Consider the following 267,000-nt stretch of genomic DNA (forward strand, 5'->3'; position numbering starts at 1 on the left):
TCGGGCCCCCTGTGCTGATCACATCCAACAAATTTTATGGAGGTGAGCTTTGCACCACTACAATTTTTTTTTTCAGTTTCTAACACACAGGAAGACAAAACGTCTTAATTTAAAAAAAAAAAAAAGAAAAAAAACCGAAAAAATGTTCGACATTATTATTTTCTTTCCCACCGCAAACCAGGGAATCAGAGCGCGAACGGTCGAGACCCACAAATTTACATATACACCTTTTTTTTTTTTTTTAAATTTTTTTTAATTATTTTTTTTTTTCGGTAAGAGAGGATTAGCAGCGGGTGCAGGACCGGGGGCAGCGCATCCTCCGCCCGCCGCGCCGCGCCGCGCAGCGCCGCGCCCGGGGCCCGCGGGGAGCGGGGGCACCGTCCCCTCTTGCCCCGCCGGGGCGCGCGTGTGTCGGTGCGTGTGCCCGCGCGTGTGCCCGCCCGCCGGGGCCGTGCGGGGGTGTGCGCGGGTGTCCCTGCCCGCCCGCGGGCGCGCCGGGAGCGCCGCCGCCGCTGCCCTTTGATCCCGGCGTTAGTGTTAGTTAGGGGCCGGCAGGAGCGCGGGGCGCAGCCCTCGGCACCGCCGCGCCAGCCCCCTCGCCCCGGCACGGCGCCCGCCCGCCCGCCGGGAAACACATCCCCGGCCGCTGAGGGATACTGCGACCGGGGACAAGCCAGGTGCACGACCGGGTTGCGGGGGGGGGGTGGGTTAGGGGGGGTGGGGGGTGGGGGGGAGAGGAAAAGAAAGAGAGAGAAGGGGGAGAGGGAGCCCTTCGCGGTGGCTCCGGGAAAACCGGCTTCAAACCCCCTTTCCCCCGGCGAAGAGGGGAAAACCCGCCCCGGTTAGCAGCTCCCCCGGGGGCCCCGGCTTTGTGCCCGTCCGTGCCCCCCCCTCCCGGTCTTATTTGATCTCCCGTTAAACCAAGGAGGAGAATGTGAAAAAAGGGGGAAAATGCCCAGGAGGAAGCAGGAGCAGCCCAAGCGCCTCTCTTCACGTAAGTGCCCCCTCTTTTTGCCATTTTCTCCTTCCTCCTCTCCCCGTCTCCTTCCCCTCTGCAGCCGCCTCCGTCGTTTCGTGCATTAGTTTAGGGTTACAGAGGTGAAACTGACAAAGACACAGCCTGGGTTATTCCTCTTTTAGGTCTGAGCTAAGGCAGCCATGTTGGTGATGAACAGCCTTGTGCCCTTTTAATTTTTCCTCTCTCTCCTTTCCCCCCTTCTTTCTTCGCGTCTCTCACCCTTTCCTCCCTCTCCCTCCCCTCGCCCGTGATTGTGCATTTGTGCTGAGGGTGGGGGGGCGGGGGGGGGGCGGTGTGGGTTTCTCTTTGGGGCCGGAGGGAGGGGGGGTCTGTTTTATTGGGGTGGGGAGGGGGGCTAAACACCGGAGGGGAGGGCGGCGAGAGGGGAAGCGGCTGCTGGCGTCTTGTGCGGAACCAGCCGAGAGGTCCGTCCCCGGCTAAAGGTTGCGGCGGGGCTGGGCGGCCCGGGAGCGGGGCGCAGGCGGGCAGCGGCCGCGGAGGGGGCCGGCGGGGGCACCCGCACCGACCCCGGGGCCACCCCGGAGGGGGCCGCGGCCGCCGGCGGCGGCGTGGGAGGGGGCGGCGGGGAGGCAGACCGTGGCAGGCGAGGTCCCTGCAGAGCAGGGAGAGGAGGCGGCGGCGGGCTCCGGGCTCCTCCTGGCCGCAGTGAAATGAAGGGTCAGGCGAACCAGGCGAGACTCAGGCTCCGGCGGCGCTGCCCCAGACGAGAGCAGCAGAGCACAGGGCTAAAGTGCATCCGATCCTCCGCCCGCGGGCACCCCCTGCGCTTACACACACAGACACACACACACACACACACACACACACACATACAGACACACACATCCCCTGACACGGCTCACCCTGCCGTGCTGGCTCCCTCCTCCCTCCCTGCCTCTTTTCTCCCCTCTTTGCAAAACAGTTAACTTTTCTGCCGCTCGCTCTCCACCCTCTCCTCGTATTCAGCGCTCGGCAGCTATTGAGAGGGAGGCGGAGGGGAAGGGAAGAGACCTAAAAATACCCTGCCCCTGCGTGGCCCCAGGGCTGGTTTAAGGAGAGCGGGGGGTGGATGGAGGGGTCATTTGTCTGTTTGTCTGTCCCCGGCACATCTGCTCGGAGCGTGCCTGCGGCCCTTCCGCGCCGTGCTCGGGGCAGGGCGAGGGCTGAGCCGCCGGTGCCGGAGCCGGGCTCGGTCACCGGGAGTTCACCGGGGCGGCTCCTGCCCCTGCCCGCGGGGCGCCGCTGCGGGCGGAGCGCGGCGCGTCCCCCGCCCCGCTCTGCGGGCGTTGGGGCCGGGGCAGCGCTCCCAGCGCCCTTCCAGCGCCGGGATGGGGGTGTCGGCGAGGGGGGGCGCCGGGCTGGGGGCGAGGGGGGAAGGGGGGGCGGCACTTGCAGCCCCGCAGATATTTGTCACTCCTTTTCCTTTCCTCCCGAGTCGAGTCAAAAGGGCTTGAGTTGCGGTGGGCTTTGCTCGTGGGGGGGTTGATGTTTGGGTTTTTGGGCGGGGAGGTTATTCCCCCGTCTCCCCCCTCCCCATCCTTTCCTATTGCCGTTTGTCCCCGCGTAGCCCTTCGGCGGAGGAGCCGAGCCGGTAACGCCGATTCCCCGCGCAGAGCGCGGCTGGCGCGGCTCGGCTGGGCTCGGCTCGGCTCGGGGGGGGCAGCGGGAGCTCGGCGCCCGCCTCTGCAGCGCCCCGGCCCCGGCGCGGCGGGCGGGGGCAGGGGCCAAGCCCGGGCGCGCAGGGCCGTGCGCGGCCGTGGAGGGGCGGTGATGGGGCGGGAGATGGCGGGGGGGAACCGGCTCGGCAGGAGCCCCGCGGGGGCTCTCGGGGCGGGCGGAGGCGGCGGGGCCGCGCCGGGCTGGCGGCTGACCTTGCCCTCGCCCCCGCCCCGGCGCTGCCCTCCGCCCGCCCCTGGGGCTGACATCAAACCTGGGCTCCATCTTGGCTCGCCCGGGCGCGCCGCGGATGAGGCGGCGGAGGGGGCTCCGCTCGGCCCCGGGGGCTCCGCTCGGCCCCGCGGCCCCGGCCCCGCGCTGCCCCCGCCGCCGGGTTGCGGCTGCGGCCGCCCGCGGCCCCGACCTCCTGACCGCCGCGCCGGGGGAGGCCACGGCTTTTTTTGGGCCGGCGAACAATTGCCTTCATTGTGCGAATAGAGTTCGGCGTGTGTTGCTATTTTTTTTTTTTTTTAAATTACACGGCCTAATCTGTACTTCTTTCGGATTAATTTTTTTAGTTCAGTTCACTGGAGGAGTTTGGGTGGGTTGTTTTTTTTTTTCCTTCCTGGTGTGTGATACGCAAACACACCGTATGTCCCACGTGAACGCTACTTTTCGGTGGGATTTATTTATTTTAATTTCTTTTGCAACTGAATCAAAAAACTGTTATTTGACAATAATAACACTTCAGGTCACTCAGAATAATAGTGTTCTAGATTCAGCAAATGCCTTGGAATTCAGTGTACAGATGCTGTAAATAGTGATTAGGGGTCTTACTTTGGGTTTTAAGGGGTTTTTGTGGGTTTTTTGGGGGGTTTGTTGTTGTTTTAGCAACATGTTGCTTTAATGGATGCTCAGTGTAAAAAACATTTTTATTCCACAGTTCTCACTGGTTTTAGCAATACATTTCTTAGCGGGACAGAGTGCATATTTCATCTTGAAGTATTAACAGTGGCAGAACTGTAAAGTGCACCACGGGCATCCCAAAAGAAGCTGGCTAATGCTGTGCTCAACCTTAACTCTGCCCCATTGAGGGCATTGCTGTTGTGATTCACTCCTGAGTTACGTGACAGGTTCGTGAATGGTCTCCAGTACACCTAAGCGATGTAGCACCTTACTGAAACTCCCTGTGATATTTTGGATTCTGTTGCAGTTGTTTGGGAAAATAAGTAGTCAGATGTTGATACACAGAATAATTTACCAGTGTTACAGTGTAACTGAGCAAATGTAACTTGGTCTGGCAAGTCCTTGTCAACTCTAGTACAGCTTGAGTAGGAAGCTGTGTTCTCAGGATTTCTAGGCCTTAATTAGTTTCTTATAAATTGTTATGTACCCTGAAATGCACCTGAGGAACACTGTCAGGCTGCTTGCAGTGATAGTATGGAGCTGCTGGTGACCCAGACCCTGATTTTATACTTCTGTCCATTGACTTCACTGGACAGCCCTCGTGTAAATTTAGAGGTAATTCCACATGAGAAGACTGCACTGCCAAAACACACGCCATGGTGAAGAAGTCCTCTGTGCAAGAGTTTGCTAGAGATGTATGAGGCTGCTCCGAGAGTTTAGTTCATTTTCAAGGGAGTTGCTGGATACTGACGCTTCAGTGTTTGAAGGAAGAGAAGGATTGATATAATTAGATGCAATAATAGTGTGTTTTGGCGGCATCTGCTTAAAAGGGCAGAGTTAAGGTTGAGCTTTCAGTCATTGCAGTTGTTTACAACATAATTTAGTTTGGAAGGGTCTTTTAGAGGTCGTCTGGCCTAGCCCCCTGCTCAAAGCAGGGTGAACCTCAGGGTTCAGTCAGATGGATGGGCCCTTTGAGACTCCAATATTTACATGTATTGTAAGTGGAGTTTTCATGTGTAAAGAAGTCAGTTTTGGGGAACTGTTTAGCCACATATGGCAGCAGAATGTCCTCACTCACACTCTGTGAAATAAAAAGGAAAGTGCATCCTTCTTAATTTAAGATACAAAGGAATGAGGAAAGGATTTTAGGAGTTCCTGGATAGACAATGGCTCATTCATATCCGAACTAAATACTACAACAGTGTAGACTCAGTTTAAAATGACAGAGTTAGGTCTATAACTTACAAGTTTGACCAGTACACATTTGTCCTATGATTATTTTTGGACGTGACTACCTTGGACAAGTCAATTCATTTGCACTGGAATGTTTAAAGGAATTTTGCTCATTCCTGTGTGTACGTGTGTTGGAGGTTTTTCCCTCCCATTCAACCACTTCAGCACTTAAATAGTTGTTTCTCATTTATTGAGTTAGCATAAGAATCTTTAAAAATACATGTATAAATACAACTTTACCCTGTTTTTGTTCTCCTTGTTGCTTCACTTTCCATTCTACCTCAGACTATTATTTTCTTTACTGAAAATTCCTGGAAGTCTGTTACCTTTGAACTGCTCCGTGTGACTTGAAAGAGCTCAGCCTGAAAAGTAGAAGTTTTGGGAAGTCTTGAGGCACTCGAGTAAACGTTTAAGATCTAGATCACTACATAGCCTTAAGTGTAGCAATCGATACTCCTTGGGGTTTGATTCTGTCTGGGAGGCTTGTCAGCAATGCAATTTGTGAATGAATGCCACAATTCTATTTATTCAGAGCTTGCATTTGTTACAGAGTAGCAGATGCTACGCTGAGAAGTTTGAACTCCTGCTAGTTTCTGAGGAATGCTTTTAATGTAGGATGAACTGCAGTGGAATTTTCTGTTAGATTTATTTTGTTAAAGAAGGAGATGTGGAATTGATACAACATTAGTTTCAATATCAAAAACCAGATAAGTGATAATAAGGGGGCATAACTCTTCTTGCTTTCGTGGTCAGGTACAGTGTTAGATGTTCCAGATACCCTGTTGAAGTGTTAGCTCTTTCTATACAGTAAAAAACCACTTGAACTCTGTGAAGCTTTTTATTATATTGGTTTTTTATTGCTCGATTATATCATCGGAGGACAAAGAAAATACTGTCAAACAAGTAAATTAATAGTGATTTAGAGCTTCCTTCTTTTTTATTTCTGTAGCTTGCTTCATTTGATACTTTCTGATAGCAAGAGAGGAAGTGTGTTGGATAGGTTTTTCAAAAGACTTCCCAATGTCAGGAAAGCCTTTACTGTCATTTAGCATTAAAGAGTTGCCTCCAAGACAAAATACTTTTGCCAGGAACAGGAATCTTTCTCTTTTAAATGGTTGTATTACTTTACTAGCACACATTGCATGTGTAAGGGGAAGTTTTTATTTGTTCTTCTAACATATTTACTATTTTTAACCTCTTAACCACTGCAGGGATCATGATCTAGCACATAGTCAACAAGAGGATCCATGTAGGGAGAATTATTGTTATTAGTAGTACGATTAGGTTAATAACACCTCTCAAATAAACAGCAGCCTTTTGGTGGATTGAGTAACATCCCCATTATTCCATCTGAGGATACTGTTCTTATTTTGTCCCTGTTGTGCTAGTGAAGTTGTCCCAAACTTCTCAGAAATACCTTCTCCCTTCATGGTGATCCTGTCTGATGTGTAAAGTCTCTGTCTCCTTAAATTTGCTTGCTAATTTTCTTTTTTGTTACACAAACTCAGTCAGTCTTATAAGAATCATTCAGTCATAAATGTCCACAGCAAATCAATGGTAGACTATGTTTTAGTGTTGTCTGATAGTACAAAATATAAATAAATCACACTGGAGTATAGATTGGACCACCAAAAAGTCAGTGTTGTGCTTATTAAACTAGTTTAGTCTTTAGGTTCTTATGAATTAGATTTTAGAGAGGGTAGGGGTGCCAAAGATTTAAAACAAAACTGCAAACTTTTTAGTTGACCAAACAGGAAAACCTGCAGGTAGAGCAGTGGAATGGGAAATGTAGGAACATGCAGACAGAAAGAATTTTTACTTTTAAAATGGATGAAGAAGAGTCTGACTTAATCTTTGTAACAGAGGAATTGTTGCCTTTTTCATATGTAAGAAGGCAGGAGTAGGAGGAATTAAGTTTAGAAAAAAAAGAAGGAAGAAGAGGAGCCAGGAGGAGCTGGCTGTTCAAAGTGAAGTATTAGTAATTTCCTATAATTTAATCAGACCAGATCCCAGAGCAAGATAATGAGAGCATGACCTACAAAAGAGGACTTTTTGGAAGTTAAAAGGTTTTCTAACATGAAGCATCACAAGGCATGTGATTTGTCATGAAGCACTGTATAGAGGACTCTTTTTTTTCTTTCACATTGCAAAGAAATCATGATACAGACATAAGTTCAGATGGTTAGGAAATGCTAATGTGGGTTGTGCCTGGAATCCTTTTACTGTTACAGCTGTTAAAGTGCTCCAGAGTGATGCTTGAAGAGTGTATCTTCTCAATAATATTTTGTCTTCACTTCTAGTACACCATTTTTTGTTGCCTAGTTTGCCATTCATGGTATTTGTATCATTTGGGTTTATGCATACAAAACCCTTGAGGATGTATGAAGGCTAAAGTATCATGTGCCTTACAAAAATAATAATATGCAAGATATCTGGACTACAAAGTAACCAGCAACATGTAATAGAATCCAGTTTTCATGGAGATGGGGGAGTTCTCTTCCTTTCTCTATCTTTCTGCTCCTCAAAGAAAAGTTTTATTTTTGTTCTACTTTAAGTGTTCTCTCTCAAGAACAATAAATGCTATGGGATGATATGGCCATGAAGGATAATAAATTACATTGGGCTGAAGGAAAAAAAAAAAACAACCAACCTCTAAAAGGTGGATAATATCCCTTTCTCCAAGGATTTTCTTTTAAAAATGTTGATTCATACTTCTTTTGAAAGGATGCATGCTGCAGGGTTCAGGCAGCATTGATGGGTGCAACTATACACTGCATTGTGGCTACTTTAATGAAGGATTCAGCAGCTTGTAACCTGTAAACTCACATGAGAGCTTGTCTTTTAGTTTTTCCTCTTCTCCAGACTAACTTAGGGTCACAGTTATGGCAGTGTTATGCTCCCAAAAACAATTTCTCTTTTCCTCACATACCTTCAGTAGCATTTACAGCCTGGTGTCCTCCTTGGTCTAGATGACAAATATTCTCAACCTGAACTTATCAGCTTAGTAGTTAGCTCTGTTCCTTAAAATTTTTTCTGCTTTTCAAGGGGTTTCCTTGTTTGTGATGTAATTATACTGAGTAGTAGAATTCCAAGTTAAGCCTAACAGTAAGACAAGCCTGTTCCATTTTGCCGGTTAAAAATTCACATGGAGTACAAGTTTGGGTAATTTGGAATGACAAAAGAGTTATGGCTTTTGAGAAACATGCAGTAAAGGTAGAAAAACTGGGCTGCATAAATAATCCTTTTCCTTGTTCTTTTCAGTACTTTGGCAACAGGATTGGAAGTAGAGGGGAAGAGCAAGTAGTGCTGATAGCACAGTAGATAGTTTTTATGCAAGACTGATGATTTAGTTGCTGTTTAGAATAAATTCCATTAAAAATTAAAGGGTTACCAAGTGGTAGAGGTCTTGTCATGAGTAGTATAATCAGCAGAAAATGAAATTAGGTTCCAAACATCTGCACTGTTTTGTTTCTTTTGTTAGGGATGCTCTCACTAGGGTAGAAATAAAATTTTTGAAGCAACTCAAAGCCAAACTGCTGTCATCATCCCTTTGAATTCTGCATGGTCCTACCTCTAGGGATTCCCTTTCTCAGGAAGGGCTTATAGCTCTTCTGGCCCTCATCTGGGGTTTACTGCCTGGATGTGGTTTCCCTCTATGGCGGGGCTTTCTGTGCAGGTACAAAGAATTCTTCCCTGCATGGTCCCAAGTTTTATCTGAAAGTTTCTCTAAGGGAGAAGATTTGGCATAAGCTTTGCTTTAAAATTAAAACTTCCTGTTCTGAATGAATGTTTTGGACGTATCATGAATATTGGTGCCTGTTAGATTTTGTAAGATGGTGTATCAGGGCAAGTAACTTTTAGAAAAATGCATTGAAACAACTGATGGTTTTAATAAGTGTGTATTTAGCTTAATGAGTAATCCCCATGTGTGTCTTCAATGGACATTTTTTGCAAGCTTCCATACTTCACTTGACTTGTGTAGTCATACAAATAATTACTCATCTCAAAAATTAAAATACGAGCACACAACACCAGCTGATCGTTACCTAGAGTGAAAAGTAAGGAACAGAGAGAGTGCCAGGCAAGTGTATCTAGATAGCAGGTGGTGGTGTAGCTGTGTTTGCTTGCTTTCCTGAAGCACAGCCAGAGTCTCTCCCTTTATAAACCACTGTGCCAAGTCTAGACCTGGTAACTAATGACTGAGGACCCATTCCTTTATGTGTTTGGAGCAGAACTTCCTCTTATCTACCCCTGTATTTCTAGCACTTGGAGCCCGTGAAGAGCCCTTCTCAGGCACCAGTGTAAGCATAACAGCCTAGAGCTGCTCTAATTTCTGCTGCCCCCAGGCTCTCACCCTGCTCCTTGTTCTGGGAAGGAAAGGCTGACATAATCCTTTTGTCAATTCTGCGTTGCCAAAGGGAGTTCTTTGCACAGTGAATAACTCTGCAGGGGGCTCTTCTGCCCACCTTGAGGTACTTGAACATTGCCCATAACGCCTAAATAGACTTCATCATAATTGTTTATATTGTCTTCCTGCACAGTGCTGTGCCACATTGAGATAACAAAGCAAGCTCTAAATAAGCTACCTCGTGTATGGGAGGCCGTTATCACAGCAGTCTACCCAGGTTAATTCAGCTCTACTACTTGTGGGTATACTCAAGCTGGCTCAGGTATCACTACACAGCACTGCGTTATTTAGTAGAGACATGCTCTCATGAGAATCAGAGTTGTTGTCTTTGAAGGCATTTATTGGCCTGCACAAAAAAAGTGTTGGTAAAGCTCACAAGAGTTTCCAGCCGAGAAATGCACTTTGGGAAAATAAAATCAAATCCCACTGCCATTGTCACACTTGTTTGTTTGTTCAGCAGAAAGAGCCAGGAATGGAATGGACATGAACGTGAAACTTCCGCTTCGCTTCTAGCTATTCCTTTACATCTGAATTTTAGGTGGATTTTTAGGCAGAGTGTCAAAACAGGTTGCTGCCATTTTTGCTGTGTCTGTACCCTAAGTAGCCACAGCATTAGTTTCTTGTACCAGAATCCTAGATTTCTTTGCACAGAATCCTAGATTTCTTTAAAATAAGATTTGAGGAATGCCTACTTCTTGTTCAGTGCTTGCATGTTAATTATGTGACCTCTGACTTCTTAATGTTGAAAGCTGAGGCAGTACCTAAAACTGTGTGCCTGGAATTGAGGAGTGCCTGTTCCACATGGTCTGCTTCTGTGTGTTTGCCTACCACTAGGAGAAGCATCCTAATCCTCTCTTATTTGGCTTTGCTTGTTAACCCCAAGCAATCCTCTCAGGGACACAGAAAGCAGCTGTCTTTGGTAGCAAACACAGCACGACAAAACAAACACTTCTTGAAGCTTCCCTTAGATATGTTACCATAATATCATGCATGTGGGAGGAATTAGAAACACAGAGAATATAATTTGCCATGTTTTAATCTGACTTCAGGAGAGAGGGAAAAAATTAAATTATAGGGAAGTAGATTCCCATGGCATGTACAGGAAGGAATAATTTCAGTATCTGAAACCTAAACCTTTTGTTTCTGAACCAGTTGGAAAGCTAATGAGCATCAGCACTTCAGGCAGAATATAATGGTAAATGAGGAGCACGTTATTTACCAAAAGTAGAGCAGAAGCTGCTTATAGCAAAAGTAAACAGAAACTAGTCAAAACTATAAGAGATCTTAGTTAAAGCTGGTACTCTGGTCTGTTATTACCTGCTGTGGTTGAACATTGCCATACATACAGTTTGTGAGCTCTTCCCTTTGCTTTGTGACCCCTTGATAGGAGTTGTAAACTCAATAGGGATAATTACAGGCACTGTTGATCTGAGGTTTCCCATGTTTTGGTTTTTTTTGCCAGCTACATATTAAGGTGACAGGGATTTCTAGTTGACTTTGTTTCTTTTAATTTATTGATCCCTGAAACAACTTTAATAAATGTGTTCTAAAGCAACAATTCCATATATTTTAAAAGTCCTTTCCTAAGAGTCAGTGTTTTGAGTGCTTACTGTGGGTTTTTCTCTTTCTGTATGTTAATAAAAGGTAAAGAAAGTTCACAGCATTTGCTTTCACACTACCTTTCTGAGTTCAATATTTAGAATGATTTAAGATGACCTCACTGAGTTCCACTTAACATTATTTTTAAGATTGAACTTTATGTTTATTATCAGGAAAGGGCCATCTTTGCAGCTTTCCTTTGATCTCCCTTGTGCTGTTAGGGTAATGCAAATGTTACAGAAGTTGCCTTGGCCTTCCCAGACCAGGATTCTTATTGCATGGGAGTGGGGGATGTTTCTAGGAGAGAAATAATACTGTTATTTCATACATCTTCATAGCACTAAAACTTAGAATAGCCTATGAATCAGAGATGGAAAGAGTTAGAGATGAAACCGTGGCTGGAATGCACTCAGATCTAGTTATTGCTGGTTAACAGCCATTTCCAGCTGCTGTTGGTAAGCCAGTGTCCAGGCTCTGTCTGGGTTAGAAAACACAAGGGAGAATCAGAGCGCATCCTTTGCCAAATACTCACGTGCCACACAGGAGAGAACGTGGCCCTACACATGAACTGAAGTGTTTGGATTATTGAATATGTAGCAGTAGTGATTCTTCCCAATCGAGCGGAATGAAATGCTTTTGCCGGAATGCCACGGGGACCGTTGGGAAGGCGAGATGTCTTATTCATGCTCAGAGAAGGAAATAACGAGCTAACCAAAAAAGTCAGAGTATGCATAGGTCAGAGTGTACAACACCACATCAGCTCATCAAGGTAGGCAAATACAACCAGTTCTTTGACAGTTTTTCAAGCTCTAATATGTCCTTTATATGGAGAGCAGACAGCCAGACTCCTGCAGGAATAAAGAGACAGAGATAGAGATGCTGTGCTTGTCTTTCTTCCTTAGAAACTACCTGGGTTAACTTCGTGCTGGGGAGGTGAAAACCACCCTTTGGCCAGTAAGAATTTTTCTCATGCTGTTTTACTGGTGCTGTGAGCTGTATCTGTGTTCAAACAGTTTTTGGGTCCAAGAGCTCTAGACTGCAATGACAGAGCTGTTGGGGTTATATGATGATTGTGGGGATGTCTGGAGCCTTGGCAGTGTAGTTTACAGACATGAGATCTCTGGCATTTTGAGTGCTTGTTTGGGTGGTTGGTTTTTGGTTTTTTAACTTGAGCTCAACAGGGAGTTTTCTTTAGAGAATCTTCACACCTATCAGCAGAGCTTCACACACAGCCTTTTTCAGCTTTAATCCTTGTGTAGGACTACTACACTGATGAGGACTAGTTTTCTTCTGTCTCTCTGTCTATTTCTTCAAAACCACTTGTGGTGTAATCACTGCTTTTATCACTGATGATTTTTCTCTTTTTCACCTTTTGCCAGTCAATATTTATGATAAGTTTTCTATACCAGCTGAAGAAGATTGGTCAGGAAAGGTAGGAAAGTGGAGAAATAGTAATTTTTCATTTTGTTAATATCAGTGCTTTATCAGTGTCACTCCCTAAAGACTACTGGCGGTTTCAGAAGTTAATAGAATGAGAAGTTATTTGGAACTGGTTCAAGAGAAGACACAGCATGCCTTTAAGCACTGGAGAGAAGAGGAAAAGTGAAGGTTGCCATTTGTATTATCCTCAACATTGATGGCCTGGCTCAGGAAATTAGAGACAGTAGTCATGGAGAAAGCAGCTCAAAAATACCATGTTCTTCTGTAGGGCTTCTGATTGCTCTTTCAACTGAAAGTTGTACTTTCTACAGTAGTACTTAGACATCAGGAAGTAGTTAGACATCAGAAAGAGACAAGGAAATATTGTTTCCTCTACCTTTGTTGGTTATGTATGTTGCATAGGAGTATGAGCCAGGGATTCAACCTGCTGTCCCAGGCACGTGTGAAAAACAGAAAAAATAGTTTCAGCCTGAAACAGAGCCTGTATTCTAATTAGGTCCTGTAGGAAAGATACACCTAGCAGTTTCTCGAGGAAACTGAGGTAATAGTTATTGAGGTTGTTTGAGCATCTGTAGAGCAGTTTTCCCTCAGGATGATGCTACGGGGGGAACAGAAGTAAGTAGGGAGAAAGTTGGAAAGCATGCTCCTTGAAATGACTGGATGTGTTCTGGTACTGCTGTATGTTTTTGCAGTGCTGCTGAAAACTTCTAATAGAGCTTTTCTCAAGTATTGGAGCTATGCTAGGCTTACATTAGTCTGCCTCTGTACAAACCCTGGTGGGAGTTTACCACCTCTCAATTCCAAACTTTGACTATGCCTTTGAAGAGATACAGGAAACCAGATCTATTCCATGGTCCATTGTGTTTAATAACTTCTGTGTGTAGAGGAAGAAGAATGGTATATAATAGTACTTCTGTTTTCAGTGTCTGTATTAGGTATTTTCTCTTCTCCTGTTCTGGAAATCTCTTACTCTTACCAGTGAGAGAGGAAGCATGGAAAGTGAAATTTTACCTGAACTCACATGCATCTACCTTGCCGTAGATTTAATATTCCATTTTTAGCCCAGATCAGCTCACTGGCAAGGATGATAGCCTGTGGTTTTTCCACACTCTCCTGCCACCTGCGAGCATTGGACTGTTCTTTAGATTCCCACCAGGAACACTGAAGCAGCTCTGCCTTGAAGATACAGTCAGTAACTGCAGGTCTTTAATAGTATTTGTTTGTCTTACCTTCCTCTGGTATATTAATGATTTCTTCCTACTTTATAATGTGTAGGGAGCACGTGGCTTGGGGAGGAAGGTGGTTTGGACCTCATAGGAGATGCTGAGGGGAGACTGGGAACCTCATGCCCTGTGTACATGCTCAGCCATGCAAGGAGCAGCGATGGAGAGACAGCAGGTGCTCTTGCTGTGGCATTCAGGTGGGCTGAGGGAGCACCGAGGGTCGTACACAGAGCAAGAGTAAATGTGGAGACAGCAGCCTCAAATAGTGACAGCAAGGGAGCTTTATTTTCTGGAGCTATCACTTTGCTGTTTAGAAACCTTTTTTTAAATAAGCCTGTTGTAATCTTGTTTATAGTAATTAAGGATTTGTTAGTAATTTAAATAGTTGGTTTTGGCAATGTGCAGGTCGTCTTCTCACATGTACTGGTAATGTCAGGTTGAAAACATTTACACAAGGATAAAAGTCAAGGAAGCAGGTAATTGACTGATTTATCAACCTTAGCAGACAATTTTTTCTGATACATGATGGTGGCTATGGTAAATTTACTCTGGATTGCTTAAGGGCATGATACTATATGGTGTGCACAACACACGAGGGCAGCTCTTTGAAATGAATGGGTGAAGGAGCGGGTAATCAGCCAGTGTGGTTTTGGTGCCTTGATTAGCCTCTTGGTCAATGGTTCGTCCTGTAGGAAAGTTGGGAATTGCTCTGCACAGCACAGCTCAGAACATAGGTGATTGTGGCTTTTTTCTGGAGCTTTTAGATCAATTTTAATCTTTCAGGTAATGAGAACTTCTTGTATACTTATGGTCATCCCCAAGCCATAATAATGAATTACAGTAGTGATCAGTAAGTTATTTTCATTGCCAATTGTTTGTATGCAACAAAGCATAGATGTTTGAATACTTTTCTCACTTTTTTTGCCAGCTGAATTGACACTTGCAGCTCCTCATCCACTTCCTTTCCAACTGTAAGGGTTACTAAAATCACATTGCTGTGGTGACCCTGTCAGTTTTGAATGACTAACCACAATAAAACGAGTTGCACGTATTGAGGGTTAATCAGTGTTACAATAATCTACAGCATAAACTTTATTCTTGGCTGCTGTAAATTGTGAGGAATATTTAAGGATTTCCATGCCTCCTTTTTTACTGTTGGGGTTGTGACTGCCGAGGCTTGCAGTGCATTTCAGTGAATGAAGATGTGTTTTGTTGCAGTAAAGAGTTGCGACAGCTATCACTGCAGCCAGTTCTGGGGAGGTGGCAGGTCAGGTGCAGGCCTTAATTAAGATGAATTGTTTGCTGATGAAGGCACTCAGTAAGAGTAGGCAGTTTATAGACGTAGCTCAAGACCAGAGAACACAGGTATGCAAAACACCAATTTTGTTACCAAGTTAAATGAAGATTAATAAGCAAAGCTTTCCCACATTTTTTTGATACTTAGATCATACAAAATGTGATGTAAAAACCTGTACTATTCATAATTACTTCAGTTTTGGTATAGAGGTTTCTTTTCTTGGGTAGATCTTGCTACATAAAAGCGATACCGTTAAGGGTTCTTCTCCCAGTTTTCCTCCAGTGCTTGCCAAAGCTTTGTGGATACCACTGGCAGCCAAGAAGAATATAATCACTTTAAAATGCCTTGAGCCATGGAGTTGATAAATAGATTCTCTAAGCATGTCTTATACTTACCCTTCGTTTTGGAGACTGATCATCACAGCACCAAAAAGCTTTGTAGGGTACACAGAAAACTTCCTCTGGTCTTACTTGAGCCATTTGAGGGAGAGGCTTACCTCTCTGAAATGAATAAATTTCCTTTATTTCTGAGCCTTTTATTCCAGGTCATAGGTAAAGTTTTTGTCTAATTCCATAACTATTCACATTTGCCCACCTCTTTTCTTGAACTCCATTATGTTTTAAGGGATGATAGTTGTAAAGAACTGAGGTTGTTATTCTGCTTCTTTTGTTTTAGATATATTAATAACATAGTATGATCTTTCAATTTTCTCAAGCAGAACTGTCCAAGTGAATGGATCTTGTCTTCCATAACACCTCAACAGAACTGTGTGATGATAGATTGAGAGTGTTGAGTTACTTCCTCGCTTGAGCTCATTCAGATTGTCTAATTTGATAATGGGTGTCCTTCCTTCTATCTCTTTTTTGTTTGTAAGTCAGGGATAATTGCAGCCTGTGATTTTGTCAGGAAAAAAAAAAAAAAGAAATTCTGTGTGTTGATGTCTTCTGCCTCAAATATACAATAGAAAACTATGACCGAGAACTGGACTACTACAAAGCACGTAGCCATTTGGAAATGAGTAACTGAGCCTCTGGTTTGCAAATAGACTATGTTTAAGATAAGGTAGTTTTGTGTTTCTGCTTAGAATTTCCTAATAGAGACACTAGTTCTGTGTTCCATAAGCAACTTCTCAAAGAAGGTTTCATTAATGACCTGCCAAGGGAATAAAATCTCATTCATGGAGTTAAATGCTATTGAATGATTGCTTTAAAATATTATGGATTTCTATAGTGAACATTGGCATTCAAGCGATTATCTCCCAGAATAATTTGATCTAGCATGGAAACTAAATTTCCTTATTTAGGAATTTTGTGGTTGTAGCCAGCTTTTCCAAATTGTTAGCTTGAATTGTTTGGTGTTTCATTTCTAGTGAAGGCCCATGTTGGGAAATTTTAGGATATTTTCCCTCCTTTGTGAGCTAGGCTGACATGATAGGTCTTGTCTCTGTTATGAGGAGATATGCTAAGGATAATGGAAGTCTTGAGAATGGTGTTTAGCTCTTCTTATTTTGGCGGTGCCAGCATCCCTGTTACCTTTTGTGATCTGATACTTTCCCATTGCAAAAACCTATTGCCTTAGACATCTCTCTAGAGTGAAACAAATGAACAAGCAAAGTAAATTTTGGCTAGCTAAAAGTAATTTTAACGAGGTTTTATAGTTCCTTATACCTAAGAAAAGGTAGACCTTCCAGTTGCTGTACGGAACTTAACACGTAAGTGATCCCACAATAATAAATGTGCGCTGATGCAAATGATATACTGCCATTCCAGGTGCAGGGAATCTCTCTGTGTAGACTGAGATAGTTCAGTTTGAACCATCAAAGATTGTTAAAGCTGTTCCCCATTTCCACCAGAACTGTGGGAATAACAGTTGAGCTCCTGAACATATAGTTTGTCCTCAAATTTATAATAATCTATGAGAGATTTAAACTGATATCATAGCTGGGTTTAAAAGACCAAGAGAAGCCTGAAATGCCTGATAAGGGACTTCAATCTGCCTCAGAAGTTGCTGTCTAAAAAAGTATTTGGTTTTATAGCAAATAGTTTATCATCCTCTCTGTTTACATTGGGCAGAAGAGGTGTATTCCTTTGAAATGTTAATGTACAGACTTCAGGTTTTCAGTTGGCCACATTCCTTTAGTGTATAAATCAGTCCGATCGCTATCTTGTGCTTTACAAAACATGTGCCCAGCCTCAGCTGTAGGTTATTGTAGGATATTCGTGAGGGCCTGTGGAAGAAACTTTCAATAAGTCTGGCTGTGGTATTTTGCCCAGTCTCCATAAAACTGTTACAAGAACATTGGTAACATAAAATATGTTTTGTAAGGAACATGATTTTCTATTGTTTTACTGACACTCTGTGTGTTTTATGAACCTGTCTTGGGGCTACTAGCCAGCCTTTGCAGCATAAGCTGACTTTAGAAATATTTGTTTCTTCTGAAAACCTCAATCATAAAAATCAACTGTCTTTGTCTACCTTCTCTCCAGTTATTTGAGGTGTTGATCATAGAATCAGAGAATGGGTAAGGTTGGAAGGGACCACAGTGGGTCGTCTGGTCCAACCTCCCTGCTCAAGCAGGGTCATCCCAGAGCACATGGCACAGGGTTGTGTCCAGACAGTTCTTGAATATCTCCAGTGAGGGAGACTCCACAGCCTCTCTGGGCAATCTGTTCCAGTGCATGGTCACCCACACAGTAAAGAAGTTCTTCCTCATATTCCAGTGGAACTTCCTGGGCATCAGTTTCTGCCCGTTGCCTCTTGTCTTATTGCTTGGTGCCGCTAAGAAAAGCCTCTTGGCACCCTCCCTTCATATAGTAGTATATATTGATGAGGGCCCCTCTCAGTTGTCTCTTCTCAAGGCTGAACAGGCCCAGCTCCCTCAGCCTTTCCTCCTATGAGATGCCTCAGTCTGTTCATCACCTTTGTAACCCTCCACTAGACCCAGTCCAAGAAATCCATGTCTCTCTTATCCCGAGGAGCACAGAACTGCGCACAGTATTCCAGAAGCAACCTCACTAGGGCTGAGTAGAGTGGCAGGATTGCCTCCCTGGTGAACAAGTCGGGTCAAGACAGCTGATGAAAGCTTTTTGTGTAGGATGCTATTCTGTGGCATACCACTTGAGAAATGGTCTTCAGAAGTATTCCCCTCCTCCAAGGCCATGTGTGTTCCATTCTGTTTCATGCACACACCACGAGTAGTTCGGATCACTGAGCCTCAAACTGTGGCAAAATCCAGCTATAACCAAGTAATTAGAAATTATAGTGAGGCAAATATTATACATGTATTCTAATACACATATACTATTTATGTGTAACATTGTTATTTATTACTTTATAAGACATCCTACTCTGCCCACCTGCTTTTCACGGTTGCTGATTACTGGGCTTCACTGTAAAGGTCTGTAGAACTTTGCTTCTACCAGGAAGATGCTGCCAGCCAATTCTAGAGAAGACGTTTTTTTAATTAGTATCAGAGTCTGTGGGGGCCAGCCCAGCTGCAGGTATCCCAGATAAGGCTTCTAAAGCAGTCTAAAGCATCATATTGTGGCCATCCTGACTGCATGGGCCAACTCTTCCCTGAGAGGTGTAGTATGTTGTCAAGGTTTGGGATGGGAGAGAGAATCCTCTGGTGTTTTTCACTGACAAGACATGATATACTTTGCACCCCACAAGACCAGAGGAGATAGGTGGCTCAGATTATTCACTCCTCCTGTTTTCTCATTCCTGCCTCCTTTACATCAATTTTCTGATGATTTTTTGACAGAGTGAGTAGTTTTCTGCCAGATTAGTGAGTTGAAATTCTTAATTCTTGGCTCATCAAGCAGTCAAACAACAGAGCCAATCTAAGAGAGGGCACAGGACACTTCTTCTCTCAGTCTTGAGCTTTTGATACCTCAGTATTCTCACTGCACTGTAGGGTGATGCCTGTTTCTTTGGTGCTTAAAATCTCTGAGTCCCAGTGGAAGTGACACTCCTCAAACACTAATCCCATTGCTACTAACTATAACCTCTTGTCTAGAACAGAAGAATAGGTAATCTTTCTTGGAGGCAATATGTCAAACATCCATCGTTCTAGGAGTTACCTTTTGAACTTGTTTTGGGGGGAGATCAGAGTTGTTGTCACCATAAGGCCCTATCTTGTGGTCTGTCAGCCAGCCCTGAGAATCTTCATCAGGTGGTGACAGCTCTCCTCAGGAGAAACTGTGTACTTCTGTCCTCTTCTGTGGATACTTGCTGGTAAAAGATGGATCTTTTTGGCAGCTAATGAAACCCACTTGACACATTTATTTCTTGTGGCTGAAAGTAGAAGGCCACTGCCTCTGTTTCCCATCTACCATAAAATTCCTCTCCTTTGAGGGACAGGAAATAAAGACAGTTTTATGTTATCTGTGATAAGCATTTTCAGTAATCTGTCCTGATTCCCTTGTTCCTTGGAAGAGTCCATCACACCTGAATTCTGCCTTTGAAAGGAAACTGAGATGCTGTACATTCATTTTGATATTCTGTGACTGTCTAGCAGTTGACAAACCTGAATGCACGATACTTGTGCGCATTCAGTTGTTTGTGCACATAGGCAAAACATCTGGAAGAGTTCTAGTTACTGAAAGGTAATTAATGTTCTCTAATCTTGTTCATTTTGCAGTTGTCTTTCAAAAAAGCAGTACTAGAGAAATTGTTAGGTGAATATTCTGGGGCTTTCTTGTAACATGGATTTTTTTCAAAGTCATTAAAGTTAGGGATAAAAGCAGAGAATATATGCCCTGTCTTTAAAAACTGTGCCTTGCTTTTCTCCTCCCCTCCTTCCCTCCAGTTAGGAAAATTATTATCTTAGAAGATGTGGAGATGAAATACAGGGTCCTACCTAGGGCTTCTTTCCCTATCTAATTGTGTGAGTATTTTCACACAACTTAAACACAGGGGAGAAGGACAGAACAGAAGAGCTGTGGCTCTTTGGCAGTTCCTTCTTGCAGCCGAGCTGCTCTCTCTAGGTCAGCCTGCAGCAGAGAAATTTGGTTCAAGCACCAGCAACACTGCTAAACCATTTTGTGAGGAGGTCAAGAGTTGAACAATCATCCCGTTGATAAGGGAGCGAGCCAGAAATTCCATTCAAAGAGGACAGTGACTTCCTGTGCTGCTTACCTATTATAGGTCACAGAAATCATGAAGGGAAAATAGGGGACCAAGGGCACTCTAGCACATGACTGTTTATATAACTGTGACTTTGAAGTTTTATTTGCTGCTGTAGATATATTAAAAGGAGTTAAGGCAGGCCTTTGTGTCTTTATTAAAATCATGATTTTCTAGTAAGCATCCCTATGGGAAAATCAACGTAGCTGCTGCACTGGATATACACTCTAATCAAATGTGGCTGTAAGTGCTTTTTAGAGGTGGAGGCTGTGGGGTGTTGGTGCACAGTATGCCCAGCTTTTTGGAGGTAGTCCTACTACACACACATCTGCGTGGTCTGTTGGATGTGGGAACCCACAAAAGTTGTTCAGCCCAAAGAAATTACATACACCATTTTTTATTTGAAATGCTTAAAGATCAGTCTGAATACCAAAAGGGTAGTTTGTAGGCAGGCAGCTAGACTCAGCAATTTATATAGGATACCACAGAATAGACTTCCCAGATACAACTGTCATTTTTGGACCTGTGCCTTCTGGTTTCTATAGTACCTGATTGTGAAATCAGCAAGGGTTTATGTGCAGCTGACAGCCAGAGAAAATGTGAATTAGAAAGTGATGTGTTATTAGCAAGTGGTCTCTTGTAATTATTTTTTACCATTGCTAAAGTGATGCACTTACACAGTGTAGATAATTTATCTGAAGGTATCTATTATATTCAGTCTTTAGCTCCTTCATTCTTTTCTCCTGTGTATTATCTGGTCTGCGCTAAATTCTGAGTGTGACACTTTTGTGGCTGATAGTCCTCATGAAAAGTGCTGTTTGCAGTTAGGACGTTGAGTTCCTCTCCTAATTTCATCCTGGAGCTTCTCTATTATGTCTTTTTCTTTCCTGGTTCCCCTGAAACTGTTCTGCCCAGGGTAACTAGCAACCAGTCTCTGGCAAATGTCAAGGCTTCTGTACCAGTGATACTTACTGGATTTGGCTGAAGTGAGGATCCTTCTGTATTCCAGTTCTAGAGGGTGTAAGTTGGCTGACTGTTGCAGAGGTAAGATGGAGACATTGTGAGCCTGTGTTAAACTTGAATGTACACCCATCATGTGTCGGAAAACTTGTTTTATTTGGAGATGGTGCTGATGGTAACAGTCATGATGGAACCTGGGCTACAGCACCTGTAAAGAGAGGGTATTCTGATATGGACTACCAGGAGAGTGAATTTCAGCCTGTGACTTGATTCCCTAATCCTCATTTGAGAGTTCTGAGAAAGCAACCAGGAAGGAATAGAACATGACAACCCATCCTGGAGGCCAAATATGAACATACCAGTTTACTATCTGTCTCACCTCTGTCTTGTCCGTGACTAGTTAAAACCTGTTACAGTTGTCCATGCCTTCTTGGTCATTGGCTGTTCTTTCTCTTCATTCATTCATTCCACTTTTCTTGCTGTCACTGATAAAAGTCACATGAGACTAAGTCCTAGGTTGCTCAAGTGTTATCTCTGCCTTGGTTTTGATGCATTTGCCTATTTACTTGGCCTTAAGCTGATTGCTCAACCGAGTCAGTTGGTGTTTCCTGAGAACTCCTTTTGGATGGCTTACTGCTTCATTTAAGTTTAATGTGTTCTTTTAAATTCTTTAGGTATCTTTGCAGAGCTCCTCAGTTCCCTAGTGTAAACCTATCACTTAATCCAAGCTCTTTCAGTAGGCCTAGGTACAGTGTTTAGTATAAAATAATACAGAGAGTGATTTATGGTAAGTGTTAGAGATGGAATGATAGAGCTGTTGGGGCAGCAAATTAGGAAGATGACCTGTGGTCAAATAGACAGCAAATGCAATTGTAATTTTAAGTTTAGGTTGACACAAACTTGAATGATGATATCTGAAATCCTTATGTAGATGAAGACAATTGATATCAATAAATATGAGTTTTGGCTCTCCTGTATCTTTAAATCCTGGTCCTGTAGACTCCCAGTTTTTTCTTGAAATGTAACTGTTGAAAAAAGGGCAATTTTGCTTAATTTATCTCATCAGCAATTTTCCTGTGCGCATTTCTTTGAAATTATTCAACTTCTACCTACTTCTGTATTTACTTTAATTTTCATTCTGTAATCCCATCATTACGGTTTCCATATGTTTCATATCACTGTAGCATATGGATTTCGGTATTGAAGTTCTTTAATTTACTCATTACAGTGAATGATTAAAGTGGAATTTTGTCCCACTTAGCATGAAAATTCAGTCTCTTTGGGGTGGGTTCCTTAGCCGTAGCCTCTTCTCAGATAATTCCTGGTGGTCCAAATGGTGTTCTTTCCATCATGCTTTCACTGCCCGTGTCTGTTGCTCTGTGCCACGATTTGAAGGCTCTTCCCTTTTCTGTAGATCTAGCCTGCTACGTTCATATTTCTCCACTCCAAGACCTACAAAGTGGAGTTTGTGGATCATTTCACACTTACCTCTTTCAGGAATGGCAGGTGTACATTACCTTGGGTAACAGTTAAAGTTTCCAGCATTTGAATTGGGTGGCTCAGTGTATAAATCAACAAACATGTTTGTCTTTTTCAGTTTTGAGATGTAAGTAGTTTGAGCAAGTTAATATTTACATTTCTATTGGCACCAGGGTCAGATTCTAATCAGCACTCTAAATAAAAGGGCACATGGTCACAAACTGAAATAACACACTTTGGGATCAATAAGATTTGTCTGTCAGACTGATCTCTTGCAGAGGAAAATGAACTTCTCTGTATTTGATAACAAGCAGATGAGTTGGCAAGCAAGGGAAACTGGCACTTCTTCAAACAGTGCTTCTGCACACACTTGTGGCTTTGCCAGAGATGGATATTGGGCTACATCAGTGGCAGCAGTCACCCAACAGTACTTTTGCACACTTTGGTGCCTTTTGTCATTGCTGACAGGAGTGGAAAACACTTTTGTGAGGCTCCGGGGTGCTGTGTGATGTGATAGTCCCAAAGCATGCAGATATCTGTGACTTCCATTAGCCTCTGCCAGTGGCAAAAGGTTTGGGAAGCAGTTCTCCTTCCAGAACTGCTGTGGAAATCAGAAAAAAGCAGCATTTGCATGTCTTGACTCTTGTATCATGTTGGGAAGAGGCAAGCTGTTGAGCAGTTCCTTGGTAAAAGCTGGTGAGATTCCCAGCCAGGTCTTGTTCCAAAGGAAGTCACTGAGAATTTGCCTCTAACTCTGAAGTACCTTTTCCTGCTTTACAACTTCCATGTTGTTTCTTACCCATGTTTAGCATTTCAAGCTGCAATAGAAATGAAATGCCAGTAGCTTAAAGTAATTCTGTAATAATGAACTGTAGTGTGTTTATGGTGGAGAGAAGAAATTTAAATGTGATATTACATTTCTATTCCTATCTTTCAAGGATTCTCACTGGAGCTCTATAGCTGTGTTGTGAGAAAAGGGAAAAACATGACATGCAAATCTTCTGCCACAGATGTGAAATACAGCTGAAGTTTCTTGCCAGACATGTGGAGGTTGTCTCCTGTTTCAGACAAACCTGGTCTGGGTGACCCATGAACCCTCTGTGTTGAGGGAAAGTTTCATATAATTTGAATTCGTAAGGAAGCTGGTGGATTGGGCTGATTTCTCCTGGAGTTCTCAAGCTTGTTCAAACTCACAGGCTCACAAGTCAATGTGAATTAAAATTCTGCCCTGAAGGCCTTGAATGGCAACTTCGCTTAGAAATTAAATTGCCAGGCTTCACCATTACGCTTCTAAATCAATTCACTGCTGTTTGAAAGGAGAGTTGACTGAGCTCATGATAAGACCCTGGTGCTGGCTTTTTCAGCATTAACCTTACAACCTTAAAATACAGTGGGCTTGATACTGCAGCAACTGGGAATTACTAAGAAGTGGAAAATTAGAACTGTGTCAGCAGTTAGAGGTCTGGTTTCTGGGCACAGAAAGAAACTGCACTGGTGAGGAAGAAAAGTATCCAGCTGGCTTTTGGGATAGTGATGCTGCAAAAGAAATTTGCCCTTTATTATAGAGACTGCATGGAGCCTTGAGAGGGCTTGAGTGGTTACAGGTAGATTAGCAACAGGAGAGGGAGCTCTCACTGCGTTCCCAAAGAGGAGGGAAATTCTGGGCTTGGGAGCAGGCCTTGATGAAGAGTCCTGCGCTCCCGCTGCTCCCTGTCAATGCCATGTTGGCAGCTACTCTTTCATATAGGCAAGACCAGTGGAGAATGTGCTTGTCTGAAAAAAAAAGGCAACCCGTGTCCTGTTCCCACATCTCTCCAGCTGTTCTTCCCCCCCTCTTTGTACCATTAACTTAAAATACCAGTGTCCTGTTCTTCAGCTACGGTGAGTGTTCTCTGAGATGTCAGCTTTAGAAAGGAGGAATAGTAATGTTCCACATATATTCTCACTATCTTTTGTAGTAGGAGCAAGAACTGGTGCAGGTGAGAATGAAGAATTCCTTTCCAGTGCAAGCAGAATGAGCAAAATTGAGATATTGGTAAAGTAGTGTCATTTAACTGGTATTTTAAAGAGTGGTTGCAACTAGGAAGCTTATAAACACTAAGAAATTCAGGTACGTGGCAAGGAACAGAGAAGTTTGGGGGGTTAGTAAGCTGTAGATTTCTCTAAAACCAAAATCCACCTCCTCTTGTGTTCATTTACACTTAAATATCTCTCAAACTAATGTTTGAATGGCTTTCTGAGTGAAGGGGAATGCAATTCTCCCTATTTGTGTATGGGAAGTAGAGACACAGAGAGTAGGTTTTGCAGGGGAGAGGAGGGATTGTTTCAGCACAGACATGCAATGTTAGTGGTAGGAAGCAGGCTTGCCCTGGTTCAGAAGTGGTGTCAACTCTAGGTTATGTCCCAGAGGATGTACCCTGCACTTGGTGTATCAGTTCAGACACAGTGCCAGCAAGATGCTTTTCTGGCTTCCAGTCCAGAACTTGTTTGCATCTGGGATGAGTGAACAGATCTCTCATCTCAAGGCACCCAGCTGTACAGATATGTTCAAGTTACTTTTTAATGTTCACAGGGTGAAGAGTGAATACATTCAGTTCTCCTTTGACCTGCATAAGTGCTGGTTCAACTGATTAGCATCTATCTTTATTGGAATGGACATGGTACTGGCCTTTATGCACCTGTTACTGTAAATCTTGCTGTGCCTATGATGCTAACTTGGATAATATCAAAATAATTTAGGCAAGTGCTTGGGGTTTTGCTTGGCTTTTGTTTGTTTTGAATAGGGAAGATGCTAGCCCTCTTCTGCTTGAATTACTAATCAAAGGTAACCAAGTAAGTTGACTGTGGGCTCTTAAAATATTGCGTGAATTTTTCTCCAGAGGGTTTTGAGTAAAAGAAACTTTCTCTGAGAGACTGTTCTTTATATTCTCTATAACACCAAATAAATCTTTGCTTTCAGAGTGTATGTTGGTGTCTCTATACTCATGACACATTTGGCTGGGGTTTTCCTCCTTAAATTCGTTGTATCAAAGCAATAACATAAATCTAAGTTTTTATTCATCAGCTTCTCTCCAAGTTTTGTAATTTGCTAGAATTAAATTGGGAATCTGGGAATAATATATGATCATAGATACAGTGCATATCATGCAGGCTTATTTCCAGAATGTCAGTAGAGGGTTATACTAAATACTTTTGTTTTATATGATTGCAAAGATTCTTTTGTAGCTTGGGACATTGAGTCTAAAAGCAAGAAATGTGAGAGGTATCTGGCAAGAGAAGATAACATGAATTTAATTCTAGCATTGCTACTGTTCTTTACTATGTTCTGATTGGCCAGGAAGATCTGCAAAAAGAGTCTTGGTCACGACTGTATGACTTTGAATACCTGTCGGGGAGAAGAGCAATCCAGGGTCACAGTGCTTTAAACACTGGCAGTTGGGTCTCAGGAGAGGCTGGATGTGTTGCAGTTACCGGAGTGGAGAAAATGTAACTTAACTGCAGTGAGACCAATACTTTTTTTCTTTCTTTTCAGCTAAACTAAGTTCAGTTTAGGTTGGTCTTTAAAGATTTATTAGACAGTGGCAAACAAATGACAAGCAGGTAGTGTTTGTATAAGACGACACTGTGTGTATGATACTCCTTTCCCAAATAGTTGGAAAGCTTCAGCCCTGCATTCATGTATTAGTCATTTCAGCCATTCAGGAATGAATTGTGGATCATCAGTACACATATTTTCTTTTAGATAGGGGTCACTGCAGGACTGGGCTGAGATTTGAGTAGCTGCACACCTGATCTGCTTTTGAAGGTGCACCTGTGCTAGCTGTACAAATATACATGCACTTGTGTATTTTTGGGCCTGAGAAATCCCTGCTTTATACCAGAGAGTTCATAATATTTGGCAGGATGTACGGACTATGCCAGTAAAGAATTATTTGTGATATATGAATATATATTATGTTTATATGTATTGTTGCAGTTTTAGCTGTTTTAGTTATGCTGTCTGAAAGATGACAGGCTTGTCACAATTTTGGCTTCTAAGAAAGATTTATTCATTTTCAAAAAATATTTTACGTGGTCACTCAATCCAGGCTGATTCCAAGCCCGGGCACTTTAGGGGGATGTTCTGTGACTATTCAGGAGGGTCATGCAGAGGTCAGGCGTGCTTCATTCTAAGAAACTATTTTACAATGCAGAGGTCAGGCATGCTTCATGCTAAGAAACTATTTTACGCAGATTTGGGAATAATACTGTTGTTCGTGGTTCCACACAGATGGTACCAGACAGGAAGAAGTGGAAGGGGAACTCAGTGAAGAAGAACGCTGGTTTGGAAATTCTTCAGAAACTCCTTCAGAAGCATCATATGGAGAAGTCCAGGAGAACTTTAAGTTGTCTCTCGAGGACAGAATCCAAGAGCAGTCCACTTCCCCGGATACCTCTTTGGGAAGTGCAACGCCGAGCAGCAACGCAGCGGAGCTGGGATCCATTGAAAATGAGGCACTAAGAGACACGTTGCAGAGCAAAGAGCACCTTTCTCCTGATGTGTCATCTCTGTGTGAAGAAGAGCCTCCTGGTCCAAATAAGCCACTGAGCAGTAACCTGAGGCGGCTCCTGGAGGCTGGCTCCCTCAAGCTGGATGCCGCTGTTACAGTCAATGGCAGAGTTGAGTCCCCCGTAAACCTTGGCTCGAACGTCTCCTTCTCTCCACCTGCTCATCACGCCCAGCAGCTGAGTGTTCTTGCCAGAAAGCTCGCTGAGAAACAGGAACAAAGTGACCAATACAATGCAAGCAGTCACTTTATATGGAATCAAGGTAAGTGGTTGCCAAACTCAACCACCACCTGTGGTTTGTCCCCTGATTCAGCTATCCTGAAACTGAAAGCCGCAGCCAATGCCGTTCTGCAGGACAAATCTTTTTCGAGGACTGAAGACCCCATAAGATTTGAATCCTTTTCCTCACCTTTCAGTTCTCAGTCAGCCAGCTCCACGTTAGCAGCTTTATCTAAGAAAGTGAGTGAAAGAAGCATGACTCCTGGGCAGGAGCACCCGCCTCCGGCGAGTTCTTTCCTTTCTCTGGCTTCCATGACCTCTTCAGCTGCCCTTCTCAAGGAGGTTGCTGCAAGGGCTGCAGGCACCCTCTTGGCTGAGAAGAAGAAGTCGCTGGTTCCCGAGGACCCCCTGCAGCTTTCGGAGATGAAACAAGAGAAAGCAACTCCACCACAGTCTTTGGAATTATTGTTACTACCAGTCCCTAAGGGAAGAGCATCCAAACCCACTAGTACAGGTATGAATACAATTTGAGCCACTAAATAGAATGTATTTGTTTTGCTATAGGCTTCTATAACATCTCTTCAATGGGTCTGGATTTGGTTTGATTCCATGTCTTATGAGAATAAGAAATAGATACTTTAGGTGAACAATAGAAAAGCTTTTTAAGATACCACTTTGAGACCAAGCTGTCACAAATTTTTCCATATTTGAAAGATAGGAGTGTACAGTTCAGTACTTTTTTTCTCTTTTATTCCATACAATAGTATTTTCTTCTCTTACCAAGTTTAGAATAAGTCCACAAAACATTTAATAGAGAAGATCAAAGAATCCCTGTTAGGGAGCTCACAGTATCAGTGAGCATGTACAAAACTAGTGCTTTTGAAATACTGGACAAGGGAGAATTCTCCCTCCTGCTGTCTCTGTCACAAATGGACTTTTGTATAATCGCTTACTACCCTGTCCTAATTTACCAGAGTATATTATTATGTTGCCACTTTTCATTAAATTTTTTTTACAACCCTTTGTTGTTAACAAGCAAACCCCAACTAAACTGCATTTCTCTAATTTGCTCAACGAGAACCATTTTACACTTCTGACTTCCCTCCACCAGTTCCAGCTGTTGACGGTCAAGGAATGAGGCTCATAGGGAAGAAGAAACTCTCTGAGTAACAAAAGCTTTAAAGAACTGACAAGCCATGCAGGGGAATTTAAATGATCCATCTTCAAACTAAGGAATAATAATTTTTCTTTAATCTCTTTCTATAAAAAGTTCCCATCATGGATTCGTATTTCTGGTAGAACATATGACTTCAAGTCATCAGTGTTCTCCCTGGGGTGGATTTCTGCTGCAAAGGGAGAAGAAGCGTGGCAGCCATCTTCACCAGATGCACGATGTGGTTTAGTATATTAGAGCTTTGTCAGGAATACTAGCTTGCCTGTGCAAGTGTAGCAAGGCAGTGTACAGGTATGAAGCCTGACATGGATGTTACATAATTGCACTGCCTTCTCTCTTGACCTAACCTTTTTCTTTAGGGGTATTATGAGGTCTGATCTGTCTCTGTGCAGCTCAGGTCAAAACTCATAGGATAGAAGCTATTGGATGGAAAGCAATGCTCATCCCTCCCTTGAAAGAGAAGAGGGAGGGATGCAATAAGTTGCAGCCAGAACCAGTTTTTTGCTCTGTGTTACATGTGTTCTGCAAATGCTTTGCTGGTGTGCTTTGCCAAGGCCATTAAAGTGGCAAACTATTCTTGGCATGGATCTAGCCTAAGGTTTTCATTAGTTTAGATGAAGTCCTTTTTGGACTAGCATAAGCTAAACCAGTAAAAGGTCCTTTCATGTGGGAATAGGAGTACCCATGCTGGCTACACCAGTGTGAAAGTAGTCATTAATTTAATGTAACTCTCCCCACAAAGACTGGCCTTCATATAAGAAAGGCAGCAATGTATAGAAAGGAAGTAAGGTTAAAATTTATTTGAAGCTCTTACTTTGTTTCCTGCAAGGGGAAAAACTTGTTCACATCATAAGTTTTTACTGGGGAAAAGTACATGGTTGTAGTAAAACCCAGGCTCTGTGTTTGACCAAAAAACTGGGATTTGTCTGTGCACCTTGTACTAGGGGAGTGCTCTGTTACCCATGTGCCTGTTAAGTACTGGCACTGTACAAACTAGCTCTGATGCAGCAAATTTCAAGAAACTGTTCTCTTTGCTGAAGGCCCAAGCATACTGTGCTGGTAGAAGATAACAATGGGGGCTGATTGCCTCAGGTCCTTGGTAACCAAGGAACAACTGCTTATTTTTTATGATATATGGGACCAGTATCCCAAGGGGAAGGGTGTTTCCTTTCAGTTCATACACACTGGGCCAACACCAGTTGACATCCAAGAAAACTCTAACATTTCATAACATTTCTGAAAGTTCATTTTCTGATATGAAATGTTAACTTTATTTTCAGTAGTTAACTGACTGAAAATAAAAAGCAAGCTGTTGGTTAGCATATCTGGATGTTGATTATGGTAAGCCCAACTCCTCCATTCCCTCAGCCATGGAGAAATACATCTTGTGAAAAGAGGTCACTGTTTAGTGACCTTTGGTTGAAGACTTCACTTTTGTAAAAGTTAAATAAAGCAGCTGAATGCGTATATTTACCATGAAAATAAATGTCATGCATTCCTGATTCCTTTTGCGCACACAACCTTATGGCACTAAACCCAAAAAATAGTATTTAATCTTACAGTGCTTTATCTTTTTGTGTCTGTCTGGTTGCTCCTTGAGATTTTTTTTTTTTTATCGTGTTCCCAGAGAGAAACATCTTTTCCCAGCAGGCATAGCTTGAGTGGTCTTTTTTTTCCCCCTTTCATACTTTGAACTTCTAATGCACTGATGAGTTTGCTTTACTGTTATGAATCTGATTCACTTACCCACCAGCAACATCTAGCTTTGGTTATGAGATCAATACTCAGTGAGATTAATTAGATGTCGACAAGTAAGGAACAGCAAAGATGGAGGCTATTTAAAGAGGAATAAGTTAATAACAAGGGTATGCCTGCTGCTCTTTTGTCCACCACGTTGAGCTATTTGCTCAGAATTATTTCAGGCAAAAAGCTGGAGTCATGGCTTATCCGAGTGTAATTGCCTCTGAAATGGCATGTCAGGTTTGGTCAACCTAATCATTAAGTGCATTTTTTTTTTATAGTGAAGTGGTACAGAGAAGACTAACTTTTATATCAGTTGGTTAATGTTGCCAGTTTTATAAACTGCTCACACCTTTGGGATGAAATTTAAAAAGAAGTGTGGAATCTCTATTCTGATTGTTTTTGAAGGACCGTGGGTGGCAGACCTTTATTTTACTGACTGAGTGCTTGTTTGGTGTAACTTTTTGCCTGTAGTGCTTGCAATTTTGTTCCCGAAACTTCTTTGGGAAGCAAGCACTGACTGATTCTCTCCTCACTGGAATAACTCTTTCCAACCAAATGGCACTGTGTGATATAAAGTAGACATCAATATAAATGAAGGAAAGCTGAAGCCCATGTTTTTTTTATTCTGAGCTTTATGCAGTATAGTATAGAGCTAACGTGGTTCAACTTCGGAGTGCATTGGCATAATTCCTGTGTAGCACTAATTGTTAGTTATCACTGGAGTCACATGCATTCATCCCAGTTCTTTGTATATTTTGTAATGTGCTAAACCACTGATCCATCTTGTTTGCCGACTTATTTTTAAGGGGGTCAGAAAGAGATAATACCTTGTAACACATTTCTTTTCTGGATGATAACCAGAGGCTGGAGAAAAGATGTGGTAGAAGAAAAAGAAGTGATAGGTAAAAATGCTACCCATGAATTTTTTTCTGTGGTTTGTCTTTCCCCTGCCTTTTATGAGGAAGTAAAGATGTTTAAAAACTGAAACACAAGTAATTATAGCATTGGTTTTGTCTTACTCTTTAGAGGTGCAGAGAGGAGAACAATTTGATATGTTAAGTACGATAGAATATTTCACAAGGAGAATTTCTGAACTTGTAATAGTGCACACTGACATTGTGTCCTTTTTCTGTAGTTACATAATGACTACCTAATCAGTTGAATTACAGTGGTTTTGTTTCCCACTTAATAGCAAGAATTATATTTTAGGATGTGACAGATCTTTCTGGGGGTTTTTATCACTTAGTTCCTCATCGAGGGAATTTGATGTTTGCTATATCCTTATCAGTAGAAAAAGACCCTGATAATAATGAAATTAAATAGTCTGAGGGAATTTTTGAATAGCAATATGCACATTTCTGAGCTCTGAATCTTGTCTTTTAAAGTGAGGAAAAAGGCATCCAATTCCACTGTAATAGTAGGCCTTTCTTTATAACAAAGAAGGGGAAACCATGGTGAGAAGATGGATGGATGGTTGGTTGTGCAAAGTCAGCCACGAGGAATTTCTCTTTCCTTCGAACTTATGACTAACCATATTTGCCTGATCGATGCCACCAAATCCTTTCCTTATCTTAGGTGAACTGGGCAGTAAAGTCAAGTGCAGACATTTAGGAAGGCAGATTTAAAGCCCTGACAATTAGAGGAGCAGAAGAAAACCTACGACCCGAAGACCTTTGATGGCTGACATAGCAGCAGTATCTGCTCAAGCCATAACTAAACAATTTCAGCGGCAGGGCTTCTGAAGTCATTCACTTCTGGTGTTAAATATATCTGATATGCAATACCAGCATGCTTTTCAGTGAAGCTGTGGATTCTCCTATGCTTTATATCCTACTTTCCTGCTGGCTGACCATCAGATATGGAAATGGATCATTTTTAACAGTTAAGCATATTTTCCATACCCTACTACAGCCAGCCTTTGATAGGAAATGAAACTGCAAAGTGATGATTATAAGAGGCATTCATCTCAGTTCAGTTAAATTATAAAGAACATTAGGACCAGGTGAGGTAGAGTAGCATCCTCTACTGATTAGTGAAAGGATGTTTGGGGCATTAACCTTTATAAATTATGGTGACCTTTCTTAGAGGGATAATAACTAGATAAAGGGGAAGAGGCATATGCGACGGGGAGGAACTGAAATTTCTGGTACCCGTTGTTGTTTAACTGATATGTCTCTTTACAGATGAAACTCTAGCATTGAAAAATGATATCTTGACTGTGTTTGCAAGGGGAAAGTATTTGCCAAGTGGCTGTAAAGGATCCTCTCTTTTTCTTCCCCCTTCTGCTAAGCCTCAGAAGAGGAAGGGGGAAAACCTTTCCAGTGTCCGATCTGTGGTTTGGTTATCAAGAGGAAGAGTTACTGGAAACGGCACATGGTGATTCACACAGGTTTGAAGAGTCATCAGTGCCCACTCTGTCCATTTCGCTGTGCACGCAAGGACAATCTCAAGTCACACATGAAGGTAAGAGAAGTGTTTTCTGACAACCAAAGTACTCGAAACATCAGTCAAGAAATGATGGTATAACAAACCTATTTCATTTGCATTTACAAGAACAAAATTTCCTTAGTTGTACTAAGAATGATGCCTTTCTTTAAGCAAAGAGGCCATAAAAAGATAAAGAAATAACTTTTATTCCCATGCTTGCCTTTCCGTTTTATGCAGTGTGGAAAACTACCTTGGGTTATGTCAACTTGGTGCAGCACAAGCTGTCTGTGACTGACTCACTTCTGGACCTGGAACCACGAGATGCAGGGGTGTTGGGTTGGGATGTGGCATGCAATCACATCAGTGCTGCTTTTCAGGATGCCAGCTAGTAACTCTGCGTGCCATTGCATCACACTAAGTGGGCAAACCAACTTGGCCAGCTCTAACAGAAAGCTCCAGTGCTTTCTACAGACAGGCCTGCAGTATTAACTTTTTTCTTGTTGTGGATTTTAACTGCGGGCAGCTCAGCAGTGAATCATCCGAACCAAAATGAATGACAGATTATTCTGTAATGTTTTGTTTTCAAGTGTTTCCATTAACTTTAGAGTGTGCTCTTAACTCAGCCTAAGTTTCAGGCTCGAACTGAAGATGACCTTTTGAAGGAATCTCTATCTGTGTTGATACAGAAAAATATAAAAATGTAAAGAAACTTGGTGTCTGCTTAGCTGAAGTACTACATGGTTGCAGCATAAAGAATGCCAGGTCTTGCAAGCCGTATAATATGCTTGATGAAGTAAAAATGATGCCTGTCCTATTAGCCCTTCAATGAAGAAGCTGAAGTTCAAAAAAATTTTCCTTGTTAATGAAGTTGAGTTTTATCGTAATAGTAAAATGGTTTATTATAATTAGCATTTTATCTGTTTTAGACAAATGTGTGTTACAGACTGGTGTGAAGGGGGACAGAAATGCCTGTGCAGGTTTCTTAGATGCTATTGCAGAATCTGAGCTCACTAGAGAGGAGTCTGACCTTCCTTATACTCAAGTAACTATTCACTTCAGTTTAAGTTATTCAGATTCCACTGATCACAAACAGCAGATCTTGCCGTGGTTTAGGTCATTGCTGGGTCTGAAATCATCCCCCTAAAGTCTGAAGGCTCATTCCTTAACACTTTAACTGCGAATCAGTGCACTACTCCCAGGCATCCTTGGTGTATCATGCTAATCCTTGTCAAGTAGGCTTGGTGTTTATGGCTCTTTCTTTTAGGACTTGGTGTTCTGTGTTGACTAGAGGGCACAGATGGCCATCCTAAGTAGAAGATGAATGGATAGAATGGGAACACAGCATGAAAAGAAACTGTTTTGGTTTGGGGTTTTTTGTTGTTGATTTGGGGTTTTTTTTATTGTTTTCAGCTGTTGACAGCCTGCACAAAAGCATGCATCACCTACAAGCTTGCTATTCCCTGCCAAAGACCTGTTGTTTTCCCCTGCTTTGTAAAGGACATCCCTATTATTCCCTGCAGAGATACAGGTACTTGTTCTCTGCTTTCTTTTGCCTTTTTGGCAAAAATTGTTTGCAGATTGAGGGCCTGTCCCTTCCTTTATGGCATGGTGATTTCCACAGGTGGTCACTGGTAGGACGTTGGAGAAAATTGGGGACTTTTTCAGTGTCTCTGTGTGCTGTCAGATTGGTGGCTCTCTGAGGCCTTTGTGCTTCTTTCTGCTCCCCTCCCAGCATTAATCCTTTCATTAACTGAGCCTGCATCAGCTTAAACCAGACCTCATTGTACAGCCATGTAACATGTAGTGTTAATTATTTGGTAATATGGAAATTATGACCAAATAGTGCTCAGTTAGAAAACACTGACGTCAGAGACAGGCCCAGAGCTGCTTGACTCAATGTAAGAGATTACAGCCTCCTTTAGCCTTACTGTGAAGGCAATATCTGAAGTCTCCTCAGTCAATGCAGTCCAGTCATGCAGGTCATGATGGAGTTGGGGGTCTTTTTCTGGTAAAACTGCTCCCTATTTGAGATGAAAGTAATTGTCTATAAAAACTATGTGGTCTGCATTTTCATTTTGTCCTTGTTATAGTCTCATGGATAGATGTAAAGAATCACAAGGACAACAATCTGAAAGTTTATGTTTCACCTTAATGTCAATCAGTTTCCTACATACTTTCTCAATTGACTAGGCCATTTGTAAAAATATTTTCTATCACATCAAAATTGAAACAGGTGAATGAGGTAAGGGCGTGTTAGTCATGTGTCCAAAAGTACCAGACATAATTTGAGGGTTTTTTGGTGGAAGTATAAATAATTGATAACCAAATTAAAAATAAAAAGTACCAGATTTCTTTTCTCATTATACAACAGTGCTCCTTTTGAATCTGTGTGTATATGAGATGATAATACCTGGCGCATATATAAGCCAACAGCGTTCAAAATGGAATGAATACACATCAGAAATGGTACAGCACAACTGGGAGCTACTTAGGATGCAGTGTTCTGATTATGCCAGTAGGTTGTTTCAGTTGTCTTCATTGTCTTACTATCCTTTGGGAACCACCTGGCCTATCTCCTTCCTGGCAGGCAACTTGTGAAGGCAGAGCTGCTTCCAGCTCTCCAGCCCTGTCTCCCTCCCCATGAGGCAACTGTGGCTACAAGTGAAGACACATTTTTCAAAACTAAAAATGCTACTCAAAATTAAGGTGCCAGGTTGGTGTTTGTTGTTCACTATAAGCCAATTTTTTTATTCCAGAATGCTATCACAAATCAAGCTTTTTTCCTTTAGTGCTGCTCTTCAGTTTTCAGGTTTTATGCTCTATTGATAAAGGATGACAGGCAAAACCTGTTGAGGTGTTCGTGTCCAGCTGCAGTCCTCAAAAAAAAATCTAGTTATCTTATCTATCTTTCTTCCTAGGCAGCATAGGCAAGGGTTTGAACCACCTCATGTTTTTTCTAGGTTCTTCTTAGGTATTCTCCTTGAAACTGATTATTCAGTGATTTAATTTCCATGAGTGGTTTGTGCGAGTCCATATGGACCTTCCTTACTGTCTGTATCTTTAGGTTAATGACAATAGCTACATAATATAAATACTGTGTAATTTCATGGTAATTATAACATGTCTAACTGACTGACCCAGAATACAATGTTGCCAATGTTTTTGGTGTCTTGTCACCTGCTATAGAGAAAATCTTAATAGAGAGCTGGAATGATTCCAGCCCTGACCCATATTTGGATCTACATGTGCTACCCACCACGCTGATGGAGCATTCTTCCAGCAGGGGCACTTTGCCAGGACCAACTCACAACTGGAGGCGAGGAAGTGAAAGGCGCAAGAAGGGAAACAGAAGGAAGGTTTCCACACAGACACACAGGAAACAAGGGTGGCTGAGTAGCCTGCCTTTTAAGGCACGCAGTGTTATCTGTAATTGTCATATTGTGTTTAGATTCCACTGTGATAGGCACCTTAGAAAAATCCTAAAATAGACACAGTACAGAATTTTATTAGTCTGTTTTGGAGGCAAATTACAGTGCACACATAACCACAAGTTCTGGCCCTTTTTCCCAGGAATCTGAGGGGAGCATCTCAGGACCCAATTCTGGTATCATAGTGTGGTTTCCAGGGATTCTGAGAATACTGAGCTGAAAATGAAGCTGGAAAAAATGAATGGGTAACTCAGAGAGGTGTCTTGTCCAAGCAGGCCACAAGTATTGTACTTGAGTTCTCTCTGTTTATCTAATTATATATTCAGTTGGAATATGTTTTCTTCTTGAGAGAGTGAGTATCTTATGAACTTTTTCTGCAGAAAGCAATGGAAAGTTGTGGTGTAGTTCAGCGAGATGTGTTCAGGCTTTTCTGTTTTTCCTGGTAGGGATTAAATTCACCTCAGAGCAATACCGCAAGCATCAGTCAGACTTTGGCCAGTTTGTGTCTTTGGATCATGCACATATCTTCCTCAGCAATTGGTGGACAGATAGGCTGTGAGATCATACAGATATGTTCCAAGAAAGCAACAGGATATTAGCCTGAGCGCTTGGAAGGGGGAATGAGGAAGAGGAGCATATGGCCAAAACCAATATCTATAAATGTTCCTTGTGCTGCTATATAGACCTAAGGCAGAAATGGGTGAGCTAGCCCTTCTAGCAGAGGAAAAGAAGTTTAGCATTGTGAACACATGCTGAAGCATGATGGTATGACAGGAAATGAGGAAAGAGAAGATGAAGCTTAGCAGAAAAGTTAGATGCAGTGGTAGGCAGGTCATGTGATGCTCAACCACAGGATTTTCCTGCATTTGTTGCTTATGAAGAGGGACCATGTGGTGAGGTCTCAGATTGATGCTCCTGTGTAATATGAAGAGGGTTATAATCAGCTTCTCAGTTGGGAATCAGGAAAGGCCCTGAAGAATGTAGCCAGGTGCTCACTGCCCCTTCGTGATTTGTAGGTGCTCGCTGCCCCTTTTCCCCTTTTTGTTCCTCAGCTAGTGTCAGACAACTGAATAAGCATTCCTAATCCATTTTTGTGAAGTATAGGACAAGTTATTTTAAAGCATCTTCACCATATTGGGAGAGGAAGTTGACTGTGTTTTATGAGTGCTTTTTTAGTTTGATTTAAGTTACGCTCAAAGAGCCCTGGGAGCCACCTGTGATTCCATCAGCTGAGGGGAGGCAATACAAACTTGCACAGCTTTTCAACATGTTAAATCTTTGCCCAGAGTCTCAGACAGGTGCCAAAAGTGACTTCAAGTATTTCCTTTTTAATCTTGTTACTTTTTGCATATGAGAAAAGGATAAGACAGGATATGCATTGATACCTTAAATCTCTAAGGAAAAAAAATACTGTTTTTTGAACACCTAGTCCAGTCTAGCACTGCAGAGAGGCTTTTTTTTCCCTCCCCTTTGCTTTCAAGCGAAGCAAAGAAGTAGTTTCAAAAAGAAAATACTATATAAATAACATATGTGTCCTGAGGGGAAGGATCATATCAAAACTAACACCATACATAGCACTAAACTTTTGAAAATACAATACTTTAAAAATTAGGGAACTTGTCAGAAAATAGCATGAAATGAAAGAGCAGAGGGCACATGATAGATGCAAAATGGAAAGTGTAATCAAATGCAGTTGCAGAAGGCGGCATTTTACTAAAAGAGAGTTAAAACAAAAACAAACCCAGAAAAAAACGGTACATAGGCAGGTATGACTGACTGGCTAGGATGTAGTAGCTTTTGATTGTAGTAGTTGCTTAAACAGCTGCCCCTCATGGAAATGTTAATCCTCTTGAAAGTTGGTGAGAAAAACAAAACTTACAGGAGGCAAAGAAAGAAGTGATAATTAGGTGACAGTAAATAAAGAGTGAATAGCCAGAAGCAAATATAACAGTGAATAGATTCAGCAGCCCAACCACCTTATGGTCTGCTCTTGCTTAGGAATGAAGGTTCTCAAAAAAAAAAATTCCTCTTACTCTGAGTATTTTTAAAATAATAATTAAAAAACCCTGTTAAATCCCACAAAAGAAAGGTGAATGCCTTTGTCTCATAACTAGAAGGGAGAGTTTGTGGAAAGCATTACCCCAGTTTTAAGGAAGGGGAAAAGAAAAGTTCTACCACAGCAATACTACAAATTTGCAGGACGTGCCTATGTCACTGTATTGCTCATCCCTACACCCTGGTGTATCCTGTTGGGTGGGATCACATGTATTTGTGACTGTGGTACATCTATATGGCTGGTGAATCACCAAGGATGTTAATTTTAAGTATGAAAAGACGACCTAGGAAACGTCTTATGATACCAGAAAAGTTAGTATGTCAACAAAAAATGTAACAGAAAAAAACCCAATACAGTGCTACAAATGATGTGATACGATAGGGACATGTGGTTTCTGTAAAAGAAAATCATGTGTTCTTATACTAAGATGTTTTGAGCATGTCAGGAGAATCATGAACTTAAGAATCAGTTGAAATTTCTTTGGTCTATAAAAAAGCCTTTGGCAAAGCTTCTCACAGAGAAGCTGCCAAATAAATTAAGCAATATGATGTACTATGGCAAATTAGAAATCCACCAAGAGACAGTAAAACAAAGGGTAGGAAGGAATTAGCAATTTTAAACATGACAAAAGGCTAACAGAGGGGTGTTCCATTACTAAAAGTGGAATTGTGCATATTTTAACAAATGTGATTTGCACATACTGATGACTATGGGTAAGAAAATTGTAGATGATACAACCTTATGTGCATGAATCAAGATTAGAAAAGGCAAAGATTGAAAGGGAAAAAAAAAAGGTTGACTGACTGATAAACAAGGGGGCAAATGAAGTTATTGTTGACGAATACAAGGTACTGTACCTTGGTAACCAGAGTCTAATAATGCACCTGGCTGTCTGATATAATGAACTGTAAATGCTCAGGAAAAGTATCTGGATATCATTGTAGACAGTTCAATGAAAACCTTTTCTTGACATGCACAGGAGTAGTTAAAAAGTACACTAAATATTTCAGTGTCTGGAGAATAAAACAGAAATAACACTGAAAATATGACAATGCCATTATTACCATATGGTATGCTGCCACTTCTGGTCACTACATCAAAAAAGACATATCAGAAATAGAAAGGATTTTAAAAGTTGGCAATGAAAATTATTAGTGGGTTAGCAAAGAAAGAACTCCCTTTGAAGAAAGAAGCTGAAAAGAATGGGACTGCCAGGAGGGTAAGAGAGGTGTGATCAAAGGTGGGAGGTGTGATAAGAATAATGCATGTGATAGAGAAGAAAAATCCAATTGCCTCTTTTTTTCTTTCTTGTAATTTGAGAATGAGGAGGTAGAAAGAAACTGAAAGAAACAAAACTTAAAAACTGTGACCAATAGATTACTTGTATCAAAGTCCTCAAACCAGCCTGAAGTTTGTAAGCACTGTATAGTTTTGTTGAAAAGATTGAGCACATGCTGAAATAACTGTAGAAACACAAAATATCATTTGAGAGTTGGCAGACTGTAGGGTTAATAAAGATAATAGAAGTACTTTGCCCAGACAAGGAGAACATCCGTAGTTAAAGGAAATAAACTCAGAAGCCAGAAGCCTGTAAGTGTTTCTGACATAAGTCAAACAGTAGTTTTATGGGATTTTGAAAGAAGCATTCTCTATGAGCAGGTTGTGCACTGTGGCTCGTTGCAGTGTAATTCAGAGAGATCCAAATCTGGCAGCAGCTGGGCTCAGACTGGGACTTTGGGGAAAACCTGCCAGCCGCACTCTTGTCTCCTCCTGCCTGTGACTCTTGCAGGAATGGCCTATTTGAGTCTAAAGAAGACATCTGATGGTTTGAGTAGCATTAACACAGTGTAAGAGCCATTCTCTGTCTCATGGAGGGAGAAGGCAGCTTTTTGGACTGCAACATTGTGTGGCCTAGATCTTCCCTGTGGCTTTCTGTGTAGCTCTACGGGGTTTCTTGTTTTTCATTCTGCAGCAAGTAGTTACTGCCTTGACTTTTCCCTCCAAATAGCATAGAATGGCCAATTCTTGGCTCTTTCAACTGCTGTTGAATTAGAAAATAAGGGACAGTGTTTTCTTTAGAGGGACTTTCGCTTCGGTTTCTAATAGTGTTCAAATTTTTAAATGAAAAATATTATGTATTTTTGAAAATAAAATAATAAAAATATGTTAAAATCTTCTGGTGGCAGTTGACTTTGGACGTTGTAGGCTAAATATTGGACTTGATGTTTTTTCATATGTTTTTTGTTTTCTAGATCTAAAATTTTTCCTTTCGATACGAAAATATTTGGGCTTGAATTCTGTCGTTCCTTCGGCTGCAAGTTATAAATGTACTTTGTTTTATGAGAAATCCATAAAATTTTTCAGCTGTTACTCTCTTTGGGCAGGAAAAAAATCCAAATGAAATGAATCAGTCACTCCTATTTTCATCCATTCTCAAAAGATATTGCAGGGGTGGCATGCCATACTCCCAAGAAGAGAAGGTGGGCTCCCACGTTGACTCAGCCTTCTGAAGGCATCGTATTGATGACTGTGATAAGGGCCTCTAGAAGAAGTGGTTAAATAGGTAGGCAGGGAAATGTTGATTGAAGGGGATCCTGGAGAGAAATCCTGACACAGAATCTCAGTGGGTGTAAGAGATAGAGTTGCCATGGTGAGAGTGCTTGCTACCATCAGTACATCTTGGTGCTCTTCATGAAGAGTGCTGTGAATACTGACTGCTGTGCTTACAGACCATCCTGTTTCCAGTAGTGTAGACAGGCAATCTGCTTGGCATTTCCATTGTAACCTGTTAATATTTAGGATTTATTGTGCTGCTGTTCTTCTGTGAGGTTGCTTTGAATCTGTTAGGTTACCATTAGCTTCTCTCTTTTTCTTTTTTTTTTGTTGTCAGGTGCAGTTATAAGATTCCAGAATTACTTTGTCTGTAAATGTCATGCTTATAAAACACTGAGAATGTCATTCTGTGAAACAGCTGGCCAAGAGAAGTTCTCTCTCGCTGTGTGTTTGTCTAGTACTATTCTCTGGAGCCCTGGAAGAACTGCTGAATGAAAAGTTATACAGCACTAGTGAAATGTGTCTTCACTGAATGCAAAAAGCACAAAAAGAGGGACATCTCCCAGCTTCATGTTTTAGCAGACCAGAATTGAGGTCTTGTGTATGTAGAGCTAGGGAATCCTGGGTTGTGACCGAATTCCTCTTACTACACAGAAAATTAACTGGGCCAAGTCTACAACCATGGGAAACTCCAGCCTGAATTTTGTCAGGGCTGTGTTTGGGAAATGCTACTGTTACCCCAGAGCTCTGCAGTGTCTGCACTAGGACTCTTGGGATGTAGATCTCAGCTCTGCAGGAAACTGGAAAGTGCTGAAAGCCTTAGCTAAAGCTGGGTTTTCTAAGCTCCCTGGTGTAGAGCTGAGCTTTGATTAGAGCCGAAACTCTCAGGGCTTTTGGACTCCCAGATTGTAGCAGCAAGTCTTGGATCCCTGGCACAGCTGGCTGCTACTGAGCCAAGCCCAGGGAGCAAGGGAAAGAGTGCCACTCAGTAGGGTAGGGGAATCACGCCTTGTGTGCCAAGAGTTCATTAAACCTTTCCATGTTTCAGGTGAAATATTTTGCTTGCAACAAATTGCCATTTTCCAACAGAAATCTGTCTCACTGAAATGTTTCCAACCAACTCGAGTCACAAGTGAAAACTCAGTCTGGTGCCAGTTTGCCCTGATCACGTGTTCATCAATTAGTAAGGAACAAATGTATATATTTGCCAGTCTTTTTGCAGAGACTAGCCCAGAATGCCACTGTCAGGATTTAAAATTTATTTGTGAAGTCACAGTGGAAGAACTTTTCAATAGAACTGCTGCTATTACTCTGGGCTCAGTTGTTCCTTCCCTGTAACGAGTACTGTATTAAACAAGAAATTGTATAATTATATGTATGTAATTTATATAGTGTGAGTGTGTCTGCTCATGTAATGTGTTAGCCATTACATATGGGTGGATGGGGTTCTCTTTAAAAGGTAATCAGGATCAAACCTAGTACCCAGGATACTAGGCATTGTGTTCATACTGGAGCATGCAGGCTCTGTGAGAAAGAGCCTGCAGTCAGAGTATGAGGACAGTAAGATTAACTGTGATTCTTAATAGACTGTTAGAATAAATTGCAAACACCATATTTTATGTTTGTATTTTAACATAACAGAGCTGTTTATTTTCTGGTAGAATTAATTTGCAGCAAACTATTTCAGTAACTCCTTGGTATTGCCAGGTGCTGTGTTTTTACCCTAATAATACATAAATCAATGAAAGACATTGCTATGCAGGTTGGTTTGGTTTTTTTGTTGGGTTGCTCTGAACAATTTTTATTTGTGAGGTTGCAAAGAATGATGGTGTTTTTTTTTAATCAAGAAAGCTACTAGTTACAGTTTGGAAGTCTTTATGTACTGACAGGTCATCAGGATCTGGTTGTAAGGACTGTTTGATCCAAAGCAGACTTCATCATTTCCAAGCTGCAAAAACAGATGTTCCTGATTTTTCTGTTTTCAGTTGAGCCTGATGTTTGTGTTCTTTGACTTACATGTGAAAGAATCCTACTGTTCTTAGTGCCTTACTGCTTTCCAAGTGCTCACAATGAAGAGTTGACTCATTAGTTAGCATCATCTTTTTTATTTAAAATAGCATGAAAAATGTAGAGTTGAGATTTCTACAGTGCTATTAATCTGTTTTGCTTAACACATGCTTTTATCTTTCGCCTCTTGAACCAGGTTCATCAGCACCAAGACAGGGGCGAGACCTTTCAATGCCAGCTTTGCCCTTTTACCTCCTCCCGCCACTTCAGCCTGAAACTCCATATGCGTTGCCATCAACATTTTCTCAGGACAGAATCTAAAGTGAAGGAGGAAATACCAGAAACTGAGGTGAAGGGGTCACCACAGCTAAACAGTGACTCCTGCCCGGGACCACAGAGGGAAGGAGGTGGACCTGACCTCACGGGATCAGCATCTGTATCTAAAACACCTGATGTGGCTGGGCAGCCTGGTGGGGGTGTTCCACCTTTACTGGTGAAAGAAGAGCCCAAAGACGACAGTGGTGTCTCAGCTGCACCTTTTGCTCTTAGCACTGTTGACAGAGCCCCCAACAACACAAAGCTGAAAGACTCCTCTGACTTTGTGGCCAACACAGCATCAGCACTATTCAGCCAAGACATCTCTGTCAAGATGGCATCAGATTTTCTTATGAAGCTGTCAGGTAATTGAGCAGCAAGCGGCAGCATCAGCTGCTCCTTCACGGGCTAAGAAACACTTTGCCTTGGGTTTGCTAAGTCAAAGAATTGCAAGGAGGGTAACCTTTTAGCTTCTTAACTTAAAATTTCTTGTTTCTTTTCATAGGAGAGGTGCATGACGGGGGGAGGAGGGGAAACAGTGAGAAAATAGAGTGATTTTGCTGTTTAGTTGCTGGGATTGGGAGTCAGAACTTTTTATCCAGGCTTTGAAGTTCATTGACAATTACCTTGGCAAATCTCATTTGGTGTGTTTTTAAGGTATGCTCAGTACCTGCAGTTCTGGTTTGAAATCACACTGGTTTGAATATTCAGCTAAGTTCTCTGCCTTTACACCCCTGTTAAAAAGGACCAATAAAGTACTGGTCACCTTCCTTTCAGAGTAGTATTTGAGGTCTAAGTATAAATACGTATGAAGTATGAGTGTTATTGCATTTCTCGGTTATTAACACTTTTTTAAAAACGATGGTCCCTGAATCATGAACAGCTTTTAATTTTTTTATTATTTTAATTGAAATCCCTTTCTAATGCAAAGCATGTGTTTAGTGGTTTTTTTACTGTCAGATTGTTGCTGTAGGAATGATATTCATATGTGAGACTCTGAAGTGGAGGATGTGTTTAGGGTGAATCTGTTATATTTTATGTACTCTTCTATTGATATGACTGAATACTTCAGGATTGTCGATATGCTGGGGAGGTGCTCTATACCAAAGTTTTTCAAAATTGGCCTTGAATTTTTGAAGAGAAAGAAGTCAGGAAAATGTTGCTGAAGAAACTTCTGTTTCACAAGGAGATGTCAGTTCCTAGGGCAAGTTTTAGACTTTGGAGATAGAAGATAATCTTTTCAATAGAGAATAATTAGTCACCTTCCTCTTTTAAATGGAAAGTAAGTTACATTTTAGCAAATTTTATTGTCACGTAAACTAAGGAATTAACTCTGTCTTAATGCCATTGCCTTGGTGGAACCACAGCCATTTATTTAGGTGAGGCTTGCAGTCCTCATCTGCCCAGATTTTTATACCTCTGGGATCACAGTTCTGTGAGGAATTGAGTACAATGGGTAAACACAAAAAATCAAGACTGAGGCTTCACGGAGCCAAGCTGGAAAACAGGAAAGAGCTAAGGGCAATCAGGAGTTGAATTGGGCTGGCACAAATGGTTTGCTGTGTGGGTTGGAAGAAGCCATAGAACCCGCTCTTTAAAAAAAAATTAATAATCCATTGATATAATTTATTGCTATGACTAACGAAAAGCGGGCAGGATGAGTCTGTTTTGATTTGCTTGTACATTTTTTTTACTTGAGTTTCAAATTTGGCCTCTATGTGAAATCCATTTCGCATTGTCTAAGAGCTGTCCCACACGTGGGGTTGTTCTGATGTCAATCTTTAGATTTGGGTTGCTGTGCACGAAGTGGCTCCTGCACATCAGCAGTACTGACCTGGAGATGGTAGTGCTCATGATGGCTGCATGTAGCAGAAAGCAGGAGAGGGGGGGGGAAAGCCTGAAAGCTGAGAAAACATACAACATTTAACATTTTGATGTGCTGCTTTTCGTGTAGCAGTTGATGGGAAGCTGTCTGATCTATTGGCATCAGAAAAAGGACACATAACGTACGTTATTCATGAAAAAGGCCTATGCAGTTATTTTATGGTGACTTACTAAAGGTCTTCAAACCTGACTTGTATGCACTGTTACCTAGCAACATGTTATAAAGTCACTGGGGGAGCGAGATGTATGTGTAATTTTGTATGTCCGCATATTTGTATTAAAATGTGCTGCCAGTCACCAAGTTTGGTACAGAAGAAGAGCAATGTCTAAAGGAAGGGAATTTCTTTTCTTCTGAGATTTATTTTGTTACCTACGTTTACTGCGTGCTTTCCTCCATATAGTGTGCATAAATTTAGAGGAGAAGTAATTCTCTTTTAGCAAGTTGGCTAAGCATTAGCTGCATTTTAACAGTTTGCTGTGCTGAACGAAGTTCCTTTGAGTGATTTCTTTATTACCACAGTCTTGTTAGGCCCATCACAGCTTCAATTATTTGCCCTACCTTTCCAATGATATAAATCTTTTGACATCTCAAATTGCATATGCCAATTGCAACAGCCAGCACAGATTTGTGAGACCAAATTATGTCAAAACAATCTAATTTTCTTCTCTGACAGGCCTTGTGGCTAAGAAAGAAGCAGTAGATAGATACACAGACATTTAGAATTTGGCGTTTATTCATATTGAATATTGATGGTTTAAATGAACGTTTATTTTTGCTTGCCAATGCTTATTGCTCCTCTTCTTGGAGGGGGCCTGTTGGTTCTCATTTCTGTGCAGTTTCAGCCTCTGCTTTTTCCAAGTGTGTGACTCAGAGGAGCGCTTGTCTCCCTTCAGACCTGAGTTCCAGTTTCCAAAAGTTTAACTGGCACACCAAGGGTGAAAGATGGTGCAAAATTGGTGTTTATTAAGTGTTGGGAATTTTAAAACTGAATCTTAATAAGCATGTGTATAATCTTGACACTCAGTATTATTTCTGAGTGTACTGTGCAGCACCTCTCTAGTCTAGATGAAGTGGATGTCAGATGGTTGGAAAACAGTAACACTGAAAGTAGTCCACAATCAAAAGAGAAGAGTTGCAATCAAAAGAGATCTGTGAAAAATGTGCAACTGTTCAACAAACAGTTGCACAAAACACGAGACCAGGAACAACTATCTAGGTAGCAGTTCTGTGGGAAAGGAACAGGAGTTAACAGCATCATACTGGTGCTAAAAAGGGCATAATTGTACTGGGGTACAATAGAGAAATAGCCTCGAAGAAGGGGGAAACAGTCCTGTTCTTCTCAGTCTTTCTGAAGCCCAAGGTTTTGGCACTATAGCTTATAAAGAGTGCAGATAGATAGAAAGATTTAAAAGGATACAGTGGAAATGACTGGGAAGTTTAGAAAACATGTCCAATGAGGAGAGCTAAAAGGGAGTAGACTGTGAAGCCCATAGAGAAGACTAAGGAGAGTCATTAATGACCCTTTAATGCATTAAAATGTTTGTCATAGGGAGAAGGAAATAATCTGTTGATGATTCATCATAAAACCATAGAATTATTTGGGTTGGAAAAGACCTTAAAGATAACCTAGTCCCAACCCCTGTGCCGTGGGGCAGGGACACCTCCCACCAGACCACATTTCTCAAAGCCCCATCCAACGTGGCCTTGCAAACTGCCAGGGATGGGGTATCCATAACTTCTCTGGGCAACCTGTTCCAGTGCCTCACCACCCTTCACAGTAAAGAATTTCTTCTGTATATTGAACCTAAATTTCCCCTCTTTCCGTTTGAACCCGTTACTCCTTGTCCTGTCACTGCAGTTCCTGATGAACAGTCCTCTCTGACTTCCCTGTAGACAGATGTAGGCAGATGATGTCTATCCACCCATATCCACCAATGCTTAGCCCTGTCATAGAAGGCCACCAAATTCATCAGGCATTATTTTTCCCTTAGTTAAGCTATGTGGGTTTGTTATCACCTCTTTGTTTCCTATGTGCCTTAGCACAGTTTCCAGGAGAATGGAAATTATTGTAATTAATCATAAAATCATAATAATTAGGACAAAAATTAAGAGGATTATATTGCTGTAAGTTTTAAGTTAGCATTAGGAAAGTCTTTCCACAGTTAAGCTATTTAAACCTCTGTGATAGTTTGGCTGGAGAGACTGAGGCATCTCTGCCACAGGACAAATTTAAAAACATGTTCAGAACGGGTTAGGGGAGCTTTAGATTTAAAGAGGTTGAGAAATACTGGTGTGGGTGACCTGTTGAGACCCCTTCATCCGCAATTCTGTGCCATTGCTTGCCAGAAAGATATGTAATTACATGTTTTATGAAATAAGGCATGACACAAATCACCAAATGTAAACCTAAAAGTTAAAACAAATCTTGAATTTTTTTTTTCCAGATTCCATTCTCCAAGTCCTAGTTTAAATTAGGAGAGGCTTTCAAATTCACAGGAAATTTAAAAGAGTTCTCTGAAATTTTATTTGAATTTGTTTGTAAAGGGAATTAGCAGATGACTGAACATATAAACAGAGGAATATTTAAGCATGGACATGTTTTTACGTTCAAATCTTCCCTCTCTTATTTCAGTAGAACTGCTTACATGGCTTTAAGTTGCCCGAGTACTTTGCGGTATCAGTGCTTTGCCAGAATGTTTTCTTCCCCCAGTCCATTAATTCCATATTGAAACTTTGTAACAGCATTCATATCTTAATTTGGAGAGTATTTGCTTTTCCTGTTTCAAAGGTTTCAGTGGCAGACATTATACAAGCCGTCTCTTTAAATACTGATGTCCTTCCACCCACTTTTAAGGCTTGGGGTTTTTTTGTAATAAAAAAGTGTCTTTCACAATGATCCAAATTACAATGGCCAGTGTACCCTAGTGGTGTTATTATTGTGCCTGTGTTATGTGCTGCAGTTACTTTTAACATTTGAAAATAAATGAATCCCAACAAAATGAATGGGATTCTTGCACTATTGCTCTCAAAGGGATTCTGTGTGGAAACAGTAATTGTAACACATACTTCACTGCTGGCCTCTCTCCCCCACCACTCTGTGTTAAACAAGTGTATTACTCTGGAAAGCATGTCTCTTCATCTTTTGAAGTGTTATCAAGTGGGCCCTGCTTCTGGCGTTCTTTTTATGTTCCCCAAGTTACTCACGTGGAAGAACTTTAAAAAAGAGAGGAGGAGGGAGCTAACATGCTGAGGGTTTGGGGCTGGCCACGTTAAACAAACGAGAAAATATGTTTTCTCCCGAAGTCATATCTGCTGTCACTGTCTTGTGAGAAGTCAAATCTTTGTTTTGGAAAACCATGCCACTGTGGGACTTTGGTGACTGTCCAAAGTATTGGGACTTTGCATTCCTGTTTTATTAGCTGATTCCATTAATGGAATAATGAAAGGATAAGACATCAGACAGCTACATACAACGTATTAGTAGTTAAGCTAAGTAATCACTTGGATTATTTGTCCTGTTTGGCTCTTGAAAATTGCTGCATTCCTGAAAGGTAACACAAGTAATTTGAAATGTTTTAGCATTTGCCACTGACAGTATTGAACTGACTGGCTTGAACTCTTCAAAGAGGTCTTTTTAATAAAATAAAAGCATGTCAAATAAAATTGTCGTAATTGATGTATTTGTGTTGCAAGTTCCAAAGAAAAGACTGCTGCCTATATTTAGGTTTCATAGTTTATGCCAGAATGTAAAATTTCAATTAGAATATGTAAGTGCACAGGACTGGCAATTGTTGAGCCATGTCCTTAATTTAAAAATACTGTGAATTCCGAAAAGCTGCTGTCAATGCAAATACTTCTGATGTCATGAAGATCTCTCTTTGAACTGTGTCTCCAGATCCACATTTGAATAATTTCCATATAGACCTTTAATTAAAAATAAAATTGTGAAGGGGCAATAGCACAGCTACTTGCAACTTGGACAAATAAAAGCTTGTACTAAACTTTGCTACTGATATATCACCACCCTTATAATCTCTTTTCACTCTTACACTTGGAGTATAAGACTAGACTAGACTGATGGCTCTTTTGCTTCCCTGATTACACCATTACTCTGGGCAGAAGTCCGAGCTCATGAGCCTTTCTCTCACATCTATCCAAAATGGGAATTGAAAACACTGTTAGTTCAATTATCTCTGATTGTTTGTCAGTCTCCTGGTGTTTCTCGCCTCTGTTTCTGTTCCTTTGTAGAGAGAAGACATTTCCATATTGCAAGTAATTCTTTCCTATCAGCAACAGATTTCCCTTTGCTCCTTTCACTGTCCTCCATCTCTTTTCTCCAGCTTTCCCAGAATTTTACCTATTCTGCTGCTGTTCTGATTTTTACCTGGAAAGGAGAAGATGGGCTGGCAGAGATTACAACCTTGTTTAGCCTGTGGGACTTTAGCTGTGTAACAGACATCTTGGGGCATGGAGGGATGTGAGGTCCTACAGGTGCCTTAGCAATTTGCCTGATTCCACCATTGGTCATTCTCCAATGCTGTGTCTCATTTTGCTTGACTCCAGCTCCCTAAATACAGAGCAGCTTTAGAGAAAATGAGGATAGTTAGCTGCCCTATTCTTAACCCCTGCTTACAATTTTTAACATACTTAAGCAAGATGGTTTGGAAGATCTCGTATTTTAAGTGCTCTCTGGAAGCCCAGGGGTATCAAGTCACAGCATCATTGTATTTATGATTGTCTATTCTGATATTCCACTGCATTGATAAAATGAAACTTCGTAATGCTGAGCGCCCTTGAGTCATAAGTAGCTTTTTCATTGATAATACCCATCCTGTTCCTTATAGCCTATAGGTTACTTTGTTTGGCTGAGGGCAGAGTAGAGGGCTTTAAAACTGAGATGTAATTGATTTAGAATTCCCAGGAGGGTTAGGTAACATGAGGTGCTCTGGCACAGATTAATACTCCAGGGCAGAAGGTGCTAAAAAGAGCCCAGCTAGACTGGCCTGCTAGAACAGTATTTCTCCTTTTGGGCTGCTTAGTGTATACAGCCTCTGTGTTTAATAAGTTGAGCATAATATATCAGCCTAATTGGATTTTAGTCTGGAGATTCTCTAACAGGTTCCAATTCCATAGATTTTTCTTGCAAAACAATTCTTTCACCAGTGGCTGCTTCTGCAGTTTGTACCCCTTCCTCAGTTCTTGAATGTCATCAAATATGAGCCGTAGTCTCCATGCAGAATTCCAATACCCACCTGCACATTTCAATTACTAGAAAAAAACCAGTAGATGACCCAAGTTATACCCTTTATTGACCACAGCTGCCTTCAGGATGATGTGATGCTCACTGTCGGGGACCCGTGTCTTCCAAATACTGCAGAACTGATCTGTCAAAGGTCCTTGGTTTCTCTTAACCACCCCAACTCACAACTTACCATCTGGAATGGAAGGCTTTTTGTCATTCAGATTTTCTAACTCCAGTAAGACCTGGATAAAACACTGCCCTTTCTTCCTCAGGTAGAAGTCATGCCATGGTTCTTTTGCCATACTGGCTCTGAGGAAAATCTCAAGGAGACCAGTTCAATTTGCAGTACCTTTGGAATGTGTCCTCAGTTTCCCTTTTCCCTCAGCCATGACTGCCCTGCTCTCTCATCTGTGTAGCTGTAGTCAGGCATCACTGGTAAAATAACATGATGGTGCAGCGACGTACTGTTGCACACACATTTTCCTCACAGTTCCTTTTGATCCAGACTGCATAGATGCTTTACCTTATGGCCTCTATTGTGTGGCAGCATTTTTGTTGTGGATGCTGTTTTCTTTCTCGTGTTCTTCGCTCAGACAGATGGAATAGTGACCAACTCTGTGCTGATTGTGACTTGTAATACTGAGCTTGCAGTAATCAGCCCATTTTTGCTCTTTCAATTATAAACGTTTTGAGCATTTAGAATCCTTGTAAGTGGACTGATGCAGTTAGCAGCTTCTATCAGAGTGTTTCAGATTAGTGGCAGATGCCCAAAGTTTTTCTTGTGGCATTTGGCAGTTTGAGGAAAGTGGTGTAACTTTCATCATCTACTTTTGCCAAATGGCTCAAATGATTCCAGTTGCCAGGAAGATAAAAATCAGCAGTCTGGAATATTCTTTGATCTATGTTTTTTCTGGATATGGAATGGAACAAATGGAGCGTTATCAACCCTGCTTGAGAGACTCCTGCCTGTTGGTTGCATTTGCTGGGTGGGTTTGTTTTTTTAACTTGCTATGTATTTCAAAATTAAATTGCTGGATTTTTTGGATTCAGTCTTCAGGCAACACATCCTTCATTCTGTTCTCATTGCTGTTCAGAATGAATGTAAATTAAATACAAGTTTAAGTATTTGTATGTGTATCCATTTTTGTATGTAGATAGAAGATACTGTTCCTTCTGGGGAGTAATAATTTTGTCATTCACATTACTTTATTAGACTTCAACATAATCTTTTTAGTTCTTGTCTAGTTCTAATTTTTTTAAACATTCCTCAGTGATGGGGTTTTTTAAAAACTGGTCATAGTAAACTTTTATTTCTCTTATTTGCAATGTTTTTTCTTACATCTGTTTAGTGTTTTGCCTAATATGACTAGTGGATGCATCATAGTTGCTATATCCCATGTGTTAGCAATTTTGTCCATAGTTGTGGATCCAAGATGGGAGAGAGGCAAGAGTGGTGGGGACTTTTGTTGCTTAGGGGCTTATTTTTTTTTCTTTGTTTTGTGTGGTGTTTAGTTTTCCCTCTAGTTTTAGTGTATGGATCTGATAGACTGGACAACATCCCCTTTCTTTACATGTCCTTCTATTTTAGGTTTCCCTTACATTAGAACCTACTTTAGAACAAAAACCCTATTAATTGTAGCCATTGGGTTTAAACTGACCCAGTAGTTGTCTGATTTTGTTTTTATTTTCTGGGGGAAGAAAAATGAGGCTCAGTGATTTATCTACAATTAAAATGTTTAATCTACAATTAAAATGTTTGATTTTTTTGAAAACATGGTCAATTCAAGGAATGTGCTGCCGGTTAATTAAAGAAATAAAACTTTCCTAATTTATTCATTCCCTCTTCTGTCCAAAACAAAGCAGCTAGAGTAGGCAGAATCAGGAACATAGATAGGAACAATAGTCTGGGATTCTTTTCCCCTTCATGTAGTACAGCCAAATGCACATCTTCAGAGCTTCCTCTGGACTGTGGGACCCTGACCTTGTTTCGTATTTCTCATAGGTGACACACATAGGTGACAGTGTACATATCTCACAAAGAGCTCACTTAGATTGTCTGATGCCATGCTGGTAGACTTGTTTTCAGCATACTTGTATCCTTGTTATCCTGGGTGATGGCTCAGAAGTGTGAGGAAGCAGTGGCTTAGAGCAGCATGTACTGTCATAGGAGAGCTCATGTATGGGGTAGGGAAAGGGGGACATAGGAAAGGAGGGAAAGTTGGTGTTCAAGTCATTCTGGATGTGTCACTATCACTAAATTATTTAAACTCTGCTATGATCTACCTTGAATTTCTGGTTCTCTGAGCTATTAAAACTTGGCTTTGTCTTAGGAGGGTTTGAAGATGCTCTTTGTGGATGGGATGGGATGAAGAGCATAGAGGCACCACTTTACACTTGCCCTTGAATTGGGTCAAGTTGGCTGCTGAGTTGTGTCGTGGTGATAAGAGATTTTAATAAATGCTAATTTCTTCCAAAAGCACCCCTTTTGATCCTCCTTCTCGTGGCAGAATAATCCAGTAAGCATTTGCCACTGCACATTATAGTGCTTGACTCTTGAAAAAAGTTCCTAGTTTAAGTCTGTGATATTATGTGAGTTCTGTTACAGTGATTGTATTTGTGTGTGGATGTTTTTACATTGTTCTAAAGCTGTCTTATAATGGACCATAATGTATTGTTGTAAACTTACACTGATCTACGTATGTGAGTTTAATATCACCTCTGTATTTTAAATGGTAAGAGAGTATGCTGACCTGGTCTATAGTACTTCCTCTACCTGGTTCATTTTCTGCCCTGATTCATGGGCAGAGACAAGGCTGGATCCACAGGTTAATGATTGTTCTCACTGGGTTGTATTTATCTCCTCACTTGGACTTCTTTTATTTTCTGGGACAGTTCAAAATTCAAAATTTTTATTCAGAATTTAAATTCAAAAGATATTTTATTTTCCTCCATGTTCTCTGAAAGTTCAGGCAGAATTATTTCTATCAGGTGCACTCAGATCCTGGTGGAGGTATTTTTTGTATCAGTAGCAGCTGCAGTGGCATGATTTAAAAATGAAGGAAAGCAGAAGGTAATTTGGCATGGAAGGTTTGGGTCTTTTTTTTGGTGACCATTCATCACCCCAGGTCAAACCCCAGAATAGACTGAGGCCTGGATAAAGAAGACAGATGAAATTTTTTTGTTAGTATCTTGGTAAAGCTAAGATTGAATTGAGAGTTTTAACCTGTATTTTTATGGGTTAAAGCATGCTTTAATGGTTCATATTTCTGCTTTTGCTCTTTCTTTTTTTTTTTTTTTTTAAATAAGGGGGAAATGCAATTCTTAATACTGGTAAAAGTGCCTATAGGTCATGTTAAAAATTACACATATGAGGTAATTTAATTTCTGAAGCAGTGAATAGAACCAATGTGTATGTACATGTTGCTTATGTGTATGCTCTTTATACCATTTGCTTTAATCCTGTTCTTTGGTAATGGCTTGCCAGCCAACAAGAAAGGAGGAAAATCAAACAACTCTGCAATATAAACTGAAAAAATGTATTGTGTTATAGGGTAATATAGTAGCTTTAAAAATTATTAAAAAAAAAACCAAAGAAAAACAAAACCAAACAACAACAACAAACAAAAAAAATGCAAACACCAGAAAACCACAAAAAATGGACTGTGTGAAAATGAACAAAGCTTAAAGTAACAAATGTAAGTGTCTAGCTCTGATAAAGATGGGAATTGCACCTCATATTTTAGGGTTCACATCTCTGGGAAATGCTGAGCACTTCACAGTGGGATGCAGGAATTCAGGTTCTCTAGGAGTTACATTTTGGGGGAACTGCTGAGAAAGAGAATATCTGAGGAAATAAGCCAAAAGAGTGAGGAGACTGAGAGTAGGTAAGAAGTAGTGAAGTGGAGAAGAAAGCAGACCAAGGGCTTAAGCAGGTAAATATTGCCAGGTTTTGCTGGGTTGATTTGATGTGTTAGTTCCTTGCCCCTTCAGTTGGATGTTATCATCCCTGTGATGTGCCAGGCTTTCCCTGTCCATGTAATGGGTTTGTATAACAAACAGATCTCTGCATCAGGCAGTGATGCACATGGGCTTCTAATGCCCCATACGAGGGGCAGCTGGGTGTACATCCATCTTCCATGGCCCAAGTGAGATTTGACAGAGATCATAGGCAAGAGACATGAGGGTAGGCAGGGGATTGCCATATGGAAGGAGGAAGATATGTAAGAGAAGTAGTAAGGTGAGTTATGAGAGAGCTTGCTTACAAAGATAACAAAATGGGGACGGTGCTCTATCTTTCATGTTTGTGGAGACAATTTTTGAGAGGTGGGAAAGATGTAAACTCGTCAAAGTTTATGGCACTGAACATGTCATCTGGTGTGTTACTGGGAATTCAACGTGATATTTTGATCGAGAAAAAGTCACTAAGAGACAGGGAAGAAGTTCTCTCTTCATGGTTCAACATACAAAATTACAAGAAGAGCTGCTGAAATTTAGTGCAACTTCTTTAGCCTTCTGCTTGTTTTGCGGTCTGCCCGTGAATTCATATTGCTTGGGCTTGGAAGTGTTGTTTAAGAGCTGGAATTGGTTTTATCTGTTCAGCCAAATGCAGTGCAAAGGATCTACTGTTGTTGAGGGCTATTGGAAAGACCCTTCAAGAACAACATTGCTCAGTGTGTAGATTTTAAACAGCACCCCAAGGTCTCTGTACCCTTCTCTGTGGAGCTGCTTACATGGAGTATTTGAATGGATTATTTTAAACTTACTCTCTTTCTTTCTATGCATATAGGACTTGAAACAGTGCAGAACTGTCTTCTGAAAATCCCTCTACTCCCTTTTTTAACGTAACAACTTTTAGGACCTAAGAATTTGCTGTCTTTTCCCTTTTACTCCCCTCTTAGATTTTCTGTCTTTCTACTCTTCATCTCTTGCCTCTTTTCCGTGCTCTAAGAACTTAATATGTCATACCCATGGGCTTTGCCAAATTTACTTCGCGTAAGGTGAAATGATATTTTATATTTCCACCAAGCCTATAGAAGACCTACAAACCAGGGGACCAGGGAAGTGCTTTTAGGAGGAGAAGGGGCAAAAAAGTAAGATGAGCAGACGTTTTCATGAGCTTTGGTACATGCAGTTTTCGTGTTCCAGAACTGCCCCTTTGTACAAAAGGTGCAGAAGTTTGTTTGCCCCTTGAAGCATCTTTGAACAGTTTGACATGCCTGCTTCCAGTACCTGCTCTAGCACTTCTCAGGTTATGGTTTCTTCCTGTTACTTAGCTACTCCAGGATTATACATTACCTGAAGTCTCACTTCTTTCCTTCTCTTGACAGCTGCAAATCAAAAAGAGCCTTTGACTCCTAATTTTAAAGTGAAAGAGGAGCCTAAGGATGAGGAAGCTGCAAGTTCAGCCGTGTCTCAGTCCAGCTATGTGTTCAGCCAAGAATCTGAAGCCTCAGCTCCAAACATCCCTGAGGAGAAACTCAAGCCACAGGAAGCACAGGCAAATGTGATGAGGCAGGACATGTCAGTCAAGGCAGCGTCTGAGCTCCTCATGAAGCTCTCAGGTAGATATTTAATTTAATAATATTGAACTTCTTAACAATTTTTTTTCATGTCTGCTAACAGGGTTACCTTGCAAGGAGGTACGTTTAGCTTTAGTAGCAAGTCAAGGAACAGTTGAAAAGGCCTGTCTGCACAGTTGCACTTACATAAAGCATGTTGGTCTGTCACTATAGTATCTAATTATCTCTGCTCTGTTTTTCAAATTAATGACTATGGAATAAGTCAAAAGAAATGATGCCTTAAAGCTTTCGGATGCTGTAATTTTTAAAATGTACAAAACATGTTAATACCAATTTATTCACGTGTCACTTCATTAACATTATAAGAGTGTGTGTCTGTACTGAACTGTACCTGACAGAGCTTTATAAAACATGACTTTTAAAGCCTTTTATTTCTTCTGACAATATCTTGTACTCAAAATGACAAGATACACTGTTAAAAAAATGATATAAACTGAGACAGCTTTCTGCATTTAGTGAGCACACTTGAACTTGCCTACATTGCCTTAGTGATACATCCTACTGCCAGACAAGTAGACAGTGTGCATGTGTGCACACAGAGGTAATGTTAAAGCTGGAGGGAGTCAAATAATGTGTGTTCTGCTAATTATGCTTTATGTAACTGTCAGAATCGAGGTTTAAATTTCAGGGAAAGTAAAAGGGTTGAATTATTGCTGCTGGGAACAGGTTAAGTGAATGACAAAAAAGGCTTTGAACTTCTGACAGATCAATGTTTAGGACCAAGACATGACAGTCAGCCTAGCAGTTTGGGTTTGTACTTCCACACCTGAACTGGATCTGTTAGTTTTTAAGTCAGAATTCTCGAAAACTTATTATGCCAAAGTCATGCAAGAAGTGCAAGTGGAAATGCTTACAAGTTTAGTAACTTCTGAGATCCCTGTCAAACCTACCTGAAATTATTTGTCTTGATTAGATCCTGTAAACATTGAATTTGGACTCAAATTTATATCTGAAAGACTCTGACTGACCAGGATCTCCCCAATAAAACATGTAATTGATTCACTCCTGTTCATACCTGCACACTTTAATTTGAAGAATTTGCATCATCGATTTGTAACCCTTTTGTATTAATGGTTCAAAAAATACTTTCCAAGTACAAAAGTTGATCAGAGCAGAAGTTTCCAGACTTTTCACAGACTCCCAAATAGTAAACATTTGGTTATTGGTAAAGTTCACTGTTGCTGCTGGTAACTGGTTTGAGTGTGGTGTTTTGGTAACAAAACTTTGCAGCTTAAGGAATGCTAACCTGTGACTCCATTTTGCTTGGTGCATATAAATTTAGGTAACTATTTTTATAAAGAAAGAGCTCTGTAACTTAATGTTTTCTTGGGTACTTCAGAGACATAAAGGTTCTGGGTTGTACATCTTGAATTCAGCATTTGGAGGCTGTGTTCAAATAGGTTTATTACTGACTATTATGTTAGAATATTTATGCCTTAAATATCTGTTTGTATGAGTGAAATCTTGCATGTATAAAATATTGATCAAGTCTTCAGTCCCTTCTGTTGGGACCTCCCAGACTTCAAAGGCTGTAGGAAGAAATACACTGCTGTGACATTTCTCTTACAATCTCTTAGTGACTGAGCAGTTTTTGCTGGCAGTGGGCTTTTTGGTGAATCTATAGGTTAGAAGGTGAAGAATGACTAGGATTTACTGAGTCAGTGTTGCTGCAGTTGGTATTCCTGCATCAGCCAGTGGGTGGGGTTACACCAAGTTTATCACATACAGTTTTCCAATTTCCACTGAATTACCCGAAATACTGAATTACCATATAAGGCAGAAACTATAAAGGAGGTAAATACTAAGATACAATTTAATGTAGGACAATACATTAATACATATATGAAGAAAATCTAAAATGAATAGCCTCTTTAGTGTTTTGGTTTTTGGGTTTATTTAATCTTTATCTGGTCGAATACTCGCAGGTCACTGTTGACTTCTCACCTTATCTTAAGCAATTCTGTAGCCTGGTTTTGGTGATTTAAAACTTAAACAATTAAGCCACTTCTTCATAGAATGCTTTTGGATGGAAAGGACCTTAAAGATCACAGAAATATTTAGACTGGAAAAGACAACCAAGATCATCCACTCCAACCATTGACTGATCACCACCTTGTCATCTGGACCATGGCACTAAGTGCCATGTCCAGTTGTTTTTTGAACACCTCCAGGGATGGTGACTCCACCTCCTTGGGCAGCCTGTTCCAATTTTGACAACCCTATCCGTGAAGGAATTCTTCCTGATGTCCAACCTGAACCTCCCCTTTGTTATTTTCACTTTCTACTGTGTAATACTAATTACAGAAACCTGCACCACATACAAAGTTAGCAAGGGATTTCCAGCATAATAGCATTTTGCTTTCTACATTCCTGATGTATATGCTGCCGTTATCCTCTGAGCAAGAGTATTGCTGATTGTTTCAGCCCCAGGGGAGCCTCTTGGGATTTAGGCATAGACCTTGCTCTCTCCTCCATGTAAAAAATATGCTGGTTTATATTTTTCACTGGGAAATCTATTTTCCCAAGATGTGTTGCCAGCTCTTAGATGTACAGTGTAGTGGAAGGACTTTCTAGCTCTGGATCCTACTTTGGTTTACTGGATACTGTAAAGTAGACTTCAAATCACCAGCGCCTGTAATGGAGGGACTTGTCAGCCACTCAAAGTATTCTAAAGCTAGGAAAAGTTAGAAAAATAAACTTACTTAACTGTAGTAGAACATCAACAGAACATTTGTTAGTTGTAATTGTAGAAGTAGATGTAGAGAAACAAGAAAATCACACACAGTTGTCTATTTTAGTTCTACCACACATGGCTCTCTCAAGCTAAAGGGCTGTTGGGACACTTACAGGCTTCTAGCAACACACAACCAGTGTTTAGTTTCAGGCCCTTACCTCACATATTACTTTGGTGTAGTTGGACATGCTATGCCCTTTTATACCATCTTTTTCTCTCCTGTGTTCCAACTGGATTCAGGTCTTCTACCCCACAGTTCACAGACTTGATACCTAATCACTTGATACCTACTCACACTTCTTCCAAAGGATTATCCAAGCTAAGAAGGCTAATGTCTCTTGAGCAGGTGTAGGCAGAACCCATTTCCACCCAGATAGTCAGAACAAAACTTCCCAATAGCTAAACTACTATTTAAAAGTAAATCAAATGCCCATTTGAAAGAAATGGTATTTGGGGATTAGCAGGCAAAGTTTGAGCCTCAGTGCTGACTTTCAACCTACATTTTACAGAAGAACATAAAATGACTACTAAATGATATCTATGAGTGTACAAAGGTGAGCTGTGAATTCTGTCTGTTACTAAGTCTTGACTGAGACTAGAGCCAATGGTAAGCAAACAGATTTGAGGAGATAGTGGAGTGGGGCAAATTGCTCTCATCTCTGTTTGGAAGGGTGTCATCCCTGCAAGTTTTTGAATTCCTTATATTAAACATTGCATAAAATCAATTATAAGAAATGAAAGTAATATATTTCAGATACATCTGTTTTCTACATTCTCACCAGTTCTCTTTCATGGAAAAGCTAATTTATTTCTTAAAATGTTTAATGAAGTGGTGTACCCGGTGATACCTGGTCAGCTTTATAACTCAGTCTTGTAAATTGAAAGGTAGGTTTCAGAGGAGACTGAAATTTAAAATAAATATTTGCATTTACGTTACCAGTGTTTGAGCCTAAAAGTTCATTTTCTGTTGAGTTATGCTGCTAATGTGTTTGGGGCATGTATTAGCTTTCAGAAGCATAAAGTGTTTTGCCTTCTTGTCCGAAAATGAATGCATAGGTGGAAGTGTATAAAATAGATATTAGGAAGAAATTCTTTACAGAGAGGGTAGTCAGGCATTGGACTGGACTGCCCAGGGAGGTGGTGGATTCACCATCCCTGGAGGTTTTTAAGATGAGACTGGATGTGGCACTGAGTGCCATGGTCTGGTAACCACGGCAATGTTGGATCAAGGGTTGGATTTGGTGATCTCAGAGGTCCCTTCCAACCTGGCTGATTCTTTGATTCTGTGAAAATCTATTCCAGGAACTAGCACTTTGTGAATAGTATTTTACCCTGGTGCCTTGAAGTTGACATTAGGATGTCCCTGTCTTTCCTACAATTTTGTCTGAATTACATTTGCCTTTAGTTCAGATGAATGCATTTCACAAATAGGACATATTTTGCATTTCAGTAGTAACTCGGCTTGTTTTCCTCCTCTCTTTTATCAGTTGGTCAATTCCCCCTGTATTGCACATATCCTTGTTGTCACTAGCAAATGCATGACCTTTGTGCTATTTAGGATTTTTTGTACTTCAGTCCTCAGGTCACACAGTGCTGCTTGTAGTAGACCAGTACCAACAATATGTCTTAATTTTGGGTTATCAACAGATGCAATTAGTGCATGCTTACTTCATGACCTCAGCACACAAAGTAAAATGTTGCCTACAATTGATTCCAGAAGCTTTCTTGATCAACTCCATTTATTATCACCTAATTATATGACAGTTCCTCTTTCAGCACAACTGGTTATTACCAGGGGGGTGGGGTGGGGAGTGTTTGCCTTTTTTTGATTAAACCATTATCTACTTGAAAGTGTTTATGCTGATTTCCTGTTTCATGCCTTGTAGTTAATTTTTTTGACACTGTATCATATATTTAACTGAAATCACGGGGATTAGAACTTCTATTTAAAAAGAATAAGACAAAGGAAAAAGAATGATAGTACAATTCTATATAAGATGAAGGCCAGAACACCTTAATGCCATGCCCATCCCAAAAAATGACACATGGTGCATTAGGCCACAGTGAGTTGAAGGACTGTCTGAGAAGTATCTGTCAAAACAGCACAGAATTCCAGAGGAACTAAATAACAGTATGACTTTTAAAAGTCTGCTAACCAGGGAGCGCTATCAGAGACAGAGAAAATAACCTTGCTACATATTTCTTTTTCATAAATTTGGGGACTGTTCAGGGAAGTGCTCGTGTGGAGTTAGGCTGTTGTCTTTGGAGATGGCCATTGTTGGTACCTCGGAAGAGTCTCTGCACCTGGATTGCAGGAGAGCTGTCAAGAGTGCTTTCATCCCTGCTTAGAAAGCCTTGATAATGGGCAGTGGAGAGAAAATACAGGGAAATCTTTTGTTCCTTGGTCTCATTAGGAAGATCTGGGCAGCAGCAGGTGCTTCTGTAGAAGCCCAGAAAAGTAAGCGTGGAAGTGTGTGATTCAAAATAAGACTGCCTTTTGATGAAACTAGAGAAATGGCAAACCATGGCAAGTCACATTACTGGATTAAATCCTGCTACTGACCAAGTGATTGCTGTTGGTTTTGGGAGGCTTTTTTTTGTGGGTTTGCTTTGTTGTTTTTTTTTTAACCAACAGAAACGTGAAATTGATGGTGAATGGTCAGAGCAAAGCTGTGTTTTCACTACTGTATGGGCTAAGATACAAGTTTCTACATAGTTAGATTTGTTATTCAATGTGTTACATTCCAGATTTTTTTTTTCCAAGATTTTGAGACCCTCCTGCCAGTGCTGTACCACGTGAAGTTTGTATCAGGCCACAGAATGTTCATTCAGTTTAATAGGCTTTTCCATGACATCTGTATAACATAATCCCAAAAGTACTCAACTAGTAATGGATTCTTACCTGTTGATGGGTTTTGCCATGTTCATGACAACATTGCTGTTTAAACCCAAAAGGAGGAAAACTGTGAAAAAATACTGCTCTTTCACAGGAAAAGTATAGGCTGGGAAGTATGGAAGTCTGCAAAGTCTAAATTGTTTTTTTTTTAATCCTATAGGTCTTAAAAAATCCACAAAACAAGTATCACAGAAAAACAAGCATAACAAAGCTGAACTTTCATTTCAGTAGATGCTATACTGTGCTTTTAAGTTACTGCAATTCATCTTCCTTTTTTCCATGTCAGGGTAACCTTGACACTTAATGAAAACTATGCTAATTTAAAAGATTAGATAATATGGAATAATAAGAAATCATTGTATCTGTGGTTCAAATGCACTTCTTTAGGTGTTCTAGATTTATTTTATTTTTTTTTAGGAATTGTCACTAAGAAGTTTATACACACACACCCCAGTGCTTCACTTTATTACTACTCCTTGATGATGTTGAGCCAGGTGGGAGTGGCCACAGAGCTATGAAAAGTGGGCATGTGAGTTTTGTTCAGTGTCAGGTGATTGTGGATGCACAGGGTTTGCAAAGGCCTCTTGAAGTACCCCCTTGCCTTTGGAGAGTCAGCGTGTAAAGACAGGATAACTGGAGCCAGGCTCCCTGCAAAGGTACAGCTTGCTGTAGAATACTGGACTAGAGTTCTCTTGAACTGTGAGTCTGGGATATATTGGAATATGTTGTAAAATAAGAATTCACTGCACATGTAGACTTTTTATCAAATTCTTCTTGAACTGTTTTGAGGAGTCAGCCGTGTTCTGCAAGTAAGGGTCTTGCAGGTAAGCACCATAATTGTACCATTTAAACTGAAAGAGCAGCAGATGTGTATCACGACTCTAATTAGTCTATTGCTTTAATTTGCTCCTTTTTTTTTTCCTTGGCTTGTATTTCTGTGAAACAGCTTGTAGCTGCAAAATTCTGTAACATGGGAGTTCAGAGGTTCCACTTTAACAAATACAAGGCATTTTATGATTATTTTTTTAATGAAGGATCCTGTTACATTGATTCATTGACATTGTCTTATATAAAACAGCAGTTTGAAAAAAAAATACTAGCAAAATAAAGCGTCAGGCACAGCGCCCTAGGGAACGTCAGATGTTACTTGTTGTGTCTCTGTAGCAGAACCTTCAGGGCTTGCCAACTGTTCCCTACCTCTGAGGTTTTATTTAAGCTGTTTTAGGGCATGTTTATTTCTAGCAAATCAGAACAATTAGCATAACAAAATGCCTGATTCTCCGTACTGAAAGCTTTTGAAGACGGTACAAGTTGACCCACTAGTTACCCCTGTCTGCTTCATTGTGGAAACTAGTACATGAGTCCAATTTATGAGACATATGGGAGAGGCTTTCTTTTCTAAGTTGATTCATAAAGTTGATTTGTAAAGCTCATAGGCATTTCAGCAAATATGAGCAACTTAGAACTTTAGTTGCAGGATGAAGTTTTAAATAAAATGGTGAGGAGAAGCGTGAATGATTTAGCAAGTACTCATTTGATTTCAGCAATGGAAAGTCATTGGACAGCTGTCGTATCAGCAAAAGCCATATTTACTCGCATGACTTGTGGGGTTTTTTTTCTGAAATCTGTGCACTTGCTTTTGACTTTCATCTCAAAGGGAAAAGCAGACTGTGCTGCATTAGAAGAGAGTGTTCAGTGTGTCCTCTCTAGAAGAGGTGAGTGGTCACAGACTATCACAGAATGATCTGGGTTGGAAGGGACCTTTAAAGGTCATCAAGTTCAACCCCCCAGCAAAGGGCAGGGACATCTTCAGCCAGATCAGGTTGCTCACAGTCCTATCCAACCTGACCTCGAATGTCTCCAGGGATGGGGCATCCACCACCTCTCTGGGCAACCCATTCCCATGTTTCATCAGTCATAATGTAAAAAATTCCTTCCTTATATCTAGTCTGAATTTACGCTCTTTTAGTTTAAAAACATTACCCCTTTCCTGTCGCAGCAGGCCCTGCTAAACAGTCTGTCCTCATCTTTCTTACAAGCCCACTGTAAGTACTGAAAAGTTGCTATGAGGTCTCACCAGAGCCTTCTCCTCTCCAGGGTAAACAACCCCAGCTCTCCCAGCCTGTCTCACAGGAGAGGTGTTCCAGCCTTCTGACCAGGTCCATGTCTTTCCTGTGCAGGGAGGCATTGAGGGAACTGAACCTGTTCAGTCAGGCAAAGGGGAACTAAAGGCTAATCTAATCACAGCCTGCACCTACTTGAAGGAAACTTAGAAAAGCAGTGGAGTCAAACTCTTCTCCCTAGTGCAGATGATAAAGAAAGGGGTGACAGCTGCCAGCTGCAGCTTGGAAAGTTCAGAGTGGACTAGAGAAAAATTTCTAGTGCTGCATTAGAAGTGTTACCCAACCTTTCTCAGCAATGTAGGCCAGTATTTCACTGTCGCAATAGTGATTTTTTTTTCTTGTACATATAGACAGAATTGCCCATGTTCCAACTTGTCTGTCAATTCATACTATCACTGTGCACTTCTGAGAGAAGTCTGACTCTAGCTTCTCTTTACCTTCTCTTTATACCTTAGAGAGTTGTTGACAGCAGTAAATGTCCCCTTTAATGTTGTTTTCTTAAGCCTGAACAAACCCAGTTTGCTTAGCTCTTCTACTCTTATGTCTTGCAGCAGCCCTCTAACTGTCTTGGTGGCCTTCCATTGATCATGCTCCAGGATATCAGTGTCTGTCCTGTACTGAGGACCCTCAAATTGGACACAGCACTCTAAACACAGCCCCATAAGTGCAGAACAGAGGGCAATAATCTCCTCCCTCTACCTGGTGGCTACAGATTTCTAATGTGACCTGGAATATGGTTGGCCTTGGTTGCCACAAGGACACTTTGCTGACTTGTGCACACTTTGGGTTGGATGTGGTAGTCTGAACTCTGAGAGAAGTAGCTTTAATAAGCTCTTTCTAAAACTTGCCAACTTCTGTCTTAGGCTGTGCAGGGGTGTTGTCTAAGACTAAATTTCAGAGTGCTCTTACTGCTGCACCTTATTGAGGTGACACTGTCAGACCTTCAGGGGTGAATGCTGTACCCTGAACTTTTAGGTAGCACAAGTATTGCTCAGTGTTTCTGTTGTGTTCGGCTTTTTTTTTTTTTTTTTTTTGTTAGCAGGTACCCCTACTTTGTGATTCCTTGCTCTTCCTCCTGGAACAAGCCTGTCCAGTACTCCTTTTTTCATAGCTGATGTGGAAAATTGTCTCACTCAATGTGAATAGGGTGAAGTTCATTAGGGCTTTTATAAATCAGCTGATTAAAAGTTATACTGCTCTGTAAAGAAATAGCATCTCTGTGGCTTGATGAAAGCACATCCATGCATAAAATAACTTTCTCTTATTTTGTTAAGGTGGTTTTGTATTACAAAATTAACAGTAGAAAAAGACATAGTGGGTGATTTAATTCATCTTTTGCCAGATGAGCTGTCCCAGCACTGCTGTACTGTTGTTTGGAGCTTCATCCAGGTTAGTTTTGAATGAGTAGCAAACCATGTTTAGAAGATCATGGTCTGGATACTCCAGAACTATTTGTGTCTTTATGCCCCACTGATTTTTCCTAGGAATTACAAGTCTGTGCTATTATAAAAATTAGACATGAAGGGAAAAAAAAGGCTATCATGTACTAACTTTGTATTCTGATACATTGCAGATTATTTAACCTAGCTCATTTAGTATGTCTGCTATGAAAGTCAAAGATATCATGATGTTCTTTATTTGAACCAGAAGACCTTTTGGTGTACCTGTCCTTCACTTGAAAAACTTTAGCCGCACTTTGACCATGTGAGATACCTATGTAAGGAAATAAGTGGTGTCACTTCATTCCACACATGAACAGTCTGTAGCACAGACTGGAACATAATCTTCAAGAAGTTTGACTGCCTGTATGGTGAGATGGATATGGGCATAACCTTAATTACAGTCTTTACCAGCATGGAATCTAGCACAGTGGGGTTTTATGCCTGTGATTGCTGCTCGTGGGACAGACTGACTGTGTTTCCCTTTCATTAGCTCTTGTAAAATTATCAGAAACCCTCCTTCAATCTTCTCTGTGTGTGTTTGCTTTTGGGAATCGGAGTATGACAGAATTCACATTTGGCAGTCATTCTGTCCCATCAAAAGGGTACAGCTGGGAAGATAAAGGTCAAAGAAAATGATCAAATATGTAGATTTAGTGAGGACCTTGTGAATGCTCACTGATGATGAGGGAGAGAAGGTCACCGGTATTGCTTGACTCTTGCCTTAGTTGGGGTCGTATCAGTTTGTCTGATACAAAAGCGTTTGCAGCGCAGGGAATTAAACTGTGTGGAACAGGAACAGAAATAGAAAGAATATTTTAAAAGCAGAGAGGGCAGCAGAGGTCAGCTTACTCTGCACCTAAATTTGGCAGCTGGGTGCAGAGCTCAGTCTGTCAGACATCTAAAGAACTCATTTGTTTGCGGAGTTACCTGAGCTTTTGATTGACAGCGTTACCTGATGTGTTCCTTTGCTGTTCTGTGTTCACTTTCAATGCACAGCATGCTATTTTTACACTTTTGAACACAGATGCAATGTTCTGTGGTTTTGTAATAAGGGACTAATGGAAGCTTTAAATAAAATAAAGAAAAATAAAAAATCTGCTTAACAGTACAAAAAAAAGGGCATTATATGTTATTTCTACCTATAAAAATTTCTGAAGTCTGAAATGTATCTGTGGATAGTAGATGGTAAAGATTTTTATCAATGTTTATGTGTTTCTTTTAAAGGTCAAGAAATGTCATAAGAAAAGATTGAAAGCACTTCATGTAAATTGTTCCTGGAATGTACCCAAGTGGCTCTTATCTCCTGGGTTCTTTTTTTTTTTTTTTTAAGAGCTGTAGGAAGTAATAACACTTTTTCTCTACACCAGGAATTCAAGGAGAAGGATAAACCAGGGTAATGAAGAGGGACTTGGTGACACATATCAGTTTAATTTTAGATAGAATGCTTATGCCTTCATGATAAAGGGATTCTGTTCATCTATCACTACAGAATAAAAGATGACACCAACTGGTTGACTAGCTTGAGGGGATAACCAAGCCGTGTTTTGGTACCTCTGAGATTCATTGTAACACTGAGTAATTGAAAACAAAAGGCCTGGTGGTGTTTGAAACTTTCACACTTAATTTAAGATCTGTGCAGCTGACACAGTCATATGTGAGTTAGAGAGGATAGGAAAAACAGAGCAGCAACAGATTAATTGATCAAGTGAAGTTAGTGGAAACCCACCCCCACCCTCCTTACTGACCTAAAGTGAGTAATGCTGCTTGTGTTTAGGCTTTTTCTTACCAACCAGTACTCTTTTTTTTTTTCTTTTTAATATCAGAGCCTTCAAAGTAGCAAAATTTGACAGATGACAAGGAAACTTCCATTTGAGAAAACTCATTGTGCAGAGTACCTCCCTCCCTCAGTGACCTGATGCTCTCGGGGTGGCCAGCCCCTGTCTGCACCAGTTAACGTGCTGGCCCATGGTCATAGAGCTGATCACATCTCCCCAGTCTGGACAAGGGCCAGAATGCTCTCACTTACTAATCCATTCAGCATCCAAGCCCTCTGCTTCCCTGGCTCTGTGTGCTGCAGTGTCTGTCCCTGCCCTCTACTGTGGCCTCTTTTCCTGGGTGCCTTTTCCTCCTGGCTCGGGAAGTTTGAGTAATTCAGATCTTCCCTTTCCTGCAGCTGTGGAGGCTACGTAAGTGACCATTTAGTGCTAATCATGAGTGAAAAGAAGCAGATTTTCCTGCAGGTTTTCACTATTTCAGCTAGTACCAGAAGTATGTGTACGTGTTTAGGCAAAATTAATAAATCCCATATACAATTTCGTCGGAATGTTTCCTTATCTGAATGTGCCTCCTGGTATTTAATTGTGTTCATGCATTTATTTATTTTCTTGATTCTCCAGGCATATTGCCTTTCTTAGGCTGCCTGTTTCTGGAGTTTCTGGTCAGCATCCAACCAGCAGAGGCAACACATACTTGGACAGTTCTGCTATGGTACCAAGTGTCCTTTTATTAGTGCTCTGAATGAAAATCATTAGAAAAAAAAATAATCATCTTTCTCTGAAACTAAATTGAGAATAAATTCTGTAGGTTTTCATTGTCCCTTTTCACAACAGAAAGTCTGAATCAAAAGGGCTGTATAGGTATTTGGGGTGTGGTAGACAAATTACCTTGGAGCCTTGATTGTGAGGTTTCAGAGCTTTTACTCTGAAGAAAAAATTATCACTTTCTTTGCAGCCAAACCAGAGCATTCAGCAACACCCAAGGAATCTCAAGTGTAGAAAGTGAACTACAAATTGGCTTCTAGAATGTGGTTTTGTTTGCTAGACTTGAGACACTGGAGAGGAAAGTAAGGAGGGAGGGGAGAATATGGACTTATGAAAACTGGTCATTAAGTTAATGGATCCTGTAATGTATGAAGGAATATCTTTCAGATTTTAGAAAAACATGAGCCCTAGAATACACCTCTTATCTTGAAAGCATATGCAGGTATAAGAAATAGGGTCTTCACATAGTTGTCTAGAACTTTCCATAAAAGAGAAAGAGAGAGGAAAAGCAGCAGATTAAGTTTCCTCCTCCAATCCTGTCGCCATACCAATACTTCTGACTATCCATGCTGGTACTTCTGCTGATAAAGAGTAATTTAGAGTTTGGAAGAGGTCTGCAGTGCCCACCTTAGGAGAGCTGGTGTGTAGTTGCAACTCCATTTATTAAATAGAAATGAAGCTTCACGAACTGCTGTGTGATCACACAGTATTCATAGAAAGTGATACAACTCTCATGTTTACAAATATGCAACTGTTTTCTGCTCTCTAGTTTGAAAAATTATTTTCAAGAGATTGCTTCTATTTATAAGTGCCAGAAGAATACTGAGGCAGTCAGCTGCTTGCTTCTCTTACCATTTGCAGCGATATGGTATACAAATTATAACTTTGTAATTGTGATTCCTGCTTCGAGTGCTCTGAAAAATTGTAGCCTAATTAAATAATTGTGGTGGTTGTTTGTTGTTTTTTTTCTTTAAATACATATTTGCAGCTGAGAGTTTCAAGGAAACCCAGATGGTAAAGATAAAGGAAGAACCAATGGAAGTTGACATTCATGACTCGCAGGCTTCAGCGTCCCCCAGCCAACCCAGCCAAAATGTTGGCTACAGCACTTTATTAGGGAGAGACATTAGTGAACGGATACAGAAGGCACCAGAAGGCCGTGTGCTCCCAGAAAGAAATCTGTTCAGCCAAGATATATCAGTGAAGATGGCATCTGAGCTGCTCTTCCAGTTATCAGGTAAAAGCAATGGAACTAATCAGTTAGTTGCATTTAAAGAACGAAACGAGACTTCTGTATTAACCATTACAGTGCTATGAAAGTGTGAGATCACTAAGACTGAAAAGTAATGGGAATTAGAGCCCTTCTGCCCTCCCATTTGAAATACAGAAGCCTTGCCAAGTGTCCCCCATAATCAGCATATGCTTTAAAGCACTGTGCCAGTCAGCTCAGGTTCACAGCATTTGAACTGAGTTGGAAAAGCCGGAGTTCAACTCCTGTGTTTTTGAAAGCTAATTAAGTCATTTGTGATGACTGGTTTGATCCAGGCCTTGGACTACAGGGAAACCTATACTCCAAGTATAGGCAGTTACTGGCCTAAATGGCCCGTGGCTGCAGCAGGCATTGCTCCTGGGGCTGCACTGTCCAATTCTCTTGGCAGAGAAGGTGAAGCTCAGCTATCACACAAAGGCAGTGGTACCAGCATTCTGTTTAATGAACACTTGTACTGCACACTTTGCATGGAGCACTAACACCAATATATGAAGCTGAAAAAATGTGTTGGGCGTTAGCTTAAATAAAGTCATACCCGTTCTCTAATCATGCTTGAACCATTTACCCTAAACTACTCTGGGTTATGCTGTTATCTGAAAGCATTAAAATAGTTTGGATGAGTAAAATCTGACAGGGGAATATATGTTACATGCTAATCACAGAAAAACACGTATGTTCCTCTGCAGAAAAGGTGAGCAAAGAGCACAACCACAATAAAGACAACACCATCAGAACTACAGCCAGGTAAGTACAGTCCATTGTTATTTGCAAAGCTGTTCTGAAGATAGCATTGCTTCATTTTGCCTCATGAACTCAAATGTGTCTGTCTCCTGCAAATGTGACCTGATACTATAAATGTAAGATATTTTCATGAGTAACGTAACCTGTATCTGAAAAATTACAACTACAGAGCTGATTGCTCAGAGTTAAAGCCCTTTGGGCCAAAATGACTGTCCTCCTCTGATGAAGTATTCACACATCATTTTAAGAATTATTTATTCTATTTTTTTCAACAAAAACTGAAACTTAAAAGAAACTGCATAGTATGTGCAGTGCTTGAGTGCAGACAAAGCTGATAACTGGATTTTAAGACATGGACCAATGTAAGAAGAGGTGATTTTGATTGTCTACTGTCAAACTTGACTTCTTTAGAAAAATTTCGGTTTAGTATTTCTGTCATCTCAATACGTTCTAGGGATGACTTTTTAAAAGCAAGACCGTACTATCAAAACATTTGTTAAAGATTGTTAAAGATTGCAGTCACATTAACACAATTTAAATTATCCAGGAATTAAAAACATGATCCAATTGTAGCATGTGTTGTTAAAGAAATATGCACTTAACAGTGCCGTGGCTGGGAACAAGCCCATGAGTTGTCTACACGTGTGTGAGCTGCAAGGTGAGGTGTCTCTGTGGGAGTATTCAAAGCTCATGCAATAAGTGGTAGCTGGAATTGTTAGAGATTTAGGTGCCCATGATGAGGAGCAGGTAGGAATTGGTAAGGATACATTTATTTCCTCCCTGAAAGTTCCCTAATTATTTTGGATGGGTTGGACACTGAGCACACTGAAGTGACGAAGAATTCCTTCAAAGATAGAGTCGGATTTTCAGTGCCTCTGCAGCCCCTTCTACAGAAGTTCCCAGAGTGTCCAGTGCCTGCTAACTTTAAACAACCTTGTCCAGACAGAATTGAAAAGCATTTCAGTTGCAAAGAAAAGATCTCTAAAATATATTGTCCCTAAATTTCTAGGCCTATCACATTCATTCATGGTAGCTGCAATAAATAAATAATTTGTTTTTAATAAACTGACCAACTCAGTAAATGTACATCAGGGACTTTTTTATGTTATAAGTTGAAAGATAATGAAATTGAGCATTTAGCTTCTGGTCACAGTGAATGCTTCCCATATTTGCTAGTTTGGGAATTTGTGGGATATGCAGCCTGCATAGCATTTCTGTGACTACTTAAAAAGCATAAGCTTTCTGTGACTACTTAAAAAGCACAAGCTTGAGATACAAATGGAGATAAATGCACATATTGTCCAGCTGCTCATTAACCATCCAGTGTGCATTGCAGAGAAGGGGTGACAAATAGTTGAAAATAGATTTCAGTGTCTCATGATGTTACCAGCAGGACTGGTGTGAGAATCCAGAACTACTTTTGGATCTATCAAAGATAATTCAAATTGGTAAGGTTGAGGACAGCTCAAGGATAACTTCCCCTTCTTCTGGCTGCCAGCTTTTAAGAGGGTAGCAGAGTTGGCTGTTGTCAAACTTGTGCTGAGTTTTACTGAGATGTCCTTATAATGGCTGCTACCTATCAGGGCACAAAATGCTGAGTGCCTGCTTCAGTTTTTCTGAGTGCTTTTCTTATCTCGCCTATTTATCAACAGAAGAAGACATGAATGAGGTGAGCTTCTAAAGGGGAAGTGAGTCAGTCTACTAACTCGTGCTAGTTCAAACAGATTGACTTGAAAGACCTTGCCAAAAAAAACCCCACCCAAACCCAAACAGCTGGAAGTCTTTACTGGTGAGGGTATGACGCCTTCTCAAAAATAGAATGTGATGGAGCAGCCAGTGGAGGATAGAGGCACTTGGACTGCATTAAGAAAACATGTGGTGTTGCAGTTTGGCTCACCAACCCACATCTGGAGTAATGACAAAAAGGCATTTGAATCACAATTGCTGTGTGAAATTTGCTGACAGCTGCAGAGAGCCAAGGTGAGGTCAGTGTTGTCCACTTGTAAGTAACTGGGGAGCAGAAAGATTAAACTGTGTCATTGGTGAGTCTTAAATCAGCAAAACCCAGCAAGATGGGGTACACAGGCACTTTTTGCTGTCTTATTCCTTATTAACATTTCTAACTGTCACCTATCTGTTGCTGTTCCTCCTGTGAGTATTCCTGGACTTTGCGAGCACATACTTCCATATGACTTTGCTTAAGCAGCCGAAACTGGCAAGGATTCCTCACAGTTCAATGGCTGAGTGAGATGGTAGAGCCTGCCATCTGTGATAAGAAGACAAAAGTGGAGAAGCAAAAGTGATCTGGAAGTGAGTACGCCAGCGTAAGATGCCAAGATAAGTTTCTTTCATCTAGAGAACTGTGTAGCCATGAAACTGGAAAAGTGCAGCCAGAGGAAAAAAAAAATCCTAAAGCTTAATCTTCATCAGAAAGGACTTTGCACAGTGATTGAGAACAATTTATGTTATTTCTTACTATGAAGCAGGAGCTCCTCCCTCCATACTTTGCACTGGAAATTGGGGGACATATCTGCTGAAATAGAAATAATAATAGGGCCAACAGTGAAGAGACTCAGCTGCCATTCTAGAGGAAGGCAGAAAAGAGGTATCCAAGGATGGTTCTGTAATTCACCAGAGACCGATGGCGGAGAGGGAAATCCTTGGGATATGCCACCATGCAACCTTCTACAGCAACCTACTCATGATATATGGCCTAGCCTGAAATAGATAAGCCCTGCATCATCCATTTTGCTTAGAACCAGCAATGAGCAGTGTCCCAGTGACTGAATCTCAGGCACAAACAGGACGGCCAAGAAGGAAACCTGAGTGGATTACAAGATTTTGAAGAGTTACAATAGTAATAAAACATTTTTTATTGATGTTTTTCTTTCAAATCATTATTAAACCAGTGAGAGGAATGTTGCAATAAATCGTACCATATTTTTATACAGTGTCAGTCTGTTTCGTATTATGTCACCCCTGAGTGGGAGTGTGAGTCTTGGAAGAAGTTAAGTTTTGCACATATGGGTTGGAGCCGTTTTGTTTTATCCTGTTCACTTGTTTTCTTGAGTATTATGCATTGTTCAGCTATCAGCATAGACTGAGCTGTTCAGGTCTGGGGCAACTTCATGCCTTACCCTTCAGCACAACCTAACGTTGACTGTTCACAGTTACTGTCCAAAAAGACTTAATGAGGAAGTAAACAATGTGATTGCCAGAAGTGTTTCATGATCAAGTTAACTAATCATCAACTTTCCCAAAGGCAGATGAGATCTGACTGAGAACACAAGTGACTTGGTGGAGAACACGTTGTTCCCCCTCTGCAGAAAAACTGCATAAGGGACAACATAGGCAAGTGCCATTATTTAGACAGACACCTTGGGTATCTGGACTGGTAGGGTCAACTGGGTTGGTGCTGCTGGCATGTGCTTTCTGAGTCTGGGCTGCCCACTGTGCAATGGTTCATAAGACCTCGTAGTATGTTCTTTATCCTGAAAAAGTTCTTGGATTTTGTTACTGAATAAGAACAGGCTGCAGAAATGATCTGGCCTCCTGCCTTGAACCTTTAGAACACACTACTATACACCAGCCTGTTAAGGATTCTCTATCTGAGAGAGATCAGATTTAACGTAATTCTCACTTTGAAGAAATTGATAGTTTGCATGCAGATGGAATACACTGCCTTAGAAAACAGTTTTCCAAGAAATACTGTCATTTAACGTTTTTATTTTTTTATGTACCTCTTCCCTATGTCTGTCTGTACTGTAGACAAGAAATTCTTATTTCTTTTACAATCTTTAATTGAGTAGAAAACAAATACTTCAACAGAAATGCCATTTCACTATTGAAATTAACTTTTTCCTGACTATTAAATAAAATCAAAGCAAGATATGCTTTTTGGAATCAAGTAGCTGATAATTTTTGTAGTTAATACTCTTTGGGAAGTACCCATTCATTTAGGTTATATGAATTGTTTCCTGCTGTAAAAATTAAACTCATGGAGTTAATTTTGTTCGTGGAATGCCGTGTCAGAATAGAGCTATTAAGCATCTTAACTTAAAATTTGAAAAGTTTTTTGCTTTAAAGATAAAACTGCTGTATGCCTCAGATTATTAAATAATATTTTTTACCTTTTCTGATTGCCTTCTCCAGATATGACAGTATAAATTTTTGAAGTGTTAATTTTAATGATCCATATTGAATTGTGATATATAGCAAATCTAAGATGTTGAAATGTAGCTAAAAGACTTTTGTGAGGACTTCAGCTTTCACTCTGAGGTGCAATTTTACTAAAGCATTCTGCTTCTCCACAACTTGCCTCATGGTCTGCCTGTTTTTCAGCATGAATTCTGTAAATGAGACAGGCTTTTAATAAGGTGGTATTTGTTATAACATTAAGATGTTGGGGTCAAAAGTCGTATTTACTTCTTCTGTTAACTGCTGTTTTCTTTAAAAAAAGGCATCTTGTTTTTTCCTATAGCCCTTTCTTTTCTGAAGACACATTTAGACAATCACCATTCACTTCCAACTCAAAAGATCTCCTGCCTAATGAAACTACTCTTCATGGAAGGACGTCTGCATCAGGTCAGACACCTTTTTCTTTCATTACTTCCAGTTAATGTATCTTTTTAAAATTTTCTTACTGTAAACTCCACCACCTGACCAATGCTCCTAAAATGTAGTTCACTTGTCAAAAGGCAACTATCTCTCCATAAGTGCTTATTATTAAAAAGAAAAAGAAAAAAGTTAAATATTGCTGAAGCATTTGCACTAATAGTCTTTAGGCTACTATTTCTATGAATTGTGCAATAGTCTATAACAGATTAAACTCAGCAGTACCAACAGAGGTTGGGGGAGGTGGCTTGTGCGTGTGTATCCCCAGAGTAAAGGAACTGTACTGATGTCGAATTCCTGTCTGCTCTTCTCCTGTTCCTGGCCATTTCCATCTCTCAGAGTACAGATGAAATGTTTGCAGTACGTGTACTAGGGTGGCTGAGCTTGGCAATACAATTTTCCTGCCTTTAGCAGTAATTTAGAACCTTTCTGGAAGGATGTGGAGTTCTTCAAATGTACTGAAAAGCCTCAGTACATTATCTGTGGGTACGTTCCCATGGATCTTCTGAACTAGTTGACAAGCATTTTATGTCCAGATGTAGCTTGGGATTTATTCTGCATTAAAATGGAAAATATAGGCATGTAACAGTACTATTCAAGGTCGCACTGAACACATGCAAAAACTTGATACATGCCTTTACTGTCCTGTTGCAAAATAACTCGTTTGCTAGTTCACTGCTATCTCTTCTTAAATTAATAGCTCTAGGGTTCTAAAGGTCAGTAATTACACAGTCAGCCATAGGGGGGGTTATTCACCTTTTCTTAGCAATCAATAAAGTTTTGGGCACGTTACTGCTAATTTTCAGCTATAGACTGTCATTTAATTTACGACTTAACAGACCCTTCATTTTTTTTAATGCTTGAATAGTCATTTGACAGCTTGTGAAGTGGCAGATGAGGGTAAGAGCTAGATGCTGTCTAAGGGTAAATATGCATAGCAAGAAGAAAAAAAATTGTAACATAAGGACAAGGGTCTTCAGGCTAGCTGCAGACACAGTTCTGCAAGGAAGTAGTGGATTTTTTAACTCTAGGTGAGGAGAACCAGATCGGGTGTGGTGCTTTTAAGTATTATAATATAAACCAGGTTAGCACTTCAATCCTGGCTTTTGACCTTGGCATAGCATGGAATATTCATATGCCCATATGCCCAGATAAAAGATGAGAACTCATAGACTCCTCAGGCAGTGCTCAATACCTCAGAGGACGTGGCCTCTAGCAGCAATAGTCTTACATCATACCAAGATGAATGCAATTTTAATTCTCTCTAAGACTTCATTTTAAGTGAGGCTGCTAGAACTGTGGATGGGTTTTGGTGACATGTTTGATCTTCTGCTTAAAAGATGTAAAGTATCTAGTTGGTTAGATCATCCTGGAGTGTTAGAATGGCTTCTGAGGAACTGGGTTTTTGTATGCTTATGCTGCTCCACAATCTGTTCTATGGAATATAAGTATTACCTTGATAGGTCTGTGTATTATAACACATTGTGGTGATAAGACTCTTGATATATAATAGGAGCATGTATATTGAAAATTTTTAAAATGCCAGTGTTTTTTTTCTGCATTTTTATTTTTGGAACAACTCCATTGTTCCAAATATGTTGGTTTTTTCTCAGCTTCATAACAAATTCTTGGACCTGAAGTGCACCTTCACAGTAGCACCAAGAATGTGATTTAAATTTTTAATCGGTTATAACTATGATATTCATGTAAAAGAACAGCAGAATACACTCAGGTAAATTTCCTACCAGTGTCAGCCTTGCAAGAAGAAATAGCGCAGAAGAAACTTTATCCCTTAAAAGAGCAGCATAAAGGAAAAGTAACAAAGAACTGTAAAAGGTCTTACAGAAAACACTGTGAAAATGTGCATGTGGTCTCCCATGGAAAAGTGCTTTCAGTTGGGTTGGGTTACTTTGTCCCTGAAACAGGACAGTAAGAAGCAGAAAAGAACAGCAGAAGGAAATGCCAAGTTCAGTGTCACCTTCAAGCCATCAACTAAAATCCAAGCAGATTAACTGCTAATGGCCAAGGGCGTTCATTAAGCAGTGTCCATGTCAAACAGTGCTACTCCGTGCTCCTGTCACCACATCCAGCAGGGTCTGGTGCACAAGTCTGGGTCCTGAGCTGCTGCTCTGTGCTGGCTCTCTGCAGCCAGCCTTGGCTCAGGCAGGCGGAGTGGCACAGGGAAGGCTGTGCTGCCACTTGGTCTGGGTGGCCTTGGTGGAACCCCGTGTACACGGTGCTTCTTTTCAAGCAAGGCACCACTATGGGTGGTTGTATCCCCAGACTGCTGCCAGCTTTCTGTCTGCAGACTTTTTTGCACCTTAGCTGCAGAGGAATTGGGAAAAGTGACAGGAACATAGGACAGTAAGATATTTCATGTATCAGATTCAATTCTTTTCTGTAAGATTGCATTATGCAATCTTATTCATTACCAAGCTCCATCTTAAACCCCGTTGCCCTTATATTTGTATGAGGATGCCGTTTCAGAAGCTCTTTCTTTGAAGAGCTGGGACCATTCTCTTTTCAGCCTAAATTTATTCACAGCAAGTTCTGCTTTTGTTGTTTCACCAGTGCTGTCCTTCAGCTTTGATAATTCTCCTTTGTGATGTTCACCATCTCATGTGCCATCTTGCATTCCTCTAATCCTGTCTTCATCTTGGAAAAGTAAGCCAGCCAGTGTCTTTTAGTCTCTTTTAGTATGATAGGGTTTCCATTTCCTAGCCTATTTCTGCCTCTGTTTAGGGTAACTTATTTCTGCAAATATGATTAGTCAGAACTATATATGCTCTTTCATAGGAGGTTTTACCAGTGACTTTTTCAGTGACATGCAATCTTCTATATGTATATTAGAAATGCCTCTCCTTTGTAACTAGAACATGCTGATGACTCTCTTGCTAATCAAATAGTAATATGTTTTCCTTTATAATTTCAGTTGATGACTTCAGCATGCAACAGAAATTCCTGTTCCTATATTCTAGGCATATGACCTTGTAATCTGAATTGTTTCACTTGTTACTCTAGCTCTCAAGATTATTTCTTTAATACTGTGAAATCTCTGCATATTGATATTGCTTTCATTAATGCAATTCTGGTTCGAGTTTTTTGTGTTAAATCTATTAAAGAGTATTTTTGAGTACAGTGGGTACAAAGTTCAGTCCTTGAGATTTAAGCTTAGTGGCCTCCTCTGTGCAAACCACTTCCCTTCATAGCCATTTTATAAGAAAATTGCAACGTTGTGTATTTAAGTGGAAAAGCACTCTTTGTAGGGCATTAAGTATATAAGATCCCCAAGGAGTACAAAATAATTAGGAAAGATTATTAAAAGATGTGTGAAAGTAATGCAGTGATCAGAGCATTTAGTGGAGAGAAAAAAAAAAAAAAAAAAAAAAAACCACCAAAAAAACCCCACTAAATAACTAATGATATATTGATGGATTTGGCCTTAAATAAAGGTGAAGTATTCCTGATCAGCAGCAGTATCACAGGCAGGAAAGTCAATTCTCATGGGTAAGCTGTTAGGTCTGGTACCCAAGGAAATAACAGTGAAATCTCCAACAGCTGTCAGAAAGGGACTCATCAGACCCATAGAAGTCATGGTATCTCCCTGATAATCTGTGGTGAATTCCTAATACTCTGAGAAGGGAAGAAAGTTGTTTCCTATAGTCTATAGATGTGGGGAATTGCTCCCCTTACTTTTTCAGGTATTTTGTATGTTAATAACACATTTCTGTATTAGTATCACTGTCCAAATAAGCTCACTTTTACTCAAAAATGGAAATAAAATAGTTTTGATGTCCACATTAATCAAACTCACTTTGCTCAAAAATTACCATAGTATCAAAGTAATATCTAATACAAAGCCATATCCAAAACAATTCAATAATTTCAGCTGTCCCCTGTAAGAATAGCAAAATGGCCTTTTCTACCCTAGCAAAAGTGAGGGAGAAGAAATTAATATTTTCATTTCAAACAGTCACTTTAAAAGGACACTTTATCTTCTGTTTTATAAGACTCTTCTTTTGACAGAATAGAGTTTGGTTTTATGTCAGACTATCCAGTTCAGTTCAGATCACTAGATAAATTAAAAACCTGATCTTATGCTGATGTTCCTGACCCTTAGCCAATCTCTAATGTGTTTTAATAGTTTTCCACTATGTCATTGACTTCTGCAAATCAAACCTGCCTTCATGAAATCCAGATGAGTGATATTCCCTACTCCATTTCTGTCTGGTTCATTAATATTGGTGAAAACTCTAGCCATGGGTTTTTGGGAGTATTTTTTTTCCATGTATATCTGTGTGTCACATAATATTTCATTATTTTCTCTCCTGTTCACCAAAGACCTGGTATTCTCCTTCATGTGCTCTGAGCGCTAAATATTGGAACAATCCCATCTGTAGTGGATTAAATTTAAAACAAAAAAAACCAAAAAACCAACAGCGTCTTTTTGTGTAAATTTGCTACTACTTGCAAAGCCGTAATTTTGATGGTCATAAATGAATTTCACATGGCTAAAATAAACTTGTGGAACTGGAGGATATAGGATTTGGGGAGTTGTAGTCCATAAATAGCCCTCATTTATTAAATTTTGCCACAGCTAAATTTACTGGTGGTGTTTGTTTCAATAAAACAAAGCCAGTAAATCTTCTGTGCTTTAGTACCTTTCTGAAATGCATCAGAGCCTCCTCTGTCATGTGTGTCCACACTCTTTACTGACCTGTAAGATGACAGATAGGCCATTCTTCTTATTCAGAAATGTCCAGAATCAGTAGCATGATACTTAGTTCAGTAGAAATCTGGAAACATAGCGCAGAAGTTTTGGGATTTTGGTACTGTCAGTTGTTTTTTTAATGGAATTAGTGAGATTTTCCCATCTTTATGATTAGTGAACTGAGGTAATATGTGTAACAAAGTTTCCAGTATTTTCAGAACTACATGCTATTCAGCACACCTTTCTTCTGTTCCTGTTCATACTCACACCATCCTTTTCACTTAGAGGTGAACACCTGCCTGCTCCCAAGGCCTCCTCTTTGCACATTCTCCAGCACAGCAGTACTAACATCTGTGTGGCCACATTGTCAGCCAGATCAGGGGAAGCAGTGAGCTAACCTCCTGGGTTTTTTTCCTGAGAATTTGTGGGAATGTTGGGGTGTGAGCAGAGCAAAGGGAAGGCTGTACCTTTTGGCCATGTGAAATTTCGGCATTTGTGTGAGACTGATGTGTCTGTGACTGCACTTAATCTTCTTTACTTTCTTCTGTTAGTGTAGTTGGAAAATACCTCCTGACGGTTTAGAGTTTGAATCATTTATCACTTGAATGTGATAAATAATCAAGCTGGTGATGTTGTGCAGATACCACATTATTTAATATGAGTTTGCATGTGTCTTCCTGCCTAATTCCTTTTTAAAGATGCTTTAAAGTTAATGTGACTTTATTGAGTATAAGATTAGAGTGAATCCAGCCATAGTTGCCATTTCTTCCCATGTTGCTGGTGATAGTTACCTTTCTTGGTCTCTTTTAGCCTGCTGCTAGACTTTCTCCTTTTAACTTAACCTTACAATGTCCCTGAGACCACTGTAACCACGCTGCAGAAATGAAGGGACAGCTTGAGGGTTCAATTTCTGTGTAGGGGACTGTTGCCACTTCTGTCACCCTGGAAAATGTCCTTAGGTCTTAGGGGACTGTGAATCACACAAACCTTGAGGATTTCTGCTAAAGTGATCAGATGAAATGTTGGCATTTAAATTGCCCTTGTGTAGCTTCCCAGCTATGCACCCATGGAGTTAATTAGAATGATTCACACCTTCTTATAGTTGTTTGCTTAGATCTACCAAAAAAGCTTCTAACCTCACATTGTGAGTAATCCTCTGTTTACTGTAGGAAGGCTTACTTCGCAGTCCTAAATGCTAGAATTTGTAAAGGAAAGCTAGGGTTTAAGAGTATGATTACAAGCAATTGATTTCTAATTCATTCAGGACAGCAGAACCTGCAGAATATTATTTTTGAGAGAATCACAGAGTGGTTGAGGTACGAAGTCTAGTTCCACCACTTCCTCACAGCAGAGTTAACTTGTTGCTCAAGGCTATGTCCAGTCAGGTTTTGAATATCTCCAGGAATGGAGACTCTGGGCAACCTGTGTTTGACCTCGCTCACCACAAACAAAAAGTGTTTTCTTATGTTTAAATGGAATTTTCTGTGTTTTAATTTATGTCCCTGCCTCCTCTCCACTGTCATCACTAAGAAGAGCCTGACTTTACCTTCTTAGTCCCCCCACATCAGGTATTCATACAGGTTGGAAAGATACCACCTTTTTTCCAGGCCGAACAGCCCTAGCTCTCTCAGGCTATCCTTGTATGACAGATTCTCCATTTCTTTAATCATATTTGCCAGACTTCAGACTTCTTTGAAAGTCTAAAAGAATATTTCCAGTTCTTGGCAGTTGTTTCTGTCCCTGTGATGGAACAGCAATTTTTATTGCCAGTGTAGTTGCAAAGGGGGAGTGCACATGCATGTGAATTGGCTTACAAAGTGATTTTTTTTCCCCTCTTGCTTATAAGCATAAGCATTATTAGTGCTTATGATCATTTTATTTGCTTTCAGTTTTGGTCTGAGCTCTGCCCACCCAAGACATTAGATATCCCCTTCATTTTCCTGATGATGAGAGTGCCTGACCCCTATTGGCTTCCTAGCAGGGTGGAAAAGTGAGAGTGGCACTTAATTCCCTCCCGAGGCATGCTCCATCAGGCACTTGGTCCTGCTGTTCCTTTCTATCTTGGTATTTCTGTGAAATGTGCTCGGTGGAAGCGGCACTGGAGGTAGATGCCACACAGTCGTCGCCGCCCAGAGAGCACAATGGTAGGTTCTCTCAGTCCTCAAAAGCGACCTTTTAATTTTATTCTTCTTCTGGTACTTGGCTTGGCTTAAGATTCAACCAGATACTCTTCTTTTTGTGTATGTGTATGCACAGGTGTGCATGTGTATGTGTGTTTGTGTAAAAATCCATGCAGATGCATGAAAAAAGAGTATTGGAGAGATGTCCCTCTGACAAATCCAACCGGTGTGACAGCTGAAGCTGATGGAAGGAAAGTTTTTGTGACAGAGTGGCAGATTGATTTGAGTAACTGATTTTAGTTCCTCATCTCTAACATCCAATTTACTTTAATTCTTCACAGAAAGAGAATGTCCTGTGGGTACACATTGACTGGTGTACACTCTGTGCTCTCTAGAAGACTGTGAGCCAGCGTGGTGGCTCTCTGCAGTCTAATAGCAAGAGACAGATAGCTGGCGAGTTGTGGAAAGTGATTCTAGGAAGGTAAAATAGTTGGACTGCTCTAGAAGTGGGCTGTGCTTGGCACAGTTCTCCAAAGCAAGACAGATTTTGCAGAATTTGTTCAACATAATTCAGTGCTAAAGTGCGTGATAGCAGTTCTGGCTCTAGCATGTTTTTTATCTGTCGCATCCTGTCTTCAGATTCCCATGACTGTCTGCCTGGGTACAGCCTTCCCTCTCTGTGCACCCAGCTGCCTTGACAACCACTCGGCACCACAGCCATCGAGCAGAGGGTTCCAAATTCCCGGTTCATTTCATGGCATCATAACCACACATTGGCTGCAACTGATTACAGCATTGCGTTTCCTTTGCAGCTTTTTCTGAGTCTGCTGCCAAGCAGGTTTGCATCTCGTGCATGTGTGTTGCAGATCTGTGGCACAGTAACAGAGACTATGTCCTGAGCAGCCACACAGTTTTCATAACTAACCAAGTCCCTCTCAGAACGGAAAATATTACTACACAGAACAAACCACTTCAAAGCATCAAACGGCCTCTTGCTCCAGCATGCCCGGTGTGTTCTCTGGCTAAAATAGAAGTGAAATGTGCAGCATGTGCATAGTTGTTCATGCCTTAGGTTTTTTTCAGCAATCAGTATTTATTGGCCATTCCCTCAGCAACTGAGGGGAATGTGATCAGGTCCTTCTGAGGAACCTGTGAAACTCCCGGTCAGTTGGCCAGTCTCTCTCTTGATGAAGCACAGGCTAAATAGCAGGGCTTTGCATGAATTGCTGTGGGCATATGGAGTTTGCTGCACTAATTATTTTGCCAATTGTTTACAGGACCTTCAAGATGAAAGGCGTTAATTAGTACAAATAGAAAGACACGCATTCAGGTCCATGTCTAATGGCTGCCTCGAAAGGCACTTGACATCTGTCTGAAAACTTGTGTTTCTTGTGTTATTATGGGCTGCCTCTATGCGGGATAAATTTTATTTTCCCTCTAATACTGTGCAGTCTTCTCATACAGACAAAAATACTAATTTTTTATTTCATTTCCCTTTTGTGTTTGTTCCTCCTAAAGCACAATCAACTTATGGTAAAGGACAGAAAAACAAAGTAATTTCACTCAAAACAAATACTTTCTGGTTTCATTTAGAATAAACCCAAACTAGACCCCCTTCATTAAACCCAGCAAACCAAAAGCTGTTGAGAAATATCACCAGCATGAAATCCAAACCAAAATGACCAAAGTTAACAGTTTCATCCCATGTGACAAATAAAACTTAACATTTGAAATTTTTTACCCTTTCAAACAGCAGATTTTGGCATCTCTTATCATTTTTTGATAAGTTTCCTGAATCTCTAATAGTTACTCAATAGCAAGTGACATTTTAAAAAGTAAAATAATTGTTGCTATAAATATTTGTAAATATATAACACAAGTGGAGGTCAAATCTGAGAAGGGTTTCCTGAGCAGCTACACTCATCCAAAGTACTCATTGGGAAATGTGGGATTTTTGTCTACCATGTATTTCTTCTGGGAAGTGAATTTGGGACAACTCAGGGCTGTCCAGCAAGTTCTTGGGACCTGTGTTTTGATGCCGGTGACAGAAGATAATTTGGGACAAGAATGACCACGAAGTGGGTTTTAGGAAAGGAAGAAGGGAAAACAGCAAAATAACACGTTGGCTTCAGGAAGGACAACTGTAACCAGCTTGGAGATTTGTACAGCTAATGACCTCTTGAGTTGAATGAGGCTTTGGGGGCTGCCTCCCACAATATGCCCATAGTAAACAGGGAAACCAAGGGTAGGCACAACCGTAACTATGTGGTGAAGTGTAGCTGTCAAACCCTAGGGACCACATGCAGCTCTGAGTCTGGCTTGCTCTGGTATTCATCATGCCTTTTATTGATGTTGTGGGTGATGGAAGAGAAGGCCTGTTCATTAAATGTCTGGGTGACACCATGCACAGACGTGCCATAAGCACTTCAGAGGGCAGAACTAGAGTTCTGTCTTACCTTGAGGAACTGAAGAAACAGCCTGAAAAATAGCAGCCAATGCAGTGAGGACAAACTCTTGTGCCTGGGGGAATGGGGAGTGCCACAAAGAAAGGGGAGGGATGAAAGCCCTTAAGTGCAACTTAAGGGAGGGATGTGGATTAGTCTTGGTCAGACACTGTGTGTAAAGCTGACATTGTAGGCATTGCAGAAAGGGCAAACATCCGGCTGAGATGTTGGGAATGTGAGGCAGACTTGGTAATTCTGCTCTGCAGCTGGAGCCCTGAGTTCAATTTTGGGCTCTTTAATCCAAGAACAATGTGGAGAACAGCAGTGGTCAGAGGTTTAGAAAACATAAGCTGTGCATAGAGGTTTAAGAGTTTTGCCAATTTATTTAGTCTGGAGAAGAAAAGAGGGGAGACATGGTAATGGCATTCAGATATGTAAAATGACAGCTTTGAGAGGAAAATAATAAACCTTGCCTGTGTTAATGTGAGCAGAATAAGGAATAACAGACTTAAACGACAGCAGAGGAGATTGAAGTTAAACACCAAGTAAAATTTTCTAGCAATGGGATGGTTTTGCACTGGCACAAATGTCACAGGAAGCTGTGGAGCCCCTGTCATGGGAGAGTTTTTAAAATAATGTTAGACAAGCACCTGTCGGGACTGATGGGTAAGTCTGGTGTGTGGCTGGTGTGTCTTCAGGCGAGGGAGAGACAACCTGGCCTCCTGAGGACCCTTCCAGCTCTAATTCTATGATATCAATTCAGTAGCAAAGGTGTAATGGTGATTAAATAACCTCTTCAGAGAGACTTGATAGATGAGGTATTTGGTTTATAGATACTCAGCATGCTGTGTTTTAGACTCTGCATCTTATTCAAACCCATCTCTAGTTTCATAACCTCTTTTGTCTTTCTTAATCTCAGAATCTTTTGTAAACTTGAACATCAGCATTGAATCAGACTGTTTCCTGAATATGAAACTTTTCCAAATGCAAGATCAACATGAAATAGAAAGACGGGTTTTAAAATTACTTTTCTTGCTCTGCAAAAGAAATTGGAACACATCACTCCTGACATTTCTTTTTAGAGTTACCTTGGGATTCTCCAGACCTCACCTATCTTGCCTTGTACAAGTTTGTCTTCTATAACATTTGTCTGCCTAAGAGTAAATTAGATATAGAATTCATTAGCTATTTGGACAGATGGATAGATGGATATAATGACTTTTGTTTAAAAATAATCTAAGCAAAGCTGAGGACAAGTTTGGGGTTTTTTCTTCTACAGCATGATTTCAATCAGAGTAAAAATTTGCCCTAAGTTGTTGCTGGGTGTTTTAGTTGAGTTTGGGGCACTCATGGTGCTCACTGGTGCCCTGAAAATGCAACCCAAGCAGATGGGAGAATTATGCAGAAAGAAAGGATGTTTTGCAGGGATGGATGTGCTGGTGATAGGAGAGAGAGCAAGGAGAGATGTGAATATCCTAAAAGAGTGAGTTAAGGGCTCCAAGGCAATGGCAGATTCAGTGCTTATCTCTCAGGGAATCTGCAATAAAAGCAGTAAGAATGTTTTCTTTCACAGCAGCAACCATAAGCAGCTTGCTGAAACAGGTAAAGGTGGATCTGGCCAAATGTTTGTAGTTACTTGTTCATCTTGTGTAATTCTTTCATGTGAGTACAGTCAACTCAGGAAGAGGGACTCTGTCTGCATTTGGAGCTTTGTTTTCTATTCCCCCCTCTGAGGTTTCTGGTCATCAGCTTCCTCCAGTACAGAAGCTTTCACATCACTAAAAAATGCAGAAGGCTGGAAAGAAAACAAGGAAAATTTTTAAATGCCCCATAATGGTCCTAACTGTTTGAGTGATTTTTTAAAGGGTTTCTTGGAAGTGTGTCCTAAGCAGAATTGTAGGAAAGAAATTAAAAAGGTAGAAACCTATTGACCTTGTGGAAATGAATTAATTTTGGTTTAAAAATAACAATAGGAGCAAATTATCCTTTCATAAGTTCATATGAACTCAGTGTTGTAGCACCCAAAAAAAAGTGTTACAAGCAGTGTAAATGCTTGAGATAAATGTGAGGGCCACCTGCTTGGGAGTGAATTAGAGAGAACTTACCTAAGTCCATTATGGTACATCTTACTGTTGTCAGGAAGATACTTTCAGGAGGAAATGAAATAAAGTATATTATGCAAAAATAACAGAGAACATATTACCATGTTTTTCTCTCAATTTGATGTCATAGTGTACATGGTGTAAAAATATTTTCCAATAAATGACTGCAATATTATTGCAACTTTAGGGTTCCTTAAAAATCTACAACTCCAGCCACCTTGCACAGAATTTACATACTCATTTAAGTTTTGAGCTGGGGATTTTCTCTCTTCTTGGTTGTTTCTTAAGTTTTGAGCTTAAGAAAACAGGCGACAAAAGCAAATTTCAGAGCTTTGTAATGCAGATGAAGGTTATCACAAGCTGGGTGGTTTGCTCAGAAGTTGATGTTGTAACAGTGAAGTTAAAATAGGTGCGAGTTTTGCCACAAAGGTGGAAGGTGGGGAGTGGCTTTTGAAGTCAGTGTGTCCCAATCTTGTCTTTGCCCTGACTTCCATCACCCTGCTTCTGACTGTCCATTTTTGAGCAATGGGCCCAGTCTTAGCAGTGCAGTGGGCTTCACTGTTCTCCTGTGTTTCTCTAAAAAGTCGACTTTAACGTCCATCTTTTACCTGTTTGTATTCTTTTCCCAAACTCCGACATCTTTATCACTTCTTGGTGACCTTTTCAAGTGTTGTTGTCTATGGTTCTACAACTGGAATACTTTTGAACACAATATTATTGTTTCTTTTTGTGGGCAGTGCAAGCTCTTTTATTGAAATATTTCCAACTTGCATGGCTGCTGTTTTTAGAAAGAGCAGCTTAAATGCTACTGATACATAAAATCACTTGGGTTCTATTTTCTTCCATATCAAGGATTTTTAAATTATCATAACATTACTGCTTTTTACCATGCTCTCTAGTAATGTTAAATATTTGCAAAACCTTTGAGATAAAAATAAGAGCATTAAGTGGTAAAGTTTTTTATTTGGAAAGGAGATTTTCTCTGCTTCCTCTGTGGAGTTGTTCTGTCATTCAGGCTGATTATGTACTGATTTGCGGGGAATACAGAAAAATTTTGTGGCAAGAAAGCAGTTGCTTATCTCAGTTAATAGTGGACGAGTCTGCTCTCAGTGAAAGATATATCCTAAACTAAGACCAGACAGGATGCTGTGATGCAGGTGGTGACAAATGAAGACTGCAGGACCAGTCAGGATCACTGATGTCTTAGATAAGTTGCGAGACATATCTTCCTAGGGAACCACAGTATCTGGAAGGATTCCACTGTTTATTTTAACTGACTTACTAGAAATAAGAATTCTGGTCCTACAAATAAAACCTTTGTGGAAGTAACTTGAAAAGGGAGTAAGATACATAGTATTTGAAGCACTGCAATTTTGTATAGTCAATATATTTTTGAGCTTGGGAATCTTTCACAGGCTCTCTGCAAACAAACTTGCAACAGAGCCTTAATTACATATTTCATAAAAGAAGTTCTCAATTCTTAAATACGGTGTGCTTGCCAGAGGTGATAGATGAGCATGTAAAGGGACGGCTCCAAAGCAATAAAATGCATCTTTGATGATGGGAATACTACAGAAAGTAGGAAGACAGTATAATAACATAGATAAATGCAGACAGAAGGAGGAAAGAAAATTTCTTTGAGCAAATAAATGTTTTTAAAGCAATGTTTGTGTGGTTGTCTGACCTTAATACCTTGTTTCTGAAAATAAATAATTTTTTGAACTTTTTGTCTTTTAGATGTAACAAAGCAGAAATAACCTTACAAATGGAACAAGCTTTTGTGACATTCCTTTAGAGCTGCATGCAGTCCTATTTACCTCTTGGGTAAACATGGGGTACTCGAAAGATCACAGAGGACAGGCGAGCAGCAATTCATGTCAGGCTGGTAGTAACCAAAAGTTAACTGATGACTGTTCAGTGTCCCAAGTCTTTCAAAGCAAAGTGAGATGCTTTGCATCTGCATATTACTGTTCATTCTCTTGCCATGAGCTCATAGAAACCTGGTTACCTTGTTCAGCACTGTTTCTTAGTCAGTTTATTAATATTCTGGCTTGGTAAAATTTTTTAGGTATGTTCTTCCATGGGAGCTTCCTTCTGCACCTTGTACTCTTTGCATCAAGTTTTGTCCTCTGGAGGATGAGGAGGGAGGTACCACACACCTCCTCTCCTCTTTTTTTGTATCATCTGTCATCTGCCTTTTCCTAGTTCAGAGTTTAGCCATCTCTCCCTCTTAGCTCTCAGCCTCACACTGGGTTCTGTCACCAGAGCTTCTGGACATCTGACTTGTTTTCTTCATCACATTTGGCTTGCAAGCAGGATTTATTGAAAATATTCTAACACTGCTCTCTATTTTCACAGGATTTCTGTTCATTTAATTTTCAGAATTACTTACCTGATATCTTCTTGACCATCTATGTGGTGTCAAGCTGTTTGAATAACCCAAAATACAACTATGACATACACTTCCAGAAGAATAGAGAGAATTTCGACCTTCCTTGTTAACACTTACCAGCACCTCTCACTTCCATCTCTTTAAAGAATACTTATTGCAAAGGACAATCAGTTTATATCTTTAGGATTCCATCTGACCATAAGGAACCACCCTTGTGGATTTTGTTGCTTCCAAGGTCAATGGGAGGTGTGAAGATAAAACAGAGAAGCAGCTGTTTAAGTGAGTTATAGGGTGTGAGAGCAGACAGTAAACCAGCAAAGGTTATAAATATGAATTTATCTTCTTCGAATGACATTTGAGCATACTTTTTGTTTGTTTTCTTAGCTTTGTCTTTTTCACTTAAATAGTGGTTCCATTCTTTCCACTGTTAGTATAAGGATAGAAAGTTAGGCCTGGCATTGAAAAGCAGATTAAAACATAATGTAGGATCAAACACTGTGAAGCAGTAATTGAAAAATACATAAGCTAAGTAAAAGAAAATAAGTAAACAAAGTACCACATATCAGAGTCCTAAGTCAGTCCCTGGGAACTTTTTGTGCCTGACAACCACTAGCAGTCACAAGGCTGCATTGGTGACTCCAAACAGTTACTTATGTATTCAGGTCACACTTTGTCCTCTTCTTCAGTTACAGCTTCAAACAGATATGGTATCCTTCTCCAAGAATATCTTGACAAAAGACAGAGTAAAAACTTGTCAGAAGGGGTGGTTATACACTCTCCATATTTATATTACCAGTTTGAGGAGAAGAGGAAAAAAAGAATCACTGAATGTGAAAATTGAAAATAAGTGTGTGTGTGTGTGTGCAGTTATGCCCAACAGCTCAGGAAAGGGGGAAATAGTAACTCTTTCAAGCTGCTGTGCTTTGTTTGCCAGAAATTAATCTATTTGGAGGGCCAAGAGGAGGGACAGAACAATATTTCTGCAACTTATGTCCACATTGTCCTCACCTCAGGGAAAACACAGGTGGTGACAGTCCTGGCAGTTCCTAACCCCTTCTTGGACAATCAGCCTTACGCAGCTACTCATTAGGAAGCTGACTTAGGGTTAGTAGGGAAATGACACCAGGTGATGCAGAAGGGCAGGAAAGGTATCCACACAGATCTATTTCACTACATTTAATTAAATTTTACGTAAAAGTCTTACTTCTTAACAATTCTATGCAAAATTATATCAAAATAATTCTATCACTAGCCTGTAATATACTGAGTTTCTTTTCTGTCTTTCTGTTTCTTTTTAGTGATGTACTGGAGAACTTGGAGGCCTTTCATTTTACTGTGCATATTTTGTTTTAAACTCCAAAACCCATACAGAAATGCAGTCTATTACTTAATAGACTTAACATTACTTAATAAGTTCAATATTATTTTGTCATGCGTGCTTTTCTAACAGAGAAGTTTTGAAATTTAAAGCAGAAATCAAGTCCTTTTTTGTTTGGCTGGGTTTTTTTTTGTTTTCCTTTTTATTTTAGGATAGGGATGTCATGGTGAAAGATGGATTTCTATGAGACATCTCTCACAGTGGTGATTTATTATTTAACTTTAGTTGGTCCCAGTCTGTCTTCTTCCTGGCCAGTGTAAGGTATTCTTAAAGGATGACGATGCTGACTGTCTTGGTAGAAGGCTTTGGGATGCACAAACCTTTGGAACACTGTGCACAAACCAGTGTTATGGTCTCAGAGTCACTGGACCTGTCCTCACTTTGCAGAAAACACCATTCCCCAGCATTAATTAGAGATAGAGCCCAAGGACTGAACGTGCAGGTTGGCTCCCATGATATTGCAGGTCACTGGCGAGGTCAGTTGCTGGGCATGTTCTGGGAAGATTTCTAGACCACTGTATGGACACAGAGCTCCAGTTTCCAGGCTGCAGACAAAGCTGCCCAGAGGGTAAGATGGGTGGAAGTAGGTGGTTTTTCTTGGAGCTGAGAAGTCTCTCACAGACTGCTGAGGCTTCTCTTGCAACAGACACCAACTCTCGTTTGCCATGAAAAAGTTAAGAACCCTGCTGAACAGAAAAGGCACTTTGCTACAGGGAGAATAGTTGGTCAAAAGAGAAGAAAGGAGCACTGTAGTTAAGGACTCCAGGAGTAAATCTTTAAAGTAAACAGAAGAACTTTCAAAACACCTACAGTATCCTCTTTTCATCAGTGAAAAATATGCAGCAGCTTTGCAAAGGACTAGCTTTCACCAGCTCAAGGTAATCAGAAAGCTGCTATTTTTCCAGCTTCCCATGAGCTTCCCAGAACAATCCATCACAGAGAAGAGGATATTTTATTTCTCTTTCGTAAAATATAAAAGAGGGCTGATGACTTATGCTGAAATGAATTGTTAAGAGACTTATTTACTTAATTGAGCTTGCTTGTTTGGTATGTCTCCCAATTAATTCATTTTTTTTGTGACCATATTGAAGCAACCTACACCCTTGCGACCTTCTCTTATAATTATTACTATTTTCCTCTTTTGAAGCACTGTTTTGATTATGTACTCAAAAATCTCCACTAAAATATCTGTAGCATTAGCACAGAGATTTTTCCATTGTTTGGAACTCAAGGATAGTAACAAAAAGAATCGTTCTTTATTGAAGTTCTTGGAGGTTATGGGTCACTTAAAGCCCTCAGGGGATGGGGGGTGTCTTTCTTTTTAATTTCACAAAACCACTATTTTGAATAGGCAGAGCTTGTTTTCTAGCTAGAAATTCTTTTAAGAAAAATATGTTGTTGGTTGGTAGCACTCAGAGGTGCCTCACAATTCCTCTGGTGTGAATATTGTACATATTTCAGGGTCACAGGAGAATGTAACAGCAGCAGAAAAGGGGCTGGCAAGTATGACCATCCTGAAATTTGCTGAGATTGCTATGTGGACTCTCTGCCCCAAATGAGGCATTGTTTTTATTATTGCTTAAATTAAATACAGTATTTGACAGCTCTTTGCCTAAACCACAGTGGAGTCATCTGGACAGCTCTCTGTGAAGGAGAGGCTCTTTCAGTCATGGCAGTCACATTTGCAGTGGTGGGAGACTGTAAATGAGGGTTTGCTGATACAGGGGAGGTGTTTATCCCTCAGTGCTTCATTGGATGAAGATTTTACTGGTTTGTGCCAGCCTCCACAACAAGTAAATTACGCTCACTAAGATGTTTTTGGACTCCTGACCCCAGCTGCTTTCCCTCACCCAGTTTAAATGAAAATCCCAGACAAGTGGTTTTCCTCCATCATGGCCTGTGCACGTGCACTGATGGAGATAGTTCTGGGCAGTGATCCCACACGTGGTGTCAGTTTGGAGGAGGGTGCTCTGCATGTGGCAACTTTCATTCCAGTAGAACTGGAAGGTCTTTTACCAGAAGTAGGTTTTACAACAAGCCCCCTCGCCACTGGCTGCTGTGTTTGGAAAGCTGCAGAGTACCCCTGTGGTTTTGTGCACCTCCTACAACAGCAGTCCCTTCTCCTCAGGCAACAGGACTCTTGCACAGAGTATTTGTTTGCTCAAGACTTGCTGATACTGTTTCTCTGACTGATTTAAGTAGTTCCACTGCTTTCCCCAGTCTCTGTCTGCTCTCTGCTCTCTTCTGTCCAAATGGAAACTGGCCATGCTTTCAACTTCTTGAAGCACTGTGTACCTTTTTTCCTTTTCCTCATTCTCAGTCCTTTTCTCTCTACTTCCTTACAGAGTGCCTTCATATCTGTGCTTTATGCTCTGTGGAGTTTCTTTTTTTTTGTATTGCAGACTCTCTCTGTTCCTGAAACAATTAAAATCACTTCTTTAAAGATAATGGCTCGCTCTGAGTTCCAGTTTTTCAGTAGATGGCCCTCTAAGCTGCTGGGGATTTTGATGCCTGAGGACAGCAGGTGCTGGGTAGAGCTTGCCTAGGATGCCAGCCACACACTGATGTGCTGTCTTCTTTTTTTAATGTTTTTCTGAGCAGTCTTCTGGTCTTCAGTGACAGACTGCTCATGTACATGTCGATGTGACACTTAAGGACCTGGCAGTGTTAGGCTAATGGTTGGACTCAATGATCTTGGAGGTCTTTTCCAACCTAAATGATTCTATAATTCTGTGGAGCAAAAATTGCTGCATCAGTAGAAAAGAAACAGTCTGGAAATCTTCCTTCAGCCATGACTAATAATCCAGTGTAAAAAAATCTCAGACCAAGCCTTCTTCATGCACCAGGCAAAGGTGGGTGACTGGAAAAGACAAAGCAGTGGTCTTTTCACAAAAGCATAATTACAGTTTAATAATTAGAGTTTAATAATTAGAGTTTAACCTTGCTCACTCTTGACTTTCTCTCTTTACGTAATCTGGTTCAACTCTTTGACTATGCCTGTGTCCAGAGCACTTTGGCTAAGCATTCTGCTTTAGAGTATGTATGAAAGGTGCTGTATGAAAGATTCATTTCCTTTCCATCATTGGGAGTTTCCTTTTTACATGAACCCATGTGCCAGATCACACAGCATGCAGCCAAAGAGTTGCATTTTACGTGACACCTACAGGGCTCTACTGAATGAAAGCTGCAGGTCTTCAGCGTTCTTAAGACAGAACTTTGTGTGTTTTTTGGCACAGAAACGGAAAAGCTGGGGCTGGAGGTGGGGAATGGATTGCCGTCTTGGAAATTTAACGACCAGCTCTTTCCCTGCGACGTGTGTGGAAAAGTGTTTGGTCGACAGCAGACTCTGTCCCGGCATCTCTCACTGCACACAGGTGAGCCAACGCTTTTTGGTTGTTCCAGCACTGAGGAATTCTGTGTGTTCATCACTGTTTGTTTAAGGGGAAGAGAAAGAAGGTAAGGCTCCTCACACTTACAGCAGAATCAAGAGCAGTACCAGGACAGAATGTCAGAGTGGTATTTAGGGAGTTAAATGACATTCTATTTCTTTGCAGTCTGTAATTTATCCTTTCAAAATGTGTAAATTTGAGTTTGTTCAGGTTCCAGTACACCAGACTGTAGATACCAACTGGTTAACCAAGCCTGGAGTTTTGAAGAGAAGGCACAGCCTTTTATGGGGACAGGTTTGGGGTTTTTTTGGACAGGCACATCATTCACCTGATGAGCTTTTTAAATGTCACTGAACAAAAGATTTGGCCATGGTGTTTCAGACCTGTGAAACTGAAAGGATTTAATGTCTCATTCATCTTTGCTCCCATCCTACAGTTCTCAGAGGAACCAGGGCTGGTTCTGCCCCGTATCAACTTTCTTAAAGTGAATCAGCTTTAAATCAACTGAGACAAACAGAACTTATATACAGAAGATGCACTCTGACAGCCTGATGAGGTGCACAGCACAAAATAAGACTTGAAAGCGAGAATTTCCTATGTACTGCTGAAAAATACTGTTGGTATAATGCCAGTGTATGTTGTGCCATCTAGTACAGCCGTGCTGAGAAGGTTCAGATGCTCTGTTCCATGACCTCTTGGGGTTTTCTTGGTCCCAAGCTGCTCTACTGAATGCCTCTCCCCTAGCACTTGTAGCAGTATATTTCAAATTTAGAGCAGCAGATTCTCAGAGGAAAAGGTTGTAAAAGGTGATGTAATGTTTGGTTATTTTAATCAACTCTCCGCAAAATACAGCCTGGCACACATACAAAAACTGTGCTGCCAGGTCTTAGAAATGTTTAATGTAAAATAAAAAAAAAATAATTAAATTGTGAAGCATCAGAAACTCATGATGAATTTAATTTTTTTAACTGTTCTTTAAGTGAGGTTTTTTCATTAGTTTATGTTTGGAACTGGACTAATGATACAGTGTTACCTTTCCTCCCCTTTAAAGTTAAATTAAAGGATCCTTTTCATTGCCTCTCAGTATCACCTTAGATTTTAATACAAAATCATGAACTGTCAGTGATCACTGCAAGTGATCACATGGGCAACCTCAACAATTATTAAGCCCAAAAATCCTATAAAGATGCTAGGTAAAGCAAGTAGTTTGAGACTATTGACCTGTTTCTCCACTGGCTTTGCTGCAGCTCTCAGAGCAGCAGTTGCCCCAGTTTTCCAGTTTATAAAGTTTTATATTATCTGACTACAAATGGTAGAGCAAATTAAAAAAACTAGCCCCAAACTGCCTTCAAATTAGTTTTTTTCTGAGTAATTGCTGTGAACTCCTATAAGCTTTTAAAATGTCGAGCTTCCAAAGTACCTCATCCCGAAAGCTGCTCGGAGAAACCCAAAGGAATGCGTGCTCGGTTCCTGGCAGCTTTAAAAGCAGCTGGCTCCAAAACGAGGTGCACATTTAGGGGTTTCTCTCTTCTTTTTCAGAAGAGAGAAAATACAAATGCCACTTGTGCCCCTATGCTGCTAAGTGCCGTGCTAACCTGAACCAGCACCTGACTGTGCACTCCGTGAAGCTGGTGAGCACAGACACCGAGGACATCGTCAGCGCTGTCACGTCCGAAGGCAGCGACGGGAAGAAGCACCCTTATTACTACAGGTGAGGACCCAGGCAAGGGCTGGGCACCAGACACTCTTATCTGCCTGCTCAGGGCACGTTACAGGGCCACCCTTCTGGTGTTGCAGGGTAGAACAGTGATGGAAGTATTTGTCTTGCCCTCACCCGGCTTAGGCTGAGCAGCAAAAACCTCGCTGGCTGCCTTGTGCTGTTTGACTTGGCTGGCCATTGGGAAGGACTCTGGGGTTTGGCGTGGGGTTGGTTTTTTCAAGTGGCTTTGTGAGGCAGCTGGGCTCTTCAAAGTGTCTTTAACTCTTTATGCAGTGTTCAGTTAAGTTTTGTGTTTGGAAACACCCTGTTGTGTACACAGATTCACGGATTCTGAGCCAGCAGTGTGCCCAGGTGGCCAAGAAGGCCAATGGCATCCTGGCCTGGATCAGGAACAGTGTGGCCAGCAGGACCAGGGAAGTGATTCTTCCCCTGTAGTCAGTGCTGGTGAGGCCACACCTCAAGTACTGTGCTCAGTTCTGGGCCCCTCAGTTCAGGAAGGATATTGAGGTGCTGGAGCAGGTCCAGGGAAGAGCAATGAGGCTGGTGAAGAGACTAGAGCACAAGTCCTATGAGGAGAGGCTGAGGGAGCTGGGGTTGTTCAGCCTGGAGAAGAGGAGGCTCAGGGGAGACCTCATCACTCTCTACAACTCCCTGAAAGGAGGTTGTAGCTAAGTGGGGGTTGGTCTCTTCTCCCAGGCAACCAGCAGTAGGACAAGAGGGCACAGTCTTAAGCTGTGCCAGGGGAGGTTTAGGTTGGATATTAGGAAAAAAATTTTTACAGAGAGGGTAATCAGGCACTGGAATGGGCTGCCCAGGGAAGTGGTGGATTCTCCATCCCTGGAGGTTTTTAAGATGAGACTGGATGTGGCACTTAGTGTCATGGTCTAGTAACCACAGTGGCAGTGGATCAAGAGTTGGACTTGATGATCTCAGAGGTCTTTTCCAACCCAGATGATTCCATGATTCTATGATTCTATGAAATTTAAAGCACTGTGCTTCCAGTTGCCTCTGACAGCTCCCTTGTTTTCAGTCAAATCTATGAAATCAATTAAAGTATAATAAGAATTGTTATATTAATATCCAGATTTCCTCCATTTGCTGGAGGTATATACATTCAGTGACCAACATGGCCAAAGAAAGAAAACATCTAGGAGAATTTGCCTGAAAAAATAAAAGGAACTGCCTGGAGAAAATGGATATTTAGACATTCTCCTTGTTGCATGTGCACTGATGTGCACTCTGCAAACTGTGATGTGCACTCTAGTGGCCAAGCAGATTACCAAATCACTCTTACTTTTAGTCAAAGTGCCAAGAGCAGATTTAATTACAAAATCATAGAAGTAAGAAATAAATGAGACCTGCTGGATTAGATTATCTAGTCCTTCCCCCTGGGAAAGCAAAATAGTGCCCTAGAGTATATGCCTTTTTTAATCTTTTTTGGCTTGCTTTAAATGTTAATGGCCTAATCAAAGCAAGAGGAGGACTCTGCAAAAAAAGTTAAATTAAAGGGTCCTTCCCATTGCCTCTCAGTATCACTCTGTTTATGTGCTGGCTGCAAAATCTGTGTCCCTCCTAATTATTCGCATAGCTGATGACTGCTGTTTTCCAGTCAAGCATAAGAAATGTTTGAACCCATTTTTACTTGCTTACACTGAAACTGCCAGGCAGTTTTGCACAAGATCCCAGTTTGGCATGGGAACCATTCCAGGGCTTGAAAATCACTCCTGGAGTGTGCAGCAAGCTCTGCGTTTGTCAGTGTATCAGCTGTACTAAACATCTTGGCAAAGCTGCAATGCCTCTTATTGCCCAAAGGAACCAGCTAGGTGATGCACAGCATCTGGAATCTGTAGTTTTTAATTAACTTTATGATTATTTAGCATCATTATAGCATGTACAGGATTGTTGCATTGTGCCTGCCCTTAATCACGTTGGCATGGCCATCAGTTCAAAGGCAGTTCAGCAGACAAAAGAATTTTGCAGTGAACATTCAACAGTGAGGAAGAGCAGAAATCCGTGCAGTGAGTTTTCTCTGGCAAATTCGGGGAAGGGCAACACGCTTCTGTTTGTGGTTTGTTTTTTAATGTTTCTTACTCACTCTTGAGTTCCCTTCTGCCTGCAGCTGTCATGTGTGTGGGTTTGAGACGGAGATGAATGTCCAGTTTGTCAGTCATATGTCCCTCCACGTGGATAAAGAGCAGTGGATGTTCTCCATTTGCTGCACAGCATGCGATTTTGTCACTATGGAAGAGGCAGATATGAAGGCTCATGTCAACAACAAGCACACAGGTGATGATCCCTCTCTCCCAGCTGCAGTGATCTCTCCCTTCCTTGCTTTTTAGATGCAACCTTTACACTTCCCATTAGCACTCTGCTTTCACTGAAATGCTTGCTAATTAAGGCCTGATCTCTCAAAGTTGAAGTGAATTGGACTCCAGCCAGGCAAATAATCTGGTAGTGCAGATCAAATTTCAAGCTTAGTGAAATAAATGAAGGACTACTTAGCCCTTCTTCTTCCTATTCCCCTTATCCCCCAAATCTCCTTCCCTGTTGGAGTCAGCATACTTCATTTGTTTTTCTGACTGGTTTACTGTTTCATCAAAATCCTGGTTTGACTTCTGTGATGATAAGGTCACTTTGAGTGCTAATTGTGCATACCTGGCTGTAAGTCTGAAATAAACATTATCTTGAGCTTTGCTCTTGGGTGTGTTTGCCCCCACAGTCCATCAGTTTGGAATTTCACACTGATGTTTAGTTGACACTGTGATTCAACAATACCATAAATGTAACTTTATATTAAATAACAGAACAACTTGTGTTCTTTCCCTGGTCCTGTTCACTTAATAGCCAAGGATAAGAGCAGTTTTCCAACAGGCTCCATATGCTTAGTCCAACTAATGAAGTCTGGCATAATTTAAGGAGAAGAAAATTAGAATCCTTTTAATTAATATCTCTTATAACACCAGGCAAAAGCATTTTGCTGCCACAAACTACTCACAGTTGTGTTTACAATACTGAACCTGAACTGCATCCAGCACAACTTTTCCATTGCTAAATTGCTTTTCCTGTCCTACCAGGAGTAAAATTGGGAAAACAGAGGGGTGGAGAAAGAGAAGGGAGAGAAGAATGCAATTGGTTGTGTTCAAAGATACGTAAGTTAAATGTAACTACAGAAATACAAACTACTAGAAAGCTCTCAAGGGATTTTATGCCAGCACAGCTCTCGGCATTACCCCACTTCATATATAGGAATTCAAAACAAATGAGAAAGGCCACCCATAGCCACGTGAAAAGCTTGCATCAGAGCTCAAAACTGAGCTGTACTCTACTGTATTTTCCTGTCATGGCTACAAGATTTAAACTGCTACTTGTCTTTTGAAGAAAAGCAAAAAGCCCTTCACCCTGCCCGACTGAGCCATTCAGCTGGTGATTCAGCCAAATGCTCACACATATGGCAAATACAGAGAAAAAATAGAAAGGATTTTCTGGGTCACTTGACTCCAGTCCCTTATCCTGTGATGTTACTAGGTCATAAATGGACTGTTTGTCAGGATGTTGGCATATGCTTTCAAAGAAGTGTACTTGTTTTAAACAAACTACTTCTATGGACAGGCAGCTGTAGACTTTCCTGCATTAAAGATTAGGGACCTTTTTAAAATTTCTGATTATCAGTAAGACACACACTGGAATACATGTACATTGTGCTTGTGCCAAAACTGCTCTTTATCTGAAACAGCAGTCCACCTCTCCCTCCCTCCTTCCACAGTATTTATTCCCTTAGTACATTTATGGAGAACAACCCTCTCCCCTCTAAATGTACATTGAGCCTTTTCTTATATGAAACACAGTTTTCTCACTGTACCAATCCCTCACTGCATATGTTCTTGTTAGAACCCCTGCTCTTGACATGTGCAATCACAGCTGTACACGGTGAAATGAAATAAGTAGTGGTGGCAGTGTAAAACACCCAGCAACTATTGGAAATAGCTCACACAATAATATTCCGTGATCATATTTTCCTTCCTTGAAGGCTCCCCAGCACTGATTGCTCATATTCATCCCATGTTCTGCTCAGATTCTTCTTTTGTTTTTCTTGACTGTTTCCGACTTAAGCACTTCTCATTTGTAGCAAAAATTCTTGTTACTGGCCCTTCAGGTCATAACCTTGTACTCTGTGCTATTAAATTTCATTCCATTTCTATTACTCTGCTCCTCAAGGTCAGTGAATCTTTTCTGAATGATATCCTATCCCCCTCCCTGTTGGCAGCTCGGGTCATCAGATTTCATTAGTGCATTCCTACATTTTTATCGTAAAGGTGCCACTCATAAGTTTAAAGTTAGGCACATAGGTGCTGGTGTTTGCAGAGGCCTTGATCAGGGGACTATGTCACATAGAGAATTTGAAGTTTTAGTAAACACAGCTCTGATTGAAGCAAGACATGGGTGGGAGGTAATAATTTACCCATCCTTGCCTTGCTGGCTTATGTCAGTTCTCATATGACAACTCTCACTCTTGTTCACTTCTGGTGTGTGACAGGTTTTGGGATTTGAACTTCATACATTTATTGCATACATAAGGATGTTCTGATGGGCTTTCTCTCTGGGTCCAGTTAAATAACATTGTTTTCAATTATCTTCAGTAAGAGAGCATAATAAAAACAAGTAAATCTCGAGACCACACAGGTATCTCTTACAATGATTGCTGAGGATGCTCTTCACTACAAGGAGTGAGATTATTCTCCATTACCCTTCCTCCCAGATTTACCCATTGGACCCACATAAACAGAAAGGTAGAGGAAGTTTGGCTTGGACAAGTAGCTAAACTGCTTTCTGCACCCCAAAACTACAGAAGTTCTATTTCCTTTCTAAGTGACAAGTTCTTCATTGGTTTTGAACTCAGAGTAATCAAAGTGTTTTCTTGGGATTTTTTTTGGTCTGGTAATGAGGTAGAGTTGCATGATCCCTTCCCACTACCATTACAGGCAAACTCAATTGTAAAATAAACTGAGAGATGTATTGTGGTTAAAGTGCTAATAAAAAGGAAGGAGGCCCAACAATGATTTTTTTAATCAGCTCAATTAATTTCCGCCTTGTTTTATAAGCATGTTTGAATTAACTTTAAATATAAATACTTCCTGGAATTTAAAACAGGATCACAGAAATTCTGTCTAATCTGCTGAAGCAGCTATTGCTCCTTATTTGTGTTTTTCAGCTGAAGAGAGGAAGACACCCAGTGAATCTAACAGTCCATCTTCATCTTCGCTGTCAGCACTGAGCGACTCTGCCAACAGCAAAGAAGATGCAGATATAACCCCAAAAAACAAGGGGTCAAACAACCTGCTAGTCATTTCTGTAGTGCCTGGTAGTCAGACCTCAGTGAACGCTGAAGAGAAGTCAGAGAAAGGTAAAACACTGTTTAACAAATGCAAACTGTCCCCTTCTATGCAGTCAGTCTGGCCACAATGTCAGGGATGCCTTTTCCTGTTCTATTTTTCAGGCTTTGAATGTGTTTTCTGTAATTTTGTCTGCAAAACAAAAAACATGTTTGAGCGTCACCTGCAAATCCACCTGATCACACGGATGTTCGAGTGTGACGTGTGCCACAAGTTCATGAAGACACCTGAACAATTACTGGAGCACAAGAAATGCCACACTGTCCCCACCGGTGGGCTCAAGTAAGGAAAGCAAGTACACAAACTTTTACTGTGTTAAGCATCTCTAATTCTGTGGGGATAGGACAAAAGGAAGTCAATTAGAAAGGGTTGGTTAACTGATAATTCAGATCTGGGGCTTCCTTTTATTTAATGAACCGTGCCCCGTCCTTTAGGCTTGCATCATTAGAGCAGATTGGTAACCTACTATCCACTGGTGTTTTGGAGCTGTAACAAACTGTGGTCCTTTCCCTTTTCATGTCAAAGAGGAGACAGTATGTGATGGGCCCTACAGAGAATGAGGCACAGGTTTTGGCAGACCAAGGGGGTTTTTTATTAGAGCAAAGGCAAGCACACAGCACAGGCTCTGTTCTGCACCTGGCTCAAAAAAGACTAAGCCCTGTAGTCTCTGCATCTAGCTACCAAGTTACAACCTTAAAGGTTATAACCTTTGTATACTCTAATGCAAAATCATTTCTCTCCAGGAATGAATAACTTTGATGCTTTCTGCTTTGGTTTACATGCCCCAGAATAATCACTGTTGGATAAATTAACCTGTAACCAGTCATACAGTCTTTTGAGAAAAAAGCCCTTTGGTTTTGGCTACAGTGGTGTACTTTAAGGTCTTACTGGTGCAGAGCAGTGTTTCTAGAGAATGTGACCTTATGTCAAAGTCAGACCCCTGAGGGAAGGAGCGACTGCTGGGGCCATATGCTTGCTCTCTGTGGGCAGGCAATGTGATGTTATGAAAGAGGCACATCCCTGGTCTCTGTTTGTTCCAGCTGCTGCAGGAAAAAAAGGCTGGGACCACTTGGAGCCCAGCTAGGGCTCAGCACAGGGCTCCCAGCTTCTGTTGCTCTTGCTAAGCAGGCTGATGTTGTCAGTGCACTGTAGCTGTGCCGTGACGAGCACACCACCTTTAACGATACCGCGCGCGGCTCTATCGGTTGGTGCTGCAGCTTTTGAAAACTGGTTCTGTTTGCCAGGCAGCGTCTGGTCTCCAGCTCAGTAGTTCCATAAACGGAGATCTGCGGTCACTTGAGATGTGATGACTGAATCTGGGAAGAAGACCAGGTTGAGAAACAAGTAATGTGCTAGAACGAGGGGATGTCTGTCTTGGACATGCAGACCAGTTGTCTAATGCACATTTGATCTAAGCTGCACAAAATCTGTTCTATTTACCAAGGAAAAACCATGACCTATGACTCAAGTCTTCCTGACAGAATGTGCTTTTTAGTCTACATAAGTTATTCCTGCCCAATTCAAGTAATAATTAGTTACCTTGAAAGCTGCACCTAAGAAAAAGCTCTGGTTTATTTTTTTTTAAGGCATCCAGAAGAGCCTGAAGAGATCTAAGTAAATTGTATTTTTCTGTCTCCTGTTTGCTGTGGGGGAAGAGAAAAAAACATGATTCTTCCAGCTCCAGGTCAAAATCTGAGATTCTGATCCAGAGAGCACCCAGCCCAGGAGAGGTATGTGTGCATAGACAGCCAAGTCCTCTGTTGCAATAGAGCTAATCACAGTAGAAGCCTCAATGCCAGGCTCCCTCTCTGGATCAGAGTACTTGATGTGCCTCAGGAGAAGTGTCCAGATGTTTTAGTATCGGTTTTGTCCTCCTGTATTACTCACTTTCCTCAAAAGTCTCTCGATTAGCTTATAGATTAATATTAAACCTGTATGTGCAACCAGTCGTAGCAAGGAAAACACACCCGGAGAGAGAGGAACTCATCTTAGAAAGTATCCAGAATGCTAGAACGCAATTAGTGGACCTGCTAAGCAGTGAATGCAGATCTGTGGCAGCTGTAAGACTGTAAACCAGGTGCCTTAGTCGTATCTTCTTATCCAGTCCTGCTCTTTCAGCTCACCAGTTCAATCTGAAAGGCTGTGTGCTTGGTTTAAGGGGGCAGAGATCCCTGGCAGTTAGTTGTCCTCTCAGCTACACAAAGCAAAAGCGGGTGTGTTTCAGGTTTGTTGGTGTCCAGGCTTGTTCAGCGTGCAGCTCAGGCTTCTTTCCAAGCTTACACAATTCCCTCCTCTAGCCTTCCAGGCCCTTCCTGATTCAGGAACTGGGGTGAGGCCCTTTGCCATGTCCATCCTGGGCCGGATGCTTGCTGCTGTGAGTAAGCAGAACCCACATCCTGTTCCTGCACAGGAACGATTCCTGCCATGGCAGAGGCGGCTGTAGGCAAACACTGCCAAACACACGCCCCTTTGAGCACGTCTAGCTCATGTCCCAGAAATGGGAATCCCTACAAATCCTCCTAACAGCCTGGCTTTCAGCTGCTCCTAGCAGGATACCCAGCAAACTTACTGTTCAAGGTCACATAAAAGGAATTTCCTAAGCTTTTGCTGTACGTGTGGTATTACAAGTTTATTCCATCTTTACTTAAACAGCTGCTTTCATACTCATCTGTAAACACTCACTTTAAACCACTTCTTAATGGAAAAAATGGCCAAAGTGACTCCGTGCAAACACTAGGAATGTCGTTACACAAAGTACCTGTGCATCAGTCACCCATTCTGCACTACCCGGCCTGCTTTGCAGAATCTTCCCCATCAAGGTAAGCCAGAAGGTTAAAGGGATGCTGCTTCAGAGTGAATCAGTGTTTTCCTAGGAAAACTCTACTGCCATTAAATGGGCAAAACCCCTTTAAGTAGGGATGTGTCTAGGCAAACCAAGTATTGGAAAGAGGCTTCACAGGGAGAACTGAGTGCCTTTTTCTCCTCTTTAGTAGGTCAGAGAGGGGCTGAGTGACAGGGTTAAACCAGGGATGTAGGTCTTCAAGCTGAGTGACTTCTCTCTTCTCTGTCCCTGCCTTTCCTTGCTGTGTTGCCAGGTGCCCATTCTGCATCTACTCCACAAACCGCCCCGCAGCGATGGAGTGCCACCTGAAGACTCACTACAAGATGGAGTACAAGTGTCGGATCTGCCAGACAGTGAAAGCAAATCAGCTGGAGCTGGAGATGCACATCCGGGAACACCGCCTTGGCAACCATTACAAGTGTGACCAGTGTGGGTACCTGTCCAAGACGGCCAACAAGCTGATCGAGCACGTGCGTGTCCACACTGGCGAGCGCCCTTTTCACTGTGACCAGTGCAGCTACAGCTGCAAACGCAAAGACAATCTCAACTTGCACAAGAAACTGAAGCATGCTCCACGCCAGACTTTCAGCTGCGACGAGTGCCTGTTCAAGACTACCCACCCTTTTGTCTTCAGCCGCCACGTGAAGAAGCACCAGAACGGGGACTGCTCCGAAGAGGAGAAGAAGGGCCAGTATTCAACCTCCAAGGAAGCCAGTCCTCTCCTACCGGTGAACAGCTCCAGAAACCTTCTGTCACCCCTCTCAGTTATGTCTGCCTCCCAGGCTCTGCAAACAGTCGCTATGTCAGCTGCACAAGGCAGCGGGGCAGAGCCGAACTTGGCAGTGAAAGCCTTGGCCGTCAATGGCACTTCCCTGTGCTTTGATAAATACTGGAACTCAGAGTTTGCCCACCTTATTCCTTTAACAATGTTTTTCCCCAAAAACCACTACGATCTCACATTCCATCCACCCCGACCTCAGACTGCACCGGGAGGTGCCTCTTCACCTAAACACTCCTTCCTTGCCTACCTTGGACTAACAGAAAGGGCAGAAACTGTCTGAGGGCAGTTGCATTCTGTACCAAAAATACCCCAACAAACCCAGCAGGTATACATGGCTGCAAAATGTAGACCGAAGAGGTAACGAACACTTGTACTATATCGTTAGTAAGGTTTAGCAAATGGCTCTGTGTATATACTTATTGCATTGACATGAAAGCTGCTTTATTAAATCTCCAAGAGGTGACCTACTGCATACTTCTACCTTCAGAGGCATGTTCCCAGTACTCTTATCTAAGAAACTATTTTGTCTTGTTAAGCTGAAAAAAAAAAAGAGTGTCCTTAATGGCAATCAGCACTTGTAAGATTACATATTGATGCATTTTATTTTTTGGGCTTTGTGTGCGTGCGGGTGCGTGAAAAGAGAGTCTGCCTGTAGTGTGCCATGACATTGCTTTTGCACATCCCTTGGATTGGCTTATTTAATTATTATTCTTTTCCCCCTTTTCACACACTCGCTCCCTCCCTTTTCCCTGTTTCCTCCTGAACTGTGGAGTTGTGGAAGAAGCAATTGTTTGGGTCGGGGGGGGGGGAATTGGTATATTATTTCAGTGCTGTTTGCAGCTTCCTTTAGTTGTTTGATGCCTTGTACTCAGTTGTCAAGGTTTGAGGATTTGGGGTAGAACTGACGAGGAAAAGGTTGCTTTCAGCACTGCAGGATGAGAGTATGACAATGAAAACCATGCGTATGTACACACATACACACAGCAGGCCCAATTCTTAACTGCTACACAGGTGTGACAAACACCTGCATCTGGGCCATAGCATACATCTTTTGTTTTAAAAGGGCATATAAATATTATATATATATATATATATATATATATATACTGTATTATGCAGTGGTTACCTTTTAGTTTGCAGGAAACAACTTGTATAACTAGAAATCTATGGTGGGAAAAAATCCAACAAGGGGATTTAAAAAAGGGTATGGATAAATTCTGGGTATAAATACTCAGACTAAAAAAAAAAAAGGCAGTTTTGCACAGTGCTTTAGTCTTGCACTAGTTTGTTTCTCACTTGCAAAAAAAAAAGAAAAAAAGAAAAAACAAATTGTGGGCTGAAGGTAATAAGACTGTTTATTTGAAAAGGTACCAGTAACTTCTTTAAAATATAAAGCTATAAAAAGACGCTTTTGGAACCATACAGTTCTCTTTTATACCCTCAGTATTTCAATTGTACTTGCAAATTTGACAGTCCTATTGCTACCCTCCATGTCATTAGTAATATTTTATTCCTTTTTGTTAATGGCAGATAGAGTGTACACTGCTAGGAAGCTAACTTTGTACTTATTTAATGCTCCTACTTGTGGTCATTAAAATGACATGTTATATGTAGCACTTTATTGCAGGAAGAAGCGAATGCGGATTGGTTGTATAACCTTCGTTAATCTCAAAATGCCAAGAGTGATCTTAATTTAAGAGCAGCTAACTGACTGTTAATTGATTTGTGCCCCTTACACAACGTAATGTGCCGGAAGAAAGACTGGGATTAAAAACACTCTGCATTAAAATTGGAGGTATAAAATGTGAAGCATTTCAAAATTATCCTATGACTTACAGGAATGCCTTCTTACTCAATTATTGTTTTCCACGGTGTCTCTCGGATTTGGATCTCACTGTCTTTTACCAGGTATCAGAAGTGTCCGACCTAGCTTTTGCTAGAGTCCCCTCGCTGTCCCTTGGCCAAGCCACTGTAGGAGGTGCCCTGAGTCACATCTGTCATGCTATCTACCCACCCTCGTGCTGCCCTGAAGGAACTTCTCTGGCAGGTTGTTGTGGGTTGGGGGGATCCAACAACCCCTTGTTCGTGACAGCAGTACAGCAACGCCCTAGTTCAGGAAGGCATTTCTTGTCCACAAGGGCTCTTAGCCATATGCACAACTAGAAACGTAACTCAGTCTTCATTAGTTCTTAAATGAAGCTTGTGTAGAAACTTTTTGGATGCAAAACTTGCATCACTTAACCTATTTGCAAGACTCCTACATCTGTTTTGTATTGAGATGGCCAAACATTCTCCACTGTCATGACCAAGTTCCTCCTGTTTGGGGAGGACACCCTAATCTGTGCCCTCCTGTTAACATACTGGAAGCTATTTACAAGGGGGAAATATCTAAAATCATAGCAGCTTATCATTTGGAAATATTAATTCCAGGACAGAGAAGTCTCACCAGTTTATTTACATTCCAGCAGGCAGTTTTGGTTCCAACAAGTATGTGGCGGTTCTGTCTACACAGTACAGAAAACCCATCTGCTCCAAAGTATGTATAAACCTTTGTAAACAACCGTGCTTTACTCCATCAGAACTCCTGGTAACACCTCTCCAGGAGCAGAGACAAAATAGAAAATACCGTATTAGTAAATACTCAAAGCATAAAAAGTGTAATATCTCTGCAGCATGAAATCTGCAATCTGCATCCAGAAACTATACCAGTTCTGTAAAACACACTCCATGCGTGTATCTCTGACCTCATCACAGAAAAGCAAACACTCAAAAATCAAAAAAGACTTGTTTGTCAAACTGACAGGTAAAGTACACCTGTCCAGGAGGAAGTAGGAATATTAGTAGGACACTTGATATAAACCAAAAGGCAGTTTAAATAGGGCTGGAACTTCCAGAAATGAGCTGTCAGCGTGCACGTGTCACCAGTGTTCCACTGTACCAGTATCTGACATGGTAATGTTTAGTGTACCTGGGAAATTTGTTTAGCACTTTGGAAAGGATAAATTAATTCTTTCTGGCAAGTTATAGAAGTTTTCTTTGTAAGGAAAAGTGTGTTAGGAGGTTTTTATTTTTTTAAGAAAATAAATACACTATTTATCAGAGCTCATGCATATTAAAATAATTTGTTTGCGGTTCAAGGCTAAAGAAAGGAATGTTCTCCAGAGGTTCCCCCTACTGATTAATGACCAACAGTTCTGATAAATTCCCCCCACCATAAAGGTAATTTCATACTGGTTTTCACTATGCATTCTTTAATGAGAGCTAGCGTGTTTTTCCATTCAGTAATTCAGTTAAAGTTCTCAGCACTTTTTTCTTTCTTCTGTCCTTTTTTTTTTTTAACTTGTTGTATTATGTTCAAATATCATTCTGTCAAGGTTTGTGTACATTAATAAAAATTTGTATTGTATAAAGCTTTTTGCATTATAAGGCTGTACAGGGTCATTTTGACAGTAACTGGTATATTTCTTTGCATCTTATGTTGCATTGCCAATTTCTAGTGTATCCAGTTTGGAAGTACAATATACTCTAATTAAAAAGGTTGGCTATATTCTTGTTTCCTTTTGGTTTTCCTTCCTCTCTTTTTTTTTTCCACCCTAAATATATTTAGAGTTGATTTGGAGGCAGGGAGAAAGGATTCTCCAACAAGGCAAGACGATATGAAGAAAAAAGGGAAGATGTTATCAATGATTGAAATTGAAAAATTGGTTACCACTACTGATGAAGAAATATGGCAAATAGTCCTAGGATGGCTATGGGACTTCACCTTGTGGGCTCTGTGCTTGTCCCAACCCTCTAGGTCGATTCTGCAAGGGGGATAATGCCTCTCCTGAGCACTCTAATCAGACATGCAGTTCATAAAAATCAGATCCTTAAGCACTAGTTCAGTGAACCTGGCCTTGCTTGGGAGTGGCCCCAATGAAATCAGGAAAACTCCTTCCTTAAAGAGGAGCTATGCAGTGAATAAAAGAACATGGTGCGCTAAAATATTGTAGTGAAAATCTATTTTTTTAAATTGTAAAAACATCATGTACTTATCAGCATTGTAGAAAAGCCTATTTTTTTACCAAAGATTAATGAAATAACTAAAATGCACAGAGGACACTAAGGAAGGAAACCCTGAGAGCGGAAAAATTTCCAAGAAGTAAAGGTATATTCAGTCCACTGAAAAAAAAAAAAGATACTCAACTTCCTAAAAGGAAGTTGGACTATTTAAATACTAACCAAGGAAAAAAATAATCTGGGTATTCATTAGATAAAAATTATCCTCAGATAAATTAATGTAAACATGAAATACATGTGGAGTGCCCTTGCCCTCAGTTAGGGCAGTGTTAAGGCCTAAGCAACTGAAAAATGGTTATTTCTACTGAGGCGTGGATACTAATTTTTAGGGCCTCTATCAGTACCTTGTACATGGTGCTGTTAACAGCCTGGGAGTTGAAATCCACTGCTCCTCTTTTGCTGGAGGCTATGTAGGTGAAGGAAAAGCTTTGACATTGGGTTGGGAGGTCATGGTCAACCAGAGGCGGCCTCTCTCTCTCCTCTCGGACTATATCTGTAATAGAAAATATACAGTGATACTCTATGTAGAGTTTTTTGCACTAGGCATAGTTATCCTAGCAACTAAAAGACAATCATGCAAATCATGCCCAGAACAGCTGTGGATGACCCATCCTTGGAAGTGTTCGAAGCCAAGTTGGATGGGGCTCTGAGCAACCTGGTCTAGTGCAAGGTGTCCCTGCCCATGGCAGTGGGGTTGGAACTGGATCTTTAAGGTCCCTTTCAACCCAAACCATTCTATGATTCTATGAAGAAGTGGCTTAATTGTTTAATTAAGTTCTAAATCACCAAAACCAGACAGCAGAATTACTTAAGATAAGCTGCAAGGGGGGTGAATTATCTGACTGAATTATCCTGACTGCCTAAGTAGTCAGCGAGCAGTTAAGTGCAACTCTTGTTGTAGCTCCAGCCCTAGAGTCTTATGATAAACTTTTGCTTAAAACTCAGGCCCAATCTCAACCAAAACATAAACCATCCACCTCCAATCAGTCTCTCCAGCTTCATAATCTGACAGAAAACCCCTACATGTACTCAAATAGGGGCACTAGTGTCACATGCTGATGTGCCATAAAGAGCCACTGTCCTTTGCAGCAGGTGGCTGTAACATGCTTGTAGACCTGCATGATTTTAATCAATTAACTCTCCCTTAATCTGTCTTTTCTGACACATATACCAATATACAAATGTGATTACAGAAAACATCTCAGGTGGCACTGATCCTTTCAGGAAAAGAAGTGCTCTGTTTTCATTCTGAATCTACGTACATTTTTAATATGTCATTATGTTTTCAAAAAGTAATTAACTTAAAATTGACATGTTTTTCAAGGAGAATTATTTCTTACAATTGTACACATGCCATAGTCATCATAAGCCCAGCAGAACAAGGCTTAAGAGGGACTTTGAGAGGAAAAAAAACCAAAGTAATGAACCTACAATTTTCTGTAACACTTCACTGTAGAGGGATTTTCTACAGTAGAGGGGATGGCATCATTTATGCAGAGCCATGTTTTAAGATACACATTGTGTTAAAAGCACATCAGTTATGTTCCTAACAGACAGACATCTCCATTATATCACCCACCATCATATCTGCTGCTAATTGGCCTCCTTGTTGACAAGTCTCAGCGGCAAGGTTAAGTACTGGCTGTAAAAGCAATCTCGCCTCTTGCCCGAAGGGTCAGAGCTCAGGCAGATGGTGCAGGAGCCTGCTCGGCCTCTTCCCTGCTATATATTTTCTGAGAGCTAATAAAACACCAGTGCAATCACTCCTACCCGGAGGTCTGCCAGCCTCTGTGGTGTCTGTGGAGCTGCAGCAATTGGTGTGTCATCACAGAGGCACTCGAGTCGCCTGCAAGGGAAAAGGCATCGTCTTTTGCACCAAAGTTTTAGTAACTCCCAGAGAGGCACTTAAAAAATCCCTGAAGTGACAGCTAACACTGAACATGTGGCAGCCAAGGCCTGAGTGTCCAGCAGGAGCCCCCGGAAAAGGGATGGGTGTTGGGTTTAGTGTCCCATGCCCCATGAAGAGTCTTCAAGGCGACTTGTCTTGACCAAACACAAATCCACTAAACGCTTTTAAAAACCTTCTCCCTGAAATGCTGGTGAGGGGTTGCAAGGAGCAGCCTGCTGTCTGTTTCCCTGGACGAGTGCACCAGCTGGAGTGGGGCATTGCTGGCATCAGGCCAGTCAGGGTGAACTCAGAGGGCACACATGCCTTGGCAGGCCCAGGCTGAGTTAACAGGTTACACCAGAGTTCTACTTGGCTGTTGGGCTCCTCGCACAGCCCTTGGGAATGTAACACTATGTATCCTAGGAAGCCATCCAGTTGCCAGATACCAGGCAATACATCAGAAATGCAGCTGCTGGGCTTCCACATGTGCACGACAGCTGTCTTTGACCAACCTGGCAGATTTACATGTATGACTGACCATTTTAAAATAGAAAAGAAGAAAAAAAAGGAAAAGGTAACTTAGAGCTGGAGTTGAGCATTAGCAGGGGTGGGGGGGACAGACCAACTGGAAATGTTTCATTAAGTTTAAAAGAAAAGGAAAACAAAACAACCCCCAAAAAAACCCAACAATTTCGCAGCAGAAGAGCACAAAGTGATAGTCTGGCATCTTTTTTGCAGCCTGTGGAAGCCCCTGCAGCCTATTTCCCTACTTTAAAATGGGAGAGGACTTTCCATGCTAGGAGGTGGCTTTGCTTTGTTTTGGTTTGCCTTTTTTTTTTTAATTGTTTCATTTCCCTTCCCCTTAACCATGATTAAAATACCACATATGGCACAACTCTGAAGAAAAAAAAACACCAAACAAAAACCACGCAAAACCCCCAGCTAATGAAAAAAGACTTCAAGTTCCTGTACTATCCTCTGCTGTTTGCATTTAGTTCTGCTCTACTTTACTTTTCAGACCTCTACTTTCTATCACATACCTTTTTATATCCAGCACTTCTCAGGCAGCATTTCACTGGAAGTGTAAACTTTGGATTGTTACTCTTCTGGGAAGGTGCCTGTTTAAATAGAGAAAAATGCTCTCTCACTGAGTCCCTAGACCTTCCTGCCAATGTTTGCAGCACAGCCTAAAGTGACCAAAACCAAAAATAGGCCTCACTTTCTGGCTGGTCAAAAAACCATCAGATTCTTTCTTGATTCTTTCCCTGTTATTTAAGAGTGGAATGTTCATTCACACGCCAGACCGAAGAATTTGTTTTTTAACAGATTTAACAGGAAGCCAGTTGGGAGGGTCAAAGCTGTAACTAATGTGCTCACACATAGCTGAGTAGGACTGTGGAACCATAAATTGCAGGACTGCAGGAAGGAATAGGAGCATGTTTTCCTGGTTTGCTCTCACTGCCTCCTTAAGTGCATTGCCACAAATAATCACATGAGCCTGGTCTAGCCCCTTCTCAGGAAAGGCACCTCCACACCATCACACAGCTCACCCTCTGTAGTGTCATGCACACAGAGCTTGCCTGGGGACTGAGAGCAAGTGCTCCTTGAGAAGAAAGCAAAAAGTCATTTGGCTTCCTTGTAGGACTAACTTCTCTAAAACCCTGTGAGGAGTATAATGCAGAATTTCTTGATAGAACCAGCAAAATAATTTATGACAAACTATACATGCCTTGTACTCCTCGAGTGCAGGGATCAAAACTTTTCTGATATCTAGACTTTCAGTACACAGTGTACATTTGCATTCCATCACAGTTAGAAGCAGTAGTTGTTTTAGCAATAAAATCACATAATCTTTTCTTCCTGAAACTGAGAAAAAAATTTAAATGGTATGGGACTATAAGTAAAGAGAAACAGTTGCAGGAGAGCTCCTTTCATCGGTGTGATTCTGAAATAATATGCATACATTGGTGGCTGTCACTCATTCCAGTGACACTTTTAAAATGTACCAGAATAGCTCTATTCACAGGTCTTACCAGAGCAATGCCCATTTGCACCCTGAATATTTAGTAAGGGAGCATTAAGACTTCATGTTTTTATACTTATAGCTACCTACTTTTAATGGGACTGTGTACCTAGAACTTAATGAAAAAATCTAAATATAATGTCAATGTGATTTAAAAATATGCACTGCATCTTTTAAGTTGACATTTCAATTAAAAATAAATAAGATCCAGTTATATGGTGATACTGTGCTAAGATTGCATTTTTACCAGTCAAGTTTTATTCTTACTCAAAGTGACAGATTTCTCTAAGATAGACAGAGCCAGGAAGTTCAGTCCTCCAGCCACTCAAACCAGGAAAATATAATCAAGGGGGCATTTAAACACTTCCCAAAATTGGGGCATCACATTTTATGGATAAATATATTTCATAGAATCATTAAGGTTGGAAAAGACCTCCAAGATCAAGTCCAACCATCGACCAAATACCACCACGTCAACTAAACCATAGCAATAAGTGCCATGTTCAGTCATTTCTTGAACACTTCCAGGGATGGAACTACCTTTCAGGTAGTTGTAGAGAGCAATAAGGGCTCCCCTGAGCCTCCTTTTCTCCAAACTAAACAACCTCAGCTCCCTCAGCTGCTCCTCATAGGACTTACCCTGCAGACCCTTTCCCAGTCCCATTGCCCTTCTCTGGACACGTTCCAGCACCTCAGTATCTTTCCTGCAGTGAGAGTAGCTTGGTGAGCTCTTCCACCAGCTCTCTCAGAACCCTTGGATGAATCCCATCTGGTCCCATAGACCTGTGAGTGTCTAAGTGGCACAGCAGGTAACTAAATCTAAGACTGGAATGTCTTAAGACCCCCCCCTGGATTGCAGGGGGTCTATTCTGCTCCCCATCCCTCTCTACCAGCTCAGGGGGTGGCTGCCCTGGGGATAACCAGTCTTTCTGTTGAGGACACAGGCAAAGAAGGCATAAAATACCTCAGCATTTTCCTCATTCTTGGTTACAGTGTTCCCCTCCACATCCAATAAAGGATGGAGATTTTCCTTGGATCTCCTTTTGTTGTTAACGTATTTATAAAAACATTTTTTATTATATTTCACAGCAGTGGCCAGATTGCGTTCTGGCTGAGCTTTCACCTTTCTAATTTTCTCTCTACATGACTTAACAACACCCTTGTACCCTTTTCTGAGTTGTCTGCCCCATCTTCCGGAGGTCATAAATTCTTTTTTTTCCCTCCCCAAGTTCCAGCAAAAGCTCCCTATTCAACCAGGCTGATGGTCTTCCCCGTCGTCACGTTGTTACTTTCCTGTGGATAGTCTACTAAAGCTAATAACTGCATATTAAAGTTTAATTCACATCCAATTTTAACAGGAAAGCAATGCCACGTGCCCTGCAAAAGTTTATTGTACACATCTACATGTGTGTACCTACCGTCTAAAGCTCTTCCAAGTACCTGCTTTAACTGGGTTGCAGCAGCTCTGCTTTATGACACTGAGTCGACCCATGTGTTCAGCTCAACTTGTGTAACAAGGAATTAAATAGGGAAAAAAGCATCCAATCATGTTTTCTTCTAAGAGCTATTTGGTTAATTAAGGTCCCTTTGCTGCTGCCATAGTAATCACATCTGACGTACCCCTAACGAGACTGCACGAGACGTAAGTACTTATGATACAGAGGCAGGACTGAGTTGTTGTCACCAGCTCTGGTCTTTTCTTTAAAACTACTCATATCTTCAGCACCTTCTTGTTCCACAAGTTACACGTAAACCCAGTATGTAAGAAGTACTTTGTTTGCTGCAGTCATACACAAAATTACCCCACACTGCTTGCACTGCAAACACAGCTCCTGATTAGCCTTCCCCAAGCTATTTTATGGGTGCCTTGAGCCAGATGGTCCCACTCTGTTTGCTCTCACCACAAGCAGAGGCCACTCCATACTTGTGAACATCACTGTCATCTTTCTCTGGCCCTCTCCACTCACATGAAAAGCTCATTCTGCTCACAGTTCACCTCCACGACTGGTAAAAGGGTTGACCCTGCTAGATGAACCCATTAATTTCTCAATTCCAACCAGTATCCTGCTCTCAGGGTAAATGCTACTGACTAAACTTCAGGAGAAAGAATAATTTAAAGAAAAAAAAATAAGTCCATAAATTGGGATTTCTCAGAGGTTTCTTCCAGCAGAATGTTTTGCTGTCACAGACAAGTTTTAAAAGACACAGGAATTTCCTTGGTTGTGGCTCCTGACAATAAGCACTACTGCCCATCTTTTAGCCGACTGCCCTTGGATTTGGTTCCCAAATTCCTGTACACAGAGAGTTTTTCTTGAGCAATCTGTAGAAACTGGACATTTTCCATCAGGATTTTTGATTCCGTTACTGTAACAAGCTAGTTCCTCAACTTTTATATTTCCAATTGGCAGCACAAGTCACATAAGTGTTGTCAGTTTTTTGTCACTTAATCAATAGCTTGTCAAGATCCAAGCTCTCATTTGGTGGCAGATACTTCAAGAATCCTCCACATTTAGAGAGCCAAAACAAAACAGGTGGGGTATGTTGCTGTACAGTTCAGAAAATGTTTCCCATTTAACTATTTTAGCTTCCTGGGCTAGTCTAAGAGAGGAACAAAGACACCTAACTTTTAATGACCAAATGAAAATAAAGATCACCTAAAACTGTCACTGTCAGCCTAGGAAAGGCCAGGACTCTGAAGTATCCAGTGGGAATGTTTCCTAGCTGCCCTTGGGCTGCATGGTTCAAAGCTTGCTCTTGGCACTGCCAAATGACCAGGGACTACCTCCTCCCAAGTCATCTGCCAATTCATGACAGGCCAAAAACTCAAAAGAAATCCCTTAGTTCTGCAGCTCTTTGTAGAAACCTCAAAAAGAAAGGCTATTTACCTCTAATTCCTCTGAGATCTCCTGTCTGTATGTATGTTGACATTGAATTTACTGTGCAAACACTGAAAGCCAGAGAACTTCCACCCCAGCAGAAGTGCACATACCTTGTCTCCTCTTGCTCTATTCTTTCTGTGGATGTGTCCAGTTTCTCACTTGTAACAAGTTGCAATGTGCTAACAAACTCAGATCGATTATTTTGCTTCCCCAGTAAGACTGCCAAGTCCCCCACATCTTCTCATCACAGGCTTTCTGAGGGGGACTTTCTGAAGACTTCTTTCCTGTTAACAAAAAAAAAAAGGGGGGGGGGAAGCACCTGCAACATCCAATAGCACAATTAATATTGTTAGTCAAGTGAAATCTGAAATCTTATACCATCCCGAGGAAGCATTCAACTTGCATTCTGATGGTAGCCTTGTTTACTCTTCCTTCCTGGCAATAAACAGGACAACCAATGAAGAAAGCTACCCTCAAGGAAAGATTCCCTGCCACCTCTTTCAAAGGTCTTTGAAAGATCTCCCAGGAAGGTGGGAAACCTCCTACCCACAGACACAGGCCAGACTGCTGCTAAGCAGAGGAAGAAAGTCTCGCCCTTTTCAACTCCAGCAGGCAGTCTGGGACACTGGGCAGAGACAGCCCAAGATAAGGCAGCAGCCTGTCCACACACCATCATCTGCCCACACCAATACATCTTGAGGCTTTCTTGGTAATTAGCAATTTCTCTTACTAATGGACAATCAAGCGTCTGCTGGAGCCCATCCAGTCTTTGGTTCATTAAAGGGAGGACCTGAGATTGGCAATAAAACTCCCTAGGAGTGGGGAGGCAGGAGTTTGAGACTCTAATCAAAGACCAGCAGGAGGGTCTGAAACCAACCCTTTCTCACCAGCAAGCTCAATGTGGCTGTGCCCTGACAGAGCCTGCAGGTTGTTTTGGACATGAGCGGCGTCGGAAAATAGAATAATGCAGCTTAACTAGGAAACAGGTATTGCATCCTCCATGTCTCACAGGCTGGCCCTGAAGTAAAGGAAGTGTTTTTTCTTAATTTATAAGGCATGGAAGTTAACCTCAAGGTACTTCCAGTTCAAAATATGGTTCTTTTTTCCTGATAATGATCAAAGAGTGCACTGTAATTCAAACCCACATCCTGGAAAGGTGAACAGCAGACAGCCACACCAACTGCTCAGGGCGCCTGCTTCCAGTGATCTACCCTCCTCCCTGCAGATGTCAGAAGTATATATATGAAGAAATAATGTCAGAAGATGAACACGTTCTGTAAGTAATTATCCATCCTCATCCCCTGCCTGCACATCTTGTTTTGTCTGTGCTGCCACTGTAGCATATACACCCTCAACTATACATGATTTCTTTAACCCAAAACGTGAATTAATGCAAGCACGCTAAATACCACGGTATGGTGACTTTTTTAACACATTAAAAATAAAAACTATTTTCTTTCTTTCTTGCAGGAAGAAACAGCAGACAACCCATGTCAGCAGCCAAATTAAAAAAAATCATTCTGAACAAAAGGTGCTCTTTTCTAGAGACTTGGGCTCAGTCATCACCTCCAGATTTAATGGACTGCACCTTCTTCAGCGTTTGGGAAATACAATTTGGCAGTCTGCAGAGGAAGATTTATTTTTATTTACACACATCTATAAATAAAGACTGCATACTGTAGCATCAGCCAGTCAGATGCACGATAGAAGTTCACCTTCTTTTGAAGAGAAACACTCAGGATTATAGTGTGGATCATTTTCTGACTGCAGTTGAAAAATGCACCTTCCCTCATCTACCAGTGGTGAAGAGGACTGCACCTGTCAGGTGCCTCTCACTGCCAGGACTGCAGCCTGCCCTCTCAGGCAGAAGCCAGAAGACAGTGATGCAAAGATACTGAGGGGAAGGAAATGAAAGAGAAGAGCTTTGCAAAAGTGGGACTTTGCCCTTAGTAATTAAAAGTAGCATGGATTTCAAACCAGCTCTAACAGCTTTCCATCTACAGACAGAAGGAAGGAAAAGGGGAACAATACACAGTACAATTCACTGCCAAAAAGATTGTAGAGATACACCTTCATGAGAATCTTAAAAGGAAATCTTGAGGGATGGGTAGTTTTAGCAAGGCCAAACCACATAGACAAAAGATATCAAGGAAAAAAAAAAACAGGGAGGTGGGGGGAAGCAGGAAGGGTCCAAATGGATTTAAATCTATTTTGGGCTACAGAAAACAGGTTTGTTGACTAAGCGCAATGCCTTGAACTACTTAACCACAAACAAGCCTCTAGAAAAAAAGTTATGTCCATAAAGTTATTCACACAACAGCTGGGACTCCTAATTTTTCCATCCCTGTATCTTCTCCAGCTACAAAACATTTTACACCCCCAGTAGTTCTTGCCTATCGCAAAGCAGTGAAAAAGCCCTTGTCAAAAACAAATCAGAAGTGCAGAACCTCGAAGGAATTGGACCAGAGACAATCAATTTAGAATTCTGCTCACCATTTTGTTTAGCACATACTCCCTGGTTCTGAGTAGCCCGATATGCTTCTGAAGGACCACGGAGCAGTTTCACATATCGAGGAGGGTAAAAAAAAAGATGGTAACAAGTGGTTGTTCGTTTTACCTTCGCTGTAAATCTGAGGACAACACACAGGGCACCACATCAGTGCCAAACAAGTGCAGGCAGATATACAGTGTGCTGCTTGCCCCGATCAAGCCACAGAGCAGCAGGAAAAAAATAAGGCTCTCTAGCAAGACATAAAAATACTCAAATCTGTTGTAAGTAGGAGTCCAGTTTTAAGGAGGTCTGAACTCTCCTAACTCCAGAAAAACATCACCACTACCTAGACAGAGTAAGTCAACCCACAGACCCCAAACAGCCCTACAGCAGATGCAGATTTCAGCTGGTAATGTGAGCAGCATTTTGAGGAGCAGTGTGGTGCAAGAAGGCTATTCACCAAGACTGGGAAAAAACCCACACACATTCAAATCAGCTCAAACTGAATCTTTGATAGAGGCAACATGATAGCTGTATCTTGGTGAGGTTTTAGAGAGAAATAAAGAATTTCTGAGGAAGTACAACTACCCCCATGTAAACTATCCAGGAACATAAAGTTTACACAGTAGGCAATCTAATCACCCATGCTGTGATTGCTTTGCTGTAAGTCCAGAAGACTGGGTGAGGGACCACAAAATCTATGGGTTGTTTAATGTCATGCTTGGTGTTAAAATACTATACGTTTTGACAGGTGAGGAAAGCTGAGGACTGACAGCTATTTCCCTAACTCTTGGACAGGATTCATAAAAAGAGGCACCACAAAGCCATCTGATGCCAGAAAATACAAACCACACAGACCTTGAAACCTCCCTTTCTGCAAAAGAACTCAAGCTTTGCACTGCCCAGGAGCATGAACTGACTCTCTCTCTCTCTCTCTCTAAAGGGATCATTTGTCTCTTCTTTTATAGGATGTTTTAGTCAGGTCTCTCTAGAGTCCTCTAGTAAGGGAGGCAGATGTACTCAGTACTCAATGCTGAAATTATGGAGCCATAAGCATTTGCCATGAATTATTTGGCATCAATCACAAGAGACTTTTTTCTCTCTCTCTCTCCTTGAAAGTACACAGTTTTTCCAATGTGGGACTGTTTGACTATATCTGGCTGACTTGATCATTGGGAAAAATGATTACAGGATGTCTGATCAAGTACCAAACAATAACATTTACAATTCAATCTCTGATCAGTCAACTTTGTTCATGAAAACTCAACTGTGGTTTAAAAAACCAAAACAAAACAACAAAAAACAAGCCTCAAAAACTCTGAGTCCACTAGAAAATAGTTAAACAGATTAATTAGTAAAAAAACCCAAACAAACAAACAAAAACCACCACCACCACCAAAACCACAAAAACCATCCCACAATTCAGTACCAGTAACAAACTAGATAGGGAACATCTACATTGTTTTTTCAAAGCAATAATTATTATGACTGTACTTCTGAGAATCAAACAGAGCAAGCTCTCCAGTGTTTTGACCTCCAGAAGGTCATGTTCACAAGTCAGTGACCATGAGAGCCAAGCTGGCATTCCCATGCCCACAACAACAGATCCGATTACTTCGACCAACATGCATTAAAAAGCAAATGCAGCACATAAAGCTCCCATTGTTTCCTTAATTCAAATACCTATATCCACAGAAACAAAGAGGAGAGAACAGCACCCTTGCCATTTCTGTATCTTACACGTGCTCTGCTTCTTTACTTTCCTTACATATTTTGTTTTCCACCTTTTCTTCCCCTTGTATTTACCTGTTTGGAAACACTTACTCCACCCAAACTCAAACCAAAACGGGGCTGAGTACATTGATTTGATACCTATTTGCTTTGTGAATGTTGTTCTTTTCACCATTATTCACTGCAATTCTTCAGATTTGGCTAAGACAAAATACCATTTTGTTCCTCTCTCAATTGTAGATGCAGATCCAGGTGCTCGGTAAAAAAATAAATTTGTTTCATACTTACTACTTTTGAATTTGCTGAATAACCTAGCAGTTCAAGTAATTCATTTTGAGAAGAAACAGAAATCTTCAGTAAGTACACTGCTGAAGTAATAAAGTTCAAAGGGGATCAACAGCATTTTATAACAAGCATATTAAGATAAAAATTTACAAGATCCAACAATAACTACCAAACATCCTATCCCCAAGGTCATTTGAGGAATGGCTGGGACCAAATCTCAGTGAAAACCCCTCCACAAGTATTCAGCATCCTCTACCCTGTCCCACTGGGTGGGGACTGGGTTTGCCTTCCTCCCTGGAAGGCCTAAGACCATCACCAAATCTGGCAGCTCTGTGAGCTCCCGTGCTTGCACCTCAGCTCCTGCAGTGCCCAGGTATGACAGCGCTGCCTGTGTCTCACACAACACAGGGACAATGTTGCCACCAAAATCCTCCATCACCTCCGTATTCTCCTTGGGCAGACAGAGGAGCTGTGCTGACCTGAAAGGGGAGCTGAATGTGCAGCTTAATGTGGCTGCTAATCAGGAGGCTATTTATGCCTACTTTGTAAATGTCCCTATTTACTTTAAATAAAGCTGTGTTAGAAGAGCCAAAACAAAAATACCCTATCCGGAGTGTAGTAGACAAAACTTACTGTGAAAGTGATATTGTTGCAGAAAAATATGATGTAGCCCGTTTTGCAAGGTTGCTAAATTATGTATTATTAAGGGCAGTACACAGTGACCTATTAATACATCTAGAGCCCTTTGTTACCCTATTATCAATAACAAACCTTCTGTACTATTTTGGGAAATGACCTTTCTCCACAGCGTGGTGTAGCATGAGCCGGGAACCTCCTGGGCTGTAATTCCAGCCCCACCATTGACTTGCTGCATGATGAGGAAAAGTTGCTTTAACCTCCCAGGTGCTGTTTCTTTTTCTGTACAGTTGTTGTGACACTCACCTACCTCTGAGTTCAGTGGACTGCCTTACTCAGTTCAAATATTTGAGCAGAGCTCTGAGGATGCAAAATGCCAGATCAGCGTGACACGTTGCTACAGCTGCTTAAGGATTTTAACACAATAGAAATTCAGCTGCAGCTGGAAGAACATATTGTGCAGAGCTACAAGATTCCTCTTTCACAGGTGAGAACTTATAGCCACCAGCTTTAGGCTACAAGTCACCACCAAGTAACATTTAACTTGTCACAGTGATTTCAGCTACACAGTTTCTCAACACACAAGAAAGAAAATCTCAGTACTTGTTGACACCTCCACGGCAGCAGAATTCAGGGTAATGTTAACAATCCACATAATGGCAAAGGATACACCTAAAATAACAGCATACAGAGACCATAGGATGAGAATTACTGGGACAAGTGGAACACACAGTGGATACTCAGTTGATGCAGTCTGGGACATTTCAAACGTAAAAAAAATAAAAGTTGGGTTATAGGAAGTTACAGAGATTAAAAAAATAGAGCAGAGATTGTAACAACACCAACTCTTTCTCTCTCTCTAAGTAAATAAAAGTCATGACTAAATGAAGTCATTCTGAAAACATGAATTATTTCATATGCATATTTCATTTGCTTTGGCAGAATATTCCCAGGCTTGAACCCCTCAAACTGCAGTAACAGGTGGGAAACATTTACAAATTACAGGAACGTGCATAAGCACACAGTAAAACTATAGGAAGGCTATATTCCCAACTTAGAAAAAACCAATCACATAAGTCTTTTCTGAGGGGCAGAGATCAATTTGTTTTCAACATCTCAGTTCTCTCCTGCCTCACTACAAAAGAAAAGTCTAAATACCAAGAGTATTTGAGAGTTGTCTAATAACTCTCTTTAATAATTTCACCAACGGCTTCCAAATAAAATTTACTTTGTGGTTTGAAACCCATCCTGCTGGAGGAAATTCCATTCCTCCAGTCCTTTGTAATTGACAGCACAACTCAAATTCCTAAATCTGCATCCCTAATTCTTCAGAAATAAAGTGAGTTTCACAGCATGGAAAGACTTAACCTGAAAGCCACAACACTGCACCCATATTTATGTGAAGAAGTTCCCAGGGTGAACACTCTTCTTCCATCACCATGATCCTCAAATGCCCTCAAAAACTCCTTAATTATTATTTAAAAAGCACTTTGTTTTAGAGACAGATAGTAACATATTTGACATGGGTGTCCAAGCATGGCATGATTCAAGTTTTATAAGAATTAAATTATTGCAGTTATTGAAATCTATGTTTGATTTTAATATTTCATATGTCTCCACTGACAGATTTCCTTTACTGATCCTAATTAGCAGTGCTCAGAGACAGCTTTTTCAGGTTCTTCAGACTGAGCTATGGCAAAATTTTAGACCTGGACTGTGGATACATGGATATACAGAAAACAAAGGGCAGGAAAACGCATTACTTAGTGGTTGAGTATAAGTGTTAGGAAACAAAAGGGGGCATTCCCTCTCCTGGGCAGAAAGCTCTGACTGAGCAGAACACCTTGATGTGAACACAGAGGTCCCGATGGCCACTTTCGCTGCTAAAACTTATTCCTGCAACACTTTGGATTTTTTTTTTTTATTTTTTTTTTTTAACTCACGTACTTCATCAAAAAAAGTTGAAATTCCATCCATGGCCCGAGGTCAGCGGGGGATGAAAGGCCAAGGAGGCCTTTTCCCAGCGCATTACAGCCCGCCCTGAGGCGGGGCACCGGCATCCCGGAGGCAGCGGAGGTACCGCGGCGAAGGGCCGAGCGCTGCTGTACAGCACCATCTAAGGGCTCTCTATAGGTACTGCTGAGGGCACCTATGGATGAGCCCCATGGACTGCGGCTGAGATCCAGGCACGGGAATGCGGCTCCTCCCAGCCGGGCTCCCGGTCACACTCACTGCCCTCACGCCGCTGTCGTCACAGCAAAAATCTCGGAGCAACTGATTCCACCGCTGCTTCATCAAGAACCATCTAGAAAATTAAGTTACCCAGGAGCTGGCTGAGGAATAATTTTCAGAATAACAGGATTTATCTGTGGCACCGGTAGCAATTTGTTACTCTCTTTGGCAACGTCTCGGAGCACAAACGAAGTGGTTTATTATTAACACTCTAGATTTAGGCACAGGAGGAGAGAAAATGTTATGGCTTTTAGATTTGGAAACTAAAAAGCAAGACTGTCCTTAATTCTATCCAGCTTGCGCAATATTTAAATATCTGTTTCAGGTTTTCAATGCAAAATTCTTTTTCTTCATAATTTATACAAGCCTTTCTCATAAAAATCTCTTCTTATGGGGTGATTTTGTCATGCAGTCTATATGAGGAAATGCCACACTAGCCTGAGGATCCCCTTAGTCCAGCCTTAATCTCTAAGAGGAACCAAGAGAGAAAAAAGAAAAATTATGAAACCAAAAGCATTCAAACTGTCCCACAGAAATGTCTTTGCACTTCAGACTCAAATGTTCAAAAACGTTAGATGATAGCTATCCAGACCAGACTAATTCACAGGATCTGTGCGTGTCTCCACAGCAATGTTTTCTAAGATGAAAGAACTGGCAGTGGGCCGAACAGGATTATTTTAATTACCCCAGTTTCCCCTCTGAAATTTCCTGTTTCATTGCATACGAAATTTACCACCCCAAAAATGGAAAACTGACTCATCTAATGGGACAAAACTCAGCCACAGCCTGTGTTCCAGGACCCTTATTCAATCATGTGTAAGGCACGTGCTCAAATGCTGACCTTTCCTGACCTCGGGGTGTGGGGGGTCAGTAGCATTTCTAATATAAGAAAGTGCACAGCAAGGAATTGCCTGTGGTGGAAATGGGTGTGTGGAGCTGCGTCTTCCAGCTAAACTGAAAGCCACGTGCATTTTGCAAGACATGAAACCAGGACTTTCAACACACGATAATTCAAAATAACTTGAATAATGATCCAAATACCAAAATAATCTCGGTACAGAAATAAAGCATTCAGTGGCTTTTAAGTTGTCCTAGTGCTGTACAGTGGACATGGTCTGCCCAGTTGTTGCAGATGTGGAAATGACAGCACCAAAGAGTCCCACAGTAAAGACTTTTTCACTTATAAGAGAATGCCACATTCTAATAGACAGTGAAAGGGAAAACCAAAGGATAACAGTATTTGATTGACTTAGAGTTTGAAACATTAATTTTCAAATCTGCTCAGGTTCTATTTCCACTGCATACAGAAAGAACCAGTCAGGTTATAAGTGCTACATCACAGCACTTAAAAACAACAAAAAGGGTTTTTTTACTTTTACTGAAACTGTTTTTGATCTGTAGCTCTTGTCCTATGTTCCCTACTTCTGTAAATCAGAAGTTAAGAACATGGCTTCAGTTACTTCTTTTCAGTCCGGCAGATATCAAATATTAGCAGCTGCTGCTCAGTGAAGACAGACAAATCATATTCACAGCTCAAAATAAAGAAATCCTGTTTTGGTGAACACAGTTTGCTCTGTTCAGCAAGCAAGGGTGTGAAAAGTCATTCCTCTTAGTTCAGTTAGACTAACAATGTACAGTTTGGAATGAAGGTGAAACGAGCAACTTACTCTTTGCACTTATTTTACAGGCTCTGTCACATTTGATCAGACAAAAAACACACATTCGGTGCAGATCCCTAATCATTTTCAAACACATTCAATAACCCTCCTAGTTCAGCTTGTGAAATCCCTTCTAAAAGATGTAAACCAGGAAATTCTTAGCACCCTAATTTCCTTTTCCTCTGTGGATTATTTTGCCTACCCTAAAATACTTGGAAAGCTTCTCTAGATAAGAATAAACCTTACTGTGACGGCTGAAGTCTGTTTCTCCTTCCATGGGAGGAGGGTCTGACACCACGGTCTGAGAATCGGCTCAGCTCTTTTTCCCGAAAAACAGCAGGATACACCTTAGCATGGTTGACTTGTCTCTAAACTTCTCATCCTCCACATCTTCCTGGGATGGTGCCTGCTTTATTCTAAGATTTGATGAGAGAGAGAAGGAAGACCAGAGGGCAAAGGTAACAAAGAGGTCACGAAGAGACGGTTTCCCTCAGACGCTGCTAACAGACACCGAGCAGCAGTTTCACACGACTTCAGAACCCCTTGTTCCCTGCTGGTGATCCCTGTCCAAGCCTGGGTTCACCGAGGTTACAGGAAAAGAAAAGGTTGTACTTTTGTTGATCAACGCTGCTAGGCAACGAGCAACGAGCCATAAAAAAAAAAAACCCTGACATTACTCCTGTCTTCTGCTGGTGGCAATTAGAGAACTGCAAAGGGGATCACAGATTCAGGGCCGAGAGGAACCTGCTTTCGTGTGACTGTGCAACGCTACGAGCCACGCAGTCCACGGAGCATCTTCTCATTATACACACATTGCACACCCCCAGCCATTGCAGTCTGCACAGTGCAGGCCAGCCCAGCCATCTGAAGTTGTAAGAGCCTTGGGGTTCTAACAGGTTATAATCTTTAGGTTGTAGTAGCCACTTGCAATTGAAGAAACAGAGCAAAAATGGTGTTAATCCCTGGTTAACTTCATGAATATTTGGGTAATGCTAAAAGGTGCGTAAGTAAAGCCTTTTTTAGGCTACTCTACCAGTGGAAGAGAAGAAAGAGAAAATGAAGACATAGTAACATACAGCAGGAACTCACTCTGCCATAGTATTTTAAGGAAAAAGACAGGAACCTCATCACGCATTCAGAAAAGTGAAAATTTTGACTTCTTTCTTACATGTAAACTGTCATTTATGCAAACTACAAGAACTTCTAACTATTCTCCACTTAGCCAAAAATCACAAACAAGCGCACCCAGTTCCAACAAGTGTCACATCAGACTGATCCCATGCAACATACGAATCCTTAGAAGACAAGAAAGGGAATTGAATTTATAACTTTTGTAAGCCTCACCCAGCAAACGCTCTGGATCACACCATTTTCTGTGACTTGCCAGTGAATTATTCAAGATAATTCTTATGCTCCCATGGGAGGAAAGAGAAAAACAGACATTCTTCTTGCTGCTCCATAACATACCTTCTCCACACACTGCCATCTGTGTCAGCTCCCCTTTTCCTTGCTTGTTCACCAGCTGAACCATACCTTGGTACGGCAGCAGAGAACGGAGTATGTCATCCTTCCATTCTAAATATGTACTAATTGCTTATGAATTTTCAATTTTGAAATTTTTATTCTCAATCCACAAGTTTGGTTAATGTTCTATCATGAGGAGGGTGGATTATTTTTAAATAAACTGTAAGGAATATAACCATGGAACATCTGAACTAGTTTTTGGAAGAGGAATCCTATTGCTAGACAGCCCGTGCACTGATGATTGTCCAAATCATAAGTTCCAGAAAATATAAACATACTGATTTTTCTTTAAATACAGTGTTTTATCAACTTCTGTTCACTCATTCCTCAAATTATGTTTGAGACTAGTCCAGCAGGAATACTTACACTCAGCTCTGTAAAAATGTTTCTCATTTTAACTCATGGATAATGTTACCTATTGACTGTGCATCCAAGGGGGGAGCAACGGAGCACTCCAAGGAAGAAAAAAAAAAAAAAGGGAAAAGTAAAAGGGAAATAAGTATGTTTACACCAGTAGAAAGTGAGTCAGTTATTGAATAATCTTGCCACATTATTTTAAGAAAGAAACCTTCGAGAAGGGAACTGCACATGGTTAAAAAAAAAAAAGGTTCGTTTGTATTCTTTAGCTTTGCTCAACTCCCATCCCCAAAAATCTCAAGAGCCACAAGTAGCCAACAGACTGCAGATTTCACTAATATAGAAACAATATATATGAGGAGAACATAAAGACTGAAAAGCATGCAGAACAAGAAGTAATGCATTTACAAAAGGAGAGGGCAAATTAGATATGAAAGAAAAGTTTTTTATTACTTAAAGCAGGACATTACAACAGAACAGTAGTCAAGAAGGGGTCACTGGGTCCTGTCACTGAAAACAGAGGGATTAGATATGAAGGGAATAAGTCACACTAAGAGCATGAACTTGCTAAGAGCATTTTTTCAACCTTAAGTAACGTGGCTGTAAATATACATGGGGCTCAGAGTAAAAAGACTATTGAACTGTAACCCTTATACCCTACTGACCTGTTTCAGAGTCCTGGGTAAATCACTTGATCTCATCACACTTGTTTTTTCCAGCTGTGAAACACCAGCAAATTCTATTACACAGGGACCTGAGGAAAAGTTTCACTCTTACAGAAAAGTGTAAGACTCCATAGGAGATGAGTTCATGTATTTGAACAGTTTATTCCTTACCTCCCATTTGTCTAACAAAAATTGTCCCAATTTGTCTAACATTTTATCATACTTTCAGCTACAAACTTAATCTTGCTATTGTTTTCTCATAAAGTTATATTATTTTCCCATACTATTCTGCAGTAGCTGTGGTTTTAAATGTTAACATGAGAGCAACTTAACAACTCTACAAACTAGGAATATGTCAACATCCTACTCAACAGATTTGTTTACTATCGTTTTTAAGAAGCCTGTTTACTTGAATGACAATATTTTAATGCATTTTAGCCAACTTAATCCCACAGAGCTAAAAATAATGAGCTGGAAATGCTCTTCCCTGTCTTGGGAAATACCAAATTGTTTACTGAGTTGTAGCCTACCAGCTAAAGCTGTGCAGCCCTTCTGAAGACAATGCATTTCCCCAGCCTGTGAGGGCATGAACAGAAGCGCACAATTAATTGAACAGCTGTTGACTCCAAAACATGGCACAGCAAATTTTACAAGCTGCATAAGGGTATTTCTGTGTCTACTGAGGCACAAGTGAACACATAAAGAAGGCAAATCTGATTTTCATTTAATGCTCTGCTTTAAGAGGAAAATGCATTTGAAAGAACTTGCTTAAGCCATTGAACTGTCTTCTGCTAAGAGATCATTAGTAAATTAGCAGTACTTTAAAGGAAGCAACAAAACGAGAAAATGATGGCCCATGGCTTGAGTGCATCAACAGACCTGCAACCAGAAAACAAATACTGAACAAGTGGCAAAACATTTTCTGCTTAAGCAGCTGTCATTTAAACAAAGCTGCAGGTTCTATTTTACTTGCTTGGCAGCTCATGTATAACAGACAAGGAAAACAGCAGTCCCTGACAGAAGTAGCAGTAATGACAATAATAAGGGTTTGATCTAACAGACAAACACAAATGAGGTCACCTCAAAAACTGCCACCTGAAACAAATGGACTATCAAAAAGTTGTGAACTCACCAGTTAAAATGCTGCTGCTGCTCTCATTAATTCATTTTCCACCTGACTGTCATTTCTTCTACTAGGTACCATAAAATACAGTCAATATCTAAAGCTGAAAGGACAGGAGACATTACTTTTGGTTTGGGGCACTCTCTGTCATATTCAGTAGAGGCTGTTTAAATAAAAAAGAAACCATAAGCACTACATTTCTTTCACAACTCAGCATGGTCATAATGTGCTTCTGCCTGTGCTTCTGCCACCCCCTCTATTCCCTCAGCTGCTTCTATGTAACCAACTCCAGAACGACAAATTACTGATTGAGAAATACGAATAAGGGGTCAGGGCCCTGAAATTCTGACAATTTATGTGGTGGAAACCACTAATACCAGCTACACCAGTGCAAGACTTCTTAACCAAAAAACGCCTGAGCTGTATGTCCCACAAAACACCACAGTGCCCTTCATTAGTATTTCACTGCAAACATACATGGGGATCATTGCTTTTAGGCTTTTAATGAGTACTTTTAATTTGCCTTGCAGTTTGCTTTTTACTTTCTAGTCATACTTTGTATTTTTAGAATAAAAATATATGGACTACTATATAGACACCACCATAAAATGGTAAAAATAACTGGAATACTAGCATCAAGGATAGAGGTTTCTTCTGCATTGTGTAATTTGTGCCACTTTGAAAACCAAATGAAACAAAATCCTCAGCATTTTCAGAAATCATTCATCTTTTCTGACAACTGCCAAATTATGCCTATGCAGGAATCAAAATTCTGAAGCCCAGAGGCCTAGCAGGAAAAAGTAAACTCAGTTGGGAGCACAATGTAACAGCTGGGATAAGGGGAAAGAAGAGAAAAAAATACTTTTGGGGGGAAAAAATATTAAGGAAAAAAGAGGACCTAAGTAAACCAATTCACTGCTATGCTGGAATTGGGTTGCTACAAGCCAAACAGGTGAAAGTGAGCTAAAGACATCATACCTTTTATGTACGAGTTAAGAAAATAAAAACTATGAAAATCACCACTTTCAATGTATGTTTTAAAAAAGTTAATTCACCTAAGCAACAATAGACTCACAAACTCTCATATTTTACTGTTTTTTCAGTCAGGTCTCCAAAACTCAGCACTTTTCCACTTCATCCTTCACATTTAGTAGGTGCCAGGTGAGCTCTGCTTTCTAGATCATGGCTTAGGGAAATGCTTCCTCCAGATTTTTCTCAAAGAAAAATGAAAAATAAAAGTGTTTTTGGTTGTAAGCAGTCATGTCTTCTGCGAGAGAGGAAAAAAATACCAAAAACACAACTGGCCACTTTGTCTGAATCCAGAAAACGTAAATCAGATCAAAAAACCTCAAACCATTATTTTTAGAGATCTATTATTCTAGTATAAAGACATATGCTATTAAAACATCATGGGTAACATTTGTTCCATCTGATGTCTGCATTTAAAAAAAGTCTAACTACATTTTGCTTTTGTATTAAAATATCTATTTTGGGATGGTTAAAATTCCCTTCTCCTTGTGTACAGTGTATAATAACTAGCTATAGCTTCCAGCAGGGACTAAACACCACTATGTTCTATTTATATGCACACAATTTATTTAAAACTAAGACTGTGGTCAAGTGCTGTCAGGCAGTCCAATGTTCTTGCTGTCACTCAAGGTGAGGAAATTAAAAAATGCAATCCATTCTGGCAACAGCTGATGCTGTATTAGAAAAAATACATTGGAAAGCTGCAGTGTCCTAAGATGACCCCATAACCAGAATACTCTCACACCCTCCCAAAACCAGTCACATTTTCACATGGGCATCCATTTCCTATCAACAGATCTATGGTGCATACAAATAGAAGAGCTGGGCTTGTGCTTTTTTTCCCAATACAGTCTGTAGTAATCTCTGAGTGAGTGTTTGGATTTGTCATGATCATCCCATATACAGAATCCAGTGGTATTCTTTTGCAGAGTAGTGGCTAGGTATTCCATTATTGTCTGCTGTAGTAAAACATTTGAATCCACACGTAGAAAAAGCGTATTTAATGTTCATGTTTACATAAAGCACTCATCAGGAACAGAGTAAGAAAATAATGCTTAGAGACTATCTTTGAATGCTTTCAGCAGCAGGTCGGCTGCCAGTCCAGGAGACAAGACTCCACTAAGAACCTTTTCTTCTAGAAGTGGAATCTTATCCCTGACGGCCAAGTGACTCCGGAAGTGTTCCAACATGTTTTCTTGGATGAGATTCCACATCCACACTTTCTGCTGTTTCCGTCGTTTGGCAACCAACTCCCCGCTCGTGAGCATGAGGTCCCGGAACTCGGTCATTTTATCCCACATGTCCGAGATGCCTTCTCCAGTTTTGGCAGAGATGCGCATTACCTGTCGGATTCAGAGGAATCTTTAAAGCCAAGGGACTACTGGGCTTGAGGGCTCAATTACTGCACCAGGTAAATTCCATGAAAATTAGGAAACGCAAGCTTCACTCAACACGCTCACTTCACGAGGCTCTGGTGGTTCTGTGGGGTTTTTTTGAAAAGATATCTCAGAATTGGGATTCTATCAACTGTAAGTGGACCCTGAGATCCACAGTATTTGGGATTAATAGGCCTTGTCCAACTGCTTGCATAATGAGAATAATTTTTAATGAGACCTCAAGCTAAAAGGTACATTATTGCTTTTTTACTTACTCATAGAGTTAAATACATATTCTGGTAGTTATTCTTTTGCACTTAAAGTATGCCAAAAATGAGGTATTTTGACTATTTTTTTGGCCTCAACTTTCCAGACTAGGAATTAATTTTGCCAGTATTTCAGATATCTAACACAGTCTGGTTTTTCTGAAGTCTCTGTCTCTTTCCCCCACTTACAAAAGGACAGTTAAACCTCAGGCAGCCCAGCTGATTTAACCTTAATTCAATGGGTCAATTTTAATACCAGGGTAGAGCAAACCTAGTTTATAGATACATGGACATAAATAAAGGAAGTGAGAGTGTGTGCCTGTGCTTATTCTATAGACACACATTAAAAATTAGTACTGAATCTTCTCCTTTATAATTTACCATAACCTTTTAATAGATGAAATAGAGCATCAAAACTGGAGGCCCAGGGGATGAGAACTCCAATAATCTAGACATTGCATACATAAGTAGACAAGGTTCTTGCCCAAGAACTTTCATTCTGTGAGCAATGAAAAAATATTAAAGCAAAGGGAACATAAGTACTAGTGAAAGAACAAAGATAACCACAGGCTTCAGAGTTACAAATGATGGAGAAATGGCCTATGGAACATTTTAAGATATGCACAGTTTACAAAAAGCAAGTAAAGCTTGTACCACTACTGATGTTAGTAATAGGTCTGCCAGTGCTGAGACTGTAGCTCAGGACAGAACTCACGGGAAGGAGGACTGGCTTTGCACAGTGTTTCATGTGGCACACCTTGAGATCAGAGGTGACACACAAACAGCAGCAATCAGCTCTCCAGCACAGTGTAAAACTAAACAACCAACAGAAATTTTTTTTAATGAAAGAGCCCAGGGAGACTAGTACAGCTAGATGAGAGGATACCAATCCTAACTCATTCAGTATTTTTTCTGGGGGGAAAAAATACGAAAAAAAGCCAAACACACCAACAAAACCCAAACAAAGGCATACCCAAACCGACACGCAAACCACAGGGAAGTACACAAACCTTTGGTCTCCAAACCTTCGAACGCTTGCGAAGCAGCTTCATAGCACTGATGTACTCAGCCTGTATTCGCCGTGCAGCCACAACTAAATCACCATCAGCTTTATTTATAGCAACCAGATCTGCCATCTCAATTATACCCCGCTTGATACCCTAAGTGGAACATGGAGAGAAACCATGAACACCCAGAAAGACTGTGACATGCTGATTTATCACAAAAAGCAGGTCAAAATGCTAGTTCAGTTTCTAGTGGCTCTGACTGACTTTTGTGTGTGTACATGCATGTGCATGTGCCAGTCAAGCAAGAGTAGTACCAACACCCTCTGTCATTACCAGTTATTACTCTACTTTGACACAAGAACACTACATATGGACATCAGAGTTCACATGTAAACCTGTTTCATGTGTTGAGACTCAGGTTTACCCAAAACATGACCAAGTTTGCAAAACCATTCATATTCATTTCTGTTTTCCTATAATGCAAAAACCACTCCCAAAAATTTTATGTAACTAGTAATTATGTCAAAGGTAAGTCACAGAGTATCAAAATTTTACATCCTAATACTTCCAAAATCAGGGGAGCATATTGGATCTTAGCTGTGCAATAAATTGATGACACTGAAAATACTTTGATACTAGCAGTGTAATGGACTGTTGATGTGGACTTTCTGCACAGATACTGCATCTTGAATTAAGTTTCTCTTTCTAGTCCTAGGTAGTACTCAATAAGAGAAACTGAGAAATACCTGTAATTCATCTCCACCTGCAGGTGGTAGCAGTAATATAAACATATCAACCATATCAGCCACAGCAAATTCTGACTGTCCCACACCTAAAAAATTAAATTCACACTTCACCATTTATTGCAAACTTTCAATCACATTCATGACAATAATTATTACAGATCCCAGCACTGCACCACAAACAAATCCCACTAACAAAACAAAGATGACAGGAAACATGACGGTTTTGTAAAAGACAAAGAAGACCAGAAAATAGACAGAATGGGCATTCATGTTCAACCAGTGACCACGTATGAAACATGAGCAAAATCAAGGATGAAAGCATGCAATTAGGAACACACCTTATTTAGATATCACAACAGGATAATTAAAAGGAAGCCCTAAGCACATACCTACAGTTTCCACAAGAACAACATCATAGCCTCCTCCTTCACAGAGCAGAATGGCTTCATTTGTGGTCCTTGTCACACCTCCCAGTGTCCCACTGGTTGGAGATGGTCTGATGTAAGCATTCATGTCTCTTGACAACTCAGTCATCCGTGTCTTATCACCCAACAGAGAACCTTAAACATGTAATGTCAAATTATTTCGGAAGTGCAACACAGCCAAACTTCCCCTTCTCCCTTCCCACCAATAAATGAGTGGGAAAAGACAGACCTTTTGGGCTAAGTCAGTCAAACAGGAATATCCCAGCAACAGTTGGTCAAGACTTTGCTGAGGACTAGGAAGCTATGGCCTGGTTCTTCCGCCTATCAGAAGCTGGAGAGGCCTGATAAGCAGACCCTATTGCTATCAAATACAAAGAATTGTTCCAGATCAGAATTAATTCCACACCTCCTGAATGGCTTTTTGAGGCCTACACACACCAGACCACACAACCAAATATTTGCTGTTTCTGTCTAAAGGAACAAATATCTGCATTATGATTCTGATACATCTTGATGGTGGATTTTTTTGTTGTAAGAAATCTGACATAAATCAATTTGAACAAATTGTGCATCAGCCTCAGCAAGATCTATGCACACAACACACATTCCAAAAGATGAGGGATGCTCAATTCTTTCAACTAGAGCAGTCTTGCTATCATATTTTGCTTTTCTGATGCATCCTGAATGCATGCACTCAAAAATACAGTCTGTCTTAGTACCAGGTCATTGCAATGCTGAAGTTTTTTGTCTTTATAAATAGTTACGCATCACAGCATCTTCTGTAACAGTAAAGAAGTTGAAAAAACTAATGATGTTCCCTGGAAGATGCCCATCAGAAAAAGATCAGAATCAAGATTCTATATTTATGTCAGGAATACCATGAATCAAGCATGGTCAGCTTATAATTCCCCTACGATCTTTTATTTATTGAAAGTGACACTTTACAGCCATGCAGCTTCAAAGAAATTCAAATTTAGAAAAAAAAAAAACCTGTAAGGCTGAACATTCCAACAGTGGAAAAGAGGAAATGTCACAAAGTTGGGAGACTGATACCTCTTTCCCAGTTTCATATCAAATGAGGAAAAAAATGAAAACCTGATACATTCAATATTCTTCTGCATTTGGCCCAAAGAGATACTCCTATAGTTGACAAGGTATTGGAAACCTGACTCAAACTTTAATTCACACTCACCACCACTTGTACTAGAGGAAGGGTCTACGGCCAGCACAGATACTTTGTGTTTTCTTTCTGTAAGCATTTTCCCAAAGCACTCTATGAAAGTCGATTTCCCAGCACCAGGAGGACCAGACAACCCTACATAATCATATTAGAAAGGAAAAAAACATTTTGTTAATCAAATAAATAATATATCACATGAACACCATCCACATCTAAGTTGATAACAACTCATACTTTAATACAATATCCCAGCAAAGGCAAACAGAAGATATGTCAAAACTGTTACACCACCTAAGCAGTTGTAATTCACTCAAAATACACCATCTTGATTCCCCCAACACAGCAGCCCTCACTTCACTATCCTTCATCCCACCCACACTAACATAACATTATCCACACATATCTACTTCCCTCCAAATAAATTTACTTACATTGACTTATCTTTCAGAACTTTCAAAACATTTCATCCTAAAACTGCGTTTTTCAGATGTACTGACATTTATAAAAGAAACACCGTAAAACCAAAAGCCCTTACCTTGCAGAGCTGTTACTTCAAAAAATGAGGCCATTTACTTGGGTGTCAAAGCTCGCAAACTAAGATTAGCACCAAACTTTTCTTATTCCCACACCCAAGGTCTCATTCTTACTACCTTGGTAAAGATGACACAAGAAATGAGCTGGGCATGACATACATTAGTAGCCCATCTCTTTGCAAGGGGAAAATATTTCAGAGCTTCCAAGAGAATCAGGTGCAAGTCTCTTTCAGCTGAAAAGTAGGCTGCTTTAAAGGAAGGCCATAAAACAGGAAAGTACATGTTTTGTCTTTTGTAAATCGAAAAACAGATTCAAGAAAACACCTTCTTTGCAGAAAGATCAGGTCTGCTTAACTACATCCTTTCTTGTCTAGGTGTAGATAATATCTGAATCAATCTGCAAACCAGCTAACATTTCAGCTTATAACAGTTACAAAAAACACCCCTCATAACACACCCCCAAGATGCAACAATAATTTCTAATGCTTTTTCAAAGGCATCTTTCAGATCAAGCCATAATTCCACTGGACAACAGAAGTGATCTAATTGGTTACAAACCCCACAAAACCAACAATCCAAGACTACAGACCACAAATGACAGTGATAATGAAAGGTGAGAACTGCAATTCCACATAAGCAACTACTAGACGGATATAAAAGGACTAACCCACTCTAAAGGCAAGTGGTTTTCCTTGATTTAATTTTTCTTGTTCCCTGTTGTAGGATAATACCTTCTGAAGGAGCACCTGGGCTACTTTCTTCTTCCTACTCTGAGTTGATTCTACAAGTGTAATGGCTTCGGCTAAACAGGCTCTATGACCCTGGATTAGTCCATTGTAAAGTCTGTCTACGAGTCTTTGTTCTCTGTCAGAAAGTCCCTCTATTTGCTGCTCAGGGGCTACTTGTTGACAGAGCTCTCTCCTCAAACCATTCGATGAACACATCCATTCTGTACGACAGTGGTGCACTGATGCAAGAGATCCAATGCACAGAAAATCGGCTCTGGAAACAAAGTGGAAGTTCGTGAAGTAAGTTCTTCTGGAGAAATAACGAGGGAATCCCATCAGCAAAGAGGGGATCCTCATCTTGTTTGGAATTAAAAAGTACCAGAGGTATCAGTTCACTTCTCTTTGCAGACGCCCTAAAGAGAAAGAGAAACATTTTTACTTTCTTCAAAGCACTTGTAAGGACTCGAATGAAACCTGTCTACACAGGTGACCAGCAGCTTTTATTTTATCCGTACCTGCTGTCTTGAAAAAAGATAGTTCCCTTTTCCCGCTAAAAAGACACAACGAAAAGCAGCCACACAACTTTCAACAGCGCGTCCTCTCTTTATTATCATACTCAGTAAAATATTACCTTTATAAAAAAAGCAGACGCGTAAACAGCAGTTTTAAATAAGGCAGCCTCGGAGAGCACACGCAGCGCGCCGCAAATCCGGGCACAAAACAATCCTCATGCTCCCCGAAATCGCTGTATGTCCCACTCTCACGGCTGCAGGGCTGTTTTTAACAATTGTTAGGGATGAGGGGTTTTTGGCCGGAAAAAAGGGGAGGAGGGGAGACGGGGGCGGGGGGGTTAGGCACAAGAACGTTTAGGACTAAACCCAAGGAGCCGAAGCCTCCCGGAGGATCCCGGGCAGCCCCGGCCCCGCAGCCGCTCCATCGCCGCGGCCCGGGCGCGACCGCTGAGGGGGATGAGGGTGCGGGAAAAGCCCCCGCTCCCCGCCATTCCCGGATTCCCGGCACCTACCACGGTCCGCCCCGCTCCGCCCCGGGAAGTGACGCCCTCAGGGTGAGCCGGAACCCGCTGTCCGGGCAGGGAACGGGGAGAGTAGGATGGGGCGGGGGGGGTCCCGAAAGGAGAGGAGCTTCCCCCCCTCCCTACCACCACCTTCCCCACACCACCCTGCTCGCCCTGCAAAGCCGGGGTTCAAGTCCTCAGGTCTCAGTTCTGGGCCATTCCATGAGCACACAGACTTCCACGCCGATGGAGCCACAGTCCCTCTGCCCCGGCCTTTCAAGGAAGGGTGTTGCAAACCCTCATTTCTTTCCTGAGATCTTAGAAATGTCCGCTTTGGGTGCGTGCGTGGCGATTTGCTCTTCCCCTCGTTTCGTTTCAGATAGCAGCAAAGGAGAAGAAATGCTTAAACCCCCGCCTGTCCTTATTACATCATATTTATTTTCAGTCTTCGTTCTTGCAAGTTAAACCTGTTTTTGAAAAATTTCCTGCCATGGGATGTTGGTTTATTGCGGGGTGGGGTTTGTTTTACTTTTTTTAAACTGTTATTATTTCCTCCCGTCATCTTACAACCCCTTTTCCGCCCATCTCCTTGTTAAAGTAGACACATTTATTCCCAGAAAACATAAATGCACGGAATTCTCCTGGCTGAGCTGTTCCCAGTGCCTTGCAGTCTCACATCACACCAGACCCGTGCACAGTTCTCATCACACGGGCAGTGCAAGTGATGCACTGTATAAAATAGCAAAAGTTTTATTCTTTGCAGCTGAATGCACAATTTAATCTCATTGTTTGTATTCGGGTCCAGAAGATTATCATACCCAGAGAACTGAACTCTCTTCAGAGCTGAGAAAACATGCAATTTTGTGTCCCTATCAGCATGTGATGGAACCACAGCAAACAAGAAGTCCCATTTGAAAACAGCCTTGTGAAGTCTTATCTAACCAGATCTTTATTCTTCAGTTAGCATGTATCACTATAATCTCTTCATTAAATAAGCTTTCTAAGGCTCTCTGTTTCAAGTGCTGTGCTTAAACCTAGGTAGCACACCCCCATTATTATTTTAATAACAGCAGCAACAACAACAAAAAAAGCCATTCTGCTATGGCTTAATTGATCCTGTAGTTTATTCCACTTTGTGGACTTTCATCTTGAATAATTTGTCATTGACCTAGATGAATGGATATGCAAAACATTTCGTCAACACTGAAGAGGAGAGTGGATCGTTCAGTTCTCTGTCTATGATAACCTTGTGGACTGGAATAATAGGAATGAGATTAAATTGTGCATTCAGCAGTTCAGAACAAAACTTCTGCTATTTTATACAGCCCATCAGTTGCACTGCCAATCTGATATGACCACAAACAAGCATGTATGTGCTCTAGAGCAGTCTTGCTGCAAGAACGGTTTTCAAGACTTTGCACACTGGTGAGGTCTGGAAATTCGAGTCATCTCTCTTTTTTCCCCCCTTTCCTCTCAACTCAGATTAAATAAATTTGCTTTTCTGCAGTCAGAGACTAGAGTTTCCAAATATCAGATATGATAGGAAGACTTCCTGTTGCATTATCAATTACACACACCCCTTCTTTCAATATTCTGGAAAAGAGATTACACAGGTCTCCTAGAACTGTGCACTCTTCTACCACCTCTGATTTTATGTTTCCCCTATGATCTTTTAAGGTATGTGACTGAACATGTGGGGTTTTTTTGTGTCTCTATTACACACAGCCCAATGAATTTTGGTCAGATTCAGTGTATTTGTGCTTTCTGATCTCCAACATACAAACTACTCTAGGCTCATGTATTCTATGCATTCGTCATTAATTTACTTAACATTGTAGCTGAAGTATTCAGGAGGGTAATTCAGTACCTTTCCACATCAGGCTCCGTTTCTCCTCTTATTCTTTTAAATGATCTTTCAAATGTATGTGTGTGTGTGTGTTTGTTGGTTTGGAAGCTTTTTTAATTTCAAATTTAACTCATCTTCCTTTGTGTTCTCTATGCTTCTTTTCCCCAGGGGTGTCAGAGGAATAAAACTGTGCACCCCGTAATCATTCCATCACCATCTGCAAACCTATCCAAGATTTAAGGAAAACTGTCTGGTTTAACCTCCTTGCTGCAAGTTTACCCCAGATGTTAAATAAAAGAGTACTGCTGGTAACTCGTGAAATGGCAGTCTTCCTTCTGAGCCAATACTAAATCAAACATCCTACAAGGTGTTATAAAGTATTGTGCCATGAACTACAGGTGCAGGGAGGCACAAGTGTTCAGACAAAATGTGCAACTGAATCCCAATCATCGTAAAATAATAGAAAAAGAACCTTCTCTAACTTCTTACAGCAGAAATAGTATTAGCATTAACATCTCTGCCAAATTCAACCATGCAGATTTACATTCCATCCAACTGACTTCCCCTTGCAGTTTTAGTTGGATTCATTCCTTCTCCCTTTCTCTGGCAGCACTCTGATTTCCTTGCTCTGTTTCCCTCCTCTTTAAGCAGCCCCAAAGTAATCTTTGTGCACATAATTACCACAACAATATTTAATTATAGGCATAGACATTTCTTTACAGCTATGTGCTGTAAAAGCAAATACAAAACTAACAAATCTTTGTGATCTAAATGAAATTACGGCAGGACAAATAACTGATGAAATTAAATAAAGAGGACCAGCTTGAAACTCACCAGCTTTTTCCTGACCATGTAAAGATGTACTTTTGTTAGGAATTCCCTATTGATCCTGCTCTCTGTACGTTAAAAGGTCCAGCATGCCTACAATCCATACTGGTTGTGAGTTATGAAATTTGTGTCGCAAGAAAAAATTATTATTTCTTAGAGATGGGATTTTGTTTCATCAGTTCTTTCTACCCCCAGGATTGGGGTTTAAGAAGGCTCTGCCATGCACCTGAATTCCTTGCTCTATTATGCTATATTACAAAATGAACTTCTCATTCAGGAATATGAATTCAGTGGCAATTCCTACACTGACTTCTCACATTGCACTTCCAGTGTAACACCTGGTGGTCTTCACTTTCTTTTTCCTCCAACATTTCTCCACTCTGCTTGTAGTAAGTCCACCCTCCTCCCTTGCAAATGCACGTTCTTGGCTAGTATGATTGCAACTGGACTAATGGCTTTATTACAAAATATACAAGTATTTTATTACAAGCAATCTAAGAGGGGGTGGGGGGAAACAAACCCAAGAGATTTATACAGCAGTTGGCCAGAGCAACAAACAAGTGTCAATTTGCAGCAAGAGTTAAATCCTGCCTGCAAATCAGGTTTAGCTAAGTTGCAGAATAACTACAGTCCTTGCTACGGTACAAACTGAAGCTATAGTCCTTTCCTGCAGAAGACAACCCTCAATTCATTTCAGTTCTCACACAAGCAGAGAAGATCGATCCAACCTCCTCTTTACAGCAAAACGCTGAGCAAGGTAACAGCTGATTACAGCCTTCCTTTCAAGAAGAAAGCACTAGCCTTTCAAGAGCAGTCTTAGCATTTTAGACAAAATACACCTTCTCTCTCATCTTAAAAGATGTGAAATAAAAACAATAGGAAGCATATTCACAGGTGAATGTCTGCTGTTTAAATGCAACTTGAGCCCAGCTCTCAGATTTGCAATCATGACTCAGGCAAGAAAACGGCACAAAAAAAGTTCATCTCCCCAGAGACTCACCGACAGCTACACAAACAGATGTTTGCTGCCTACAGGCATCCTAAGGTTTTACTACAAAAAGGCCAGGACAGAGCAGCAAGTCAGCTCCCTGGCTAGGTCTGGAGACAAGAGCCTTACCACAGCTTCCCAGGTTCAGCCACCTACAAAGGTGGGATGGCTCCAACAGCTGAGTGGATTTGCTGTACTCGTGCTCATGAGGAGCCATGAGGTTATCAGAGCTCACAGAGCTGCTCGAGAACCTGGAAAAACAAATTTGCTTTTTGAGCTTTGGCTGAGACCTACAAGAGAGAATCTGAAGAAAAAAAGAGGAAAAATTAATCTTAAATAACTGTGGTTTATACTTGTGTAATATTTTTATAAACAAGGGAGCTGAAGTTTCTTCACAAAACCTTAGAGCAGTGACTTTAACATTTTCTTGTTGGTATCAACTGAGCTATAATTGCACATTAGTGAGAAATAATATAATTACAGGAAAGTTTTCTATGGCTGATGCACAAGTTTTTTATTTGTTCATGATGAACTGCCTGATATAAAATGAAAGGGACAGATAAAAACATATTTTCTTTTAAAAGCAATTATCTCTTCTGCAAATGTTGACATTCCTTTGGGAAAAAAATTACTGCATGGGCAGAAAAAACCCCAAACATTATTCATAGAAGTCTACTGGTTGTGAAAGCAAGTTAAATAACGTTCTCCACAGCTGATTCATTGTTAAAATTATAAACCTGAAAGAGCAACTCACTTGCCAGTAAAATAATATATTTTTTTTCTTTCAGTTGGCTTAAAGACTATGTTTTTCTCCATGGCCACCAATGACTCACGATATCAAAATATTTCTCACGTAGTTCATTATTGCACAGCTGAAAAGGAAATCATTAATTACCTCTTTCTGGTCCTTTTCAATACAGCAATGAAACCATAGCAAGTATATTAGTAAACATAAGAGGCATAATACAATCTGACACTTGACTTTGCCAACCCACCTGCATTCCCAGCTACTTTTTGCTTGATTGCTGCAATTTTTAAGTTCTGTAGTTGACAAAGCCCTGAGCAGAGGACTGAGACTTTCAAGTGACTAAATACAATCCTCCTTCCCTCTACCCCAGGGTGCTAAAAATTTTTTAGGTCAGAATGAACTTAGCACAACCTTACACAGCAAAAAGTGAATACCTTAAAGTTCCCAAGGTGAAGGAAGGAATGGTGAATGCTTAACTCAGTTTATCATTGTAGACAATATGAATATTAAGAGTAAATACATAATCTTTCATGCATTCATATGTTTTTCCCTGCATCTCCAACAGCATCGATGCTCAGAGGTCTTTGTCTGAACATCCCTGAGTGCCTCACCAGCAGGTGAAAACCACAATTGGTGGAAATGAGGCAGTGGGTAGAGTTATCCATAGGAACATAACATTGCAGCAAAACATATCAAGGCACTTTCTGTTTCAGGATGACATGGCCAAGATGAAAAGGAAGACCAAGCCCATCTGATAGCGAGGATTCAAAACTGAGAAATAGGAAAACCTAAGTGTTTCCAGCTGGGACCAAAGCCGTGGTATGCACAGGGAAGCCTGTTTCTGGCAGTCCACCTAAGTGCCTTAAACATGAGGCTCCTGTTTATCACACTGGATATTTCTGTTTCTCTGGCATGTATGTATGTGCATACATGTTGTGTTTGCATGTTTGCTCTCCAATATGCCCACAAAAGCAAGACTTTGGTCTTCTTATAATGCAAAATTGTGTAGTGATTTCAATGTCCCATTTTTTTCCAGGCAGTGGAAGCGGGAGTGAAAACGACAAAGAGGAAAAATTCTGCTAGGATTTAATGTTATGTTATCAACACATCCAGAAACATAGCAAAACAACATTGTAAAAGGCTGGCAAACTAACTTAGAAAAGGGCTTGTTAAAAAGCATTGTTGGATCATATTGTGTGTCATTGCTTTATACCTTTATGCTAGTACAACTCTATTTACAAAGCTTAGCCTAATGCTACAGAACGTTGTACCATAGAATTAAAATGAAAGAGGAATCCTTAAATAAGGTAAAAAGGCAAGAAAAAAAAGCCCAAAGTCCAAGCAAAAAAAGAAATTTACAATCATAACTGATGCAGTTGCATGGGGAAAATTAGCATACAGAATATGAAAAGAAGTAAAATATTTGTTTCTAGGAACAGCAAACAGAGGTCTAGAAGGGAAATTGGGAATCTTTTTATCCAGAAATTGGTATTTTCATCTCAATACTTTCCAGATTAAGTCCATGTTTAGAAAAGAATTCTATGTTCAAATAGCAACATCTCGATATAACACTATATTACGTTTCAAGAAGCAAAGATGTTCCACCAGCCTTTCCCCCCCACACTGGCAGTTAGCCATGTATTTGCTCTCTGAAAACTAGTGTTCAGTACATAGAAATAAAATTGAGAAAAAGTTCGTGTGACTCCCGCCGTCAGGATCACTTACTTCTTTCGGCCAGAAGGGGAAGCCAGCGCACTGTGTTTTTGTCACACCGCCCGGCTGTATTCCGAACACAGAGGAATCGGTCTTAGTTCATCGTCGCAACCGTAAATCTATACCCTGTTGGGTCACGGTAGACTTTTAACCGCCTAGGGAACTTAAACACATCGAACATTTATTCAGAGTGCATTCAGTAGGCTTCAGAATGTAAACAATACGAAAGTCACACCTTTGCCAGCAGGAATTCCGTCTCGGTTTTTTTGGAGAGTTACTCACAGAAAACGAGCAGCAAGTGGCCATAACCCTATTTTGGAGCCCTTTACAGCAAGTTTCTGACTTTTGCTCTTGCCCTCTCTCTGGTCGCTGCAGTAAGTCAGGGATCTCTGTGTAACATAGGGCTTACACAGCAATTCCATGTTATTTCCCACCTAAACCAGAAACAAGATACAAAGCATAAATTTTAACTGGTAATTCTGCCACTGTGCTAAGACACCTATTCAGAGTATGAGTGTGGGAAACAAACTGAAAACTTCAAATGAGAGGTATGAGGAGTTGCCTTGTTGAATTAATCAATATTAAGGGACTTTATGTTTTCTTGTTGAGAATGAAGACAAGAAATCTGCAGTACTCACACCTCAGATGACTTGTGGTCATCAGCATCCTTCATCCTGATTTGTCTGTATTTACTTGATGTTTTATGATTTTAGTAGAGAAGGATACAGACTGAACAACTGAGGTGGTTTTTTTTTTTTTCTGATCAACTCTTCCATTTCAGTTCCTCAGCATTAAAAAACTGTTTATTTGATTTAAGCTAATCTATCAGATGTGTCAGATTAGGCCTTTCTCATGGTGCTGTAGAAAGAAACACCAGCAGTGAGATGCCAAAAGCTGTATCTAGGTCTGTCCAAAATGTCTTGTTTTATATATCTATGTGTCTCTAGTCTGGCCTAGACTCAGACTGCCCCATTTCTGGGCAGAAACTTCCAGGAATGCTCCACTTCCAGGAATGCTCCAACTCTCATCTCACTGCTCAGCCAGAGGCAGACTATTCAAACCATCAATGGATGAAACATTGAAAAAAGAACAGAGGAACCCCCAAATATACAGCTGTGTTACATAGATATAATATATATACCCCCCCCATACTTATTTGCCACATATTCCAAGAGAATATATCCCTAGTGCTGTTTCCTTCCCATGTAATAAGACTGATACTAGAACACAATAAACAGATGTTGAGTACTTCAATCAGGATGCAGCACCAACAGTGGAGGTCTGACAGAAGGCCTTACATGCCCATTAGATCTTAAAAATTACCTAAAAGGATGAGATAAGCCAAAAAATTGGTAGTGTTGCATTAAAAGTATTCTAGAAGGCCTTCTGTGTTCCAGTGTCTCCTTCCCATCACCATTCCTTTCTGCTGATGACTTTTTGTACCAACTTATTCTAAAAGAGACAGAGTAGAGACAGTAAGGATTAAAACAGAAGTTACTTGCAGAATGAGAGATTTGCTGAAAAGATCTTGATTTTGTTTTTATACAAGCTTCTCATATTTTATACCAAACACTGGAATATGAAGATATTTTTGCTAAAGAGCAACATCTTTTAACAAAAAAAACCCAAAAAAGACAACAATTAAAAAAACACGAACAAAATCAACCAAACAAACCAACAAACCCCCCCACAAACCCAAACACAAAAACCCGAAGAAAACCAAAACCAATTCACAGCACCAAATCAAAAAAAGACCAAGAAAATCGGAGCTCAAGTCAGAGCTGTCAGCTCCTAAGACACATTTCAGAATCACATCAATGGCATTTCAGCTCCTCTGTGCTACTGTTCAACTGAAGGAAAAGTAAGCAGTCATTCAAATCCACACTCACATGAGCTGGTGTTCTGTAAAAACAGCATTTCATGAGTTAAGGCCTCATGATCTGTCCATCTAAATATGGAAAGCATAAAAATTCTGATGTCATCGCCTTAGAGTGAATCCATTCTTGTAACTAAGCCTATGACAAGAGTAAAAATGGCATCAACAATCTGTTGTAATGACACTGTTTGTATCATTTCCAATTACAAAAGTAACATTTCTCCAAAGTCATTAGTGCCCTGCCATTACAGCTGTCACCGCTTCTCCAGTCTTGCTACTCTGAGAGCAAAGACTCTGGGTAGGTTCCTCTTAGGAACATTGATAAGCTTCAGGAAAAGCTCTTTTCCAGATGGTTTTGTATGTGGCATTAATACTCCAGCATTCTCAATGACAGTTAAATGCTATTAGAACACCACACTCCCCAGCAGAAAATTAGGGTGGCTGTGCAAATCATTAAATTTTTTTAGCTGCAACTCATCTTCATTTTAACTACACAGACATATGGAACAAGGAGAAGAGGAGAAAAATGTCCTTGCCTGTTTTATATTAAATCAGGATGTCTGAATAGATACAAAAATATGTTCAAGTGATGAAGGGATCCTCAGCATCTCTGACAGAATTCAGTTTTTCAATATTCGGACCAAGCCCTAAACACTCAATCACAGCACACAGCAGGAAAGCATCCAAGAAAGTATCGAGGACACCTGTGCTATTCCCAATATGCATTTTTCTAACCTGTCATTGACAATCTCCAATGACCAATTCTCCAAAACCTATCCAGGTAACTTGTTAGTGTTTTACTGTCTTTACTGACACAAATTTCTTCCCCTGCCCCAATAGTAAACTAAATTTTATTCTCTGCAATTTAAGCCTGCTATTTCTTGTCCTATCCCCCATGGAGTAGGGAAAAAAAAAAAGACTGAACTCTTCTTCCTCAGAGCAGCTTTCTATGCATGTTTCAAAACAAACCTCCCAGCCTGACCTTTTCAGTTAATTTTAAATCATATTTATTTACCATTATATTTTAGAACAAAACTTGAAATAAATAATGATAGTAACACAGGGAGAACAGTGAGCAGGCAGTTTTCCTCCCTTGATTCTGCCACCATGCACATAAGCATTCTTAGATTACTTACTGATGACTGCAGTGTCTCAGAAGCTCAGAGAACAGGGCAGCATGTACTTCAGCAAAGGTTACTTCTGAAAAGTTTATGGTCAGCCTTTCTGGAAGAAGACTACAAATACAGACCTAATGCTAGCTATATAACCACATACTCTCTTAATTCATATATTCTAAGTAACAAAGACCACATTTTAAAGTCTGACCTGTAAAAGAAAGCTCTTTTAGTTCCTTGTGATCTAAGAAAAAGATGACAGCACAAGCATTTTTTCCCATTGAAATAAGAGGAAACAAAAACCGCCCAACTTTTGCCTCCCTTCTTCACTTTAATGCAACTGTTGAAGGGTGTCATCCCCCCTCTTTTTTTTTTTTTTTAAACTGTGACTCTCAGGTGCTTCTTGGGTAAATATTTCAACTCTTATTTAGGAAAGAACAATGAATACTTAAAGAAACAAACAAACAAACAAACAACAACAAAAAAACAAACCACAACACTTTTAGGAGGTTTAGTTTAAAAATGTACCAGAAAAACAGTCAAAAAAGAAGAGACAAGAACAAAAAGAAAAATAGTTTAATCCAAAGGAATTATCTTTTCAGTTAGCTTAACTAATCTTTTCTGAGGACTAATCTGGACATTCCCCATGAGCAATGTTCAGGAGATATAAAATTTAAGATTTTTAGCTCAATTATGTAAGAGTCCTGGAATTAGGCCAACTTTTTCACAGAATCATTGCTCATTCTCACAAGTGCTTTGTGAAAACACCATGAGATGATGAATGCCTCCAGATTCCCAGGAAAATATGATGGAAATCCTCTGTGTTTCTAGTGGAGGGACAGTCACTAAAGGCCAAGGCAAGAAACATTTTATATAAAATACATAGACATTGCTACAAAGCAAGGCCATTTGGCCAGGCACCCGTCCTACTAAAAATGTTTGAAAATGGCAGACTGGAAACGATGTTGCAAAATGCAATTCTGAGATGTATTAAGAGAAGTGCTACAATGAAGAAAGGAAGTCAGCATTTCACTTTACCCAGCTCTCCACTTGATAACTTTGAAGCACTAATGAGGCCTCAAATCAACTACAGCGCTCAGTGTCAGGGTCCCTACTAGAAGGGGAAGGAACCCAGAGGAAAACTTCACCAAGTACATTTAAAAGTGAAGAAAAACCAAGACCTTAAAAATGAGGTTACTGACAAGAGGAGAACTGGAAGAGCAGGGAATGGAGTGGGAACATATCTTTCTTCAAGGCATATGGTGTCATGCAGATGACAGTGAATGATTTGCTGCATCATCATCAAAAGCAGACTAAGAAATAATCACTTCAATTTGTAGAAAGGTAAATTTAAACCAAATAACAGACGAAACATTCTAACTACAAGAGTGATTAATAACTGGAACGGGGTACCCAGGGAAACTGCAAAATACCTTCTATTTGAATTTACTTAATCCCTCTATGAAGTCCTTCTGACCATACCATATACCACCTGATAGCATGCATGATGCAGCCAGCCCATCACCTGACTGGGATTTACTGCACTTCTGCATATGCATATCATGTATGAGGCTCAAATACACTTCAAATGCAGCATTCCTGAAAGAATTTCTCTCAAATCTTTATGCACCCAAAGTGGTGTTTCAGTTTTTCAAAGTTATTTTCCCTCCCCTCATAGCCCTCAGGCTTTTAGACTGATCTTTTCAGAGGCTGAAATTCATAATTCATCTGAAGAACACAGCATCTGTTCCAGTGTGACATCTCCCCCTGTTGCTGGGTCAGCTTTAGCCAGAGGGAAGCCACATGGAGCAAGTCCCTCCAGATTTTTCCCTTTCCTCCCATAAAACCTACAGAGGAAGAATTCATTTGGGGGATGTGGCAGGGAAGGAAGTGAAGCAGATCCCTGTACTCCCCCTCTCCAGATATCAGGTCTCCAATTTCTGACCTCTTTTCATCTAGCTTTCCAGGAAAAGCAAAACAAAGCCCCAGCAAAAACCAAACACAAAAAACCCTCAAACCCACAAAAGATCACCACTTAAGCACATCTGATGAGACAAAATAAAGTGATGCACCCCGAGCTTGTGCATTAACATTGTGTGTTTCCAAACAGTTGTACCACACGAATATTACTTTCAACCTAGCCTGGGCTGGATTCTGCACACTATGCATGCCTCATTTTGTCAGATGCCACAGTCTCTAACTTTAATTTCTTAACCCCTCCTACATTATCACTGAGAGGTGTTACAGTATATCTAAAGAGTATAAGCACCTATGGAGCAAAAGAACTTCAGGACCACATGAGGGCCCAAGCTCTGTGCCACTGATGTGCCAGTTGGTAGCCACTGGGTGCTGTGGTTTTGTGACTGAGCTCCATTTTTCTCGTACAATTAAATGCACAACAAACCCATATTGAGCAAAATATCACTATTTTCTATTCTCAACCGTGCCTTAAAAATTAGGGTCTTATACAATTTGCCTTCTCTAAAGAAAAGGAATGTAACAATATTTCCAATTACATAGTTTTTACCTTGGTAGCAAACCAGCAAAACAGCAAAGGTTAACCATGTCAGACTTGCAGTCTGGAAGCTGCACTCCCAACAACCCACAAAAATAAACAGGATACTTAAAAATGCCCAACAACAAAAACCAGAAATTAAAAATACCCCACGTGCAACTGCTTGTTTTTCCAGGTATACACTAAATATCTTCACATGGTATCATATCAGCTCGTACTCTACTCTCAGTAATGAACCTGTTTACTATGCTCTCAAAACGTCCTTAAGCACTCAGAGGAAGAAAGGCTGAGGAAAGAGGGATCAGGCTGCAAGGAACGAGAGGTAGGAACTTCACAAGGAGCCTTCTCGTTCTGCATTTGAAAAACTGAAACCAGACACAGAATTTAATCCATAGATTATACCTTTGAATATAGGGAAATTAAAAGTGCCTAATTATTATATATACCTAAAGAGGATATCATCAGTCAATTGTTACAATACATGGTATTCTTTTTGAGGAAATTAGGCCAGCTTTTACTGACATACTAGCCAGCACTTAAAAGTACATTTCATTCCACCACAACAATGATGTCTTTAATAATATTTGCTGCCTCTCTAGTTTTTACTACTTATTGTCATCAGAAGCTTCAGATGATTAGAGAAACCTCAACCCTGCTTCCAGTGGTGCAGGTTCCATCCCTGTTCCTGTGTAAACACCAACCTTTACGCGTGCAGGCTTTTACCCACAACTCCTGTACGTAAAACGTTCGTGTCTCGGATTGATTTTAGGAAAAGACTTAAAAAAGTAAGGCGCCATCTGGTATCTACACATTCATCCACCATGTGGAAACCAGTTACAATCACGTTTTCCAAACTTGCATGGCACTGAAAGGTTACCATATGGAGATGACTAACAGTGTTATTTGGATTAGGCCTTCAGTTCCACCCAGTCCCCTACAAGGGCTGTTTCCTGTTTATGTGACAGGCCATATCACATTTTTCAGGCGTGCCATATACGGTTGTAGAAATAATGAATTTTGACTGGGCTTCTTGTATACACCACCCGTGTGAGGCCATGGTAATTCCCAGTGTAAGGAGAGAAAGTAACATTTTACAAAACACAAGGGTGGAAAAAGAGCATGAAAAAAAAAAACCAGAGGAAAGGCCACATCCTCCACTTCATCCACCTTATTATTGAACGAACAACAGTGGAAGAGCACCCAGACAACAAAAATAAACACCACACACAATGAGATCACACATAGCACCATCAGGTGATCCTTTCCCCCCACTCTAGTCCAACACAATGCCCACATGCAAGACAGCCTCCATGCATGTACAGCTGTGGAGTTCCAGGTCTGACCATGTTTGGGATCGTTTCATGTAATGGCACTGCCATACCCCAGTCACCCACTCACTGCTGCTGGCACAGAAAGCACAGGGAATGCCCCTTTCTCCAGTGATGGTTAGAAAACCTGGCTGTGAACACACTCTTGGTACTTCCTCAGCCAGCCATCCCTCCTGTACCTGCTCCTCACCAGCTCAGCTCCCCAGTTACATCAGTGTCACCACTGCTGCTCCCTTGGCTCCTCCCTGACAAGGCAGTCACTGACACGGGGATGACTTGTCTTTGTTTCTTAGGGTAACTGGGGCAGAAAAGGGAGAGAAATAAGACTAAGACCAGTTTGCAGTTCTCTTCATCTCCCTAACCAGCTTTGCTTATCCTAAAAGCAACACCATATCTGTGTTCTGTCGAAGGGGCAGTGGCATATCAGGGATGGGGGAATCAGAGGCCACAGCAGTAAATTTCCCTCTGAAAGAAGATCAGGAACCCTCCCTTGCCACTGTTTTTTTTTGCTTTGCCTCTGTTGATAACTCACAATAGGGATTACTCTGGGACTTGCATGATGCTAACAGATCCCCTGAGGCAGAACAGATGGCCCCTTGCTGAAAGTATGAGCTGCTGAATCAGGGTCCTCCAACTTGAGGCTCCTACTTCAAGGTGAGAGCTTAAACTGCCATATGTGCCCATGCAAACGGTAAGATATCTCAGTGCTTTTCTTAGACCTGTTTTGAAGATGATAAATTTCTAGAAAGTTTTGATTGTAAGCTTCCTTCTATCAATGTGAGCTCATCAAATTCAACTGAAGCATTATTGCTGTATCTGCTCAAATTTGCTCCTGTGACTTGGGGAAATCACAGGAATTTTTAAAGCAATTACATGATTCCTGAAAGACCAAGTGTGGCAAAAAACTGGTTGGCCACAATGCCCAGAATATATTCTGAATTAAGAGCCGTATCAGTCTTCAGTAGGGGCACAAAGAAATCCCACACCCCAATTAAAAACTACCCCATGAAAGAGTATTTACAGAACTGCTCTCTTGGCACAAGATAAAAATCCAACTCCTGGACTCATAAGTCTTCAGAGCATGCAGATCAAGGTAGCTTCTTTCTGTGCTGCTTTAGAAAACAGTGTGGACCAAATCCAACAGACACAGGGATCAAGCTGTGTTTGAGAGGTTTGTAAAGTCTGTTTGTAGTCAAACCATTGCCCGAGTCATGTTCGAAATGAAGCCATGCTTGGATCCAGTTTCTAAACAGTGCTGTTGCCAGCACTATGGCCTATGGTGATTTTGACTTGAGGAGACTGGTCCACAAGCTTGAAGGAATATCTGATGGGACAGCAGCCATCTTTCAGTCTCCACATATATATCTGAAAACACTCAGGATTACCAGTCCCTAAAGTATCAACAGAAGGCAGAAGTGAAGGGCTCAGAGATGAGACAGACCCTGCTCTCCTGCCAAGAATCAAGCGCTCAAAAAAAATAGTGAAGTGTTACTGCAGCACTACACACATCAAGTCTCATTCTCTGCTTGTGCTAAGCTCGACTCAGTAATCTAAAGGAACAGAAAACCAAAGTTATCATACAAGAAAGAGTGAGGGAAAGGGAAGTTAGGCACACCATTTTTCTTCATATGAAAGAATGTTTTTATGTGTTACAGGGATACTGGGGAAAGAAAGAAGCTGCAATAGGAAAACTAGAGGATCCTTACAATGGCAGACTGAGCTCTTCCCACCATGTCTAAGCAAGTGACCTCTCCACTTAAATCAAACTCTTTGAGCAAAGAAAGCCTGTTTTGCACGTGCAGAGTCCCCTCTGTAACACAATTCTAGCTCATTTTACATTTACTACAGTGCAGAGTTTTATCACTGCTATGAGATATCTGTACTCCTGTCTACAATCTGAAGCAAGTGAAGGTGCTTACTTCTTCAAAATTTAACTACAACAGCCTCCTCTGAGCTTTATGGATTTAAAGTCTCAGATGAGCTGGCGGGATCATAAAGAGACGATACGGATTTTTCAACTCATACCTTAGGAGCAGGATGAAAAGGGGAAATCACAAACCAATTCCTAAAAAACCCCTATGAATCTGCAGCCACTAGAATAAAAAAAATTCCTGAAAGATGACTGAATCAATTCCAGGCAGCTCACAGCACATGAAGGCACACAGACATGTGATCTGCAGTGGCACAGGGACAGGAACAGCACCTCCTGAGGGTGGCAGCCCCTGGCAACAAGGACCACTTCAGCCAGCCCACACATATCAGCAGCTCCTGCCAATGAGAGACAGCTACAGCTACACAGATTCATTTTGTCCCGCAGAGGTTTCCCCTCTGAGCAAGTCACCAAGGCAAGCGGAGAGTACGGAAGCTTCATTTCATAAACCAGACAAGTTATTTTTTCTGGAGCCTGTTGGGAGAGAGAGAGATGACAAGAACGAGTGCCAGGCTTGCCTGTAGAGCTGAAGGCAGCAGTCAGGGAGCACAACCGCTAAATAGAAAGCCTGAGCACTCTGGCTGACAAATTCTATCACTTCAGTCATATGCAAACCAGGTGACATAATACTGCAGAGAGGAGGGAAGAGAATCTTAAATCAGTAAAAAAACTTTAAAGCAGTAAACCCAAGCAAAAGTGAAATCCAATAGCACAAACCTGTATATCTTCTTCCTCTTCCAAAGAAGATTTAACACAGCAGGGGTTGAAAAAGTGGTTCCTGTGAAGCATGTATATCTTTATGTGTGGCTTCCAGTGCCTACAGCAACCTCTGATTCTTTACCTGCCTTTGGCAGGCACCCTGTAGAAGGTTTTCTGTCTGACTGAAACATCCAGCATCCAGCAGGCATAAGAAAAGAATGAGAGAAAAAGCTACTTGCAAAGAGTTCAAAAAAATAAAGAAAGTCATCAAGAACATAGAAGTCAGGGAGGGGGTCTTAGGGAACAGAGAAGATGCTGGATCCCCTAAAGGATAACATGACAAGGGTGTCTCTCTTCATTAAGTCAAGGGCAGAAAGGAGCAGAGGAAAAGAAGAGCCATTTTCCCTTCCTTTCTGTACAGAATTACAAACTTATTTGAAGAAAATGAACTGTGAGATGATGCATGTAAAAAATATATTGCTCTATCATGACTGGTGATGGAAGAGTTATGTTGTATATTTAGGCAAACATCCAGAAAAAGGTGACTGCTAGTTCATGGTTATGAATCATGAATCCCAAGAGCAGGATATGTGCTACAATGTGCTTCACAGAACAAACCAGCAGCAATTAATAAAGAGAGCATCAAAACACAGCCAACTTCCAAAATGTCGATCAAATGCTTAACATGTGACAAGACAAAGGAAAAATCAAGAAGACAGGCACACCAAGGAAGGTCCATATAAATTTCAGACCTCTCTGCACTGATTTATTGTCTTCAAGAAATGATACTCATAGAACTACATTCATTGAGGCTAGAAAAGACAACTACAGTTGTGAAAACATAGCTGTGGTAGCAAGAGAAGTGATTTAGAAAGCAAATGGCTTTAACAAAGTAGATAGCAATACCAGGTCAGCAAGCACTAGAAGATCAGGTCCACGACTCTGTTACAGGATCTGTTAAAACATGAATTATTTCTCTCCATACCTTCCTAAAACCACACAGGTAACCATGACTACCTCTCTTAGCTTTCAACAAATCTTTTAAAGGTTCACCAGAGACTTTTAAACGGTTAAAAAGTCATCTCCACCTGGGGAGAATTATTTTATTTCCAGCACTGAAAAGCCAAAGCAGACATTTCAAAACACGTTCAGCATTATTTGTCTCCACTTGTACTGTTCACTGCTTTTCCTCAATACTTTTTCTAAACAGTTATCCATGCCTTTCAGTTTCTCCTAACAGGAACTTGCCTTGGCTTTTCAAGGAGTGTCTTCTGTATTCAACTCTTTTGTTCAGAAGACTAAACCAAGGAAACTATGGGGAAATAAAACCAAATAAGCAGCAGGCACTCACCTGGTTACAGAGCTGACACCGTAGGCTCTGTCCAAGTTTCTAGCTCTCATCGTTCTCTGTTTTGTAAGAGGTCAGTGAGAAACACTTTTCCTTCTGTCTTGTCCTTTGCCTTTTCCAGCTTTCTGACTCCAGCTATCCCAAGTGGGGCAGGTCAATAAGAAAACTTGTTCAAATTGCTCCAAAAATCTTCACAAGAACATCAAGCTAGCAGTTGCTCCCTCCGAGGTAACTTCTGCCCTGCCTCCTGTGTTTCTGGCTACTAGTCTGTTGTGGTTTAATCCCAGCTGGTAACTAAGCACCACACAGCTGCTCACTCACCCCAAGTGGGGTGGAGGAGAGCATTGGGAGGGTAAGAGTGAGAAAATTTGTAGGTTGAGATAAAGACAGTTTCATAAGTAAAGCAAAAGTTGCACACACAACAAGGCAAAACAAGAAATTCATTCCCTGCATCCCATCCCCAGAACAGCAGGGTCTCATCACGCATAGCCGTGACTTTGGAAGACAATCACCATCACTCCAAACATCCCCTCCTTCCTTCTTTTTCCCCAGTTCTACACTCTGAGCATGAGACCATGTGGTATGGGATATCCCTTGGGTCAGTCAGGGTCAGCCATCCCAGCTGTGTCCCCTCCCAGCTCCCTGCAGCCTCCTTGCTGGTGGGGTGGGGTGAGAGGCAGAAAAGGCCTTGACTGTGTAAGCCCTGCTCAGCAGTAACAAAAACATCCCTGCTCTATCAACACTGTTTTTAGCAAAAATCCAAAACACAGCCCCATACCAGCATTGTGAAAAGAAATTATCTCTGCCCCAGCCAAAACCACAACAGAGTCTTAGGTGCTATTCCAGTCCGCTCATCCTACTTAATAAAGTACAGCTGAGATACTCTGGGCCATCACATGAAGGTACACTTTTGCCTTGCCCCTAATGTCTCCACACCCCAAACAAAAAGCTGGCTAACAGATAAAGAAAATATTATGTATGCACCATTTCAACAGTATCAATAAAATAGAAAAATTGACAACCATTTTTAGGAACTTACAAAAACTGAGATCTTGCCAGTCCCAGTTAATTCAGATTACCATTGAAAATTTCTGAGGTACTGCAGAGAGAGTATTTTCTAATTTTAATCTCCATTTAGGAAAAACGGAGAGGCATTACAGCCCAAAACACAAAAGACAGTAACATTCAAAGCAGTCAGAACATAAACCACTCTTTTCTTATTCCAAAGCTATTTCAAAGTTTACCAAAACTTGCACAGGATCATCCAAACATGAAAACATCCAAATAGAAACGGTCTTGAGACTTGCATGATGGATGGTTACAGCACTAATTAAAAGAAGTCACTACCTCACAGCACAGCTGCATTCCAACAAAAGGAATGAAACTGGTTGGGAGTCAATGTAGCAGGGGCTGAGCACAGAAAAGACAGAGACAGTGACTGAGCAGCAAAAGGCATTCTTTTGCTTTTTGGTCATCTTTAAATTTTCTTTATTTTAAAGACTTACATTTGTGCTATGACTGACTCGTTACGAAAAAGATATGTTAAACTGAATCTAAAAAAATAAAATAGCTGTTCTTGGAATTTAAAAATACAAAAAAGTCACTAACCAAGTCCTCCTTAATCGGGAACTCAAACATTCGTGGTTTTTTTTCCCCTTAGCAGGGGAAGAAATGTGAATTTTAAAAATGTATACTAAGTTGAGAGAAAGAGAGAAAGAAAGAGAGAAAGAGAGAGAGAGAGAGAGAAAGAGGAGAGAGAAAGAGAGAGAGGAGAAAGAGAGAGAGAAAGAGAGAGAGAAAGAGAGAGAGAGAGAGAAAGAGAGAGAGAAAGAGAGAGAGAAAGAGAGAGAGAGAGAGAGAAAGAGAGAGAGAAAGAGAGAGAGAGAAAGAGAGAGAGAAAGAGAGAGAGAAAGAGAGAGAGAAAGAGAGAGAGAAAGAGAGAGAGAAAGAGAGAGAGAAAGAGAGAGAGAAAGAGAGAGAGAAAGAGAGAGAGAAAGAGAGAGAGAGAGAGAAAGAGAGAGAGAAAGAGAGAGAGAAAGAGAGAGAGAGAGAGAGAAAGAGAGAGAGAAAGAGAGAGAGAAAGAGAGAGAGAAAGAGAGAGAGAAAGAGAGAGAGAAAGAGAGAGAGAAAGAGAGAGAGAAAGAGAGAGAGAAAGAGAGAGAGAAAAAGAGAGAGAGAAAGAGAGAGAGAAAGAGAGAGAGAAAGAGAGAGAGAAAGAGAGAGAGAAAGAGAGAGAGAAAGAGAGAAAGAAAAAGAGAAAGAGAGAGAGAAAGAGGGATTGCCTCATTCTTCAAAAAGGGCTATTACTCTTTATGGTGACACACACAGGTACGTCTGGCTGAACACACATTCATCTCTGCTGCTCAGCTTTCCCTCATGCTCCTGTAAGTGCTCCATGGTCCACTTTAGGCAGGCACTGGAACTCTGGTCAACCCCCAGTCTCTCCAGCTCCATAATCCCAGCACCTGACAGACACTTTCCAGCTGCAGTGGGACAGTCCTTCCCTCACCCCTCCCCAGAGCAAAAGCAGAAGCGTGGAGAAAGCTCAGCTCAGCATGTCTTCATTTTTAGTTGTTCCTCCTCAGGACTATATCTTTATCTGGTTTGTTAAGAGTCTACTAAGAAGTGGACAAGACAAGGTTTTAATCAAATGTAAGCAGTAACAACAGGTTTTATTCAAAACTTCCAGTAAAGAGGACCCACTAGTTTTGGAATAAAGATACTTAAAAGTACTACAGCTTACGTGAATATAAAAGATCAAAGAGAAGAAAATAAACCAAGCAGTAAAAAAAAATAAAAATTAAAAATATATATATATTTTTTAAGTTTGAAATAGACCCATATGGTGATACTGAAGTCCTCCAAACAATTAACAGTTACTAGATTTGGCAAAACAAGGTTCTCTTACAAAATTAAAAGCCTACTTCTGTTACATAAACTGTATAAAACTGCTCAATAGTTAAAGAGCATTCTGTACAATTTTGTCTTGAAATACACAAAGCTGCAGCCTTCAAACTGCAGCAATTAATAATTTTGTCCTCTTCATGGGTAAAAGAAACTTTGCAGTTGTTTTGGGGGAAAACGAAGAGGCAAAAATAGTCAGAATTAACAAGATGAAGCCACTATAAAAACAAAATGCACAGCAAAATTCAGACCTCAGTTTAAACTAGCACGCTATGTTTACAATATATTCTACATTTCGGTTGTCATTTTCCCCTCCCACTCCCACCTCCCCCCATTCAAATATTCCTAATTCCTTTACGGTCTAAATCTAATTAATTTCTAAACTTTCAAATACACCATACATACACTTAGCAAAAAACATACCTGACATTCTTACAGCAGTATGGTCAGGACACAGTTTCAAAGATAGTACACAGTTATTGAGATTAAGCCTTATGAATTTTACTTTTAAAGAGAACAGCAACCATCAATTCAGACAAATGTTTCTAAGAAGTCCTGAGGAGAGCCTGCAAAGAGCAGGCTTCACCAACAGCGGCCCTTAGCTCCAGAGGACACAGGGGAAAACACGGATGTAAGGAAGGAGAACCTCAAGAGTGCCAGCTAAAGGAAGATCCTTCGGGAACTCGGTCCCATGGGCTGTAATCCCGGCTCGGTCGTCCCTGTTGTACTAAGGCCAGCAAGTCAACTTTGCCACAGTAAGTTACAACGTAAACTAACATTCTTTATACCAACAGTATGTCAAAGGGGTTTATTTATCTTGTTTTCTGAATCCAACAGTTGGTCACAGAAGTCAAGTATTTTCATGGCTCTTATTCAGCTGTTGCCAGTTCAGGGGAGAAAAAATAAATGTGTGTGTGTCTGACTCATACGTCTTTCAAGTACATGCAAGGCTCAACTGCTTCCAAAATGCAGGAGTTTGGGACCTTTTAAGACACTGAAGAAATAGGATTATGAGGAGAGCCCATCTGAGTAAGTACTTTATCCAGCCACTGGAGGGGACCATGAAGATGTATCTCTATCCAGCATGGAGTGCTCGTTACATCCTGGCGATGATACTCAGCTCCCCAACCCTGGAAACAGAATCATAAGTGGGGAAAGAAAAAAAAAATCACCTTATTTTATAATATTAAATACGTGAGAAGCATCTTTCTTTCTTAACAAATTATCTTTCAAGTGTCATTATCAGCAGGGTAGCATAACATCCTTGATGCATCAACTTTTATCACAGTTCAACAAACAAATCAAAAGCTAAAAAAAGTAATAAATGTGGTGAAAGTATCGTTTTGAGATCTCTTGATCTCCTGGAATGGAAGTCTTTAAAGTCTTAAAGACATAATCTGTGGCAGTGCAAAATTTCACCATAGATCTCTGCCAGCTGCCTCAGGTCCTAGGAAAGGCTCTGAAAAGGAGGGTAATAAAGTCTTCTCTGCCAAGACCAAAACCAGAACAAACTGGGGGGAAATGCTGCCAAACAGATCACCAAATTAAAAAATGAGGTCTAAGAGTGATGTGGAAGTGGGGATGAGGCATCTGTCTGACAAGAACCAAAGTGTCATTCTCTGGATGGACATAGTAAACTGAGTGGTGAAGTCAGAAACGCTACTCCTTGGAGAAAGAGGGCATTGGTCATTGCCCATGTGTTTCTCGAGTTAAGACAAGTAGGTTTTGTTTCAGCTCATGCCTGATTCAGTTACAGTAATTACCAAAGATAAAAAGAGATATTTAAACAGCATTCAAAATTGTTTTGTAAGTAATTTTGGGGGCAGGTCTGGAGACAAGGCTATGGCATCCACAGATACAGTTTGCTCTGCTCTGTATCAACCCCTAATGAAGGGATTACCCAGCTCCCAACACAGGTGGCAGCAGCTCTGAACACTGTGCAGTGCAACACCCCATACACAGGAGGTTCTGTTTGACTGTTCAGGCAGCACCGCCGTACAGCTCTGTAGGATGCTGAGCTATAAACAACCTATTCCATTTTAGGAATCAGATGTGTCTTAACACATCTGAAAGTTTCCATCCTCCTATCATGAAGAGCACTTCAGCATATTACCACCTTAATTCAATTACTTCCATGTGTATGACCAGCCCTTTTATATCAGTACCTATGCCACATCACAAATCGTGACCTTGCATGCCCTCCTACAATAGAAAGGTTATTATTCCAGACAATTACTGCAGCTCCCAATCTGGGAGCTGCTGATCAATATTTAGAGGACTTACGGGAAGAAACACCTTCTTCAAGTCACCCCAAGCTTTCAGAGTATGTGTGTCAGATGGATTTCTCTCCACAAATACAACTTCATTTCTCTAAGATCTGTCTTACACTTAACGAGCTTTCCATACGTAAAATTCAGCAGCTTTTAACAGGCTGATGGAGGGAGTTACTGGACCATTCAAAGTCACCACATTACAAAGCAATAATTTATTCTGCTTATGAAATAATCTCAAGGAAATTTTCACATACCTTTACAAAACTCATACGGAGGGTGCACATCTTAGTAAGCTCGTAAACTGTCTCAAAGCCGTGGTTCACGGACTGAGCCAAAAGCTGAGCAAACTCTTGATTGTTGAAAATCTTCAAACTGCAGCCACTGGGGATTTTGCAGACGGTGGTAGGATGGAACCCATGATGGTAGTTGCAGTTCCGACTTTGCACAAAAATACTGCTGTCACTGAGACACTCAGCATACACTTCCCCACCAACATAATAGAGATGGACACCTGGGAGGAGAAGGTTGTTTAGATAAATTCACACTGTGCATCTGTTTTTCATGCTCTTTCTCCACAGAGATAGGGTTTCTGCTTAAAGAGGTAAACATTAACTCCATATCAAACATTATCTGTCTTTAAACTTGATTTTTACTCTTCTGTTTCATCAGCAGGAGATTTGGAAGGAGGGTATTTTATGTATGTATATAAAAGAGGAATCAACATGTTGTATATTCAACAATAAACTAGCAAGCACTGTAGTTCTGATGCACTGCACTGGATGCACTACATTGGATGGCTTGAACTTTTTCTCATTATATTTATGTAGAACAATAATTGGGAATGCAAGCAGAGAGAGCAGAAACCAAATTATTGCATAATATGTAGATACTAAAGCAGCCCCAAGCTGGATTCTCTGGAAAAGTCTTTAATGATAATTTGGGTAGCAGGGGTTTTGTCAGCTAGCTTTAATTCCAGAATGCTAGGGGGAAAAGGAAAATGGCCTTTATAGTCCTCAGACATGTCTGCCAAATGAGGGTACACGCCAATTTTACAGTCCTTTCCCCTTCTAGTGCCTGCTCCCTCACCTGTTATCAATGGCAGCAAAGCCCCAGAAAAGCAACATACAGAGGACCTTTGTGTCCATAGGAGTCAATGCCAAAGGCTTTGAGAAAGCAAGAAAATTCACCTTCTGTGTTTAAAAACGGTTTATTTGCTATTTAAACCTTTCACCTCCCACAATGTCACAAATCACAGAGGTGAACACACAGAATTAAAACACTCAACTGCACACTGGTAAGAAAGCCTTGACTGTGCTCTGTCATGGAAGATTTTGCTGCTGATTATGTGTGTACCTGTGTGGGTACACATATACTCCCACCTGATCTGCAAAAACATTTATGGCTATGTCTTCAAGTCTGGGATTTACTCCTCCTTCCTCAAACTGCTCTACATCATCATCACTTGTACACATTGACTCATTCAACAGCATCCGTGTCTCTTCCACACCCTGCTGCGGTACGGACGCAGTTAAGTGCTTCAGCAGAACTCTGCTTGCAGCTGGGTTACTTTTAACAGGAAAAAAAAATGAATGAGGTGTTAAATAAATACCCTGATACTCGGTAAGATGGATGGGGAGGAAAAGAAGGGAGAAGTATTAGCACTTGAGTGGGAGAGCACAGGTGTGGTGCACTGCTGAGAGCTGCACCAGTTCTCGTCTAGAGGAAAACTCTACACACTGAGAGCTCAGACTCAAGGAAAGGACCCGACTGTTCTCTTCAGTTTCAGTTCCTTCCTCCTCTGAGGAAGAGGAAGATACTTCATGAATTGGCACTTACAACATCCAACCCACTGTTTGGGCATGCTGAACCCTCAACTGTCTCAGAAAATTTAGAGTTTACTAATAACATAAATACCTAAAAAATTTGCCTGGGAGGAATGGCAGGGGGGCAATTTCAGTTTTGCCTGTCATTTGCATGACAGGTGAGTTCTCAGAAAAGAGGACTGTATTAGTCAGGAATAAAACAGAAGCTTTTCTCTTTTGCAAGACACTGTCACAACCATAGAAGGGAAGCACAAAATTCTCACTGAAAGAATCACCAGCCTGTGAAAAATGCATTTGGAATAAACTGTTCTAGGAGGTTGTCTCCCAAAACAAGTTAGGATAGCTAATTTATGTTGGAACTAAGGATAGCTAAAAAATTTGGTGCCAAGAACCACAGTTTGCACTTCCATATACACCAATAATCAAGATAAATCAAGACATTTCATTAGACAAACTGCCTTACCCTCTCTAATTAAGATTTTGATAGCCTTCAGGCAATTATAAAATTGATTAAGGGTAAAAGCTTCCTGTAATTACACACCAGGTAAGAACAATAGTTTGTTTATAAGGCTAGGCCAGAAAATTATATGTTTACTGACACAAGCACTTATCCCACATACTAGGGAAGACCAGCTTGCTCTGGAGACAAGTGGCCCAGGTTGTCCTGACTAAGGGGAATGCCCCCTGCCCTACTCCAAAATGGACCAAAGCGAAGATCCAAAGCTCACCCACCTTTGCCAATGTGCCGCCTGGTGTTCTCGATGGTGGAGTTGCGGTTAACGTTGGAGAGCAGCCCCAGGCAAAACCTGTTCTTGTTGTTGGAAGGATCAGTGAAGCCATCCACCAGGATGCTGGTGGAAGAAGCGTGGAATGCCTCCCCGACGCGGTTGTTCAGCTCATAGTAGACGATGGAGCACCAGTGCTTCGGCTCCTCGTAAGCAACTGCCTGGACATCTGTACAGCAACAATGGAAATGTTACAGTCTAACAGTGCTGGAATACAGGCTTGAGGTGTAAAGAGTCATCACCCTGCAGATTTTGGCTGAAGATCACTGAAAGATGAGCTGGATAAGCAACTGCAGCTAAATGAGGGCTCCTCTATCTTCAGTCACTTTTGAACTTTTCATAGCCACATACATACAGTAGAATAATTTCAACTCAAGACTGAAAAGGGACAAAGGCTGGTACTAGATGTGAGCAGAGAAGTGCAGGAAGCTCCTGGGCACATACCAAGCAGTGCCCCACTATCCCTGTCCTATCTTCTTGCAACATGCTATGGTGTAATTCCACACAGCAGAGAAATGCTGCAACTTACAGCCCAGCTTTCTTTCCAATTTAGTAGATGAACTTCTAATTCAGTTCATTTTATACTCTACTAATAAATGAAAAGTCCCCTCTTTGCTTACTGCAAAGCTGTATAGTAACAGGGAAAAACAGCATCACACAATTGCACCAAAGACCATTTCTAACTTCGGGTATAAAGAAGCATAACAAGGCAGCTTAAATACACAGTCAGCAGGTCAATCTTTCAGCACTCAGAGTGTGCCCAAATCTTTCTCCTGGGCTTTTTGGGGGAATGGTAGGAAACTTCAAAAATGTAAGAGAGGTTGATATTTGTCTGCAGAACATGCATAAAGCACATCTGCAATATGAACAGATACTGCTTGGGATTGGAGGCTGAACAGGGCATAACACACAGGATCCTGGCAGTTACACTGGGCTGGAGAGCAGATGAAATGGAGGAAGATATTATTTAATGAGGACTTTTCATTCATCAACTGCTACCAAATGCAAAATCCCAACTGTTCATCACCAAAAGAATTACTTGTTGAATGATAGCAAGGATTCCTCAGAATGGGGTTTTTCAGACACTAGTAACAGGAAGCTCCTCCTCAGCAGCTCCTAACTGAAGTTGGGAATTGTGCAGGAAATTACTGGTTCATTTCACATGGAGGTCTTGAAGCAACACTTGGGACTGTGCACGGGGAACAATTTCTCCAGATGATACCAAAGGTCCTTACCAAAAAGTTTCCCAGTGGGTGTTCAACATCAGCATGGGCTTCTTCAGATATCTCCACCCAGTGCACATTCTTTAAGGTGCCAAATACAGCTACAAATTAGAGAAATGCCTCCAAATAAAATGAGGCTAGTGAAGGGATGTGGTTGCTTTATGTGGTTTCTTTTGAATGAAGGATACTATATCACTACTAAGCCTAGCAAAGTTGGACTTGCTGCTAAGATACCAACTTTGCAGATACCAACTGCAGGTAAAAGTGCTAAAATGAAAATCAGACTGGTATTATGGGAAAACTTGTATTTCTGGCCAGAGATTTCCTTCTCCCAGCTCCAAGTTTTTACAAAAGTTAGCCAACTACGATCAGTGTTCATATCTTCCTCTGTTCACAGATCACATCTCTGTGAGTTTCTGTTACATGCAAAACAAAAAAAAAACAGAAGTCCCCCTCAAAAACCAGCAGTACATCATAGATACAAAAGGTGGCAAAATAATCAAAAGCAGGATAACACATCCTACATCACTGTGCAAAACTTCTGAGTACAGTGTTTACTGCTAATAACTTGCTTGAAACACTGGTTTTAAGCTTATCTTTCTCGACATTCTGGCACTTTCTATCCCTTCACATCACTGAAAAAAAAAACCCAACAAAAAAACCCCCACCACAATAAAAAAGAATAAAAATCAGTCATGTATTATTAGTAAGAGGTTACTACACTTTTAATTCCCATAAAGGTGCCAGTGATTATCAAAGCTGCAGCTTTGCCCCAGTTCTCAAAGTCAGGAAGAAATCTTGCCAGCTGGCCATTCTTACAGAATTAATCATATCTCTCTCACACAGATTTCATACTGACTTCCTCACATTTGCTTTAAGTCATGCAGAGCAGGTGCGTTTAGTCTCTCTATTCCCAGCATGGGCCAACAATGGAAATTACCCAATTTCATTGACAGGATGCAGCTTGTTAAATCAAATCTCTTAAGACTAACAAATCACCATAAAGAACAAGCTCCTAAAAAGTTTGCAGCAAAAAATGGTGCAGTAAGTTCACAGCAAAAACTCTTCTTTCACAACCTGCAGCAGATTTTTTTTTTAGAGTACTACAGTCACAGCTTACATATATGAATAATAAACATGAGAAGGCATAAAAAAGGCTGGTGGTTTTTTTTAATGAAGGGACAGAGATGAAAATCCATTCCACTAAACTACTAGGAGGGGATAATGCTAATAGACACAATTTTTATTTTGAAATGGTTGAATGCTGAAAAGCAAGAAGAAAAATGTAAACCCTTTTCTCTTTATCAACTCTCATGTAATGGAGGAATTCCATGGTACTTGTGCATACTGGGAGGGGGACACATATGCAAAGGTTTGCAGTTAGACCCCAAATTCCTGAAAAACTATTCATACACACACAGAGTGTACTGGATCAGCAAAAAGTGCAAATGCTACAGATGAGGTTTATCACGTGTAAAGCTTATTCCAAGCAGAGAGTAAATAGGTTAACACAAAAGCTATCCAAATTGTTCTAAGAGGGCAAATATACTTCCTGAAACCAGACATTAAGAGGAGCAGCAAAACAAGTACCAAAAAAAAAAAAAAAAAAAAAAGAACAAAAAATTCCAAAACACCACAGTTAAATTGTTCATATGCTTGTGATCTTGATAATCATTCTGGCACAGCATTCCAGCTTGCTGCTCTTTCTTGGCATGGGCCACAACTGTGTAAGCTCATGTGTTCTCTAAAGGGGCCATTTCTCACAATGTGATGAATGCACTAAATCCTTTACTCAGCAGTCACGGCTGGCTGCGAAGGCTTTAAAGAGCAATGTGTAAAAAGATGTCTGTGTCAGTACATAAAGCAAGAGGGTTTTTTTTTTTAAGTACAGATTTTTAAAGTCTGTAGCAATGCCACACCTAGGGCAGACAACTCTGCATTCTGAACCAAGAGTTATCACTGCATGACTCAAAGATGAAAGAAAAATGGGAAGAGAGAGTGGAACAAAACGAAATGCAAAAAAATTCAAACGCCCTTATAAGCAGGAGAAGGGTAACTTATTAAAAGCAGAGCATACTCTTCAAGGCATGAAGTTTAGAATTCAGGACAAAAACATAACAAAAAAGCACAATTTTATAAGATGTACTCCCTCAGAGGAAAAAATACAGATATTCCAGTTGCCCATGTAACATGTCTCTGGGCATTTACAAAACTGACAGTATTAGCATCCATCCTCTGATCAAGTCTCTGCTTGGAGAGCTATCCTTGACTATATCTACTGTCATCCAGAATTCAGCAGGCTTTATATAGCATCAACTGCATTGTTCCAATAAATCAATGTAATCACAGGAAAAAAAGAGATTCCCTTCCTTGCCCATGTGTAAGCTCAGTATCACGTGTAGAAACGTGCAGTATCATAGGAATTCTTTCTGTTCAGAGATTAGTGGAAGTTCCCAATAGAGAACATAAAATTACTTTAGCCGTTGAGTTGGTTGGGAGTAAGAAAGTAATAAACCCTATATATTTTACATTTTTAAAGAGTCATGGGATAGCTTCCTGTCATAAATAAATATTTACATTTATAAATAATCTCCAGCTTCATTATTTCATCCCTTACAACAACATAAAAAATAATTACATGGCTGGGTTTTTTTCTTTTCTACAGATAAAAATTTCCATGAACAACATCCATCCAAAATTACAACTCAGTTATCACTGGTAAGCTCTGAAGGTTCTTCACTCTTAAGAAGTGAAGCAGCAAACAAGAAGGGAGAAGTGTTTTTACCTCCTCTGTGTATGTCAGGGGGAATTGCAGGTGCCATCATGTTGGTATCCATCGGCTGCGAGGTATCGTGTGTCATCTGATCTTCCGGAGGCAGGTAAGCAGGAGGGGGAGTATCAGCTAAATATAGAAAAGGCAGAGATACACGAGTCCTTTCCTCTCTTCAAAGAATATCTACATATCCACATAAACAGTTTTAGCCTGGAAATGCTTCCAGCCTGACTCAGCTATAAACTTCCACCCACCAGAAATCTGAAAAAGCAATCACGGACTTTGAATCAGGAAAGCAAAGAATTACTGTGCATATTAATCACAACTGTGGTAAAAACAAGTCACTTCATCCCCACTTAAAGCCACAAAAGAAAGCTCAGCTGTGTTTCCAGCCCATGATTTTGCAGGTTGAAAGTGTCATTAAGGCACAAAGAGGTCTCAGGACACAGCCACAAGTAGATATCAATTACGGTAAATGTGAACAGAAGTTGGAGCAGAAAACTTTCAGTATGAACTGTTCTGTTTCCAACACAATTCCACCCGCAAAGTATGCAAACATCCCAGATATATCCAGGACCTTATCATTGTCAGTTCAGAGTATTAGCTCTGTTTCCCTAGACTGGGAAGAGTAGAAAGTGTTCAGGAACCCAAATTCTACAGAAGCAGCTGTCTGGGTCTGGGATTTATTTATCAGTGTCTCTGCACGGTCCCATTCAGAACTGAATCACTAGCACAAACCTAACCCATGTACAATGCCTGTACTCACTAACATACTGCCTTCAGCCCTATTTGAAGCGTCCCAGCCAGGTACTCAACACTGCCCTTCAGCTGCATATCCCACTTCTGGGAAAGCTTCCCAAAAGGTTTCTTAGAAGCTACAAGAAGCTGCCAATGTCACCATTTCCCAATACACCAGGAGACTCTCTCCTCCAAATCAACTGCACAGAGGTACATGCAAGAGAGAGAAACCCTTGCTTGTGCTGCAGAAGCTGAGATTAGGTTACCACTGTGCTATCTGGTGAACACGGCTGCTGCTCATCCCACATTTACTTCCATTACTGAGAGTATAGATTGCAAACCACCACAGCAAATAATCACAGGGGCCTCCAAAACTCTGAAAACTAAATTAGCATCAACAAAAGGCAGGAGAATGCTTTGTAAGTTTTGAGGGTTTTTTTGTGGAGTGGTGGTTTTGTTTGTTTGGGGGTTTTTTAATGTATTTTTTAAGAAAAGAAATGTTCATGAAATTTATTAACTACTTATTGTTTAGAAGGTATTTTCTTGAGAGCTTTACATCTAATGCTGGCAGGTACTTTGCTAATTCCCTTGCTTGAATACCCTCAGTTGGATGAGAAAGCAGCAGAGAAGGACAGAGATGAAACAAGGCTGCATTAAAAGCTTAACAGACTGCACTTGATTTTGACTCTCATGTTTTACTAAGCCTTAATGGTTTGTGTGTGTGCAAACATAATGTGAGTGATGCACAAGATTCTAAGGCCACAGGCAACAATTTAGCTAGTATCTAGAAAGTTTTCAAGATCTCTGGATAACTGCTTTCCTTCTCTTTTTTTTTTTTTTTTTTTTGTATTTTCCAAAAGTCAGCCACTTTCCTCATTAATGCAAGGCAGACAACTGTATCCATCCTTGACGGACATCAAGGACATCAGTGTCCTGACCTCTCCTCTAATTCAATTTCTTCACTGCAGCTGCTGATATTATGGGCATGTGGACAGAAGAGACCCTCAAAGATCAAGTGAACTTCCACAGGCCAGCATTCAGGAAGACCTTGTTAGGTCTTTATCTCTGCTGGAAGAGCCCCAACCACACCAATCATATTAAAAAATAATAATAATTAAAAAAAAAAAAAAAGACAGCTCTTTTCATGGCAATTTCTCACATTTTTTAGAAAAGCCAATACAAACTCCTTTCTTTCAGCCTCTGCAAATTCAGTAGTCTTCACTCGGGAGAGGGAAATTTGAAAGAGAAGCTACTATCAACATCAGAAATCCATGGGAGCTAATTTCATGTAATAGGAAACAGATTTTCACAAGTCTGCTGCTTTGTTTACACATGCCCTCCCTCAGCTCCTGAAGAAAACAGGCAAACAACATCAGTAAGCATTTGTACTGAGTCCTTCCCCCAGCATTTAAATCAAGAAATCTGCCACAAACTGCATCTGCAGTATTTTTATCAACCCCCACGTAAAGACCAAAAAAAGACAGTTTCACAGAATTTTCTACAGACACCAGTGAACAAAGAAAGGTTGTTATTTCTCTGAGTTTAGCTAGCAAAACAGCCTGAAGATTTCTTTTAAGGGCTTGTTTTTCAGCTGAAGTATACTTGCATCTTGAAATTACATCACTGTGTGAAGAAATTGTTATCAAGTAGCAATGATCACCTTGGGAAATATCCTTTTTCTGCAGAACTAAAGCTTTGTGCTGAAGGTATGATGATCTCTCTCTTAAGCAAGTGATCTCTAGCATTACACTTCTGGTGCATTAAACACACTAAGCTTTGTGGGCTAAACTGCTGAACTGCTCCCCAAAACATTTTGAATCCCTCTCCTCACCCCACAAGAGTTTTACTGTAGTGGTTTGACTGTGTTTGAAAGAGGCATAATATTAAAACCATCAATATTATTACCAGACAAAGAGATTATACAGTCTTTATTACCTTACATCTCTCAGCTTGCTATTGAACACAAGAGTTAGCTGATACTTTGGTATTAATAAGCAAAAAAGCCATGATACCAGTGATGTCCAACCACCTTCTCCCTTCTCAAGGGGAACAAAAGTTGAAACTGTACCTGGCATCTGGAAAGGACTTCCTGGGTCTGAGCTGGCTGGAGAATGTGGATAGGTGCTACTGCTGCTTCCAGGAGAGTTTGGATAGCTGCTGTTGGGCGAGTGGGGGAATGGGTGGCTATTGGGTTGCTGAAAAGAGTCCGGGAAAGTAGCGTTGTGCGGCATGTGGGGCTCGTTCTGTCCCAGGTTGCGGAATTGCGCCAAGAGGCTGTGCTGGGGGTTGTACTCACTGTGCCTTGGAACCAGCACTGGAGGAAGGACTGGAAAGGGAGAAACAGAGAAAAGCCACAGTGTTAGAGACTCAGTTCTGAAGGCTACATAGGGGAAAAAAAAAATCCCACACTCTTCCTCCCCTACGGCACATTCACATCTGTCTTAAAAACAAGGTAGTCAAATCTAGGGGTACATGTCTAAGCAAGAGCTCTTCCTTACATCCGGTTGCTGCATAGCTCAGATTCACAGCGATCGTGCTGGATACCTGGGCTGCCAGATGGGAGCTTGTCTGCACAGAGGGCCAGCGAAGAAGAGCCAAGAACAAACCACAGTTCCGTGTTCCAGTTTTACTCACACGAAGAAGTGCTGGGAAGTGAGCGCGTTACAGGGCTGACACGATCCCGCTGATCACATAATGGCCCATAACTCAAACCCTTGTTAATAAGAACAGGTATTTTTTTTCTCAAGACAATACTAACAGGCCTTGAACTCGGTCTGGTCCCAACAGCTGTAATTTTATTTTTAACCTGGACTATGTTCTTACAAGTCACTATTAAAAGGGTTATTAACTCTTCAAGTCAGTTTACAAAGTGCGCAATTTAAACAAAACTAGGTAGTTCAGAAGAACCAACTGAGCAGCAATTGAGCTGCAACTGTATGCTACTGTGGGATCAGAGAAACATCAGAAGCTACTAGTCTCACCACACTTCAGAAGCCTTCTCATCAGCAGAGAAACAAAGGTCTCTTTTAAACTGGGAATATGAACATGATACCAGATACACTAAGATAAAAGAATCAACTCTTTTTCCAGTGCCTCAGCTTCTATCCTTGAATGCCTCACAGCAAAGTCCAAGCTAACCGGAGGATTAAAAGCTAGAGATTTCTGGGTGACAGGGAGAAGAGGAGAGGCAAGGGCTGGGAGAGGGAGATCCATGCACAAAGTACTGGAAGAGAAATAAAAAAGCTATTTCTCTTCATATCTTCGCTCTTTGGCAACTCTGTTTCCCAACTCCTTGGCTGAGCAGGACTGGAAGAAATCCCCCCTGGATAGCCTGCCTTCAAGGGAGGGTGCCAAAAAACCCAACAAAAACCAGGAAAAGCAAGCCAAAGCTACCATCCTCTCTCCCCGAGACTCCTGCCATGGCCCCAACACCTGGGCATGCAGAAGAAGAACAGGAGCAGTTATACACAACAAGCCTATACAGACATAACTATCACTCAGATTAAGATGTTTTGGAGACAACTGCTTCATTAAAAGGCTGAATTGCAAACTAAATTACCAACTAAAAAAAAAACCAAAACACAAAACAAATCCCAACATTTTCTTGACAAGAGAAACAGGTTCTTCCAGGACACTGGGGCATCTTTACTCTTCCAGCACTTTGCTATTACAGAAGCATTTAGCTATTTACTTAAGTGTCCTGAAGTCCAAGAACATCAGGATACTGCTCTACACATAAGCCAGGTCTGAGGTCTAGATCCATGTTTAAAATTGATACAAATGTATACCACACAGAAAACTCACTCTCTATTCCCAAAATCACAGATTAATTAAAAAAAAAAGGAGGGGGTTTCCCTTGCTCTTTCTTTCTGCATATGCCTAAGAGAGAAATCAAGCCACCATTTTTGCCTGCTAGTGGCATTAATGCATGAGAAGTCAGGTCCCAGAAACCTTTATTGAACATACACTTAAAAAAACCCCAACCCTCCCTACTGCAATTAAGGCTGCCCGTTAGAGTCAGAAGGAGGTTTCAAAGACTTAATCTGATGTCTCCATTTCTAAGAACAATTTCACTGAGATTCCAACAGGACAAGCTGCATCTCCCTCAGCTGAGCAGACCCTTTCTTGCCTCCAACACAACTATTCTCATATGCCACTGGAAAAGGCCATTAAAAAAAAAAGTTACCCAACATTCAGGTGGACATCACAAATCCCCTGATTCACAACATGTCAAAGCCAAGCTCTCTGAACATTAGGGTCTCTCAGAATTACACTTTTTCTGTTAAACCTAGCAGTCTTTTTGCAGCTAGGTCAAGCACTATTTAATCATCATAGTCAACATTTGCTGGGCTAATAAATTAGCCAGTGAAAAAAGCAACAATGAGATCATGTGTTAAAATGTATTTTCCTTTTCCTGTCTTTATGATTCCTCCTTACTTTTCCAAGCATTAAAAACACAGCTTTCCTATCTCTTCCTTTCCTATGGATGAAGGTCAAACCATTACCTTTTCTGAAGTTAATTTGTACAGAAAGTACATCACCTACCTTTCCCATCCTCTACCTCATATTAAACAATGACACACATGACATCAGAGGAAGCCACATGATTTACAGCATTTTAAAATAGCAGGAGAACAGGATATTTTCTGTATGTTTTCTGTAATTAAATTAATGCAGTGCCAGATTTTCCCAAGGTATATATACATGTTTTCTCCTGTTGGGCAGAACCGCTGGAGAAGTTTAGAAGGACTTGAAATAAAAACAAGTCTCCTCTTCCCAAGTCTCCTCCTTGCCGACCTATGCTTTTTGTCCAACTACTTCAGCCTCCAGTGATTAAATGCCAACTTCTTCAAAACACAAACAGAAAAGAGGAAGGGGGGAAAAGAATACAACTGGTATTGATACAGCACAAATAGGCTCAAAAATATCATTGCAGAATTTACTTTGAGTGCTGCCCCTAATTCACATCCTCCCTGCACACACACAACTTTAAACAAGGAGGAAAAAGCCCTGAAAGGCCACATCAGCTGGGACAGAGACTGCAGTGCTCCTGTTAGTCCAACTCCAAGGCAGTCACTCACTGCCATACCCTGATCTCTCTGCAGCTCCCAGGCTTTTTGGCGGGGAAGCTACTCCTACTGGAGTCACAAAGGAGTTAATTTGAGCGCTGTTCACTCAGGAGTGAAGACATGAGCAGGGGCTGGGCCCTTCCCGAGTATGGAAGGCAGCCAGGAGTTCAAACCATAAAGGGGGATGCACACCCCTCTTGCTCCCCTCGCCCCTGTGCAAGGCACTGAGCTTCTGGTCAGGTTGCAGACCTCAGCCATATGGAATAACAAATTACTGAGGCTCAGAACAGCAAGGGAGGAGGCTGATCTCTGCTGCAGCTGCCAGCTCCAGGAAGAGGTATAATTGAAGGGGAGAAAGCATGAGAGAGTTACTCAGTGCTAAGCCAGCACACCTGTTGCTATAAAATAGTGAAGCAGTGCACATCTTTTGCTGTGCAGATCTCTGCAGGATGTGCCTCTAACCATTTGCAGACACAAGGTCTCCCTTCCTCTTTACCCTCTTCAGCGGAAGGGAACACAGATATAATAAAAAGAAATTAATTTTTTTTTTAATTATCATCAGTAGGGATGCATACATTTAAAGGAAACATATTATTGAATACACTGTTGTCTTAAAAAGCTGCTGCAACAGATTTGCAAACTCAACCTCATTAAAATTAATGGAGTAGAACCACAAGTCATCCGACAGCTTGATTTCTGTAATTCTTCAAACACCGGATTAAAAGGTTTTATGTGCTACACTGTGGCTAAATTTTGCTTCCAACCTTCTCTGTCAATGTGGACTTGGATTTGAGAGTTAATACATGATGACAAGCAGTACTATTACTAGTAAAAAAGAGGAAGATAAACCACGTGGAAGCCAGGATGGGTATGTTTGTGGAACTGTAGCTGAGATCTGTGTCTGTCTGTGTCTGTCAAGACAGCCTGGGAATTGGGTAGCTTGTTTTTGGCATGCAAATATTACCAAGTATGCCTGCACCAAACAAGCAGAGCTGTGTTAAAGAAATTAGAGCTACAGGGCAATTTCACCCACAGGGCTATTTCATCTAAGAGCCAAAAATGCCAAAAATATAGAAGATAGACCTAGGACAACCTGGCTGTTCAGATAAGTGTTCTGACTAACCACACCAAGGAAGAAATTCTTTTATGAAAATGTAATAGTGGCCTTTGAAGAAAGCTACTGATCTCTACTCTTTTTATCTCCAGCATGTCACCCTGCTCTTCTTCAGAAAACTAACAGGTGTGCTGTCCTAAAAGTCAAGATTTCCTTAGTTTTCTTTTTTTGTTGTTCTGTTTTCACATTCCAGAGATAATGATTTTAGCAAACAGAGAAAGTCTCCAGTTTATGAATATAACTTCTTTTTTTAGAAGTTTCTCTATGAAAAAACCTCAAACCAATCCAAAGGACCTGCTGTACTTTCAGAGTAGCATATTTTCTATCCATATGGGTTTTGATTGTTTTACACAAGCCCAGGTGACAGCTAGCTTCCCTCAAGGGCTCATTTTTTCCACCCCCTTCGCATGTTATGTGAAGATCTCTCTTTCCATGTATAGAAATTGAAAGACCAAACAATAAAATATAAGGGGCCCCATATAAGAAAGCAGACCTCAATCATCTTTTCTTGCCAAAGTAGATTCTACTTCTGTAAAAATTTTATTTATAAAATTAAAAAAAAAAAAAGGGAAAAATATAAGCAACTGCTGCAGCACTTTTTGCTCTTAAAAATCATGATGACTTGCTTGACATATATTCTGTAAAAGGGTTTGTCCCACAACAGGGCCCTTGGTGCTAATGAAGACCTGACAGCACTACCATCAGACAATGCACTTAGATTTCCAAGCATCATAAAGCTGCATTTTCACAGGAATTTATGCAAAGCCATGTATGATTTGCTAGAAAACTAAAACTGCAAGTTGGGAAGGAGGGAAATCCTTACACACTAGCTCATGCTATGTGGAAATGGGTATAAAAACATGGTCAGAGGGGTGTGTACTCCATGCTCTAGAGAGCAAATCCTGCAAAGACACAGTTGTAAGAAAAAATAAAGAATTAGGAGAAGGGGAAAAAACCCCCAAAACCAAACAACAAAAGCCAGCAGCTGTGTTAAACTAACAAATTTCAACCCTCCTGAAGACTCCTAGCTTCATTTCCTGCCTTTGAGGTCACAGCAGCTGAAGCTGGCTGTGGCATCCTGATGAGCTCTCCAGTCCCACGGTGGGAACAGAGCAGGTACCAGCATATGCTCAGCTGAATGTGCTTAGTTTTGCTTGCTGTCTGCAGCACTAGAGAGTCACTGAAGCATGCTGACTGCAAGGGCTTGCCAAGATCTTGCTTGTAAACAGTAAAACACCATGCAAAAAAAAAAGTTTTAATGTCATTGCGTTTTCTCATGTTGCCTAAAACAAAACCTGGCAAAACTGGTTATTCTTTGACCAGATGACAAGTTCTCATATACAGAGACTACATTTAGGATAGAGTTTATTCTTGGCTAAAAAATAAAAAATTAGTAAGAATTGTGTCAAAAGCAATCTCTGAGGATCAAACTACTTTATACTGTTCCAATAACACCTTGGCTGTGGTATCACAGCTTTGCTTTGTTGTTTTCTCAAAAGGAGAAATTCCAGTCTTTCAGACTTTTGCTCCAAACCTCTGTTATAGTAATTGCACGTGAATAGGCTCAATAATAGCTATTCAGCGACCTGTGTTTGGGTGACAGGTGGACAAATATGCCAAAGTTTCTATTCCAGGAGAAAGCCGAGAGCTGTCTTGTTTTCTCAACTCCTAATTTTATTTTGCAGTTTCAGGAGACCCCACAGCCTGATCTGTCCTTTTACATAGTTACAACTGAAGACTGTATTTAAAAAAAAAGGCAAAACAGTTGTTACTTTACTGACATTACTTTTACATCAGACATCTGGTCTAAATGCATTTGGCAAGCAATATTAGTACATTTCCTGCATTACAATATTCAGCTAACATTAGATTTTATTTGCGGATGCTCTGATAAGCTAACGTTTTGATTAAACTGACATTTGTCAAGGTCAGGTTCAGAATTTAGTACTAACTGTATGCACATTAGTGAAGGAGTCCCTGTAAGCAGATTTGGTGGAGAAGCAGTCCTGATACAGGAGGAAGTCACAGTGATAGTGTATATTAACTCAGACATTTACACAGACCAGAGTTCAAATTACCTGTACGAAAGCCACAGTCACCATCCTACTGAGGAGGTTAAAACTTGGGAGTCTGGTCTTTCAAGTCAGAAGAAACATCTGTGTCTGGTTAATTTTAAAGAAAGAAAACACACACAAAAAAGGGACAAAAACATATCTTTCTTGACAAGTTTTATCCCTTTATTGTTGCTTATTTTTCTGACACGTGGTGAGGTTAGACAAGGAAAGCCCTGGTGTTGGACCATTCTCTCCTTTCACCTCCCTATTTCAATTCCTCTCCCCCAGGTCAGCTCGGGTGGGGAATTTTAGAACTGAATTCTGCAAAGCCAAAATGAAGGAAGTTTTATACCGCTTGCCAAGCAAACGGACAGTTGCTTTTGCTATTTCGGGAAACCATCCTATAATTGTGCCCACCTGTTGTAGCAATGCTATTTTTAAAGTCACACCCAAGAGCAAAACCTCTCAGCAATCACACTCTGCTCCCTCACCCCCAGCCCACAGAGGTGCAGAAATCCTGCTATGGGAATCACACAGGAACAAGGATTTTTCTAACTCAGTTCTACATATTAACCCTGAAGGGATGCACTGGTTTTGCCCTCCCTTACACCCCTGGAGCAGCTTCCCTTTCATCTGTCCCTCTTCCCTTTTCTTCAGGATGCCTGGCACTGCCAACATTATCCTCTAACAGGCCTGGTGCCGTGGGAGCCATGCCAGCAGCTGCTCCTGGGCCATCACAGCTCTTCCACCTGACTGGAAACAGCACGGAGGCTCTCACACTGTCTCCTCCCTTTGCCCAGGTACTGGGGAGTGGGAGCCACTGAGCAAGCCCAGGACCCCAAAATGCCCAGCCAGGCAAGCTCATAGTCCCAAAGGGATTTGCCACTCACTCCCAGATTTTCTCTGCTGGCTCCAAACTTGCTCAGGACAGACCTGCAGCACCTGAAAATTGACAGTCCCAGGAGCTGTGTTTGAACCCTGCCGCTTGCCGAAAGCAGCATCAGTGATCCAACAGGTGACTTCAGGGCTGAAGTGCAGTGGGAGCACACCATGGTGGGTTTTTAAAGATCCTCTTCTGAATTTCCCCCATCTAGGCACCGTTTGGGAATATTATTTTTATGTGTCATGATCCTAGGGGGATGAGATGGGGATGACTAAATGACCCGTTTCATTTTTCAGTAAAGTACACCTAGAGAGTGAGTGCTCACAATAATGACCAGACCAACACACACAATTAAACACCTATGTGACTTCAAATGGTATTAGAAAGCTCCATTAAGCATGCTTTACTGCTCTTTCACTGAGGACCAGAACTGCAGTGCTGTACAGGGGAATATTCAAGGACCACATGAGTTTAAATCTGCCTCATCCAGGATTTCCACCATTTCAAATTTCTTTCTGCACCCCTGGTGCCTGCAGTAGGTGTGCTGCCTTACAGAGAAACACTTAAGAGCAAAGAGCAGAGGAGATCAAAGACAAATATGAAAATAATCAGGTTAAAGTCATAGGCAGGGAGTCCACACCAAGAGCAAAAACAGCATAACACACCTACCACTCTCCTCAGAGCCTGGGGATCTGGCCTGCTCTTGTGGCAAAAAACAGCTGTACACATAGGTAAAATGTTTCTGGCCAAAAAACAAGCTTGCTGAAGCAGACATACACTTTGAATTAATGGTTATAATGGAGAGGAACATCGCAATCTTGAGGTGGAATTGAAAATTCAACTGTTATTTGTCTTCATCACAAAAAAGCAACCACTGCTTGCCCCCTGGTTTGGGAGGAACAATGGCACCACCAGTTTCATAAAGCCCCTTGATGTAGAGCAGTCTGCAGCCAGCTCTCTGAAGAAAGAAGCTTAACTGAGGAAAGTTATCCAGTCTTTTTTATCTACACCTTATTGCAAAAGAAAAAAAAATGGACCACTGTAGTTGTTTTCTGCCTCCAAGTGTCTGCACTAAGGGGCTGGTCAACCCAGACAGAATATGACAGATCATCTGCTTCTGGACTGACCAGTTTTAATACCCCCAGCACTTCAGGCTTCAAGCACAGCAGGGCATCTGTAAGCACCTCCACAAATGACTATCGAAAAGGTAACCACTGCATTTCCCAAGGCAGGTTTAAGCTCATCCAGATCAATAAAGAACAAGTTTCTCCCAAGCCTCCAAGAGGTATCAGCAGCCTCTGGACATCTCAGGAGACAACATGTGGGGTGGGGGTAACCATTTAGAGAAACACTCTGCACCTTTAACCATTTCCACACATTAAACATAAAAGAGAAGTTAATTCCTCTTTTGCCTCCTCTGTAACATATTATAAATTCAAAAACTAGCAGGCTGATGGGCAAGGACGCTTAGTAGAGGCAAACACAATTCTGCATCACATGGAACAGAGGGGAGCTGGTGTTCACTGTTTAAGAAAATTAAATATTCAGTTTCTCCATTTTCCTTCTTTCCTTTTAGCCAAGGCAAAAGAACTGAACCTCCTCCCCTATAGCCACATCAGAGGTGTGATTTATTATTATTATTTTTAATAGCAGTGTCAGTTTAAGCACCTTTTCATCCTCCCTGTTCCCTATGCCGTTCCTTTTGTTTTGCAGTTAGAACAAACAGAATCCAGGCTTAAAAATAGAAATTTGTCCCCCCCGGATTCTGGATGACATCTTTCATCTGATCCCACAGACATAACTGAGGACAGAGGCAAGAACAGAGGCTGTGTCTCCACAGAAACCTAAGGATAAAAGAAGGGAAGGAAGTGTCTCAGGAAGGACTTCCAAATGTCAGTTCACAGATTCTCCTGCAAAACCTGAGAGGTCATTCATGGCCTTTTCAGGGAGATGAGAAACATCGTGTCTGGTTTTTCCTCACAGCCTCTATGTATGCTGTACACCTAATTATTTCTCAAGTCTTGATCATAATTAAGGACAGTCCCAACAGGTATCTCTAAACCCAAAACTAAAACTGAGGAGAAAAGGCAGATTCAGCCAAGCAAGCACACCAGTTCAGCTAAGCATGCCAGTTTTTAAAAGGCATCGAATTCAGACCTTGCCCTCCTTAATTAAAAGCTCTGCTTTGCCTTGCCAAGGGAGAAATCTGACAAGCCATTAACCACCCTGATCCAGAAATAATTCTGCACACAAGGGGCGTAGGGAACAGCAGTGAGCTACTGTAACACATGAAGAGATATTTCTTCCTGGCACTCGAGGACAAGGTTGCATTCCTAATCCCAGCGAAAAGAGTCTCTACTTTCCCTCCACCTCCACTCCTTCCCAGATGTCCTCCTCAGGGCTGTGTTGGTACAGATGTTCCCGCAGGCAGGAGGCAAGCCCCTGTGCTGCTCTGATCAGCCTGAAAGATAACACAGCAGGGGAGGGAAAAAGTGACTGTGATCCAGTTCAGCACAAGGCCATGGAAACAGCTGTGCTGGCACAACACAGTGAGCAGGAGCGCTCCACAAATCTCACCACAGAGTCTCCATCTCCTGAGGGGCAGCTCGCTGATTCCAGGCTGAACAAGTGTCACAGTGTCACAGGAAGGCCACCCTTCCTCACCTCCAGCTTGTGCCCCCATGATGCTGTGCCCCCACCTGACTCCACAGAGAGTGAGCTGAGGGCAGTGAGCTTGCCAAGTTAGCCATGCCAAAGAGTAGTTTTCTGTCTGTTTAGTTTTCCTGATCAACTCTCTGCAGGATCAGACAGGCACCCGTGCCTGTGCAGAGCCTCCTGGACAAGTTAGCCATGAGTGTGGTCCCATCATGTCACAGCCACGTGCCTGCCAGGTGCCACGTTCTCTGTGTGTGAGGACAGCAGCACAGCCAATGCTCAGGGACACTGGGAGATTCCCTGTTTGAGACTGCTGATAGTTTTCTCCCTTCTCTCACTGTTTACAACCAGCTCCTATCTAGCCTGGCCAACAGAAAAACCTCATTTGGATTCAAGTGTAGCTTTGTAGCTAGCAGACACACCACAGCGTGCCAATTTTCATGTTTTCCAAGCTTATCTTCTCAAGCTAAACATTGAGGATGCAATAAGGAATCAAGGCAGAAAATCCAGGCATGCCTCTGGCACTGTGAAAACTGAGACACATTCATAGTACTGATTTCCCAACAAAGACCATTACCTGACTTTATGTAGTTGAGGATTTACCACTAATCCGCACCTCAAAACTCACAACACAGAAACAAATCACATGACAATCAGCAGAAGAGTGAAAGTATAGATGCCATCCTGTGTATGGATCATACATATCAGCTCACCAGTAACTGGTTCTGCACAGAATAGTTAAATACAGACCACGCTGTCACTTACAGACACAATTTCATGATGTACCTTGCACACAAAACACGTATCGCACACAATCTGAGCTTCTGATTTCGCTTTGTGGAGAGAAAGTACATTTCTAACCCTTCTGCAACGATAGCCTTGGAAACACAAACCTTGGTATCTGTCCACAGTCCACAGACTGTTGTAAATGGTGACTCATGCATGAATTCCCACCACCCATTAATCTCAAAGCACAAGCACTTACGCAGCAATAATGGTGTTTTAATGTCCTGGCAAAAACGGGGAAAAACGGTTAGCAGAATCTGGGAGTGACTGTCAGGAAACGAAGATAAAGACCGCGCTTGGAGAACAGCAAGAACAAGGAAGGGACAGGAAAAAAGAAGTCAGAAGTTACGAAGCATAGCTCTCCAAGCCAAATGGGAGTTCAGCTACCACCTGTTTCCAAAAGCCATGTTTTCCCATTCATCTCCATGCAATATCCCTCATAACAATGGCAGATCTGTGGCTGACTAAATACAAAACTCTCCTACATTACACACCCAGCCAGAGACCTCAGTAAAACCACAGTGGGCTTCACCTCCACTGTGGCACTTTGGCAAGGTGTTACAGGTTCAACATGTAACTTCAGCACATATATTACACTGCACCTCCAGAGCCCGGTGTAACGGGGCACCCAGGCACAAGGGAACACTCACTCCTGGTCAGCAGATACCTCCACAATATTTTAAATAGTTAGAGCAGCACTTTGAGCTTGTGAAGGACTGAATATTTCTGTCAGCTCTGTCAAACTGACTACAGCCCTAATGCTTGCAAGAAAACTGCCCAGTTCCCTGTTAGGCTATTGACCAAGAATAGCTGGTTTTTCCTGAAGAAGAGTACTCTCTGGACAAAAAGAGAAGCATTTTGTTTCTACTGTCTCCAACTTGATTAAGCCACTGTTTCAGATTTTTTTTTCCCAGTTACATGAGCAAAGAGATTTTTATCTCATCCAAACACAACTGAAGAGCAATCCAGAATTTGGGTTTACAGTTCGTAACCTTTTGCTCACTTTCCCAAATACAAAACACTCATAAGATAACTTAAACACCCCAACCCCAGCTTTCCAACCCCTTAAACTACTTGGTAGCACTCAGCTAAAATGTATATTTTAGTCAGACACCTTTTGAAAGTTCTATTTTTCTCTTGCATAACTCATTGAAGTGGACATATGAATGTGAACATAATCTGAAGCTGCACTAGGGGAGGTTTAGGTTGCACATTAGGAGGAATTTCTTCCCCAATAAAGGTTAAGCATTGGAATGGGCTGCCCAGGGAGGTGGTGGAGTCACTGTCTGTGAGGGTCTTTAAGAAAAGACTGGATGTGGCACTTAGTGGCCTAGTTGACATGGTGGTGGTTCAGTCATAGGTCGGACTCGATGATCTCAGAGGTCTTTTCCAATCTAATAAATTCTGTGATTTTGTGATTCTTTGAAGCGACAGGATATTTAAAAATACTCGTTTTTTAATATAGTATAAATGGTCCAAATGAGAATGTTCTCAAACTCAGTAATTGTTTTCAATATTAAACCAAAATTAGTTAGAACGTGCAATTTAGCATTACAGTAAGAGCCCAGTTGTTGCTCAGTCTGACAGAAGTAGATGTCTTTCAGAAATCCTAATTTTCAGTGTTTTGGAATACTGAATGTAAGCAACTAATGCAGACATATGCAGACAGCTAGCAGTAAAAGGACACATGACTGTTTTACTATTCCACTTCTACTTAAAATCAAATTGTTAAGAATTTTCCTCAATTTCAAATTTTTAAGGGAACTGTTTTTCCAGTACTGAGTACCTTTGTTCAAGTTTTTGCTGCATAAATACATACATTATGGGTATTATCCCTGCCATTCACATGATTTCCAAGTTAAAACTAACACACCAAAGGGAAATATTTAGCATCAAGATATGCACTGTGCACTGTAGATCCAAGACAAATGCCATTTCCATTCACAGAAAAACAATTTTGCAATGACCTTATTTCCACCACAGTTCTGTGTGTCCTGGCCACTCTACACAAAGCTTCACAGTTTATGAAATGCCTAACAGTGATGGACTTCCCACTTTTAAACCATGAAAGTCCACCCATGCCTGCAGTGCTTTTCTACAGCTCTACACCCTCACGAACAGCGGGAGACTTGGAGACTAGTGACGATACATCCAAGCACAGCTCATCTTAGCCCCTGGAAGTATTCCCTGATAATAAACTTGCACTAAGTAAAATTAAGCACAGAAGTATCAAAAAGAGGTTTGGCCTTTGAGGAGGAGGTAGAGAGAATGGATTGCACCTTAAAAACAAAAGAAGCGAGGCAGAGGGTAGCAGGTAAGCAAACTGCGCTTGCAGAACAGCTGATAGGAAAATTTCACATAAAATTAAACAGGGCTATCAAAGCTTTAAACTGAAGGGGTTATATTCTGCTGTCTAAATTCAAAGTCTTTCCAAAAGGCAACAATTGCGGGAGATTCTAAATGCAGTATTATTTTCTGGGGGATGAAGAAACAAAAGCGATAAAGCGAAATAATAATTTGGAAATACTACCAGTACTGCTGCTGCTATAATGGCAGAACGGTTTTTGTGCACAGACTGCAATTAATCCTTTTTGGTTACCTTGCAATGTTTCATATGAATTCATTGATCTGCACAGTCCAGTAAACAACAAATTAATTGAGGGATAGTGGGCACCCAGATGATACCAGGTATATACTAAGACTATACCTCTGTACAGTGATAAAACATTTACACAAGTGAGGCATTCACCACGTGAAAGGGAGAACTGTTCATTAATGCTTTCATCCAGATAAAGTGCAGAGGAAGAATCTGACATGTGCAAACAGCCACTTTTGCTTATTCAAGCTGATGAGTCACATGATTAATTGCCACACTTCGCATTGTTCAGATAAGGTGTAAAGGCACAAACAAGGAAGAACCTACCAGGACTCTCTACCCGCTTGTAGTGGTAGGGATTGATGCAAACCTCCTTCTGTTTTGAGCCGAAGGGAAACTCGCAGCATTCCAGTGGTTTCAGTTCGTGGTGGCTCTGCAGGTCCGGCCAGCGCCACACTCTGCAGTAAATGACGTGCGGGAGCCCCTTCCGGTGCGACACCTGGAGCCTGCCGTCCAAGGAACGAGGAATTGTCACACAGTTGCTGGGCTGACCAGGACAGCTTAACGCTTTTTCCAGCTCCTCCATAGCACCTTTCTTCTTCTTCAGTTTTTTCACTAAGGCGTCAACAGCTTTCTCTGCCCATTTTTCTTCTTCGTCCCCTTGCTTCCATCCCAACAGCCTCTTCACTGCTGGGCTGGTGAAGGAGAATAAACTTGTCACATTCATGGTGACCCCACTGTGTTGATGCCACAGAACCAAGCAGGAGAGACTGTCCTGTTCTTCCACCACCACCAGGGTACAGCAGACTGTTCAGTAGTCAAAAACAGCCTGTATCAAATAATTCCGGTCCTTTCTCCTTTTCAATCCTCCAGTCCCAGGAAGGCAGTGCTGACATTCCCCCTTGATGGACGTGACCTTCTCATTCTTCTAAATTCTTCTGGTCAACAACCTGCAGGAGAACATCAGAGGGAGAGAACAAAAGGATTTTACCTTTTAAGTTATCATACAGCTGTTAAAAACATCCCCCAACTCAACCCAACCCACAAGAGTGGTGTGACCAAAAACCAACCAACACCAAAACAACCAGCAACAAAGTGTTGACAGCCTCCAGAGCTGGATTTGAGGCACATCTGATGAAGACTCAAGCAGCAGGGTCTGCTGCTGAACCCTGTATATCCCTCTCTCCAAAACAGCCCCGAATAAATGATGTGATGACCCTGGAAAATAATGACGCATTATAAACAAAACCAAAAGAGGTTGAGGGGGAGGTTTAGTAAGAGGAGAGGGTAAAGGGTGAAGGTGCAGGGTGAGACAAGTCCCCATCAGCTCAGCTCCCTCATCCAGTTTGCTCTGTGGCCTCAGTGATTTTTGTGCCACATAGCAAGGGGGACAGCAAGTGTGTTTGCCAGCTCCAAACAATACTTCTCTTGGTGCCCAAGCAGGGCATCAGCTAGTACTGTGAGAAGCTCCATAGAAAAAGCCAGAACACAAGAAGACATGACTGTATTCCCACACACACTCTATAAAAGGGCAAGAATCCTATATGAAAAATGTCGTCCACATTAAATCTAGCCTAAAACAGTCCCTCAATTTCATTTTTCCCTGTTAAGTGGGAAGGGTACTCCCCTCTGCCTGTCAGCTGTTGCAACCTTAACCAGCGAAACATCCCAAGGAACCAGTGCAAGATCACTAGTGCTTTTTTTATTATTTATTTTAGAGAGCAGATGGAAGCAATATGCCCCAAGAGCAATGTGCTACCCAGCTCTCTCCAAACTACCAGTCATGCAGTTCAAAAATCACTGCACTAGACTTGAGCATAGCAGGATCTGAAACAAAAACAGTGCAGTTTCACCTCTGACTTACTTTGGGGAACAAAGAAAAAAAAAAAAAAAGAAAGAATGAAACTAGAAAGATCCTTGCCCTCATCTCACATGAGGAAAAAACCTGGATGTCCCCACCCCACCAAACAGCCCTGACAGCTCACAAGCAGACTGTGAGGGAATGCTATCATGAACTTCACCAATTACATCCTGACCCTTCCTGTTGCAATGTCTGCCTGATGTTCTCAAGGACACGAGAAGGAGTGGGAAGGACGCGAAGGAGTGGGAAGGACGAGAAGTCCTGATAAGAGGATTTTAGACAGCACAGTGGTCCTTGAGCTGGGAGACGTGGAATGGGACTGAAGTGATGGTGAAGAGGGGGAGGAATTCCACACAGGAAGAAGTCCCTGCTGTGAGCAGCAAGTTTTGTACTTGCCCACACTGGAAGCAGGCAAAAGGCTCTGCCAGGGCAAGCAGAAGAGACCCAGCAGTGGCAGGGAGGGGAAAATGAGACAAAGAGCACTACAGCACTCATTTTCAAATAGATAGACAAGACAGGAAACATATCCTGGACTGGATACCCACAGGTTGCAGAGGAAGGGGGAAGGGGAAAAGGATATGAATGTTTTCATTGCCATCAGAATGACAGAAAAAACCCCAACCAAGCAGCAACCTATACACACAGAGAATAGAAAGTGTCAGCACACCCACCTCAGACAGGATTTCATAGTTACACTAAGAAATTATTGCAGAACTTAAAATTGCAAATGCTATGGCACACTTACTCTCTTGACTGTCATGCATTGTAATGGTTTCATAGTATACCACTATATTTGAAGCACTTTAAGCTGAAAACCATCTACTTGGTTCAAATTAATTTGTCATTAAAACAGTTATCTAATTGCAGAGATTCAGTTTTATTGGGCTCAATACATAAACTACATTTATGTGAATAATGATTATGGACTGAGACACAGGCTATGTCTACCTGCACTTCATACTGGTACTTCCCATTTTTTATGCTAAGAATTGTACTTGAAATAACAATGTCAATGCAATGGAAGATTTGCATGAGCCTGCAGCAAATTTAAGAATTTGTTTTGTTACCTAAGCATGAGCCATACTGTTAAATAAGCTGAAACTCCATTACTGTCATTGACTGTACTCCAGGTATACTTTATTCTTACATACACTGTAAAGTACTCTATTAAAGGGCTGTGCTAATCTAAGAACTGAATTACCAGAACTTCAGTGTATGTGCTTTAAATATGTTTGTAAGTAACTGAGTTATTCTCAACTCATATATACTCTGTATCTTAATCAATATTCTAAATATAATTTTTCACTATTTTTCAAACAAAAGATACAAGTTCCACACACAAAAGTTACAAGTTCCTGTAGTATATCACCAAGTAAAGCTTTCTACTTCACCTCCATCCAAATGAAAATCTTAAAAAAAGATTCAAAAGGCTTGAGTTAAAGGCCTAGTAAAGAAGAAAGTACAAAATTTAAATTTTGACCCAAACTTATTTCAACATTGATAATGTTTGCAGATGTGGTTCTACCTAGGCCTGACCCATTTTCACCAAGCTGTGAAAAAGACTGTATGTTTATATCAGTGCCTGAAAACACAACCCTAAAACGAGCTCTGCAAAGACTAAGACGACATTTAGATGCAGCCCCAAGAAGTCAGGCCAAAGATTTTTCCAAAGTCTTTGGATCAAATCCTGCAACACACACACGTCCCACGATCAGGCGCTCCAAAACACACTTCACCATCACCATCACAGGTATTATCTCAACAGCTGGCACCTCTGTGGCAACAACTGCTGGGAGCAGGAGGAGCAGCATTAGCTCGCAGGGTATGCTTGGAAGCAACAGAGCTCATCAGGAGCCAGCCGGCCACCAGCCTCCAGCCCAGAGACTCCTGCTCAAGTCCCGCCTGCCCCAACAAAGCCTGAGCACGCTCCAAGCCCTGAACAAGGCACGAGATAAGGAAAGGGGGAGAAAACTCACAGGCTGTTGTACACTAGTCACACTAAGCTCCAACACCGGTAGTAAGCTAAAAAAGAAGAAAAAAAAAATAGAGAAAGCAATGTATGTGGAGATTTTCGTTTCCAAGAAGCAGAGAGCCCGTCCGCAGGGCTGAGCCCTTGCCAGTACATTCCGTTTCCCTTTCTGCCACACTTGGTTTCTGCACTGCATCATTTCCTGTATTACTTCTGCACAAAGTGGTCTTATCAGCTGGAAGTGCAAAATAAAGATTAAACCACGAGTCAGCAGATGACACAGTCTGCGTCCTTCTTCCCCAAATACACGTGCACGTTCTGGGAAAGCGGGAGTTAGTATTTCCAATAGCTGAGTGACCACCAGCCCTTGAAGGGTGTGTTTATTCACAAGGTAGGGACAAAACAGAAACTTAAGCCAAATGACAGGACACTCTCCAAAAGGCAGCCCGGAATCAGTTTAGAGGAAATTGAGTTGTTACCCACTTATCAGTCACACTTTACACATCAAAACCCATGCACTTTTTATTATGTGTTCTGTCTGCTGATGGATGAGTTGGAATCAACAAATTTCTTTTAAATCCCAGTGCTGCTTTATTTGTCTTCCTTCACTGCTGTGCAGTGTTTAAAGATTTGTGTCATCTTTGGACTAACTTACAGACCTGCACAAAGCTTATGAGAAACCTATAAAAAATAAGTGAACATTTTATATATATATATATATATATATATATATATATATATACATATATACACATGTTTAGCCTACTTTATACTTAAACAAACACATTTAGGCAAAATGCTTAAGACTGAAATTCTATTTTTCTAGCCCTCAAAACTCGGTCATCAACATTAAGCAGACAGTAAAATATTCAGTGAGACTGTTTTCGAATTCCCACAGAAGATCCCATAGGAAACTGTCCCACTTTGCATAAATGACTGTTTTTAGTGGGTGGAGAAAAGGTTAGGACAATTAGATGATCTTCTCCCAGAGGGGTGGGGGGGGAGCAAAACAACTTCTAGCCCAAGTTTCAGGCAAACAAGTGGCTCTAACTCTTCTACTAATTTCATTATTTGTATTACAGGCTCAGTGATGCAGGCAAAAAGGATCCTATTAAATATTCCTAATATATGCTTAATACAGTTAGACATAAAAAGGGGCAGGAACCACAGTGAAGAGAATCTACATAATTGTTAATAGAGAAAAACATCTAGTCTATGACTACATTTTAAAAATTCAATTTATCTTATTTTAGTCAACATACCTCCTCTCAGTGTCTATTACTTAGTAACAATATAAAGAAATAAAAAGCAGAGGGATTTTAATCTGCTTCTTTAAAAATATTTAGTAATTTACCTGCTCTGAAAGACACATATTTTCGGCAACTCATGTATTCAGTACAATATTCAGAACTTTAGGTGGAAGAAAAAAAACAACAGATTTTGGCAGAGAAGCCAGGGAGCTATCACTTTATTCCTGCAAGAACTATTTCCTTGTATTACTAAAAAGCATGCAGTCTAAGCAGTTGTAATGCTAGAATGTGTAACAACATATTGTGCATTAACTTCCTCTAGCTCCCTATTCTTGGAGCAAGCAGCAAAAAGTTTCGATTTCTTTTCTCAAGTAATGTGACTTGTAAAACAAGAAGTCCAAAGTCTTCTGCTGAATTACCCTGTTTTTAATCAACAAGTTCTTTCTTTGCACCTCCTTATGGCAGGGATCAGATCTTGCTCAGCTTGGAAAAATGCACTGAAACCTGGTAGAAACCTCAGTGACATTACAATACACATGTAAAAAGAAAACAAGTTTCATTTAAGAGTGCTGTAGAGCTCATTAGAGAGTTTATACAGAACCTGAATTGGCTTTCCTTGTAGTTCAGCAAAGCACAGGGAGAAAAAGAAAAAAAAAATTAACTCTTTTATATGCCTTCTCGGCACGGTAGAAAGAATTCCAGAAAAAATATGCAATCCTGTGTTAATTTCTGATATATAACATATTATTTGAGGAAAGAGGAGCACACTGGGTGTTGAAAATACTTCATTATACCTAACAGAGTAGGCAGCTTTTTTCCTGACACTGCATTAGACTCCCTTACTTGGGCCCAGCAAGAGCAGGGAGGATACCTCCCGCCTGTTCTGCCAAGTAACCTGTGTCTTGGATCCCGAGAGACAGCCCAAAACACCCAGTCTGTCCACCACTCATGCTATTTGGCTGAGGGATTGCCCTTCCAAGAAAACCTCCTACATATCATTGTGCAGCCCACAGAGAAAATCCTGTCAGATACCTACCTGCACCCTTTTTTAGTTCAGGGGGTGGTGGGAGGGTAAGAGTGTCCCACAAAGAGCAGGGACTGCAGTGACTGCAACAGTAGCCCCAGCAGTTTCTCGTAAGAAATAATCTGTTCTCAGTGGGGCTGTGACATTTGCTTTAAGAAGAAGGACTTGAACAAGTTCTGACTTATTGGGTAAGTCAAATGAAATCCATGAGTTCTGAGTGTGAAACAAAAAGCAGATGCACCGCTCGCTCAAAATGAAACCGCAGGGGCAATGTAGAGTTTACCAATGGAGGGGAGGAGGGCAACAGTGACCCAAAAAAACAAAACCCCTACTGCTTTTTTAGTCCAGAGCATGAAGGAATAACCTCATACCATCAGTATCTGCCAGCTCCTTCCCAGTGCTCACCACAGTTCAAACCAAGAACACAGTGTTCGGCCAGTTATGACACTGAACCACAGAGTTTCTTCCTCTCACCTCCCCACTCAGCTCTGGGCAGACAAGGCCCTGATCCCTGCCCTTGAAGTCTCAATTATCACCATTACAAGAGTAAAACAATTGCAAATTCTTGAAGGTTTTCTGGACTTGAAGTTATCAGATCTGTAAGACTTTACGGTAACTTCACTGTTGCTTCTCCAGAAAAAATACCCGTTTTCCGTACACATTAGAAACCAAATCCTGCGTTACAGCACAATTAAAATGGCATAAAAACTTTCTGAGGAAATATATAATTGTGAGAAAAGCACACAGCAAAGTTGCTTTCCCAGTTTTGACACACATGCATCAACAATTAAATTTGCCCTTTTCCTGGTTAGGAACATTTCTTCCCAGTTGCCTTTGCAACTGTTTTGACATATTGAAAACCATACTCCTGAGAACAAATTTGAACACCACATCTTGCATGAGTTTTGTCTACACCTTCATTAAAATACAGCTCCACCTTGTTTACAAGAACCAACACCAACAAGCCTCTTAAGTGATCACCAGCTCCTCAAATCCTGCCTTTTTCACCAGGGATGAGAAATGGTAAATTTCTCTGGCACTGCTGAATTTCACTCATTCCTGCATTCAGATGCACCTGGGATTCCACCAAATCACAAACCACCAGCTCTTCCTTTAAAAAAGCCTGCTGGTCTCCTCATCGTCCTTATTTGACTTGCCAAGACTACACAAAAAAACTAAAACCAAGTTTGCCAAGATACTGGAAGCTGGATAAGCCTGGTGCACACCAGGGCTAGTAGAAGAAGGATAGATCAAAACACACACCCAGGTGTGCACAAATCCCTTCTGGTGTCGGAAAGCAGTTGGATTGAATCGGATGCGCTTTCAAAGATTATCTCTAAAACCGCAACTTAGTATTTTAACTGAAGTCAGGAAGGAACTGTAACTTGATGATTCAGTCAAAACTCTGGCACAGATGGGACTGCAAAACTATGAACTTCACTAAAATAACCTATAAGATGAATACAATGCTGTGAACCACAAAACTTACCAGTTTTCATGATGTGTTTTTTTCCCTAAATGCTATGAAGGAGGAGATTCTTAATTTTTCACTCTCTCCAAGCTGAAGGCCTCTTAAAGAAATCCTCAAATTATGACAAAACATTCAAAAGAAAAACATATCCAAACAAACAAGCTGTCAAGAGACAGAATGGATTACGAGTCATCACAGTGGGTATTTCATTGTGCATCTTTGGGGCAGGTTTCTTGATTTCACTTTTGCTCTGTCCACATGTTGTCCCACCAGGAACTAGGAGCACTCTGGAGTGCAGGAGCAGCCAAGGAGCTCAGTCAGCATCATTAGATTACACAGACCAAATCCTGAAAAATGCAGAAGAACCTATAAGACCAGTCCAGAGCACTGGCTATAGCTTTGTGAACATGGGATATCCACAAGGATGACAGGACTAGTCCAGCTATTAAAATTAAGTTGGAAGTCCTTTTATAAAAGGTCAAAAAGCTGGGGGAAACAGATTTTTTCCCCCCCTTTCATCATAAAACTCCTATGGAACTCCCTTTTTCCACAAAGACCATTCCCTTTCCTGACTTTTTGAACTGTCTTTAGAAAACAGGTGTTGTTTACAACAATAACAAACACACATCTGTGTGGGTGTGTTAATACACACAAAGGCAGGATAACTGAAACCTCTTCCTATATTTAGATCTGTCTGGTCAGCTCTAATTGCATAATTTAATCAAAACCCTCTCCAACGGAAACACATCCATATTCATCACAGGCATCAAAGGAAACATCTTTACAAACTATATCCTTTTACAAACCAACACATGGTCCCACGCCACTTGTCCAATTGTTGAATTCCTCCTTTGGGAAGGGCACGGAATTTTATTTCTTTTTATCAGCTGAAAAAAGCATTTCCCTCCAATTCATCAGCACAGGGCGGGAGGAACTTCCTTCACAGGTGAGATGGGGAAAATTTACTGACATGTCACTTTCAGGGATTTTTGTTTTTTAAAAGGAGTTATAGCGTACATCTGCAGCACAAAGGAAAACCTTTAAAACAAAAATAAGAAAAATGCCCATCACCACTCAGGCATCAAAATTTTTGAGTAAAAGCTCATAAAATGCAAGATGTGTTTTGTCTTCGGAGAACGGCACAGTCTAGCACAGACTGCATGAATTCAGAAAGGAGTTTGTCAGCCCCAGCCAGAGCAGTACTACAACAGGGTGTTTTTTGAGGGAACCCCATCAAATGCACTCCAGTTATGCTAAGCTAAGGCAAGTCACTGCACCTCCAAATGATTCATTTTACCCATACAGTTACATCAGCTGCATTAAACCACTTCTAAAGACTGTGACCCAGACCTCATTTATCAGAGATTAAGTAAAGATGTTAAATGACAGCCCAAGAAACCCAGCTTTAAAGCGGAATCTTCCACAAAAGCAAGAGATGACAAAAAGTGAGAAGAAAAATTACTTATTTATTAATGAAGGAACTTCTGGGTCGAGCCTCAGCAAAGCAGAACAAACTGATGAAAATTAAACCAAAAAGGGAATGTCACTAAATTAAATAAATATTTTCACAGATTAGTCCCCCATACACCTGAAACAAGAACACCTCTTCAGTTTGCCAATATTGAAGACATTTCAATGCATTTTATGAGATTCATGCTTTACTTTTTTTAAAGGATTCCTCTATCTTTCCTGGTCTTTGTCTTATTTGCAAAAAACTAAGGAGCTATTTTTTGCCTTTACATGACCCTTAAAACACTGAATCGTCTTCATGTCTTTAAAATGTCTTTAAAATCCTAGATTTTGGGAAGTGTCCTGCAATTCACAACTACCATTCTGGACAGAGAAAGTGTTTTAAGATGACACAGCTTTCCAAGCCAAGTTTATACAACTCAGAAACAAACACCAATATTTGCCAGATTTCCACTGTCCAATGAAACATTATTTAGCTACAGCATGCCATTAGTGTCCTTCTGAAAACTGGGACTGGACTTCAGATGACACAAACTCCAGTGTGCTCCAGGTCCTCAGGACACTGAGCAGCAGCTGCAGGATCACTTCACAGCAGATACTTCCTGGCAGTTATCAGGAAGTACAGTTATCAGTACTTCTTGGTACTTATCAAGACACCCAAACTCACAAAGGGAGGGAGACAAGATCACAGTGTTTACAGATGCCCCTTCAGCTTACACACAGGACAGTTAAACTCTTGAAAGATTGCAATTTACAGGCAAATAGAAATTTATAGGGATCCTCATGAGATCAGGTCAAGGAAACCTTGATTTCATGTTTAAAATACAGCAGCAAACACAGAGGAAAGGTTGATCAAGGCCTCTACCGGCATGTGAGGTACAAGTCTGAGCTTGCCTACACTAAGAACTTGAATGGCCTTCAACTACACCCCAATATAATCCCAGGATGGGGTACAATTTCACCAATATTCAAACCTATACTTGTGGAGAATAAAGCTATTGATGCACAATTACAAAGACAGGGTCTCACTTTTACAAATGTTTTCATCCAATTACTCTACAGGCCCAAAGGAACAACTCTTGGTTCAACTGAAGACCAGGCATTAAGGATCCTCTGGACCAGCAGGCACACTTGGAAGAAAACAAGCATCACATATTATTGTGGTTGGAAGCCAACAACCTTCCAGATGACAATCAGTTCACCAGTGAAGTCTAAGAGCTCCGCTCTCGGAGCATTTTGATCCAAAGAAGTCGACTGACTGCAGCTGAATTTGCTGTCAGTGCAGCTCTGTCCTGCCATACCTAAGCCTGTAAAACCTTGTCTGCAGAAAGAGTATTGTCATGGAGAGCGCTGAGCTGCTGCTCAGGAGACACAGCTCCCTTTCCCTTTGGTCACACCACTTCCTCACATAACAAAACTCTTGAAAGGTACTGATTAAGAGGCAAGTATTAGACAAAAAAAGCCAGAGAGGTGGCCGCCAGCACAAAGGGTTTGCTGGCAGGATGGCACCAAGACCTTTCTGTAAAACCACATGCTGTTAGCCCAAGCAACACCACCATGCCACCAAGTCACTCGGCCCTGAGCAAGAGCCCATGACCACTGCAATGAGGGGACAGAGGGCAAAGGCACTGTGGCTGAGACTGGAGCATGTGCCAGTGCTACCGCTCTCACCACAGCCAGGGAAACATGTCTCCTAACCACTGCCCACAGGGAACGGGCCAAGCACAGGCCCAGAAGTCACAGACACACTTTTCCCCTTCTGAAAGGGCAAAACAAGGGTGCACACATCCGTGAGGAGCCAGAGAGATCCAAAAAACTGTGTGATGAGGCAAAAGCAGCTGTCACAGCCCTGTGCCAGAACATCTGCAGAATCTCACGTCAAACTGTTTTCTCATATGCCAGAGATCAAGGCTTTGGAGCATTTTGTACAAAGGCTTCAATCCACAGATAGAAACTGATAGTTAATACAGCAGTTGGGAACAGCATAGCTTGAAAGGAAGTGGGAGATATCCTCCTACATTGCTTACTGGGAATACGGAAGTTTTACAACACAAGAAAAAGGCTGTAATCTATCTGTCTGATCCCCTGGTTATCTCCAAGCTTTTTATGATTTTTGGAAGAGGAATCAAGCCACATAAAGAATTACTCACTACCCTTTCCTTATCTACAATTTATTTTTTTTTTATTAACAGAGCCTGTGTGATTCTGCATATGGAAATAAGGCAACTTATTACTCACTGCACCCTAATTTTCCAAGAGCAGTTTGAAGTTTCAAAATTCAGGTTTGGCTAAGTTGCAGCATTGCAACCTTGCAGCTGAGACACCAAAATACAGCATTTCCCAAAGAAACCATGCTCTGCAAGGTCAGCAGCAGGATAGCTAAAACAGCTATAATGCTTCCCAAATTTTCCACTGCTGCATGCTACTGAACAGTCATAGCTGTCCTACTAGAGAGGACAGACAGAAGGACTCCAAACTCCAAAGTCACAAAGTGAGACTGCAAGGGTGAACTTCCAGGACTTGCAGCTTTCCAAGACTACTTACTTTTCGGCTAAAAGCCGGTGTACAGAAAGAACACACCAAGATTTCAGACTCCTTGTCTTTAAGTCATTAAAGTAGATGCCTTTAATTCTGGGGATGAAACCAGTACTCCCCAGCTGCCGAGATAACAAGCCTTTAGGCTCAAACAACCTTGACTGCTGGCTGGCCTGGAAGATTGAGAGCCCTTGTGTCCCAAGTCAGGGGAAGCAAGAAGATAGGCAAAGGTGTGATGGAAAAAAAATCAGAAATATGAGATTTCAGCCAAAGCAGCCTGGTACCAGAAACTCCAAGTTCTCAGCCACTCCCGGTTCACAAACCACAGGAGATGCATCGGGTCTGACCATGAACAAGAGTCATAGCTGATAAACTTAGTAGGGACAAGGGCAAAGGGAACAGTCATTCAGTAAACTGTACTAAATAGCCTTGGAGTATTTATGCCAGTTATGGTGATGTTTTCTTTACAGAACAAAAAATTTCAAATAAGCCTGTAGCCAAGCCAGAGGAAAAAAAATGTTTCAAAAATTGCAGTTGGCCTCCCAGATTCTGGATAGTTCCTCAGCGGAGAGGAGGGCAACAAGGGAATTCAGCAAGTACCTTGTTCCAGCACTACCACTAGGGAAATACCTAAAGTTTGTACTTTAAATATGTGGATAGTCTAATTCCTTGAAGTTGAGGAATAGAAAGATGAAAGAAAACAAGAAAGGTTTTTAAACACGTTTACCATATGCTGTCAAAACAAATGCTTTCTAAATTTCCTTTGAGAAAAGTGGATTGAAAGCCAAAAATTTGAAAGAGATTTATGCAGTGGTGCTGAACCCAGGAAAGCTGTAAGCAGTGCATTGGCTCACAGCATGTATCAGCTTCAGGTGCCCTAGTTGTCTTCACTGGCAGTGATTTCTGGTAAACCCCAGTCTCTGCTTTTACAGAACAGTTTTTAATGGGTTTAATATTTACCTTTTCTCTGGTTTCTTGATAATGCTGCTAACAGTACATGGTCTGCCAGTTGTTTCAAGTTATTTCATCCTCTAAAGAGCAAAATAAACTTTCTACTACCAAGAAGTCAAACTTGGAGGACGCTCTTTTCCTCATGAGGAAGAACATTTATCCTGTCTCACACGGTGCACTAGGTGTGCTCTACTCATACGGTTGCATTAAACTAGAAAAACATTTCTAACACAGCTTGCAGCTTATACCAGCAAAACAGCACTTGACTAGAAGAGCTTGTTTAAGTGTTGCTGCCCATCCATCCTCCCTCACCCCCCATAAAATACACTGTATCATTAATCACTGTCGTTTTGCTGCCAATATAACTACACTGGGGCTTTGTGACTGACGTAACTCTTGGCAGTCTAACCTCACCATGCTAATCACCAACGTAAGTATCTGGGAAAAAAACCTGTAAATTAGACCTTTCCTTGGCAAGAGTATTAAGGAAGTCTTCATCTGGGAGTCCTGCAGCACTCTTTTATAACTGGCTACCTTGGCCCACAAGCAGATGAGCAGCCTCACAAGCTCGCTCCCACCCAAAGACAAAAGGTTTCCCTTTAGTCCGGTGTGCCAGCCTCAGTACTCCAACATAATTTCCCCTCTATTTGTCAGTCAATTCCCCTTCCTAACCTGGCAAAAACAACATCAACCAAAAAAACGTTCTGCGGGATTAGCTCAAAGCAGGATGAGCACTGAAGTCAGCCCGCCAGCAAACATGAAGAAATCATGGCTGGGGTTGGGAGAAACCCAACTATTAAGAGTTCTCTCTATCTTGTGGAGCTGCCACCCCTGAATTTTGATGATATCCAGGTCAAAGATTAGCTCACACTCAGACACGAGTACTTCAGCTGATCTGCAAAACCCAGTCTCATTCCTGAAGCAAGGAGCTCTGACCTGGCCAGTTCTGAATAACCAAACACTCCAGCAAGCACTTCAACCCCCCCTCTGCCGCCACTGCCTTCTGCTCTAGCAACTAGACAGCAGACTTTGGAAAAAAGAAGAGTGATTTCATATCCATCTATCCAAAAATATCACACAGTGCAGAGTTTTAAGCTGAGAGCATTTTTAAAATATTTCCCAGATGAAATAAAATACGACACATTACAGAAACTGTAATTACATTATCTTAAGTTTTTAAGCTAATAAAGACAAAGACTTTTCCTTTGGCCACTACATCCAAGTGAAAGCACTTAACACTGACACTAGCATGGATAATAAAGGGCCTGTTATTAAATATGCCAGACTGTAAAGCCAGCAGAGGGCAAAAATGAAAAACGGGAAACTGTAATAGTCGAGATGTTAACCTATAGGTAAGCCAGGTTTTACAAGTCATTCAGCCAGGTCAAACTTCACATTTTTCAAATCACTGTAGTTAGTCACTGCATTCACCAGGTAGTTAGCAGAACAATTAGGACAAAGACATAACCATTGTCTTTTTTATCTACCTCTCTACATCTCTCTATCTCTCTCCTCAAAAGCAGAAGTGTCTGACAAGAGAAAAGATTGTGTGAAGAAAGATGAAATTCCGGTCCTGAACGTTGGAGATTTATGATAAGACCTTAGTAGAGCCACTCAAGTTGGGTCTATGTCTCCCTCACCTCCCTCTTCCTTCCCTGTGCAGGGAAGCACATGCTTTAAACGTGTTTGAGATTCCTGAAAGACCACACATTTGAAATTAAACCAGTGTAAACGCATTACACATATAACAATCCCTGAAGCCATCATGTGGTCAGGCCTCTGAGGTTTAGATAAATTTCAAACCTGCTTTCTTTGCTTTTGTGACTAAACTACAGCTCAGTTGTCATATAACTGGAAAAATAGAGGAGTCACCCAGATACAGTCCTGGGCAACCTACGTGGCCATGAGCTGAGGGCTGGACCAAATGACCTGCAGGGGTCCTTTCCAGTCTGAACCATACCGTGATTCTGTGAAGTTCTCTAAAGAACCACCTGCCAATCGTTTGGAAACAAGAATGTGGTTCACATCAGAAAAGCAACCGGTTCAAAAAAACTGGATAGAACTCTGCTTGCCTCAGCACAACTACAAAATCACATCAAGTGCTACTGGGGTAGGGAATGAGCTCTATTTGCTATGTATAGGCAGAGGCATAAGAAAACTTGCTTTTCCCCCTGATTTTGACCACTTAAAAGAATCCAGAAGCCTTCTGAGTTGCATCACTCTTCCTTCCTTCATGCCTGTACCCTTGAAGTTCAGCTTCATGTACAGCTCCGTTACACTAAAATGCAAGTCCTCATCACTGTCACCTTGCTTCACAAACAGCTCTGGTAAGAAGCCACTTTTCCACCCCCCTTTTCACTGCTTGGGAGCTACTGAAAGATTCTGATCTACAGAGGTTCCCATACCATGCTCATCACTAGAGCACCAGATACCTTCAGCAACCATGACTAACCCCTGTCATGTTCACGTACTGTTTGTCTCCCAGCCTATCTGCAAAGGCCAGATGGATTATTTTATCTTACAGGGAGTAAGGTCAACAGAAAAAAAAAAATTAATCAGACAACGTGTAATTATACTAACCTAAATAAAGCCCTTCCTAGGTTAAAATAAAACCAAACCTGCCTTCCTGGAAGTATATTTCAGCCAGGAAACCATAACAGTGGTAAAAATACGTCAAATTTCACAACAGAGCATTTGGATATCAAGAGAAAGACCCTTCGTCCAATAGGACTATGTTTTATTGATAAGCCATTAGTAACTTTTCAGGACCTGTGAGCAGCATCTACACTCATAAGCAGGTGCTGGCAGCCTAACTTGAAAGTAACTTTCTTGTTTCGTGTAAGACAGCTCAGAAAACCTTGAAAATAAACCAAGTGGCCAATAGTGAGCAAGAGTGTTCTGCCAACCTTTTTGTCCTACCAAAACACTGGCAGAGTTTGTTTTGCAACATCTTGGGAGGGCTAGAAAGAAAAGGGCAAGGAGTTAAAAAACAACAAAGAATAAAAAACCCCAATCTGTACGTTTTTTGCTATTCCTCAGCTTTATAAATTACAGGGACACCACAGAGAATTAAATCATCAACCAAAAGAGCAGGAGATGTCAGTTCTACACCACTTTCCACCCCTTCTCTTACACACACTACCACATTTGTCTTGAGAAAATTTCTGAGAGCCCTCTCTTCCCTGCCTCAGAAAATACAGCGAGTTACAAGCCACATACTTTGTTCCTCAACAGGTCAGTTGAATTACTAGTAAGATACATGTAAAACAACAAGGGCACTTGATTAAGTTCTCCCACATCAACATTCAAATGCAACCTAACAGATACAAAGGTGTAATATATTGGTAGAATAAAGTCAAATATGCAGCTCATTAAGAGCATCTGACCGAACAGCAGATGTTTCCTCCTCCTCTCATCCTTAGGAACACATTTCAGTGGAAGCCACAATTTGTTGCAACGTGATTCTCCAGTTACGTACCTCATCTTTAGCCAAAACTGATTTTATGCTTTTAAGCATTTAAACAGCTTTTATGTATTTATATATAAACAGTTATTACATACACAAACCTTGACAAATTTACAGGTTCTTCTTAACTACATATAAGTTCTCCTTTGTCTGATCCAAATAATTTAACTTTCAACAGTGGCTATTATTTTAGGTATTCACATGTGCACATATAGCATACCTATCCACTCTGAATAATCCTACATACTTTAGGATATCTTAAAGAATCTTATACTGTGGTTTCAACAGACAGAATGCTGCTATTATTTTCAATGCCTTAAAATGCTTGAAATCAGAAGTCTGAACTTATTTACAAAAAAAATACCCTCAGTAAACCAATCTTTCATGTAAACACAGAAGAATGAGATACCAATTAGCAAATATTGAACAAAGCGGAGAAGAAAAGTAAAAATATCATCAACTATGGTCACTACGTGCCCCAAGCAATCTGAACTTACAGGATTCTCTGAACTCATGGAAAACTTTTCAACCTGCTACAGAAGTGTCAAGTATTAGCCCTGTGTGCACACATGCTTTTTTTGCTTTCATTTACTTACACATTAAACACGTACATCAGTCTTGCAACCTCTGTAGAAGAAACTCTGTAATGAAATCCAAGCTCTACTCAGGGATGAAATCTGTATTGAGAGGACATGTTTTCAGCTTCCCCTCAAACAGTAGTTCCAAGTAATGAAAGAAGGTCTGTCAGTCAAATCTGGAGGGCAGACGTGATTATGACACCCGTGCTGGGGACAGACACGAGGAGACAGCAAAAACTCTCATGATTCTGTCTACAATCACTTCAGCAGCGTAAAAATTTTTAATGGATATCTTATTTCCATGTTCCTCGATATTGGATTGATAGTCCATATATCACTTTGATCTGGATTGGCATTTTAATGATTTTAATGACAAAAACTTGCAAGTTATATACTTCTGAATACCACTAAGTGCTATAATTCAGACTGTCCGTACCGACTTACTCAGACAGGCTCATCTGCTGCCATGTTGGGAAGAGTGTTCCCTTTTTAAGCACAAAAATATGAAATAATGCTTCAGAAATCACTGGTGAACCACATTAATGATTTGCTTACATGCCAAGTCAACATAATAGTTGGTTTTGGATGATACTGCTTTGAACAGTGCCTAAATATAATGACTTATATAAAGGCATGTTTAAAAATAATTTGTTTTCCTCCTTGTACTCCAGACTTTGCCTGTGCATGCTAGGGAAAGGGTGGGGGAAGAACTAAATGAGGAAGGCTGGTGACATCTGTTCTAGTATCACTCTCCCAAGTGGATAATCTATATGAAAATAAAAGTGACATATAGTCCAAAATCATTACAGAGCTACAACAGAATGACTGAATTGTGCAAGTGTCCAGAATAGCTCTACTGGTCAGGTTCTCTGCACTGGCAAGTCTAGAGGGGGGGGAAAAAAGCTTCAACTCTTGATCTAAACTCAGTTTCTACAGAGTCTCCCAAGACACCAGGAGAGTATAACTGAGCAAAAAAAACCCTACTTGCAGAAAACCCTTTCTCATGCAATGCCAGCTCAGTCCAGCTTCTGTGCCACACACACAGGACAGCTGTCAGGGCTGTGGTCACACAGCCCCACAACCCTTCCATCAGAGTAATCCTAATGCCAAAGTACCCAATCCACATCCTCCAAATAAAAGAAATAACGAAAATGGACCCATCTCCACAGCTCAGCAGAGTTCAGCATTACCTGCATCGAACACTTGACTTCAAAGGGGCTAATTAGGAGTAGTATGTTCAACCTTTGTTCCTACTGAATTAGGAGGAACTTTCAATGCCAACACATGCAGGCATCAAACGGATGCAGGGAGAGATCCTGTACAATCTGGGTTCACTCTAGAAAACATTTTTATTCCTTGAAATTAGCCTATTTTATTAAATGTTTGCCTTCTCTATAGCTTTAAAAAACAAAAGTGTCCCCCACTCAAATACACAGGCGAACCAAAAAGCCTCTGTAATGCAAATGAACATTTGTCTGAGGAGCAGGATAGGGATCTTTGTGGCAGCCATTAGCCAGCCAAGAGCATCCTCCTCCTCACCTCTAAGTCCACCCTCTGCAATGCCCTTCACAAAAGGTACAATCTAACATTATCTCCGGTTATTTTGAATCCTGAAACATAGAAACATTTTAACAGAAATAGTTACACACCAGCCTGCAGGGACACAACTCTATAAATTAAAACGCATAAATTTAAAATAACCTCTTTCCCATCCCAAGCAAAAACCTCTGATCTAAAAGACAAATTCTCTATGCTGTTCTACAGTTATACCATCATGGCTTGAGCATAACAGCTCGAGAACTGCAAGACAGCTGTGTAGGTGAGCCTTTAGGTCACCAGCATTTCAAGCCTCACTTGCCAACTTGGGATTTATGTTTCAAACTCGAATTTTCCATTCAGTTAATTTCAAAGATAAATTTCTAGGAAGTGCATATCATCTTTTAATTATTGACTGGTATGTGTTCAATTTTTTGCTATACACAGAAGAAAGGTCAGTGAAGAATACTAGTCTGCTGTTACTACTGGGAAATCAGTTGAGTCTTTAAGGGCAGAACAGACCCTTCACCACTCTGAAAGCACAACTGGGTGAGTTTGTCATGAAAATCTAAACCAGAAATTAAAAAAAAAAAAAAAAAAGAAAAAACAAAATACCCCTACAGGTCAGCAGAATCACTTCATTAACCATAAAGCAATTTGTGCAATCTGACTTTCATTTTCACAGATTTTATGGCTCTCTCTTCAACAAGGTGGTTTCTTCATCTGCACTGACAGAGCAGAAGACAGCTCCACATCCACATCTTGTAAGACACTGCACTCAAAAGCGAGCTTTAATTCTCTTACCTGCCACTCAGAAAGCACCTCAGCCAAAGCACATGCTGTTGAGATGCAACTGAACCTGGAGATTAATGGATCTCTTACCACTAGTGACCATCTATTTTCTCTGCTTCTCTTGTATGCCTCGATTTTTCTTTTTTTAACTTATGTTTGTGACTAAAAATAAGATATGTTTCTTTCTTGGCTGGGAGAAGCTCAGGAGATTGAGTGCAGAGTTCACACCAATTCAGGTATAAGGAGTTGGTTTAACCACTAACAAATGCAAAACTCTCAAATCCCCAAGATTTGAGAGCACACTGACTAGCAGAAAGGAGGGGGGAAAAGGAGTTTTTTCAGGATTTTTCCCACAAAACTTCACAGTGATTTTACCAGTAGAAACAGCAAGACCTAAGATGCTTAATATTTAATAAACATTTTACTACCTGTGGCATGCTACTTTCTAAGGCACTTAGAGAGAAACACAAATCTGAAGCCACAGTTGCCTTCACTAAAGAAAAGTAGAATGAGCTATGCCAAGCCATATTCAAAATTACAGTGTCTGTTCTAAAATAAGTTTGGTCATATAGTTCAAGATATGACTAAAATGCTCTGTCCTATACAGGAACTCAAATCTGCAGGAACATTTCAACAGTAAATTACAAACTTCAGTAGGATAAAAATACTAGGGGGAAAAAAAAAAAGCCCAAACAATTGGCTTGTTTGGCTGTTTGTGCCATGGATATCTGACAGCACAGTCTGCAGGTAAAGTCTAGCTGATTCTGAGGCTTGAGAAAGGATATATAAAATTCAGAGATTCACTCACAACCACTTCCCCACACACACATCTCGAAGCTGCACATGCCTTCATCTATTTCAGTTCCTAATGACTGCAAGGAAGAGGTTAAGAGTCAACCTAAATTGGTTCAGCATTTTCCCACAAGCTTTAATTTCAACTACTCTTTGCATAACTTAAATAAAAAACATGGTGCTGTCTTTATTTGATTCTTAAACCACCCGTATCTGAAGCACAATGGGACATGTCACAGACACCTGCTTCACTGCCCTCATAATATGGTTTAATTATGATGACCGAACTAACAGGCTCACATCATAGACTTTTACAGGTTGACCCTGTGTCATCCTGATGTATCATTTTGCACCAGTTCAGTGCTGTAAATCAATTTAAGATCTCCAGCAGGTTGAAAAGGCTGGTAATGATGCTTTCTCTGCAATCTCTGGGGACTCCACATTATACACAACTTACATTATTTATAAAGCTGAGATGATGCCTCCATTAGGCCTGTAAGACTACTCAAATGAGCTTTTATTTTACACACACAGCTTGGGCTCCACAGAACACTGGCTATATGTAATATCCAGTGCATTCACGCTTCAATTTAAAAAATAAAAATTAAAAGTCATAACCTCTTCATTTTTAAAATCTTTATACCAAGCAAAGAAACTCATAGTTTAATCTGATTAATTTCTCAGTACTCAGAAACACAAGTAGCACTTTAATTAACCTTTGTATTGCTTTTCGTCACGTCCAACTCTTTACTCTGTGTTCAAACTACAGAGGAAAAACAAACACTAAACTCATCAGCTTTCAAATATTTGATTGATAGTTAATATTATACCAAAACAGAAAGATGTCCATCTGTTTATTCGGTCACTTTTCTCAAATGTATTGGATCATCACATCTTCAAGGGTACACGAAAAAGCAAGCTGAACAGGACAGAGTAGGAAAAAATGTATTTGATTACATATCCAATGGTAATGGGGTCAAAACAGACGCAAGGACAAATCCCTACCCTTGGGGTAACCTGATCATGCCTTGAACTGATCCTTTCTGGTAGCTGTGGAAGGCCTCTGGATCACCCAAATCAAGGGAAATTTCTCTCTACCACCTACTTACAGTCTGAAGTAAATAGCAAGATTTCATCCCTAAGACCACAGCAAGTACTTCAAAAAGGGCCAGATATCCTTCATTTTCACACTGATGCTTTTCCAGTCACAGTAATGAAACAAGCACTCAAAACTTGCAGCAAAATCCAATGAGAACCTCTAAAAAGCTTCATAGCACTGCTCTCTGGTTCAATGGGAAAATTAAATGAGTATTAATCAGCTGCAACTAACAAACTCATGTCCCATAATTCAGCAGAGTAATTACTGACAAGTAAAAGAAAAAAATTAAGTCAATCTTAGGTTCTCTCACATGATTTGCTCCTATTGTTTGACAGGACAAGGTGCACACAGCCAGCCACATGAAGACTGACAGAATTACAGACACACGCCTGCAAAGAAAAGTGTTCTCTGGGGGCTGGGTAGCTTCAGTTTTTACTCTTATTCTTGAGTGCTGCTTAAAAACACATGTAACTATTGGAGGTGAAAAAATTAAACAAGTTTTCTTTGACTTCTCTGTGTGCAAAAGAGATTCAAACTATCAGCTATGACAGCTCTTTCCTAAGCATATTAGTTTCAAGACACTGTATCTTTAAGCACTGACATCCATTAAACACTGACATATTTCAGTCAATGATCTTTTCCATTTGCTTGTATCTGAAATACACATCTACTTTTAGTCCTCTCCATCTGGATCCAACAATACTGTTTTTATAAACCTCTGTTTATAATACTTCCCCAAATAAAACTGTTACCCTTTTCGACATGCAGTGAGCATCATTTTATCCTAAAATACACCAAAATAATAACTGATTTTCAGAATAAGCTCTAATTATTCAGATACTGTAAAATCAAACTGTAAGGTCGTACCACATATCTTCTTCAGATTATTCTACTAACAAAAGAGCAATCACGGCAACCCTGCTTCGGGCAGAACTCCCTCTGACTTCGGTTTATATAAAAAAAAAAAATCGTATCTGGCCCAGATCCTTTCGAACGCATGACTAAATATTTCCACGCCAGTAAATCTTAATAAGCTCTAAAGATCTATATTCAGGATAAGATTATTTGGCTGTACAAGCATATGAAGAAACTATACTGAGGAGGGGGAAAATCTCAAGCATCCAAACCCTTTAACAGTGAGAAGAAAAAAAAAATTAAGTGAACTTTCCTTGACCTCTAAGCACAGATTTGTCATTAAAGAAGAAAGAAGGGAAGGGGGGGGGGGGGAAGGGAAAGGAGGGGAAGGGGCTGCGGAAAGAAAGGACGGGGGGGAGGGGGAGAAAAAAAAAAAAAAAAAAAGATAAATTAAAGGGAGAGGGACGCGGCTGGGCCGAGGCGGGAGGCGAAGGGCTGTTCCCGCACACACAAAGGCGGCCCCTGCCCCGGCCGGCCGGGGCTCCGCCGCGTCCCCGGGGGCGCACAATGGGGCCGGGAACGGGAACGGGGAGGAGGAGGAGGAGAACGGCGGCTTCCCGGCGGGGAAAGGCTGTGCCTCCCAGCGGGCCCGGCGTGGCACCTACCGCCGAAGTTGGAGCCGGGAGCGGTGCCCCCCGGGCCGCCGCAGGGACGCCATCATGCCGGGCAGGGAGGAGAGCGGAGGGCAGCGCTGCCGAGGAGCCGCTCCCGCGCCGCGGTCCTGCCCCCGGGCCGGGGACCACCCGGGGGAGGGAGGGAGGGAGGGAGCAGAAGCAGGAGGAGGAGGAGGAGGAGGAGGATGCGCGGGCACGGCGGGCAGCGAGCGGGGAGAGGCGCGGGGGGGACGCGAAGTTGTTACCGGCTGGCGGGCGGTGACGGGCGGCTCCGCGCCGGGAGCGGGAGCGGGAGCGGGATGGATGTGGCCCGGCTGGCGTCAGGCGGCCTGAGCCGCCCCGCGCCGCTCACCGGCACACGCACACACACACACATACAGACACAGACACACACACCACACACGCACACGCACCGGCCCGGCCAGGGATCCTCCCCAAATTCCCGCCCCCGCCGCCGCGCCGCCGGGTCCCGCTGGGAGCGCTGCGCCCGCCGCCGCCGAGCGGCCCCGGCCGGGAGCTCGGGCTGCTGGGCTCCGCTGGCTCCCAGACCGTCCCGATGTCCGAGCGCCCTCGGGCACCTCCTCAGGGGTTTAAAAGGCGCTGCTGTACGGCTGGAGCGCGGCTGGGGAGCTCCGGCAGCGGCAGATGTTGTCAGACTCTCAGTTAAAGTCAATTCCCGATCGAACTGGATTATGTCCTGCCTCTTGCCGCAGGTGATTCAGTCCTCACTTGGTCTATTCTTAACAGTGAAGTAATTGCTGTAATACCTCCCCCAGTGACGGAGCAGTCTCTATCCCCATGTATTTTACACGTGGACATCCTCCTACCCGCAGGTACTAATGCTGCACTTACGCCTCAATCATACGAGTAAACCTGTTGCAGTGCGTGAGGCTTCTTGTGCAATCAGATCCACGATAATGAAGCCTCACGCCGCTGTCCCTCTGAAAAGAACTTGAACTCTTGTTTGAATCTGTGAGTGTGTGCTCCCGAGTGGACCTGGCTGAAAGTTTGCAGTGCACATGAGGATCGGCGAGTCTCTCCTGCCTGCCGTGTTTACAGGAATCCGTACAGTAGTCAGATAAGTGTTGCACAAGTAAGATTGAACTGAAACTCATTATTTAACAAATACTTTGGCTTTTACCCAGTCATCATTCCTGGAAGGAGGTATGAAGCAACAAGTGCAAGATGTTTCTGTACGTGGCAAAATATTATGATACGCCTATACTGGCACAGTTACGTTTCTATACTTAAGCCAGTAAATTTTCACATGTATATGCAGTTCTAGGTATGCTTTTAACATCATTTTAAAAACCAGCAACTGGGGCCCAGAGGACTTAAGGCCCCGAGAGTTTTACCAGATGAACAGTGGTCCTGGACTTGCCTACCCGGGTGCATTGTGAGTCTGAAGACACAGAACTGGAATGACTTGCACAAAGTCACAGAAGGAGCATGACAGCAGCAGTAAAAAATACCAAGTTTTATGCCTGTGGGGGTATCAGTGTTTCTTCCTAACTAACTTTCTATCTAAAATTCATCCATTTCTTTGATACATACATACTACATAAATTGCAAGCAAGTGAATTGTACTATGTTCTTAGGTATTATGGTACAATACAAGGGTAGTGAGGAACTCCCATACAGAATGATGCTATAGTATTGGTGGGAAAGCCTGGAATAAAATTAATACTTTACTGTTTAAGTTTTGAATCTTAAATGATTCAAGATGGGTGAACTTTGGTAATCATATTTAACTTGTATTTTGTGCTTGCACTGTATGCAATGACAGTTAGCAAGTGAGTTTTTCTTTTTATGTGCAGTCATACACAGATCCAGTGCAGCACTGGGCTGCAGATATAAATGGTAAAATTCATCTCAAGTCAAACTGAAAGGTCTTCAAATTTTGGCAGTGTAGTCAAGATACTTGCAAGCAAGGTACAGAAGAAACGTGAGACTGCTATTGGTTTTTGAACTGTGGCAATGCTTAATCCAGGGCTGAGTGTCCTGGATGAAGAGTGGTGGATGCAGCAGTAGTATCTGCCCCAAGAGCTTGGCAGTCTCGGTGATCCAGTGTCACATAGAGAAATACATGGAAAAGGCCTTACCTGTACCCGAGGTCTGCTCTGCTTTGACTTGGTGGGCACAAGCTCCATCCACTGGATCCTGGTTGCTCGAGTATCCACTCAATTCATGATTCACACTAAACAGATATGACAAGAAGATAATTAGGGAAGCACTGCAGTTTGTCAGGTATCTTGTTAGAACCATGTTTTTACTGCTTTTGTTGTTGTTAGGGTTGACTGGTTGGTTCGCTTTGGCATGAGAGAATTAAATTATTTTCTAGTTATGCTGAGGCTTGGGGAGGATCACATTAATATGCTCCTTTACCTAAAAAGGGCTATAAAACAGCCTAGTATAGCCTTTCACTGATGTTTAATAACCAGAGTGGTTGTTCTGGAGAGAGCTGGTTAGAACTGGCTTCAGACAGATCAGTGGTGTGAGAAGATCAGAGGACAAGCAGAAACAGTGTGCCATGGTCAGATCTGCCCTGGGGCTTCCCTGGCCGGGCTGGTTTGGTACACGGCTGAGTCAAAACTTCTAGTCTGCCACCCGCTTTAGGATGTCCAACTCACAGCTAACTGTCCAAACTCATTACTCTGCGGGTGAGTAGTATCAGTGGCTTGTACATTCAGAGCTTCTAACTCCATTGGCTACTTTTAATGTACACTGTATCATTAGCATCTTCCTGGCTTTTCTGAGTAATATGAGAAAACTGAAAAAAAGGGAGAGCAGAGAGGCATGTGCACTTGGGTATCAACCTTGATGCTATTCCTACAACAGTGTTCCTCCTCTGCCTTGGGCTGAATAATTGTGATATCTCATGAGGTAACAGAGAAATTGGGGGTTTTTTCTACTTTTACTCTTCAGCTACATTCAGACTGGTGCAAGGAAAACAGGTCGTGAGGCTGAGGCAATGAAGAAAGAGAAGAACCATTTTGTCTATAAACAGCCTGACTTTTCATCAGATTAGATGTACAATCTGATGATACTATCAGTCATAAGGCCTGTGAACCTAAATTTTAATGGAGCTGGGGCACTTACGCAGATAAATGTCTAATAAGATTCTCAAAGGAAACTTTAATCTCATAGATGCTCTCTAACATCTCACCAAGCACCTGCCCAATCACCTTTAAAATCTGTGTCTCAGATTATCAGAAGGCAGAGTGCTAAAAGACGTTCATTACTCTGTGTATCTTATACCACTGTATTAAGTAACAAGTATTTTAGAAATTCTAATACTGCTACTACTACTATTAACTTTCAATCTTCCTCTAAAATCCAAGTTTGTATGTAGATTAGGATTTGGTGTTTCTTGTTAACCTCAGCTAGTTTTCATCTGGCTTATTCAGGAGGTTCCAGGGATGGAGAGTGCCTTCTGGAGACAGTTTAGCTCCAAAGTCAGTAACTTTATGTACACCTTTATGTACACCAGGTTTCTGCCAGGAATTAGAGCTTCATGGTTAATTAAATTGTATTACACACACAACTTATTATTTACATTAAAATCACCGGACTAATTTTCTTTTTAGCTGTTACAGTGTTGCCCTAGTGTGAGAAAATACCAACAATATTTTCAGACAAAAGAGGCAGTCCTGTCAAGAAGAGCTTTCTAAGGATACTGGATTTCATTATTTACTTCTTTCCTGGGCTGGCTGGTAAAATTTATCAACTTCTATCCTTCATGACTTGTCTGCTTCATCTTTGAATAGGTGAGGTACTAAACAAGCCTCCCACCTCAGCATTATTAAAATAGGATATGCAGACTGTTTAGCAACTACACAAATCTGTTTGGGAAGGATGCCTCAGGCAGAAGACAGCACGTGGGAGAAGGTAAGGAGCATTTTTAGGAGGTCATCATAACTGTGCAGCACTCCATATGGTTTTCCAAACCCATGTGGATACAAGGACCTGTCTAGCCACAGTAGCAGAATTCAGAGCTGACTTCCGCTGTCGAGAAAGACACTTGGGTTTGAGCTGGTTTAAATACCTCAGTCCTGCACCACAGCTGAAGTGGTACAGTGGCATGGGCTGACTGAACTGTGGCCTCCAGAGGTAGATGGAATGGGGCAGCAAAATGACAGCAGCAGCAGAGCTAGTTAGCAAAATGCTGTCCCCACTAAAGAGGGGCAGGTGGCCCTCCTGTCCCTTCCCACTCCCTGCTCCCCAGCAGCAGAAGTGCAGCAGCCTCAGCAGCCCCAAGGCCCTGCCCAGGGCTGCCTGAGTGGGGCTGAGCACAGAGGCCCATCACCAGCACTTTAGTGGGGATGCAGAACCATCAGGGCAATGGTGCCTTGAGCTGTGTAAGGGGGCTGGTGCTTGGGAAAACTGTTCTGGTGCCATCCTCACAAAAGTGACTTCTGCATCCCTCAGCAGAAACCAAAGTAAGATGTTTTATGGGAGAAATTGATCTGTCTGTGTCCTTGAGTGCCAAGATTCATTTTTCCCCCATGGAAAGAAGAGAAGCTTTGAGCTGGCGCTGTGTAGGTTACGCAAAAAAAAAAAAAAAAAGGAACTAAGCTGTGAAAGGCCTTGATGACAGAAATTGTGACATGAGGGCTCTCTATACTCCTGCTGTGGCATGTTTAGCCATTTTCTAGTGAACCCTTCATGACTCTGTCTCTGTAGGGTCAAATATCTTAGTTTTCTGACTCACTGTCATATGCAAAAGAGTAAAGAACCCATTTCACTCTTAGAAGTTCTTCCTAAACTGGCCCACCATGATTAAGTGGAATTCATATAGAATAAATGTGGAACAGATAATTTTACAAGGTTATTATGTGTATTTCCCTCTGCTATGTTAAATAAAGCTTCTGCTGTAAATCTATCTGCAGATACTAGAATGGTCTTTGATCAGACTGAGTAGTCATTCATTTTTTCCACCCTTGAGATGTTGAGAATCACACCAAAATTCATTACTTTCTCAAGATTAATGTACCCAGCCAAAGCTGCCAACAACCTCATTAAAAGTTATGAATCCGAAAGGTTTGGGCTGAAATAAAGTATTAAGCAGGGCACTCCCTTATCTCCTTTATTGGTTGTTTTCTTAGTAGGCTCTGCTGTAAGGACTTTGCTCCAGCAACATTACATTTCTGGTAAAGAAGGGAGGTTGCACTCTCTTCTGACAGCTAATTATGTGCTGCCATGAAGCACAGTATTCCAGCCCACTGTACAGCACCAGTGTTGTACTTTCTAGAAATTCTCCCTTCGGATCTTGCCTGCATCCATGTAGAAGCTTTGAAAGGTAGTTTCACTTTCTCCTGTCTTTCGCCTCAGCAAGAGATAATGGACTCGGCGTAATCAAACATTATTGGTTCTTTTAAAATTAAATTTCTCTTCAGTCATTCAGCTTAAAAATATTTACATAACTGGAATAACCTAGCTCTGCTACTGGTTTCTTGGAAGACACCGCTAAGATTAATCTTATCTCCCATTTTAATTACTGTTTTCAAGTTCTTACAGTCCTTGTCCCAGTTACATCTTGTTGCGAAAACCACCAGAGAGTGATATATTAAAATTTATTCAGACAGGTGGCAGAGACAAAATTAAAGCTAATAACTCTATGAGAAAAGAAATCAAAGGTGGTTTAGCAATCCTGAGGTGTTATTACTTGGTCACTCAGTTGCACTGGCTGTACAAGCAGTGCACTAATGCCTGGGCTGTGTGAGTGGCTGTGTGCCAGTTTGCTGTGTGGCACTTGGCACTGCCATGGCCACACAGCTCCACTCCCATTCATGAGCCTTGGAGCAGGACTGGATTGTGGCAATGGGTGACAGCTGGGCAAACCATGGTAATTATCTGGATACAGGGTTCTATCTCCCTCTTTATACCCAAAGAGAAGACAACTCTATTACATCACTGGAAGACTTAAAAAATGACACAGAATATATCTAAATGCAGTCCTTTACTTCCTAGTTTTGTTGCTATTTTGTGACAAAATACTCAGTCCATTTTATATAAGGCATAAAAACATTAAAGAAAAGGCTCTGTGTCTTATTTTTATTTCCCATATAAATGGTGCTTATCTTGAGTAAATTAGAAACCCCTTTTGAATTTTTCAAAACTGGTGCAAGTCCAAGTCGCATTGCCTGAGTTCAGTATCATTCTTGGCTGGATAAGTCAGTAGTAAAAGAGTCCCACCCTCCCTCCTCCAGGACGGCTGCTCATCCCTAATCCCATGTCACCCACCCCCTTTGTGCTGGCACAGTTGTTGGTGCAGCTGCGAGCTGAACAGACCCAGGGAACTCAGATGGCTGGGGAAAGCAAATGTTGCAGGGGCCAAGCTCATTTTTAATTTGGATCGTTTTCCTGATCTGGCTCATTGTGTGGCTGTCCAAATCCTTGTGCTGATCTTGTGCAGGGGTAGGACTGAGGTAGGAGAAAGGGCAAAACTTATCTTTTTGATTGTGGTGTTGGCTTCAGCCAGTTTAAGGTGGTTATGAAACTGTGATAGACTAAGCAAGCTGCTTTTTAACCAAGGAAAAATACTTTCATTTTGAGCATAACTGCAAACATGGTTTTAGGAGAACTGCACTAACCACAGGAGCAGGGCTCACTGGTGAATAACAGGAGACAAGGAGAAACTGTAAAAGGACTGGGAAATTCAGGGAGCTGATGTCTTCACTGCATATTAGAAAAGGCAGCTGTGGGGCACTGCATTATGTGGTAGAAAGAAAAAAAACATTGCCCTTCTGCTGTTCATGAACCAACAGAGGCCAAAGAATTGCAAGGATCCCACCAAAAATTATTAATCGACTCTTCAAAAGGCAGAATTATGCTCAGCTGGCTTAAAAGGAGCCTATACCTGGGCACTGGGTTTGCCTGCATTCCCTCTTTTTTTTCTTACCCGTATTCTCCAGAGCTTTCCTTTGCTCTTTGCTTAAGGTGTGGAAGCAACTGAACTTTGGAGAGTAAGTAAATCAGTATTTAATTAGTCATCACAAGGCAATGGGCTCTTGTGAATTCTCGACAACAAACAGCCCTGACAATAAATGTACATGTGTTAGATTAGTTTTCATTTGCACTTTCAGGAGGAAATTACCTTGTAGCTTTCAGACAACCTGGCAGTCACTCAAAGTGTTGCAAAAGCTTGCCCGCATGACAAAAGCATTTACACCAATTTTAAATGCCACTATTTTCTTGCTTGACCTAAAGTAGCCAAATTTTTGATGAACAGCTTTGAGCAGCTTTTAAAGACACCCCTTCTGCACTTCATACACTGTTACAAAAATCACATCTGTAAATTCTCTCTATAAGGAAAAATTGAAAAAAAAATTAAACTCTTTAAAGTTGCAACCAAGCGAAATTAGTGTTGCTAGTATAATCTTAGTTAAGCACTCCTTTTAAGTGTTTCCTGGTACCTGTCTTTAGTTGTGTGCTCATATATGTTCCTTCCCAAAGACCCCTGTCTTATTCAGTGAACTAACCAAACAGTGGCCAAATAATGGAGAGTTATCTTGTTTTCTCCACAGGTTCATGCTGCAGCCATTATGAACGCTGGTTTTGCAATATTTAGTTACAAAACTGAGACTGACTTACAATTCATAGCTCATCTCTTGACACAAAATTCATCTTTCTTATCCCTGCCAACTTTAATCTCTCTTCCTGAGTGGACAGGAGCACTAGAGCTTCTCAAAAAAAAAAAAAAAAGTTGTCTAGTATTTTCAGCCCTGACAAATAAATTCATCAGGTTTTATCCTGTTTTCAAAAATACTTAAATTGTTTTGCTGACATTTTCTGCATATACTCTGCCTGAAGCACACACCAAGGACAATTAACATTTGATGGTGTTCTAAACACATAAAATCAATATAGTCTCAATGTGGGAAGTATTGGGCAACCTGAATTAAAAGGGATGATCTCAGTCCACTAATAACATACTTTAAAGGACCAAAGCATGCTACACACATCCAGAGATTCTGCTGCTGTTGGAGCTGCCAGAGAGAAGGGAAAGGAACCCTTGGGGAATCTTGGGGAACCCTACAGCTACCCACCCTGCTACTGTGCCTAATGCCTTCAGCACCCAGAAGACAGCCCTGATAGACCATATACACTGGCCAGAGAGCGGCCAGATGGAGGATTACAATTTATGGCCTGCAGTTAGACAGGCTTGCACTGTGATCTAATCAAATCTTGAATAAAATAGGTCAAGGTTGGTCAGTGTTCAGATGAGAAACGCTCTAGGGAAAACACGGATACTGTAAGAAACAGTTTAGGATTCAGATTTAGGATTCATCTGACAAAAATCTCAAGGCATGGTCCCGGTTTTAGGCTAGATTCCCAGACGTCTGAGGTACCCAAACAGGTCCCTGGTCTGTCATGTAGAAGGGGCACTGTACTGCTGGAACCACATTTCTCATTTTTCAGACGAGAAATAAAATTACAGTCATGCCTTGTGATTAATTAAATAAATCATTCTTGTCTTTGCTTGTGGACATGACATTTTCAGAGGCAACGTAAATGGAGAAAAGGAGCTTGTTTGGTTTCTGTGATCCTAGTACAACCTGCTAGCCTTCTCTCTGCAAAATCCCATTTTCAAGCTTTTCAATACTAGGGCACCAAAAGCAAGAAATTTAAATTCCTTTAAGACTGCAAACATCATGAGAACTTTCTAGCAAGACACATGCAAAATAAAGCAAATTATATAATCTGTCGCTTTACAGACACATTCCTTTTCCTTTACACTGATATTTCCCATCCATTCACACTCCCACCTAACAATCTTTACCTCAACTAATTTCCCCAGACGCTGTTCTAATGTGGATTCATCTTTATGATAATTTTAAGCTCTTTGGTTCAAATTCTGAATCTTTTTTTTTGCCTGAAAAAACCAGTACGATAGTAGAATTTTATGGGTAACTATTATGCTCAAAAAACATGCAAATTTTTGTCTCCAAATAATCAAAGACAATGACAACTATGCTGCTTGGGAAATCAATCACACTGAAATTTAGCCAGGGCACTGATATGACATGACTGGCTCAACAGAAACATGGTTGTGAGTATTCTGGTACTTTCAAGCAGTCAGGACTCACTTTGCTCTCCAGTCACCCTCTCAGCAGAACACCTCCTGCCTGCTGTTTGGTGCAGGATGCTGCAGAGTGAATGTGAAGGCCAAAATGAATTTATAAACCTTGCATTCTCTCTATGAGTGTACTGCTCGGATGCATCAGTTTATCAGTCTACAAAAGAATTAATCTTTTCTTTAGGCTGAAAAGCATCCACGTATTATGTGCTTTGTTTTGATTTTTGTTCTTCTCTGCTTTATGGTCAGTCATCTTTGATGAAAGTGAATCAGAGGAGCAAGGCCTGCCTTATCGTTGATTTGTGGTGTATAATCATGTTAGAGACAGATCACTGGTCTCCTCCTCACTACAGTGCCATTTGTAACAGACAATTATCCCTGCGTGGTGCAGTTGTCAGGATCTAGGGATTGTAAATGCTCGTTATCAGCACGGACACAGCTAAATGTGCTGTGTTTCTCTTTAAATCTGATTTGATTTTCCAGAGCTGTCTGTCATCCTGGAAGTTCTTCCTAGTGCAGCTCACTTTTCAATCTACTCTAAGGTCCTTTTGATGTGAAACACATGGGGCAGAGTCTGGGTACTGCTCCCACCTGCTCCAGGGAAAGACTATGGTCCGGGGAAAGGAACAGCAGCCTGGCTACACTGGGAAATCTCCAGCCATTGCACTGTGTTGAAAAAAGCCCCACCAATGGCAGCAACCATGTACAAATGCCAAAATAAAGGGCAAGGGGGGGTTGAATACAGTGCCACTGCCTACAGAAAGGAAACGTACCAAAACACTCTAGTTGGTTTTAAAATCAGGTGGAGAAGACGCAAAGAGTTCTAAGTCTTGATGACCTCAGTTCTACAATTTGCCACTAATTAGTTCTACAATGAATAACTGAGAACAAAACAAGGAGTGACAGACTAGGTCAGCCAGTGGTTTTCCAATCCTTTCTCTTGTCTTTCCTACTGGGGCCTTTATGCGATAATTTTTGATCGTGTATACACCATCTTTTAATAGTAATCAGGAATGAAATTGCATGTGTTATACACCATAGTGTATCACATACAAACATACACTGAAACACTGCACTTGCTCTTTGATCCTGTAAACCATGGGAAGAGCAGCTGATATTTGTGCAGCTCCTTCTGGTGGGCATACACCTGGCTTAATCTTTTCCCTGCCAACCATCTCCCTGACTCCTGCTGTCTTAAACCAGTAAGCCCCACATTTGTTTCTCCTCTGTCTCTCCTCTTGTGTTTAAGCTCCATGGCTCTTTTTCTCCCTCTGTGTGTTTACCTCCCTGGTCTCACCCCTAACATGTTGTTCGTTCTCTTCCTGCTTCCCACACAATGAAGATCTCATTAATTGCTTCAAAGGAGTATCTTATTTATCCATTTATATTTTAAGTGTGTAAAAACCTGAAAATGCAATGGCTTTGAGTTCCCCAGTCCTGCACTAAGCAAGAAAAATGTGACCTCAATCTACCAATACACTTCTGTGAGGAGGACCCAAAATACCTGTTGGGGAATACCTGCTTTACTCTGGTGGATCTTAACCAGGAGCAGATAATCATCAGAGTGCAGCAGTAATGCTCACTCACACCCCTCATACTAGGACTCGTGAGACACAGAAAGGGCTGGAAGTTGCCTTAAGCCCGTTAGTAAACCCACTGCTCCTGAAAGCAGCAGTCTGGGCCTTTGTAGAACTCCAACAGCATCTATGTCCAGAAGCAAAGAACAGTATCCTCTGAGGGTTTTTTTCTGAAGTTAACTATTTCTTTTCAGAGCGATGCACATATATACAGCTTGCTGAAGAAAGATTTCTGGAAGCCTTGAATATCCTATCACTCCCAAATGCCTCATTCCTCCTTAAAATCCATCAGGCTTCCTCAGAGCACATAGGATGGGTACTTTGAGGATTCCTGGATACACATTTCTGTATTCAGAGCAATTGCACATACCCCGATTCAGCTTAACATGTGTCATAAGCAGTCAGTCAACACTGAGAAACTGCTCTGAAACACTATCAGTTTGCTGAGAAAACTGTGGTGTACAGCTCCCACATCAGCAAGCTGTCTGGAATTGTTTTGCATTCTGCTTGCTAGGATTTGCCATTTGAGTTTATCTTGGGGTGTGTGTGTGTGTGTGTGTGTGTGTGTGTCTTTTTTCCTTTTGAAACTCATCAGCTCAGTGGCTACCAAGAGCTCATACGCTGCAAAAAGGCCATTTAGAAGCACTGTGTGTTATTACATCACTGGGGATCTGGAAAATGCTACATCAGTGTCCTCACATTAATAAACTGGATAGGGAAACATCACAAATCCAGACCACTCGCTCCACCAACGTGCATTATTAAGGTATACAAGCTATCAAGAAGACAGTACCCTGCAGGTATGCAGGTGTTGCTTATGCAGGGGTGGGGCACAGCTCGGCAACAGCATTGAGGAAAGGAGGCCAAGGCTTTTAAAGGGACCGCACTCCTCTTACTGGTAAGAGAGCAAAACCCATTAGTTAGTAAGTCGGGTTTTTTGTCCATTAGAGGGATTTCCAAAGGTAGGAATGCTGAAGTTCTCCTCACGCCATTAGTCTTTATTTCACTTGTGATAAGTGCTTTAATCAGCAGGTACATATTTACCAAGCAGTGGGGAGCTGGGAGGACTTCAGCCCTTTCCTCCGGCTGGGCCAGCGGAGTGTGCATTCCATAGCTTTCCTCCCATCCCTGCGTGGATTAGCACTGTGTTCAACCTCCAACACCCACTCCCCCCCAAATTGTATGAAGGTTAGAAAAAAAAATGCCAGCCTAATTCTCACTTATTGGCCATGCATACAGAGGCACACACGCAGCACACACCTTGCTGACAGAACTTTCTTCCACTTACTGTAAAGGAAAGTGATGTTAACCTTCTGGCACCAACCTGTAGGAAAGCAGACTCTGTTGCACAGTCTTACCAGCAGATCTTGTGAGCCCAGAGCCTTGCTTTCAGCAAGACAGACGTGATAAAATCTTCCCTCTTTCTTCAATAACATGACTAATAAATGTAGAAATTCCTTTCTCCTCTCTCCCTTTGCCAATATCTGTTCTTATCTCTGGTTCTTCCTTAGACATAATTTCAAACATGAAAGACATGTCTATACTATGAACAGGCAACCTTAATTCTGGCATGAGATCCATGGCACGTTGCATCTTAGTGCGAGAGAGTTGAAGCTTAATACCTGGCATCTCCAAAACACGGTAACTGGAATTTCTGCTGCTGCCTCTCTGCTTGCCTGGTGAGATCCTGTGCCTGGGGTTAGGTTAGAGATGCTCTGCCTTGTGAAGGCAGCATCAGGCTCCACTACAAATTTCTTTCCAAAGCAGGTGCACAGCTGAAAAAACACGGCAAGCATTTATGAAATGAGTTCGCCATTAGACACTATATCCAGCAAGTATCCATCATGAAGCCTTCCTGGAATTTTGGCAGCATTTCCAAGAGATCATCTGCAAATTGCTAGAGATGAGTATTACATGCGTGCTGCAGGCAATAAATAAGAATGATTTTAAGGGGCAGTGTATACTGACAAAGTAACACCTCTCAGAATAGAATCCAACCACTGCCATAAGCAGTAGAGACACACTACTAAAACAGAGGAGGACCTAGGGAGGGTCTTAAATATATGTCTAGTAGCACAAATACTAGATAAACAACAAAAGTCAATGAATGCAAAAGGCTACAACCCTATCAAACCCACTCAGTTAACATGCAAGTTTATTGTTACTAAAGGTCATGGTAACCATACCTTAAGCACCCAGAATACTCCCACAGTCCTGGATGTGCAACCCAGCTACATTACAGCTTTGTATTTGAGTGAGACATACACATCCATCAGGCTCCCACTTTGTCTTTTACTACAGGGAGAGAAACACAGGCACACCAGCTGAGAGGGAACCATGGCGTGCTCTGGCCAGGCCCCTGGTCTAGACTGCTGGGAAGCCAATAACACAATTGTAGTTCAAGGCATTTTTACTTTAGCAACTTTTATGTACTATTTGCTCAACACCACATGGCAGCTTTCTATCAAGGGACGGTTTAAGAGTTAAGCTAAGTAAAGTTTCTTAAGACCTGAATCTAAATCAGTGGAAATCGATGGGAATTGTTCCAGTGACTTTTATAGAGATCAGATCCTTTAGGATCGATGAATATCTCAATTTTAGAATTATGCTCTCTTTTTTCAGGGTATCTTAGGGTTTTTGGGGGGGTTAAATTTCTCATTGCAAAAAAAGTAAATACTTTGGTATTGTGTAGTATGTACTGATGACCCAAACCAAGATGACCAGACTCGCTGAATTATAAAAAATAACAGTCTCCTCATATTTTTTCCTCAAATCTGAATTTTGCAAAAACAAGCTTTTTTTTTTTTTTCCCGAGACCATATGACTTTTTTTTTTTAATTTCCAATACAAGTGGCTACAAGGAAGAAAAAAATCCTCTTGCTCTCTCTTAAGTGCAAACACTAAACCTTTGTGCATATGGAGGAAAACCTTCAGGCAAAATTGACAAGTAGCAGAAATAAAGTGGCTATTTCCAAAAACCAGGTGTGAACACCACAATACTGTGTGTTGTGACACAAGTCATAGAATCATAGAAAGGTTTGGGTTGGAAGGGATCTTTAAAGGTCATCTACTCCAATCCCTCCCCCCAGCGATCAAGGACATCTTCAGCTAGAATAAGTTGCTCAGAGCCCTCCCCAGCCTGACTTTGAACGTTTCCAGGGATGGGACATTTTCCACCTCTCCAAAGGGCATTCCATTCCAGTGTTTTACCATTCTCATCATAAAAAAATGTCTTCCTCATATCTAATCTGGACCTACCCTCTTTTAGTTTAAAACCATTGTATGGTATTTCTGTGCCATGTGAGGGAAGCGTTAGGACATATGTTACAGAGACATGTATTTTTCTCAAGGTATAATTAATTTCTATGTAATAATACCAAGGAGAACTGTAGTGCTGGTACCATTCTTAGCCTGCTTCAATATTTTAGGACATTTCTTTTGCAACTCTTTTCCAAACCTAAATCGGTTCTTTTCCAAATGAATTCCTTTTGCTCTGCTCCTAAATTCAATAAGATCATTTGGTGGGATACTGTCCTAATCTGACAGATTGATTTGACATTGGACAATTGTGTATGTGGGGCAATCTTTTGTAGGTACAGCTAAACAACATATTTTGTGCAGGTGAAGGCAGGCTGCCTGTTCTTTTTCAACACCCAATGATGTTTGACAAAAGTGGAAAGACTCCTGCTAAACTCAGAACGATGCCAGAGAGACTTTAAGACTTTTGAATGACCTTTACTAACCTAAATCTTTTAAAATTTACTTAAAAAGTTAAAACTAGCATTCTTTATGGGAAGGGCAATTGTCCAAGGTAAATGAGGTCAGTTTGTGATGTCAGTTTAAAAATAGCTTTTAAAACTGCATGGTTATCCAGCCCACCTCGAATTTTAAAGCATTAGGCAACCATGTTACCCTATTGTGAATGACCACTAGCTAATGCCAACTGACTATGAAGCAGCTCTTTTATTTTGAACTATCTGTTTATATTATACAGAGTTCAGCTTGTGGTTCTGCCAAAGCTGGGGTCATAGCAGAATGGGAATTTGGTAGGAGGTTTAGACAGATCAAAGGGAAGAGGAGACATGAACATTCAGAATTTGGCCATTGGCAAAAGAAAAACAGAACTTTTTTCTGTTGAGTGTTCTGCTCAGAAGAGCATGAACAGATGAAGGTAGAAAAGAAACAGTCTTTGCAGACTCTCATAGATATAAGATATCATAAAGCCTTGAAATTCTGCTGTCTTGAAACTTTTTTAACCTACTCTTTCTTTTGTCTGTGAATCAAGACTACTCCCCTTGCCCAGGAAAAGCAACTGTACGCTAGAAGAGGCCACAGATGGGGAAACAGTTTGATCAATGTGGGAGAGATCAGTGCAAAATAACAGTGAGATATATTATACCATCACAAAATGGTGTGTCTGGAAGGAAAGTTTTGAGTATAAATTAGTATTGACCTTAGCCAGAACAACTTGCTCTCTTCAACATCTGCAGCTGTGTGGTTACTAGGGATTTATCTGGCATCATATGCTTTTTCACATCTGTCTACTAAATCAGAGATAGAAATACAAAAATCTAGCACAAAGGGACATTATATGGATTTGTGACACTCCCAGAGGGACTTGGAGTCTTTAAACTAACAAAGATATTACAATGGGACACAGGTATAATATTGGACTAACATTGTGTCTGCTCCATTGTGCAGTGGAAAAACTATATCTATTTTCCTCCGATGAGCTCTCTGAAACTTCCAAACATGGATAAAGAGAACTACAGTATATGAGACAATAAGTTTGGCATACATACATGAAACCTCATACTTCTGGGATGAGCAAAATGAATAATCTCAATTTATATTAATTGCCTTACAACGCCATGTGTGAGGGAAAGCAACAGTGGGAACAGATTGAGAGAGGACAGAGAGATTCACAGTTTAGCTCATACAGTATTTTCATCATTCTTCATTTTCAACATCACCAGAGACTTCCAAAGACTAAACTGTGTGAAGCCTTAGTAGAAGTAGGTATGACAGGGTTATTCACAAGGAGTAACAACATTTCTCAGCATGTTGCATGTGAGTTAGTGAAATGACTGGTATGTTGTATTTTCCCTGCCTGCATCATCTCAGGTTATGTTCTGGTCCAGTCTAAATGACAAGGTGATGAAATAGCATAGGTGTAACATGCCTTTATTTCAGCAGCAGGCATGACACAAAGTACTCAAATCCCTAAAGTATAACAGTCTTGAATAATATGTTTCTAAATTTTCAGGTGTCAGTGAGGTATTTGTATGTTATTGCCCCATGCTTGTAAAATATGGGAGTCGTTATTAAATTATGTTCTGAGCTTTAATAAAAAAGCTCAACCAAATAAAAATGCAATAACTTTTGCCCTCATTTTGAACAGTGGAACTTTTAATTCATTAAAAAATTGTGTTCTTTTTTATCTTTGTAGTAGTACCAAGCTACATTTTAGGTTAAAAAGAAAAAAAAAGTGCAATTTCAAATAGGCAGTGCAAATTGATGCAATTTGAATGTACTAAGAGATTTAAGAACACAAAGCCATAAATATGTAACCAATACCAAACAAACATGTATGCATGCACAGACATAAGCAAAAAAAATAGTCTAATTTATAGTCATTAGGCAAGATGAAGAAATTCTCTGTGATTTCCTTTGGAGAGCCACCAACATAACTTGTACCTTACAGTAACAGAATAATAGAATCACAGAAATCACAGTGATAGAAAGGCTTGGGTTGGAAGGGACCTTAAAGATGATCCAGTTCCAACTCTCCTGCCATGGGGAGGGATGCCACCCACTAGACCACGTTACTTAAAGCCACATCCAACATGGGGGCCTTGAACGCTTCCAGGGATGGGGCATCCACAGCTGCTCTGGGCAACCTGTGCCAGGGCCTCACTACTTTCTGAGTAAAGAAGTTCTTCCTAACATCTAATCTAAATATCTTTTCTTTTAGTTTAAAACCGTTTCCCCTTGTCCAAATAATGTTTTCATACAGGAAAGAGAACAGAGAAGGGGATTGTAGACACAAGCTAAGTAAAAGTAGTGGTAACAGATGTTAAGAGTAATACAGATACTCCTTATGTGGCAGAAAACGACTGAATTTACTTTCTGCTGGAATAGCATAACGGAGCAGCTCAGACAAACATCAGCACTAGTGCAAAAGAAGGGCTGCAGCAGCAAGCCCTTAGATGACTGAAAAAAGAGCTGCTGCTCTAAAGGATATACTTTTTAAATAGCTCTAATACCATGCAGGATATTATGTTCATCATTATCATTAGCAATGTGGTAATATGGGCTTATCTCTTGGTATTTCTTTCTTTAGTGAAAAAGTTCTTCTCTTCTTGCTTTTCCCAAAGATGGACTTGTCCCAAAGATGTTCTGTTCCTAAAAGCATTTTATAGTGTGCTAAAAGTCTGTGTACATGGCCAACCTGGCTCAAGCTGACACTAAATGAAATGCTCATGGAATGAATCTTTTGGATTTGGGCTTACTTGCCCCAAGTTTTAACTGACTTATAATAAGTTCTTCCATGTTATTTCGTATATCTATATCTCTGACTGTCATAAAATACATCTTTAAATTACCCTGTGATTCCAAGGGTTAATTTAAAAAAACACACATTCAGTTCATGGAGCACATTACTCAGAGCAAGGGAACACAGAACTGTAATTACAGCACACATGAAAAAAAATTACAAGCTTGAAGTGAATTCAAATTTTAAAGTTCATTTTCTTCATCCTTTTTCTTGACCCTTCTTCTTTCCCTGTGAACACTGAAGCTGCTTTTGTATAAATGCATACAGAAAGCAAATTTCAGTGTCCTGGAGGGATTGCGGCAGAATCTCCATTTATTTTCACATGCAAAGATTGGTAGGATAGAAAAACATAACTGCACATCAAAATAGTATACCTAGCCAATAACAGTCAGCTAAAGACTGGCATAAAATAAATAATAAAGGGCTTTATAAATGTACCTAAATGTGCATGAAATGCAGGAAAGGTGTTGTAATGTGGCAAAGTGATGGGGTTTTTCTGTAACAGAACAGAAGTTATCCTAAATATGTATCAACAAGGCCATGGCTGCTGTGGGGTTTCCCTGAACATGGTGTTTGGTGGCAGGCTTAGTGTAACTCTGCTTTTGCTCACACCCTCTGCATCACCACTTTTTCTTTCTCACTGCAGCCCACCAGGACATCCCTGCAGGTTACAGCCATACAGATGTTTCTTTCAGGGGCCCAGCTGTCATCCCATTCCTCTTCCAAGCCCACCACCTCATTCTTACCCTCTGCTGCCTCCTCAGTCACGCAATGACAACTTTGGGGGGCAGCTTATCGGGGCTATTTTTAAGCCAAAGTGTGACTGTGTGTTCAGCTCTGCAGCTGATGTGTGGGCTACATTCACATCATCAGTCCAGCTTTTCCATTTTTGGCTCTATGCTCCTCAGTCTTGTGTAATCTAAAATTCAAGCTTTTAAACTTCATCCATTACAGCCAACGCTAAAACACATCCAGCAACCTCTTAATATCTACAAAGTTCTTTCAAGTAAATCCAGCATTTCTTGAGAAGTTAAATCTGGTTGTTTTGTGATGATTTGGAACTGAAAACAGACAGCCTGGGTAACTGGAACTTAAAAATGCAAAATCGGCAGTGAATCCAGTTTAGCTTTTGGCATTGTATTGTGTTTGTCTCAGCAGTAATAACAGTTATTATGTTCTAAACCAAATATCTAGCAAACAAACAGGTCAGATGTTTTTCAAAAAGCGAAAGCCAGTGTATTTTTTTCCACTTGTTTGACAAGGTGATTCATTTGCACAGTCCTTACTAAATCACAGGGTGATTTTAACAAAAGGAGAAATCTAGGATTGCCTGAGATGGGTAACTGGGTCAAGTTACCCTTTGGAAAAAGTTAGTGAACAAAATGTGAAACAGAGGAATCCACAGCCTTTACCCTCTCAGCTTCATGCAAATATGCTCTGGAAAGCTGGTATGTCTCATTTTCTAGGGCTTAACCACAGTAGCAGGCCTCCAGGGATGTACTTTCACTAACACCTTAAGCAGCCTCTGCTGCTGGAATAAAACCCCACGGTCTTTTCCCTCCACTCCCATACCCTGCCCCCTTGCCACTCATCTGTAAAGCTGATCTTGGTTGAAGCTGAGCAATGGTTTGGTTGGTTTGGCTTTGACACCTGGCACAGCACATCAGCTAGCTGTGCAAATGCTGGTGCTGGCACAAGGAGGGAGGTGGTGGGGAAGCAAAAAACAAGAGCTACGTGGGACTGCAGCAGGGTTAGCTCTGCTTGCAGCTAGAAGGTGCAGCCAAACCAATTTAATAGCTTGCCGCTGCCAAAACCATCGGTCCCACACCCTCCTTCCCCTCTCCTCTACACCTGTCTGCAGCTGTGGAGCCAGGTCCTTCTTGCTTCTACATCCCTAAAGTCTCTCCTTGCAGAGAGCCAGCTCAGTTCATTAAACCGTGGGACCACTGCTGTCATGTTTTAACTGCACGGAGCTGGAATGGCTCCCTGAAGGATGAGAGGAATACAGAGCCAGGGCAAGAGAAGTGTATGGAGTGCATGGCCAGCAGCAGGCAGGCAGGCTGAGGAGGAGGACAGAAGAATCACCCCCCTTTCAGCAGCAATGACCTGTTAGTTTGGCCCAACTGGATCTTCTAACTTCACTCTTGCACTGATTTGGGCAGCAGCGTTGGCTTAAGTCAGCTAAAAGTGTTGTGAAACAACATCCTATGTCCCATTTCAGCCATGCAGGTAAACAAGACTTCACATACCTACAGTTAAGAATATGCTGATATACATTTTGCATTAAAGCCTTATCTCAGGAGCCACATATAATTTCACAGGAAGCCCAACAAATGGCCTTCAGAGAAATTTAGTGATCTGCATTTCAAAACTGTGGACCATTATGCCAGTAGTAGTTCTCTCCTGAATTATAGCTTTAAGCACTTGCTATTGATTTAAATTTTGAACTAGTTTGTTTTGATTCAAAACATCATTACACCTACAACTTCATTTGTGTTGAGTTACTGTCCAAGCCTTCACATAAATTACTTCATCAGCTTGCCAGAGGTCCCAAGGCTGTGGTTCCCCGTGCAGACACTGAGGCTGCAGGAACTCCCAGCATCCCTCTTCTGTTTGTCCTGACCTCAAGCTGCTGCATCCTGTTCCTTCAGCTTTGCCACTTTGTGAGGCTATGCTGCAAAGTGGATAACCAAACTCAGGCACAATAAAAATATTCCAGTTGCCCCCTTTTATTTTTGGGGGGAGGGAATGCCTCAGGCTGTAGTTTCAGCAGAAATACTGGCTTATTGTGCAGCTGAACACCATAATTCCCCCCTGCATACACATAGTTTATACCTGTCCACATTTTACTTACAGCACTCACTGTGCTGGGAATGGGAATAAAGGACCTAAGTAAGCTGTAATGTGGTCTGGGAAAGAAACAGAACTAAAGGCACTTAATTCCCTTCCCTGGTTCCCAGCAAAGGTACATAGGTAGCATGACATGCTGATATGATTAAGGCCATAGTTAAACAGTTATTTGTAGACATTTTGCTTACCGAGATCCCCACTGTTCCTTTCTCTTCCTCCATGGCACATTCCCATCTTTGAGCTTCTTCCTGCATTGTGCCAGAAAACAGGCAATTTGATTTCTATGTTAAAGTCTATAATGTCAGATGGGTCTAAGAAACAGAAAATCTCTATCCACTTTGTTATTTATGCAAGCATTTTGTATTTTTAAATAAGTCAATGTTGAAAACAGTCCCAAAGCTCACCCAAACAGTCACAAAACAGTCACCGGCATCCAAATCTGTAGTGACATTCCAAAAAGAATCATCCAGCACAGAATAGAAAAGCTACTGAGCAAGAGTGAAGAACCCTCTTCGCTAACAACAGGCACAACAGGCTGTCCTGGGTGCCCCAGGCATTATTGGCTTTGGCAGAGCAGACCATGCCAGATCCAAACCAGTTCAACTGGCTCCAGAGCACTAGAGGAGCCCAAAGGCAGGTAGTTGTTCACCTGAGTGGGACGGATACAGAAGCTGCAAATAGTGTCAGAGGTTTTTTTCCCAGTACTGTTGTTGTTTTTGATTACCAGGGTCGCTGAGCTGACAGGTATGACCGGGAAGTGTGTGAGCTGTGGAGAAGACACTTCTGCCACATCCATATATTCCAGCCCTGGTGAAATGTGCACAGTGATAGGTGGCACTGGTCTGTCCACAGCCACTGTGATAGTCACTGCACTGTGCCAATGAGTTGGTCAACAATGTTTTGACAGTGCATGTTAGGTGAAGGGATTGCAGTTATCTCAGGAACGCTGCTGGCTATGTTGTGTCTGTGATAGTTTTGCTGATGATGAAATAGGGTTCCTGGTCTGATAAGGAAGAGGTGGGGCATGTAATTAACCAACCAAGTAGCTGGGAGCAAGTCCTGGGGTATTTGTGTAATGGTTCCTTGGGTGGACTGTACTTGTTTGGGAGAGACAATTTCTGCTCTGTACTGAACAAACAGTAAAGATAATTTACATGTCAACACCGTTAACTATTTCAGCAGTAGGGAGGAGATAAAGTCACAGATCTGCTCAATTAACTGTGAGCAATGTCTCATTTTGGTGCCACAGTTAAATGATATTTGGAGTTACCTTGATTTCTGTGTTTCCCAAGAAAGAAGTTCAGTGCAACTCAAAACATATTCAAGCCAAATCTAGATGCCTGGGGAAGCAAAGCAGCAACTCAACCTACTGCCTTTTCATGACCCATGTGAAGAGGGTTCATTTTGGGAGTGGGTCTTAAAATAGAGCCATCAACTCGTCTGTCAACTCCACTGCCGTCAGAACAGCTTTGCTTTGTTAAAAAGCTAAAACATTCAGCACCTATGAGGAAATGAAGTTCACAGCTCCCTGCTGCTGCTCACCTAGACTGCCTGCTCTTCTCCCAGCAGCATGACTACTCTGTTTACCTGCTGCTCTCCTCAGATCTTGTCAGACTCGTTTCCTGAGCCAGTTCAAATCACTAATCTAGGAGAAAAGGGATCCAGGTAAAAAAAGGAGGTGTCTAGTCTTTTACTGGGAGAGTGGTCTGAACAAAGAACGTAACAGCATGCCACATATATCAGAAACAATTCAAAGGTGGGGGCAGAACAGACATTTGAGAGTGATGGAAGTGTGGAGTTAGTCTGTAATAATTATCTTTCTACTGTGCAGAGCCCATTAAGATTTAAGGTTCTCCCTTTTGTTTGTATCACCTGCCCAAAACTAGTTCTGCCTTTAGTTCAATATTAGGGTGGTTACTTTATTATTTGTTGGTGAATGAACTCTAATATGGTTTAAATTTCTGATACAGACAAGGCAGAGTCCTCACAAAAGATGCTATTAGAGAGTGATCGGTGATGGTGGGAAAAGCAATCTGAATATTCAAAAGAAACTGATGTCAGTAAGAAGGAAAGATTTTGAGAAACTTGGAAATATTCTAATCTAACCACTGTGGAAGAGTAATTTAGGATCATAAATGATACTGATTCACAGAACTATGTGGATTTTGTAGCAACATTGGCATAAAGTATTCTGCTCCTGCCACTGACTTTTACACCCACAGCACAGTAGCCCACTGAGGCAGGTGGGACATATGGTGTGTTTTAAAGACCACAAATGCAGGTCTTGTCAGGTATTCCAAAAAGCTGCATTTGTTCACTGAGCTGTTTCACAGGAATGGGGATGTATTTCCTAACCACTTCCTATCACAAAAAGACAACCTTGCAATCAAGATGAAGTTATCACTAGTGTTAGACAGCAGGTCACAGTGGTGCATTGCTTGCATGAAAGGTTTTATGTCAAAGTACTTTAAGATGACCAAACATAATTTCTGGGGAAACAAAACCACAGAATATTGGTTCTTCTGTCCCTACCTAGCCAGAGAGATGTTCCACTTGTCAGTTAAGGAAGCTACAGACCAGTGGTTTCTTTACCTCCAGCCTTGCTTTCCAAAACAGTCTTTGCCTGCTGCTGAAGCAAGAGGAAAAAAGAAGTTCAAGGCTGATACAAACTTTAAGTAACAACCAGTTCAGCTGTGGGAAACTTTCCAACTCCTATTTGCTTTTAAAGAGTATTGTTCACATTTTCAGTGCTTTTGTCATCCTTCTTTGTTCTGTTCCTGTTTACTTGTACCTTTCTTGCCTGCCCCAACCCAGGTGTTCCAGTTCCTGGAGTGAAACAGTGCATGCTTTCTGTTCTCCCTGCGCCAAGTCTTTGCAAGAAAAAAATATATAACAAAGTGTGTGCAGGCTTCATCCAGGCAAAGCTCTTCAAATCCTGCTGCCCATGTTACAGCAGGGGCCCCTAGCACCTCTAGCTGGTTCTCTGCACTCCTCAGAGCCTCATCAAAGCACTGCCTCCGGGGGTCTTCCCCTCATTTCCCTAATACCTGCAATCTTCTGCTTGCTAAGGCACCTCCTGAGACAGCTGGCTCTTGCCCTCCAGCCTTGCCCTTCGTAGCTCCCATCCAGAGCTGCCGTGTCCAAACTGCTGAGCCTGCGCTCTGGCACAAAAGGAAGCACCACCAGGCCTCCAGCACCACGGCGGCAGCTTGGCTCACCCTGGGCCAGGAGAGGGAAGAGCACAGAGGAGGAGGTTGCAGGTTTTTGTGTGCACTAAAGGCAGCCCAGCTCCAGCTGCAACCCTTCTTCCCATTCATCTCTTTTCCAACCACCCTGAGGGTGGGGGGTAGAAATGCAAAACCCTTCGCAAAATTGCCAGAAAAGGAAATTTTTGAGTAGGAGGTAGGAAGTAGGGAGTTGGAGAACGAGAGAGTGAAAATGAGGAGGGAAAAGACCAAGGTTGGACAGAATATTTGCAGCCTTCCTGCATCCTTGTCTGGGGAGCCACTCTTTCCCACCCTGTCCAACATGACCATCTGCCAGCATCACAGGCAGAGTAACAACAGAGCTTTGTGTTTACCATTTTAACATGATACTTAATGTTTCTCACCATTTTCTCTGACTGCAGCCACTTGAAAGCAAAGGCTTTTCCTGTAAGCCATGTTATATCCCAATTTCAACTTACTATCTACTGTGATACGCTCTCCAGTCAGTTGCCTTTCCCTCTTTTCCCACTTCTCTTTCCCCTGCTCCCAGGACGTGCATATTATTTTCTCTCCCTCTTTAAAGCTTCCTTAAATATTAGTTAGGCCTCCCTGGGGAGGTGATACCCTCACCCAACACAAGTGCAAGACTAAAATACACATAAGATCAATGTCCTGCTGGGAATATGCATTGCTGCCCTTAGGGAGACAGTGGCCTGGCACTTAAAAGATGTCTATGAGATTTGTTATCACTTTGTCATAATCATTTCCCTTTTCTTAGCAGAAGAATGTCCTTTTAAAAACGGCCCCAAGTCAGAATTAAAAAAAATGAAATGGGAATACTACGGAGTTTTCACTAAGCTAGCAAAACAATAATTCTGTGCTGGGTAAGTCAAATGGAAATCACCCACCCGGAAAAGACAATTGTTTCTGAAAAGTCAAGAGAAATGCTCCTTTTAAAAATAAATGCTATCTACTGAACACATCTTTGATACAAACTCAATAAATTTAAGGGAATCAGACCCCGGTATTTCTTCACAGTTTAGGGGAGAGATGCTACCACAAGATTTGAGACTATAAAGGTGAATGGCAGGAAAGGTATCAGTAATTAATCTTCCTTCCTTTTCTCCCACATTACAATATACCCTAGTTCTTCTGTGTCAGCTATCTTTGTGATGCTGACAACAAACTTCTCCCTTGGTTATATTTACCAGCTCCTGTAGAACATTAACAAAATGTCACGCTTTTTCTGAGAACACTGCTAACAGTTAATTACTCACGATAACTACTAAACGATTGAAGTGTTTGCTTTACTAGGCTCTACAAGATACATTTTAAATGCCTCAGGATAAGCTAGTTGCAATGAGAAGTTTGTTGTTTGTTTTGGGGTTTTTTTTCAAAACAGTTCTACAGTTTGGATGCTGTGGTATGCAATTAGGCAGATAGGTTTAGCCTGGTGAACATGAAAAATCTGAACAGACTATTCCCATTTCCCCTACAAATCTACTTTTAAAACAAAGACTATGGATATATTTCTTGTTAGAAATAGTGGATATTAACTTAAAAAAACCCTTTGTAAGTCAAAATCAATAGTACATGCCCCTATTTTTCCAGCCCTATGTGCAATATTTTTCACCCCATGACTGCCATTAGCATTGCTAGAGATCACAAAATTCTTCTGTGTCCTGTAGAAAGTTACCCTCGTGGGGCAACCCTTCACAACCCTTATTCTGTGAGTCATTAGTCCCACCCTACAAGACATCTGTCCCACTGAGATCAGAGGTGTGAGTAAGACAAGCTTGGCTCTCCTTTATGTTAAAGACAAAACCTACATCAAAATTGCCAACTCCTTACTGTTATAGTTCAAAATGTATTTCCAAGTCTGTCTATTGATGTTATAAAATGTTCACAGTATATAATAATATTTCCTGTAATATCTATCAGACAAACTTTAATCATTTCTTAACATGAGGAGCCTTGTGCCTGCCTTCCTAAATTTATCAAAACTCATACACATCCTCATCAGATGCTATTCCTGTTTTTAAATGCAGAAACTGAAGTAGAAAGACCGAATGATTTGCCCACAATTATTCATTAAATCAATTGCAGAGCTGGTGTTGGAAAATCAGACCTTCCTGGGTCCCAAAAACATGTTCTAATTGCAAATCGTGATGACCTGCCTATGTATGAATGAGAAAAACATGCAGATGTAGGAAGTGACTTTAATCTGTGAAAGAAATCGAAGCCAACCTTTCTCCTGGGAGTTTTTAAATCACAGAAGTTTCCTGGTAAAACTATTAATCCCTTATATTTCAAAGAAAATGCTGTGTGCTGCTGTACTAAATCGAGGTAAAATTAACACAAACAGAATTTTCAATGCAGTAGAAATACAGTTAACACAAACCTTAGGCTGGTCACCAGGCTATATAAACTGGTGCAATGAAAACAGATCAGAGCAAAGAACTTGTCAGGCATCAGTACAGTTCCCAGTAGTTCACCCTGAAGTATTTATGTAGAATTATATTTGCAATGCCCTTGCTAGATGTATCTCCAGGGTAATTAGATGCAAAAGGCTTTTATTTTTTTGGCTACTTCAGTGTTTTCTGAAAGGGCAAAACCGATTGCTTCTTTCCTTCTTCTGCCACTCATTACCTGGTGCAAAACCCATAGACTACACACAGAAATAACAGAGCACTATGCAAGAAGTATGTATATGACAGTATGAATAGGACTTCTAGCAGCCAAGGGGAGTGCTGGATGTTGTGTGTTTTCACACCATGGTGTGCAGTCTGATATGCCATTCCCAGAGGGGCAGCTGCCCGGTAGAACCAAATATTTGTATTAAATCCCACTGCAAACCTCCTCTCAGGAGATGGGGTTGGTGATGGCCTCTCAACCAGCTTCTGAAGTGATCACTGTTGAACAGTGTGAGCTGCTCCTTTTCACAGGCCTTGTGCAAATGTTAGGGAGTAGCTGGAAGAAAATTCAAGTACTTAGTTAGAAGGCTATATTGATTGGTAAAATTAAACCTGAGATCTCTGAAAATTCCTTGCAAAAAGATTATTATTAAAATTAATCTGATCGTTCAATAGACACCAGAAGCTAGTAGGCAATAAGGACAGGGGACATAGAAGTAAAGACATAGAACGGGGGAAATTAAAAATATTAAAATATTTTTCCCCAGTGAAAATTTTATTTATATTTTATTTATATTTTTGCTTTTCAGTTTAGTTATAAAACCTTTGTTCTTATATTCTGAGAGTGTCAAGGAAGTAATCAGGTGAGTTTAATTTACATTCTTTCTACTTTTTCTTTTTTTTTTTTTTTTAATGTTTTATATCTCCGTTAGGTATTTGGCTGCCTCTCTAAAAAAGTTCTGATCTTTTTGGTTTATCATTCAGAAATCCCTCCATAATCACCACTTGAACTTCATCTATTTCTGCTACACTTTGCAATACAATAAAGCGAGGTTTGCAGGAGGAGGTAATGTCTCTTATTAGAACAAGCATCAGGGATGGGAAAAACACCCAAGCTTTCACATATAAAAGACAGGAATCCTTTTTGATGTAGACATTATTTAAACTGAGCAAAGGCTCCCAGGTGAGTATCAATGAGTTAAAGAAGGAATTAAAATATGTTTCTTTATTGAGAAGCCTCGAATTACGTTTTATTTCAGAGAGTTTGTATTTAAGCAAGACTTCACAAAAGCATTAAGTAGTGTGAACTTTACCAACACTTTTTGTTAAACGCTTAATCCACGCCCACATCAAAACAAAGACAGACGGCTGAGCTCTTTACATATGAGAAGGTGACTTTTCACACATAGCCTTAACAGTAAACCTTTTGGTGTTGTTTTTTTTCACGGAAATACAAAGCTCCGAGATAATAAAGTTTCCTTAATTTACATTTCTCCCAAGAAGTGGAAATTACAAAACTACAGACAACAAACATTGGCTAATCAGTCTAGGGAAAAAGGTCCAAAGGGAAAACTCAGAAATGGGTTTGTTTAAAAGCTACAACAGGCAGAAAGGACCTTGAGCTATGAATGCTTTTGTATTGCTAATCTACCTAATGTTCTATTGAAAAAAAAAAAAGAAATCCTTGAATGAACGATTCTGACTTTGTTCTAGTGTGAATTGAGTAGCTGTTTCTTGAAAAAAATCCAATACTCGGTCTGTATTTAAACAAGTCTTCCTGAAGACTTTTCTCAATCAAGTCTTTATACGGGAAAAACAACTGTTGATTTTGTAGTCATCGTGTGAGTAACTTTTATTAAAGTCAGCAGGGCCTGTGAGATTTTTTTTGAACCTGTAACTCTTAATCAGGATAGCTGTCAGCTGTGGAGCCTGAGGAAGCTGTCATACAGACAATATTCAAATGGAGTTGTGTTTTTCCCACAGTGTTGTTGAAAGGAAACCCTTTTGTTAAGCAAAGCCTGAGAGACATTAGTATCCTGAAATGGAAACAAATAGAGTGAAGGAGGGTCTCCCAACCTGAAAAACACTTTCCAAGTGCAATGTGTCTCCAGAGCTGAAACTACACACTACCAAGGATTCTTAAATCTCTTTCCCAAATATGGGTTAGAAGTGTTAAGAATTTGTGGGAAAGTTTTCCTTTAGTATAGACCACGGCTTGATGTTTATTCATATGCTGTAGTAAGCAAATGAGAAACTAAGCACTTTGTAAATGGTGCATCATTTTGACTACTTGATCCACTCTACTGACAGAACAGTTTGGCATAATTGCTGGCATACATAATATTTTCAAATGACAATTCTCCAAACAAGTCAGGGCCTGAGCTAGCAGCAGTGAAAGGTGAAGAGAAGCTGCCTACATGTTGGGCTGAATTCTGGATTATTAAATGCCACAGACAATTAAGATTTGTAGTTGATATTGTCCACAACATAAATGCATTCCCCTACCTTCAGTACTTCCAGTTCCACAGCATGTACCAGTATCTATCTTCAGCTATTGCTTTAGATGTGAAAGCTAATTTCTCTGCTATACCCTTTCCCTGCCATTTGACCACAACTGTTTTGAAACAGGCCCAAAAGCCCTTCAGTGCTACCTCTACATGTAGTTTTGATTTAACATCGGTAGTACCACTCATGTTGTTGCTTCTGAGTCATGCCAGGAGTGGAACAGCTTCAGCTCCACTTTGCTGTGTATCTTTTCTAGTAAGTCAGGCAGGATTGCCTTGTGAATGAGAAAAACCCTTCATCAAGAGTGACTGGCAGAAAACTGTGAACGGGACTTTAAAGAAATTCAAGAGACAACAGAGTATTGCCAGTAACAAAGGTTTAGGGCTTTCAGCAACCTTTCAGTATTACACTGACACTGATGTGCCAATACTGATGTATTACACTGTATTACACTGATGTAACCTTTCAGTATGACACTGTCCTGGGATTAGGATGGAGATATTAAATTTGCAAACATGCCTATTTTGTTTTGGTATCTCAGTGTTTGGCTATCAAACAAATTCCCAACAACTATCTGCCACTACAATTAAAGAGCATCTTTTGTAGAAGCAGTCAGACAAGCAGAGATACAGTGACAGCAAGAAGACTGATGGCAAGAGGGACCCACAGAGCAAGATAGTGGCCAATATATATGTAGTGCCTGCAGATATGCCAGCTCAGAAAAAAACTACAGCTGAGTTTCAGCTGTGAGCAGCCTGTAAGGGCTTGAGCAGTGATGTGGAACTGGTCAGAGTGCCTGCAGGGAAGAGTTGTATAGACAGAGAAAAAAGATATCTGTCTGTAAAAAGGAGTCTGCACAGCACAAACTATGAACTGTTCCTAATGTATCTGTTTATATCTGTTTATTACTTCAGAATAAGAGCTCAGCATTGAAAGTATTTTCCCTGTTGCCAGAAGGAAGCACTTTTCTTTTTCATCCTAAATCTTCCAAAGGTGTAATGCCAACAAAATTTGTCAACACTGCTGCATAAAACAGGTTCTGAAACCTTAATTATTTTTCCATAGTAGGAGAAGATCCAGCTTTCCTATTCTGTAATGCTGTTTGGAACAAGAAAACCTTGTAATCGGTAATATTATAATACCACATATAATACAATTTTAGGTCCTTTGAATGTTTGGCCTGTATTATGTAGGTCAACCAGGTAGTTACTATCAGTGCTGTCTGCTCTACCTCATCAAACTGCATCTTGTGTTCCTGAGATGATCCCAGGGAGCTTGCCATAGCCTCATCCTCTGGTTGATGGCATCATAGATTGCCTTCCCAGCAAATCCTGTGGCACACAGCTATGTTTTTCCTTCCAGAACTAAGTTTGTGACAGAGAACCACAAACAACCTATTAACTCTCAAAAAAAAATCTCTGCCCAGTCTTCCATCTTCAGTGATTTACTTCTCGTAATCATGTCTTATTTTCAAGGCACTCTTCATAAGGAGAAAAACCAGAAATATTTTAAGATATCTTTCATCTTCCATGGAGAGGATAGGCAGTGACAGGCTTTGGGAATCTACAAATGCTAGTCTTTACTTCCAGCTGATACTTTATCTCCCACTCTGATGACTAGCAAAGATAATAGCTGTGATGCTAGTTATAATGATTTTTGCTGTCAGACCAAAAAAGCTTCCACAGCAGCACATCCAGTTTGCAGACCAATATAATCTAATCAATAATACATGAAAAAAGATACCTATATGGCTAAAAAAAGACTAGGACTGACAACTTTCTAGAGATATGTTCAGGACTGTATTTTTCCTTCCCCAAATTACACTTTAAGATCATGCTAAGCAGCCCTTTCTCTCAAATACAGTTAACATGCCACTGATGGTGATGCCTTGCCTTCTAGAAAGGCACTACCAGCACTCCCATAGACAAATCACAGCATGTTCACACCCTCTTTGTTAACTGAAGATCCACTGTGACTCTTGTGATTTAAGTACAACAGAGGAATCCATGGGATGCACACGGAGTGAGGGTGCTCCAGATGAGCAGCTACTTGCTAGAATGTTGGAACCTCCCACTTAAGCAATAATACATCTCTCTCCTCCTTGTGGTTAATAAGCTAAAGGCACAGTCTGAGATTGAGAGCCTTATGTTTTACCACAGTGATGGAATTCTGGTTTTAGGCTGAACTGCTCTCCTCATGTCAGCTGTGATTATTTTGTGACAAGGCCCATTGCGGGGAAGGTAAAGGATAGGAATGTTGCATTAATATATAAGAGATTTTTCCTTTACCATTAAGCGTTTTGGAAAGCTGAAGAGTTATTGAACTTCTTAAGAATAACTAATAAAATTTCTCTGTATCCTTTGTCCTAATAGAAACAAAATCATTATGGATCACAGTGTCTCTGTGCATATCTTTGTCCCAGCCTGAATACCTATTGAATCCATGGGGCAACTGCAGCTAGATTTGATAAAGCACAGAGGTCTCAAGGCAATTAGATTCCTACTAAGTTTTATGCAAAAGGGGAATGCAAAAAGGACAAAAAAATATCTCTGTATGTATGCCTGTCAGGTATGTATCAGGGAAAAGCAGAAGCATAAAATTGTTAAACATCTTGGAATCCACAGGGTTCTCCTTTGTGGATATTGTCCTGAGACTTTGCCTCCACTGTGAGGAAAACTAAACTCAGTCAGATTTCGCACATTCTTGGACACAATGTCAAAGAACAAGATGCAAACCGACAGGAAAACTAAGCCCAGCATTCAGCTGAATACATCCCCAGACCAGACCATCTCACTCCAGCACTTGGCCTAAATAACACAGTCATTGTTTTCGTGGGTTTTGACCTTGAATAGTCAGGTTTATCTTACTGGGTTCCCTTTGGCCTTGGCACACCAGCTTTCTGAATTCATTTCCAAATCCAGTATGTGATGACTCTGTTTGTACTGGCCCATCATACCCTGACTTAACATCTGAATGGGGCAACACTGGTGAACCATTTAGAATGTTATAGTACACTGCTGCAAGGGTCAGCTGAATTTAACCCCCACTTTTAATGTGATGGCACATTAGCTCAGAGAATTCACAAGCAGATATTACTGTCTGTTGGCTCCTTCTCATTGTCTTTATCCTAAGCATTTGGGATTGGCTACTGTTTCTCCAAAATGGAAGTTAGGCTACATGGATTCATCTGTCTTCATGTGAGTAGTTCTTATGTTTAGGTATTCTAACTATGTTCTAAATTACTTCCTGGGTCTTCATCAACCTCTAGTTGTAGCATCACTGTCCAGAGTTTGTGTCATAAGCTCTGTCCAGCTCTGGGGCCTCCAACACAAGAAGGACATAGACCTGTTGGAGTGAGTCCAGAGGAAGGTGATGAAGATGATCAGAGGGCTGCAGCACCTCTCCTATGGAGACAGACTGAGAGAGACGGGGTTGTGCAGCAAGGAGAAGGCTCTGGGGAGACCTCATTGTGGCCCTCCAGCACCTAAAAGGGGCCTATAAAAAAGATGGAGAGCAGCTTTCTACACTGGCAGCTAGTGACAGGACAAAGGTTTTAAACTAAAGAGCAGAGATTTAGGTAGGATGTAGGAAGAAATTCTTTACTGAGAGGGTGGTGAGACACTGGAACAGTTTGCCCAGAGAAGTTGTGGATGCCCCATCCCTGAAAGCCTTCAAGGCCAGGTTGGATGGTGCCTGGGCAACTTGTCTAGTGGGTGGCATCCCTGTCCAAAGATGAAGGGTTGGAACTAGATAATCTTTAAGGTCCCCATTCTATACATCACTGATACATGGTAGGAAAAAAATAGCATCACTGTATGTAATGGTGGAGATTAAGAGAGAAGCACCTTTCCAGAATGTCACTGTTTTTAAATGTCCTAGCCTTTGAGCTAATATCTGTTGCTAGCATAAAGTGATTAGAAGTTTCCATTAATACCTCTCTTCCTTTTAAAATCTAGCTCATACAAGCAAGTAGAAGCTTTCAATAAGGCAAGGCAACAAAACGTGGACAAAGCATGGACACCACTGTAGGACTGCAGGGCAAAAGCAAATAGTGCAGCTATTCTGGAATGGTGGTGTCAGCCTGGAATGACTCCCTACTGTGACATTTTTATTCCACAAAATCATTGATTTATTTTGGATGACAGTGCACATATGCACAATTACTCTGAAGAGCTATTCTGGCCAACAGCACTAAGCAGGCAAGTATGGAGTGTGATTTTCAGAGCCATAGGCAGTTTTATTGCTGTCTGGGTCACTTCAAAATCTGTGGGAAGATGATGGTTTAAATGTCTCAAATCCCAACACACAAGCTCAAGTCTGTAGCTAGAGCAGTATTGAAGTATTTCCATTTATATTAGCAGAATTTTATTTCAGCTTATTTAAAATCATAAAACTCCTTCTTAAAACCAAGAGAAAATAAACTGGAAAATATTCACAGATTTTCCTCTTCATATTTTAACTAGCTAAAGAATTAACTGTACTTTGATGAACTTCAGTTAACATTTTAGACTGAAAACAAAAGTGATTGTATCTATGCATGTATGATATAAAGTTTCAAGGTAACTTAATCTGACAATTTTTTAAAGCAGTTCTGTGAGCCTAGAACAATTTTCAGCCACTGAGCCGCAGAACTGCAGGAACTTGTGGAATTCAAGATGTCTCTGGGTGGCTTCCAGGAGGTCACAGACAGATAAGGAATTAAAACCAGCAAATGAAAGTTTGCTAGCCAGATAGCTGCACAGCCATAAGGAATGTTTTGTGAATCTGCAAACAGAGAGGCTCATCTCAGTTGTTATCAACAATTAAAGAGGAGCCATCTGTGCCTGTACAAAGTCCATGGACAGAAATATCTAGAGAAGTTTGCAAAGTCACTGTAGTGTGTTAGCCTTGAATCCAACCGGTATCAATTAAAATATCAGTATTTTAAAGACCTTGTCATTACTACAGTTATCAGTTTTAGTTGGGACATAACAAAATTTTTTGTTGCTTACTCAGGAAAACTAACGTGCTGGACTTTAACCTAAGGGGTTTATTCTTTATGACTTCTAACACCATTTAGAGAAGGAATTTTAAAGGCTACATGATTAAGTTGAGTGTGAAGGGATAAAACAGACAGAAAAATACCTGTCATATAGAACCTACATGCTCATGTTGTTCTATATTCATATTCTTCTCAGAGGCCACAGGTGCATTTATACCAGCATTTCTGTGACTAACAAACAAGTTTCATCTCTTTCATAAATATGTCTTAATTGGTTTTGAAAAAATTAGATAAACAGAAAAAGTAGTAGTAGATGTGAATACAACAGCTAGGTATATACTCCTCTGTACTTGGATACATCTTCAGAGGTACTAAGCTTTAACTTCAAAATGCTGTAGAATAGTTATATTTTTTCCATTAGCTGTGGCACACAACCAAACCTCAGCAGTAAGGTTAAACCTGTGATAGCCAAGCAGATATCCAATATTTTCAGATGCACAAATGGACTAAAAATAACCTCAAGAAGTTCTTATAAACAAGCAAACAAACAAACAAAAGCTATCAGAATAGTGAAAGTGGATTTTGCACAGGATTAACCGCTTAGAAAGGCCAAGAGTGAAAAGCATATTAATTCTAATGTAGCTGAGAAGTCTGTCTCCTATTCAGCAAATCATTTAGAAAGCCTGTCTGGGATTTACTGAAGCTAATGAGATTTAAAATGCTTAACTTTACAGTCAGATTGGTATTGTTTTCTGAATTGGCATCCTTGATAGAGATGGAATTCGTTTAAAAAGGAGAGAAACAAACCATACAATCTTCATGGGTGTAAATCCTGTTTGCAGCTTACCTTTCACTGAACTGAATAAATTGCAGAATAATCCAAACCTTATTTGTGCATTTATTGAAAGTGAGCAGTGGTATCAAAACACATACCTAGAGACAGAAATAGTTGTCAGGTCATTTAGCTGTGTCATGCAGAACTCATATATACATACCTACACAGCTATTTTCATTCTGATAAACATTCTTTGAAACTGCATGTTTGTGGGATAAGAAGAGACCTTGGGACTTCTGATTCCAAACACATAAAAAAGCCACTCGACTTTGTTTCCAGTTTCATGCAACCACAGAAATAGCAATTGCTAATAATATATTATCCTAAAATCTCTCTTGCAGCCACTTTGTGGTATTTCTGTCTCCACAGGACTTAGATACTGTTTTAAGAAAAGTCTTAGCTATTCTGGTTATAAAAAAAGTCACCACAATATAAAACAGTCCTCTGTATTTTTGGTTGTTTCCAGACTTGTTAATGTAGCTAAATCCTCAGTGCAGTTCTTTTTGTAATAAACACTTCAGATCTTTATTTCATGGCAAGCATATCGTTATTATTAAGCAATTACATAAAAATTAACATTAATAAAGGATACTGAAAATTGGGAAGAGTAACTAAGGAACTATGTGTACTACTGCCTCAAGCCACCCTAGGCTGAGTAGTGTGTCTGAATCTCAAAAATTCACTACCAGAGTTAGTATTTTTACAAGATCTGTTAGCCATAGATTATCTGGATAGAGTTAGAAGCCACTAAAAGAAGAGCTAGAAAGAAATGCTGTTGCATCTTGTGTAACTCATCAAGCTCCACTTATCCCTACATCTCTCGACATGCAGAGCACTGGAAAAGGTAGTCCCTTTGAGGAAAACTGAGAACTTATGTACATGGCATATGTACAGCAGATAAGCTGAAGAATTATATGCTACTCTATTCAGAAGGGAAAAAAATCCCAAAACATTGTAGTGCCTAGGCAGACAAAGTAAATTTTACAACCATACATAACATATATGAATATATGATGCATCTAAAAATTAGTTGCAGGTGCTGACATTATGTTTGCAAGATAGAAAATCTCAGTGGAAAATTCAGCTTCTAAGAGATGTAGACTAAGTAAAAAAAAAAAAAAAAGAGATAAAGTGTAATTAAAAAAAGAGTGCATTTCAGTTCTGATACTAAATGATAATACAAGCCTTTAGGATGTTAAATGAGGTGTTTAACAAACAAAGCCTTTATTGGGAGTTTAGAAAGAATTTATAGGAGGAGATGTTTATGGCCTGTAATGGCCATGGCAAGTGTCCCACATAGATGGAGAAGTCCACATGGAAAAGATGGTATTGCTAACCAAAATGTGTGGGGTTTGTGGTCTTTCTAAGACATGATACAGCAACAGCTGTTTTAGGCAAGGGGCTGAGCAAATGCTCCCCCATCACAGAACCAAAGCACAGGTTATGCTCACACTGTCACCAAAGCAACCTGATCAGGTCCAGAAATACCTCTGGTTCTCCAGTGACACCACCCAGGGTCTGGGTACCTAACACAGGTATTCTGATGGGCCAACTACCTGCTCTCTAGGTGTTGTACATGCTAAGCTAGGCCTCCATGGCTAAATAGGCATTCCTTAGAATATAACAGACTGTTTGATATGACTTAAAAGAAAGGAAGTGGATGTATGCATCTTTTCCGAGTGACTCACATATACAGCAAACTCTGGCTTAATGGAAGTGCTCCTTCTCATTCACCAAAGTAAGATTTGGGTTTCTTCATGTTAGTCAAGACTGACTTGCAATATAGTTATTTTTATCCCAGAATCCCTTAAAGATGTATTTTTACAGTCTTTTATCAGAGCAGATGCATACAATAAGGAATCACAGAATCAATTAGGCTGGAAAAGACCTCTGAGATCTTTGAGTCCAACCTTCGAACACCACCATGTCAACTAGACCAGGGCACTAAGTGTCATGTCCAGTCTTTTCTTAAACACCTCCAGGAACAGTGAGTCCACCACTTCTCTGAGCAATTCTCAATTCTAATGCTTAATCTCCCTTTCTTTGGAGAAATTCCTCCTAATGTCTGACTTGAACCTCCCCTGGAACAGCTTGAAACTGTGTCCTGTCGTTCTGAATGTAGTAGCCCACACTGGTATAGTTTGTTTTGCAAGATGTGCTACAAGCAACAATAATATACTTGCTAGTTAGATCAAATATTGTCATTTTGTCAAAGGACAATCTGCTCCAAGTACATGAATAAGCTTCATCTCTAGCCATGTTTAAATCTCAGTAATTATCACACATGAAGGGAAAGCAAGGAAATTGTCCATTTTGTTAAGGACACCTGGAAGGTATGTAATAAATACAGCAGGAAAAAGTAAATTTTCAGGAAAAATATTTGACTGATATCCTTGAGGATGGCATATTTAGTGTGTAGCACTACCACTCTCTCCTTTCACCTAACCAATAGGCCTCAATTATAAAGATGAAAGCACTTAGCGTTCTCCTAGACCCCAGTTACATCTCTATTCTAACACAGTCTGTCCTCTGATGCTAGAAAAAAACTCCTTAAATTACCTTGTACTTGTGTGTAAAAGCTTCAACTTCCTTACAACTTAAGCTTTAAGAGACACTTTGTGTCTCTTAAACGCAAAGATATAGACAAAATAAGAGATTGTTTCAGAGATGCTTACTAGACTTTCCTCACAGCAGCAGCTCTGCCGTTCCACCCACAACTATAAAAAGTGCTGAGACTCGTGTCCTGATCACTCCTGTGAAAGTAAGGTAAATAAATAGCCACTAGTATTTGGGTTCTGACGAGGTAAACTGCTTACACATAGCAGTAGGCCTCTTCTCGTACTTCTGGGATTGACACAGATGGGGAGTTGAAGTGCATTCAAACAGTAGCTTTATGCTCACGGACCCCCTGTTTTTCAGACTCTATTTTCCCTCAAGAACAGGTATCTTTAAAATAACTTGCATATCTTCTGCTCTAAAGAGAGCATCAAGAAAGCCTGTCATCAGTTTACTGTGAGGACAGAGGGGAAGGGAATCTGATTGATCGTACCAGGTTATCACCAGCTATGACACAATTCATGTGCTGGAAGGTATAAGGCTGGAAAGAAATTTGTGTTATTTTACCTCAGAGCTCAAACTTGATTGCTTAAGGATATGGCCACACTGATGTAGCTGCTGAATAGAAGACCATGATTTGGACTGTGCTTATTAGACTTGTAGATACGAGCAATTCAGGATAATGGGAGCAAACCCCTGCTTTCTGTACACCTACTTGTACACCACTTACAGAAGAGAAAGTTGACAGAGCAGCAAAAGCATATCTGTGTATATTATTCATGTACATTTATCTGTCAGCAGACAGAGTCAAAATCCTCTCAATAACTACTTTCAATATTGATTAAAACGGAGTGCATGTTTTACAATAACTGGAGACAGGATTTTATGCATTTGATAAGCAACGTTTGATAAGTCACTAATGAATTATCAGGTAAATTAGTCAAGTTTATTTAACAAAGAGCAAAATTTTGGCTTCCTTAAAGAGCATCACAGGAATTTTACTTCTAAACTGTAACTGCCATGGTGCTGCAACTCTATATTGACAAGTTTCCTTATTTAGATTCAGTAGACTGTATTTATTTGGTGTGCTAAAGGAGACTAATGGTTAAAGTACTCACGTCTCTTTGTGGCTGAGGGAAAGCATCAGAGCTCTATACTTCACAGATTTCTGGGAAGCTAATAAGATGTGTGGCTGAGGCTGTAAGCCAAGAAGTGAGCAAATGGCAGCAGAAAATCGTTTCAAGTCACTTCAGGATCTTTGCTGAGTCATATCAGTTTCAGTGTCTGTGTGAGCAAGTCTGTGTGGACTCCACATCACACCCAAAACTACCAGAAGGGATTTTTGCCTGTCTTTAATATTTCTGTAGCTAATTTACAACATCTGCCTGAAAAAACACCACAACAAATCGAAAAATGCAGACTCAGATGGTGTGCCTGAACATCTCATATAGCCATAATCCAACAGATCCAAATCCAATTGACCTGCGCCATCACTGAAAAGCAGCGTTCTCCTTATAGTCCATCTGGTAGATGGTGAAATTATCATCACTACAGCCAGAATCACTGTAGCATAAAATTTCTACTAATTCCTTTTCATTTTCTGATGGAGCAGCTGATGCATCTGTTATTCTCATCCATGCCTCTCCTGCTTTAGGCCCAGTAGGTGGCTCAAGGCACTTCTCTTAAACAAGGTGGGTGGGCAGAGTGGCAGCTGATTTATTTATCAGATGAAGCACTGAGAGGTACTTTCACTGAGAGATAAAAGTTCTGGACCCCAATTTTCCTCCCTGTTCTCTTAATTGCTCCACGAAAGAAAAGAGACCATGCCTACCAAGCAGCAAATTGTAATAACCACGCTCAGCTCAATTTGGTCAAAAGGCAGACCTAGCATTCATTTTGTTTCCCCTCTCTGCTTGTCTGCTTGCTGAGAGCCAGAGGAGAAATAGCACTTAATGATTGTCATAGCTGTAATCCCAACCGAAGCTAAAGGCTTAGGCAGCCCAACCAAACACAGTGCAAGCAAATCCTGCACCAATTCTGCATTGCTTTGTGGATATATGGAATAAACTCCTATACTGCATATTCCAGTCATCTATGCATGGGTAGATAAAGATATATAGGCCCACTCTTATTCCTATTTTCTGACTAGATACAGACAGAATGTGTCTTTGTGGAAATTGATGTCACTGCTTTACTGTCATAGAGGATCTCAAAGAATTCACATGGAGAACAAAAGTGGCAGCTCCATGTCATCTGTAAAAGAAACAAGATGCACTTCTCACCTTAGCTCTGCTTGCTTCCATTGGACCAGCATTCCCTCAGACTTATCTTCAGCCAGCTCTCAACTGCACTCACCTTAACCAGACAAACCTTTCAGTGGTGGGAGAGGGAGAGGGATAAGCCTTGGTTTCACTAGCACATCAAAGCAGACCTGCAACCCGCCTTTTTGCTGTAACCCTTTCAACAAATTCCAGTTTATACAGTTAATGGATGGACAGAACTAGCTCTGTCATTATGACAGGGCTGTGTTAAATGGGCATTTACGAATTCAGTTCTGTAGGACTTTTTATTTCACTGAGTCTGTCTTTTTAAAACCAATATATCAAAAATTTATAATTGGAATATAAACCACTTTATGTGACCATAATTTCAACAAACCTTCAAAATAAGGCTTTGCTGATGGACAAGAGAAAGTTTGTCAGGGAGAAATAAACATATTCTCAAGCTCACTGCTACCATTTGTATTGTCAGGGAGCATCCTCTATCCATATATCATAAAGACTTAGAACAATGTAGCTAGGAGTTAGTGGTAAAATTATTTACAAAGTCATCCTACTTGCTACAACAGTGTGCTTTGTTCAGTCTAGAGGCTTCTTCCACTTTAGAAGATCATTTGAACTAAAATAACTCCGAGTTAAAAAAATACTAGACTGTATGCTGCAGTTTATCCCATCTGTTTCTAATTTAATCATACTAATTAGCTGAGCTATCATAAATATATTCCCCTTCTGTCATCACTGCTCACATTCTCCGTATTTATCTGCAGATGCCACGAGCACTTATTTGTTCTTGCTACATGGTAAACATTGTTATGTCAGGAACCCTGCTGTGATAAAACTTCCCTAACAAACAGTCACCCTAGGGGGAAAAAACCAGTGCCCACAGCTCGGTAACAAGTAGTAACAGGCTATCAGGTGGTGACAAACCCTCCAAGATTTGACTTCTAACAGTTTGTCACACTTCAGCAGTTCAAAGCAAAGATTTTCAGGAGCCTAGGACTAATCCTAACAATTTTTGAAATCTTCATCAACATATTAACCATGCAGTTTAACTCTGTGTTATCTATTATATGTAGGGAAATTGTATGCCTTTTTTTTCCAAGCAAATATAAGAGGTAATGTGATTACATATTTTGCAACCAGGTAGAGATGAACAGTGCCTCTCACCTCTCAGGATCATAGACAGGAGCTGCAGTCAATCAGAAAGAAGGAAGAACAAGAGGACTCTCAAAATTTTGCCAGTTTTTTAAATATGTGGGAGAGCACAATTCAGTTCCATTGCATCTACACAACCATATCTTATCCATATGATTTGTTTGGATGCAGCAGTCACAAAATTTAGCTTGAAAAACTTTGCAGGAAAACATTTAATTTCCATTCTCTGTTTCTCTATTGATATTCCATAAACTCTAATCTGGTTGTGTTTTTTAAGGATGACCATTATTATAGGCAGATAAATAAATAATTGAAATCAAACGTTCAATGTCAGATTTTGAGGTTATATGCAATCCAACTGTAATCCAGGTCATGGATTTAGAAGATACATTTTTCTTATGAAGAAAGAGATTCTGCATAATTCAGAAGAGTTTTACACAGAACTGTATTCTCAGATGGATAAAGATGTGTAAATTCCTCAAAATCAAAGGGAACTGATACCCAGGAGGGCAAAGCAGACAAAACAGCCCATCAGCAACTCAACCACATGAAAGACCACAAAGAAACTCCAAAGCCACCCACGCAGCTGCCTGAGGAATCTGTCAAGGAATGAGAGGCTCTTGTTCAGCTCATGTTGCTGCTGGAAATGTGTTTGAAGAGCTTGGCAATACATGTGGATTTTACAAGTGGCACACAAAGATGAGAAAAATGAAATCAGATCGAATTCTGTGCTGCTGTACACCAGCGGTGTCACATCTCAGCTAACTAGTATGTAATTTAATTTGCAAGATAATGGAATGATCTGCATTTGTTACTGACAGAGAGGCAGCTGAAAAACATCCACAGGGTAAGTACAAACTTAACTAGATAGTCACCTAAAAGGCAAAGAAGATAGTATCTTAAACTGTACTTATTTTTTAATAATATCTGTTCTAGATACCTAGAAAGCCTCTGTTTCCGAAAAATGACTATCAGGCCTTGAACATCAGACATCTATAAAACCTGAATAGGACTGGTGAAGAATCAATCCCTTTGTTTCTACATCCATCAGAAACTACCAGTACTTAACTGGTAGAGTAACAGAGTATCACAGCTGTTGTATCACTTGTTATTGCTTTCTACCTGTTTGGTTTATATAAAGCTGACAGAAATGCCCCACTTTACTGTCTTTCCACCTACAAAACTGAAGATATCCCTTCTCAAAATTCTGCTTTACTCAGTATGGAAGAAAGAAAGACTACAAGAGACTTAAATTTTCAAAACATTTGCCAATGAGCATTCAAAACAACCTATGTGAAATTGTGTTCTCTACTACACCAACATAGCTAGCTGCACTGAAATATGAAAAGAGATTTTGATGAGAAAATACTTATTCAAGACAAATTATTTTAGATGCCTTCAATTTGCTGCAGGGAGTAGAAGGGAGAATGAGGCAAAACCTGGAACACTGAAGGCATTTGTCTTCAACACTTGTTGAATGCTCCCTTGTTTTGTTCATGTTGTCAATCTGTAGCAAAATGAACAGGATCTTAAACACACAGGGTGAAGACTGCGAGCTCCTTATTCAGTCTCTGTTTAATCTTCCACAACACTTTTTGTTTAAATTTGTGAGTGACTCACAGCAGTGGCTTCAGCCAAGCTTAGCACAGACAGACTTTGTGCGCGCCCACACAAATACTGATGAGTCTATTCCCACTGTTGGCTTGTGAGATTCCCACTATCACTGTCTTGAGCTTTTTTGAGGAGAGATTATTCTTTGCATAGGCCTCTGCCAAAGTGTCTCATATTCTGGTGTTGGGAGTAGTTGGAGACAAAAGACTATATATTCATTTTCATTTATGACCTAGATATGGCAGAGTACTTTTTGCATTAGTTCAATTGAAATATTTGTTCTGTGAATTATGCTTTTATAGGTTCCTGCATAATGTTCTTTTATTTACAGTTATAAAGCTCTCCAGGCAATACCTTTTAAAACAAATTTATGTTGCAACAACATTCTCAATAAGAATCTATTCACATGCCATTGCTCACAGTTCCACACAGTTAGGAGATTTCAGTGACTTCCCACCTCATCAGACTTGTGCTCCAGACCCTTCACCAGCTCCACTGCCCTTCTCTGGACATGCTCCAGCACCTCTATGTCTTTCTAGAACTGAGGGACCCAGAACTGGTCACAGGACTCAAGCTTTGACCTCACCAGCGCTGAGTACAGAGGGACAAGCACTGCCCTGGTCCTGCTGGTCACACTTTTTCTGATACCAGCCAGGATGCCATTGGCCTTCTTGGCCACCTGGGCACACACTCACTCATGTTTAACTACTCTCAAGCACTCCTAGGTCCTTTTGTGCTGGGCAGCTTTTCAGCCTGTAGCTTAAAAAGCCTAGGGGATCATTACCCTGCTAAAATGATTCAAAATTTTAAAGACATGGTTCCACTCCACCTCAGTTCTCTGAGATGGATTATTTTCTTCTGGTGACATAATTTTAAGCCAAACAGTGTTGTCATCTGGCATATTGTGAAGCCTGAGTGAGGCTGTGGAAATGCACACCTTGGGGCAGAGTAGGATCTTTCCTTTTGGCACCACCAGTTTAGGTTACTGTGAATGATCCTGGCACCACACTTGAAGATTCTGCTGGCCTATTATTAAGTGCACCAGCAGCAGTGAAGTGTAACAGGGTTTAGTGTACTCAAAGTTTTACAGCAGTTCAACAGCATACTCTGAAACATTCTTGTATATTTAAAGGTCTAAGAGCCAAACGGTTTTAATTCCTGACTTTTAAGCCTTTAAATATGCAAGACTGTGTCATATATGATACATACTGAGACACCATGGGAAAGCATATAGAGTTTAGGATGAGGATGGGGTTGAATTAATGAAATTTGACAACAACATTGGCTATATTGGAATAGCATCCTAAGAGCTTTTACATTGGTTTTGATGCAAACCCTGTACATCCTTTTGTGGCTTTCTATTACACTGAAGGATACCTGAACTGTATCTAGTAACAGGCTACTTCTAGCTCAAGATCTGCCTCACAGTGAAAAGCATAGTTGTCAAGCTCGTACTCAGGGAATGAATTGAAGTCAGGTGTTTTCCTAAGAAACTTGGTGGTGACAGCTCTGATTTTAAGCTACACATTTCAGGACTTTTTCTTGGCATTTATGCAGGTAGACTAAGGCTTTCTTTGTCTGTAAGAAGACTGCTATTACCTATGGATCCCATAATGGACTGAGAGATGTGAAGATTTTCCTATGTTTAGATTCAAGGTCTAAGGTAGATAAATTCTGAATCAGTAAACCCTATTTTCTGGTCCTCACTTCACTATTTTTTAAAGAAGGCATTTGTTTCTCAAGCTTCATATAGGACTACTGTAATTTTCTCTGTGTTTACAAAGTCTCATTTTTTAAATCCAAGTTACTCTAGTTAAACTTTACTTACAATTTTTACTTGAAAATCTTACCCTTTGATTTCACAACCAACTTAGGCTGATCTAATACTTCTGTTCAAACAGTTAGAAGGCTCCATATGTTCCAAGAGATGCATTTTACAATTGGCCAGCAAATTAAGGTATTTGAGTGCACCACATCACTAGGTCAGCCTAGACCTTAGGGCAGCAAATATGACTCATTTCTCTTCTGATTATATCATACTTTTTCCCATTTTCAGATCTATTTCTACAGTGATCTCACTGAAAAATTGATTAAAATTTGGGGGAACTTGGTGTTACATGAGTAAGCTTAAATACTACATAATGTACCATAACTTACAGGAAGTGACAGTAAGAGAAATCTAGAAGATCTGCTGAGTTCCTCCTATGTATGGTAATCTATAATACAGTAAAATGAAAGCTTAAAGATACTACTGCCTAGGGATAGAAATATTTCTTCTGTTCACATTCTGGTATAATCTATCAAACACTAGGATAGATGTACAATTTAGATGCTTTCACTGCCAGCTACATTTGATGATGGTAACCAAAGTGGTTAATAATTCCCCAGTTGCTTTCCTAGATGTTTTTGAAATAAATCATCTTACAGATACTTAAATCTATCCACCTATGCAATTACCTAAACTTTTGATGAAATTTGACAGCTTCTACATTCAAGCTTCTGAGAAGGCTGGAAGAAGTTCATAAAACTGTTTGCTGCTAATGATACAACATAAAATAAGTTTTGGGCTTCACATCAGTCATGATGTCTCATCACAGCAGCGGGACATAGTGAAAGAAGAAAGAAGCCATTTCAAATAATCTTTGGGTTCACATCATCCCAATGGCTACCAGATGGGGCTCTGAGCTGCCTGGAGATTCCACCTGGGGGGGGTTGGAGTTGCCCATGCAACTGCAGCGGGATGAATGGGCCCTCTGTGTCACCAGTGTCCTGAGTGTGAGATCCAGCTGATCACATCTGGTGAGGGTCTTGAGGCAGGCCTCTGGAGCATCAGCTGGGAACCCATGGGCAGAGGGGTTGACAGCACTTCCTAAATTGTCAACTTGTTCCTTAACTGTCCATTTTACATGATTTATTAATTCTCTGGGATTAGGCAGTAAGCTTCTGCAGCTAGAGAGGAAAGAACATTTTCAGTAGCTGCATGGGTTTTAGTGCTATCAGCTTAAAAAATCTTTTCTCAGTCAGAAGTCAAGAGTTACAACAAAGGGAACAGGAAATGAAAAAAAAATTACTGATTTTTATATATATAAGTTTCCAATTGTCAGAATATGTTATATAAATACAAAAGCACACCAGATTACCACTTATCTGCAATACAGGAAATTTTAACAGTAGTTACACCATTTTTATTTGGTGTATCATACAGCTAATTTTCTGATACTTGAAACATTTGTTCTCAAAGTTGGCAAATGGATGTTTACATGTAGTGAACTTCAGAATCGAACACAAATTTATACATTAGGCTAAACAAAATCTATAAAACTTCCTCTCTACAATTTGTACATTAGTTATCTATCAGGGACAATGTATCTCAAAGCACTTGGAAAAAGATAAAATTCACTCACAGCTTTTGTGTGTGAAACCAGGTGTTCTAATAAGCTACTTCATTTGGAAATTAAATCTACTTCTGTATTACTGCACAATTTAAAAACTATATTGAAATTAAAAATGTGATAATTTTTAGCTTGTAGAATGGTTTGCAGTGGGTTGTTTTCTTTTTGTTAAATAACTCACTAACCATTTGCTATTTTGCTTCTAGTATGTGTCTTATTGTATATTCATATAAGTGGCATCAGGTCAAGAAGTGTATCTTGTACAGAGAAAACAAGATAGTATGATTTGAGATTGCTGAGAAAATGATGTTTCTCTCACTGATGAGTTTTAATTTTCTTATGGTGAATATCATTGTTTGATTGATCTGGACACAATGTCCCTTGTGTTCTAGCCCACTGGATTTCATGCATGTAAGCAGGAAAAGAGGAAATCTGATCTGGATAACTGTATTCCACTGAGCTAAACCTCTCTTCTCTTGTAGTTGTCCCATGGTCTTGCTCTGCACTGATAACCAGTAACCATGATTAAACCCAGAAGTAGCTCCCTTTTAACATTAGCTGTGAGGACAATTCATATATAAGTACTGATTTATCCTGATTTATCTGCACAGAAACATGAACACAAAAGTGTCTGACTCTTGTGGTATGTTGAACCCAAATTAAACAAGAAAGCACTTAAATCATGCAAGAGGTTGAAGTTTTCAATCTGATTTTCAAACTAAACCTTTTAGATTTACTTCAGAAACTAATTTAATCCTCTGGATCCTGACTGGGAAAAAAAAACTGAACCTCTAATCCTTATGCTTGAAAGAACTTCTCTTCTTTTTCAGCAAAAGCAGATTTCCAATGATTTATCTTCTTATTTGAACTGTCCTTTATTATAAACCATAAGAGGAAGACTGGCAGTAAGCAATCTTCTAAACAGACAAATTCTCCAGGTTGCCTGTCAGACAGTTCAATGTCAGATATTCCTACCTAGGAGGCACATTCTCATCAAGTGGTTCTTGCAAGGCGTTCACCAGCTTGTTAAGCATTGCCTCAAAAATGTTCAAATGAGGAGAAAAAAACCATCCCTTTTAAGGATTGCTGCAGACTACAATTCAGCTTTGAGATAGGAAATGAGGCATGGTGGTAAATGCTTAAGCAGGAGTGAAGGGTACAAAGTCAGCCTGACCAGGGTCTCTGAACACTCTACTTCTACTCCTTCACTGTGTTCTGCACAGAAAATAGTTTTATTTTTATTTTACATTCTATTCCCTCTTCTCGTGCCTGATTTTTTTAAGTGAAATGAAATAAGAAAATCTACAAAACAAGTGCTTTTTGTAAAAGTAAAATATGTGAAAACATCATCTCTTTTCAACAAAGAGGTTTTATGTGTTTTCCTTACCTGCTGCACTACGGGAAAACAAACTTCCATTCACTTTGTGCAAACTGTAATCATCTGTACTCTTGCCTTACTGTGCCCATTGCTGCAATTATAGAAATCTCACATTCCATGAAGGAATATGTTGTAGTTAAAAAATACACATATATGCATATATACTTCTGAATATTTTACAGTCTGAGAGAGAGGGAAATTACTCACTGGCTTCTCAGTTTAGGGGCTGATACTTTTTTGACGTTGCACTGTGCAGAATAAAACTGATCTGTTCTAAAATTTATAGAAATATGTTTACACAGGCAAAGACTAGACACAAACACAGAAAAACTCTGAAATTAATATGAGGAACCAAATATATTTTCCTACACTCTATCTCATAGTATGGAATGGAAATGTTTATTTTGCTGGCTGATGTTTAGCTGCTAAAAATAGCAACAGACAGAAATTTTATAAGATGTGATATATTTGTATGAAGGTTGAGAGTGAGCTGAATAAATCAATGATTAATATAGTGATGAGTGACATAATGGCTTATTTCTACCCATACTTGACATCATGCATTAATTTTGCAGAATTATTCAGGTCTTGAAACAGGGCAGAGGAACAATCTTGATGCCTCTCAAAGGAAATGGTGAGGAGACAGCTAGGAGAAAGAGAGTTGATAGAAATAGAACATAAAGAATGTTCGCAAAATGTGTCAAGGCAAGCACTGTAAGCTCCATTTAGTAAATCCAGAAGAAACATTCATATCCCAAAAATTAAAGTTTAAGGTGTTTTCTTACAGTGATGGAAGAAAGATGTCCTGTTAAACATAAGTCAGGAAGACATAATGTCACTGCACTGCAATGAGTCCAGTTCAAATTCTAGTAGGCAAATGAGAATGTCTACATGTACAATCACAGACTCATGGAACAAATAATGTTGGAAAAGACTTCCAAGATCACTGAGTCTCGTCATGAACTCAGCACTGCCAAGTCCACAACTAAACCATGTCCCCATGTGCCACATCCACAGGTTTTTTTGAATGCTTCCAGGGATAGTGATTCCACTGCTTGCCTGGGTAGCCTGTTCCGTACCTGACCACCTTTTCAGTGAAGAATGTTTTCCTAATATCCAACCTAAACCTCCTCTGGCACAACCTGAGGCCATTTCCTCTTGTCCTGTTGCTTGTTACTTGGGAGAAGAGATTGACTCCCATCTGGCTACAGCTCCCTCCCAGGTAGTTGGTAGAGATGGATAAGATTCCCCCTGAGCCTCCCTTTCTCCAGGCTTAACAACCCCAGCTCCCTCAGCCACTCCTCATAAGGCCTGTGCTCCAGACCCTTCACCAGCTCCATTGCCCTTCTCTGGACATGCTCCAGCACCTCAATGTCCTTCTTGTAGTGAGGGGCCCAGCTTCCACTAATGCCAGTTGTTGGTGGTTCATTTCTACAGCTAACCACAGGGGTAGATGACATGCAGTCTCCAAGGTGGTATGGTACCTCCTAAGCTGTATCCAAACTGGGAACTCTTCTGTTGGGACAGTCCAGTCAGGCAACTCCTGAGGCTGGTGCAGAGCTCAGCACAAATCTGACGAGCTGCTCCAGCTTACAGTTGGAGCCACCTGGAAAGAACTTCCCACAGAGCACCATATCTGGCCCACAGATCATGCCAACAACTCGCTCGCTTCATACACAGAGCCAGCGTTGACTCACTCTGTGATGGGACACGGAGAGCCGGAATGCCAGGAAGGAGTCAAGGCGGACTAGGAGCCACCTCAACTATTGTGACAAAGGGGAGGTCAGAGTAACAGCGTGGGGGAGCCTGAGGGGGGTAAACTGGAGGTAAACTTGAACCTGAAAGGGTTTAACTACTGCTTATACAAGGGTATGTCTGTGTACCTGGGGGTACACACATGCATGGCTAGTTTTGGATTTGTGATGACAGGTTGTTTAGCTAAGGGGGAAGATTGCAGTGGTAGCACCATATTTGGAAGAGGAAGGGTTTTTTAAGTTTCTTTTTGCAATCCTTGATATATTCTTAGTTCAAAAATTCTTCACGAAACTTGATTTCTCAGAGCAGTTTTATAAATACAGGGATGAAACACTGATATGAGAAAACTTTATTCCTACTTAAATAAGAAACTTACAGTTTGCCATGGAAACACTGTTCCCACAGATTCACACAGCCACCACAAAAAGGGAATCTGGTCTGTTATGTTCAGCTCCTAGTATTGCACTCCACAAAACACACAGAAACACATCATTTCAAGCACATGCTTAACCCTTTCCTGAGTCAGAGCCTAAAATGGTCCCAATATTCCTTCCAGCCCAGTACAGTTATTGGATTAGATGCATGGAAAGAGAATGGCATAAGGGAATGTGCCTATTCTATGGGAGAGATTATTTATTATAGACTTTCTATACACACTATATTCTTTTTTCTCCATTCCTTTTTCATTAATATTAATAAAAGCTTGTGTATTCAGGACATTTGCAATACTGCATTACATTACTCAGAGGCTCTTATGATGTTATTTCTTGAATTCCAAATTGACTCCCAGCCTTACTCATTTTATCAGGTATAAATAAGAATATGATTCATCATTTACAGAAAGCACATTACATAAGTTAGTTACAGTTTCACAGCTGAGCACATAGACTGTCTGCATTGAAGATACAAATAGGAATAGAAGTAGAGGAGATTTTCTATCCTTAGTTTGAAATCAAACTTAGACTACTGTACCAATCATGTCAGCTCTGGCTGAAATAAGAACAGCAAACATTCATCACATGTTTTAGACTTTTCAGACTAATAATAGTCTGGGACTGGTTTTCAAAGAAAGATAAAGCTGTGCTTAGGAAGGGTGTGAACCCCAAGTGCAACTGCTGCAAATAAAAGCTTTGTTTCTTTGATTCTCTTGGATTCCTCATGAGGAAAATTTACTCCATATGTAGTACACATAATGGTTTTGCAATTCTAATGAAAAGTGTTAGCTACAGGCAGATTATACAGCATCAAAACTCTAGGACATTGAGCAGTGTGCTGTGGCCTACAGATGTGACTCCAATAATAGTAAGTGAGCTCATCCTTAGTGTGGAAGATTATTCATTAGGGAGAGAATAATGTAAGTGATATGATCATTACATCACCTTTTCCTGTACATTATTCTCACTACAGCTGACATGGAAAACATTTCTCAGTTAAAAGTTACATTATTTTCAAATTTTGCAGAGTCTAGATAAAAGTGGTGTTTGAGAGTATATATAAAGAATTATTTCATAACAAAGCAGGGCTAATGCTGCAGTGTTGAATTGCTTGTTCATTGTCTGCTTTCTTCATATAAAATAGTTATTCCATATTATTACATTCCACATCTATTAACACTAGCTATTTTAATTTTGGGGCAAAGATTTTCAAGAAATTATATTTTAGATCTGTGTAATCACAGAATGACAGGATGAGGGCTTTTAGTTGAAATATAGGATCAGTCTCATTAGTGTAAAAGAGGTCTTAGTATTAAACTCAAAAGAAAATTGCCAGAAGTTACAATCTCAGGAAAATTTATGTTCAGATTACAGCAATATCATGTTTTGATGAGGATGTCATGTAGTCAATTAAGAAATATGAAAATATTTCTTGGCTTTTTCTGTGCTTTTGCTAATACTGGTTTATATCCCTGTGGTCAAGGATGAGGAGAAAACCACATGCATTAAGATTAGGATGGAATTTATCATGATAGTGTGTTTACTGATACTGCTGAACAAAGGAGGGAATAATGTCAAACAAGAGCAGACACCTTCCTAATTTTGAGACTATGGCATTCATAATTTTGGTACTATGCATATTTTAGTCTTATTTTTCCAAATCAGATTTTTCCACAATGTTCTCAGCACCTGCCATCGGAATGAGAATTACTATCAACAGTTTGTAAAAGCCTAGGCTATATTAGTACAGACATACACATTTGTATGTCATGGCCTAGTTCTTCAAGTTGCCACTAAATAAGGTTGCTGTGAGGATTTAGAATGCTCACGTGCAAATCTTACCTAGCATTTCTAGAACTGAACTGATGTAGCAAATCAATACCTGTTTCAAAGTGCAAACTGCAGCCCTATTCGTGTTGCAGACAATTAATACACAAAGTTTTTAAAATAAGCCCTATTGCTCCATTTAGGGTATTTGAATATCAAAGTGAGAAACAGGAACAGACTTTTCATTCAGTTCTGCTGCTTTCACTGATGTACACCTCTTTGCAAGACCGCTTGCCACGGTCACCATTAATAGAAAAGAGGCACATTGTTGGCTTAATCACAGGAGAGTGCAACCGATCCAAGTATTTTGTGTAAGGAAATCATCACAAAATATTTACCCTGGTTTTGGCTTCTTTGCTGTGGTATCTACTTCTTGCACTTGCTGCATGCATGGGGATTTCCTGCTGTTGTGTGCACCAAGCTGGCTTACAACACGTGTTTCTACTTTTGTACTACATTGTTTTTCCTGTCCAAACAGTTACCAAGCAATGCAATATCAGTCACCATGCAGTGTAAATGCTACAACATCAATTGACAAGTGTCCCTAATACAACTAAATTAAATTCTAGGAATTGCTCATAGGGAAATTCTGTTTTCCTCTCATTCCCAGGCGTGAATGGAATAGAAAAAGTTTTCTCTTTGTAAAATTTGAGTATCTCTATAGAACGATATGTGATAACTATGATTTATAAGTTATCTTTAAATGGAAGATTTTCCTGATCTAAAGCATGGTGATGGTCTCAGAGTCTACATTTCATGAATGTAGATACACTTGCAGACAGGTGGTCTCAGAAAATGGGTTGCAAGGACCAAGCCAACAGTGTAGTAAAGAGAGTCTGGTTTACTACAACATGACAATTTAAGCAACACTTCTTGTCTCCTTCTTTTTTTTTGTTAGTTTGGAGGTTTTTTGTGCTCCTTTCTTCCCCTCTCCCTATATTCCAGTCCTCTTTTAGGTATCCTGTCTATATTGGATTAGCAATTGGCAATATGTGCCATGGCTGCTGTGGAGTTACTACGAGCAGTTTGCCCCCCCCCCCGGTACCCACACTGATTAGGAACTGACTACAGCTTCTTTTTGGTAAAGGATGATGGGTTGGAACAGCTTTCTCCCACCACACACCCAGTGTATTTCCAGATGCCACTGCTGTCGTGTCATTAGAGGTGTGGTTGGTGGCTGGGGGCTGGTGTGGCCTGGGAAGACCATTTTGTCCAGAGTAAGGGTTGTGTTTTGCCAGTTTACAAACCCGTGTGGGAACACGAGGCAACTTTTGTCAGAAAACTTTGTAGTGTAGATGAGGCCTGAGGAAATGAGGCTCTCTGGTCCCAAGGCTGCTTCTCACACTGACAAAGCTCACTAAGTGCTTCCAGCCCCCCTCCCTCATCACTGAGCACTTCCATGCCTGTGCTCACGCCCTGTTTGTTCAAATGCGATTGTCTGTGGAGCTGAATAACAAACCAGATCAGAGAGCTGATCTAACTTTAAAAGCACTTCTCCTCCCCTCCCCTTTTTTTCTATTTTTGAGGACATGCTATGGAGAAAAACAGCCACAAAACCAAGATCTGCAAAGCTAGATCCTTAATAATATCACCAAGAAGCCCAAAGGAAATGAGATACCTAATTAAATCTGTGAATCTGACCTTATCTGACCTGTTTAGAATTGTGAGAATCCAGACTTTTGGATTCTGGCAGATTCCTCAGATTCTGACAGATTCTTCTCTGCACCCTGAAACAGTTAATCTTCCTTTTCATTAGTACATAAATGGTACTTTGTTGTCTTGTAGATGCTGAAGTTATTTTTCACAAACTTAATTTCAATGAAGGTACTAAAAATGTTGACTTAAGTCCTAGCTGAGAGATATGCAAATGCAACCTTATACCAAAGATATTTGCATTAAAGTTCTAATTGAATTAACTGTTCACAACAGCTTCTACACAGTCAGCTTGTCATAGCTTCCTTTCCAGCTTGACTACATCCATTTTTGACAGTGAGATTTAAAAGGTTTTCTCCCTTCCCCTGGGATTAAAGATAGGGATGAGCACTAATTAGCCACCTGCACCCACAGCACAGTGCTACAGCTTGTTTACCTTCCAGAGTCTGCTGCACCCCTGAGGAAAAGTCACAGTGTGGTGGGGCTTTTCTTTTAAACATTTCAAGTTCAGTTTTATTAAGAAAACTTTAACAGTTTGAGTAATTTTTAGCATTACTAGGAGGAGCAAGGGTTTATCATAATGCTACCTGGATTCTGCAGAAGAGAAAATAAATACTGGTTTTCTTATATTTTTAATTTTTCTTGTTCATCCAATGATTCACACATTTGGTGTAAGCTGCAGCACTTTGATCCCTATAACATATAAGAATGAGGCTTTGAAAATAAAAGTAACATTTAGCCATCACAAGAGCTTCACTCATGTTAGCATGACGTAGAATCCACCAAATAGGAAATCAAAATATAAGAAAAAATCAAGAATAAATAAAAGAAACTTCTTCTTAAATCCTTTAATGAAGTGATGTTCGAGTAGTTTTTTCACTGTGAAACTGTGACTTGAATGAAGCACAATTTAGGATTAGCAGCTGAAATAGTTGAAATTTAAACTGTACTCTGATTCTTTTTTGCTATTTTCCCTTACCATGACTGGCTAAGAATGGTAAAAAATGTTCCACTTTGTTTGTCTTTTATAAGTTCTGACTCAGTGGCAGGCAAGTACTACTTATGGGCCTGATGTAAAGCCTAGTGAAGTCAACTGGAATGTTTCCAATGACTTAATTAGACTTTGGATTGGGTCTGAAGTGCAGCAATTTACTCAACTCTGGAGCATAAATTACAGACATAAAAAACAAATTATTTGTGTGTTGCTGGATTACTGACAGCAAAATGTATGATGTCAGAAAAATAATAGGCAGTGATAGCCTGCACAAGTTGGAAAATACAGTCAAAGATAAGGAAATATTCCTTGGCAGGAATAGAGACAGTCTCAGTTCCAGTGCCAATGGAGGAAAGTTGAGTAATTTGACAATTATGTGATTAATCTGTAGGAAAAGACACTGTGTGTCTCACTCCTTCACCACTCTGCTGCCTGATCATGGGACTAATATCTGGGTGAGAAGATGGTCTGCTATCACAGCAGGGAGAGCTCTGAATCTGGAAGAGCCAATGGAAACCCCTTTGGAAATGCTAAGAATTCCAGTGGCCTAAACTAAGAGCAGAAGTGAACAATGTCAGCCAAACACCTCAGCTGAGTTTGTTGCCAGAGTAAGTACCATAATGTTGAAGAGAACAGAATGTGAATGTTACTTTACAAGAAGTCAAGCAAAATATAACATTTTGTTATAGAGAAATATAACATTTTGTTATAGAGAAACATCTCTCAAACGTTGTTCTTCCAAAATTTCATACTGTTTGTCTTTATGGGTTAGGAGTGATACAAAACTTGTTTCAGTCAAAACTTACTTAATTTCCTCTAATTTGAAAACCTCAGGATGCCAACATCTTACCTGAGCTACCCCAAAGAAACTAACTAAAACATTTGATTATTTGGTTGAACCAGCTATCCCCAGGTGAGTATTTTATTTCAGCATACAATAATCCACTCATTGAAGAGTTATTCTACTTTGTAAAATGACTTGTTATTTTGGAATAAACCATTTTTTTTTTGGTCTGGAAGAGCCTATCCAATCAAGAGCTGTTATCCTGGAATAGCTGATTATGCAACAGTTATGCCAATCCACTAGCTTGGTATATATATCTTTAGCTTCACCTTATTAGCAAATCAGGAAAAATTTTTTAGTTAGAGAAGTATTTACATAAAATAGTTTGTATTTTAAGAAAGATAAATATCAAATGGGGATTTGATATGGGTAAAATACCTTTACATCAGTAGGTAATATTACACTGTAAGCCACAAAACTGAAAGACACATATTTTGTTTATAAAGTTGATATGTAAAATCAAATAATATGTTTTAAAAGATACAAAGATGTAAGTTCAACTTTAAAATTGGGTGTGTATTTTCAGTTAACAGCTTTTGTCCTACATAAATTTATATGTACAATTTATTTATGCAGTATAATTTCCTTATTTAAGTAATGTTTTGCTATTAGAAGCCATCTCCCTCTCCCAAAGGCAAACAAACACCCCTGAGAATAAGTAAAAAAAAAAAGTTTTAGCATTCTCTTTCTATTTAACTTTCTCTGTATTTTGACTCCCTTTGTTTTCACCAATGTTTTCACAATTGAAACAGGGATGGGCAGATAAAGTGGACAGACAAATGGAAAATAAAACTCACAGGGGTTTCTTTTCTATTATTACTCGAGATGACACAGTAACAAACACAGAAAAGGTACTGGACAAACAAACCTCACCTCAAATCACACCTGTGCCTTAGAGTGTGGCCATTTTTTACCACTCTGTATCAGTCTAATTACAGATTTTCCTCACAAACCTTTCCTCACTGCCTAAAAGTGTCGTGGTCCTCACAAGACTACCCATAATGGAACAAAAAGAATGGGAAAGGGAAAATCACGGAGAGAAGAAACTCCTAGAACAATATTGGAAAGAAAACTTTTGAGTAACTGGAAATGCTTGTCTTTTAAAAATCTTTATACAAGAAAAGATGCTTTGAGAGAATTCTTTCCCTTTCTTTTTATTTTTTTTTTTTAATAGCAGAAACTGTTGTCTTTTTCTTAAAAGGCATCTGTTTTCTGCTGGGCAGATCAACACAACCTCACCTCACACATTCTTGCTTTGGTCCAGTGAGAGGTGTGCTCAACTTTTGGCATGTATCCTCTGTGTGAGTTAATGTCAACAGATAAAAAAACTGATGCAAAAAACTTTGTTTAGCATTATAAAAGCAATTTCAGTAGGATTCCCAGGCAGGATTTTTACAGCCATTTTCCCACAGAAGATGGGTAATTAGACAGTATGAAAAGTGACTTCCAGTTCTCAAAGTTTCATCTCATTTGGGAGCTAATATGATTTAGCAGCTAGACTGGTGTAAAAGACAAAGAGCCAGAAGAGTTTACCATTTTTGGGAAGGCCGAGTTACTTTGGGCTACTCACTTAACTGTCATGTTCTTTACTGAAACCACCTGTAATACTGGGTGAAAAAATCCCCCACCCCAAAACCCCCCCTCGGTCTCATTGAGAAACAGATCCTTAAGTCTGGTTCTCTTCTCCAAAGTAAATAAATTACAAAAAAGAACAAGACAAATACAGCATGAAAACAAGACATTCCTTTAGGAGCCTTGGAAGTCACACTCAGATATAGCTGCAATGAAGGCCCACTCAGCAGCAATAATGCATATCCTTGAGCTAAAAGCCAGCACAAAATACACTCTGATGTCCACTTGATTATTAAATGCTTACTTGGAAAACTTCACTTACATAGCTACAACCTCACTGACTTCAGACAATAACAGTGGAAATCCATGGAGTAGCATCCTGTGAAGTCTGAACTTCATGCAAATGAAAAAAGACATTTTCAGTCAAGGAATAGGCACTGCATTCTTTGTTGACACATGTGCTTATTTGAAAGCACTGTGCACTTTTATGGTACTCAGTCAAAGAGAAAACAGTTGTCATAGCCATTGTTCTAATCTGGACACTAGCTCAGAGTATCTCATGGAAAAAAGCAACGTTATTATCATATAAAGAGTGCAGCAAGTGGAAAATTAATCTGCCAGTTAAGGCACAAGAATAGAGATCAGGAACCCACCCAGGTTCCATTTCCAGATAAATCGGACACTTCCTGGATGATCACGTACATATCATCAAATTTTGATGTTCCAGTTTCCTCAGCTACAAAATGGATAGAGCAGCACTTGTTAAAGAAGCTCTGTGCTTTGAGACCGAGAGGAAAAAAAAGGCTTAAAAGGTCTGCACTTAAGGAGGAACTGCACATTGTTAACTGTGGCAGCCTCCCTCGGTTCTTTTCCTTTTCAATTAATGAATGCATCGTTCAGTTAATTGGGCATATCATTGAAAACGTTCTAGGAACACAATGGTATTTTCAGCAAAGCAGTGTGATATCAAGTTTTAATTCTTTTCATAAGCTTAATCACAACTAGATCCTGCAATTCTGTCACTTCACGCATCAGCAATAGAACTCGACCTTGCCACAGCACAGGGAGCCACTAATGTATCACCTCAGCATACAAAGAGCCTCTCATGGCATCGAGCCAACAAAACAGTGCATTTCTGTGCCTGTACAAAGCTGGCAGGAGCAGCATAGATGGGAGAACAACCTGACAATCCCCCGCTGCTTTATTTGCACCTCAGAGTTGTTGTAGTACAATGGCTGGGGTCGGATCAAGCTCAGAAAATTTCACATTACTCAGTCCCGTGCTCTTGGAGTGTCTTTTTTTTTTTTTCAGTCGAAAATCTCTTTTTCTGTTGCGTTTTTTGTTTGTTTGTTTGTTTGGTTGATTTGTTTTGGTTTTGGGTTTTTTTTGGAGGGGGACAGAATGCACGGAGTTATTGCCTGTGTTCCCCTAACGAGACACCGGTTCCAAGCCCCTGCTGTTCTCTCATCTCACGCTCGAACACGTCAGAAAAGCCCAAACCCAAAATGCCCGGGGAGCTACTGTCATCTAACGACCAACAGGCTGAACTACAACACACAGTGAGGAAGATCACTGCCCCCAAATGCCACAGATTTTCATTTGTTCCGGGGCTGAGAACAGCACAGGCCAGAGCTGGAATGGCAAAAAAAGGATAAAAATTCTTATCACTCAGCAAGATTGTCTCATACAAAATCCATCTCTTTGTATTTTTTTTTTCCTTTACCACTGGGGGTTTTTTAGCAATATGATTTATCCTGATTTTATTTATGAATATAATTTCATTTCACTTGCACTTACTTTAAACAAAGCTAATGGTACTACAAACTGCTGCTCATTCCAAAACACATCAGAAGTCAAAGAACAAATATTCTGCAGCAATATTAGAGATTTATATATTTGAATGATATTTTTTTATAACTTTGATAAAAGACAGGCTCCTCCAACCATAGACAGCCTTCTTACACGAGGGAAAAGTACCTGGTTTCTAGAAGATCCTGACTTTGTGCTTGATTTTAAATGTAAGGCAAAAAAATGTTCTTCCCTGGTAACTTCTCTGGGTCTCTAAAATAAAAATAAAATCAATCAGATTGGTTGATTTAAAATTTAATTTTAAACATGTTTGCTTTGCAAAACAAAATAATAATAATACTACAAAAGTAGCAATATTAAGCAGTATGGACCTTCTGTTCAAGCTGCTGAAGGATTAATCTTGGTTTGCTGAAGTGTTGAATCATTTTTTGACAAGTATCTTTTTCTGCAAGCAGGGTGGCAGTATTTCCTTCATTTCTGTTTATTCAGCTAGCTCACTTAAATGAATTATCCCAGCTGATTTTTTTTTTCATTATTTCCATCCATAAATAAAAAAATAGCTGGAGATGACAGGATGATCTCTACCTGTTTGAAAGACTGAGTGTTCAAATCAATTAAATTATATTCCTAGAAGTATACTTCCATTTTTAATAAAACCTTTCTCAGTGCAAAGCACACTTAGACAACCTTCTTAAGAATAAGGTACACATACACTTATAGTAATTTTATTTAACTAAAAGCAACTATAAAGAGATTTTTTTCCCCTCATTGTTTTCTTTCAATTCCTGTATTTATCCACTAGGAGTCTCATGTGAATCACAAGTAGAAGTGCAATAATTACTTATCAAAAAAAAAAAGAAATGAAACAGACAGCATCTTTTAATATTCATATAAATGTTATGTTTAAATCTGAGATGTCTTAGACATATGTAGCTATAGCATGCCCCCTTTGTTAGCAAAAAGAAATGCTAAATTATGCATAAAGATTATAATCAGCACATTTTAATGGTTAACAATCAGTGAAAAATCAGTCTTTAAGAAACAATACAACTGCAATTTAAGATTATAAGCAATTATTTAAATCAAAGTTTTCTGTTCAGTGGTTTGATTAATTTTCATGATGACTGATTTAAACCACTGCTCTAATATATGCTACTGTTTACTCATTCCAAGCTACAGGAAATATTTTTTTTCTGCAAATCCTGCTGCCAGACTCCTCACTTTTTCTAGCTGCAGTCACACATTTACTTCTGTAAACATGATTATGGCATTGCTCCTTTGGACATGTGGGAACCTTCTGGCAGCCCGTCACAGGAGCCATCCCTACAGCCCCCCTCTGCCAAAACCTTGCCACACAAACCCAGTACAAGGCTATGGCAGCATAAAGAAACTGTGAAAAGAGTAGTTTTTGGGTACAATGTAACTAACTGTTTACATTACCTGCAGTGATATCCTCCAACTGAAACCCAATTACTCACGTTTTATCTTTAAATAGATATGGCTCTGCCATCTTCCTTCCTATCTTTTTTTCTTTTTTTTTTTTTTTTTTTGCCTCAGGGCCTACTTTTATATCACAGAGCACTCCAGCCTCCTCATTTAACTCCATAGCTGTACTAGAATCCTGTGTTGATGCATGTAATGTTTCTCTGCATGTGTACCAGCTACCTCATAAACTTCTCCCTGTGGTCTGCCATTCTCTTCTAATCATCAGTGCCTCACAGAACAAATCTGGCTTTGAATTAATTGAAGGTCAGATAGACTTACATCTTCCCACTTCGCAGACAAAACTTAAGAGTGAATGACATTATAAATATAAACTCATAAAGACAAATTCCTGATTTATCTTTAATGTTAAGACTACCACTTTTAGCCTAGTTTGCACCAAAAAAGAAAAAACCAAAACAAAAAGGACTGTGTATGATGTCTGCTTATCTGTTGGTTTCTACTCTTCTCTCTCATACACATTTGGAATCAATCTGCTGATTGTGAACAAATATGAAAGAGGAACAGAAGTCTCTGAGATCATAAAATTCTCTAAGTATCATGAAGATCAATACCTGATTCAAGGAGAAAGACCCAAGTTACTGTCTCTGTTGAGCACTGAAGTTATCTGTCCTGTTGTAGCAAGACAGAAGTATAGGTGATGTAAACACAGAGGACACAAAATTGTGGGAAACTAGGATTGAGTATTTCTGATGCTCTAAGGTCAGATATGCTCAGAATACAACAATTCATGAGTTCTGAAACCTTTTAAATGCCTCAATTAACCACAAATGCCTTCTTGCCTCAACTTTCAATATTTCTTGACTACACAAACCCATGACCTCAGAGCACCATCTTCAAGACATTTTATGAAGAAGTCTTACTCAAGGGTAGAAGGAACAGTTTTTACCACAACATGATTTTTAGCCTTCCTGTTGTACTTAATGGTAACTATTTGTCTAAAAAACTCCAACCAAGGAAAATTTTCTTTCCCAAATTAAGGACTGCAATGGAATATTCTGGCCAGAATCTGAGAATACACCTCCTGCAGCAGCATCAAAAATCCTTCTGGTAGAAAACTAAGAAATGTGACCACCATGTCCCTTTTATCCCACCTTTTTCATTCTATGTAGGACAGTGCTAATTAGTTGCTCCCAGAGGAATTTGTCCCACAAACTCAAACCAGCCCTTCTCTTTCTTGCTCTAGTGTGCTGAGATATTAAGCTGCTGACTGTGCCATCAGCCCATCTTTTTTTAGGTGTTGCCCTGAATGTTAAGCACCTCGAATCTGATGTGGTATAAAATCTGTGTGGAAGGAGAGCAGTTAAAACATCAGGCTGGGGTTCTAGCCTTGACCAGAACTGTCCAGAAGGCAAAATGCTACGTGATTACTACATTTTTGAAGAATGGTAATTTCAAACTCAAGCAGACTGCATTTCTGTAGTTCCCTGAGATGTATTGAAGGAATGCAGATCCTGGGAGTGTATGACCTTTGGCTCATGCACAGAGCACAGAGATGTAGTCAGCTATAAATAGCATGCAGGAATAATGCAACCATTTCTACATTCTGCTATAACTACACTGTTATTCTGCACAATGGACACGTAAAATCCAGGTCTATCCTTCAGCAGCAGAATTAAAACCAAGGTTGTCTACACAGAGAGATCCATAAATAGAATGGTTTATGTTGAAGAAGTCTAAAGATGCACCAAGGAAGTTCAGATTCCACATTAGGAAAAGGATCTTCACTGAGAAGGTGCTCAGTCACTGGAAGGGGTCACAGCACCAAACCTGTCAGAGTTCAAGGAATTCCTGGACAATGCTCTCAGTCACATAGTTTAGCTTCAGGTAGTCCTGCAAGAAGCACAGAGTTGAACTTGATTATCCTCATAGATCCCTTCCAACTCGAGATATTCTAGGATTCTATGCTCTTATCCCTCTATATTTAAGCCTGATCCATCACCCACTAATGAAAACAGAAATCTTCCTGCCAACTTCATTAATTAAGTGTTGGACTGAAGCATTTATGCTACCCCTAATGTCAGGAAAAGTTCATTTTTTACTTTCAGCTGATAACAGAATCTCTTACTTACTGTTCAACTATATTGTATATGTATTTTTAAAATATGCATGAGGGGCATAACTGTTTTGTAGATGTCAGTATGAAGACAACCTGGATAAGAAATTGTAAACATTCACAGAAGACTCCAAAGCCAAGTAACTGTGACATGCACACGTCTGATGGGGAACCAATTTTACCACGGAAAGATTAAACTAAAACTTTGAGCAGGCCGTTCAGATTCGGTACAACGGGTTTGGGAGTTGTACTCTCAGGCTGGAGTTCGACAAGGATCTGGCCTGGCAATACACTAGAACCAAAATCTGTCATCTCCTCTTCATCTATTTTCCCTTTCCCACCTTCTTCCTCTCTTTTACCAGTGTCCACACAGCAAATGCACAACAAAAAGGTTTGAAGACCTGATCTCTCTGAAAAATACTGTAGGGGAATGCTTGGCTGTCAGCTGTGTCTGTTCTCTCAGAGTGCTTCACTGCCCAGCATGAAGGCAGGCACACAGAAGCCCTATAAGCTTAAATGTGTACTATACTGTAACTTTGGAAACCTACAACCAGACAGGGATAAATAACTTACACTGGATTGTTTTTTAACCCATGTCTTCAAAAGGACTGTTCACATGCTAACTTCTACTTAACATGCACAGATAAGGTCAGTTAAAATGCACCTCGTATTCTATTTGAGCAAAAAAAGATAATTTCAGACAAAAATCTCACCATGGACTACTAAGCAAATAGGCAATTAAAAGTATTTTTTTCTAACCAGATCACCCCTTTATTTTATTTTTTAACTATGTACCCTTAAGGATCAAGCTTTATCAACACTATTAATACTCATGCTAGCTAGCTTGAAGTATTTATTTATTAATTCCCCCTAAACGTTTTGGCTTGACCATGTGTTTGAGCAATGATCAGAGAATCACAGAATCATAGAATAGTTAGGGTTGGAAGTGACCTTGAAGCTCATCTAGTTCCCAGCCCCGTGCCATGGTGTCCTGGTTTTGGCTGGCACAGAGTTCATTTTTTCTAAGTAGCTGGTACAGTGCTCTGTTTTGGATACAGTATGAGAAAAATGTTGAGACATATACTGATGTTTTGGTTGTTGCTAAGTAGTGCTTACCCTTAGTCAAGGACTTTTCAGTGTCTCATGCTCTGCCAGTGAGGAAGTGCACGAAAAGCTGGGAGGAGCGTGGCCAGGACAGCTGACTCATAGAATCATAGAACGGTTTGGGTTGGAAGAGACCTTAAAGATCATCTAGCCCCAACCCCTTTGCCATGGGCAGGGACACCTTTCACTAGATCAGGTTCCTCAAAGCCCCATCAACCTGGCCTTGAACACTTCCAGGGATGGGGCATTCAAAAATTCTCTGGAAAACCTGTGTCAGTGCCTCGCGACTCTCACAGTAAAGAACTTCTTCCTGATATCTAATATAGACCTACTCTTTTTCCATTTAAAGCCATGTCCCCTTGTCCTGTCACTACAGGTCCTTGTAAAAAGTTTCTCTCCATCTTTCTTGTAGCCCCTTTAGGTACTGGAAGGTGCTCTAAGGCCTCTCCAGACCCTTTTCTGCTCCATGCTGAACAATCCCAGCTCTCTCAGCCTGTCCCATGGGAGAAGTGCTCCAGCCCACTGGTTATCCTTGTGGTCTCCTCTGGACTCGCTCCAACAGGTTCATATCCCTCCTATACTGGGGGCCCTGGAGCTGGATGCAGTGCTCCAGGTAGGGGCTCACCAGAGCAGAGTAAAGGGGCAGAATCACCTCCCCTCGACCTTCTGCCCATGCTGCTTTTGAGTTCCTAGCCTGAAGTAAGCATTTTAGTTGGGGAAAAAAAAAATAAAATTGAATTTGGTACACACTTGCTTACTGTTCTGACAAGCTCCCCGAACTGATTTACAAGCATTTTACATATTTCTTCATGTCTGTTGGAGAATTTCCGAGGAGGAGCGACAGGGTATGAGGATAAACTCTTTTTGTATCATTGTATTTCAGAATATACACCATTACTGTGTACTCAGCCACGCTCGTACTGAGGGCACAGTCCAACAATTTCTCCTTGTGGCAGCGCAGCCGGCTGGTGCGACCGTGGAATGTCCATTCTCCCGCCCCACGGCTGTTACCTCATTGAAAAAAAAAATAAAAAATTACCTGTCAGAAAAACAAACAAACAAACAAAAACCTTAAAAACGTTTCCCGCTGGATCGCACCGCGGGGACGGGGTGTTGGATCCGGGCTGCACCGCTGAGGGCAGCGGCGGCACACGCAGCTCCCGCCCCTCGCTGGGACCTGCTGGGTGCGGGGAAGGAGAGGTTCCCCGGCTGTACCACTGCGGGGCTGGCGGGTGAGGAGGACATGAGACGACCGCCGCTCGCCTCGGCACCACCCGGCTGCTCTGAGCCGAGCAGAGCCCGATCCCGGCGCCACATTCCGCCCGCTGCCCCAGCGCCCCGGAGCGCTTCCCGCCCGCCCCTTCTCCCCCCCACACAGCCTCACACACCCCCACCCCCCCGCGCGGCGAATGGTGCGAGCCGCAGGTGTGGCCGGCGGGACAAACCAACAGCGGCCCGGGGGGGGAGCGGCGCGGCGGGAGGGCGGGACGGGACTGGCACCGGGCGCATCACCGGGAGCGACGCGGGAGGAGCGGCCGCCGCGGGAGATTGAAGTGCCGGGGCCGAGGAACGGGAGGAGACCAGGAGGAGGGGGCCGGTAAGTGCCATGGGCGGGCGGGGGCGGGAGCGCGGCCCCGGCGGCGGCTCCGCGGGTGCCCGTGCCGGGGGGGCCGCGGGGCGGGCAGGGCATCGCGGGGCTGCGGCTGCTGCTGCTCGGGGAGGCCGAGGGGCCGCCCCTGCCCGGGTGCCCCTGTCCCCGGCCTGCCCCGCCGGGCTGCCCGTGCCGGAGCTGCGGGATGGGAGGGAGGCGCGTGGCGAACCGGGAAAGGGCGCGCGCCGGGCTGGGGAAAACCGGTCTCCTCTCCCTCCTCTCCCCAGGGTTGCTGGCCCAGGTGTTGGCGCTAAAGCAGGCTGTGAACTGGGTCACGAAACCGACCTTGGTTTAAAGATAAAATTAGATTATTTTTTTTTTTTTTTATCGTCAAAATTTTTTAGGTTGAGTCAGCTTCCTGGGCTGATTCAGTGTATGGGCAGCGAGGGGAGAAACTCGTGGCTGGAGCTGCTGCACGTGGTGGAAGCGGTGGCTGGAAGCGTTAATAAAGCTGCTTGCTAATTAGAACATCTGTAAAAGCTCTAATTAGAACATCTGTAAAAGCTCTAATTAGAACATCTGTAATAACTCGCGAGTTATAATTTGGTCATTCTTATCTTGATGGAGCGTTTATTTTAATGCTGAGGTGTTTCAGGTGCCTTTGGGTGGATGCATTTCTCCTTGAGCCTTAGAAACCGTGTTGTGTGCGGGGTAGATTTCTTCAGCAAGAAGTAAACCTTTTTGGAAATGGATTCATTCTTGTACAGCAGCACTTGGGAAAAAAAGCTCTGTGGGTCACCATCGCTCAATCAGCTTCAGGAGCTGGTTGCAAAAAGAGCAGGCTTTTAGGACACCGATAGCTAGATGAGTTTAATACTGTAATTTTCTGTGCACTTATCAGAACCACATTTACATCCTGTCACATACTGGATGTCCTTGTGTATATAGGTGTTCTTGAGTCTAACAGACATGATAAAAGGCATTTGCCCTCCTCCTCACCAGCCTTTAGAATCACATTGACAAAAGGCTGAAATATGTGGGAAGACAGATAGTTCTGTCTATCTGAACATGTTAGAGGATAGTTCTGTCCCTAACACTGGCAAATAGGCTGAGGAAAAATAGAATATTCCTAAGAAACTCTGTAACTGGACAGTAGTATGATAGGTCTCAAAAGCATCTTGCCAAATTACTTTTCTCTACAGAAGAAGCATGTCTCACATGCAGGACTCTGCTAGCCTGAGTTCCTTAAGTGAATATGGTAGCTGAGTCAGTGGCAGCAACTGTTTATAGTTCAGTCTTGTTAGATGACCTTTCCCATCCTCTGGTGAGAAGTTTGAGCTTCCCCTCCAGCCCCTTGCTGGTATTTTTATCTCGCCTTCCTTGTCTCAAACATCCCCATGCTGCCTTACTAGCTTTCTGTGTCTTCTCTCAGATGCTCTTAGGGCTTTACTTTCACTTCTTTCAGTTTCTATTCCTCTTGTCTACAGAGGTCCTGTGTGCTGGTTTAAAAGTTAACCAGCAGGGGGAATGAACTCAACTCAAAG

The 267,000-nt window shown here is 40.9% G+C and overlaps 4 protein-coding genes and 2 long non-coding RNA genes across 22 annotated transcripts; 2 read left to right on the forward strand and 4 right to left on the reverse strand.

Annotated features, from left to right (window-relative positions):
• The first annotated feature begins 458 nt into the window (after positions 1 to 458).
• Positions 459 to 106,693, forward strand: ZNF827 (zinc finger protein 827). Of its 9 annotated transcripts, none has more exons than XM_051790897.1 (15): positions 459 to 677; positions 926 to 994; positions 26,617 to 27,627; positions 32,321 to 32,493; positions 42,698 to 43,181; positions 55,271 to 55,504; positions 68,246 to 68,494; positions 69,214 to 69,271; positions 73,749 to 73,852; positions 92,266 to 92,403; positions 93,958 to 94,129; positions 96,258 to 96,424; positions 99,348 to 99,539; positions 99,633 to 99,810; positions 102,624 to 106,693. In XM_051790897.1, exons 2-15 carry the CDS (start codon positions 952 to 954, stop codon positions 103,429 to 103,431), a joined length of 4,011 nt encoding a protein of 1,336 aa, XP_051646857.1. In that variant the 5' UTR covers positions 459 to 677; positions 926 to 951; the 3' UTR covers positions 103,432 to 106,693. The 9 variants fall into 9 exon arrangements, 7 of the variants coding, with proteins under 7 accessions (XP_051646857.1, XP_051646856.1, XP_051646858.1 ...); XR_007905038.1 differs by lacking the exon at positions 459 to 677 and adding an exon at positions 101,115 to 101,258 and having other exon boundaries at positions 728 to 994; positions 102,624 to 102,718; XR_007905037.1 differs by lacking the exons at positions 459 to 677; positions 102,624 to 106,693 and adding exons at positions 101,115 to 101,258; positions 102,181 to 102,321 and having other exon boundaries at positions 728 to 994.
• LOC127472556 (uncharacterized) lies at positions 96,290 to 123,561 on the reverse strand. Of its 2 annotated transcripts, XR_007905047.1 has the most exons (6): positions 123,280 to 123,561; positions 114,111 to 114,284; positions 110,139 to 110,216; positions 108,790 to 109,056; positions 107,555 to 107,703; positions 96,290 to 96,376 (listed from the first exon to the last, which is right to left on the reverse strand). It is a non-coding gene; the product is annotated as an uncharacterized LOC127472556 (long non-coding RNA). The 2 variants fall into 2 exon arrangements; XR_007905048.1 differs by lacking the exon at positions 108,790 to 109,056.
• Positions 123,562 to 128,717: 5,156 nt separating this feature from the next.
• Positions 128,718 to 141,427, reverse strand: MMAA (metabolism of cobalamin associated A). 5 transcript variants are annotated; one of them, XM_051790973.1, is made up of 8 exons: positions 141,143 to 141,427; positions 138,799 to 138,920; positions 133,932 to 134,405; positions 132,744 to 132,866; positions 131,516 to 131,686; positions 131,127 to 131,212; positions 130,384 to 130,533; positions 128,718 to 129,074 (listed from the first exon to the last, which is right to left on the reverse strand). In XM_051790973.1, the coding sequence occupies exons 3-8, from the start codon at positions 134,347 to 134,349 to the stop codon at positions 128,787 to 128,789; spliced, it is 1,236 nt and encodes a 411-aa protein (XP_051646933.1). In that variant the 5' UTR covers positions 134,350 to 134,405; positions 138,799 to 138,920; positions 141,143 to 141,427; the 3' UTR covers positions 128,718 to 128,786. The 5 variants fall into 5 exon arrangements, with proteins under 5 accessions (XP_051646933.1, XP_051646935.1, XP_051646934.1 ...); XM_051790975.1 differs by lacking the exon at positions 141,143 to 141,427 and having other exon boundaries at positions 138,799 to 139,016; XM_051790974.1 differs by lacking the exons at positions 138,799 to 138,920; positions 141,143 to 141,427 and adding an exon at positions 135,017 to 135,042.
• On the forward strand, positions 134,789 to 137,739 carry LOC127472482 (translation initiation factor IF-2-like). The gene is made up of 2 exons (XM_051790769.1): positions 134,789 to 135,344; positions 137,022 to 137,739. The coding sequence occupies exons 1-2, from the start codon at positions 134,789 to 134,791 to the stop codon at positions 137,036 to 137,038; spliced, it is 573 nt and encodes a 190-aa protein (XP_051646729.1). The 3' UTR covers positions 137,039 to 137,739.
• A 13,167-nt stretch (positions 141,428 to 154,594) lies between the features above and the next one.
• On the reverse strand, positions 154,595 to 202,677 carry SMAD1 (SMAD family member 1). 4 transcript variants are annotated; one of them, XM_051790961.1, is made up of 7 exons: positions 202,186 to 202,677; positions 179,945 to 180,567; positions 166,529 to 166,786; positions 163,735 to 163,851; positions 159,674 to 159,895; positions 157,373 to 157,629; positions 154,595 to 155,975 (listed from the first exon to the last, which is right to left on the reverse strand). In XM_051790961.1, exons 2-7 carry the CDS (start codon positions 180,342 to 180,344, stop codon positions 155,832 to 155,834), a joined length of 1,398 nt encoding a protein of 465 aa, XP_051646921.1. In that variant the 5' UTR covers positions 180,345 to 180,567; positions 202,186 to 202,677; the 3' UTR covers positions 154,595 to 155,831. The 4 variants fall into 4 exon arrangements, with proteins under 4 accessions (XP_051646921.1, XP_051646924.1, XP_051646922.1 ...); XM_051790964.1 differs by having other exon boundaries at positions 202,354 to 202,376; XM_051790962.1 differs by lacking the exon at positions 202,186 to 202,677 and adding an exon at positions 201,932 to 202,113.
• A 1,377-nt stretch (positions 202,678 to 204,054) lies between these two features.
• On the reverse strand, positions 204,055 to 238,698 carry LOC127472561 (uncharacterized). The gene is made up of 4 exons (XR_007905053.1): positions 238,619 to 238,698; positions 235,956 to 236,041; positions 228,065 to 228,178; positions 204,055 to 204,137 (listed from the first exon to the last, which is right to left on the reverse strand). It is a non-coding gene; the product is annotated as an uncharacterized LOC127472561 (long non-coding RNA).
• Between the last annotated feature and the right edge of the window lie 28,302 nt (positions 238,699 to 267,000).

The sequence above is a fragment of the Manacus candei genome, unplaced genomic scaffold, assembly GCF_025592945.1.
Source record: "Manacus candei isolate 608988 ecotype Guabito, Panama unplaced genomic scaffold, ASM2559294v1 h1tg000028l, whole genome shotgun sequence".
In the NCBI taxonomy this organism is placed as follows: Eukaryota; Metazoa; Chordata; class Aves; order Passeriformes; family Pipridae; genus Manacus; species Manacus candei.

What these genes read in the sequence shown, in the direction of transcription:
- SMAD1 (XM_051790961.1), bottom strand. Translation starts at nt 180,344, where the DNA reads ATGAATGTGACAAGTTTATTCTCCTTCACCAGCCCAGCAGTGAAGAGG. An exon ending in CAAGCGGGTAGAGAGTCCTG is followed by an intron (nt 166,787 to 179,944) that starts GTAGGTTCTTCC and finishes CTCCCTTTCCAG; the next exon opens with TCCTTCCTCCAGTGCTGGTT. An exon ending in AAGTCCTTTCCAGATGCCAG is followed by an intron (nt 163,852 to 166,528) that starts GTACAGTTTCAA and finishes TTCTATATTTAG; the next exon opens with CTGATACTCCCCCTCCTGCT.
- ZNF827 (XM_051790897.1), top strand. Translation starts at nt 952, where the DNA reads ATGCCCAGGAGGAAGCAGGAGCAGCCCAAGCGCCTCTCTTCAC. An exon ending in ATCTCAAGTCACACATGAAG is followed by an intron (nt 32,494 to 42,697) that starts GTAAGAGAAGTG and finishes CTCTTGAACCAG; the next exon opens with GTTCATCAGCACCAAGACAG. An exon ending in GTCCCCACCGGTGGGCTCAA is followed by an intron (nt 99,811 to 102,623) that starts GTAAGGAAAGCA and finishes CTGTGTTGCCAG; the next exon opens with GTGCCCATTCTGCATCTACT.
- MMAA (XM_051790973.1), bottom strand. Translation starts at nt 134,349, where the DNA reads ATGAGGATCCCCTCTTTGCTGATGGGATTCCCTCGTTATTTCTCCAGA. An exon ending in ACCACTTGCCTTTAGAGTGG is followed by an intron (nt 132,867 to 133,931) that starts GTTAGTCCTTTT and finishes ATGATTATGTAG; the next exon opens with GGTTGTCTGGTCCTCCTGGT. An exon ending in TTCCTCTAGTACAAGTGGTG is followed by an intron (nt 131,687 to 132,743) that starts GTGAGTGTGAAT and finishes TACATGTTTAAG; the next exon opens with GTTCTCTGTTGGGTGATAAG.
- LOC127472482 (XM_051790769.1), top strand. Translation starts at nt 134,789, where the DNA reads ATGAGGGGTTTTTGGCCGGAAAAAAGGGGAGGAGGGGAGACGGGGGCG.